The 251,009-nt window shown below is 43.3% G+C and overlaps 3 protein-coding genes and 1 long non-coding RNA gene across 4 annotated transcripts; all 4 read left to right on the top strand.

The window, feature by feature from the left end:
- Nucleotides 1-102,197: 102,197 nt before the first annotated feature.
- Nucleotides 102,198-114,334, top strand: LOC129207176 (uncharacterized). Its single transcript, XR_008577389.1, has 3 exons — nucleotides 102,198-102,432; nucleotides 112,218-112,385; nucleotides 113,303-114,334. It is a non-coding gene; the product is annotated as an uncharacterized LOC129207176 (long non-coding RNA).
- Nucleotides 114,335-116,197: 1,863 nt separating this feature from the next.
- Nucleotides 116,198-207,930, top strand: HSD17B12 (hydroxysteroid 17-beta dehydrogenase 12). Its single transcript, XM_054826439.1, has 11 exons — nucleotides 116,198-116,657; nucleotides 150,262-150,308; nucleotides 154,836-154,911; nucleotides 170,742-170,852; nucleotides 175,451-175,515; nucleotides 176,812-176,856; nucleotides 187,839-187,873; nucleotides 194,197-194,278; nucleotides 199,143-199,208; nucleotides 205,864-206,013; nucleotides 206,235-207,930. Exons 1-11 carry the CDS (start codon nucleotides 116,213-116,215, stop codon nucleotides 206,337-206,339), a joined length of 1,227 nt encoding a protein of 408 aa, XP_054682414.1. The 5' UTR covers nucleotides 116,198-116,212; the 3' UTR covers nucleotides 206,340-207,930.
- Nucleotides 207,931-208,717: 787 nt separating this feature from the next.
- Nucleotides 208,718-230,513, top strand: ALKBH3 (alkB homolog 3, alpha-ketoglutarate dependent dioxygenase). The gene is made up of 9 exons (XM_054828054.1): nucleotides 208,718-209,545; nucleotides 211,274-211,386; nucleotides 212,598-212,632; nucleotides 214,584-214,631; nucleotides 216,213-216,316; nucleotides 217,397-217,485; nucleotides 221,287-221,496; nucleotides 227,962-228,060; nucleotides 228,603-230,513. Exons 1-9 carry the CDS (start codon nucleotides 209,458-209,460, stop codon nucleotides 228,693-228,695), a joined length of 879 nt encoding a protein of 292 aa, XP_054684029.1. The 5' UTR covers nucleotides 208,718-209,457; the 3' UTR covers nucleotides 228,696-230,513.
- A 12,699-nt stretch (nucleotides 230,514-243,212) lies between these two features.
- On the top strand, nucleotides 243,213-244,366 carry C5H11orf96 (chromosome 5 C11orf96 homolog). Its single transcript, XM_054828055.1, has one exon. It carries the CDS (start codon nucleotides 243,646-243,648, stop codon nucleotides 244,006-244,008), a length of 363 nt encoding a protein of 120 aa, XP_054684030.1. The 5' UTR covers nucleotides 243,213-243,645; the 3' UTR covers nucleotides 244,009-244,366.
- The last annotated feature ends 6,643 nt before the right edge of the window (nucleotides 244,367-251,009 follow it).

Consider the following 251,009-nt stretch of genomic DNA (forward strand, 5'->3'; position numbering starts at 1 on the left):
TTCCAGTTTGTTGTGCTAGTTTTAAAACGTAATATGCAAAAACTTCTCTTGGTACAGAGGATTCACCTTACTACTTAGTTTCCTCATGTATCATATGGTCAAATCAAGTGATTGCCACACACTGAACTCTCTTCTACTGCATCTGTGTCTCTGATGATGGGAGAGGCCGAGACTTAAGTGAAGAGTAAGATTGGTCCTTAAGAACCTAAAGCACTAATACATGGAGCACAGATGGTCATCTTTGGCTTTGACAAAAGATGAAACTAAAATAGACTTTTTCTGTATCACCAAGGATTATTATGCTCATTGACAGCACTGATGGGCACTTAAAATTAGCCATTAATACTCATGGCAGTTTATATCTTGCTTACTGCAGTATTAATTTATTTTTTATTAAGAAATGCAGCAAGGTGCACTGTATACAGACATCACACAAAAGGCAGGAACACGAAGTTTTGTGTGCATGACCATAACATAAATCGGTATCACCACCAAGGAGATAGCAGCTATTGCTGCTCTTGCTCTGTTTGCGTTTCCAGAGAACTTACTTGCACCTTATGAATGGTTCTTGGAAACTGCAGTAGTCTGACTTCAAGTAATTTTTTTCTGAATCTTGGTTAAGTAAGGGAATGTGTACTGTCTTACTCATAAAATTTGTTTGTACAGCTCTTCATTTGCTACTTGGCTACTGTATACTGTATCTGCCATACAACTAATTTTAAAATAGCCCATGCTTTCCTCTGAACGGTATTTTCAGAAATTTTAAGTAATTCCTCTAAGTGTACTGTATAAGCAGTACATAAACTGAAGCAGGGAAGAAAAAGATCTACTTGAGAGCATAAACTTGGCTACCACTAGCAATAGAGTGTGTGCCTTAAAGACCTCACCTGCTGATGACTCTACGGGGGAACGCTGGCTCCTGCCCTTGGAGAAGGCGAGTGGAGGACTCTCTTCTCATCTCCATGTCTTCATCCCTCCTGTATAAACGCAAAGAATGGTGGGTTTGAGTAGTGTGGCTGTGTTCAAATGTTAGTCAAAGAAAAACTAATGCTGATCTTATGAACAGAAGACAAATTGGGCAGCATGTTGAAAGGGGAGCCAGTGACTTTTACGGAGCAAAGGGGTAATTCTGTGCAGGATGAGCTAGATGTTTGAGGATGACATTCATCTCCTTCCATTTAAGCTTATTTTAAAATAGCTAAGGTAGTTGTCTAGGCTTTATCTTCAGTAAATGGAAAAGATGATTATCTTGAGAGGGTGATCCACCTTCCCTGTTGTAGAGCATGACAGATTGCCTGTTCCAACTGCCTGTTCCTTTCCATTGACTGTTGAGGTACCTTTGACCAACTGAACTTCAACATGATTTCTAATAATGAGACTTCAACTCATTTCACATTGACTGGCTCTGCTAAACATATCACTAACGTAGGCTAATTTAGCGATGACGGAACCATAGGTAAATGGCAAAATCTCCAAAAAAGGGGGTTTTTCCTCAGTTGTTTTCAGAGCATACCCAGAATTGAAGTGTTGATAGGGAAAAGAGTCTCCGCTTGTTTGCAGATATCAGCATGTCCTGACATCCAGGGGCTTTTAAGGGCAAAAACTGTGGGAAAAGAATCAGATATTTCTATCTATGGAGTGGTGGTTTTGTTTCACTGTTGATGGCATAGTTGTAGTAGTCAGGGCAGCACTGGTGTCATACAGAAAAGAAAACCCCAAAATACCATGTTGGCACCCAATGTGACCATAGCATCACATTCAAACAACAGATTTTGCAATGCAATGGAGGCTGGGATCTTAATTTCCTTCACCTGTGGACACCTTGCATCATCTATGATGGCCAATTTTTGTAACAGACTGAAAATATTAATCAGAAAAGTTTTCTGATGGAGATTACAACCTTCCTCGCTCTCTAACACTCCCTCCTTCATTCTTACAGGAAGAAGATTTAAAACAAACAAAAAACCCGTCATCTCTCCCTAACAATTGTATAATATAGCCAAAGATGCTATATTAGCTCTGTTGCAGTATTGTGATGCTTTTGCTTCTTGTGATTTTCAGTAGCTGCCATGAACTTGTCTGGCTAGCAATTTAGGACCTCCTGGGTTTAGACCTGCTTCATGAATAGTAACATTCCTACCCTGTCCTCCTGCATGACTTTAGGCAAGGCATTTCCCCTCCTCGCTGTACCTCTCTTCCTCCCACACACGTTGTCTGATGTCTTTTTAGAACATATGGGGGTTTTTGGAGATGGAATCATTGCTGTTTATGTCTTTATATGAGAAACAGTTGTAATGCCAGAGAATACAAATAGTACCAACAAAAAATAAAAACAACTGTGTGGAGACCTGTGAAGTGGGGATTAAGAAGGGTTTAATAGTCTCTGTATCAGCACTGAGAGAGTGAAAATGCTTTAGAAGAACTTGCCTTGGCATTCAGAAAAATGCAAGCTTCTCTTCTGCAGAACTACTGGATGTTGTGTGACAGATTCAGGGTGGTCCACCTGTCTCAAGCATCACTTAGAGGTGTCCTTCTGGAGTGCTGCAGGTTGCCTTGATTTCTTAGAGGACCAGCTGGCTGTGTTCAGGTCAACAAGACTCTCTTGAATTAAATGTCCCCAAAGAGTAAGCTTTGTCACTTGTGGAGTTGGTTTGTTGATTTTTTTTTTTCTCTTAATTTGCTGAATGTAAAGCGTGCCAGTATCAACTCAAACAAAGTAAATGGGTCTGTGAACACTGAGGTTTATGAAGCTTTCCTATCAAATGGTGGTCATCTTGCTGCCATACAACAATACACCAGCTGATGGCTGGTCATCTGTGAGAGCCAACAGAAGGTTGTCCTGCAAATAACTACCAGGAAAGGACAGGCAGTGAGCTTAAAGGCAATTTATTACTATTTTTAGGGAATTTGCACAAGAGTGATACAACCTATATTCAGTACATATAATGTTAAGAAAGTGAAAGTCTGAATTAAGTGAAAGGGTTCTCATACTTTAAGTTTTTCTCATTTTTAAGTATTGAAAAGCTCAGGATTGATTAGGAACAGTGTTTTGATAAGACTACTTAAAAAGCAGCCCCTCGAACTTTTACAAGTAGTTGATTTCTTTTTTAACCTTTTAAACCTGATGATCTGCTTCTGGGTTCCAGAGCAAAAATAATAGCAGCTGAGTTCAACAGTCCCAGAGGAGGTGCAAAGACAGTGCCACAGAAGGAACAGTTTCAAATACGGGTGACCATGTGTTAGCTTTGTGTTATTTATAATCTAGGAGGATTGTCTTAAGGCAGGTGTTTTGATTGGATAAGGTTTTTTCTTGAATCTACTTTCAGGCTGCTCCTTCCATGTTCAGTCCTTCAGAATCAGGTTATTACTAGTCTAACAGAGTTTTGCTGTTTATACTTGTTTGTGCCCACAACATGCCAGGTGTTTCACAGAAGAGCCAGTCTCTGCCCTGCAGGGTGTAGAGCCCCAGACATGGGCCCACAGTAGGCTTTCAGTGGTTACGGGCTTTGTGGAGCTCATCGCGTGGCCAGGAATCAGATGCTGTTCAGTCAAACCTTCTGGCTGCGGTCTCTCCACGGTAACACCACTGCTGGTTTTAAAATCTGAGCAATCCACATTTCTCTGAGGAGAAGACAGTACTCTGCCAAATCAAGCGGTCATCGTTCTAGTACAATTGAATGGAAAACTTTCAACCTGAATTTTTGGCTGTTCTGCTTTTTGATCAAAATCCAATCTTGTCTTTTCTCTATAATTATCTAATTCTACTGTTGTTTGGAGTTTTTTTAAAGAAATTAATCCCCAGAGCTGCAGGTGTTACAGATTACAGTATGATAGCATGTATTACCATGATGTGTTATGACTGCCTTTTGCTGTACCCTGTCTTGTGATCCATGTGCTGAGGAGGAAAGAAGTAATATTTAAAAGTCATTAAAAGACACTAACCTGTGGGCAGATGCAATCCAAACAAAATAAATGGATGGAGTAAGCCCAGATGAAGCCAGTTTTATCCAGCTGCTGTGCTAGGAGCTAAGGTAGGAAACCATGTTCTCTGGGAACAGGGAAAAGAAACCAGGTTTTGGTGGTGAGACTCTCAGAGGAGGGAGAGAAAGCTCCAGGTAAGAGCAAGGAAGCCAAGGGTCCTCTTTTCTAGCATGAGAGACTGTTTCTGCCTGCAGGACTGGAAAAGGTAGCAAGGACAAAGAGGTGGCCTGAATGGATGGTTTCTTCAGGTTGTCTGGAAAAGCCAGAGAAGAAGGACATTTGAGAAACCGTGAGTCAATGCTGCAAAACCTTTGCAGACAGTGGGTCACCTGCCATTGACATGTAGCCCTCTGTATGTTTGGATGTGCCATCTGTCCTCGTAGTCTTTGGAGGACGAGAGCTGCTCAGCCTCCCCAGCCAGCGCAGGCACAGGTGCTGGGGGACAAGCATGAGCACAGAAATATCCCCCAGACAATGGGACGGAAGGTCCCAGAGCACCCTCCCAGCTCCCAGTGGGGAGCGAGGACCCAGAGCCTGGGGCAGCGTGCCTCAGTGTGCTCTGCTCAGCCCTACTGCACCAACCCCTTGCTGTGCTGCCATCCCTCCCTTTGAACACGGTCGTGTAATACTGCGGAGTTTTCTCCCATGACTTTGTCAGTCCATTTTCTAAATTGTAGACATTTTAGCATCCATAGTCACCTATGGCTGGGAGTTCCAGAGTTCAGTTTAGTTTCCAGTGAAGAAGTATCTGTTTTGAACCTGCTAGTTTCATGTGATGGTTCCTACTTCTTGTATTGGAAGAGACCATAAACAGTTGTTCTCCCTCATTACGTGCTTATCTCTCCATTACGTGCTTATCTAAGTGTCCTCGTTTTGACTGGGATAGAGTAAATTTTCTTCCCAGCAGCTGGTATAGTGCTGTGTTTTGGATTTAGGATGAGAATAATGTTGATAACACACTGATGTTTTGGTTTTTGCTAAGCAATGTTTACACTAAGTCAAGGACTTTTCAGCTTCTCATGCTGTCCTGCCAGCAAGGAGGCTGGGGGTGCACAAGAAGCTGGCAGGGGACATGGCCAGGACAGCTGACCCCAACTGGCCAAAAGGATATTCCATATCATACGACATCATGCTCAACATATAACTCATGGGAAGCTGGCTGGGGGTTTAGACTGCGGCTTAGGAACTACTTGGGCATTGGTGGTTTGTGAGTGGTGAGCAATTATGCATCACTTGTTTTGTATTTTCTATTGTTATTGTTATTATTCACTTCCTTTTCTGTCATATTAAACTGTCTTTATCTCAACCCACGAGTTTCACTTTGGTTTTTTTTCCCCCCCCGATTCTCTCCTCCATCCCACTGGGGGCAGGGGGAGAGAGCAAACGGCTGTGTGGTTGTTTTACCTGCCAGCCGGGTTAAACCACGACAGTCCTTTTTGGCACCCAGCATGGGGCATGATGGGTTGAGATAATGACAAATCTGACCAGAGCGCACTAGAACATATTTATTATAAGCATTCATTGTATTAGGTAAATAGTCACTGGTCACAATGTTGATTCATTTGCTCCCAGAGTTATTGCGTTTGTTCTCGGAGTTGTGTTATGTTACACCTTACCTGCCGTGCGTGTTCCCTGTTGTGCTGTTTGTCATCTCTGTGAACTGGTTCGAGGTTATCATTGTGGCATACTTTGTAATACCAACTTATGATATGATAAACTTCTTGGTCGTGAGATTAATCTCAGCATTGTCATCATCTCCATACTTGGGGAGCCATCTCTCGGAAACTATTAATAATGACACTTCTTGCTTTTTCTCCTCAAAGAGCCAATCTATGGGGACACACCTTCCTTCACCTTCTCCTTCAGGCTAATTAAATCTCTCTTGAGAATGTCAAATATCCTTGGGATACTCAAACCCACCTATTGCTACGTCTCCTGAATGTGGTTCAGGTCTTGTCTAGGGTTAAACAACTATTTAAGAATACGACCCAGAGATTAACCCTGGCAATAGGCACTGTGGCTACTCCAACCCTGGTTATAGGCGCTGCAGCTGAAACAAAAAACCCAACCTGTGCCAGTATCAGTCGCCCCTATACAAAAGAAGAAATACACCAAAAAAAATCAGCTCACTTACTAAGGGATGACGATGAACTGGGACCATCACGAGAACAGGAAGAAGAGGCAGAACCAGAGGAAATCACCTGATCCCTGTCCCTGAGTGAGCTGAGAGATATGCAAAAAGATTTTACCCGTTGTCCAGGTGAGCACATCATTACCTGGCTGCTCTGATGCTGGGATAATGGGGCCAGTAGCCTGGAATTAGAGGGTAGGGAAGCCAAGTACCTGGGATCCCTGTCCAGGGAAGGGGTCAATGACAAAGTGACTGGGAGAAAGACAGAAGTCCTCAGCCTCTGGAAGCGACTTCTGTCAGGCATGAGGGAAAGGTGTCCAACCTTTCAAGGAAGATGTTGTATGTCAGCCAGGCAAGTGGACCACCATGGAGAGAGGTATCCAGTACCTAAGGGAATTAGCCATGTGGGAGATGGTTTATTATGCCCCAGACAATGTGCAGTTACCCACAGAGCCAGATGAAGTCCAGCGCACACAACCCATGTGGTGGAAGTTTGTACAGAATGCACCATCGTCGTATGCCAACTCATTGGCAGTAATGGACTGCAAAGGCAAAGAGGCACCAACAGTGGATGAAGTGGCTGGCCCACTCTGGCAATACAAAGAAAGTCTCTCTTCCTCCCTCGTCTTGGCTGTGGAGAAACTGACCCAGAAGGTCCAGCAATTCAGAGAGGCTATGTCCTACTCCCTACCCATATGGACCAGTATCTCAGCTATTAGGAGCAGGCGTTCTTCTGCTCAAGAGAGAGGATATAAAGGGTACACGCCACGAGGCACCCTGTGCTTTTACCTGCGTGACCATGGAGAGGACATGAGGAAGTGGGATGGCAAACCTACCTCGACCCTAGAGACACAAGTACATGAATTGCAAGGAAAAACAGTCACAAAAGGGGATTCTTCCAGGAAAAAAATGCCACTCCAGTTTCCAGTAGGCAGTTCCCCAGACAGAGTAGAAGGGCTGATCTTACTTGCAATCCTCTTGAAGAGACTTCTAATCCATTTTTACAAGAAGTGAGTAACGAATACGATGACCAGGATTAGAGGGGCCCTGCCTCCGGCCAGGTAGAGGAGAGGGACAACTGGGTTTATTGGACTGTGTGGATCCGATGGCCTGGCACGTCAGACCTACAGGAGTATAAGGCTCTAGTGGACGCTGGTGCACAGTGTACCCTAATGCCATCAAGCTATGAAGGGGCAGAACCCATCTGTATTTCTGGAGTGACAGGGGCATCCCAACAGCTAACTGTACCGGAAGCCGAAGTGAGTCTACCTGGGAATGCCTGGGAAAAGCACCCCATTGTGACTGGCCCAGACACTCTGTGCATCCTGGGCATAGACTACCTCAGGAGAGGGTATTTCAAGGACCCAAAAGCATACCGGTGGCTTTTGGTATAGCTGCCTTGGAGAAAGAGGAAATTAAACAGCTGTCCACCTTGCCTGGTCTCTCAAAGGACCCTTCTGTTGTGGGTTGCTCAGGGTTGAAGAACAACAGCTGCGAATCGCTACCACAACAGTGCACCAGTGGCAATATCGCACCAACCGAGACTCCCTGATTCCCATCCATAAGCTGATTTGTCAACTGGAGAGCCAAGGAGCGATCAGCAGAACTTGCTCATCCTTTAACAGTCCCATATGGCCAGTGCGAAACTCCGATGGAGAGTGGAAGGTGACAGTAGACTATCGTGGCCCGAACAAAGTCATGCCCTGATGAGTGCTGGACATGCTGGACATGCTCGAAACTTCAATATGAACTGGAGTCAAAGGCAGCCAAGCGGTATGCTACAATTGATATCGCAGATGTGTTTTTCTCAATCCCTTTGGCAGCAGAGTGCAGGCACAGTTTGCTTTCACTTGGAGGGGCGTCCAGTACACCTGCAATCAACTGCCCCAGGGGTGGAAACACAGCCCCACCATTTGCCACGGACTGATCCAGACTGCACTGGAACAGGGTGAAGCTCTGGAGCACCTGTAATGCATTGATGACATCATCATATGGGGCAACACTGCACAAGGAGTCTCTGAGAAAAGGAAGGAAACAGTCCAAATCCTTCTGAAAGCCGGGTTTACGATAAAAACGAAGTAAGGTCAAGGGACCTGCACAGGAGATCCAGTTTGTAGGAATAAAATGGCAAGAAGGGTGTCGTCAGATCCCAATGGATGTGATGACTGAACCAACAGCTACGTCTCCACTGACTAGCAAAAAGGAAACACAGGCTTGCTTAGCCGTTGTGGGGTTTTGGAGGATGCATATTCCAAATTACAGTCTGATTGTAAGCCCTCCCTTATCAGGTGACCCAGAAGAAGAACGAATTCAAATGGGAGCCTGAGCAACGACAAGCCTTTGAACAAATTAAACAGGAAATAGTTCACGCAGTAGCCCTTGGCCACTCCGGGCAGGACCAGATGTGAAAAATGTGCTGTACACCGCAGCCGGGGAGAACGACCCTACCTGGAGTCTCTGGCAGAAAGCACCAGGGGAGACTTGAGGTTGACCTCTGGGGTTTTGGAGTCAGGGATACAGAGGATCCAAGGCCCGCTACACTGCAACTGGAAAAGAGATATTGGCAGCATATGAAGGGGTTCGATCTGCTTCAGAAGTGGTTGGTACTGAAGCACAGCTCCTCCTGGCACCCCGACTGCTGGTGCTGGGCTGGATGTTCAAAGGGAGGGTCCCCTCTACACACCATGCAACCGACACTACGTGGAGTAAGTGGGTTGCACTGATCACACAGTGGGCTCGAATGGGAAACCTAAGTCACCCAGGAATTCTGGAAGTGATCACAGACTGGCCAGAAGGCAAAGATTTTGGAATATTGCCGGAGGAGGAGGTGACACCTGCTGAAGAAGCCCCACTGTATAATAAACTGCCAGAAAATGAGAAGCAATATGCCCTGTTCACTGATGGGTCCTGTCGCATTGTGGGAAGCATCGGAGATAGAAGGCTGCTGTATGGAGTCCTATATGACAAGTTGCAGAAGCTGCTGAAGGAGAAGGTGAATTGAGCCAGTTTGTGGAAGTGAAAGCCATCCAGCTGGCTCTAGACGTTGCTGAACAAGAAAAGTGGCCAGTGCTCTATCTCTGTACTGATCCATGGATGGTGGCCAATGCCCTGTGGGGGTGGCTACAGCAATGGAAGCAGAGCAACTGGCAGCACAGAGGCAAACTCATCTGGGCTGCCCCATTGTGGCGAGATATTGCTGCCTGGCTAGAGAAGCTGGTTGTGAAAGTACGCCACGTAGATGCCCACGTACCCAAGAGTCGGGCCGCTGAGGAACATCAAAACAACCAGCAGTAGATCAGGCTGCTCAGATTGAAGTGGCTCAGGTGGATCTGGACTGGCAACATAAAGGTGAATTATTTACAGCTCGGTGGGCCCATGCCACCTCAGGCCATCAAGGAAGAGATGCAACATCATAGAGGGGCTCGTGATCAAGGGGTATACTTAACCATGGACGCTATCACATAGGTCATCCGTGAATGTGAAACATGCGCTGCAATCAAGCAAGCCAAGCGGTTAAAGCCTCTCTGGTATGGAGGACAATGGCTGAAATATAACTATGGGGAGGCCTAGCTAATCGATTATATCACACTCCCACAAACACACCAAAGCAAATGGCAAGATGTTTTGGTTGTAGCTAAGCAATGTTTACATTAAGTGAAGGACTCCAGCTTCTCATACTGCCCTGCCAGCGAGGAGGCTGGGGGTGCAGAAGAAAGTGGGAGGGGACTAGGCCAGGACAGACGACCTAAACTGGCCAAAGGGATATTCCATACCATATGACGTCACGCTCAGTATATAACTTGGGGGGAAGCTGGTTGGGGGTTTAGACTGCAGCTCGGGAAGTAGCTGGGCATCGGTGGTCTGTGGGTGGTGAGCAATTGTGCTGTGCATCACTTGTTTTGTATATTCTATTATTGTTGTTATTATTCTCTTTTCTGTCATATTAAACTGTCTTTATCTCAACCCACAAGTTTTACCTTTTTCTTTTTTTCTCCCCAATTCTCTCCCCCATCCCATTGTGCCGGGGCGAGTGAGCAACTCGCCATGTGGTTGGTTTAGCTGCCTGCCAGATTAAATGACAACACTAAGACATGCCTTTTTGAATAAACTGAGGCCTAACTAGACTTGGTTTGGCTTTTAGCCTACTGACTTGTTTGGGAAGATAGAACACTTGCTCAAAAGTTAATTTTTTTTATAATGAGATTGTAGAGCATCTGCTTTTTTCCCTACTTCTCCACCTGGTTTGCAAATACTGCTGGAAAAGAAAGGTCGGGATGTGATTCAGGTAACTGAGGTGTTAACACCAGGGTGGCCAATCTACAGCCCACACACCAGATGCATCTTCTGGCCCACTCACTCTCGCCTTCTTTCTCAGGGCCCTGCAGGTGTAGGGAGGTCTGTGTCTTGTCGTGTGGCACAGGAACATGCCTGCCTGCGGTGTCATCTGAGGAAGAGTTTTCTACGCAAGCGGATGGTGTGATGGCATGTGTCTATGTTCCTAAGCATGGATGGATGCACACATTCGCAGAACAAAAAGTACATGGCACGTGCCTTAGCTTATCAGGTTACAGAAACAGGACACGTGTTTGCTGATCATTCGATGATCACGCATCTGGCCGTACAAGCTCAGTAGGGTCACAACAAATGCTTTTTGAAGGACTTTGTACTAGATGGCATTGTCTGCCCTACCACACCAGTATCTTTGCATACTAGCATACAAATGCACATGTGTACCACTATGAGAAACAACCCTGTGGTTAATTGTGACCATGGAGTATAAAATAAATCACCGATTCATTCACACAGCCGGTTCTATAAACTATTAGACTGCCATAATGAAAATTGGAACTACAAACTTTGTACTCCGTGCATTATCTGTTGACTGCTCTAGTGCCTACGGTCTTTTCCAGTGAACTGAGATGTGAATTGAATGACATTCCAAGCCCTAATTCCTGGCTGTCATCGCAGGGCAATTTAATTATTTGGAGCAACTTGGACAGCACAACAGGTTGCAAGAGCTCTGCAAGGGTTCTTATCCTAGACTTTGTAGGTTTATGTGGGCCTTCCTTTAAATTTCTATAGCGACACCCCCCTTGCATCCATATACAATAGCTATCCTTAGCAGAAGCATCACTAAAACATCTTAAACAATGAGGTGGCTACAACCTGACTGAAGTCTTCTCCAGCTGAGGCGAGAAGGATAGCATTTCCTCAGGAGCAGATCAGATCAGCGTAGCACTGATGCTGGTATCCTGACAGAGCGCCCAGTGTCCTCTGTGACAAACAGGGTATTTTGTGCTTTTAGAAACACAGATTGTTTCTTATCAAGCACTTTCCCCTAAAATGATTCACAGACATTTTGACCAGAGGAACAAACAATTGGACATATTTTAGTGTAGGCGGGGGGTGTGTGGGGGTGTGTGTGTCTTTCAATTGGAGGACTTGCAAGAGAGAAAAAAAGGAAGGGGGGGGGGGGAAAAAACCACACCTGGATGGGAGTTTCCTTAGAAACTCTTCAGAAGAGAAGCCAGGACAAACCTCTTCTGTGCTGACTGTAGCTTCAACCTTTCTCAGTGCTAGGCGGAGGAGTGCAGCCTGCCCATTAGCTTCGTGAATCCAGGGACACAGCTTTTATTTTCTTTCCATCTTTCTATTTATTAGCTTAGCCCTGAGTTTTGTTTTTTTTCTTGCCTTTGGAGTTTTTTTTTTCTGAGTGGCTGTGTGGCGGTTGTAGTTCTCTCAGGCTGGATAGCATGTCCTAGCACATCAGGTTACTGTGATTTGTCTGTTCAACATGCAACCCTTCAAGTTAGTGAAAAAGAAGAACAAGACTTTCTAATACTGTCAGTGTGTCACTAGAAAGTTTGAGAGGGGAATGAGAAGTGTGGATGAATTCATAGTATTAAAAAAAAGTTGATATTTAGTAGAATGAACAACAAGGGCACAGTGGATAAGATGGAAATTAATTAATCCCTGTGACTTTCACTTTGAATTGCCACCAGCAACCCTTGATTACCATCTCATACCCTTGCTTGCACACTACTCCTGAGGTCTCCAGCAAAATAGGTCCTGGCTGCCACGGCTTGGTTTTGGGGGGACTAGCAATGAGTTTTACAGTTTTGTTTGTTTGCTTGTTAGTTAAATTTTTCTAGGATCCTCCCTTACTCACAGCAAAGTGGCTTCTTCTCAAAGCTGTGGTGACCAGCTTTAGCTCCCAGGCACCCACATTTCTATGTGCCCCACTTTGCCTACATCGAGCAGCCCGGCCACCTCTGTGAGCACTACTGCCAGCTCTGAGCAAATGGAGGAGACAGTGAAGGTTGAAAGAAGATGGGACTCTGGAAAGAAACCAGACAGTCGCACTGTCAGCCTCTAAGTGCTTCCCCTGTTCCTTACTGTCTCCTCCAGCCTCTTAGAGCTGCTGTGTGGGAGGAAAGAGCAGCACCAGCAGCTGGAAGAAGGTGGGAGGAGTGGGAGGAAGAAGAGGGAAGAGCACCTGGGGGCTGAGAGCCAGCCTTGCAGTCTGCTCCCTTTCGCAGCCCCCTCCAGCCATGCTCTTGTCACCCACCTACTAGCTAAAGGGGCTGAGGAGCAGGTAGTGATGTGAGCAGCAGGTTGTGGGGTGATTCCCCCCACCTCCCTCACCCCATCAGGTTTCTGCCTTTCTCCATGCCAGGAAAAGAGCCATTACTGATACTGAACCACTCCAGCACTGCCATTGCCTTTTTCCCCATACCTCTAACTTACTGAGAGGCCAGCTGAAGCAAAAATGCTAAGTGCCCAAGGACAAAATTATTATTGCCTCTTCTCCTGACATATTTGGACTTGGATTGATGGTCCATCCTACTAGGAGCAGGTAAGAACTGTCCCATCCTGGTACACCTGTCCTATCCCATAGGCTGTCCCAATATCTTCCCTGGGGAATCTGTGTGATGCGAGGGCCTCGCAGCTCTGTGCCAGTCTGGGAGCATCAGGTTTCCTGAGCCGCCTTTCCACCCCGCAGCCCTGCTACCTCTCTTTCTCTGCCGCAACAGTCTCGGCCTCCACTGACTTCTGTTTCTCAGGTCCCAGTTTTCCCACCGCCTGTCTTTGCGTGTCCGCTTTGGCCCCGTGACTCCCCCGTAGTGCAGTTTTGTGCCTCCACACCTGCAGCGCTGGAGCCTTCTCTATACCCACGCAATCCCCTCCCTGCCCATCCAGGGGGGGCCCGGGCCGAGCCCCTCACTGCTGACTCATGGCAGCGCTCTGGCTTTCCCTTGTATTTCTCTCCTGGCCGGACTTTGCCGTTTGTCACTGAGGCAACGCGGCGACGGTCACGACGACTCCCCCGTACTCCCAGCTTCGGGGTAAACTCACACCCCGGGCAGGAGCCTTTCATGCTGGTCGCAGATGCCGTGGTCTGCCCCCCCCGCGTCCGGGAGCCGGGAGGGGGGGCAGTAACCGGCTCCTCCCGCCGGCAGACAAAAGCTGCTCCTGCCGCAGCCCGGCGGGCCCAGCGGGAGCCCGGGGCAGGGTCGGGGCGGCGGGGAGGCGCCTTCCCCCAGCGCGGCCTGCAGGTGGCAGCCGGAGCCCAGCTGGCGGCGGCGGCGGCAGCGCCGGGCCGGGCGGGGCAGGGCAGCGCTTCGCAGCCGGGTACGGCGGCACGGAACGGCACGGCCCGGGCGCCCCGTCGCGCCCCAGCTGCCGGGCCCGGCTGCGCCCGGCACCCCCCGGGCGGCGGGACCTACATCCCTCCGGGTTGCCGGGGGAGAGGTGCCCGCCTCCGCGCTGCGGCTGCACCCCGGGTCCCGTCGGTTTGCCCCTCTGCCGTGCTCTGTCCCCCCGCACGGAGTGCTTCACCCAAATCTGGCTCGTGGATCCTTACAGGGTCCGAAATCTCAGCAGCCTCCGCGGTCGGTGACGGGCTAGGTCACCGCAGCTGCCATCCACGCCACGCGTGGGGCACGAAAGTACGGGCCCCACCGTCACCTCGTCCCACCGGCCCAGTGCTGCTCACCGCTGCTCACCAAAATGGAGCCGAGAGAGGGCTGCCCTCGGAGAGCGGCGCCGGGCGGCCGGGGAGGGCCGCCCCCTGCTCCCCTCTGTGACCAAGGTGCTGCCGCCCGTGGGATGCGCACCTTGGCCCAATTTCGCCCCTTCGCATTTCGGAGTGGGTGGGAGGTGTGTGTGTCTGGTGCGTTGTTGGCTCTTTTGGCGACGGAAGACCCCGTGGCACCGCTGTGGGGAAACCAGGCTTTGCTGTGGTGTTGCTGAGACCCACCCCGCGTGGGGCTGCACGCCGCCTCCACCTCGCCCCCCTCCAGGAGTAGCCGTGTGTCAGGTTCAGCAGCATTAGCTGCTCCGTCAGACCCGGGGGTGCCCCTGTGAGCTACTCAAGGTGCAAAACCCAGCGGCCCCCCTGGCTGGGGAGCGCCGCTCCCCTCCGGCAGCGCAGCGGGGCTGCCAGGCGCTCCCCGCCGCCGGGACGGGACGGGACGGACGAGGAGCGCGGGGGGGCGGGCGGGGGGGCGGCGGCCCGGCAGCCAGGCTGGAAACCCCCGGCTCCTGTGCCAGCTCTGGCTGCAGGGAAACCTCCTGCCTCGCCCCCGCCTCCCCTTCTGGCGAGCGGCTCCCCCGCGGGCACTGCAGGGCCCCGGGGGGCTGAGGGGAACTTTCCCTCCCGCCCACACCGTCTGAAAACCGGGGCTCTTTAAGGCGGGGGATGCGGGACCCGGGGTACCGGGGGTGGAAACACGGAGGCGGTGCGGTGTTACCGGCGATCCCCTCCCGGGCAGGTGGCGTCCAGCACTGTATTTCTGAGGGGTTTACCCACTTCAACTCTAGATTCCTGAAGGGAAAGGTCTGCCCATCAGGAGATTCCTCCTGGCGATGCTCACAGCCCACCGAAATGCTCCTTTGTGCAGTCTCACGCTGATCCGCCCTTCGGGCTGCGTTGTGCAATTCCCTCGCCTTTCACTGTGGGTTGTTATTTTGGCCCAAACCTTAGTCACAGCTGGGCTAATCTATATATATTTCACGAATTTCACGATCTTTCCTTTCAGGCTGACCCTCCTCAGCTCCCTTACCAGATCAGTCCCTCACCTCTGCGTGCCCTCCAGCTTCTCACACCAGCCTCCCTCCCCAGAGCTCAGGGGACAGCCTATTTGCAGGGAGTTCCCTGCTCACCTTTCCTGCCTTTGGAGGAGGCAGAGGCATTATCCAGCACTGCATCTGTCCTGAAATGTCTGTAATTCAGACCAGAAGCCACCTCAGGCTCTGTCAGCTTCAGACCTTTCAGGCTGGATTCATACTCGGAGAACAATGATATCACTTTCTTCCAAACTGGTTTAAATTCAGTCAAAAATCAAACAGAGGAGTCACGCTCAGGGCTGGGCTTGGCTCAGGACCTGGGAGTGAAACATCGGGGCTTCTCATCTGTTGGTCACCAATCCCTCTGAGACAGGCACCAGCTGCCTGTTTGGAGACCTAGAGGGAGATGGAGAGGTGGTGCAAGCATCACCACCTCAAGTCCCATCACCATTTATTAGTCCCTGCTCCAGCCCCTGGAAGGTGATGGGAGATGAACTGCGATTTTGCCCCTGCAGGATGTGGCACAGGCACTAAAGGCTGAAGTACCCAAGCCATGGCCATGGTGGGGACTTGTCCTGCCCGTGTCTATGATGTTTAATCTCTTAGGATATGTAGGGGATTGCAGACTACAGGGCTCTCAGTCTGCCCCCCATTTGCCAGCTTGAAATGCTCTTTAAAATGTATTAAAAAAAAAAAAAAATCCAAACACTATTAAATGCAAAGAAATCATGAAAAACAACAAGGAACAAAAGCTCTCAATCCTAGCTGAGCACTGCACAGACAGGAACCTGCTCTGACGTACATGAGCACCCCATAGGGATTAACTCTCTCCTGCCCAACAAAGCCAGCCTTCTAGTTTCTACTTTGCAGCACATTTTGTGTGCTATAAACATATTTAATCTAGCCAGACAGGGAGATTAAAAGGTACAGGCTTAGTACCTATCTGCAGTTGCCTCCACCCAAGAAAAAAAAAGCCCCTACAACCCTGGTCCAGGATTTTTCTGCCTATATGACAGATCCAAAGAAATTTCCCTTGTGAAGCAAACACAAGAAATAGGCAGCAGAAGTCTAAAGCAAAACAAAAAGGAGAGGCTCTTGGAGTCATTTTCCCCTTTGCTTTCCTGTAGTAAATATGCAGAAGGGAGGCTATTGCATGTCTACTACCAACCAGTTAATATTTTGCTACCCTCACCCCTTAAATGAGGTTCCTAAAGCCCTTTGCCGCCACTGCTTCATTCAGTCTCAGGTACCCCCATTTAGGAGACAGCTGATGTTATTAACCCCCCTTACACAAAGAGGGACAGTGAGCCACAGTGGGGACTTGTGTAAAGCCACCTTACAGGCAGTACCTGGAACAGAAATTAGGAGGTGGGATTCTCAGTTTCGACTTTAACCTTCAAGTCAGGTTTCCTTCTTTTCCCAAATCTGCAGTGCCAGACCACTGCAGTATCAAATGTGCAACAGCATCCTCCATCTTCTTGCCATCTTTGGTACCAACTCGGGGCAGAGGGACGTGTAGCCTGCAAGCCTTCAGACCCTCGCTTGCCTTTCTAGGAGACTGACATTTAGAAAGCTGGAGATTCACACTTTTGTCTATCTGCATTATCCTTTGTTTCTATAATGAAGCATCATCACCGAGGAGGGAATTACACAGAAATTACTTGCTTCAGGTACTGTGTCACTGCATCTGTCCCATGTTTAAGCACAGTGAGAAGATCTGATGTTTTTCCTGATGTACCATGTACTCCTATTCCATTTTTTTCCCTGCATCTGTGGGCAGTTCAAAGTCTCAGCACGGGACCACCTGCACAGTGATACAGCCCATGGCAGGTCTCAACCATGGCTGCAGCAAGAAAAATTGGGAGCAGTGTAGGAGAATTTTTCCATTGCCATGACAATTAAGGCGTAGCTTTGTCTGAATGAGCTGGTCCTTCTCACCATAATCAGCAAATTTTGAGGGTTTTTTTTTTTCTTACTTTCAGGTCTGACTGGACATAATTAGCATCTTGGTGCCTGACTGGTATCTACATGGGAGATGTCTAGACATTGCCTCTCTCTTTCCCTGAAAACCAGTTACTGTGGTACAGCACAGGACCTGAGCAAGAAGCTCCATAGCATCTGAGATGGCAGTGAAACTCCCGTGGTGGAGGGTAGATCCTTGGAAACAGGTAGGTTGTAACAGGTATGGCGTTTTCCTTGAGAAAGCCAAGTGTAAAATATTGACAAGTTTTCACCCTACTGCACTTAAAGAAAATTGCAAAAAAAAAATTTAAATTTCTCCCTCAAAAGAAAGTGGGGAAATAGCTTCTTGGGGAGAAGGGATTTATGGTAGGGAATTCCTCGTGTCTACATATCTGTTCTAGAAATGGAAAATGTTCACGAGCTGTATCCAGTCACTTAACCGAAATCTTTTCCCAAAACACCACCTCTACTTTTCTTAAGTCTGGGATAGTACTGTTCTGAATCTATACTTTGAGTTCATTGTGAAATAAGGTAACACTAGGTTGAAGATGTCTGGTTAGCATTGCAGGAATGTAGTTTTACATGGTATGAAAAGTATGGTGGACCAATATTGAATTCAAAATCATTCTAGCAAGCTTCTGGCTGATCTTGTTAATCAGTTTGCCTTGTGTTTAATGCATTTGTGCTCTCCACACATCAGTATAGTGTAGAAGTGTTGGGAGAAGTGCCAAAGGTGGCATCTTGGACTTTTCCAAACCTCTTGTCTTCCTCTTGACTGTGCCTGAGGCCCTCGCCCTCTACAAGAAACTGTGTAGAAGCAAGTGCAAAGTTTGAGAGAGAAGTTTCTGAGGCTATTGTGACATGAAATGGGGAGAAAAGAGGGACAAAGCAGCAGTTGACAATCAGAATGTGAAAAAACACTAATTTCAGGGCTGTGTTGCTCAAAATCCACTGTTCAGTGGCATTTGACCAGAAATGAGAACTTCTCAGCTAAGATCAAGCAGGCATCATTGTGGTTCAATGTTTCTTGAACACTACAGAGGAAGGCTTAAAATCCCTTTAGTGCTCCTAATTGCTTAACATTTGTCTAGATCTAGGAAGTCCAACAAAAACTGGTTTTCATATTGGTTTAAGTGCCTCAAAACTTGTGCTTGAAGCCTAAAACATTCATCTATGGCCCTCCTGTTATTGATGAGACCAGAGCATCACAGATCCTCTTAAGGATCTTAAGTTAAAACCCCTTTCTTCCAGTGCTGCTCTTCTTCTTGTCTCCATTTGCTAATTGTGAACATGGAAACTTGATAGCCAGAGAACTCATGCTAGAGCCTTACAGATCTCCAGATTACACAGCCATAATTAAATTGAAAGAGCAGAGGGAAAGGAATTAATATTTTTTAAAAAAAGGAAAAAAAAAGGAAAACAACGACAACCTAACCCCCAGAAATCAAATCCATAACAATGAATTTAAATGTATGGTGTGTGGTCAATGACATATGAGTCACTTGAGCCTATCTTTATAAGAGTAGCAAAGTATGAATAAAACACCCAGCTGGCATGGTGCCACTGTCCCTGTAGATATATCAGAGCATAACAGCAGCCTGCGTTGTTAGCTAGAGGCTTATTGTCATCAAGGTCAATAGAATTCTTAGTCCTGGTGCTTGGGTAAGAGTCATCCTACACCCCAGCCTCCTATTGCAAGTCTTCTCAGAGCTGTCTTCCATAGCTGTATTTCTTTTCATTGCCTGTACACTCCCATTTGATTTTCATGATCCAAAGAGAGTTTTCAAAAGAAGTCATAGTAGGTACCCGCGTCTCTTTCTCTTGGTTATATTGGCCACAACTCTGCAGTGTGAGTTCAACCTACGCTTGCCTTCATGTTTCTGGGCTAATGGGGAAGCTGGTTGCTGCCTGCCAGGACTAACAAACCAATGCATGGCTATGAAGTGCCTTTAATGTGGTGTGACCACAGACCTTGGCCAGGCCTATCCAGGTTCTCCATTTGGGGACATGAGTGTGGCCAGTGCTGAACCGTTGCGCTTGCTCTCTGCAGCATGGAGTGGTCCTCTGAGAAATGGAGATTGTGCCATAATGGATATTGGTGAAGCCTTTAAAAAGGTTGAACTGACATCTGTCAGGAATGACGTTGGTTACGGTTGACTCTGCTCCAGCTAGCAGGATAGATTAAATAAGTGATATAGGTGCCCTCCAGCTCTGCTGCTCTGTGACAACCCCTTTAGAGCTGTTTCCACCACCATTAGCTTGATGAGCCATCACAACCAAAACGTAAAAGGAGGCAAGAGCCTTTTTCAGTTTGGGAAGAGAGCTTGTAGCAAATTAGTGTACTTTCAAACCTCTGATTGTGTAGATACAGATATATCACAAATGCAAAAGTTGGTACCCTGCCATAATTGAGACCAGGGTCCATCTCATCCCACCCTCTGTTGCCAAGGAGCAGGCTAGAGGGAGGCTGCCGGGGCAAGATTAGTTTTCCAGAAATAGCTGGTCTTCTCCTCTCCGCCGTTTTTTACCAGCACGCTGACATCGCAGCCGTGTTGTGCTAAAAGGTCAAATCCCTTCAGTTCCTGTGTTGTGGCTCCAGTCCCCAGGGGGCTTGCACAGCGCACGTGCTAACTCACCCCCACCTCCTGCCCCAGGTGAAGCAGCCGTTTCCCTTGGGGAGGAAAGCCTGGAAGAGGGAAGAGTTTGCACAGGGTGCCAGATGGACAGCGGGAGCACAAGCCCATTTACATCGCTCGAGCCACACTCCGCAGCCCCTAATCCCCCAAAGATGGTGGCTCTTCTTAGTGGCTCTAAATTGGAGTAATGCATGAATTCCCAAATGAGTGAGGGAATTATGCAACCGTGAGGCAATTGATCTCATGTTCATCACGCCGGGAAGGAGAGGAGCCCTCCCCCGCATCTTACCCGAACAGACAGTGAGTAGAGTTTCCTTAATGGGAATCCCTCTGCTGCTTCTCCCCCAAAATCCTTACCTCGTGCCTGTGGGGCGTGCCGCCTGTGCATCAGACAGGCAGAATGAGGCTGTCAACTTATTTTTTGTTTAAAGGTTTAGCTGAAGATAGATTTGAACTCCACAAGTATATTTAAAGGGAAGTTTTTTCAGCGAGTGTAGTAGGCTTAGCCTGAAATGCCCAGTTCTATCCACCCGTCTCCCTCCAGGGAAAGGAGGCAGCTCAGTTCTGTTGCCTCTCACTGTATCTGTTTGTAAGAAAGTTGTGAGGGAAAAGCTCAAATATGTGGGCTGAGCACTCCAAGATAAAAAATAACAAAACCAAAAAAAACACCAAGATCCTCACAAGTGAACTGACAGCTTGAGGTTCACCCCAGTGTTGGTGAAGGCCAGTTGAGGAAGGGGAAGGGCTTTGTCCTTTCCCGGTGGTGTGGCACGTGTGTGGTGCAGGGCAGGTTAAGAAAGCCTCGAGTTGGGAGCTCCCCCATGTTCCCAAACTCTTCAACATCTTCTATTACCTAATTTTCATTTAGCCAGAGTTCAGAAGCATTTACAAAACATCGATTAATCTCATCACATGGCTTCCCCAGCTACTCCTGCTCTATCCTGGGTAAGGTAGCTTGACTTACCCAGGTCAGACTGTGGCAGAAGCGAGAGAAAGCCTGAGGAGCATCTGCTCCCAGCACGTTCCTACCTTTCAGGCGATGTCTGTTCTCTGTGCATGCAAGTGTGAGGAAAAGCTGGTACCTGACTGGGTTTTGCCAGGAGGTAAGGGTGTATTTGCACGTGCAGATCTGATAATTAACGGCCATAGCTGGCGAAGGCTGGCTCCCTCATAGGAGGCTACAGCCTGGTGTGGCTGGGGAATGGGGCTGAGCCCTGACCAGGAGGTGAGGACAGGAGACAGGTCATGGCCCCATAGGAGTGGATTTTCCCAGTGGCACCAGGACACTCTTCTGGGGGAAGAGCTAAAGCCTCCCACACCAGGTTTCTGAGCAGCGAGGCTGGACCCTCCTCTGCCTTCGCCTCCCCAGGGGTGAGAGACCTTTGGGCTAGGGCTAACTCAGCTCAGCAGGGGCCAGGAACGGGGGACACCCCACCGGGCAGCCCCACCAGCACCAGGCAGTACCGATGCAACCGCAGGCATCTGCCACCCTGAGCCCTGGGTGCCCCTGCCTGCTCACCAGGGTGAAAGCAGGGGCTGCCTGCCAGACCCACACGGCTGGACTGAGTGTGTGAGTGACTGTAACTTGGAGGGGGCCCTGAAATCTGCTTGGGGTGTCCCCCTGCACCATACTGGGCCCTGGCTGGGGAGAGTGGCTCCAACTGGTATGTGTCCCTCCACAAGAGAGGAAAATTACTGGAATTTCTGCTTCTGGAAACCAGTCTGCCTGTGAAATAGCTAAGCAGAAACATCTAGGAGAAAAAAAAATTGAGGCATCTTCTTGATCACATGAAGGGTGTTGTGCCAAGATGGAAAGGCTGGCTTTGCATTCCAGCAATGCCACAGACTTCCTCTGTAGCCTTGGGTGAGTCACACAACTTTCATTTACTCAGCTACAAAGCAAGCATAAAGGTTTGGGTTTTTTCTTTTGTCTTCTTATTTTTTTCTTCTCTTTCTCCTCTTTTCACATATTAAGCTTCTTGTCAGTGTCTTAATACCAGACATGTATATATAGCTCCTAGCATGTTATGGTGGAGATCTTATTTGGTTGTTTACCTCCTCCCATAATATAAATGAAAATTCACTATTAAAATCCCTGTAGGAATACTGAGATTGGGAGAGGTTATTTTGGGAAGGACAGGATGGAGGGGAAAAAAAGGGATTTTGTTAAAATGCAGATGCTGCCCTTCCTAAGCTAGGCTGAGTTAACATCCTAGAATTGGGTAATAAATACTACTTTTTTTGTGTGTCCATCCCTGCTTTCAGCCATTCTGAGCTGAACCTCTCTACTGCAGAATATATTCTGTCCTCAATTAAAAAAAGGAAAAACACAAAATAAAATAAATCCCCAGTAATATAATTCTTCTCCCACTGCCTGAGTCTGCACCAGGGAACTGTGAATAATCTCCCAGTGCAAACAGCCCCGTGTGTAAAAATAGCAACACGACTGCAAACTTCAGGGTAATCACTGCCTGATTTCAAAATATTTGTTCTGCTCCTGCCCTGTCCTTTATCTCTCAGGCCTCTATATGTCACTAAAGCAACATTCGACAGCTCCTCACCAGGTCTGCCTCCTCCAATGTGCTCCACCATTATTAATGGAAACAATCTCCATCTCGGAGTATTTAAAAATATACCCTTTTCTAAATATAGGCAATCTGTGTGTGCTTAACTACTACAGGGCAGAATGAGAAGGACCAAAATATTGACATGCACTGGGTGTGTATAATTTGTTTTGATTCCTGCTCTCTCTCCTCCCCCTCCCATGCCAATCTGTATATTACCCACACACCTTGGTGGAAAATCTGTTATTATTTAGCATAAGGAATGTGGCTGCTGCTTGGAGCCCTGCTCAAACGGAGTTTCCTTTGTTTATTTTTCCATCCTCTGTCCAAACGGTGTCAATGAGAGCGGAGCTTACGGAGCTATTTATAGCCTCTCGCCACACTAGGCTGCACCTTGCCAGCAGCAGCAGCAGCAGCCCCCGGGGGGGACGGACGGGGCAGGCCATGGGGCAGGGCAGGGCATAGGGCCCCCAGGCAAGGAGAGGAGGGCAGGGGAAAGCCTGGAAGGCAAGGACGGGCAGAGAGCGGAGCAGAGGACGTAGGCAAAGCAGGAGGCATGGTATGCAAGGTGGAGAGAAGCAGAGGGCAGGTGGACAAGGGGAGCCGTCTCGGGCACTTGGCAGGGGATGGAAGCTGAAAGCATCAAAAATTGGTTTGGGAGACATTTGAGGAGGGAGGCGGCTATTCCCAGGTTAGGAAGGGGGCTTTGAATGAAAGTGTCTTGGGCAACCCTTGCCTGGGATCTGGGAGTGCTTGGGAGCTGGTTGGAGGGAGACCTGCCTCTTGGGAAGTGGATTTGGGGGATGCAGAAACATCCCAGCTCGCCCAGTACAGAGGGAGAGTTTAAAAAAGAGCAGTACTGGAGTTTGCCCTGTGGGCAGGGGGCAGCTGGTCCAGTGAGTCATACCAGGGCCTGGGGGACTTTGGGCTTGTGCAGTCGGTTGCCGCAGGGGACTGGGTGCAGGGTGTGCTCTGCACCCCTTCCCCAGCGTCATCCCTCTTTTGGGGTGCCAGGTTCTGACCTTGGCTGGGGAAACCGCACAGCGAGGGGCAGAGCTGCAGCACGTGTGGTGAAACCCCCCCGCAAGAGGGTCTCGATGCCTCCTCCCCAGCACCCTCAGCTCTCGCTGAGCTGAGCCTTTGCTCCCCCCGCTGCGCCTGGCCCCTCTCCCCAGGGCTCCTGCCTGCTTCCTGCGCCCCACAGGGGACGTTTCCCCTCCCTGCCCAAGGGTGGGTTTGATTTATGCCTGGCTTTATGTGCAGGCCTGTGCTGGTGGCAGTTCCCTAAAAGGGGGTGAGGGCGACCTACCCGATAACAGAGGCAGGTTCTGGGGCTGGGTTGGCGGCTGTGTTTTGTCATTGTTAGCGTTAATAAGCTTGCCCTTGGTGCAGTCTGCAGGGCTTGAGGTGCTGACTAAGGAGCAAAAATCCGGGAAGGGGGGGGAGCGGGAAAGGGATCCTGTGTTTGGGAGTGCCTGTGCATGTTCTCCCCTGAATACGTGTCCAGAGTCTAGGGCCACTCTATTTTCCTAACGGGGTGCAGGGAAAAAGCTGCAGTTTCTGCTTGAGGTATTGCTTGAGCTGGCAGGGAGAGCTGGGCTGGCCAGATGGAGGGATGAGAGGGAGGCAGGGAGAGAGAGGCAGGCAGGGATGGGAGGGGGGAGAAGGGAGCTAGACACCTACGCAAACACAGAGTGAGAGGAGATCCTTGGATGCAAACACAGACACAGGCGTCCTCCTCCTCACATGCCCCTGATTCATTTCCACATGCCATACACGTGACATGCTAATTCAGGGCTACTACAGAACTCCAGGGCGAGAGAGGAACAGGAGAGAGAAATAAAACCCAGTAAGACGCCAAACTGCAGATTTTTAAAGGGGATTCAGCACAGCTTAGCCATACCCCCGCTCCGTGCTCCCTCCGGGTGGCCAGAGCCCCGGTGGCCTGGGGGAGGCCTTGCCAGCAGCCCCCCCGCCTCCTCACGCCCCCACACACCCACACACCACCACCTTGCAGGAGCAGTTCCACGTGACCCCCGCACACAAAACCAGCACGGAGCCAGCGCACATCCCACCCTTCCCAGGGACACGGGGTTACATCAGCGGCACGCTCCCCTCCACGTCCCTGCGGCACCACGCAGGCTGGGGCAGAGTGAGCTGCGCTCTGCCGAGCCACAGCCTCTGCCCTCCTCCCTAAAACTGGGGACTCGGTGAGCTTCAGTCTATATTTAAACACAGGCATATAAGCCCTACGTGCTGGGGGCCGAATAAGCTCCAAACAACCACGTTACGAACGCCAGATATTGCCCAAGGTAAATGTTATCCTGCAGCAGGGTAGGGAATGCTCCCTGCCGCAGCCCCACCTTGCAGCAGCCCACCTCCCCACCGCCGCTCCCGGCGCTTGGTGCCTGTGCCTGCCTCCATTCCCAAGCCACGACAGGCCACCTGCCCTACCTGACTCTGACAGTCACATCCCCACTGTGACAAGGAGCTGAAAAGGAGGGGAGGAAAAATCCGAAATACAGCTCTGGCTGTCGGCAGGCTGGTGTAGCTGTGGTAATATGACTGCTTTGACCCCACTGGGGTTTGCACCAGGGTAATGAATAGCTCAGTTTTATCCTCCATACTTGTACCTTTGCCCAGTTTATGCAGCACTTTCTTACCATCCACTCTTCTAACACTGGGTCCAAAATGAATGAACCGCCTGGATTCATTATTTCTATCATGCAGAAATAACGTCACTACAAAGAGCTCTGCAGCCCATCGCCAGCCAGCTTCCTCCCACCCCCTGTTTGAGGCTGCATCGATGCAAAGGCCTGAAGAGGTCACCTCTTGGTGCTACCAGGTGTGCCAGGGACACGGGCAGGGGAGAGCAATTTTCCTCTTGAAGGGCACCTTCGCCTCAGCATGAGCTGGCAAGGACTTTTATCTTGGCGGTCCCAGGTGAACGGTGCAAAGAGGGAACCGGGTCCCTGGTGCACGATGTTCATACCAGGGTGAACGTGGTGAGCAGGAACAAGTGACCCTTTGAACTGCGCTTGGGAGTGGCAGTGGCCAGCAGCAGGGCTAGACCGCTCCCCAGCAAACAACCAGTGCTGATAGGGGCTTCCAGCACCCTTTGAGGTTACCCTTGAGCCCCCCAGCTCCCATTGCAGCAGGTCAGTCTGATGGGGGCTCAGGCCTGCACGGGAGGAAATCCAGGTGAAAAAAACTCTTTCCTTCAAAGGGGCAGGTTATTGCAGTCTGGGCAAAAGAGGGGAAAATCCCTCAACCTCTCTCCTACACCCCCGCTTTTGTTGGGAAACAAGTCAGGGAGAGGTACCCAAAACATCAGGGCAGAATTGTATCTCAGCAGAAGCATCATTGTATTAATTTCCTCATTAATTTAATGGGCATGAGACCAGGGACTTAACGGAGTTGATGTCACTGTAGCATGGAGCACCAAAGATGTTTTGGGCTATATCGAATCCATAGGATGCTTTTGCTAACTAGAGTAACCATCCAGACGTCTCTAAGAGGAGCTCCAAATCCAGCAGGGCAAAAGCATCTTTGCCTTCTCCTGCATAGCATCTTGTGTGTTGTACCTTTGGAAAGCATCAAGGAGAAATTTGAGTTGTGGTCCTGGTAATTTTCTCCTGTGGGCAGGTGGTGGTTTCTCTAAGTGCTGACTCCCCTTCTCTTTTTGGGAGTCAGGGGAGCTGGCCTCTGGTCCCAAGAAAGACATCTTAGCAAGCTGCTTTCTTCTTCCGCATTCCTGAGGAGGAAGGAGAGATGATCTAGTTTACTGGCTGCTCTAGATCTCCCTGTGTGTGAAGGGGCTTTCTCTGCAAGACTGAATAGGTTGAACCGACAACTGTGAAGGAGAATACACAGCATTCCCAGGTTTAGCTGCCATAGTTTTCATTAGAGAGACTCTGCTCACTCAGGAGAAGAAACGTGTGCCGGTTCATGCAAAGAGCGAGAGGAAAAGGTGGAAAGCATTTAAGTTAAATATTCCACCCGAGTATTTTAAACTGACAGCCACATGAAGTAAAAAATCCCACAAGCTATATAAGACTGTGTAAGGCTTACTGAAAAACAAGGCTTTCTATCTAAGGCAGAAGAAACAAAGGTCACTCATAACACCCACTACAGTATGTATTTTTAAACTCTTATTATGTCCGTTCTCAGAGGCCCTACTCATGATCAAGGTCCTTGTGTGTACAGACATAAAGGTAAGGTGCCCACCCCGGAACACTTGTAATGATGTACACAGATAGTTATGCAGGAAGGGATCACGAATATACACATGCACAAATATGTGTGTGTATTTTATGTCTAGCATCCTATCTCTTCATAATATTGCCCGTGGGCCCCACAGTGCTAGACACTTCTCCAAAAGTAACGAGGAAATCCCTGACCAAAGAACATGCAACCGCAAGTAAAGCCCAAACCATTTCGACTGAGCCTAACAAGCTGCCACGCACACGCAGGCATTGCAGCCCAGGAGTCCTGCCTCTCCCTGTCTCTGGTAACCATGAGACTGCACTCCTTCCCACATTTGAGAAGCAAAGATTTTATTTTTTGTAATTATATTAATACCTGTTCTTCCCTCATGCTAGCAATTTGGCTGATTTCTTGTTTATTGCTTTTCACCTTCTACCATCAATAATTCAGCCACATAGCCCCCAGGAGGTGGAGAACTAACTACTCATTTTGCAGAGACTTGCCTAAGAAAGGAGTGATGTGATAGCTGGGATCGGAGCCCTGGCATTCCCAGTTCCTAACCCCAGCCACAATCCCAGAGACAGCAATCCCACAACCTGTGACACCAGGGCTCTCGCTGGCTTTGGGAGGTTTGTTCTGGCTTCTGTTTCCTTTGGTGAATTGCCGTGAATAATGGCTGCAGGATGCGCCCCTAGTTGTAAATGAGATCCATGGGTGGGCTCTGCACTGACAGTCCTGCTGCTTCTCCTCTGGTGGGTGCACTTTGTTCTTGTATTCCCCAAATCAAAGTGTTGTACCTGGGTCCTCTTAGGAGTCCCTCTGTGGATTAGGTCATGGTGTTCATTTTGGTTCTCAGTAAAAACTGGTTCTCTTAATTAAACTGCTACCATAGCCGACCCCAGATAATCCTGTGTTAGGGACTGGAAGGGGTGAGGAGAGAAAAGGCTGTGAAGAATCATCTCCACTTGTGCTCTCTAGCGAGTGTCTGATCCATATAGGTCAGGCAGAAGCCATTTGCTGTGCTGTACCTGCTCCATGGATGATCAGGGGACTGCATTCTGCATATGTGCCAGCTGCCTTGCTTTTCAGTTCGATTCAATTAGCTAAACCCTTCTTAAAACCCTGTAGAAATAAATATCCCTTTACTCCTCAAGCAACTGCCTTTTTTTTTTTTTTTTTTTTTTTTCCTTGCATGCTGTCCTTTCAGCTCATCATTCAAACACTCCGTCCATCTCTTCGGGTGCCGTGGGCTATTTTTAACCCATGTGCAGGTTTCAGTGAAGCCTCTCCTTGCCGGAGTGCCCTCACCTGGGTGTGGAGGGGGCTGGCGGCGTGGAGCAGGGAGAGAAGTCAAGCCACAAGGGGGCATGTGCTCTTCTAATTCATAAAATGTGCCTTCATTGACAAAAATGCTGAACAATTGGTGAATGGTGTGTGCATAAGTTAATGCTGCTGGAGAATACACGGGGAGTGAAGGGGGAGCTTGGTCGTGGGGCTTGTCTACAGGGAAACAGAGGGACGTGGAGGAGCAGTGGAGGGTCTAAAATGCACCTGTGGCCTCTCTGCGGCTCTCTCCTGCAGGGAGCTCTGGTGGGAGGAGAGTCGGAGAGCCTAATTCTGCTCCCAAACTCCACTGAAAGTAATGACAGCGGCAACGCCAAAGCCGGGAGAATGTTAGTGACAGTCGCAGGCTCGAGCCTTAGTGGCTCTGGGGATGCTTTTTTGGTTTTTTTTAAGATTTTGTAGGAAATGTTCTCAGCTGCCAAACGTTTTTAATTCCTCCGCTAGGCAGACAGGAGAGGAGACTAATGGCTAAGAAGAATATTTACACACAGAATATTTATTTCTAAGCAAACTCGATGTCCACCTCCATCTCCTAGCCTGGTGTGACTGAACCTGTCCTCACTGTGGTAAGTTCCCCAGCTTCTGCTGTCTCTTCCTGCCCTGCAGCACTGTGTTGGGGCTTGGGGGGTTGTGCCAAAGGGCAACCAGAGTAGAGGGAAGAGAGAGGACCTGAGCACTGAACAGGGAGCCTGGACCCCTGGGGATGCTTTAGCCCAGCTCTGCTATGGTCTCATCAGGTGCCTGCAAGTGCTCTGATGAATTAAAGAACTAAGAACTGCTAATGACCACTGCAAAGTCTTGATTTCAAACAGATTTCCCATTGCAATGGATAAAAGAAAATATGAGATGAGCAGAAGCTTTTCTGGCTGGGCATCTCACAGTAAATAGTTGTTTTATTGGCTTTTTAGAGTCCTATCTTCTCGATCCAAAATGGAGCCAGATGTGCTGGGAGTCAGTTTATAACTTCACAGGATATGAGTCAAAATGTGCAGCTCACCACCTGTAACTCCAGTGACTGCAGTTGAGTTCAGCCAAAGACGAATTTGGCAAAGAGGAGTGGTCAGGATGGTCCTAAGCTATATCAGGTATGGATAAGCAACCCTCACTTCTGCCTGCCCTGTGAGCCTGTGCCCGTCTGCCGTAATCTATGCCCTCCAAGTGTCAGGGCAATGCAGTCAGACCTGCACCCACCATGGGCTGGGACCGTTACAGACTGCACTGCAATAAGGGGCAGGGTTGCAGACGGCAAGTCTGACCCCGCTTTCTGAATTATTTCCTGCCTCGCTTTCCTCTCTTTGATGGCAAGGGGGAGGGGAAAAAGCCAGGAAGAAAGAAAAAGTACCAGTGCTGTCCCCACAGCGCATGGAGGGGAGATACTGGATTGCTCCATAGTGATAAGCTGATGCGTCATAGGGAGCACCTCCTCCAGTAACCACGCAGGGGAGAACCAGGCCTACAGCCACTGTTATTCAGCTTCAACGATTCAGCCTTCAAGCCCCTTCATCTCACTTATAAAAGGCAGAAAGGCCCTGTCATGTGGGTCAGAAGGTAACCTTGCCCTCTGTCTCCGTCTCTCCCACTGCACAGGTACAAGCAGGACATAGGTGCTGCAAGGTTTTGTATAAAAAGAAAGAGGGGAAGCAGGCTGGATTTACCTGTGGTATGAAACAGATTTAGCTCTTGAACGAGTTTGCCTAAAATGGCCTCTCTGAGACTTTGAGCTACAATGCAGTGGAGGTAGAGACAAACCTGCAAAGGGCTTTCTATCCTGAACGACACTCTGATGCAACAGTGATGTGCATGTATGATAAAACTGTTGGGGAGATCAGCAGAAACAAACCCAGCCTGAAGTATGCTACAGTCTGGGACATCATATCCAAGGCTGCTGCATAGGGATCTCCTGTCAGAAAATGTGTGACTCTTTCACAATGCTGACAGCCACACCACGCCATTCAACATTTTATGTGTGGCACAGGCAAAGCTTTGGGAAGCCCAATTCACTCTTGGGACGTGTTTGGTTAGGTAGGATGCAGGACAGACACCTTTCACTGTGTTACCAGTTTGCCAGGGCTTTGGTAGTGCCATAGCTGACTGTGATTTTGCTTTTGTTAAATTCCAAATAAATCCCCCATCTCTCAGACTCCTTGCACTCTATGCAGACCAGAAATTTCCCTCTGGACTTCAAGTTGCAAGGGTAGCCCTCCCTCGCATAGGAAAAAAGACATCTTCCTTTGACCTGGGGCTAGACACAGCTACCGGCTCGTGTGCTCTGATGCCTATGGCATCTAATGCCCATAAACCCATGTTCCATGCAGCCTATCCAGACTGAAAATCTCCTGGTTCTTCTTCCAGGACTGAACCTTCTGCAGTAATTCCTAGTAGTCTTTAAACACAGAATGATAATTTGATTAAAAAGCTGAAAATAGCAAGGTGTCTGTCACACCTACAGTTAAATTTGGTAACTTACCTTGTCCATCCTCTCTCCCCTTTTCTAATGGTTCCTCACTTAGCCTGTAATCTCCTTGCGTACAGGATGCTCTCCTATACCTGACCATAAAGCATCATGTGCACTGAACTGCCTTCTTTCACCATTATTTAGTGCTTGGAACATTTGTTGCTGCACAGTTAGTGTGGTGTCTCCCTGCTCTTCTAGAAAACTCCGATATTCACAGGACTGCAATGTCTGAGAAGTCAGCAATGAAATGCTAAAAGAAATATCCCTCCCCAACACAATCTTAACTGTGTCCTGTTGGCATTAGCTCCTGGGAATGGCACAGCAAAAAGTGAGGAGCCTAATAAATAGACCTGAGACACTCTCTTTGAGTATGCTATTATTAGAATCACAGACAACAAATTGGAAATCCAACACTTATCTGCATCTATTCTGAGTGTATTAACTGTGTTGACTAGCTGTATTGATTATCCGTTGGAGCAGCTTGGAAAAGCTGATATCATGATACAGTGCAAGGTCTATGTTGAGAGATGGAGCGTAGGTTATTTGGTTTGCCAACAGAGGTTTGGCCAACGTGCCCATAGTAATCTCTTAATGCAGGAATCATCCACAGCCTGGTGGTGTACGTCAGTGTGATCTTCTGGTCGTTGGGAGAGGTGAGCAAAGCCGTCTCACAGAAGGAATCTGTATAGAAAGGAAAAACTCAAGATAACTTTTGGCGTGATGTGTGTAGGCTCAGCACTTGAACATAGGCCAAACCTAGCTTGCACCTGTTTGCTGTGTATGACCTTGCCCTGCGTTTTGCCACAGCAAGAGAGACGTTAGACTTTGTCCAGGAGCCCTCCGTGCTTGCTTCCAGCGTGTCTGCAATGGCAGGTCAGGGAGGGTGTTGGTGTGGGGGTGAGGGCCCCACTGTGGCACAGCGCCCAGAGAGCAGAGTTGAAGTCACATTGCAAACAGCATGTGCAACACAATTCTGTATCTCCAGGGTTTCCATGCTTGCTTTCAGCCACTCTCTGCTTCTCCACTTCCTGAAAGGAAATTAAGGAAATTTAATTCCCGCTAGGCAAAGGTTTGGAACATTCAATCTTTTTCAGTTTCCCACACCCCCGCCAAAAAAAAGCAACCTTTTCCATGTCCAGACCCAGCTCCCCACACTGCATTTGGCTCACTGTGTTGCACACTGCTTGCCTCTCCTTTATCCTCCTGTGTTTGCAGGTACCAGCACGGAACCCCAGAGAGGAGCTGGGGAAGGACTGGAGCATAGCTTGGAGCCACTGAGCACACTTTGAAAGGTGGAGAGGACAAATGGGAAGGGAGCGTGTAGGATGAGCAGAAGACCTGAGACAAAGCACTCCAAAGTCCCATGAGGTATGCATGTTGGTTCTAAGGTTTATGAAGCCCAACTACTCAGCTTCTCCCATTCCTCTTCACTGCTTTCATCCACCATATTCCTTCTGGCTCTTTTTACTCCCCTACAGTGCTCCAGCTCCTTTGAAATCCTCTCCATTACACTCATACTTTGTATTTCCATGTCTTCTGACATCCTCCTCTTCCTCTCCATGCATGCACTGTTTGCAGCTCTCCTCCCTCTTTTCCTCCCACGTGTCCATCTCAGCTTTACCCTTCTCCTTCCCACCCCATGCTTGGAGGTAATTTGAGAGACCTGTGGGCAAGTAGGAGCATGGGAGCGCTGCAAGGTATGATCGTACCAGGTGCAGGGTGGCAGGACAGGGAATGAGAGCCAAGGTCCAGTCCCAGGTTGCTCCTGGTGCGTTGGGAAGGGGTTTGGCAGCTCTGGAAATTCAGACATTCATTCTTGGTTGAACGAAAATGCCACATGAAGGAAAACACTGTCTGCACAGTTCCGAGTGGCTCTGGCCACAGACAGGCTTGGTGCCCAGCAGAAGGGCAGCGAGACAGATGCAGATTCCCACCTGACTAACATATTCTGCTTACACAGTGGGAAGAGACAGAGATTCTGACTCACTGCCTATCTGTCCTTCATTCTCCACCAAGCCTCCCATCACATTTCTGGGCCAGGGCCCCAGCTCTACTCCCTTGCCTTTGTTTCCTGCCACCTTTTAACGCCCTCCCTCTAATCCCTTTTGCTTCTCCAGAGCCCCACGCTCTCCTCCAGACCCGTCTTCTCTCTGGATCCAACCAACCCTGCCCCTGTTCAGTCAGTGCGCATGCCCCAAAGCCTTCCCTCTGTTCACCACCACCACCCCCAAAATGTAAAAATGTAAAAAATTTAGAAACTCCAGAATGGTTTGTGATGAAGGGATTTTGTATCAATTACTTCTTGGGGCAGATGACCAAGTTGCTTGTTTTTCTTTGACCGCATTCACTTTCCTTGCTCCAGGTAACCTAATCCTGGTTTTTTAACTGTCTTCTATCTTCCCTCAGTTAGTCATTTTTCCTGACTACTTATGTTTCTAAACCAACATTGGACTATTTATTTTGGAGAACTCACGAATGTTGTTTATAAACCAGAGGTAGTGGGGTTTGGACAAAAGGTGCCCCTGTAAAATGCCAGAAGTGTGTACAGCGCTCCATTCCCAAAAGCTGTCAAGAGAAGAAGTCACCTGCGCAGTGCACGGGTGCAGCTGAGGTTCAGCCAACACCCCGTGTCACCTGGAATCACCTAGTTCTTTTACCAGCAAGCTGCCTGAAAGCCTTCTTGCCTCAGCACACTTACTGCCCCTGTGCACCTCACTTTCTTTGACTCAATGGTTTGCCACAAGCTGAGGTGGGGACTTGAGCTCAAAGGTCAGTCGCTTTTGCAGTAGAGTGTCATCACTGGCTGCTGAGCACCAGCAGAAATGAATGCCAAAGAACAGACCGGTCTGAACAGGACCAAACCATCTTTTGCAAAATAATAATAATATCAACAGTAATACAAAGATGAATGAATGCATGAATGAATGATTCATATAATGGCCGTGCTTTCGTTCTTCCCCCTGATTTTCCCCTCAGAACTAAGGGTGGAGCCTCTGCGCACACCGATGCTAAACTTGGAGTAATCAGCACTCTGCAGATACAGTTGCAGCCATAGTGCGTGTGTAGCCATTACATGAAAAAAAGTGACACGTGAGATGCCCATCTGAGGCAGGCTGCGCATCCACAACTTCTTGCTCAAATGACTCCAAATTTGCCCCAAGCGGTATTAGCCAGGGCCTCTGGGAGGCTCATCAGCATCGCAAAAATCAGATCGAGCATATGAATATCGAGGTGTGTTGCATACTTCCTCATTAAGCAGAATATGATGCTCATTCTTCACTACAGCAGAGCAATGCACGCTCTCCGGGATGGATCTGAGCGTATACAGTGCTGAAGTATTGTAAGTAATAAATGGTGTACCCAATAGTGCCTAGCTGCAGTGGTGATTAATCATTTAGGCCCTGATCCTGCAAACATGCATGAGTTTAATGTTACTACTATGAGTAATCTCCCTTGATTTCAAATTAGATTAGTCACAGTCTTAACACTTGGCACGTGAATAAATGTTTGCAGGGTGAGAGCCCTATTTATGGCCTGATCTTGCAAATTATTACTGTCTAGCACAGTGCTTCTGTTCCTGAATAGTTTCATCCATGCAAACAAAAAAAAGCCTCAAACACTCCCCTGAACTGTGAACACTGCAGGATTAGATCTGTTGGATGGTACGTATGTACAGCTCTGCATAGCGTAGGTCATGGATAGATATAGCTGTATCTTGCCATGGGTGTGTGCCTGCTTAAGGCTCCGATGCAAAGCACTCAGAAGCCGATCGCCGTCGATGTTTTTTACTGTCCTTTACCACTGATTCTAAAGATTTAGGTCTTCCATCAACAGTGTAAATGGAATTTTTCTCCTATTTCTTTTTAAAGAAAGAAAGAGATTGAATCAGTTTTGCTAAGTTAGGGTGAAGACAATAAGGAACCCAATAAGCAGCTTGCAAATTTAAATCACCAGTCTAATCAAATTCCTCTGGGCTGCGGTGTCCTTTCTGTGAAATCAACCTGCATTAAAGGGACTGGGTTGCTGTTTGTGAATGTACCATCTCTGCAAATTACCGCTGCTCCGTTGCATTGTGTTTGTATGAATGGGGGTGACATGTGCTTGCCCACAGGTCCACGTGAGAGAGGTGGGGTGAGGAAGGAAGGATATTTTTAAAATGAGTCTAGAGGGAGAAAGTGGAAGCTGCGGCTTCATAGAATGTGAATGGTATCCTAAAATAACCCCTGTCATCTGCCCACCCACCCACCTACCCTCTGCCAAAATCGAGGTGCAGCTCTTTCATTTAAAATTAATTCTTGGCCCCAGAGGGTATCGATAGATCAATATCTTGTGCTTCTGATCTCTTGCGGGCCACCCTTCAATGGCTCATGCAAAGGCTAAAAACAGAAAGATGCAACACAAAAGATACCGCAGTCAGCTCAAGCAGGGGGGATATTTTTAGATCAGAAAAGGGAAAGGAGGGGAGAGAGAGAGAGAAAAGAAAGAGAGGGAGAGAGGCTGGTCTAGGGTTTGCAATCTAATTTGGTCTCTCTCTTTCCCCCCTGTTCTTTCTTTCTCTCTTTTTTTTATTCCATCGGTGGTATTTTCCATACAATCTGATTTCTGCCCGCTTGGCTGGGGGGGGGGCCGGGGGGGCCAGCACAGCAAAGCCGGGCTGAAGATTCTGGAGTTTTATGGCTCATTCCAGCTAGTGGCTTCTCTCTGCCAGTTGAATTAATTTGATACTATTTTTGAAAGTCAGTGTTTCTAAGGGAGACCTAATGACGCAATGACGTCAATGCAGGTCAATAGCACACACTGGAGGAACTGGCTGTGCTATCGGGAGCCAAGGGCTGGGAGCCCGCTCCAACACCCCGGCTCCCGCACACGCACCCCCGCCGCCTCCCCGGCCACCCTTGCCGCCCCCCACCCCTCGCAGGCTGTTTTCAAGCACATTCCCCCCCCCCCAAAAAAAAAAAAAACAACACCCTAAAAATTATGTGATGAGACGCAGTGCAGAGAAAAAAACCACCCTCGCTACCTGTCAAAGGCAGCGTTATTGTGGCGGTGCACGCACACGGAGGCAGGCAGGGACACGCGTGTGCCCGCCCGGCCGGGAGCCGCTGGGCTATAAATAGCGGCGGGGGCGCGGGGCCGGCGCGGGGGCTGAGCGATTCCGCCCCGCGCAGTCACTCAGGAGGTGCCGGGCTTGGCGGTGCGGGGGTGGTGCGTGGGCGGCAGGGCGAAGGGGGGAGGGAGGGAGCGGGGGGGCTGCTTCTCCCTGTCTCCAAGTCAGGCTCTGAACACGAACTGGCTTTTTTTTTTTTTTGCCTTCTCTTTTTTTTTTTTTTGCCTTTCTCCTGGAAGAGTGCAGGCACACATTACGCGAAACCCACAGCCTTTCGCTCGAAACGCTCTAGTTTATTTATATAGCCCCTCCACCCTCGGCTCTTCCCACCCGTCCCCAAATTCCCTAGAAATCCAGCTAAGGCGTGGGGAAGAGGGGAAAGCGGTTTTGGAGGGGAGGGAATTATTTATTTTTGTTTTGTTTAGGGAATGTTTTGGTTTGGGTTTTTGGTTGTTTTTTTTTTTGCATACAAAAATAAGTGAAGAAGATTTTGCAAGGTAGGTTTCTCTGTGTGTGTGTGCGTGTGTGTGTATGTATGTGCAGATGTTTTGCTTTTGCTTTTTGCAAAGTTTTCTGATTTCAGTTGTTAGATGCTTTTACAAGTAGACTTTCCTGATTTGTTCTGCTGCCTGCCTTTGAAAAGACTGGACAACGTTGCATTCCCCCTCCTTGCAAAGAGTTCTCTAGGCTGTTGTGTTGTGTGTCCTGTGTATTTGATGTTCCTGCAGGAAAGCATGCTAGTTTGTGAGCTCAAACTGCAGCCAGGGAGCTATGTATTTAAGACCCCCCCACACTTTTTTCAGAGGCTGCAACTTTCACTTTGTCACATTTCGGGGGGGGGGGGGGCGGGGAGAAGGAAGGCATCGACTCACTCGGGTAACCAGCTTGCAAATTAAATTTTAATTGCAAAAAGAGTCAAAGTCAGCAGCGTTAAAGCTTGAGGAGGATGGAAGGGAGTTGACATTTCTTGCATAGACAATTTCCTACCATTGGGAATAGACTGAAAGCCCGTAGTGTGGCGGGGGGCGGGGGGAGGGGGGGGGGGGAACGGGGCGACACGACACAGGCAAAATAAGAAGAAAGTAAATGATGAGACAAAATTCTAATTAAAGTGATGCAGGAAAGTGAGAAGCTGTTACAAGCTCTAACCACCTGTAGAGGGAAATCTTTATACATAGTAATTTCTGATAGCTGATCTATAGAGAAACTAAAGAGAATTACATGTTCCAAACTTTGCCACTCTGCAATGTGCAAGCCGAGATGCCAAGCTCCTCGGTTAATTCTCAGGGGCTTGCAAACTGCAGAGCCTGTTAGCTTGGGAGAAACTAGAGTTTAGCAGCTACTGAGTCTTAGTCTCCACCTTGGCTGCAGCCATCTGTGGTGCATGTCCTGGTTTTCTTTAATGCTGCTGCACTCAACGTGGTTATCAACAGATGTCTTGCCTGAGAAGAGTGGGTTTGATTTATTGCTAATTTCAAGCGGGTTTCTTAATTGGGAAAAGTTGGATGGTCTTCACTGTCCGAGGGGAAGGTTTCCAAAGTAGCTGTGAGGACTGACTGCTCTAACCAGTGGAAAGTCTTTTCCCCTCAGAGAACCCTGCCCAACTTTGGTGTAACCAAAAGAGTAATAAGTAACATCGTGTGATAACTGACACAGGGCACGATGTGAGTAATGTGCCACACCTTGTGCAGTGCCTTTTCCTCTGAGGAACCTCAGGGCACTCAGTGGAGTGATGAAGCAGCCTGACCTCAGAGGGGACCCAAGATGTGCTGCAGGGTGATGGCCAAATGCCTCATAAGTGTGAGATGGCACTGGAAGTCAAAGCTGTGGCAGGTGATGCAGAAAGTCAAAAGTGAGGTGGTTTGGAGGCAGCATTTTCCCTTCTCACTTGCTCATGCACTATTTTCGCCCATTGTCATGAAGTGCAGATCCGTCAGGAATAGGCCAGGGGTTACAAAGCCCTCGTCTCTTAATTCTCCTGCCTATTGCACCATCAGTCCACCTCCCTTGCAGAAATATGAAGATCTTAAGTTAGCCTGGCCTTATATCACCTCTACTGCCATCTGTTCACCCCTCATCTGTCATTTGCCTATCCAGCTGAGAAAAGGTGGAAATCCTGTGTTTTATTGCTGTGAATCTTGATGCGTATGTCATCGGGGTCATCTGGTTAGTGAGAACTGCAGGAGGTGAAACACCATGGGGCAGTGCCAATCTCTTCTTTCCTCTGCATAGCATTACAACAGCTGGAGTCCATCACTTGGGGGTGCTGGTTGAGGTCCAACCTGTGCCCTCATAATATGCCTTAGTGCCTCTGATTTCTGGTTCAATGACCTGTATCATCTCCTGCCAAAAGAGGAAGTTGTTCCCAACCATCATTTTCTGAGGTTTGGGCTTCATCTGTTTTCTTTTCTCTGCTCCTCACCACCACCCCCAAATCTTTGGCTGGTCTGGGTATCTGAGTATTTAGAAATGTTACCAGGTTTAAACAGTTTCAGGAGCTCCTCACTTGCCACTTCAAGGAAACAATCTGTGACAGGATTACTATTTGTAATGAGTTTTCATTAACTCCTTTCACTTCCCCTTCTCTGGGAACTTCTGAGGTCCTACACATGGTCTTCTCAGTACAAACTCTCTTTAACCCAGATATTCTCACATCCACTTCACCTATGAGTCACTGCACTTTCCAGCCTACAATTACATTTGCATAGCTTGTGCAATAGAGGGAATTCTCCAGCTTGCACGCAGCTCATCTACCTTCCTGCAGCTTTCCAGATGCTGTGTCTTTTCATGTCAGGTTTAGAAGGATTCTCTGTGTTGAAAGAGCTAACCACTACCTCTTTTTCTGCCCTGTCCTTTCTCTCTACTTTCATCTCCTCCTAGTCCAATGATGAACAGGTCTGCGTCAACACAGGATCTTATCCTGAAAGTGCTGATCTAGGTTTAGATGCTTGTGCTGAAGGATAGTCCTTATTAAGGCTCCCTCCTGCTTTGTGTGTTCATCTTCTACTCTTGATTTTCTCATGTCAAACTATGTCCTGTGATGCCACTTATCTCAAGGAGGCCATGTAAGCTAATTCAAAAATCAAGTTTTTATTCAAAATGGTGGTAGCATATGCCACCATGAAACATATTAAGAGTGTCAGGTGGACAGCCATGTAGATGAAAAGCCTGCATTTCTTCTCACAGTACCTCTCTGAATTGTCTTAACAATAATTGCATAGTACTATTAGAGATCTAGGTACAGTCTTCTGCATTGTAATTGGGCAGCTAAACTAGCACTTTCTTATGAAAAACCTTCAGAGAGGCAACCCCACACTACCTTATGTATTCTAGGAATAAGAAGAAAAACTCTCTCTTCTACTCAACTACATATGTAGTAGAAGGACTGGACAAAAAGTCAGTGCTGGTGAGGTAGAACTATATTTTGTTCTTTCATCAGACATCTTATGCTATTCTATGACCATTGATCAATCAGGCTTCAGTTGTGCTAAATATTGTACTTTATGGGTGGATAAATTGAAGAACAAAACAATTTATTGCTTGGACTCACCTTTAGTTTATAGAAAAATGAAGAAGAGGGCTCAAGTACACAAACTGTCTGGCAGAAGAATTTCCCTCTCTCCATTTCATTGCGGACCTCTCTGAAAGACACTCCAAACTTCATTGACACCCATGTGCAGTCTCACTGCCAGGTTAGTTCACCTCTACTTTCTCATTTGAAAAACTAGTATCAAGCCAAGATGAGTGTCTCCACTCATCCACATACTCCATGGAGTATTTTCGATACTCCATGATATTTTTCCCCTCGCAACACCAGGATCACAAATAAGACTGTAAGATTGTCTCACTCCTTCTGTTTGCCTTATTGCAATGCATTCTTGCAAATTCTCATTGTATAGAAGCTTCAGTTTTTTCTCCTTTTCAGATGTAGTCACCAGCTTCACATTGACTCCCACCATGAGTGTGAGGCCATGCATCTTGCTCTTGCCGCTTGTGACTTTCCACTCCTCTTTGTTCTACCCAAGATCTCCTTCCTATCAACTTGTGTCTGTCTCTTGCTGTGATCTTACAAAAAAAGATCTGCATAGCTGGCATACCTTTCTGCAAAATTTAATTTTTCCATATCTCTTCCAAAATACAAAACCATGCCAGACACAAGTCATTTTCCTCTGTTCTTCATGGGACTCTTTATTCTGTGCCTTTCCATTTGGTTTGTAACCTCATGGGGCAGGTATTCTGTCTTGTTCATTATTTTGTACAGCACCCACCACATTGTGGATGGTTAGGTAAAAATGACATAATCTGTTGTTATTTTTCTCTTCCTCCCCCTGAATAAGGATCAGCTTTATTTTAATGCCCCAACATCTGTTTTCAGGTGTTGGCTCCCAGCTAGAATGTTCCACGTGGTTACTTTTTGATTCCGTGTTTGCACAATATCCAATAGAATGGGAGCTTAATCTGTGATTGCCAATATATGATAATAAGGCTCGCATTTGAACGTTTAACTTGTGACATGTGTTCTTAATGTAAGGAGCAATCAACTGATACAATATTAAAGTAAAAAAAAATTAACACGTTTCTAAATTTAGATAAGTACTCACTGTCAGTCTTGAACAACAACTCAGGATAGGTTTTTATGCAAACCTTGAACTACTCAGAAAATCATTACATGGAATATAATTCAGACTTTGTATCTCTGTTCATATAGTCCTACAATAATTGCAATGACTGAAAAAACAGTACCAAAATGATGATCTGTGAGGGATTTGCAGGAGTATTTGTGTTTCATCAGCTGGCTCTGCAGCAGGCATTTTTAGCAATATGGTAACAGCCTGCACTTCTGTTGCTCATCCATGGATCTCCACATATTCTACTAATACTCACTAAGTTATGTATGATACTCACTTCCCCATCCAGTTCACATCATGAGCTGGGTAAGTATTAATACACATCCCCTGACATTAAGATAATGTAGATGTAGCCACAGTAAGGAACAGAGACACAGCTGCTACCCATCCTTTGCTTTGGTGGGCCCACTGACAAGGGGACAAAGTAGAGAAAACCACTGTGGTTCCACTGCCCGCATTTGGCCATCCATTGGCTGATGGTAGTGGTGTGATCAGGTCCATGCAATGCAGTGGCGGTTCTGAAGACTATCTTAAGGGCTTATACTCTTCCAAGTATGGAAGTGTGTCTTTCTTCCTGTTAATTTCATGGCACGTCTTGTCTTCTCAGTGATAGCTGTTAGTCCAGTAGCTGTCACAGTTTTCCCTAGGGGAACTGAAGCATGTCCTAACAGTAAAAACTTGTAGGTGTTTCCACTCCCATGCCCAGTCACATGAATTACTTCCTTCCAATTCATGATCAAATAACACCATGTACCAATAGCTGTAGTCACTTATTTGGCAAAGTAAAAGGAAGAGAAGTATTCTAAGTTTCTATAGAGAAGATTCAGCAGCTGGGAAAAGAAAAGCCATTGCTGCTTGGCCAGCTGGTCCTCCTGGGACTTCCACAAGTTCTGTACACACTGATGGTTTGCCAGTCACAGTCAGGGAACCAGTGACTTAATTTGTAAACTGTGCATAGCAAAGACAGCTTGGATCCAAGCAGAAACAGCTTGGATCTTGGTGCCGTTTATAGGGTTGAACTTGCTATTAGCACACAGCGCATAAATGTTAACTGGTGATAAAAATAGATGTTCAGACAAAAAGTCATATGTGATCTAGATCTTGTGCTCCATTCATGTTTTAATTTTCCCTGATGTTATTGGAAACCACTTTGCCAGATGTTTCTGCCCTACTGAATGCGGATTTATGGAAGTTTGGTCTCTAGCTAGATAGGAATGCCAGAACTACCGAATGGTGTGAATTTGAGATTTTTGTTACCCCAAAAGGTAAGTAGAGAAGTGACTGATAAAATTACCATCCTGACCCGGTTGGAACATCCACCGGATTTGCTGGCTGAGTAGCAATTTTATGTTGTAATTTTTGATAGCCAGATTGAACTACATTATAAGGAAGAGCACATCAGAGGCAACAAATTAGGAAAGAACAGTGTTACGGGAGTATCATAGGTCAGGATAAGAGCTCACAAGGCCATGTCTTCATAACCCTAGGCATCTCACCTTGTCTTTCACCTCACCATCTATGAAATTCAGCTAGATTAATGTATTTTCTTTTTTTTTTTTTCACCCCACTGTCTTCTTCCTTGAGAGAACTTGATTTTATTTTTTCTTTGACTGGATCCTTTGCCTTCATGTTCTATTATCTCAGTAAATAAATTCTTCCTAAATTACTTTAATATCACCCCACTCCATATCCCATTCTCTCCCACTGGCTATGATACTGGCTAACTTGAGGTAAAGACTGACACAGATTTGGGGCATTTCTTTATCACTGCCTTCTCTTTTTTTTTCTACCAGCACAAGATCCTGTATAATGCACCTCAAAGTGTTGTCTTATCCTTTTGTTCTTGTTTATAACTCTTTCTTTAAGGTGGTTGCCAGATATGTGTGCACATTATGTTAAAGGTCATGGGTCTTATTCATGAAAAGTTCCATTTTAAAGGCTAATGAAAATCAAATCTTAGTGTAAAGGCTCATCAAATTCATAACAGAAATCCTCAAAGGTTATGCTCCATGTATCTGAAGTACGATGCCTATTCACCGTATTTCTTCCATAGGTTCAACTTTCATTAAAAAGTGGTATGATTTTCTTTTGCTATCATCCTCAATATCGAGACCTTAGTACTCTTTTCCACCAGCTTCATTATGCTAATGGTTTTCTTCTTTACATCCCTGTTACACAGAAGTATGTCTCTAGGGTCTGATTTTGCAGCCATTGGAGGAAGATCCAGTTTCCATCCTTTTACATGTTATAACCATGCTATAGCTCTATAATGTAAACAGAAAAGCTAAAGATAAAGCAACCCAGGTATACTGGCATTTCAACCCAAAACTGTTCAAAGTGTTTATTAACGCAATCTGTGTGAGATGACGTTAGCATGTGAGTTGTCTGTTTTGTTGGTTTCCTGGTCTATGCATCCAGATTCTCCAAAAATTCCATAAATCGAAGTCACAAGTCTTAATAAGTCCTTGATCTTCTGACACAGGTGAGATTTTCTTTACTAACATACTGCACAACCTCACATTCTCATGTTGAAGGAAAAGCACTCTTTTCCTCCTTGTGCTTCCTTGTATGCTCTGATCTCTCTGATTATTTATATTGCTGTCTTCTTACTGATTACTTTTATTGATTATCTCAATGCTATAGATATCTTCAAGAACATCCTGGTTAGGTAAGTGGGTATCATCTTATCTTCATTTCATGGGTGGATAAACCAAGCATAAAGCAATGGGCACTTCACCTGAAATTTGAGGAGAACCTCAAAAATATTCAAGAAAAAAGCCTTTCCATGAGAAATTTCAGATCAACACTTATTGCAGCAAATTTGTGATCAGAAGAGCAATATCTACATCCTAATCCCCTGCTTTAACTAGCAATTACTCTTCTTCAGGTCCTTTCACTAGCTTATACTTTGCCACCTATAATAGCTAGTAGATTGTTGAATAGATGTTGCTTTAATTTATTTCCATTTCAATGTGATTGCTCTTTCCTCTGGGTACTGTATTTCCCTGTAACAAGAGTTAACTAGCGTATCAGTGCCCTGATACAAGGTGAATCATATTCAGAAAGCTGAGGTTTTTTGTGAGCTCCTGGTGTATCTTGGTGGCACTTCACTCTGTTTCTGGTCATCTTCTGCTCTCCTTATGTTTGGAACATACCACATGTCATTCAGCTGCCCAAGTGAACTAGACCAAAAGAGCAGACTCTAACTGTTTGTGGGATTAAGACTGGGTTGGGAGAATATGTTATAGCCGTTATATTAATGAATCAATCCCTGGCTCACAGGTCAGCAGAACTCCAAGGGTCTGAGGAAGTAATACTCAAATTACAGCAAAACTTTTTTAGGCTATTTTGCCCTCATTTTGCGGTGCTCCCTCTGGCTGATCCTTGTCTTGAAGAGAGAAGGTGAAAATCATCTTCCAGGCCAAAATGAGAAAGAGGTGCAGCCTTGAACTTGCTGGATCAAAACCCGAAACAAGTAATGAATACTGTTAGAATAGGTTTACTTGCAAACTAAACTACTTTGTGAGTGACATATCATAGTCATTTTGAGCAGCAATTTTGCCCAGGCTATTATTTTACTACTCATAATAATAGTAGTATCCCAATGTGTGCCATTGTCCCTTAGGGCAGAGTTTGGAAGGGAAATTTCCAAGGGTGAGGACAGTCCCATATGCAGATCATATGTGTTAGAGACTGGCCTCACCCCTTTGGCATCACCAGTAGCTCCAAGTGAAAGACCACGTACTACAGCTGATGGGCACTCTGCTGCTTTGGCCAGTATCAGCAGTATTACTTTTCAGTGGAGGAAAAAATACAGGATCCATTGCTTTCATTAAGACTTCGTTGGTAGGGAGGCTTAATTGTTTGGAAGCCAGGAGATTACTTATAACTGAAATATCAGGATAGAAGATAAATTTTCCTTTTAGTGCTTCTAATGATCAGGAGAAGTGGGAACTGCTGTTTGGTACATGATCGCCTGCCAAACATTCTTTCCAGTTTGGATGGTTTCCATTTATTTTTTTTGATGCCAGAAATTCCCTGGGCACTGGACTTTGCTTCGACCAAACCTTTAGCAGCAGACAGGCAAGACATGAGATAGTTCTGCTGAGATGCAGGTGACACATTTGGGTGGAGAAACAGAGGAGAGCAAAGGAGGAGGCAGGCTGCTTTTGTGAAATTGAGGCTGAAAGGTGGTACTACAGCTTCCAGAAGAACATGTCAAACCCTTTGGTAGAAAGATCTAGTTCTTTCATTAAGATTGGAAAGTTTAGGGAAAAAAACACCTATGTGACTGCAAGGAGCTGCTCAGGATGGGAAGCAGGGAGGGAATTCCAGGCATCTGCCCAGCTGGCCTGAGGTCCAGGAGCTGCAGGGCTTGCCAGAGTGCCCGGTCCTGACTTGCCACTGAGATCATCCTTTGTACACAACTGTGTCTCTTTGCAATAGAGAAAATCTAAAGCTAAACAGCTTTCCTCTGTTCACATGCACAGAGTTGAACACCACAGAGAAATGCAAAGCTCTTAGGGTATGTGCGGGAGGGAAGAGAGAGGATGACCATCCCCTTCCTCTGCAGTAGGCCGTGGGTTGTCTGAATGCTCTTGGGCCTGAGTGCCAGAAAATAGTTTAGGTGTGCACACCTCCATCCTTAAACTCCTGTGTGGCCTAACGTTTTTATTCATCCAGGATGAGCTTCGTTGCAGCTCTTCGGAGAAGGTATGTTTTGTGGCTGGCTCTTTGGGGTCTTGAGGTGACAAGATCTGTCCTTGGTAAAAGGTCTTTCCCTGCTGTGGTATTTTTTTGTGTACTTCTGGCTTCTGGGGTACTACTGCTGTAAAGGCTGTCTTTCCAGGTGTATATGGTGAAAACATGGTTTAAGCTGGATTTTTCTTCCAGATCTGAAGAGCAACATCTCTCCCAGTCCTGGGAAGATGGGTTCATGGCTGGCATGTGCAGAGATGTGTGAATGATAATGCGTCTGCTCGTTTCTACCAGAGAGTTCGTGTAGTCATTTTAAGTGCCTAATTTATCTCCAAGCGTGGCAGTGCCTTTGATGTGATCTCATATAGATGTGTGATGCCCCCCGCCCCGGGTGCTGCTGTTACTGATAGTAACTCCAGCAGTAGTTTGGCAATGGCATCGTCTGGCTAAAGGAGAGAGAGAGGGAGAAACAGCCTTACCTCAGTGATTGCAGTTTATTAACATTAGGAAATTCATTGTCTGCGAAAGAAGTCGGTAATAATTAAGTGAGTTAATAAATAAGGAATGTGTGTGTACAGATTAGACAGTAAATAACTTACTGGGTTCTTGATTGCCGCGGCATTTTGCTTCTCTCCGTACAAGGTGTGAAGTGGGCTGATGGCAGGCAGAGCATAGTAGGGGATTCTCGATACTCACCTGGGGAAGAGACGGTCCTATAAACTTTGGCTTTCCCTTGGGTGCTGGCTTGTGTGTCTGAGCTCGTCCCCGGGGGTGGGCAGGTTGTTCAATGCTTTTAGTGCCATTTTCCAACAAATGAGAGATGTGTTTAAAAATAGCAACGGCCCTTTGCGCTTGCCTTTTTTTTTTTAAGGCATTTTAAGAAAGAGCTCCGTCTCTTTGTCTGGGAGATGGGGAAGACGACCTGCTCTTCAAGGTCCTCATTAGCTCCTCTGGGACCGTGGAAGGGCTCCTGGTGGCCCCCCTCCCCGGCTGCATGTGTTAATTGTGCCCTCTTCACACACTTAGTGGCAAGTGAGGTCGTTTCAGAGATGTGTTTTGCTTAATGGGAGCTGGGAAAGGTGTGGTGCATAAAGGAAATACCTCTCTTGGCCAGATAAACCCCGCGTTTGTCAGCAAGACAATTCTCTTTTGTCTGGTTGCTATTGATGCCTGGGTTTGGGGCAGGGGGCTCGGGGGTGCAAGCGTGTGTCTGTGTGTGCTACTGTGCAAGCTCAGGGTTAGCCATTTGCGTAGAGACTATAGCAGCATTATAATTTTTAATTGCAATTTCATTTGTTATTCTCTCCCTTTCCCCCACCCCTCTCTCTGTATAATCTGGATCATTGCTCTCTGTAGCTGATTCCGTGGGAGACCAAGCAGAGTGCGTGGGTGCAGAATATAGAAAGCCAGAGCCATAGAATCTGTTATTTGCGTCATTCTAGGAGACGGGGCTGTTTGCCTGACAAATATACAGAATTAATCCTGGTTTTATCAATATCTGTCTTTTGCTACAGTAGTCAAATACAAGTGTAAGGTGGTAGGGGGACTAGCTGCTGCTGCTGCTGGTGGTCGGATTTGGGGGGGCGGGGGGGGGCACGGGTGCTTAAAAGGGGAGAGAGGAAGAAAGGATGCTAAAATATATTCAGCTACCCCCATGCTGTTTGCCTTAGAAATATTCAAAACCCTGAGATTTTTTTTTAACCAAATTGCTTTTTGTTAAAATTGCTACACACGAGAAGGAGATGGGGGGGTGTGTGTGTGTGTAGATTTTCTTGCAAGGTCTGGCTATGCAGATTGCTCTCCCTGCCTGTGTTTCTGCATGGGATATGTGTGTGTTTTTTAAGAAATATCTCCCCGTCCCCAGCGCATATTCTTTTTTTTTTTTTCCTCCCTCTCTTGCAAACACACATATGCACACCCCTCAGGATTTTTGTGCAACTGTACAGAGAGCTGCACAACACAAAACATGGGGCTTGCTAATTAACTCTTTTCCTCGAATTGAAGTGCCTTACTGCAAGCACAAAGCTCCAAGCACAGACATCTTTTATGATGAACTAGAGCCTCTGAAGAGGAGAATCTGAACGTGACGTCAATAGCTGATAACTGACGCAGCCTTGCAAAGGAGTCTCAGGCTGGCTCCTTGCAGCCTGCAAGCCCTAATGATTCTATTTTTACCCCAGTCCCCCTTCGTAGTGAATTACTAGAACGCAAACACACACACACCCTTTTTTTTTTCATATATATATAGATAGATCCTTTATTCTCCAAACAAAGGATTTTTAAGGGGGGGGAAGCACTGGGCGGGGAGGAGAGAATTTTTTTTAAAAAAACAACCCTTCTTTGTGCTGGGTGCAGTTCACTATATGAAACCATCTCTGTCTCCCGGCAAAGCAAGCATCCCTGCCTGAAATCCACATTTGTGCGTGATGGCAAACTGGTGCATGGTGGTTGTTGTGTTTTTTCCAAAGCCCACTTTACAAAAACACTGCAAGAGGACAGATACAATAATACTTGCAAGGCAACAGGCAGAGAGGCACAGACAGACTCAATACAACTGTGGATTAGGGGTTTGTGCAATAGGACAGCATGGAAGGCGGTCAGTTTGGGTTGTTTTTGTTTTGTGTGGGGTTTTTTTTAATTCTCTGCAATGATGCACCTAAAGCAACTGTGGATGGTCGTGCAGAAAGAAGCTGTGGTAGGGGGGTGCGTGGTTGGGGGTGGTTGTGTTGTAGGGAGGCAGACTTAATGCACATTTAATGTTTTGGACGTAGCGTTCCAGCGAAATGCCTTTGTGTGTGGATTTTTTTCCCCAGTACCTGCTAAAAATAGCATCAGGGTTTTGATCGCGTTCCAGAAATAGACAGAGGGTTGCACTTGTATAAAAAGCGAGCGCGGGTGGAAGAAAACCTGGACATCACCGCAGTATTTTTTTCCAACTCCTGTCTGGAAATTAATTGTTGGATTCCCCCCCCCCCCCGCCCCGTTTCCTCGCCCCCCCTCGTCCCCCCCGTCCCCCCTCCCTCCCCTAACCGAGGAGTTCCCGTTTGGGTAAGTAGTGATCTTTCCTGTGCATGGTGCAGACAGCGGCTGTGAGTCTTGTTTTTATCTTATGCATGCCTGGATTAATTTTTTTCCTTCCTTTCTACTTTTCTTCTAAAGCGAGAGGGGTATACTCGTCTACATAATGAATTTGGTGCATGCACGGAGCCCAGAGACAGGGAATTCTTGCAGAAAGGGGAATCACCCTGTCGGTAAATCTCTGAATCAATAGCGAGCTGCAACTCTCTCTCTCTCTCTGTCGGCGCTATTGAGCCCCTCTCCCTACCCGCCCCCCTCTCTATTTTCGCCTTCCGAGGGGGGGCGAGGCAGGGCCGGCGGCGGCAGCGGGGCCGGGCGCTCCCCGCAGGGCGGCCGCCGGGAGCTGTCCGCGCCCCGGTGCTGAACCCGCCGCCGCCGCGGGCGGGGGTCGGTCCCGGCCCCGCTGCCCGCCGGGCGGGGGCCGCGCAGCGCCGCCCGGGAGCGCCTCTCCCGCGGAGGCTTCCCCGCCTCCGCGCAGCGCCTCCTGCCCTTCCCGCCCGTGCGTTTGAAAGAGCCTGTACCTGATGATGGTGCTCCGCAAAATAAGAGGCTATAGGTTGCTTTATTTGGACTCACCCCTTCTCCTCCCACCTCATTTTTCCCCTCTAAGTGCTCACACCTTCTGCAGATCGTGTGTGTGCGAGTGTCTGTTTTTATTATTGCCCGTCCTTCGCGTCCTTAGTCATATCCTCACCAGATGAGTTGGTGGAATGACTGAATTAGAGGCGAAGTAGTGGGGGATTGTTGTGGTGTGTACGGAGTAGAGATGTAGGGTTACCTCAGTGCTGCAAACACCCGTCATCCCCTCACCGCTTCTGGGAGCCGGGGAAGTTCTCGCTAGGCTATGAGCATGCAGGTTCACAGGCATTCCGGCTAGCAAAGACATGTCATCAGATTGCATTAAGAGACACGGAAACACCGTCCGGCACTGGCATGCACCACCCCGTTATCCCGCACAATGGTATCCCTCCGAAACTGCCGTGGAGGGGGGCTTAGCCGCAGACTCAGACCTGCAAGGGGTGGAAAATGCACAAGGCAGACAATAGCCAAGGAAGCAGTTTTCCCCTAAGCACGTTTAGCCATAGCCTCACAGAAAAAGCAAGCTTAGAAAATGGTGCACCTACCACACAAAGCCCAGCAACAATTGCGGATCCTGCAGACAATGGCATGATGCAGCCATGAACATCAGTATAGCACAGCACAGTGGGTTGGGGGGTGAGAGCACCTCCTGGCCAAGACCGCATGCAATGGCTCTAATCTAGGCATACAAAAGACATCATTTCTTGCAATTAATCAACCACCAGCGCCTGAATTCACAGCACGGTACTCCACCCACGGCTGCCCTTAATGTCTAAACCGTCCCTTCCTCGAGCTTGCGTGGTCGTATTTACAAGCGGACCCGATATCTAGTTTGTTTGTTTGGTTTTTTAAAAGAAAAAAAAATCCCTTTACAACACGTGTAGCCAATCAGTGCAACTCTTAATATATCTCTATAAAACAGTCATTAGAAACAAGAAATGCCCTCCTTCCTCGCCCCCTCCCTCGCCTTCCCAGCCCTCCCCCCTAGATCGTTGCCTCTCTTGGCACAATGCATAAGATTACCCTTAACTGGATCCTATTAAATAATTCAATGGTGGCGGTGTAATTTTGGTTGGAAACTGCACGGATTTCCAAGTCGTGACTGTAAAAGTGAGTAATGTGCTCTGGCTGCGTCATGGCTCCAGTCACAGATGGTTCCAAACTGAGGAGAAATCGTGACTTCGACTTGAGACGTCCCCTCTCCATGAAAAGACCATCCAATCACAACGGCGTCGGGGGGCAGCCGGACTCCGCGGAGCTCGCTTTCTCCTTGCTCTCCCGTCCGTGTGTGTGTGTGCGCGCGCGTGTGCGTGTGTGCCCGTGTGTGTGTGTGTGTGTGCCTGCGCGCGTGTGTGTATAAAATCCTCAACAAGTTGCAGAAGGGGAAGGGAGAGGAGGGGTTAATCCTGGGGAATCTTCTGCACCTAGTGAGATCGTGACCCTCCCACACAGTACAGTAACTTATATACATACCTGGAGGAAGGGACGCTTTGCTTTTGGGCTTTCAAAAAAAAAAAACCAAAACACTGTTGGTGATGGTTGCACTCCGCGCGGGACTCCCCGGAGCGGCCGGAGACGCGCCCCGCCAGGTAAGTGCTGGGGGTTTTCAAACTTCTGCTGCCTGCGTTGCTCCGGCTGCCCTGCCCGTCCTGCCCGCGCTGCGCTCCGCTGCGCTGCGCTGCGCCGCTGCCGCTGGGCTCGCCGGGGGCTTGGGAAGCGCGGGGCGTCGTGCCGCCCGGCGGGCAGGAGCGTCGGTGCGAGAGAGGGGAGGGAGCTGCGGCGGTGCGGGCTGGGGCTCGCACGGAGGTGTCTCGCGTGGGTTTCCCGCGCCGCTCGCGCGGGACCCTTTGCCGCCGCGGGGCAGCGGTGGACTTGCAAGTTCTGGAGTTCGGGCCGAGGTGCGAGTCCTCGCGGGTCTCTGCCCTGACTCGTGCGGGAGCCCGGCGGGCGGGCAGGACGCGACGTGGACGTGGACGTTGTTTGCCTTGCTCCTGCTGCTACCGGGCACTGGCGGGACCGCTGGTTCCCCGCAGGCGTTCAGTAGAAGACCTCTGGAGTTCAGTGACATGTCCCGGAAACTTTTACCAAGCGGGTGTCCCCGCCGGCGGCGGTGGCCGGGCGGCTCAGCGCCCAGGACGGTGTTACGGCGCTAAGGAGCGGAGGGGAGGGGGCGTCCCGCGTCCCCCGCCGCCCTGGGAGGGTCGCCCCTCGGGGCTGGCCGGCTCCTCGCGCTGAGAGGGAGAGAAGGCAGCGGCGGGTCCCCCATGTCCTCGGCTGCCCGCCAGGAGGTGACGGGCGGCCCGGGGCGCCCCCGCCGGGGGGAGCAGCGGCTCCGCACCCGCCCCCCCCCTCCCCGGCGGCGGGGCTTCTCCTGAGCTTAACGGCGCCCCTTTGGCAGCGGCTTCCCGGAGAGGGGCTGGGGGGGCGGCAGGGGCGAGGAGGGGTCCGGGCTGGCCCGGCCGCGCTCTCGGACGTGCTCTTGTCGCGGATTTGGTGGCTAATTAGACATGAAGAGGGCTTTTTTTTTCTTTTTTTCCTTTTTTTTTTCTTCCTTCCCCCTTTCCTTCCTTTCCTCCCGCACTCCTCTCCTCTCCTTCTCCCCCTTTCGGGGAAAAAAAAAAAAAAAGGAAAAAAAAAAAAAAAGCCGAACTAGGCAATGTGAGGCGCCGCCTGATTGGTGGGTGACGATTTTAGCCCGCACCAATGAGCTGCCCGCCTGCTCTCTATTTATTTAGCGCTCAGGGGGGAGAGTTTTCTCTTTACGCAGCGCCCGTGCCCAGCGCCGGAGCCTCCGCGCGGAGCGGGGCCGCGGACACGCCGCGCTCCGCCACGCTCCCGCGGCCCCGCGCCGCCGGCCCTGGCCCCGCCGGGGAGGAGCGGGGGGACCACCCCACTCCCCCCTCCCACCGCCGCCTCGCCCTGGCAGGGTCCCGGGTTTTCGGAGCGGGACTTGGTGGGGATGGGGGGTGGGGACCCGGCGTGGCGGGGGATGGCGGAGCCGATCGCCCGTGGGTCCTGTGGATGTTGTGGTGGCAGCCGGATGGATGGATGTAGGAAGCCGCGGGAGACTTTGTCCTTCGCGAATCTTTTTGCGGTCTGGGCTTGCTGTACATAACTACCTACCCGGGAAGCCCTTACCCCAAAAAGCATTCGCGGAGGGCGCATTCGCCGAAGGAGCAGCAGCTGCGATCGCCGAGCCTTGGACTTATCTAGACTGTGGGCTTCTATTATTAATTCCTGGCACCTTTCCCTTTCCCCCGTCCAGCTTCCTTCCCTCCCTACCTCCCCCCCATGCTGTGAGTGTATATATGTGTCTCTCTAGATATATATGTAGTGAGAGAAATAAACACCCTTTTCCCCCTTTCCTACTCCGCTTGGTCCCCCAGACGTTCAAATATTCACCGTCGCATACTAGCCTAACTTTTTAATCGACTTTTGCCTAACGGAGCAGATCACACGTTTATTCGGATAATTGTATGGTGGTTTTTATTTAATTAATGGAAAAATAAAAATAGAATAAAACTTCCTAAAAGTTCTCCGCCCCTCACCTTTCTCCCCCTCCCCTCCTTCCAGGGCATAGCTATGTTTAAAAAATATGGGTGTCCTAGTTGATCGAGATTAATTCATAAAAAAAAAATCTTCGGAGCGATTCATTAAATGCTCCGTAATCGGGAGCCTCGGCTTATTTCGAGGTGGGGAGGGTGGGATTTACTGGGATCACCCCATAAATAATAGGGAGGGAGGAGGAGGGGGAGGTGCACGGATCCGCCGCGGTTTGGGGGAGACCCCAGTTAGCAGGAGATGCACCATGGAAGCGCTTGCCAAAGGCGCCTCCCTCCCCCCTGCCCACTTCCAACCTGATTTTAAGCAACTGGCAGTCCGGCGATCTCTCCGATCACTCTTTCCCCAAAAGCTAGTGCCCCCGAAAAGGGTAAAAAAGGCAGAATCCGGGGGAAAACCCAGCCGAGGCGATGCTTTTGGACGAGGTGATTGCAAGCGAGCAAAGCAGCATCAGCACCAGCTCTCTTGTTCTGAAACTGCCTTGTGCATGCACACAGCACTGAGAGCATCTCAGGCAGGAGTTGGGGAAGCTGCATTTTCCCTCTCTTTGCAGTAATTACCAGCCCGGATTCCGTGGGCAAGAAATAAATAGCAAAGAGAAATCCTCCCTGCTTGCCGCCCCCCAAAAGAAGGCGCGATTAAGAGCAGATCTGTCCGTGCAGATCAGCCTCGTGAAAGAGACAAGATCTCAGCAGCAAGTTGGTAGCAGAGTGGCCGCTCGACGCAACACAGGGGCCTATGGTTCGCCCGGCTGTAAAAGAAAAAGGAGGTGGTGGGGGGGGGCGATCTAATGTCTCAACTGTTAGAAACTAGAAGGGCTCTCCCCTCTGCTTCCCCGACAGCGGCACGGAGGGAGATCCGGCTGAGAAAGGGCTGATCTTGCATTTCAGGGAAGTCTGCATTGGAGAGATCGGGTGAGGACCACAGTCGAGGCTAAGAGTTAATATTTCTCTAGAGATAAAAGAGATTTTGAAGACCTGTCTGCACTTTAGAAAAGAGTAAAAGGCCGGCTAAGGGATAAGCGAGGAAAGAAGGTGAAGGAAAAGCACCTCGTTGCTCCCCTCCCTCCGTTCCTTCTTGCTCAGGACACATAGCTTGAGCACTAGCTGGCTTGATGAAAACAAAGGTGGAAGGGTCACAATATCTTTCAAGTAGACTCGTATTTTCATAATTATTTATCCTCTTCTATTTAGAGGGGAAAAAAATGTCCTTTCCGGTTGCCAGCAAACCTCTTTACGGGGGTTTTATTCATGTGAGCATATTTTAAAGGGAGAGACAAGGTACTAGAGGGAACTTGGAAAAAAAGAAAAGAGAAGTTATAAGAGGGATCAGCCAAGCTCTCCCTTCCTGCTTACTGCCGTCCCTCAAGAGGACTGAAACCAGGAGAGATTTGGGGGGGCAGCTCAGCCGCGAGTGGAAATCCGAGCCACGGTGGTGCAGCTCCATGTCTCTTTACCTTGCCAGCCAACTGTTGCTGCCATGCTAAGGGGCTGCTGCTGCTGCGGGCGGGAGCGGGAACCGCTCCTCTCTGCTCGGGGGCTACCACCGGCCGGGCTCCGCAGCCGCTGCAGCTCCACGGGGCACCTCTCCCGCACCCTGCCCTGCCTCACCCCGCCCTTCCCGTCTTCCTGCCCTCACTCCTCAAGGGTTTCTATCCGCAGCCCGAAAGTTAGACACGTCGGGCGATCCGGACAGCTGCCGCGCCTGTCCCTGCCAACCAGGCTCCCGCCCCCGGCAGCGCCCTCCGGGCCGCCCCGGGGGAGGCCCCGGCCTTCTCCTCCTCCCGCCGGCCCGTGCTCCGGACTGGCTTCACCTCCCCCGAGGTGCTGGCCCGGGGCTGGACCGCTGGTCCTTCTGCTTCAGGCCTGGGGCAGCTGGGGGATCTCCACGCTGGGGCTTTGTGTGTGTGTGTGTGTATGCGTGTGTGTCCCACGGGTGAAAGGGACCCCTGGGTCGGGCCGTGGGTAGTTCTCCGTTCCCCTCAGGGATCAGGGCAAGCTGCAGCCAGGTGAGTCGGGGAGGAGCGGAGACTCCAGCAGGAGCAGGCAGCGGCCTCGCCACCTCCGACCCGGTTAACCCTCCTCTCTCTCTGCCTTTCCCCTCAGGTGGGGCCGCGCCGTCGAGGCCGGAGGCGCCGCGAGAGCAGCGAGAGCCACAGACAGGTGAGAGCAGCGACGCAACGGGCTTCCCCCACGCCCCCGCGGCTCCCTCAGGCTGAGGCGGAAGACTCGGGACCCTCACATATGCTGGGGAGACGGGCCGGGGGCTGCGGTCCCCCTCCCCGGGCACCCCAATGGTGGCCGGGGAGGGGCACCGCAGCCCCCGGCCCGTCTCCCCGGCTGCTGCCCTCCCCTTTGACCCTGGCGGCGGTTACAGCTAGGCCCGGCCTAACGCAGCGCTAGGCCACGGCCGCCCCAGGGCCCCCAGCCCAGGCAGGGCCCAGGGCAGTACCTTCCGCACCCCGGGTACGGGCAGCCACCCCTCATCGACACTGGGAAAAGCCCGGGTTGGCAGAGGGGAGATCAGGGTATTGAAAGAGGCGGGAAAATCCACTTAAAAGTTTATATAAATTCTATATAAAAAGGCCGTTGCATTGATTTTGAGTGAAACGTCGTCGTAAGAAGGTGGGGAAGGAAAAAAGTTAGTGGGCTTTGCCTAAAATCTCGTTTACCTCATCTTTCCTTCTTTTTTCACTAGTTAACTCTTTCTTCCACTTCATAGTTAAATGCATTGTCTGACATTTGCAGTTCTCGTACGTTTTGTCTCATACATTTATTTTTTTTAATCCATGATCCTTGAGACAGCTAGTACAATTTTCTGCCTACCACTGTAATCGTGTGCTGGAAAATTGAGAGGCAAATTAATTAATAGCACGTGCTTTAAAAGCAAAAGGACCCCCTCCCAGTAAAACAACACAACATATTGTTGTTTTCAGTCATGTTTAGTGATTGTCCTCTGCTCTGTTTCCAGACCTGGCAATTTTTGAGAAAGAGGAAATACATGCCAGTTACAAAATTAAAAGTTTATAGATAAGTAACTATAGCAAAGTCTCTTTACATTTACTGTATTTTGAATTTTAAATCCAATTTCTGAGTAATAAAATACATAGGAAGGCATTTTGCAAGAAGTCCATTTTTGTCCTTTCATTTTGGCATCTAATTTCTTGACGGCCGTTCTCTGCTCATGAATTGCTATGTACGATTTGCTGTAAAACAACAGTGTCTTCCTTCAGAAAGCTGCCATTATGGGCAGATGCCTTCAGAGCTTAGGGGCTCCGTTGCCACCTGACTTAGGTCAAACACTTTGTTAGGACCCGTAAAGCTTAGCAGCGCTTTACTGGTATGAGCTAGTTTACCACCAACATAGACAAACTCTGCTTATTTAAAGATAGGAAAGAAAAGCAGATCCTCATAGCCAAAGAAGGAAAAGGCCTGTTAGAGCCTCAAGTACATACACCTCCTAGACCAGCATTTAATCTCCCCCAAAAGAGGACATATCAAATATTAAACTGGTACTACTCTTGAGGTTTTTTAAAAGGTCAAGGCATACATTGCTAGGAGCATGGGGTCAGTGCATGTTAATTTACATCTGTTACTGCACTTAATACAATTATATAAAGGCTAAGGGCCTATGAATAGAATTGCTGCTTAAGGCCTCTGAGCCTCCTGTATTCCTGTCAGTTAAGGGCTGAGAAATACCTCCAACCATCTGTAAAAAATTGCTTTGTGAATATGGGCCTCATGAAATAATGATTAACACTCTTACCCTCCCCTCCTTCTACCCTCCCTCCCCCCAAATTTTATTAGTATTTGAATCTTTTACAGATCATCTGCACATCAGTTCTCATTTTTTCTCTTTTAAATCTGTTGCCACAAATACATTTGGCTATAATATTTGCATTAGCTGTGGTATGCTGCCATCTCATTTCTGGCTATAGAGATCACTCTAATAAAGGACACACGTAAATTAGCTTTTAGTTTTATTATTGTATTTTCAGGCAAGTTTTGTGGTGGTTGTTGTTTGTGTAGCTTTCAGTAACTATCAACTCTTGCTGAAATGCTAGTAGTTTTTAAATGTACTTTTGGAGGGGCTTTTCCTAGAAATTAAAATAAATACCTTTTGCCTTTTATACTATTAGATACACCCCAGGTTCAGTGGGGGCAGGTTAATTTGATTGCTGTCATGTCACCCCCCCCCCCCAAAAAAAAAAAAAAAAAGAGGACAAAAAGTTATTATTTCTCTTTCTTTCTCTGAAATATTTTATGGGCACTACTTAGGGAATAATAAGTAGGGTTTGTTGACTTGCTGGCAGTGTCCACACAAGTCTGTTTTGCCAAAATATTCCCACTGTTATTATCACCTGTTTAGCATGACCACTGGAACCACTCTGATAACCAGTAATGCAGTTAGCAGTTCTTACAGCATGCTTAGCTGCCACTGCATTTATCTAACGTAGGGAGTGAAAACCCTGATGAAGCCTAATTAGCAGTAGAAGTGGTAGGAAAGGTTAGCAGATTTATGGTACTGCAGATGTGATAAGCAGTCTGGGGGAAAATACAGGGTGAAGACTTACCAAACTTCAGAGAGGAGCACTACAACAGCCAAACTTAGTGTGAAGTGGGACTATGCTGTTTCACTTTAATTTCTGTTTGTAAATATAATCCATTTCCATTTGTAAATATAACCAGGAAAGAGATGCTTTTGGACCTGCAGCAGTGTCCATAGATGTTGTTTGGAGCAGGGAGACAAAATTTCACCTTATTTAAATACAGGCAATTTTCCATGTAAGTGACCTAGTATTGTTCACAACAATACACAGAGGCACAGGGTTGGCTGCACACATGCATGCAAAATACATATATATGTGAATATAAAATGGATTTTTTTTTCTAGCATTTTGTTTTAATTCTGGATAGTCAAGCTTCCTAATTTGTAGAAGCGAGTTACGAAACTTGTCCCTGTGAAACTCAAAGTTTCCACTTAAAACTAAGAAGTGACACCTGTGTTTTATAGCATATTTGGTGCTGTTGTTTGAATGTGTTTGGTAGGACGCTAGAAGATGCTTTATTAATTATTATATTTGTACATGGGGAAAGGCATCACAGTAGCAGCATGACATGAGTCTCATTCCTAGCACACCTTTAGTCTCTGTAGAACCTCTCCAGGGTTGGTACACGCTGTCTGCTGTGCATGGCCACAGTACGGCCTCCAGCACAGCTCAGGTGCTTCCTGTGATCAGTGTTCCTGTCCCTGTGCAGGGAGCCACGGGCTGAGCTGCAAGCATGGTGACAAGGGCGTGCATTCCTGTACCAATGGTACCTGTGCTGGAGGATGCAGCATTAACCTCCTCAGGAGAAAAGGGACGATTCCCTTGAGTCCAGCCAGAGGCGAAGCATGACCCCTGTGTTTGTGTAATGTTGCTGAGTTGTGGCATTGTTAGTCCTAATGTCTAGGCACCATGTTGTTCTCTCCCAAGCAGGCATAGATGGGAGATATGTAGGAGGAGAAAGGGAGGTGAATTTAATTTTCCCTTTACTTTATTAGAGGATTCCCCCATCCCCAAAGCTTGTTCTCTGAATGTGGCAAATCCCTGTTTTCCTCCTGTTCTCCTTGCTCTCCTATTGCAGCAGCTCTGTCTGCCAGGAGGTGGCCAGGCTATCTTCTGAAAGCGCCCCCTTTCATAGCCAGTGAAGGTACTGAAAGGGTTATTGTGAATTTCTCCCCACAGCTGAAAGTGGCTGCTCCAGTTGGGCACATAGTTTTTTAAAAAGGGCTTGGAGTAACGTGAGTTTCGAGGCCGAGAATATAGTAAACAATTTACTAAGAATAAAGTCAGGGTGTGCCCAGGAAAACGTGTTCCATCATCCCTTATTTTCAGTGAGCTGTAAGTAAACAGTATGGGATAATGCCATGCTAAATAACGTAAGCTATCACGGGCTTCTGCCCGAGTGGACAAGGTTCAACCACCTGGGAAACCTGAACATTTTCAGTTTGCGTGCAAACCTTTCTGAAAAAGGGAATTGCAAAAAAAAATTTCTTCTGAGGATTTGATTATTTTAAATGATGCATTTTCAAAATGAGTGCATGGTTGAAGGAGAAAAATGGAAGGCAGTGGGAAACTGCCATGGAGGAATTACATCTAGTTTTTAAAGGACGTGATTCTTCCATTTTGCCTCCTTGAATTATCTGCCCTCACGTGAACAGTTCTACCAGATCAGTGTGGGAGGCAGAAAGCACTGCCGAATCAGGGCCCACCGCACTCTAGAGCTTATAGCTTTACTGAAGCAAATAAGGCTATTTTCCAACAGAGGAATTGGGACAAGCACTGAAAAAATGTGCTCTTGTGCAGCTCGTTGCATTACAGTCCCAACTGTACAGATGTAAGTCGGTGCCCACCTTGGTGTCCACCCTCAGTACAAGCAAAAGGAGGGAAAGGAGGAAGCGGCCTAGAAGAGAGCGCATTTGATCTTGCGCTGAGTGAATGGCACATAGTGTCCACTCTGGAAAAAATGTCAGCATTTCCTGGGAGAGGAGTAAAGACGAAAAAGGCCAGTTAATTAGGAGAAGAGTTGGGGAGAGGTGGCCAGCAGCCATGACACTATCAGCTATTTAACCTCAATATACAGAATATATAGTTAGCAGTATTAATTTAACATAAGTACCATGAGCTGCGAGCATCCAGAGAAAGACACAAAAGCCAACACAGAAACGTCACTATGCCCTTGACTTTCTCTGTCTGGAAAGCCTGGCTGGGTGACTTGCTAAAATTCTGCATGTCTGGTGTGGCCGCCCATGTCCTTAGTGGCAAGCTGATGCCAGGTCTCTGTCACTTTCTGGTTTCCTTTCTAAATTTCTTCAATTATGTCGTTACATCTTCATTAATTTTCAGCATGTATTCCTGTGCTCTGTTTTGTCACATTAGAAATGGCTAGTGATTTAAGTGAAGAGAAAACCGGTAGGAGTAGTGGGTTGGAGAGAGGGGAAATGTACATAAGCTATTTATTTGCTATGAGAATGTGAAAATTCCTGATATACCTGTTAGAAGTTCCTGGCTGTGCCAATATGTTTGCCAGTTTTGATGCAAACGGATACTCATTGTTAATTTGCCGTTCGTTGGTACATCTCCAGTGCAGGGATGGTGCAGTGAGGGGTTCCCTGCCCGGGGTGCAGTTCTTAGCTCTTGCCGTAGATCTGCTCGTATGGCCTCTTGCTCCTCAGAGAGGCTCCAGCCCATGCATCCCAAACGTAGGGCCAGGCAGAATTCCTGGTTGGAAGAGGAACTGAATTTCCTCTCAAGGAGGTCAAAAGAGAGGGACATCCTAAAGTACGGGGAGAGATGACATGGCTTTGGAGAGTGTAGTGTTTTGGCAATGTATTTGGTAACTTTCTTTTCCTTCCAAATCAGGACGTAAGAAGCCAAAAAAAGAAATGAATTAACAGAGTGACACATAGGCTTTTAAAAAAATCTGTCCACTGTTGGTTCCCAGACTCACCCTCATCAAAGCAACGCTTCTCAGTCACCCTCCTTACCTTCACGGGAACATCTTCTGGGAAAGTATGATACATCACAGGTAGAGAAATGACTGAATGCAACTCATGATGTTAACGTGACAAGACAGTTCCTATTTCTTCTCTTTCAACCCCCCCCTTTTTTTTTTTAAATTTGCTGTTTTCCCCTTATTTCTATTTAATTATTCCTCTTTCTCCTTTATCTTGACACAGGCACACGCACACTGTCTCTCTGTTTTCCTTCCATTGTGTCTCTCAGATTTTCACTCACCTTTATGGACACCTGTCCCTGGAAAGGGCCCTCAGCTGATTCCCCTGCTATGCTGCTCCTCCCGCCTTGTTTCCTACGATGCATAAGACAGGTGCTCCTGGCGAACATAGGAGTATGAAACTGGGAGGCAGGGCAGAAGGTAGAGGAATGAGCCTGAGTCTGAGCAGCCAGTTCAGCAGATGTGATCACTAGCTGGGTTGGCCACTGTCTTCTGGCACCCGGATGATCACAAAGTTTATCACAGAGCAGAGGAAGCAAATGTCAGGGCCTGTCAATGTAAGTGTGAGAAATCTGCCCCTCGGCTGCTGAGTTTGGTGTTAAGGTTCCTCACCTTAATTGCTTCGTAGGTAAATTAGAGTGGTGTGTACTGCTGTGCATGTTGCATAGGGCTGATGTGGACTTTGCAGGCAGCGTGGCTAGATTAGAAATGGATTGCCCACCTGCAGTATGTTGCAGATGACGATGGAAACTGCAAGGCATAAATCAGGGAGCACACGCTCCCTTCTATGATAAATTGAGGCAAGCGAGGGTGGGAAGGAAGAATCCACCACACAAAAATACAATTTGTTAACGTGTATTCCACATTTTTATATAGAGTTTTGTAAATAATTGTTTGTGTGTATGTTCATATTCATGTGTTTTTTGTCACGCAATTATAGCAAAAGGCCAACCTAACTGAACCAAATAAGAAAAACAGGAGCAAGAAAAAAATCCAAACTTTACGATACTCATTTGTACATTGAACTGTTCCAGTCTATATACTGGCAGGTCACCCACACCTTCGTCTCTAGGCTTTATTAAGTGGTTGAAGTACTTGGGTATAGTGTGACATAAAAGAACAGGGTGCCAGGTCACTAAGCTGAACATTTGGGAGCTCTGCTCAGCGTGCTTGCAGTATAAGGGATGTTGTGTTCAAGTGTGACCCTACACTTCAAGTCATCTTGAAGGACCTATGGCAATGAATTCTTAAAGCCCCATGTTTTTCTTAAAAAAACAAAACAAAACAAACCCAAAAAAAGGATGTTTGTGAGAAGGAACAGAAAAAACAGTTATCTTTTGTTTTTAAATTAAAAGGCTTTGTATTTAATATCAAAAAACCAAATGCAACTGATTTGTGTTAGTACATGACAGCAAGGAGGTAAAATGGCTAGGACAGGAAGATAAACAATTCATTTTTTTCAGTATTTTTTTTTACTGGCCAAACTGAATGAAATACAACAATAAAGAGTCTATAAAATGGAAAATCAGCCTTGCCCTCTTTTTTTTTTTTTTTAGTTTCTCCAAGTGCTTTCTAGTTTTGCTCTTTAAAATAAAACTAATATCAGAAACCATGACATTTTTTACATAATAATTCTAAATTTATGCAATAGTTTTAACTTACTATAACAATTATACAAAGTGCATTTTTTAGTTCTTTAGTTTTTCTTACCTGGTGTTTGTGAATATACAGGTCTTTGTATGTGCATGTGGACTTTTTTATGGGTGCATGGACAGACGTATATGTGCACATGTGAAGATATCCACAAATACATGTGCATGCAAATCCATAGTAGAAATAATAAAGGCAAAATGTGATCCTTTTCTTGGTATGTATAAATTTTACAAAAATTTAAAGATGGTTTACTGATTCACAGGTTTTACTGTACACTAAGAAAATTATAATTTGTTTCATAAATATTTACTAACTTTTTAAAGGCCTATTCAGTATTAATTATGCTGAAGTACAGGGCAGACTATTATATCACAGTTTATAGTTGACGACATTTAAAAAAATGTTTATTGACCTGTGATTGCCTGCATTTCTGCAACTTCCATTCATGTTTTTAACCCCATTTTTTACCATATCGTCAGGAAAATATTTTATGGCTGGCTATATTCACCAGCAGTCTGTTGTGATACAAAGCTTTGTACGTTACTTGCAAACCCAGCAGCTATTTCTCGAGTAAAGTAACTACATCCTGATCCAGCAAGGGCTTTCCTCTTCCAAGCAGTCTTCTAACAGGACTTAGCCTGACCACAGTAGGGCTCCTCACAGCAGTAAGCGCTGCTCAGAGACGGAGATGCTTGCAGGGAGAGGCCTTTTGTCTTGCACTACTGCATCTGAGATTTTTTCCCTTCCTTTTTACAATGGGTAAAAATACCTTGATTGTGTTGAAAATCAGCTCTTGCTGAATTTTGCTTTACTTTTAATTGTCCAGTTGCAGAAGTGGCATAAAGATGTTACAGCCCTCCCTGAAGGATCCTGGTTTCTGTGAATTTCTATTTGTTGTTATTTTGAACAGTTTCCATAGGATGTAGTTCTGGCACTGGTTCACTGTTCACATGCTTGCTAAACCCATTAGCAATAGATATTCTGGCTTTATTAATTCTCTGCCCCATGCTACATCTACTCCAGGGCAGAGGAACTATTCAAAGTCTCAGAGGAATATTTGGTTTTCCAGGTCTTCTCTGCTCAGGTTGTCAAAAGATGAGAGTGGGGGTATTTTTAAATTTTTTTTTTTTTAAACTCTAACAATTATTGCCTGGCAACTGAACAGAGACCTTCCAAACTTGTATCACACAAACCATTGGTACCTTTGTTAGCTTGCTTGCTTGTTTCCTTCTCTGATTATTTATAGTCAAACTAGGCCTTTCTCAATGTAATGGGTTTTAAAAATATATGTATAATGCAGCTGCCAAACTAAGAATGGAGATCCTGCAGTTTAGCACTCAGTAAACAAAATGTGACCAAGTACTTCCATGCCAATAGTTTTAAAGATTCCCAAATGAACACGAGTGCTGAAACCCTTGTAACCTGCTATATCTTTTTGCGTAAGACCTTCATTTACTCTCCTATATGGTTCATGAGATTATGGAGTCAGTTCTGTTCCTACAGTGAGGCCATTAGCAAAACTCCTTTAGACTTGTATACAAAAAGCACTGGTTCAAGAGTGATAATTTTTTATTCTGAAGTTGTTATTTGACCTCTTCTTTTGAGGCATATTCATCCCTTTCATTTATTTTGTTCGGTTGATATATATTTATATACAGTAGAAACATCACGATTTAGCTATTTTATTTGCTGCCCAAATTTAAGCAGATATTACATGCAAGAAAAGCAATCTTAGAAAAAAATCAGGAAAAACTGGTGAGACTGAAATGGAAGAAAACATTGTTCTGCATAAAATAACATTTATTTAATTTCATCTTTATTTTTTCTTTTCACATTAATTTGGATGTTCTGATCTACAAAAGACCACAGTCTGTCTGTCATATCCCCCCCCCGTCACGTAACATCCATTAAACACTACTGGACTCACTGATACCACATAAGCATGCCCCCCTCGTATTCCCCACACTCCATATGTGAAATTTTAGCTAACACTGTCCCAATTAAATAATGGTCATTGCTTTTCACTCTTATTAAACTAAATCAGTCTCTTGATTCATTCCTTTTAAAGTAATTTCTTGTATAAATTTGAACTGGTATAGTAGTATGTGGGGGACTGGGTATATGTGCATATATGTAGGCATATGTGCACTAAAAAAAACCCAGGAAAAGTGTAGTAACTGAAAATAATACATAGAATCAAATGAATCTGTTCCCAGTTCATTTGTTTATAAGGCATTTGGGTAGGCTAATAGAATTTTAAGTTGTTCATGAAACTGCAGTATAGTTCTCCTATATAGTGAAACAGTTATGTGGAAAGGGATTCCACAAACTTATTGCTGTTCCAATAGTTGCTTTGAAAATGTGTTTGAACATATGTGTCTGTAAGGTGCGTACTGCTCACCTAGTCTCACCGAATCTGACCGAAACCCCACTGAAATTAAGAGCTATTTTTTCGCTGAATAGGAATTGTATCAGTACCTTCAGTAGCCTTGTTTAGTTGAGGGAAACAGCTGTCACAATTTCTCTGTGTGTGTATGTGTGCACATATAGCCATGTATATTTTATCCATCTATCTGTCCATATACAAAAACCATACGCTTTCTGTAGTTCTTACTGTGGCTTTGTGCATGCATTAGGTAGACATGTGCATGAAGTTGTACATGAGAAGAATTGTGTAACAGTGGTCTCCTCTTTATGCACAAGTATATTTTTTTTATATCTAGGGGAGTAGGCATTATCTAGACTTCAATGGGAAAAACAGCAGATTAATTTTTGCTGCTTTTTTCCATTTTAATTTGTCCTCGAAGGTCAAAATTATTTTGGTGATCACTTCATGTCACAATTTTTATTTGGAAACAGGCTGTAATGTCTCTGGCACAGGGACTGAGAAGTCATGAACACATATCTGAAGTGTCTAACACACCAAAGAAGAGGGTTGGTTTTTTTTTTCTCCATAGTGATAAAGCAACTGGGGGCCAAATCCTGCTTATTTTATTATGCAATTTTTCCTAACAAAGTCCACTTAATTACAGAAGTAAGAATACTGTTTGCTTTCACAGGTGGACTTTTTGCATCTATATGTATTGTAGACATTACATAAAATAGTTGTTCCTTGATTTATTTATTGGCTTGCCTTTCCCTGCTGCCTAGTTTAGGAGCCTAACCTGAGACAAGCAAGTTTGAAATTTTAGGCCATTCTTTTTTAACCTTATGGATAGTCCCCAAACTATACAGCACTTATTTCTGTATCAGCTTTAAGAATAAACATGTATAGAATCTAACAATTGTGAGATATTACTTTCTGGTATCCAAAAGGTAACCATAGTTAGGTCTAATGAAGTTTTGGGAAAAGATGTCAAGAAGGAAGCCAGTCAACTTACTCTCTGTCATTTCTAGCAGCCCTGAACAGTATGGAATTTGCATAACAGAGTTTCAGTGGAACAAATAGCAGATCCTGGATCTCAGGGAATTCTGAAAGGTGCAAACTGTGGTAATAGAGCACGATGAAATGTGCCCATTTGGTCATCTAGGCATCGGCCTTGGATGAAACAGATCTGTGCAGTCAGTTCCCCACCCTCTCAGGCCAGCAGATGTATAAGGCTGTGGCAGCATCCAACGGGTGAGTGGGCATGAGAGGGGACGTGCACCATCATGCCGATGCCACCTGCTTGGTGCGTGAGCCCTGCTGTAGTTGCAGCACTAGGTCATGCTCTGCTGGTCTACCCACTGCCCTGCTGCAGCGCTAGCTTAGCCTGTTGGAACATCTGGGTCAAAATAAAAATGGAATATAATTGGTCCTGACCTTTAGTCCCAGATAATTTTTAAACTTAGTGGGCTTTAGTCTTGTAAACCAGTCAGTGTGTAACGTGTGTGAAGTCCCTTGGAGTTGCGGTGGCCGATACCAGTTAGCTGAGCCAGCAGCCTGCCTCAGTGCCTGCAGTGTCAAGGCTCGAGCTAATCCTCAATGTCTGTTGAGGAGGAGCAAAAATGAAGCAAACTGAATGCCAAAAATGTAAGAAGGAAACTTAAACATCAAAAAGATACCAAAAATACTTGGGGGCTTTTTTTGAAATTAGGAGTTCTGGATGCACGATGAATGCAGACTTGGCTTCTTATTTGAAGGAATATTTGTAATAGCTTCGTTTTATTTATTCTAAAGTTAGGCAGCATTGTAATGGAGACCTTGAGGACGTTTTAAAATAGTTACTTAAGAAGCACATTTGCCTGTCAGAAGTAAGCTTTAATGAAAGTTTTAGTTTGTATATGCTTCTTCAAAGGTCCAGTACGTGAGTAAGAGAATGTTTTGTAGGGCAAAAAAAAGAAAAAAAAAAAAAAAAGCTAAGTGTGTCTGTTAGGCATGATACAGATTCCAAGCCCATGTGTAAAGGCCAAATGCAGCTCACTTTCTGTACATTATTTACCATAGTCTTGTTTCCAGTAAATAAAAGTATTTATCTGAGTGGCCAGAGCAGAAACTGGCATTAAAAATTAGCCATGAGTAGTATTCCTTTGCATCCTTTGGAAAAAAAAAAATAATCCAAATGTATAATGAAGCAGAGAATGAACAAAAAATTAAAACTTTACTATAGCTGGTCAGGGGGTTATGGATATAAAGTGCATAATGACTGCTACAGCTAATAAAACAAAACCTAATTGCATGTTTAGATAACAGTCAAATCCATATTGCTCTGTCCCATGAATCTTGTCCTATTACACTTACGCAGGATCTAGCCCATTGACTTCATAAGGGCAATTCAGATGCATAAAGAAAACATATTTTGGCTCAGTGATATGCAAACAAAAGTCTCCTGCACATTTACAACCAACAAAGCAGGTTTAGGATGAATTTTTTATATGAATGTAGCCCAAAGTAGGAAGGAAAAATAATTCCATTGAGGTAGTAGTGGCAGCTAAACGTTAAACAAGCTTGAATCAGTTAAAAAAAAAAAAAAAATCAGAGCAGCATACTGCCATTTTATCATTCTGTCATCTGTTAATATAAATGTTATTAAATAAATATGAATATTAAAAATAAATGTTAATCCTCTTTTCGTATTTACTCCATAGTAACAGTCATATTTTCCTTCTTTTTTTAATTTTGACATTAAAAATATTTAAAAAATTGCTGTTGAGAACAAAGGCTAGAAATTTTTTTTCTACATTTAAACTTACTGATTAACAATTTATTTACTTCTCACTTACTGTTGATCATCCCAGTCATCACTTTCTATTTGATATTTTATTTGATGTTTCTTTCTGGGTGGTAGATGAAGCAGGTTTTAATTTCTGTATTACTGTAATCCTCTATTTCTATGTATATTGCTAATATTTTCCTTAGAAATATCTTGTCTTTCAAATGAGAATTTCCCCTCTGTGACTTTACATTTATATTTCAAAACACTAAATACTCTGCACTGAAGTTTTCTTATTTTGAACAGTCACTGTTTGGGATAGTCTTTCTTGCAAGCTTGGGGATTCAGGTTTGAGGCTATAAACACTTCTGTACGTATGAGTAAGTCTAATTTTGTGAGTAGTCTAAGCCAGCAGGGCTCCTCAAACAAGTATGTATTTGCAGGCTTGGGACCTGCAGATATTTGGATGGAGGAGAAGACAGGGAAGGGCTACAGATACTAAGTTTTATTTTTAATTACATATGCCTGCCAGGATCATCAAGAAATATGACAGTATATTTCATGAAATTGCCTGGATTGTTTGGGACGCATAACACATAAGTGAAACTGTTTGCTTAATTTGGTACCGTAAGATAAAGTTAACTTTATATTTTAATCAAATCTAATCATTGTGATTGTTGAAACCTTTGGTCCTGATTTAGTTAGATTTCTAGAAGTTTGAATGTTACCTATAAATCTTGCCATCTGATGATACCTGGTTGAAAAATTTGCAAAACCAGGAATCAGTCTCTAAAATTTGTGAGGGGTCAAAAGGCTTATTAAAGATGCTATTAGATTAACAGCTTTTTATTTTATATATATACAAGTTGTTTCTTTTTCACTAAGAATTTTGCTTCAGTTAGTTAGGCTTTTTTTCCCCCTTCACCCCATCCCTTCCAAACTGCAGCCACAAATTTAAAACCAGCTAAGAAAAAGCTACGTGCCTGGTTCTTGATATTGCTCCTAGTGAATTTAATGGGATCAGTAGCAGTTTTAGAGATGAGGGGTATGGTGTAAAAGCAGAAGGACAGAGGTGCATAAAAAGAGTATTTCACAACTCAGAGAATATTTATAACGTAGTCCGAAGCTTGTGCAATGAGAGAAGAGGGATCTGAGGACATAGTCAATGGTAAATAAGGAGGCCACAAAAATCAATGTTTTAGAAGCCATGTTTGCAAGTGTGACAAATATATCTACCTGGCAAATGGCAATTAAGTTTTTATACAATATTGTTTTAACAGTAGTGAAAATTAAGGAAAACTATGAGGGTCAAATTCTGCCCTTAGATATCCTCATATATTGCCTGTTGACATTGTGAGGGAAGATTTTAACACTTCACGTCTGACTTGGAACCAAAACAAAAAGACTATTTTCAGATGACTCTGGAGTGACTTCCAGATCAGAGGATCCCAAATTGATCTGCCGATGTATAGAAATATGATTTCATCAGGCAGTGAGAGCAGTCTCTTTGGAGTCAAACATGATAGCTATTTAACTGTAGCAATGACAAATGACAATTTCGGCTTTTACAGGAAAGGGAGAATTTGGTTATATGTAGAACTTCATCCTACAGACGACTGTCTCTGCTAAAAGGACTGACAGCAATACTGGCCAGCATTCTCTTTTCAAACTACTTCGTAATGGCTTTGCTTCTCCGTCCTGTAAATATGACTAGCCCAAATGAATTGCTAGGTTCTGTGATTGAAATAGACCATTAATAAGCAGGACTTCCACGTCCTCCTCCAGGCTCCGCCAACTTTTCAGTATAACCCTGGACAGGCATCTGTTTTTCAAACGGTATGTAGGATTTACATGAGACATGTTTCAGCAAAATGGAGGCTTCAGCAAGCGTACACAGTTTTGGATAGACAGATCCTAGGCAGCTGGTTACTGAACTGCAGAGATTGGTGTACACTCATTTATTCTACTTTGTTCACTTCTCTTATGAGTGTAGCTTTGGTGATCCCATCTGAGTGGCCTGGTTGCTGATAGTTTCTGAAGGGTCTTGTCTGGAATAGCCATTTGCTCCCTTTCCATTGTTAAAAATGACTCGAAGAAAGAAGGCAGCCTGCTGTGTCAGAAGGCTATGTACAGAGATAGGTAGAAAGGTTTTGGTGGGTCTTCCCAAGCCACACTGACCAGAAATCAACTGTCCTTTTTATCTGGCACACCTCAGCCATGTCAACACTTAGTTTTTCTCAGCTGTCTTTAGAGGACCCAGCTAAGCTGCCTATCATGTTTCTTGGCCCTTTGTTGAAGGCGGCAGTCATCAAATTCTTGATTCTCATTGTCTTGCAAAACATTTTATTTATGTGGCCATTGACCTATACAACAGTCTTAAAAAAATTTCTGAATTAAAATTTCTTGTCTCTTTGCTGTCAGTCAGGATCAGCTTCCTGAAGACCAGCAATGGGGATGTTCCTGTTAGCCTTCACCAGGAAAAACAGGGAAAGGAATGTTGCCTGAATGTCTGGCATACTGTAGCACCGGAACTGACAAAGCTGATTTCCTAGGGTTGTTTCATGCTTTGCTGCAAGTTTTGATGGATGCTTCTCCTGCAGTTGGGACATTCATAACTGCCCTTTCCTGTGTGGATTCTCCAGTGCCTAGCAAGGCATACACTCACAGTGCAGCCTTTCCCTCCAACCTGGGAAACTTACAGGTGTCTGTAGTCTTGGTGGCCACCTGCATCTACAAAACTTGTAGGAACTTGATTATCATTGAGACCTGTATCTGAGTTCCAGGTCTGACTACACACTAACAATGCATTCAACAGTTAGTGAACACTCTGATGGTCACTTTCTGTCTGCCCTTTACATGCACATGTACACACACATACACATGCACACACACAGCATGATCACAAGCCTTGTTGCCATAGGAAACCAGGCTAAAAACAAGCAAGGTCAGAAGGCATGAGCTCATTGTTTTTCCTTTGCAGCTCCTTTTTAAAATTGCTAGCACAGGCTTTTTTTAATTCATTAGATCAGATGTGTTCTTGGATGCTAGGTAATGAAAATCATACTTGCTGCATGCTAAGCTCTGTTCTGCATCACACTGTCATGTCTGCCATGCAGTTTGTCTGGTTGCCATCTTTGTCAGGCCTTAGCTCATTCCCTAGGTCATTCTCTACTTGATTCAGTAGTCATACTTGGTGCTTTGGCTTGCAGGTTTCCTTCCTGGTCCTCTGCTTATTATTGAGAATATCTCCCATAATCCCTTTGATCTCACTGCAAAGTCTTGCCCACCTTGAAAAAAGTAGCATCATCACAGGAACACGGGATATTCACAAATGGATTTCAATGGGCTGCACTGTTTGCGTAAAAGCCCAAAGCGGGGTCATCAGCAGTTAAATATTAGGGAAATTGCTAGTCTGGTTAGGACTAACTCAACCACTATCATCTTTGCTTTAGTGTAAATATAAATAGTGTATTATGCCTAAACCTTTATAATACAGAGATGCTTATGCTGCCCAGCATTTGTGGATGTGAGCCACGTTCATCCTGTGACCAAGGTGATGGCCAGCCACCCCTCCAAACTGATGTGCTGGTGACAGATAGAGAAGCAGTCTCTGCTGTCAGTTTGAGCAGCTGCTGTAAGTGCCACCAGCTGGCAAACCGTCCCTTTCCTTAGTGCAGACCATGTTCTCTACCTTCAAGGGTATTGTAGGCTGCAGAACAAACCCTGGGCAGGAGATCAGATGGACACCAGAGGCCCCTTATCTGCAGACATTGATTACCTTTCTGGTCTTTTATATGTATGTGGGTACTTTCAACTTCTTGCAAAGGTGGGTTGACTGTGACCAGAGCAATATGAGGTTAGTGAAAACAGGCACAGAGCTGCAAAATTTGAGGAACTTCTCTTCGTCAGGGACATGAAAGCCATACTTTTGGTAGCTTTTAATGTATAACCCTTCTTTCTTTGTGCCCCCTCCCCCCCCAATACAGCAGCACGAACGTCTGCTCTTTTGACCAATGTGGTTACTTGCAGAGACTTATTTGCCTTTTCAACATGTATTGTTGCACTCTCTTCCACCTTCTTCTAGCAAATACAATTACAAATTACACACCATAAGGAGCAGGAATTCATCTGGGTATGAAGGTGTAAAACAGCTTAATTAGTGATAAAGTGTAGTATGTATCCCTCTATCTCATATAAACACTAAATTTAGGTTCCTACAAATGGGCACAGTTATTTGGACATGTATCTATCATGTAAGAATAAATCCAACTTCTTGATTTCCTTATAACTGCATTAGAAATTCAGAAAGTGTAGACCTCCTTGGTTATGACTGCCAGTTCCCGTGGCCAGGGTAGGCTTGTTCCTTGCTTGTAATTTTCCACGCTTTCACCCATACTTGTTCTCACAAAAGTTGTGTTATTGGGTAAAATCAGAGAAATTTCAGCCTTGGAAACTATTTCCTCTTGTCCTGTCTTGGATGATCTTTCACTTCAGTGGATGGAAATTCTATCTTAACTGTATATACTGTTTATTAGTGATTCCTTTGCCTTCCGACTGCCTACTTGGACTGGCTGGCCTTTTGACCTAGTGACGATTAGTAAATCCTGGTGACGCATAGGTCACCCAGATCCTATCTGCATTTCTGCAGCTCCTCTCCCTGGGTTCATCAGTGGTGCAAAGACAGAGTACCTGAAGTCGCTCAGCAGTGGCCTCTAACCACCTCAGTTTTGTTGGGCCTTTCTCAGCAGCGAGAGTTTATTGGGGAATGAAAAGCCTGCTAGAGTAATGGTGGGAAATTGTAAAACTTGGACTACTTCTTGCCACCAAGGGCATGAAAAACCTGTTTTCTGAAACTGTCTTTCACCACCCTGTCCCCAATTCCCTAGTACCATATGGTTGTCTTTACTGGTTGCGTACACATGGTTTGGGCTGCTCCTGGTGCCGAGCTGTGAAACGTTTGTAGTGTGGGAGCTGTGCTGATGTTCTGGTTGATGTTGTTGTACCAGCAGAGAAAGGAACTACTAGAATACAGTTATTTTCAAGAGCCATCTAGGAGATTAAAGTTGCCACAGAGTGTGTGCCTATCTCCCTGCATGTCTCTCAAATCCTGGGCACATAGCTTTAAAATCCTTAAAGAAAAAGGATCTGGCAGCTCACTGAGAGATATCTCAGAGCTGGCACCATGTATCTTGAAGGCTCACGTCACTGGCTGTGTCCATGCTAGTAAATTAAACGCATCCTGGACCATTATCTGGCATTGAGGTCAACTGGCACAAAATAGCCAGCATCCATACTATTAAGCTGTCTTGAACTCCAAGACAGGACAGCCATATGCAAAATGCTTATTGAGAACAGTCCCTGGCTTGTGGTAGCTCCCAGACCACACCCAGGAGCTGTTTTGGGAGAGTGCTGTTTGGCTCTGGCCTCGGCCATGCCAGGGATCTTCTAGAAACTGGAGAAGAGGTGCCAGTGGTAGTGTCCCTTGCACCATTTAATGTTTCAGAGGAGGTGTAGCCAGCAGGCTGGTAGATGACTGAGCCTTTGCCACAGCAACAAGATGGAAGGGTCAATCCTTTTCACAAGGGCTGCAGTTCCCTCTCTTTGTCAATCCCTTTGTCTTCTCTCTCAAACCTGAGATTTTACTCTGATTAATGCTGGAATGGCTTACTATTTTCAGCTGTTTAATAGTTTGCTGTTGTGATTGTATTTGATTGTGTTTGAATTTCTATCTCCCCAAGGATAGGGAAAGGGATTCTATAAATATTATTTGATTTAATTAATAAATGCCAGTTTCTTTTGTAATGTAGTAGGGGAGTGAGGATGTGCACTGGGAGAATGACCGGGAAGGCAGAAAGGCATTTCTGTTTTTATTCCTGTGCCACCTTTGCCATAGTCCCTGTGCCACTGTTGCCAGAAACTCTTAATGCCACAGCAAAGGACATTATCTATTATAGAAACCTTTGCTAATACCCCAAGGTATTGAAGGCAGATAATAAATCACTTAATACCTTCTCAGGTATTTTTTTGTAACTCATAGTTTGCTGCCATGATCCATAGGAACCCCATAGTACAGATCCTACTGAAAGGATGCACTTGGTCAACACATTTTTCTTGATTTGGGCATTCACATTCTTTTGATCCCATGTAGGTGCTTCAGCAGAAGAAATCACGATTATTTTGTGTCAGAATAATCTCCCAAAGCACATCTTCTTTCTGAAATGTCCTCTGTAGCCTGATGTAAGCCCTGGTTGAATTTGGCCAAGTGTGTTGATAGGGCTTCTGCGCACTGAGTCAGACCATTTGTTGGCAGTGGTCTAGAAGGCGTTAGCCAGGGAGAGGTGGTTTACTTTTGCTGATTATTTGGTTAACTGAGAAGACTTTAAATTTCTTGTTAATAATATTTTACAAATCTACAGATATAAATTAAAAGAAAATATTTTAATCAGATGCTGATATGGCTTGGGGCAAATTAGTGACGATACAGTGCCATGTAGATTCATGGTAGTCTATTAAGGTTGTGCTTACATTCTCATACCAGTGTCTCTATTCCTACAGCAATGTTGGATAAGTAAACAAAGTGTCTGGTATTTTTGCTGTTCTGGGGCATTCTGTTAGACTGATAGTTGGGTGAAATATTCTGCTGGCCAAGTGCCGTTTGCTTAACTCGTGGCAGCTACTCTGCTTATTTCAATGAATTAGCAAAATGAACTGGCTTTTGTTGTTTGGAAACTATTCAGAAAGCTGCACTGTATTTTTACTGAGAATCCTCCACTAACGTGGATGCCACTATGTGCTTAAATCAGTGGGAAACCTGTGGGGAAGTCAGAAGGTATGGCACTGAGTTTGCAATGTTTTAGGATTTACAAACAAATCCTTGGAGGGGGGGTGTGCACAGGGCAGATGAAACCAAAGCCCAGTACACTCCATATGGCATTAAGTAATATCCATTACTATTTCTTACCCTGTAATGTATTTCTTACCCTGTAATGTATATATGGGGCTTCTGTGGATAGGAGGAGTCATGCATATACAGTGCTGGAATTATTATGTTCTAAACTAAGAATTTTAGAGTAGTTTTAATAAATGTTCTATTCATCTGTAAAATCTGGAAATGTATTCTGTCAATGGAGGTTAGTACATAAAGACTGATGACTGTTGAAAAAAAATTGTGAACTTTTGTTTGAATATAACTATTTGTTTTGATGGTAATTGAGGCAATTCCTTCACTTTCCACAAACATTCATTAGAGTGATATTCTGTAGAAAAACTGTCACATGCAATGATGCATTTCTGTATCCATATGAATGCCTGAACTGGAAGTCTGCATGCAGCTCTTAGGGAAGCCTTTGATGGGTTATAAATTTACCAACCAAGGGTAAAAAAATTATGTCAGGTGATTTGGGTGACCAACAACCCCTTATAAATACTCATCTATGAGTGGTGAATTCCTAAAATAGACAAAATAGTCATTTCAGTGAATAGCTTGTGAGAAATCTCATGGGCAGAAATATGTTGGCAATCACTCATTCAATAATTTGTGAAAAATATGTCTGCTCATTGACATTTTGGAAAAAAAAAAGGAAAATCTCATAAATGCATTGTGGGATATATCTTGCCAGGTAACAACACAAAATATATGACTCCACTTAAAAATATTTAACTTTCTGAACTTCTGATATTCCTTATTGGAAGAGGTCTTTCTACATGTACAGATCTCACCAGTTCCCTGAGCAGCAGAAATGTAATCCCAGAGTTGCGACACAATTTGAAAAAAACCCCAAACCTGTATGGGTGGCTTGGTCTCAATCTGAAATTGCGGCTGTCTGGTTTTCTTAAACAAAATTTCAAATTCTTATACTTGGATATATTAAAAAAATGTATTGTGATTTGACCTTTGAAAGAAAATTCACTTCTAAAGGCTGTTATGCATGTGCATTAGGGATCCTAGTGTGTATTTGAAAAAGCAGTTATTGGCAGTCATTAGTTTAAACACCTCTGCTGACCACATAAGGTGTGGAGGTAGATCCAGAATAGTTTATAGCTCATGATCTGAGATCTGCTGCAGCTGTACCATTTATGAAGGCCCATTCCTTTCTCATGGACCATCAGGATTATCAGTTCTCCCATGCTGCTCCTCTGTGACATGCTTTAGAGGTTCAAAGGAGGTTGATTTTTTGTGGGTCCTTCATCCTTTTATGTCTTTGCTGAAACTCCAACAAGGGAGGTAATTTTTCAGGATATATTTTCGTGACGTGGACATGGGACGTGAATTGAGACTGACAGATTCATTTCATGCAGTATACATGAATAGTGCTCGCAACTTGTGGTCCGTATGTGCCTGTGCTGATTTCAGATTGGTAGCTTAGCTGACATAGCTACTTCCAGTTTCTTTTTTTCAGGATTAGTTGTACCATTTTAGGCTCAGCTCAGTAGTGACTGGACAACAGATCCCATCATGTATAGACATGGAGTCCTTCATATATTCCTTTTCTGGTTTTTTTAATATAGTTTGCTGACTCAGTTGTTTATTTTTTACAATTTTCTCATTAAAATCCAGTTCCTAAAGCACTCATATTACTAAAATAATTTCTTCTGGTTGACAAGTATTCAATGACTACCATAGCATAAGCAAACCAATATCCTTCCGTTTAATTTGATGGTACATCAGCATTAAAATGACTTTGTGTTGTCTGCCCATCTATCAAAATATTCCAGAAGCAATTTATGATGTTAACAAATTGTGGTTTTATATTTTATACAGTTAAAAAGTATGGAGAATTTTGAAACCCTTCGCATTCAAGGCCAGTTAAATGAAAATACAGCAAAAAAAACATTCCGCAATAGGTACCTCACAAATAATTTGTCTGTCAGTTGCATCCATCTTGCCATGGAAATAATAGTTAAAAGGGGCAAATGAGTGAAGTTGTTTCTAGTTTTAGATTTTGTTTAGAAATAAAAACAACTGAAGATAGGTAGAGATATTTCATTGAACTTTTTTCCTGAAATATACAATGATTTTATTTATATTTTTGGATTTCAGATTTCCTTGGAATGATTTGCTATCCAAAACCAAATCAGGGCTTTTCTAGTACACAGTGATTAAAAAATAAAAGGTAACAAGTACTGGAAAATGAATCTTGTTCGTTGTAGATTGGTGACCTGTACTGCAATGCAGAATGCAGATGATGACCCGAAACTCAGAGAGACTGGAAAGAGTGACAAAACTTATTACAAAATGATTACTGAAATTGCTGAGGAATCTGTGTTTTGAGGCAGCCATGTGCCTTTAAGCCTGTCATGATTCGAGTCAACTTTTTTTTTTTTTTTTTTAGTGTTCAGTGATGAGACTGAATTAAGCATTCCTAGCAACTCCCGTAATGTTGATGTTGCTGACCTGAAATACCCAACCTTTTGTCCCAGCCCTGCCTCCCCGCATGGCATGCATTAGTACACCTAGCCCAGTTATCAAGTGTCCCTCTCGGTCTGGCCCCATTCTCCTTTTAGGCAGTGGGAATTACAGTATAGTTTTTTTGTGAGAACAGGGGCTGGCCCTCTTTCTCAGGATTTCTTTCCTCAACAAAACAATAACTTTGCACAATGCCTGATTGGTTTGGGGGGTTGTTTATGGTAACTACTTGAGTTCAATGGTGGTTTTGTATTTTCTTTTATTGTTGCTAATTTGAATTTATTTTAAAAAAGGGAATTAAATTACCCAGACAGGAAGATGTTGATGCAAATTTCCTAACTGCTAAGATAATAAGATTGAAATTAGGAGCATGTACATATCTTCAAGAAGCATCAAAAATACATAACTACAATTTAGGGACCTTAGAAAGATTAAAGTTTTAACAGAAATGTGATTCCTTGACTTGCTTAGTTCAAGTCTGGTTTTTAAATGCCGTGACCAAGGCTGAAAAGCTCTTTGCTTCCTCAGTGATTCAGCAGGATTGTGTTGAACCCTTCCTGAGAACAACATCCTGCAACAGACTTCTCCCCATTTACTCCAGATGATCTCAAAGACTCCCTGAACCAAGCACTGTGAGGATTATGCTTTACAGTCCATTCTACCATATATCTTCTTTATAATTTTACTTGGAAATTTTGTGGGGGAGTTCAAACAGCAGAACTTAAGCTATGGAAGAGTTGTAAAATATACTACCACACATGCATATGCGTGCAACTATTTTACAGCTCAAGAAGCCTAAAGTCCACCTCTGAGACAAGTACTTTGTAACCAATCGAATGCTACAAAAATACAGCATATCTATTATTTATTTCTCTTTCTGTGTACAGCTAACAATGCATATTCAACCCAAAGGATCTCACAGTGCTTTACAAATGACATATATATAGGAATTCCTTCCACACTGAAATGTCCAGGCTTAGAGGGTGGGCTGCAGCCAAGAAAATAATCAGCTTATAGCACACTGCATAATGTGTGTAAGGAAAATTCTGGCCAAGGACATATCAGACAGTGCATCTGACCAGTGCATCCTGCCGGAGAAGGCTAATATTTAAAAGCTATATTAAAAATTAAAACACACTACCAACATTGTTCATTGTCAGTCAATATGATCCATTAAGATTTTATTTACATATATATATATATTTTAATATACATACATACAGTTAAAGTGTTGATTTATCATTGGCATCCCTAAAACTTGTTTTCACAACTAATATCCTTTAAGCACCAGGTTTTAATAAACGATGATAAAGGGAACTAGAAGAAACTTGACTTCCACATCTGAGAGGACAGTATACATCTATATTGACTAATGATATTGACTTACAGCTCAAAGTACCAGCCCATACACAGACTGTCTAGTATACACTGTGAGCTAGACAGCGAAATGTGCGTGTGCATTTATTTTTTAAATACTACAGCACCTGCTGCCTGGTTCTTGTCACTTATATAGTGCTGCCAGTTTGGAGATCCCCAAACATTTTACCAAGATTAATTGAGGAACAATCCCATTTAAATGGAAAAAAAAGAAGGAATAAAAACTCCAACAAAAACCTAAAGCTTTTTTTCCCCATTTAACAAATGAGAAACTATCTAACAGTTGTATGATATGGCTTTACCAATAATGATGGTGAGCCATAAGTTAATACTTACTGTCAAAACGGAGTTCCATAACTACATCTGCCAAGCTCTTTCTCTGGCCAGGCTTATCCTTCATATTGCCTTTGAGATAGAGGCAGCGAGTTGTTGTGGGTCTGTACAATGCTATCACAGTGGGACTAAATGTGGTTGTCCCATAGCACCCATGGCAGTTTTAGTGTTGGCTAGTAATTACAAGGACAGCAATGCTCATAACCACTCCAGTGGTACCAGAGTCTTCTACTACAAAAGTCTTTTCATAGGACACCTTCAATAAATGCACCAGTGTCTCGGGGAGAAAAAAATGTTGACTACTACCTTGACCTTTCTACCAGCTTAAGGACAAGGGATATTGTTATCCTTCATCTTCAACCATAATTCTTGCTTTCTAGATAATTTAACTTAGCTTCTCTAAGGTGTTTCCCTTGATTTCTCTTCTCCTTTCATTCTCCCCATCTCCACACTGACTCCCAGGATGCGTCTGTTCTCAAAATGATTACACCAACTCTCAGTTAATTTTGCTATTCAGGTACTGTCTTTTTCTGCAGATTCCTCAGGACAGATTTCTTCAGCAAGTCCTTTCAGAGGAGATCTACCAGTGAAATGTCAATGATAACAGGTTGAAAAGGATGATAAAATAAATGACAAGGAATATGTGGATCCAAACAGCTACCACTGGCTGTCTTCTGCAGAAAACCCTTGCACTGCCCAAGCATCCCCACTCTATTTCTCCCTTTTCCTCATGCCCCTTAAGGTATGTTTTGGATTAGTCTAATTTAGAACATTAGCTTCTCAGCAACAGATTTTTTTATGTTTTTTCCTGTACTGGGATGTATGTACGTACAGCACCGTATCAGTAACAACAGGAAGGGCATCAGCACAGTTCCTTTAGCTCAAATTTGTGCATACTAACCAAGGGATTAATTATTTCTGCTCCTCCATGCTTTGATTTTCAAGTCAGATCATTCATGACAAGGCTGCAGGTGAAAAGCCATACTTTGGAATAAAACTTGAAGAAGTAAAGTGGGGGAAGAAGATCTTTATAAATGTAATCCAAGCAGTTATTATTTAATAGCTGATATTTTTGCTTCTCTCATCCCACTTACTGCTGAAGAACACAAAGCAGCTCATAAAGAGAAAGAGGCATACTTGATGGGGAAAAAGAGCTGATTTTTTTTTTTTTTCTGAAAAATGAGGACTTCTTTCTGGAATGTATGTAAGTGGTGGTATGTGCACACTAAAGTGTGCCTGCATTTATTGTAATTGGTGTCTTTGAAACATTATGTGTACACAGTCTCTATGCAAGAAGGAAGAAAAAATGGAAAAAAACGATGGTTTAAGCTCAAATAAAATTCGAGAGTGATTTGGGCAGACAGTAACATGCGAATGTGTACACAGGATGCAAATGCCTACATAACGTGTATGCTGTCTGGGTGCAACCATGCACGTTTTCTCTCCATGTGTGTCTGCGCAGATGCACTTAGCTTTCTTAGTATGTGTTTATGTCAAATAGTTGATTACATATTTTTGTATTTATTTTTATGTGTGTCTCTCTGGATATACGTACAATCCATTTTAAAGGTTCTTTCAAGTCAGTATAAGGCATCAGTATATCCGTTTAGCTGTGTCTGTCAATGCTGTAATGAAAGGATGCACATACTTGAGTTCATACTACATCTGTTAGTCAGGACCTGTGCTCATCCATAATATATGTATGCATGCACTCACGTAGACATGGTTAACCTGTCTTTGCCTGATCTGGAGAGCTGGTCTATCTCTGTACAGTAGTGTGTGTGCAAGGGAAGTGTGTTTGTGCTAGTTAGCAGACATTTAACACATTATCAGTGTACAGAATGCTGACCACTGAGTGCTTATGACAACATCAGGGTCAGTAATAATTGCTAACGTTAAAGATATTTTATCAAGTCAGTAATGTCCATTTTCTTGCACAAAACTGACTCTATTTTCTCTCATCCACCAAACCCCCCCCCCCCAGAATTACAACATTGTGAGAGAGGTGACCTTTTTTTTTTAAGGGAATGCAAAATATAGCCAAGACTGGTTCTCATAGTTGGGTTTTTTTAAATTTTTTACCTCATGCTTAGAAATATATATCTTTAGATTTCTGATCCCAGATTTGGAAATTGCATCTCTACTAAATGTTTTACAGGCTATTTGTAGCTGTCTGGTGAGCCAAAGTGAAGGACTGTATCCATCAGTTGTTCTGTCTAGTTAATTCGTTAAGTGAAGCAACCTTCCTAAAGACCTCCTTGAGAGCATTTTGTACAGTTTGCTAAAGAACCAGGAATTTTTTTTTTAATGGTAACAGAAAAAAAGTATTTCAGTCTCTAGCACCTTGAATAAAAATAAAGACCTGATTTTTCACTGGTTCATCTAATAATTCAGGCCCATGCAAAGTGAGTGCAAAACAGGCGTAGACACTCTGTTTTGCACTTACTTTTCTTATCTAAGTCTTGAAACATGATTCCCTAATATGACACAGAGTACCAGCATGGTGAAACAGGTCCACTTTGCTTATGCAGAACTGAGTATACAAGGGGCAAGACAGCAGAAAATTAGGGCATAGGGGCCTATCCCAATTCCCCTGAAGCAAATGGGAGCTGGATTAAGCCTAAATCTTTAATTACATAGGGGTAATAGTCTATCAGAACTCCCACTAAAACAAAAGGGAGTTGGATCAAGCCCAAGACTCTAATTGCATTTTTCCTTGCCATTTTTGTTCATATATTTTGTTTACTCTGGCTTATCATTACATTATTTTGTAATTATTATGATGGTATTAGTGTCCATTAAATGTCTGATTTCTGAATCGTATGACTTCTTCCTAGTCACTGATGTCATTGATGTATGTCAGAAAGCTTTGTATATTCTGGTGGATATGGCAAGAGATAGATTAATTTGTCAAATGATTGAAGTGTATCGAGGCTTCCTACCAGCACTTCAGAGAGCCATACTACTTTTCTGTGTGCAGAAAACAATATAGTGCAAGACCACACCAGGATTCTTTTTCTCCCCTTTTTTCATCCTGGTGTTCATTCCAGTATGTTTGAATTTCCACTGTGAGGACTGGATTTATCTAAGGAATTTGATAAGAACAGAGTATTACTGACTACGTGATAGATAGCTATTATTTGGAGAAAGTTTCCATGATATCTGTCCTTTTGGAGCACCACAATACATTTGTTCAGTTTGTTCAATACCAGATTTCCTCCTGCTCTTCTGAGATTAACTCTGCAGTGTTATCAACGTCATCTACAGTGTAGGCGTTTGGGGGTTTTTCCCATCCTCAATCCCATCCCCAAACATCACAGTTCTAGAGTAAGAAGAGTGTTACAACACATAGCAGGCAAGGAGAAGTGTACTCATCTTTCCAGCGGTATACTGACTGTGCCGTACTGGCAGTATTAAAACTAAAGGACTGTATAGAGGGCCTGGTACATGATGGGAATTCTCACTGATGACAGTAGAAAGTGCATGTGTCGGTCTAGGCAGGACTCCAGGTAGATGACGTCAATGTGGCTTGGAAAACATCAAAGTAGGAAATATATGCTGGAGCAAGGGGCATTTCTGCAGTCATTCTTCACGACATAATTCTACTTAGTCGCCCATTAATAATGTCCTGAGACAGATGGGCACTGCTTTATTTTGGAGATTTTATTGATTTGTCCTAATTTGTACTTCTAATTTGTAACCCTAAAATATAAGCTCAAAAGTAGGGGAAGGGCTTTACCCAACACAGGTGTAGAGTTCTGGAACAGCTTTCTTACAGGAGCAGTGGAAACAGGCAAGCAAATTAGCTATGGATTTTGATTAATTAATGAAAGGGATTATATAACAAGACTGTCCAAAATAGGAGGGCTTTATTCATCAACATAGGAGATCCCATCCACTCTAAGTCCCACCGTATCTATCTGGGGAGCTGTGAAGGAGATAATTATCAATGCACTGTGGAAGGACATGGGGAATCATTGGTATATCTATTCACTGCTTTCTGGGACAGAAGGCCTTTGAACAATTTGGAGGTGTTTTGTTCCCAATTAATATATTTTTGGCTACACCAGGGGTACAGAAACTTTGAACCAAATAGTAGAAGACATGTCTGTCGATTAAACTATCCAGGAGGTGTATTGGTAAGCGACCTTCAGTTACAGAGATATAAAGTCTAAATAACTTCAATCCCTTCACTGGAGTCATTCAAGACTTAAGCTGACAGAAAAGAGGAAGGAATGTCGTCTTTGTTGCATCTTTTTATCCTGGTTAGAATAACACAGCCTCAACATGTATGTATCTCCTAACTGCAGTAGGAAATAGGGTTTTCTTTCGAACCAAACAGTAGTTTGGTGTTTTGCTCACTTGACATAGTCTCTGTCAAAGAACAACTTTTTTTTCTTTTTGAACTTAAAAGCCCAGTTTGCAATGTTTCCAATATGCGCATTAAAATCCATAGGGCCACATCACATTGTAGTCCTAGTGTGCCATTGTTAATATCGAGAGGGATGTTTGCTTAAGAACAAACAGGGTGAAATAGTTCATGATAAACAACATGTTTTAAAACAGATCTGACTATCTAGCTTAAAACTGACTTGTTTCTTCAATTCATGATTAAGATTAGTTAGAAATGTTTACATGATTTGTAAAAAATAGTATCTCAAGGCCATTTTGGCTGCTTGGTGCTTGCTACCCCAGGCTGCAAGAGCCTGGGAACTCAAGGAGGCAGAGAAGGAAGCTGGCCAGTCCAGCTTCACCGTTCAACATGACCAAAGTGCACTGACAGATACTACAAGCTGTGAAATACATGTGAACTTGTAAAAACTGCTCTCTTTAGCAGTTCAGTGTGCTATTGATAACAAAGGTATGGAAACTATTTAAAACATATGCCTTAACTAAAACATTTACCTTAGCATTGGTTTTGAAAAAAGCAATATAAAAATACCTGTCAAATCCATTTTAAAAGATCGGTTCTGTTTTACCATGAGAGAGGAAACCAGGTACTGGATGGGGAGAAAGTTTCATCTGTGGTGACTGGCATAAAGGTAAGCAGGTCTTCTCTGTACAAATATAATGACAAAGTTCACCACCTCCCCACTCCCCGTTACCACCAGATGCAAAGGGTGATACATCTCCAGCCAGTGCAGTTAGTGGAGTTTTGGGTGGGTTCAGAGGGGCTGGCTCTGGCAGAATTCTGCTAGAAAGGGGAAAAGTGCAGGTTCTGTGACACAGCTTTTGTAAAGAAATACCTAAATTATGTGTAATTCAGCAGCTAAGCATTTCCTTAAACACTAACATCAAGATGCAGGCTAAACAGTAAATAATATGAAAAAAAGTGTTAGTAAAAAACTTCTCTTTCCTAATATAAAAAAATGGATGAAATATACTGTAACATACATGCAAAATGTTTTTTGCTTTTCTGAAGGAAAGAGTGTGTACGAAGAAAACTATTTGAGCTAAGTTTAAGAAAAAAGATTTCTGAATGTAGTAATGGTCAAAAAACCAACTGTACAAGATTTTATATAGATCTGTAGTTTGTTCTAACCAGGGAAAAACTCTTCTGCAGAGCGCAGACAGACAGCACTCTGCAGGTTTGGGCTGGGGCTGTGTGTAGGTGACATGTTGGCCCTCAGCACAGGGAGTGATTTCACAGAGTTAGGTGGTAACTTTTTAAACAGGTTATTCCCCAGATTTCAGCCCCAAAGATCTGAAAATCAAGGTATATCTCACTGCCTCTCATAACGTTTATTGCAGATCTCTCTGTTCCAGTCGTAAGAGGTCGTGATGCTTTAGCGGGCAGACCGAAGTCCTGCTCTCTGTATCTCATACAGGTAGTTTGGCCGCATTAGAGTGATAAAAGTACATGCAACGGACCTGAATCCTTACTGGCATACATGAGAGAAACTACTAAAATCATTGCAGCTGCAGATGTTCACATCAGTAACTTTGGCTTTAGTTTGTCAGTAAAACGTGGAGATCTTTACCCTTAAAATGTCTGGAAGTTTTCCACCATGGGTCAGTACCGTGTACCATGTAACTCTAGTTTAACAGATTGCATTTATATGTAGGGAACTGAATGCATGTGCTAGGAGTGGTTAATTTTTTGCAGTCACTTTTCTAGAAGACACATGCCATAAACCTGCAGCAAAGAGTTAACAGTACTGGGGGCTAATCACAGAGCAGCTGCTGACCTCAGTGGATTTCAGCAGATCAGACCCCAAGAGGCTTTTGTGATCAGACCCCAAGAGGATGGGGCAGACGTCATGAATTCAGGTTTCAGTTGTGTTTTTTTAAAAGCCAGTTAACGGCTGCTGAGTTTAGTGGGAAAAGTGTAATAAAAAGTATATTTGCTGCTTAATGCAGAATGTTTTTACTTTTCAGAAGGTAGTTCTTACTCCTGTCTTACCCATCTGGTCCTCTGATTTGCACGATAGGCTTTTTTACAGCTGAGGATGCAAAAGCACAGCAAGGGTGACATACCTGAGACTGTGCAGTCAGTGGGAGAGCTACGCAAAAGAGCCCTGCAACTGGCAGCAGACCAGACTGTGACCATTAGATTCCAGTTAAGTTACAGACCTTTTAAAAAATAAGATCTGGGATTAAGGTGTTTGGTTAACCCTTTGGAAGTGGGGACTTTTAAAAGGGAGGGTGGTTTGTCTAGGGAAGCACAAGTATATCATGATCTACTGTGAAAGGGCTAATAAAGGGTAAAATCAGCAGCTGCATGGGTCATAACACCTGTGGAGCAAGTAGTCTTTTAAAGCAGACTTAACTTTTTTCATACCCTGTAATAGTTACCTTCCATGTATAAAAGCACCTTTTCTGGTTTAAATAATTGTCTTTATTAATGATTAATAAAGCTCAGAACTTGAACTTGTTTTGTTTGCAATTACAGAAATGTTCAAAATCACCTGAATAGCACTAATTTCTATTTATTAGTAATACTTTTTTTTTTTAGAAGTTGAAAATAGGACAACTTATTAATTACATTTTAAGTAAGTTTCACATCTCGTTTAAATAAAAGTTTGTCACACATCTAGACTGAAATTTTAGATGTCCTCTTTTAATTTAGTGAGACAGTTTTTGGCTCAAAGAAGAGTAATTCTGAACGGCAATGTTATCAAAGCTTTATTTTTGGCAACAGCTTTACAGAATGACACAAGGTGTAGTCTCCTACACCTTGTGTAGTTTCAAGCTCTTGCTCTGCTGAAAGTGCTCCCGATTTCCTTGGATCAGGCCCATAACTATCTTTGTCACCTCAAATGGAGCCATCAGTGTCTCTCCATAACAAAAACCTTGTTAACCCTTCCTTGCCCGGCACCTTCTCAAAGACTTGCTTCAATTCCAGCAATTCAGAGAATCAGCGTGGAAAGCTTTGCTGCTTGGTTTGGTTAGTCTTTGCCGGACCATCCTGATTTAACTCCTTTTTAAGGAGAAAGTAAAGAAGTTTTCACCAATTTTACCTCTCCCCTCCCAGTTCAACACTTTCTGTATTTGCTGGGAAAATTTCTTGCCAGTTTGCTTTTTTTTTTTGGGGGGGAGAGCGGAAGCCTATGGCTTAACAGCATATAGACCAGAGACATCAAAATCACAGGTAAAATAGATGGAACTACTAATTCTTCACAACTATATACTAGCAAAAGTGTGCACCACGAAGGCCTGATCCTGACTAATCTTCCGTGCCTTTCTGTTGCCCTCCCTATTTGACACCTGCAGGTTTGTGGGTTGGAAGCTGACTTTCAGCCCTGCTTTTGCTCGTGCCCTGAGTCCTGAGCCTGCAGGGGACTTGCGTGCCTGGGACCACTCAGGGCTGGGGGGGGTCGTGAATGTCCTGCTCTGTCTCTGCACCATACTCTCCTTCTTGGGTTCAGAGTCATTTTTACGTGAGGCTAAACTGCACTGCTAACTGAAAGAGTTTATAAATCATGGGGGCTAAATCTAAACAATGATTTCCAAAATTATTTTGTCCTAGCTTCTATAAACATCAGAACTAAAGATGCTTTCTGTTCTTTACTGAAAAAGTAAGGAATCTCTGCTGGCTATTTGGAGGCTAAATCCTGCAACCTCTAGTGAATATTCATGCATATTCATGAAAATAATCTCAAGGAACTCAACAGGAACATTTCTGTGGATCAGGATTATTCCTAGGAGTGCAGGTTAGCATAATACGGCCCTGGTAGAACCTCCAGTTGATAATGCTGCAGTGCTTCCTCTCATAGTACCTGGCTTTTAGAGCTAAGTTTTGAAAGTAATAGATCAAAAGTAAAAGTTAAAACTTTTAACTACATGTTTCCAAATGCAGTATACATCAAACAACATTAAGTATTTCAAATGAATTAAAAAACAAGTAACCAAAAAAGGCCATTAGTTGTAGTTTTGTTTGGGTTTCTTTTCTCAGACGTTAGGGATCTGCTATAATCAGTTCTACAAAAATTAAAATCTCGAGGACAAGCAGCTTGAATCTTTAACTAAATAAGCAAAATGTTGCAAAGTACTAGAGTTTTAAAGGAAGGAAATTGGTGATTGGATTTGTAACAATAATTTGCAAATTTAAGTTGGAAACCAGCTTTTTCTTCCAGATGAGGGAGAACCAGAAGTAGCCAGAACATTCAGAAAAGGTAACTATATAAGCTTTCAAAGCTGCTTTGATAACATACTACCACAAACATTATTTTCACATAATGATAAAAAAACATATTTTCAATATTAAGAGAAATTTCATACAAGTATTTTTGCCCTCTGTAGATAACTTCAGCAAAATACCTACTGCCTTAAATGTACTGCCTGAAATTACTTTTGTCTGGGGAAAAAAAAAAGAGGGGGGTTGACCATTATATAGCCTTTGTTTCTATGTATTACATACTGTGAAAGATTGACGTACAGAGGCAGGTTCTCTTAGTTATTTAGAATTCAGACTTGAAGGAAATTAAAAATTAGAATAGGTTAAAATTTAGGGAAGCCACGATAGGACTACAGCCATCAGCTGGATAATTTCAGTGGGCAGCTTTTTTTTAAGTGAATATTTATACTAAATGTCATCCAGTTGAAAAAAAAAAACCCAAACATTTTCAGGGAAGATATTTTCTTATATTATATTTTGGGAAGTTAGACCCATAATAGCCAAAGTACTACCGCAGTATGCAGCTAAATATAAAACAAAATAAGCTCAGTTATCTAATATAGATATAAATACAAGTATTTCTGAAATCTATTTAGAGCAAGGGTGGGGTGTTTTGTACCTTAATATACGGAGGAAAAAGCTGAAGTGGGAATAATGTATACTTTAGCCAAAATAATCAGCTAAGTATTTTTTTCATTTTGCTGGATTTATTTCCTAACAGTAATAAAAAAGATTTAAATTTTAAAATATGTCCAAAGACTAAGCATACCCAATTGTTACCAAATTAATATAGTAAAAGTTAGGAAACAATTGGATTTTAAATTCCTGTGGACTGATCCTTCTCCCCTGAAATCAGTGGTAAAATTCCCTTTGGCTTCAAAGGGAGCTGAATTTCATGTCAGCTTTTTAAATACAATTTATTAACTCTTCAGTATTTTGCTAAAGAATAAAACTTCACTGTTTCTTTAAAAATCAAAGTAACAAAAAATTTAGATTAAAATTTAAGCAAACAGGAGTAGCAAATACTTTAAAAAAAGCTTTTAGGTGGTTGCTATTATTAGCCTATCAGCTGGTAATTTGATAAAAAGAATTCAGTCTTATTTATCTACAGTTTTTCAGTGATTTGTAGGACTTAGATGTTTTACATTCTCCATTTAACATATATAGGATCTGAAACAAATAAAGCTCTGCCCTTGCAGAATAAATGCAGAAATATATTTTTGGCAATTAGAACAATTAGATCCAGCTACTGAATCTAAAACTTAGTTACTTAGGTATTGACATTTTAATGTTAGCATCAGAAAATAAAGCAGAGAGATTTTTGCATCAAGAAAGGACTTCTTTTAGTAAAATATACAAATTTGGTCTTTCAGACATTAAAAAAAAATCTTTATTTGTATTTGTGAGTTTAAATTTGTAATTTACTAAATAAATTGTTTAAATAGCAGGCAGAGACAACCTTCAAAGAGGGGTAGTTGGTAGGATTAAAACTTAGAATATGTACAAAGAGAAAATACTTTGATAAGGACAAACAATAAACAGAAGTCAGTTTGGGGTTCATTACTAGCCTATGGATTCCTATAGTTCATACTAATTCATATGACTTAAAGACTAAAATATTAGAACCATTACCCCTCCTTACTGAATATATTTCTATTAAAAAGTTATGTTTTTTCTCTTTTGCAAAAATTGCGACTGACTTTTCTACAGAGAAGGAAAAAAAAAGTCAGTAAATTCGATCATAATTCACAAATGCTCTTTCATTTGAAGCCAATTTTTTACTTTGAAATTACTAATAGGAAATTATTTGAACAGTTTTTTTAAAGTTAATTTATGTAAGAAGCTTTTTGAAAGTTATAATATTATCTTACTTATAACTGACTGCAGCTGGAAAACAGTCCTTTTTCAAATTGAATACTGTACATAATAATTAACAAAACGTGGATGTAGATACAGTTACAATTATTAGGAACATTAATTTGCATTGTTGAATCTTAGTGGGGGGTTTGTTCTTTCTTAAGGCTTTTAGGCAGTTAGCAATGAAAATAAATTGGGATTAAAAAAAATCTGTCTCAAATCTTCCTTAAAAATTTTAAAAGTGTTTCTAAACCTTTAAATGTGTTTTTTTGTATTTTTGCTTATTATGTATAGGTTATTTATAAACCTTCTTACGATAAAAGATTTCTATTTATAGATCATATCTCATTAAACCGACTGAGCAGACCGGGTTACATCATACTTGTTTGTAAGTTTAACTGAGACTTATTTAACAGAACAATGAGCTATATAAATACTCTACGTGAAGTTTTATCCAAATAAAAACATTTGTAATAAGTAATATATGTCAACAGTCTCATATTGATCATGTGTCTGGAAGCTATCTTTTCAGTTTCTACTTCATATTCTTGGAGTTTTTTCCTTTTATGGCTTCCAGAATAATAAACACAATATCCCTGTTGTTTTTGAAATTTATAATAAATAATAAATATTGATTTTGTTCTGACATTGAAAGAAATTACTGACAGAAGGAGATATACAGTAATTTTGCACAAGTAACTTTATGCAGTCGAAGTTTAAAGTCCTTGAAGTAAGGAAAGGAGTTTAAAAGAACAAAAGCAAACAACCCCCCCCCCCCCCCAGTTGCATAAAAATGTTTTTAAATGCTTGCTGCAGTTTTTTTAAGAGGGGAAAACAGCTTTCTCACTTTGGTAATGTATTCAAATTCAAAGAATGCCATTAAAACTCATGATGAGAGTTCTACCACAGAATTTAGGTTTTCAAAAGACTGGTCAGGTCCTTAAATTTAATTGAAACTACATTAAAAAATTATGTTTTCACATACTAAGTAAACCTAAATGGTTACCTTGGAAAGGAATAATTGCATATATCTGATCGATGGAGACATGAACACCACAAAAGTGATTTTTTAAGGAAAATAATTATTTCCACATAACTTTTAAATCAATGGGCATCTGTTTATGGCCATGTTAGTGCTATAATCAGTACAATAAGCTAGATTTAACAGACTAAATGGAAGGTAGGTACAGTATGATCTGACGTGGGTGCGAGTCAGAGTCAGCTCAATGTAGTAGCAGCACATAAATATAAATGTCAGAAGCAAAGTCCAACTTCTTTGACTGCAATTTCCACTGAAATACTACCTTAAATTTGAGGTTGCTAATTGTATGTGCTTCAATGAAATCATGTGCTTTTAAAAGACATATTAATAAGCTTAAATATGATTATGTTATTAAATATTTCATTAATTAGAAAGTGAGCTCTGTAAGCTATAATGTAAGCCCAATATGGAAAACAGAATTGATGTATCAGTGATATGCTTCATTCTTTATTTATTAACAAACAGTTTTAGAGGTGAATAGTAAATTCTCCAGAATTAATTCACAAATGCATACCTCTATTACTTTTTTGTTTAATGTTTTGTTCTCCTGTCACACAAATTATGTATTATTTTTGCTCTCTAGAAATAATGCCAAAGTGGCTGAAAGGGTCAAACATATGACCAATTTGTTTTAAGTCCGAAAAAAGTTTTCCAAGATTTTTATATTTCACATTAAAATAAATCAGATGTGGAAGATGATTCAATATAATCCGTTATTTTAAAAATTCCCGATGATGAAGATTGGGGATAAATTGTTACTATTACAGTAAACCATAATTATGTAATTTTATATGAATTTCTTCTGTAGGACACCATAAATATAAGACAAAGTCCTGCAGTCAAAACTCCTACTGATGATAGTATAAGATTAGGCAAGGCAGATACTGCAGGATTTGGCATGCAGTATCCTCATTTGTGGCTGTAATCTTATAACCAGAGAAATATCTACATTAGAGTTTCAAATTTTAGTATTTTTTTCTACTACAGCTATCTAGATTTCTATTCTATTTACTAATACTAGTATTTTTGCCAGAGTTTTCATTGTTAATGTATTTCAAACAGGAAGACCCAATTGCTTGATCTCTAGACTCTAAAAATCCATCCTGTCAGGATGAGAATTAATTAATGTAGCTTTAATTAACTTTTAAATTTTCCCTTTCCCTTTTTCTCCCTGGTTAATTTGGGAGAGGGGAAAAATAGGACTCAGATTAGTATAATTTCCCAACTCACATCAAATCCTGTGTTTCTCTAAGACAAATTCATGGGGTAATAATGACATGCTGCTACTAGTATGCATTTTTTAACCTAAAATATACCATAATTCAATTTCTTTCACTGAAAAAAAATCCATTTAATTGGACTCAGTGTTTATCAGAGGTTGCGAATTGTGGTTTTAGTTATTAACTCTTAGTTTTAATTGTCATTATACTTACGGTATAGAATGCTATTTAAACAACCAGGCCTTATGCTTTTAAGATTTAAAGCAACCATTCAAATAATCTTCACCATTCTTCTGTTATAATAATGCAGCAAATCTGTATTTCCTGAGGTAGGGATATAAGATGAGATGGCACGTTGTGCACAAGGGCATCTAATGGGAACCAAAGGGAAAGCAGTCGGGATACAAGGATACATGGATTTAAGTGGGTTAACACCAAACTTCTTTGTAAATTGCTGAACTGAAGATATAAAATTTCAATTCATATAAAATCATAGCTGTGAAGATGTGAAATTATATAAACTGTCTGGTATATATAAATCCAGCCACAAGCTTGTCAGTGATCATTGGGCTCATGCGGTCGCAGTGACTAATTGTGCTGCAGCCTGACTCCACACTGAAACGGAGTTTGGAGTTGAGGTGTGGGTGAGTTGGAGGTACAGGCTGAGCTTCGTAGCCGGGAGACGGGCCTGCCTACCCTCAGAGCTGCCCAGCTCTGGGGTGGGACCATTCCAGGTCTGTGGTACCCGACTGCATTTCCTCAGTCCTCCAGAAATTTTGGGTTAGGCCTGTTTTTGTAAAAATTATTTGGCTACATTCTAGTGCACAGTGCAGTTGGTTTTAATCAGGTTGTATTTATCAGAATATTTCTGTGTACGATATTCTATATTTATGGGTTAGACTTTGTGATTATTCTATCTGCTTGCTTAAATGGAACTGAAACTTTAGGAATAAAGAGCTACTGTTTTTTTTCCAAAGTAAAAATATTTTTATGTAGAATGGACTCCATATAAAATAGGTGATATGTCACCTAGCTGCTGGTACATTTATTCCTTGCGCATATGAGATGGAAAGTAACATGAAGCCAGAAGTTATTAATGGCTGCCTTAAACTAACAACTGGTAAAAAGCAGGTGGCTGCTGATATATTCACTCTCCATCCATGGGGGCTCCACATGTGCCTCATTTTCTAAATTTAATTAAAATTAAGAATGCTTCCCATATATGAAGGTCATTCTCTGGAATTTCAAAGTTCACTAGTTGCACACAGATGTGCAACAATAGTGCAGTATGGGTCCTATTCTTCAACTGTGTGGTGTGTAAGTGGTATACAAGCTCTGAAGGTTCAAAAGGGGAAAAAAATTTTAGCTAGGTTGTGTCAGTTAACAGTGTTCTCCCCATGTTTAGTTTATTCAAGAAGCCTAACAGAGTGAAGTTTGAATTAATCTGCTGGCAGCTAGCTGGGTCCCTTTACGAAACACGGTAAGATCAGCTTCAGTACCATAATATTGAGTGACACAAAACCTGAGCAGAAATATCCTGCCTTAACCTATATGAAGTAGCCACTTCATACTGCTTTGATCAGGAATAAGTACTTGCGCCCACAACCACTGTTTACAGATAGGCCTGTAACTAAATAGCAATGTGTGCATAAATATCAGGCCCACATTTTTTTCTTCTATGCCCTTGCCTGATTCCTGATTATTTTAACTATGTTTGGGCGGCTGGAGAAGACTACATTGCTATTAGCCATGACTGAAAGTCCTACAGTATTTAGATAAATAATGTAAACCTTTTTATGAAATGTTCGACCATTAATATTGAAGGGCTGCAAAATCGTATAGAACAGTAAGAAATGTCCATGAGAAAGACTGACAGGGCCTCATTTTTCATAAAAATCTGTGGGATCATTGGTGTAATTTTCATAGAGCACTTTAATTTTTTTTTAAATTTTATTTTATTTTGTGGGAAAAGATCAAAGTCACACCCAGAATATTTCTGAAACCAGAACACTTAATTTTCTTTTTATGGAAGTCTGTTGGATTTTGTTTCATTCCATTTAAATAGTTATGTCATGCTCAGCACTGCACTATTGGAAAGCCCCTCACTTGTTGACTGCTAACAAGTGTGCTTTGCTATTTGCGAGCGGCTAGACTTGGTGTCCAGGAAGGGGATGGCTGTACTGTATGTCCAAGTTTAGTTGGGCACAGCTTGGTTTACAACCCATGAATATGCGTTCTTGAGGACTAGATATAGTGTGTTTTCGGATGGTACTCCTGAGGATAAAAATGAATGTTCTGGTCATCCTCTGTTAGTATGTGGTTTCTGACCTTCATTATGATACAAACCAAAAATTTCTAGACAACCTTTTTTGACCAGAATGTGTTATTTATTATGCTAGCTTGTTAAGAAAGCAGGAGAAATAAGGGGTATTTTATCTTTTGCAAGCAGTTTAGTTTAGTATGGTGAGTTGAATGTATGCCATTTGCCTAGGTGCCCTGTAACGTCAAATAAAATATAGAAATAAGTAAAACATATTATTGTCAGATTTGCTGTAGAAGAAATGACGTACCATCTTCCCCAAGCTATAGTTAGGGAAGGACCTTGGGAGCGTACAAAACTGAGGTCTAAGCACAGGAAAACAGAAGGGCTGTTTGGCAATAAGTTGTTTTCGTAGCTGAAGCCCTTCAAAAAAGCAGAGGGAAATAGAGCAAGCTCATCAGCTGTCTCCTTATAAGCCAAAATAAATGACAGGGACCAAGGTCACGATACATTTTAAGACAATCAGAGTCCACAGATTTTTAGACATGCTGAGCACTTCTTCCAACTGAGACGAGTGGTGTGTAGTTCCTTCCCATTCTTCCACTAATAACTCATTCAGACAGACTATGAGGATCATGCCCTGGTTTTTACTTATAGAAGGATACTGAATATATGGCAAAAAGGTAGTCACTAAATGAAGCGCTGTTAGTTGATCAGGCCTGCTGAATCTTCTAAAAAAGTTTTGTGTTTCTTTTTAATCTCATAGGGATCAAGTGCTTGGTACCTGTGGTGCGGTTCCTTTTCCCGTTAGCAGGCAATATATATATACTTCCTTTTTTGCAATCTACTATATGCAATGTCATTATGTCCATTTTGGAGTATTTACCAAACTTTCTGAATCTGTGACCTTCTTTTGGTTCACCTCTCTCCTTGTTACTGTCTTGAATTCTTCCCTTTTTCAGTGATAGAATGAGACTCTCTAATCGCTGCCTGAAAACTCACTCCGTTTTCCAGGAAGGCTGGACTTGCTGCCAGCAAGCCAAGGTAGTTAGCAGCCTAGTGGCTACCCTAGATACTTGCAGGAACTTCTCAGTCCCCTGCTCTCAAAAACTGAGCTACTGCTGATGAACTTTGCTTTTTCTAACACTGTGAATATCGTTGTGTTCTTTTGCAACCCATAGTTTGAGAACCGCTTCTTCAGCAGGGGTGAAGTTCCCATCTAGCAATGAATTCCCTAGCAGCACAGTTAGAAAGTGACAGAAAACAGGTTTGTGGAACCTGGACACAGTGAACATCTGTTGATAGTGGCAGAGGACCTAGATGATTTCGTGACAGTGCAAAGTCCATATGATCATCTGAGTTACAGCCATCTTTCATGTTCCTCTTCAAACAAAATTATTCTTGATAAGGCATATGTGCACTAGAAAGAGGTTTTGATGTTGGTATACTTGCTTTAAATTTAAGGAAAAAATGATAGTATTTTTTTCCCCTATGTTGTATGTATGTTGTTTTAGATGTCTTGATGAGCTGGTCTTTAGAAGTTGGAAAAGATTTTACTGGCAATCTATGGGGATGCATTACATTGGTTGTTTAAAATAGGGCCAGGTGACATTCATAATACCTGTGTTGTAATATTCACTGTATCTCTGTCAACCCCCTTGTGCAAACAGTAGGATGCTGTTGGCTCATGGGCACAAGTAGAGGTCCTCAACGCAATTGGGATGCTCTCCACGGATCCCCATCCCCAGCAGCTAGCCTGGCTGTTGCTGTGCTCATCTTGGTCTCTCCTGCGTGAATGCCCCATTGAGTTAGGATCCAGGGCACTGCTTAAGAGATCAGGAAACAGTAAAGACAGCTGAAGTCCAGTGTATTTGAGACTGAACTAGAGTGAAAAAGAGTTGAAAAGTCGGCAATCCTAGGCTGTGCTCTCTATACCTGTCACAGACACTGTTTGACCTGTTCACATCTCTGTTCCTCAGTTTAACCTACTTGTCATGACAGTTACTCTCCGCTACAATTATTATTAATAATGTGACTATTACATAGCACCAGGGGTTATGCCTGATGCCTTCCAAAACAAATACATTAATGATTATTTGTTAATAGTTGCTCCCTTCCTTGTTTCCAGATGGGAAAAGAAAGAGAAGAGCATGCTGCCCTTGTGAATAACCTCTTGTGCTGCAGAGAGGACTCTCAGGAGAGGGCTACAGACCATTAGGAACCCCAAGGAGAGACTGCAGAGCCCTTCATGACTGCTGGTGTGGCTAGGCAAGGCAGCTCATGGGGAGTTCCGTTCTTTTAATTTCAGGAATCAATATGACATTAAGTATCTTTGAAAGAACAGCAACCCCCTTTCCGTTGTTTCTCCCATGTAACTGTCTTCTGCCCCTCTGCCACACCCATAATATTTCAAAGGGTTCATTGATAATACTTGCTGTGACGCTTTTCTCCTTAATATCAGAAGACAGAATATAAATAGCAATCACACAGTTAAAATTATCTGGTTAAAGTAATACAAACATGTATAGTAAATATTTATATAAAAGCCAGGTAAAATACAGGACAGAATGCTGCAGAAGGAAATTATTTCTAGGAGTGCACCAAGAGCTGCATTTAAAACTAAGCCTAAGTTACAAAACAAGGCCTTTAAAAGAACCATTTTGAAATAGGCCATTGTATTATTTCCCTGTAATTATTTCTCTCAATGGTAATGATCCACCAATATTAATTGATGGATAATTGTTGATTTCACGAGTGTCCACTTAAGCATCCTCACATCTTCAATAAGCTGATACAGTTCAGGGTCTTTGCCCCTAAAAGCCAATGCCGTGAAAGGTAGCGGTAGCAAAGGCTTTCTCCCAGAACACTTTATCAGTGGGGGAGATGCAGCCCTGGGTGAAAGCCTGATGCAAAACCTGTGTGATAGCTAACTCCCACCAAAACACTGTATCAGCAGCTCTGTTGCAAATTAGTCGTAGACTTAGGACTTTCCTAAGACTTAGGAAAGAGTGAATTTCAGCACTTACGAGGAATGTGGCTGCACTGGGACATAGAGGTAGCGTGTTTTGAGTATGTGAAAGTCAGCGTTGTCATCATGCTTTTCAGTAAAGAGAGTTTTCTGTAACCCGGGTGCTTATAGGGGTCTGTCTTTGTACGGCACTGAAGCACTTTAAGGTGCGGTTGACCTAGGTGAGTGAATAGCCCCACTGAACACGGGGTGTATTTGTACGCTTGAAATTAAGTATATGTGTAAGTCTCATATTGAATTGGCCTTGGAAACACAAAATATGTCTTCTGGGGAAAGGAGAGGAGAGGTGGAGATAGAGAAGGAAGGCAGAGAGAAACTCTTTGAGAGAGCAGCTACCCCTCTCCTGTGTAGTGGCATTCAGAAAAAAGAGAAAACGTGCTACATAGTGCTGTGGAAGCTGCTCGTGTCTAGATGCATGGCGTGATAAGTCAAATATATAGTACCGTATATAGTATCACAGTCTACTCAGATAGAAGTGTGTGTCTGTGAAGCGGATGGGTACATGGTCACAATGCAATGCCCCATTTATATTCATGTTTCATATGCTGAAATAAAACAGTAGGGTAAATAAAACTGAGATATAAGTATTCTCACAGGAGTTGCATACGTAAGCTTTTAGGATTTAACTTTTGGCATGTAAACAGGACAATAATTTTTGTAAGAGCTAGTGAGTTTCTGTGTGTGTTTGTGGGACACAATTTCTAGGAAAGAAGTTGGAGAAGTGAATGTTGCGTGGCTCCTATAAACCCCTAAGTCTTTCCATTAAGTCTCAATGCCTCAGAAACCCTTATGTCTACAAATACAGAAATTGCAGTGCTTTGGTAGCTAGAGGAAGATTTCATTGTATGTATATGTGCGTACCTACACATATGTGTGAGTTCATGGCTGCGTTTTGGAGTCTGTGCTGTAGAGAAGGGAAGGTAATATAGAAGGGAAGATACAAGTTTTGAAAATATAAATGGAAGCCATTTTTTTTTTTTCCTGCTGTTGATGGTTCTAGTTCTGGAAGCATTGTGGTTTACTCTGAAAAAAATGAGGGTTACGCAAGTATATGGTTTTGAAACTTTGATTAAACAAGGTCCTGGTGCAAGACAGGTTCTGTATCGGTTGGAGGGTTTCATAGAGCTTGCGCTAGGCACAAGGAGGAGAAATAGTTATTTGCAGTTGGTAGCAGGGAGATACAGTGTTTCCCTCCCCATGCAAACCAAAGTGGATAGATGCCCTCTAATTTCATACGGGCTATGTCAAGAAGGGTATTTATCGCAAATTTAAAAGCATACAGAAAGGTAAATGCAGGGGCTGTTTTTTTCCGCCTGAGTTTGCACAGGAAAATAATTGAAGGCAAACATGTATGTTATAAAGAATATATTGGTCTGCATATGGCATTCTTTTGTTGCAGATTACAGACACAGAGGCCTGATCCTGCTGTCAGTGAGGTTAATAGCACATTTCCTATTGATTTCAGGGAAAGAAGGAGCAGACCACAACCTAATATGAGACAGGTGAAAGCTGCTCCTTTAGAATGATGCTGCCTGTTACTTTTAGGCCCCCAAATTATTTTTTCCTAGTGTTCTGGGAAAGAGATGGACATGAATTGTTCATATTGTAAGTGTAATGGGGATTGTTTAAAAATGTAAATGTCTTGTTTAACATTGTTGAACCCAAAATACAAAAGATACTGGCAGTGCATGAAAGTGAAACTGGCTGAGAACAAAAGTGAAACCAACAGGCGACTTTCACTCCCCAGGCTTAGTGAAATGCAGAAAAGTAAATCCTAAACAGGTGATGCTGAACAGTAAATTTGAATTTTAAAATTTTCTTTACTTTTATTAGTGTAGAAAAGTGCTGCTAGCAATCTAGATAAAGATTTCCCCTAAGTTAGGTGTTTTCTCTTGATGATATCTCTTTAAAAAGTCTGAATCAGTTAAAAATGTCTGTTTTTTTCTTTATGATGTTAAGGGTCATCTCTACATGTTACCCCCTTTTCCTTTTTCATGCTTTGCATCACAGGCTTGCAAGTCATTTACACATAGTATGCTGACAGGAGCATGTACCAGTGCAGGACAGGGCTCACCTTGCCTTGCAAAAGTATGGGTGACTGTAATCATCAAGTTCCTAGAGAAGGAAAAAAAAAAGTACTTCTAAAAATATATGGAAATTATGGTAGGATGTGTTTAATCTGTAAAACACTAAAAAAATGAGAGACAGTGTAGCAAATGGGAGAGAGAGACAGTCAATTTTTCCTGCCCAGTCTAATAGGATCAGCAGGAGACAAATGTACAGAAAAGTGGGCAAAGACCAAACAAAGCAACAGCAGAGGGTAAAAAAAAGCATAGGGTGCTGTGGAGAAAAAGAGAGAATGGAGGAAAGAAATGGTTTGGGTAAGTTAACATTGTGCAAAATGCTTCCTTGGTTCACATTTGTCAATGTCTAGGAAATTGGGTGGAAAAATACATGTGCGGCAACAGTCCGCTAGGACCTAAGCAGTATGAGGAGGGTAAAATATGTGGAAGGAGAAGGGTAAAAGATGGAAGAAAAGATTTCAACACAGGCAGATCTTTTTTTAAAAAAAAAGAAAAGAAAAAAAAAAGTTTAGTCATAAATACTCCACTTTACAGTGCTGAGGCTTTCTGACCATAACTTACATTGATAATGCTTATTAAATGACAAACTGAAACAAGGGCTTTTTTGGAATTGTAGTACACTGTGAATTTGTACTCATTATCTTAACTTTTTTCCTCTCACATTTGTTTGAAAAAGCATAGAGGGGAAAAGGGCACAAAAATGGTGTATAGACAGTGATTTTAGCTGGTATCTTCCTTGCAGGTGAAGGGAAGAGAGAGAAGTCTCAAAACTACAGGCCTGTATAAATTCTGAAGCATCATAAATAGGTACACTATAACACAAATCACAGAAAAATGAGTAAAGCAAACACCATGTTTATCTGAGAAGGTATTCAGCTTTTAAAACAGGGGCGGGAAAAGTTGCTGTGGGAAGGAATATTTTGGGACTCTGTCCCTCATGTAAATGGCTTTTAAAAAAATTAGATTTCAGTATATGTAAAATATTTTTTTTCTTTTTTAATATAAGATCATGCCATTTGCAGATTAAATGTTGCTAATGAGATGGAGTATGCAGCAGTATACAGGCCTCTAAGAACTGAAAAACAGGTCTGGAGAATCTGGTACTTCGATTGACCATGTATGGAGCTAATTCTTGACACGTGTACCTGACTTAGCAAAAACAATTTTGAGGGCTCTAATTAGAATGTAATAGGAGTTTTAAAAATGCTTTTCAGACCAAGAGATGCAAAGCCTTCTGAGGGCCAGATAATTTGAATGTACAGAAATGGGTCTAAACATATAATAATCTTAATCTATTCTCTCTTACGTTATAGGGAGCGTGGCACAGCCCCTGTTCTGGACAGGACGGCCGTCCAAGGGAAGCAAGCATCACTTCTCAGGTAAGGTGCTGTTACTGATGGCTTTCGACATAGAGAGAAAATAACTTTTCTGTTCGGGTGAAATAATACCTGACCTTTTGGCCTTTTCGGTTTCAGAGTTTATTGACATTTCAGACAAACCCAAATATTTTTGTTTTATTTTGAGAGAGGTGAGGAGGCAAAGTGTTGTGAGAGAGGGAAGTTAATGGGAAGTCCTTCCGAAGTCTGGTCGGTTGCAGGACAACAGCAGTGCTGACGGTGGTATTCTGGATTTTCCCATTAAAAGATGCAAATGATAGGATGTTACAGAAAGACAGATGTGTTTGTGAGCTGTGGTGTGTGTTTCAGTTCACCTCATATTAGAATAGCAAATAAATTGGAAGTGGATGCTGTAATTTGTGGTTGGTCAAAGACAGGGCTAAAAAAAATAGTTCTTTCTAATTGTGCGTGGCTTTATTGTATTGACAAATATATTTGATGCGGTAGCAATTAAAAATAGTGTGTTTTGATTAAGTTGAAGGAATGATACTTGTTTTTAAAGCATGCTGGTTAATTAAGCAAGAGTCTGTAAATGGCATAAAGCTATAGATAGGATGCTTTTTGAGAAAATGCAGTTCCTTGAGGTCAAATTAGTCAATAAGTAAAATTTTCTGATCAGGAAAGAGGCTATATTTCTGAGAGATTTTATACTTTGTGTAAGCTTGTTATACACCAATAGAGAGAGGAGCTGTGTTAGAGTGTTGGACTTGCTGTTTTATTACGGTACATCACTTGTTCTTTCTGTTTTGTATTGTTGATTCAACTTTGATAATTTAGACAAGAGAGAAATGTAAATTCCATTTACCAAATGGGATGTTTGTAGCATTTAAAAAAAGAGAGAGATTAAAAATGGTTAGAAGTCTCTAAAATCTATAATGTCGTTCTGTATCCTTTTAAAAGGCAAAAATCCAAATCATACTATTTCAAATATTTCCAATAATATGCAATATTTAAAACCAATATAAACTGCTGTTAGAAGAGCTTTGAAATAAACAATACGTGAAGATAGGTAGCTAGGATTTTGCAGTATTTTTCTTCCCCTAGTCTGCCTCCTTTTTGTCAAGGAAAATTGAAAGATTTCTTTTAAATATAAAAGGAATAAATAAATATAATTGGAATGAAACATTGTGCTTGATATTCGGTGAAAATTGTTTTCTTATAAGTATTTTGGTTTTTAAATGTAAGTGCTGTGAAATAGCTCAGATCTCAAAGTTTGTGGGGAGAAAAGGTTTCAGCATCTTTGTTCATACCTGAGGAATCCATTTTAGAAGTCCATTTTCCCTGTTTGCAAAATACATTTTTATTAGATCTATGTATTTGGGTTAAGACTTACTTAAAATTACTTAATTAGGTTATACTGAAATTCTAAGTGATTTAAAAAGAAGGATTATGGTAATATGACAAAACATAACACTATTTTCATTGAAATCCTTAAATAAAACCCTTTTAACATGCCAATTTTAAAAATCTATAAATTTGGGGTGTTAAAATAGTACAAAATATAAAAAGGCCAAACTTACAATGGAATGTATAATCCTGTACCAGTGAGCAGGGATTTTGTAGGTACGTCTGGAACATGGGAGGAGGTCATTTACACCTTCAGTTTGTTTTTGAGCTTTTCTCTTGTGGTATTGTCCTTTTTAAGACTTTGTTGTATATACGTAAAATATTTCTAAAATGTTTGTGGTTGATTTGTAAAGAGAAAATGTAGAGAAAGAGGTACAGTGTAGGTGCGCTAGGGTAGATGGCAATGGATTGTGTTTTCCCAGGAAATTTTGAAAAATATACCAAAGTAAAAATTGCCAGAGTAAAGAATAAATTCTAAATAATTGTATTTGTGCCGTTCGGAATAGCGTGGCTGTGAATTGTCTTTAGAAAAACTTCTGTAAGTGTCTGAAAAACAGTACAACATAAAAAGGCTTGCCAATTGTGTTTTCTCTGGATAAAGCTATTGGCTTGTAGGCTGATTTAAGGGATGAGGTATTAAAAAATAAACTTTTAAAAAAGACCTATATACGTGCTTGTCTTATCGATAAGTTTTTTTTAAAAAAAGGAGAACGTAGATGTGTTTCTTTCCTCTCTGTTGTCTATAGTCTGAAATAAATAATAAATTTGTAGTGATTTATTTTTTAAAAATTATTTGTATGAAAAATCTGGCAGTAGGTTTGTTTTACTGAGTATATTAATTTTGGAGAAATAGCAGAATGTTTCTGGATATTTGCATTTGTTTCAGAGGTTGGAGTATAAGCCAGATTTCTGTGTAGTCTGTCAGGCAGTTACACGTCTGAGCATGTTACAGTTTGTAGCACTACAAATGAGAGCCATTTGACTTGTATTTGCTGTGCAAGGCTTTCATGAAAAATATCGCAAATAAAATAGATGCACAGGGGATGAGCTCTGCGTGCGCACAGGGGGTGTCTTGGGGCGCGGATGCAGAGCTGCAGAGGGGGGTCGAGTGAGACCCAGTGGATTTTACTCCGAGGTCCTGCTTCTGCATGAACTTGTGCTATCTGCCCCCATCCCTCTCGTACTTCAAAAATGGATTCTGACTGCCTGGGTTATTTTTTGTTGTCGTCGTTTTCAGCGGGTTAGTTGTGTGCACATCGTTTGCTACTTATTTTAAGAGAGGAGCTGGAAGAGTGCTGTGTTAGTCATACGTATACTGAGCACCTATATAAAAAGTATATGGGAAGGAGGACAAAACATGACGGTGTGACTGAGCATGTGAAAACTTTTACTGCTGGATAACCCAGCATTTCCTGGTAACTTTGTCCCAAAGTTTTTTGGGGGTTGTAAGGTTATTTTGGAGTTAATTTACTTATTACAATTTGCCTTTTGAAACAAAAATTTTAAAAAACCCAAACAGTTGGAAAAAGATATTTCACCTGCTTTTTATTAATTGGCAGGGAGCGGGCAATTAATACCACGGCCGCCAGTAACAAACAGCAGTAGTTGGGACCAGAAAGCACACTGCAGGAGTACAGAAACCTGCCACAGCATCCGCGGGCCGGGGCTGGGCCGGGCCGCTCGGAGTAAGCACCGCCGCCGGGCCGGGCCGGGGGCAGCGGGCGGCTCTTCCTCCACGGGCCGCGGAGGAGCCGGACCGGGGCCCGGAGCGGCCTGGCGGCGGAGGGCCCGCCGCGAGAAAGTGGTGGCGACGGGCGGGGTGGGGGGAAGGGGCCGGGCGGGCGGCGCGGGGCCGGCGGCTGCGGAGGCGCTTCGGCGCCGCAGAGGGTTAACGGCGGCGGGGCCGGGCAGGCTGGGAGTTGTAGGCGCCGCGGCATGCCGGGAGCTGTCGTAAAAGCCACCGCGGCCCCCGCCCGGCATGGCGGGCCGCTTCTTTGCCGCTAGCCGGGAGCGCGACTGGGCCGGGCGCCCCGGGCCCGCCTGCCCTCAGCCGCTACGCTGGGGTGGCCCGTGCCCGCCGGGCGCCGCTCGAAGAGCGCCGGCTTTATCCCCCGCTCCGTGAGGACCAGTCCAGGGGCGCCGGCGCGGCCCGGCCGAGGCGCCCGCCTCAGGCGCTGGCAGGTCAGTGGCGCGTTTGCCCTTTTCCCCCCGAGCCGGACGGGCCGGGCGTGTCCGGCCAGCCCTGGCCTGCCCTCGTGCCGGCGGAGGCGCTGGTTCGCCGTGCCCGCCGGGGAGCAGGCGGGGGTCGGGCAGCTGGGGCCCCTCCTGTCACTTTCTGCCCACGAATGAGCTCTCCACGGCTGTGCCGGCCGTGCGCTGCGGAGCCCCGCGGGGCGCCCCGGGGCACGGGCACCGACCGGTCGGGCGAGGGCCCGTCGGTGGCGGGGGAGGAGGGCCAGGCCGAAAGTCGTTCCCGGCGGCCGCGGGGCGCTCGGCCTGGTCTGGCCGAGCTGGCGGCTGCGCTCCGCCGCGGCACCTTGCCGCAGGGCGGCGGGGCACCGGCCCGGGCAGGCAGGGCCTCCCCGCGGGCTCGCCCAAAGCCTCTTCCGCCTGAGCGGGAGTTTGCTTGTTTTAAACAGCACATGTGTTCGTCCGCATGGCTCCTGCTCCGGGCTCTGCCTCCCCGGAGCGCTCCTGCCGTCCCGTCGCGCCTGTGGCTGCGCGGGGCTCCAGCTGAGAAGGCTGGCTCGCAGGCTCACAGCGTCTGCTGAGTTTTGCTTCCACTTTCTGGTGAGCTCCGCATCAAAATGAAGAGCTGTGCCTTCCTCTGGCCTCCTCCAGGAGTCTGCTTGCTCGGATAGCTAATGCTTACAAATGGCAGGAGGGGGGTCTCAATTTTTATCTGTGATTGTGGGTTTGTTTTGTTTTAATGTGAAAGGAAGGAAGTGAGATGCATGCGGGTGCTGAAGCATATTGAAGTAGTGGAGGGACAAACCCACGAAACTAACGATACTTGGTAGACTACCTGAGAGCAATGTTTTTTCTGAGGACAAGGTGGAGAGGGAAGAAAAGAAGAAAATGGAGGAAAAATATTACATGTTAAATTAATTTCTGCCAATAGTGGGCCCGAAGTGCAAAATCAGTTTCTTGTTAAACGTTCTAATGTTTTTAAGGAATCTGCTAATTAGTTGGTGTTACCTTCTTTTATGTATGAAAGGAATGACAAATAACAGTATGTGAAATAAATCAGTCTGAAGTGAACTCGGTAAATTTTGTTTGTGTTTTTTCCCCTCCTTTACTTTTCGAAGGCAAATGTTGAAAGATAGTGGTGCCATGCATCAGCAGTTAACTGCACATAGAGCTGAGCATGCTTAATCATCTCATGGGAATGGAACGGGAAGGATTCTTGTTAGGTAGTTGCTTTTCCTTGGTAATAGCAATCCTCTTGAAATGCAGAAGAAAACATAATTTATTAGTTAACTAATAAATGAAGGTATGGAAAGAAAATAACACTGCTGAGATGAAACAAGAAAAGGAAATAGGCCATAATACGCTTGTTCTCTATTGCACATGTTAAAGTTCAGTTCTGAGAGGAGGTATGTGAGGAACTCTACAAACACTCTTGTATTTCTGTCAGACAGCACATCAGATTTTGCCAATGATCATCACCTGAAATACAGTCCTTAAAGTATATGCAGATGGGTATAATTCTTGGTAGAAAGGGAGCAAAGTTAGGACTTTGTTTTTTTTTTTTTTTTTTTTGAGGGAAGGTATTGTTCTAGTGCTTAGACAATAATTTCTTGGGTAGACACAAAAAAGGGATGAGTGTGTAAGTGCCTGCCTTATAACCCCTGGTGGCTGGGACTTGCAGAGTTAAACTGCTGAAGATGACTTGAGATACAAAATCAGCAAGTCCAGAACAAAATAAAATGTAGAATTTCAAGGCAAGGAAAATGCATATTACCTATTGTGTGTTAAACTTACTAGCATACACTCTGTTGCCGTCTGAAAAGGACCATTGCTTTTCCAGTTCTTCAATAGGAAATAAATTTTACTGGTTTCTATTTTCTTATTTCAGTGGCGATGGAAGTGCATTAGCACAATAAATACAATATATCCCCTTTCCAAAACGTGCAGCCTAACTTTAAATGCCATGTAAGTAGTGGAAGCTACGTGTAAAGGGGGCCAAAGCAGTTGGGGGTACCAAATGGAAGGACAAAATTTGTGATACAGATATTCATAATCCGATAGCCATAATATACTTGGTTGTAGAACAGTTTTTGAAGGGCAAAATAAAAGACACAGGGAAAAATGAAAGGGGGATGAAATGCAACATAGTTTTAGCAAAAAGAGACTGTGCCAGACTAACTTGTTACCTTATGCTAGGATTTTCTAGACAGAGGAAATACACTAGATCTAATATGTTTCATTGTGAGGAAAGTGTTTGATACTGTACCATGTGAGGAAATTAAGTAAAATGGAAAAGATTTGGATTAATTACATTGTAAGGTGACTTAGGAATGCACTGACAGATAATAGGAGGAAAGAGAATGTACTGATGGAAAGGAGGCTGCGAACTGGATTTTTCAAAGACTGTATTGGAAATTATTTAATTTTTTTCTTTAGTGACACTAGTGAAAAAGTAGAACTGCGGTGATAAAATCTCATGACACAAAACTGATGGACTGTATCGATAGAGAGGAGGATTGGAATATCCATGTACCAACAAGATGAATCAGAATTGAGATAAATAGAATTAGATGAAATCTACTGATGCAAATAGAAGGTAATGACAATTTATTCTAGAAGAGCTCATCGCTTTAGTGGTGAGTTGGTAGTTGGTGTAGTAGTCAGTAGCAGAATGACAGCATACTGCTATGTGATGTGGCTGAGAAAATAATAAAAAAAGATATATCCTAGAATGTATTAGAGGAGGGATTTCCTGTATGTATAGAAAATATTAATGTCAAAGTATATGGCATTAGTGAGACCTTATCTGAAGCCCAACTGCCACCCACATTCAGATAAATGGATTCAAACAGATGGATGGAACAGATGCAGAAAAGGACCGCATGGATGTTAAGAGGAATAGAGAGACTGTTTACGGAAAGACACAAAAGTGACAATTACACAGTTTTTATATAGGGGAGGAAAATAATTATGTGAGCTCAAGATTAGAGTAAACAAGCAAAACAAATGCGTATAAAGGGGATAATGAGCGCAGTTTGCTGGAAATTACAGGAAGAGTTCTAACTATCAGACCACCGATATTCTGGAGTGATTTCAAATGAGAAAGAAGTTTAAATTTCTTTTAAAATGAAGTTTGATAAATCCAGAAAAGAACATCGATGTTTGGTTCTGTGTAGTAGTGGGGAATTTGGCTTGGGAATCTTGGATATCCCCTCCTTTAATTCTGCATTCTTGTGTGTCAGTAAGATGGATTCTGAGATGGATATGTACATTTACAGTGGGCCCATTTTGAAAGCGCTGCTAGGTTTTGTCATCTTAATTTCCTTTTCCATTAATCAAGTTCTTTTCTTCGGGCCCCTTACTAGAAGCAGAGTAGTTTGGTTGTATTTACTATCAGCTGCTTATCACCTGCACGCTCTGAATTGTGCTGGCAGAAGAGAAGTTCTTTACCTCACTGACTTTAACACTGGGAGTAGACAAACTGCACGGTTTGGACACCATGGTTGAAGGTGCACTCACAGAGTGCTGCCTGACTTCTTGTCCCTGGATGGGCTATTTGTAGAAGTCTTTATGGAACAATTTTTAGGAAAGCATTTAAACAAAAAACTTAAGAGTCATCTAGGGCAAGACAAGATTGCATTCTGAAATGCATGTATAATCAGCTCCCTTGGGATGTTACCCGAGACCTTGTATCTTTTTCTATGCTTTTTTAAACTGTATAGTTTTTACATACAGCACTGAAGAATTAACAGAAGAACCTTAAAATTAAAGTACATGGCTTTTCAGCTAGGCTGCCATCCTCTAGGGAGACATTTTAGGTTTTTACTTGGCATTTCTGCTGTTTGGGATATCTCCACAAAGCAAGGTGTTAAGCAATCATTGCTCAGCCATCCATTTTAATTTTATTTTTCAGTCCACAACTGTCACAAGTTTTTCAGAGAGAAAGAATTTGTTTTAAGGGGGTAACTTCCCATTCAGTGGTCAATAGAAAATTAAGTGATGGAATCAATCTAATCATCAGTGTACGCGTTAAGTGCTACCAGTGGCACTTTCACTAGTTGCTGAAGCAGAGGAGTGAATGGATTATAGGGATTAAACTTCCTTCATCCCTCTAGAGGTGAACAAGTCAAGTGAAAATGGAAGGCTCATTTGGTAGAAGACAGTATGAAAGACTCGGAAGACAAAAAAAGAATTATACGTTATCTCTGAATGGTCTCTTGCACATTTTTACTATAATAGATGGTGGGATGTGAGACAGAATCTCGAAGCTTACAGGGCAGAAATGTGAGCGTACAGTGATCCTATGAGTATGGAATGAAACATGCTTGGTCATCATCTAACCTGGATTCCTGAAAAATATTTTTCTCTTCCATCCTAAGTCTGATTCTTGAAATAAAATTATTCCTATTCTTAGCAGATGCTTTCTCTTGTTCTTTTCTTGACCTTTTTGAATTGGAAGTAAGTCATGGACTTTCTCACAGAAGTGGTGGGAACACAGTGTTAGGACTACAGCAAAGGAGAATTTTCTGACCTGATTTGTCTGTGTCATTCTACAAGGCTTTCTGCTGCAAAAAGAGGCACTTCCAGTGGTGTGACCAGTTTTTTGTTCTTTTGTGCTATATTATGCCTTGTGAAACACTGCTGATTGGAGGAGCAAACTTGTGGAAGTGAGAAGCATTTATGTAATAAGGTTGATAATTACACTCACATGATTCGATAACAAAAGCGAAACAGCTAATATGTTAATATTAAAGAAAAATAAGGTGTTAGTGCTGTTATTAAGAGCAGGACAAATCCATTCTTTTGCTGGTTTTATATAAACAAATCTGGGAGGAATGTGTACATGTGCATACTGACACACGTGTATATATACACAGACACCTGCTTTGCTGCATATGCTGGCTGATGAATAAAAATAGCAGGGGATCAGTATATAAAAAGGGAACTTACATACTGAACAAAATTGAAGTATGCCAGAGCTTGGTTTGGTAGCAGTAAACTGGGAAAGGGATGGTTCACTGCACTTGCAGCAGCATTTTTTGTGGATTTTGTTTGTTTGTAGGTTTTTTATTGCTGCTTGTTTTATTGCTGTAAGTCTTCATATTTTCATTGATGTCTCCAGAGGGATAGTGATTTACATCCCTGAATAGATGGCCTTCTGGGTGGAGACATTATTATGGTGTCTTTGGTCTTACATCATTTACTTGCTCTTATTCCCAGAAAAAAACCCAAACAGTCAAATGAGAGGTAGTGATAAGCTCCTCGATAAGCTCCTCCCATAGGAAAAAAAATACTCATTACCTCTAAAATGATCATACATAGTTGGTACAAAAGGCAATGGATGTTCTCGTTATAGCAGCATCTATAGGAATAGAAATGGCAAGAGGAGAAATAAGAAGTTTGGCATTCCCCTGATCTCTCTCCAACTTGTGAAAATCCTGGGATGGAAGAAATGCCATCTTTTGGAGCTACTTATTTTGTTTTCTGCAGTGCCTTCATATACAGAAGCTTCTCTCAAAATTTAATCAAAGCGAATAACTAATAAGTAAGTAGGATAAAACTATTGTTTGTACTTCTTTCAGGGTGGTGGTGGTGGTCATTCCTGTCCCAAGGGTTTTTGTGGAAAGAGAGTCCAAATGATTGCTACTATTCTTATTGAGGTATTCAGGTAGATGACAGCTTGGTTTAAATTACGAAGGTGAAATGAGTTTTGCTTTTCCACCATCAAGCACAAAGAAGCATCGAGTTAGAGAAGCCAGACCTCACCTGCTTGAGCAAGGCAGTATTCCACTACCATAAATTCCCCAGCATGATAATCATGCTTTAGTACTTCTTTTCCTGTTACCATCCATGGGCTAAGGACTAGAACATCTAGTTGTCCTGTCAGCATCTAAAGCTAAAGGTCAGGCCTGCAAATCACCTGCTCAGGTGCCGCCTAACTGTGCGAGGACCTCAGTTCCTACCCCTAAGTTTCTCTGCCTGCCAAGGTCCCAGTGACCTTAGTGCTAGTGAGCAGTGTGTTTGCACTGGGCTGTGCGAGCACGGCCCCCTGCCCCCGGTGTTAGTGGGAGTCTGTCCTGCCAGGTCTCCTAAAGCAGGTCGGCTGCGGTCAGGCCTCACAAAGTGAGACACACCGTGCATCAGTGGTGTGAAGTTCAAATCCCATGCTTACCTCAGCAGATACATCTCCTAAGAGTTCGTGCTTCGTTGCCCCCAGGACCTCTGAGGAACTGTTACTGTTTGGGCAGGAGAGAGTGCAGTGCCACATCGCTGAAGCTGATGGTTAGGGCAACTGTTGGCAATGGTGGGTCCTTGGGGTCCAAATCCTTGTTAGAATGGGGAACACTATACAGTTCTGGAAATGAATGAATCTCCCTGGGTGTTTTTAAAATGCCAGCTTTAATGGTTAAAACTGTAATGGTAGAACTCTTCAGGAAGCCTGGAAGCCAGACATTTTGAAGAATTACATAGAATTTGAAGGAAAAAAAATACAGAAGCACAATTGGCTGTTAAAGATAGGAAACTGAGACTTTTTGCTGTCAACTTTTGTCCCTGGTAGGGTCTTAGTTGAATTCTCAGCCTTTGCATTTCCTCACGTACAAACTAGGAGTGATATACCGTACTTAACAGGCATTCTTCGACGCGTCATTCATATTTGTGAAACTGGGAGTAGCCAAGACAAAGTCTTCTAGAAATACCAGGTTATGGCAGGGGTACCAGAACTGTCTGGCATGCATATCTTTGAGGAGACACTCGAGGAAGAAGGATTTTTTTGAAGGATATGATGGCAAAGCTAGTCCACTGGGATATGGAAGAGGTGAAGTAGTTTATGCAGAAGAGAGGAAACGTCACATGATTCCTGTCCCATGGATATGAACCAGGTTGTGCTAGGCAGACTCTCTGAGAGACAGTAGATGCATTGGAGGGGGGTGGAGGGAGGGCTATAGGCACAATCTCACATTCAGTATACTCCACAAAAGGATGCAGTGAGAGAGGGTTGAGTGTATATAATACAGTGCAGTGGATGAACAATAGGTTATAGATGAGGAGACAAAGGTTTATTATCAAATGTAGTCCATCATCTGGGTCTGAAAGTGAATGCATCGTGCAAGGTGACAGTGTTGGCAGCGGCGTGAGGGACACGCATTCCTGAACTTTGTTCATTTTATGTGGACAAGTATCCGTATTGCTTATCTACAGTTACGAAACTAGGTAGCAGAGACATCAAGGATTAAACAATGAGAACACAGTATTTCGTTTCTGCAGACGATATTTTCAGCTCAAAATCAATACATTTTGGTGGGCTGTAGGATTGAAGGTTAATCTTCTTTTGCCACGGCCCATATTATGTCTCTTCACTAAACACATGCTGCACTTGGATTTGCAGCATGCACAACTATTAAAAAAAATTTGTAGTAGTACTTGATTTCCAGCATTGCTGGTGATTAAAAAACCCAAAAACTTTATATGCATGTCCTACTCAAGCCTTTCCTTGGTTTGTATGAGGAGAGGATCTGGAGGTCCCCATTGTAATCTCTTTTGAGAACCCTAAATAGGGGAATGGTGACAGAAAGAGGAATTCTGAGATATTACAAGAGACTGCAGAACAGTCTAATCCATAGTATGTAAAAGTGAAAAATCCCTGTATAAACTACTAGAAGTTGGTAGTGCCATTTGCATTATTTCCAATTCTTAAGAGAGATTGAATGGACCTTCTCATAAAGAGCAGTGTGCATGTTAAACTTACAATCTGTAGACACAACTAGTTAATATGCTGACTACTTCTTGCTTTAGGTTCTGTTCAGCTTCCATTGCTACATTTGCCTGGGGTGATTTCTTGTTGAGAAATCTGGGATTTTAATCCCTGAAGCAGAAGGACGGGTTGCTTACGCCCAAAGCTTGTTTAAGAAACAAGGAGGAGTGTACAGCTGTTACACAGTGTGGTAACCTGAGGTGCCTGGATGACTTAGTTTCAAAGCTAAGACTTGTGTTTCAAAGCTGACTTGTGTTTGCAGGTTTCTGTCCTCATAGACACTACAGTCAAAAGTGTGCAACTGCAGGATTAGAGACACAAATCAAAATTTGCGTGTGCTTGCTTGCTTGTATGTTACGGCACTTAATGGTACCCGTTCCATCCCTTTCTCTCAACCTGCTGCTGCCTGGCTCACTTGCGCCTGTCAGCTCTACAGAGCAGGGACCATCGGCTCATCTGTGGTTGTTCAGTGCTTGGGTGAGTTGGGTGCCCCTTCTTCACGGGTGCTGAGGTGCCTTGTGTTAGGCCCATGGGAGTACTGGAAGGGCTGAGAGCCAGCTAGCTGCCGCTGTCAAGGCACGTCTCTAAAACATTGATCCCCAAGCCCCTGCTTACTGGGGAGCACACCAGGAGGGAGGAGGGTTACATAAATACCTGCTTCCAGACTTGCCCAAAGACACATGCTTAAGATTTATGCATGCCCCATGGGATGGGGCTGAGAATGTCTGCCCCAGCATCCCAGCCCCTCGAATCCTGCTGGCTTTCCCTCCCAGCTGATGAAAACCCAGTTATTCTGTGTGCTGTTCAACAGCTTCAACCAAGAGCACCTCACCCAGCAGACGTCTGTGCAGTGCTGTTAAGACGCGTCACTGGTGCAAATCCTTTCAGGTAGAGGAGGGAAAACAGTTACTGAGTTCCTGGGTGAGTGCTAATTAGCCTGTGGGCTTGGAGGGGTACTACAGCCCCTGCAAGGGGATGGAGTAGGTGCCTGAGAAAAGGATCAAGAATTCCACACAAGGTATCTTGCCTCACCCCAGTGTTAGGATCCACTGCTATTTGAGGTGCCTTGAGAGATTTATTAGCATGTCCAGCTGGTTCCTGTAAAGTTCTTCCCTTAACAGGATAGACAGTGTAGATCCCATTCTTGGGTATTCTACTTTTCACCTTCAATATGCACCGAGGCAGGGCGTCTAATTTGGGGCTGTGGATTTAGGCAAAGACACACTGCAGTGCTCAGCACCGCAGCAGCCAGGCCCTTTATTGAATCTGGCCTCACTGCAATAAGTGTGAGTAATGGTAAGAAAGGCATGAGAGCAGAATGACTGTACAAGAGGGAGAGCTGCACTTGACTTGCTAGAATGAAAAACATATTTGTGAAGGGATTAAATTATCACTAGGTACAAGAATGCCATTTAATGAAACAAATGACTACACCTTTTCTCAGTGGTAGGGAAAAAAGTGACACATCGCAGATAACCAGCAGTGCCCCATCGTACTCTCTGGGTTGCTGCAGAGTAGGTGGCATTGCGGGCTGAGCTGGCCAGGCTGGGGTGAGGAGTGGATCCCAGTGCTGAGGCCTTCTGAGTGCTGAGGCCCCCTGGCCGCACACCTCGCTGTACGTACAGTGAGTGACTGACTGCTGTTCTCATTTGTGGAGCTTGTAGTGAGAGGTGTCTTCCTCCAGTACTGGGAGGATGCACGTGCGAGACATGGGAATGTGGTCTCACTGAGATGTGTGATTGCTCATGAGGTACTTGTGGCAGCAAAGTCACAGAAAAACTAAATAATAAAAATTTAATGTCTCCTCTTATTGGATGCTCTTTTATCCCCTATTTGTTGTATTGTATTTCTCTCTGCTACATTTTTGCTTGCTTTGTCTCTTTTTGATGTCTTCCTTTCTGTAGTTCTACATCCTTACTTTTTGTTCATTTTTATTTACTGTTGCTTTTTCACTCATGCATGTCTTTACTCCTTTAGCTTTCCTAAGTACTTTCTCTTTTGTCTCTCTTGTGATCTGCCATAGAGTTTGGCCACCTTCCATGCAATGGAGCAATGTAGCCGAGTTTGTGGGTTGACTTAGGCTTGCATCACCACCCTGAACCAGATTGTATCTGCAGTCATCTGGAACTGACTACATGCCTGAACTGATGAGAGATGCTGCGGAAACATGGCTCTCTGGGGCCTTGACAAGGTATCCTCATATACATGTGTGTGCATGTTGATGTGGGAGTACCTTCAAAATGCCTGTCTGCTCCATCAGCTTAGCTGACCGGGTGCTCCTTTGGGCTCTGCAGCAGCTTATGGGAAATCGGAACAGACCTGCAAAGCTCGTGGGGAGACCGGGGTTAACCCTGAAAAGGGGGGTATGTCTGTTGCCCAGGAATGTGTGATGACCGTAAGCGAGAGATCCAAAACCCCTCACTTGACCTTTGTATAATTCTTTCCCTTCCAGTGAGTCCCTTTCCCTGCCTGTGACTCATCTGCTAAATGTAGACTGTAAGCCTCTCAGAGGACTGCCTTTCTCTCTGAACAGAGTAGCATAAAAAATAGCAATGCTGTTGAATAATCAGTATTATTTTTTAACACAAAAAACTTGAGGACTGCCTTGCTGTATCTGTGCTTCTCTGCCAAGGGATTTATCGGTTCCCCGAGAGAACAGTGGAGCAGGTTCTGTCCTGACCTGCAACAAGAAGGTTGTTCAGACAAGAGGTCTCAGGAGCGGCACAACTGCAGTACAGTGGGCAGTAGATGTTATAATAAAAGATAGGTAGGCTCTGACAGAGGCCAACGAATCTTCCATAGCACCCATGTACTTCCTTCCGTATTTCTGACCCATTTGTAATTGGCAGCATCCCCGTGGTAACTGCCGTGTGGCTTACGCAGACAGCCAGCAGGAAGTTGCCTGCTCCCTTCAGCAGGTTGCCCAACACCCATCTCCTTTCCTCTAGCCTCTACACATGCTGTCCAGCTGCCCAGTCCACTTCTGTTCTGACAGTTGGTGACCCTGGTGAACATACTATTACCTTCCATCCCTCACTTCAGCTCTTGTTTTGTCTTTGACTTGTAGCAGATCTCCTAGAGCCAAACTGGTTCTTTTTCTCTTTTCAGATGCTTTTGCCGTATCCTGTCTTTTTATTGCCTGGTCCTCTGGAAGGCGAGAGTGAGAATCAGCGGTGTTACCCTGCAAACAGTTTGAGAACTGCTTTGGCAGCCAGTAGAAGAAAAGAGCGTGGTGTGGTCGCAGCAAGCACGTGCTCTTTCTAGCAATTTATAATTGCACTATGATCCCAAGGAGGAGTGATGTTCGAACCTCCCTCTGATTACCTGTGTTCTTTTCTCTTACTGTAACAACATTGTTTCTTTGTAACACACAAACGTTCATGCAAAAATGCCAGGCAGATTAAAGTAGTTTTACAAATTAAGGAAAAGCTGGTATGAAACAAAAAGAAAATGAAACTATCCCAGCACTTCTGCACTTCCTTATAATCAAAGTCCTGTCTTTGGCAGGTGTTAGGTAGGATACACACTCGGTGAGGCCTATGAGAATTTTCCTTGTGTAAAGACTGCAGGAGTTAGCCCTAGCAAATCACACTGTTCTAAAAATAGTGGCCAGTAAGCAACAGGGGGGCTGTCTTGGGGAATAAAAACAGGAAGAGAACTTGGTGAGAGCTTGATCCTCTGCAGTGTCACCTTTCACAATTGAGTGACTGACGAACAAAAGAAAAAAAAAAGTGAGCTAAATCTCGGTGAGGATGGATGCCTCCTGTTGCGGAATAGAACAAACTCCAGTGACATGCTCCCTCCCATTAGATCTGATACTACTGTTTTATGATAAAGATTAATTTCTAAAAATCAACCATAAACCTATAGGTCGGCCAATAAGACAGTGACTTGACAAATTTTTCATTGCAAAGTGTATGATAGTTTCACGCCTTTAATTTGCATCATTGCAGACAGTCTTTTGTTGAATCCAATGAAGTTTGAATCCCACTATGAATTTAATTGTTTTCCACAACTAGATTATGAACAGAAACCTTTGATTTCTATTAATTATGTATCTTCAAAAAGCTATTTTGTGTGTGTATATATATATTTAATAACAGGAAATGTAACATTTATTTTTATTAAACTAATAAAACACATAAACGTATCAAAGCATATTTTTAATTTCTTTGATCTTGTTTCTTCATTTAATTTCTTTAGTGTAAAAGAACTATCATTAAGTGCAATCTCATGTCTGAGGACACACAGTTCATTGCATCAGGTAGTTGATGTCATACGAAAACATCTTGTCTCTAAGAGCTTTGAGGTTGCAGTAGTCTTTGTAACCGCATCCACATGGCACCATAATCTGATGGGGACCTCAGGGTGCCACACTCAGGGTACTGCTTGCCTGTTTCATTTAGGGCAGCACCTAGTAACAAGATCTTCCCAGACTCTGAAAAATATAATCCCTGCGTTAAGGAGCTCATGCCGTGTGAAAGACAAGCGGGCAAAGGCTAGGAAACACAGAACGGGATAAGGAGAGAGAAACTAAATAGAGCTTGTAAATCCATTCAGCTGACAGTGAGCAGGAGTGGGATCTGTAAAAGAAAGCGGGATCTGAAGTGTGCTGGGGTTTGCAGATGACCTCACAGAGGCCACATCCAGCATCAGCATGGCATGTGGAAAGTCACGAGGAGTGGGTGAGGGGAACCAGCAAATGGCTGCAGCCTGGCAGCAGCGCTTTGGCAGAGGCAAGGAGGGCACGGAAAGCTAGACGTTCCTGAAGGCCAGCGTGGAAAGATGAAGTCTGAAGCAGAGTGGTGCTTTGGCAGAGCTTGGAGACTTCCAGCAGTAGCAGCTGCATTTGGGTATGACCTGTTTTCCAAGGCAGGAGAGAACCGAAAGGCAGCACACAAAAACTACCCTCTATGCTACCTGTCCTTAACAACTCGGATGGGTGTAGGTCTCTGAAAAACCTCATCTAGAGAGGTTGTAATGAGGTCATTGTCAAATCGTATCAAAGGCTTGCTTTCTAGAAAAAGATTTTGACATTGAGAGTTGCAAAAGTCCACCTTTAAAAGCAGCAGTCCCCTTCACCTCCACCGCTGCTGGGCTTTCTGGCGTTGTAGTTGACCCACACATTGCACCAAGTCACCGCTGATTTTCCATCTCAGCCACCCCCGTCCTTTCAGCCCGCTTAGGCAGGACACCCCAGCCAGGAGCTGGGCTTCGGGCTCCCGCAGCCTCCCGCGTCCCACCTGCCCCCGCCCCCAGGCCGGTGCCCGCCAGAAGGACGGAGAAACCCGGGGCCTGCAGGAGGGGTGCAGGCGGCAGGGCCCCGGCAGCCGGCTGGGCGCGGGGCAGAAGGCAGCGCAGCTCTGTGCCCTTCTCTGCCGCCACGGGAAGAGCCGGGGAGCGGGGAGGATTTCGGAGGTGTCTCCCACACCCGTCCCGCGGCCAGGGGCTCCCCACCCGTCGCGCCGCGGGCAGCAGCAAGCCCAGGCGCGGTGCAGCAAGCGGTCAGCTCGGGGGAAGTATCTCGGGCAGACTCCGCTGCCCCTGGGTCTTGCCGGGGGAGGCAGAGTGAAGCCGGTCAGGCAGGAAGGCGCTGCCGGCCCCACCGTGCGTGTGGTGTAATAGCAGCTGGGCTGTGACGCCCAGACCCGCTTTCCCCGGGACGGACTTTCCGCCGGTTTGGGGGCACAAGCCTCTGCCCGCGGGGTCGCTGCTCCTGCGGCTCCTGCGGCCCCCCCCGCCCCGGCCGGGCCCCAGCCCCCACATCCCCGCCCCCCGCCGTGGCGATCGCAGCGCGGGGGCGCCCCGTGGGGGAGCGCAGTGCGGGGCGGGGGGGGGAGGGGGGAACCGAGGGACGTATTCGGGTGCGAGGCGGGGCCTGAGCATTTTATGAATGGGCTCATATGACGTCAGTGGGGGCGGGAAAAGAGGACCCATCTCTCACCAATCTTGCGAGACCCCCGGGCGGCAGGGCCAATCGAAGTACGGTCGCCGGGTGACGGGCATCCTCGCGGGCCAATGGCGGTAGGAGAGCAGTGCCGACCACGTGGGGCGCAGGCCGCAAGTAGTACGGGGGCGTGTGGCCGCTCGCTCCCTGCCCCCCTCCTCTCCGGCGCGGCAGGAGCGTGGCGGGGCCGCGCGGCCCGAAGGCGGGCGGGACCGGTCGCGTTGCCGGGTTACCCGGTGGCTGAGCGGCCTCTCAGCCAATCGCGGTGGAGCGGGGGCGGGCGCCGTGACGGCTGCGGGTCGGCGGTGGCCGGGAGGGCTCAGTTCGGCCGCGGCCGCCTCCGCAGCATGGTGGGTCTCGCCGCGCTCCCGGCCGCTGGCTTCCTCTACTGGGTGGGCGCGCTGGGCGCCCTCTACGCGGCGGCGCTGGCCTCCTACCGCCTGCTGGCCGGCTTCCGCGTCTGGGTGCTGGGCAGCGGCGCCGCCGCCGTGGGGCCGGCGCTGGGCGCCTGGGCAGGTGAGTGCGCGTTACGGCCGGCCGCACCGCCCCCGCGACGGCTCTTCCCACCCCCCTTCCCCGCCGGGCCCGGGACCCCGCGGGACAGCGCGACGGCCGCCTCGGCCCGGCGAGAAGGGGGGCGGGGTGCGCTCCTCATGGGGAGAGCGGGCGGCGGGCGGGCCCTCCGAGGAACCGGGGCGGGCGGGGGCGGCACCCTCTGGGCGGGCCGGCCTGGGGCAGCGGCTGAGGGGCCGGCGGGTGCTGGCGCTGCGCCGGGCTCAGTCTCCCCGCTGAAGCTGCGGGGCCGGAGGGCGCCGGTCGGAACGGGTCTTGAGGGAAACGTTGTTTGTTGGGACTTGTGCGCGTCGGGCGGGCACGGCTTCTTTGAACTTCGGCTCGGGCCGCCTGGGCGGCTGGGCGCGCAGCCTGGCTCGGGGTCCGCGCTCCGCAGCTCCCGGGGGGCGGCCGCGGGGAGCGGTGCCGGTGTCGGCAGCGGTTTCCAGCGCGGCCGGTCGGTGCGCGCCCGCCCCCTCCCTCCGTGCCGGCGCTGGCGGGTGGCTCTGCTCGCGCCGGCCTCGCACCTCATCGCTGACGTCACGCCAGCCCCGTCCCCCGCCGCCCCCGGAGGCGCGGGCTCTCCCCTCCGCCGGCCCGGCTCCCCAAGCGGGAGCGAGGAGGAACCGCGGGGCTGCGGCTGCCTCGGCACCGAGCTGGCCGTGCGTGCGGAGGAGCGGCGCCGTCCCGGCGTCTCGGCAGCGGCTGGCGGCGCGTCCGAGAGCCGGAGCGCGGCCAGACCGTGTCTGCTGCGAGCCGCTCCGGGGCGCGGGGGCCGAGGGCGAGGGAGCAGGCGAGCCGAGAACGACTCGCTAACGGAGCGGCTGTGCGAAACTTGCGCCGGCCCCCTTCTCGGCCGCAGGCCGTCCCCGCCTGAGTGCTGGGACCTGGCTGCTGGCAGCAACGGGCTGCAGCTCCAGTGGCCGTCCCTGGTGAAAGGGGGGACGGTAGCGATGGCCGGGAGAGAGCGGCCACAGCATTTACTGGCTTCCCGGTAGCGCTGTGGAAGTATAGCAGAGGACGTCACCGGGGGACTATCAGCACAACATAGCTGTGCTAACTTTTCTCAGTTCTCTGATTCGTAGTCACAGGAACCACGCTGGGGAAAGACCATTTCTTCCATCTTAGTCTGACGCTGCTACAGTGGGTTTTAAGTAATGATGAGGAATTGGAGAGGGCTGCTCTGCCAGTGTAACAGATCAGGCAAAGAGAAATTTAAAATCTGTTCCTGCCAAAGGCAGTGGAAAGGGAAAGTCCCGTGTCTGGTTGGGAATTGATAAGATGGGCCATAAAAATAACTGCAAGCTGTAAGAGCTGTGAGTTTGAGATGAGATGATAGTTTTAAAGGTTGCAAAAGGTATTCCCCTCCCTGAAGGGGAGTAGGAGGACATCAGGTGCTTAGACTCTGCAGCTGCTTCTAGGTGGCAGAGCTGTAGGTACAGCAGCCCCACAACAAGCTGGTAGGTTGCAGGGCTCATGAATGCGGTTCCCCATAACCTCTGGAAGAGCCAACACAGAACTTGTATCTGAAGACATGGTTGGGTAATTGAATGTCTGGCTGAGACCGGTAAACCAGGAATGCTACTGGCAGTGTACCTAATCCCAGAGCATGTCATGGGTCCTGCATGCACAGGCTTGACATACAGCAGCAGTGCTTTGGCCTAGTTATAGCATTACATACAATGGATTAAGGCCCATGCCTTACTTCCAGCTAGAGAATTGGCATGCCTGTTAAAGATATGATTGACAGAGGAGACTCAAAGCCTCTTTGACTTTCTACGGTTGGTTTTGAATATATTACTACATTATCAGTTGCCTGCTGGCCTGTGGTGCATCACAGAAGTCTTGATGGTTACTTTAGCTTGTTCTGCATTGTTTCAAGCATGGAAGTTTGTAGTGCTTGTGCCAGCCGCCAGCTTATCAGCTGGAACCACAAACTGTAGACAATGCATCTTTCCTCAGTCACATCCTCAAACATTCCATGGACAGAGAACAGAGATGCAAATGTCCTGTGTCACTGCTTTGTAGAAGTGCAGGCAGCCGCAGGCCATTGTGTGTGGCCAATGGCTGCTGACAAAAACTATTCTTTCTCTCTGCCATGATCATGATCTTCAAGGCATGGAGGCAGAGGAGCATTGGGAGTACAGCGAAATTCCCTGTGTTTATTACTCCCGCTCTGAAGCGGGAGCACTGCTGCAGAGTGAAGGAGAATGGAGAAAGAGGATGATGGTCCCTACTAACTTGGACCTGAGCTGTCACCATAGAAAGACATGCGGCTATCATCAGCTGGCTGTTGTACATCCTCTGCGTGCTACTGATGTAGGCGAGATGCTGCTTTACTGGGGCAGCTGCTGCAGTCTCCAGCTGAAATGAGGAGAGGTTTTCTCAGTCTGAATAAGCAGACTGGTGTTTTGCCCTGAAGTGCATTGTGGCACCAGCAATAGGCTGGGGAGGCTCTCTGTTTTCTCTCCTCCTGGAAAGAAGGATGAAAGCACAGCTGCAGATATACTGGGTCACCTTGAGAATTAGTGAATTACTAAGTCATACTGTGGGAAGAAGTGCATTTCCTCCTCTCCTGGTCTTTTAAAACCCAATGGGTTTGATGCTAATTAGCTGCTGTGATTACTGTGACAATACATTCTTTCTACTGCACAACTAGAAGGTAACTTTATGAAAACTAGAAAGCCCTTACAAGCCCTTTTATAAGGGCTCCTTACTGCCCTTTAACTCTTCTACAGTCTGAAATTGAGTTGCATATTATTTTCTAGTTTTCTTAGTGGGTTTTTGGTTGCATATATGCAATTGCTTCTGTATAATTTGCTGATATTTAGAAGGAACGGATGTGAGGAGGAGGAGGAGCTACGTGAACTGGTAATGTACTCTGAGAAAATTAGGTTTGCACTACTTTAAATAGCAGCTGTTTTGACAAAAAGTTAATTTTTCTACGGTCACGCTTATCTGTGAAGGTCTGTGTGCAGCTTTTCTGGTTTTCTCTCCCTGTAACTCACATCTGGCTTGGTTTTGGCTACTTTGCAGTGATGGAGGTTAGGTGGATGTTGTCTTGATGTGGGATTTCTGGGTGCATCTTGAGTGAGAATACAGTGAAAATTCCCAGGTCAACTGCTCTGTACCTTCAGCGTGCCTCATAAATTGGTAACAGAAGTTAAGAATAACAGCCCCCTTGCTTGGAAAAAAGTTTAGCTAAATAAGCCAGAGACTTGACAGGAGCAGAGTACCAAGGAGTCATTCTGAAATCACCACGAGTACAGCAAAGTAGTGGCTAATCCCCTGCCTTCCTCTAGACAGGCAGATCTGTTGGCAGCACTGGTAGGTGTGATCCGTAATGGTATATCCTTAGGTTGGATGAGAGTGTCCCATTGATGGTGATGGCAGGCAGCCACGTCCCTTCTCTGCCATTGACAGTTGGGTGTATTCTGGAGTGCAGTGTCTGGAGCAGGGAACCGTCTGCTGCTGTCATAGCTCCTGCTTGGAGAGTTGCCATATCTCCTATTTTAGGAAGCCGCCTCCTTTTCTGGAAAAGATGAAATTGTTTTTCTGCCCCTTCCCTTCAGTAACTTGGTGAAATGAAGTAAAAATCCTATGGTAATTCAGACTGGAAGGGACCTCAGGAGGCTTCTAGTCCAGCCTCCTGCACAGAGCAGGATCAGCTGTGAGATCAGACCAGTTTGGTACATGCAAATTGTCAACTTTGTGTATTCAAAATACACTGGCACTACAAGTTGGAGAGATCTGACGCTCTAAAACCTGTAACATCTTGGTCATGTCAGGTACTTAAACTTTTTCTTTCTTTTTTCCTGGCTCAAAATTGCAAATATTTTAATGAGAAATATAATTTTTTCCCAATTTGCTGTAACTGAAGTGATGTGTTAACTGGAAACAAAGTTTATTTTGACTGTGGAATTAGCCATATGACACTCAAAGAAAAGTCCTGTTTCCTTTCAAGCCTCACAGTGGCTTAGAAAAGCATCCACTTCTTCCCCCAGTGCCTTTGATACAAGCATGGGTGAATAATCTCACATTTACTGATTACAAAATGTCTGATAGTGGTGGTGCTTTCTCATGTGGTGAATACAGCTGTACAGTTGTATTGGGGCCAACAAATGTTTGTGAAGATGAGCTTGCCTTAATTAAGCTTCTTGGAGTTTATTCACTAACATGCAAAAATAACTAAATGTGGGCAATTTGCTCTAGATTTCTTAAAAAAGAATCTGTAAGAGGTCATTAATCAGGATGGTGCTCTCAACTGCCTCTAAATTTCTGTAATTTGGTTTTAGACAAAACCCCCTTATTCAGTCTTAAACCGTTCTTTTCCTGTGTAAATGTTTAACAATAAATTCTTTCAGCAGCAGCAAAGCTGGATGAAGCTCTCTGCCTGTTCTTGTTGGCTTCTTTTACTTTGCATAGTCAAATGTAGCCCATGTTTAGTCCAGCATCTAAAAATAGCGATTTGTATACCAGGGCCACTAAGGGAGGCATGAAAAATGTGTGTAACTGGATACATTAGCAGTGGAGTGGGTACTTATTTGTGTCTTTATGGTCAGGTCTTATAAAAATTAAGAATGTGGGGTGGTTCCCAAACTCTTATTGACTAGGAGGTTGGGGTAATAACAAGCTCTAAATCAGACCTAAACAGTAATCTTTATTAGATTAATAAGGTGTGATGCTTATATGAAGAGGAAGAAGTGACAAGCTGGATTTTGTGCTTGTAAATGGTTTGAGTTAGATTCCTTCTATGTGATTGTTTCCTGTGGTCCTGGAAACAGCGTCTTATAAAATGGACTCTGATGAAGTTCTTGGGACAACCTTAATGAAATAAGTTGGGTGATAAATTGTTTTAATGACAAGTAAAGAACTCCATACAAAGGACATTCACTTTAGTGCTGACCAGGTGGTAACTTGTTGATAACTTTGAGCAGCTTTCACAAGCAATGTCATTTTTCAAGCTTCTCACTGTCAAGCGAAATAGTTGTTACCTGAAGGGTTTTTTTTGTTTTCTGCAAATAAGTTTCAATCCCTGTTGCACAAAGGAGTGCAATCTTGCTTTGCAGGTGTTTGGCAATGTGCAATGATAGTTGACAGACCATGTCACAAATTACTGTTGCAGATTAAAACAGCCAACCTCATGCAATGTGTGCTGAGGGTGTAGTTAGTGGGGAAACGAAGGGAGTTTCAACCTCTCTTAGTGCTGCTCTCTGCAGGATGTGAGAGGAGAGGCTCTGCGCTACTCCCTGTTTTCCCTGCACCTGAGTGCTTGGCTGGCGAGTGCAGAGCTTTTGGTTATCTCATTCTTTAGTAGAATCATGTATTCGGGGATTTATCATCTTCAGTACTTTGGATCCATGGCGAGGGTTTTCTGGTCTTATGCTCAATTCTGGGCGCTACACAAACACTTCTACCCTTGTATGAAATAAAGCATGGCACTTGTCAACCCAGAAAGTAACATTGAGAACATGTGAAAATATGCTGGCTTACTTATAACTCTTGATCGTGACAGCTCAAGTCAAACTTGCAGCCTGAACTTGGAACATGTATTGTTTTCTTGTATGGCTATTTGCAAAGTGCTTCTGAAGGGATACTGCACTGAAATGTGGTCTGGGAACGATCTGGTGCAAGTGTCCTAATCCTGTCTGAACTTCCCAGAAGTGCTGTGCTCCACAGCGTACAGCTTTTTCTTTTCCCATTTACCATGTAATGTTTCCCAGTATCCATCCTGAATTTTCTCTGGTAGAAAAATTAGCTGTATTCCTTTAGTTGTCAATCCTACTCATAGAATGTAATTTAGAAATCTTCTGTCAGTGTCTCCCTCCAGCCTGCTCTTTGTTGGATTTAGCAAGCACTGCTCTTCCAGAGCAACCCCAGAGAGGTGGGATCTCTGACCCTGCTGCTCTAGGCTCAGCAGCTCACGTGGTGTGGTACTTCAGTGGGCTGTAACTCCTTTTGAGACCTTGCAGCTCTTAGTGAGTCAGGGAGGTTCTCTGTTTTTTGTTTTTTGTTTTTTTTTTTTTTTTTACATAGGCTACTGCTACTAACATACCCTAAAATCAGTTTTGCTTCCTGGACAATATAAAGGAGTGAGCCATACTGTTTTCTACAGTTTTGCTGTGTTTATTCTTCTTGATTGCTTCTTTTAGGTGTTTTCCTTTGCACATGATGTTACTGACTGTTTAAAATGTCTGCTTAGTAGGGTTGCTCAACACTTGTTGCATTGAGTGCTCCTCCTTGCACTTTCTGGTCAGAAGAGCAGACATTGAGCAAATGCTTAGAGCCCAGAAGCCCAGAGTCCCATCTCTGTCTGGTTCTGCTGCGTCCCTGCTGATGGGCTTCAGCACTTCACTTCTGGCTTCTGTCAGCACCTGTTGAGACTAAATGTATACGTGTGGGCATCACCAATCTCACATCACCCAAGCTCATAATCTCCAGCTCTAGAGTTTGATTTGATGTGAACACTTCCATTCTCCCTTTTTTTTTTTCTCAGAGATGATTTTCATTTTTCAAGTGAAATTCTGGGTGGTCAGTAACACGGAGCTAATGTCAGTGGGGAACTTGAATCAGAATATGAACAGGCTTTGCCATGTTTAATTGCAGGAACAGAGATGCATGTGAAAGAGAGTTAAATGCTGTAGTATGGTCACTTCACCTACAAAAAAAAAAAAAAAAGCTGATGGTGAGTGGAGGAGAGATGCTGTTTGTATTAAGGTGAAAGGAACACCCATCTCTGATAAACAGTCTGAGAGGAAAATGCTCAAAAATGTATTAGCCCAGGGGATGAATTGCTGTGTTATTCTAAGCTACCTCGTCCTCTCAACCTTTCCTATTTTAAAGTAGGAATACTTGTAATGGAAACTGGTTACTTAAAACTAGGGAATTTATGCAAGGATGTAATCTAGAGTAGTATCTTGCTCCAGTTTCTTTATATTGATTTTTGGCCAGTCTACTTCCCTCCCCTTTGGGAAGGTTACCTGTGAAGTGCCCTGGTGAAAGCAAGGAAGGGCCTTGTGCGGGACTGAGGAGCACAGAAATGTTTCCCGGCACAGTTCGTGTTAGACTTCTTTGCTGGTCTTAGAGCCAGTTGGGTAAATGCACTCCTGTGTAAGGAGCAAAGGAGCTAGCAGGAGGTCCTGAGGGTGTGATGGCACAGCTGAGGGTGGGCTTTGGGAAAAATGGCAGTAGTTTACCACCTGGGAATTATTTTTTGGGTAGGTGGGTGAAACATGTTGTTGTTCTTGGGTTTATGAATATTTTCATTCCTAATCCAGAGGGTTGGGACAACCATCTCTGCTACAGAATGGAAGACAGTAAGAAAATATCTTTCCTAATTACTCTAACAGAAATGCCAAATGTTGTTCTTTAGGCTTGTATACGAACACAAATGTGGGGTAAACAGCATAGCTAGTGGGTAAAGCATCTTATGTTGTGTAGGGCTTGCATGGTTTAATCACTTGCCTAATTAGATTTAGGGTTGCTGCTTGTAACTTCAGAGGACTTCTGTTGCTCACTTACTGATAGGCTTTAGGAAACCTAGGTTCCTAGAATAAAGCAAAACACTTCTCAGATTGAGTACATTAATATCTGAAAATGCTAGAATTAGGGCTACTTCCTTGCTCTGTAGTATATTTAATTGCACAAAAAGATTCTACCTTAAATCTGCTATTTTTTGACTCTTGATTATTTAACCTTAATGTAGTATTTTTTCCCAAATCTGTGCAACTTCCCAGTTTCCTGGAATTGAAGGCTAGAGCAGTACACCATCACCCTCTGGGTGAGTCATTAGCAGAGCTGAAATCCTAATCCACAATATAAGCTTCTCCAGCTAACACTGAAAAGAGCTATATGCAAAATTTCCTACTGAGCTTTTAATTTACTCCCCTGCCCTCAGCAACAGATGGTGACACCTAAAATCCTGGGGTTTAGTTGTAGGTTTTGAAAGAAACCTCTTGTCTAGCAGTCCTTAAAACTGGAGATGAGACGTCCAGAAGCTGAGCCTCTGGGAAAATGGTGCCTGTTCCTTTGTTTCTTGTACTTTTTTTTCCATTTTTGTGTCACCCTCCCTGTTCTTTCTCTCCTGAGGGTTCTCTTGTGTTTCTCTCATGAGTCAGTTGCTTGTCCCAAAGAGGTTGGGAACTAGGTTGAGGCATGGGCTCTGTGTGTGCAGTACTTACTGTCTAGTTGACTGTACAGGATTTGGTTTTGGTTGCTTGGGGTTTTTTCTATTTTTTTCTACCTCCTTCCTATTTTCTTAAGTAATCATGAGCCATGGTGTCCTAGGAGGGTGTATTACACCTGTCATGCCGGTACCCAAGGGACACTTGCACTTCCACTTCTTGGGGAGCTCTATACTTGCTGGACAAGGAAGAGCAGGGGTGAGGAGCTCAGCTCTAGGGATGTTAGTCACAAAGATTTTCCAGAGGATTTTCGTGTATGTTAGAAGACTACCACTGAAGCAGAAAAGGAGAAAAGCTGTAATGAGAGAAGGGGAATGGGAGATGTGGGATAAGCTCAGTGGGGCAAGGTTTTTGTTGCTGAGGGGAAGAAACTTGTGCAGAGACTAAAGGGTCTGGTCTCCTTCCAAAATCTCTAATCCCTACTTTTAGATGCAGAGGTTCGCAAGGGTATGTGTAGGTATGGAAAGCAGAAGGTAGAGAACTATCTACAGTGTGACTGCTGCTACCCAACCAACACTTCCTTATGCTTGTGCGCTGCTCTTCTCCATACTCTACTTCACCACTGGATCCTTGTTCCAGTAAGTCCCAGCTTCATGTTGCTTGTCTGTGTCCAGCCAATCTGTTGCTCCAAAACTCTTCCCTTGTGCCTCTTCTGAAGCCTCTGGTTGACCTGTGTCCCATGGGCTTCAGCCCCTCTGCTTGCTTCCCTAGGTTTTTTATCCTGCCATCAAAAGCATTTGATCTATAAACTCGTTATTCACTAATAGTTTTCACAAGGATTTTTTTCTTGGAGAGGTGTATGTGCCCAGTATTCCTGGTGACTGAATCCCATCTGCCACAGGAGCTTTCCATCTCCAGAGTGTGACTAATTCAGTGCAGCTTGGGAGTCAGATGTCTTAATAGGAGGGAGAAGAAGCAACCAGCCAGGAGAGGGATAGGGCAGCAAAGGATTGCTGCGCTGCTGGAAGAAGCTGCTACCTGTCAGTAGTTGAGCAAGGGATTAGACTTAGGGTTTCTTGGTGTTTGTTCCTGCCCTCAGATACCCTGCGTGTCCAACCTAGTGTTTGTTTGGTGTGGCAGAAGGTGTCGTTGTTCTGATCAACTTAGTTGTGCACAAAGGCAAGTTACCCGTCCTAATACAAACTCTTTATCTCAGTCTCCTTGCCCCAGTAGTCCCAATTCTGTCTTCAGATCTATGTTAAAGCTTTTGGTGCTCTGCAGTTTTGTGTTGGTTCCTAGATTCTGATCTAAGATCTTACATTTGCTGGACTGGTTCTTCACCTTTGCTGGTTTTTGCCAATGCTAGTAATGGTCTGAGTGTTTACTCCAACCTCCAGGGCCTCATTTGTGTTCCTTTGCACTGGTATCGGCTTACTACCTCTCAAGTGATGCCAGTTTATAAATGAGATATCATCAGTCACAAGAAGACTGAGTACGTGGCTTTCTGATCTAATTGTTTGGTGTGGGGAGAGAAGGTAGATGGAGAGCTCTTCTGCTTTTCTCCTCCTTGTGCTGGCACTGGTGTTTGTTTTGTTCTGTGGTGATCTGGTTAAGGAGTCTGCCCTGTGGAAGACTGATCACTTTTGGCTATTTATGCTCCTTAGATTGTTTTGCTGTGGGTCAAATGAGTTCCAGCGCTGGTGCAACAGAAGGGAAACTCGGCAGTATTGTGAAACTGTATGTTGAGGATAGAGTTAAGCCCAGTGGTCAGCTTGAGTTGCTCCAAGACCAGACTGCTGGCAAAAAAATTGCTTTTGCTCTAGTCTCTGGCTGTGAGCTCTCACTGCTTCCCTTATGTTGCCTCTAGTTGATGCGTGGTGGTGGTGGTGGTGTGAGTGAGGTCTGCTTGCTAGATGGCTGACAACTAACTCTGCAAGAAAGACCAGCTGCAGGGTTGGAGGGATCAGCTTGCTGATTTGCCTGAAAAACAATGGTGAACAGATGCTGGGGAAGCAGGTAGAAATGGATGGTTGGGTCACATCCTGCAGCTACGCTGGCTTAAACTGAGCCTAAAACTGCAGGAGCAGCCTGTTGTCACTTCTGTTGCTTGGCCCCATCTTGACAGGCTGTTCCAAAGTCTTGTTTTGCCTGGTGCCCTGTGGGTCAGGGTGGGTGGCACACACGCAGTCCTCCCGTGGGTATGCTGAGAGGCTTGTTTGTGAGTTGCAGAGTACGGTTTTGCAGATCCTTGCTAACAAGTTCTAACAAGCTCCTTTCCTTTTCAAAGACTAGGATAATGGTCCTGTATTGATTTTCTAGTTATGGAATTAATTTTAAGAAAACTTTATGCCACTCCTTATACAGTAATTTTAGTACTCTGTTCTTTCTGTGAGGACTTATCCTTAGGGACAGACAAGTTAGTTGTATTTGGCTATATTTAAAACTCTAATTCTGGGAACTGAAATCATGATGTTTTACAGTGTTTGAAAATGTGAGGGGAGTGGGAAATCTGTTCGTCCAGAAGTTATTTTGACTAAACTTTCTTGGCTTACAAAGAAAGAGGTGGATTTTCAAGCTGCCAGCTATGCAGAATTGTGGTAGGGTCTCATCCTAGCTGGATTCCTCACTTCTATGCTGTTGCTGGTTGTGGTTAAAATCAAAGTGTAGAAGTTCTGATATGAAACACTGCCTTGCCAACATATGAAAATAATGCATTTGTTCAGAGAAATGTTAGTGTGACATACTGTATAGATTGGCTTGTTTCAGTTGTTGTTAGTAAGCTTTGGATTGAAACAATGTGTCTTATAAACTGACCTAGAACTTGTCTCCTTGCAACTTTGGGGGTGTTTTTGCCTCTCAAACTTACTTTCAGCACAAATTCTCTACAAAGAGAGGAAGTAGATCTGAGAATATATAAGTGCATATTGTTTTAAAATAGTCTTTTCTGTAGACGTTGATTTATATTTTCACTTTTAAAGGCTTACTTTTAGGGGAACTAGTAGTATGGCATGCATCTAAGCAAGGGATGCTGATCATCATTTTTAATGCTCAGTCCCGTCCTGCACATAGTCTTACTAGTGGTGAATTTTCTGCAGTCTGAAGTTTTGCCCTTATTCTTAAATCTTGGAGCAGTAATGTGAGTGTGTGTGTTCTTTTTTCCTTAAGGTGTCTTGGTAACTGTGATGCAAGCTACTTCCACAATGGCTATTTTTAGCATGAATGATGCTCCTAAATTCAGTAGTGCGTTAGTTTGCAGGTGGGGTGGGCTGCTCTGCCTCTAACAGTGACCGGACCAGACTGTGCTGTGCCTGGTTGGCCTCTATTCAGAGTGCTGATGTCTGTTTACATGTCCTGTTGTTTTGGGGACAGCAGTATTTTGGTGAGGTGACACTCTCTGACTGTGCTGTAGGAAAGGTTTGTGGGACCCAAAGGAGAGCAGCAGAAAGCAGAATTGCTGGAGCAGTTCCCGCTGGCAGTGGGGGAGCTTTGTGCTGTTTTGAGGGGGCCTTTTGAGAAAGAGGGTAGCAGGACCTGGGGATAATAAATCTGTTTTTGCAAGCTGGTTCTGGCCAGTGGACTAAAGGTACCAAGATCAGTCTATGCTGAGGTGGTAAGAGCAACTTCCTTTGGTCTTCCTATGTCTGACTTCTAAAGGAGGGTTTTCTCTTGGACCAGAAAGAGAAGTTCAATAGCAGGCCCCCAGTCCCACTCAGAGAGGAGTGGGGGGAGCACTACTGGAAACCTTTTCTGTTGTTTGTTCCTCAAGTGGAAGCTGTAAATCTTTCTAGATCAAAAAGTCCTTGAAGTTGGGATAGCAGAGCTGCAGGGATGGAATGTCAAAAAGGGAGGAGAGCAGCAAATAGAAAGAGAGGGATGGGCCAGGAGGTTCATAAAGTCAAACAGGGAGCCAGAGGGGTGCAGCCTATTGTAGATGCTGCTTTCCAGAGTATCCAGGCAGTTGGTGGATGCTGTTCACCCTTTATAGCATTATATCTCTGGACAAAGGGTGTTGCTGGAAATTCCTCTGAGCTTCATTTTTTGAGCCATGGCTGGTCAGCTTGTTTGGGATGAGCTGAAGAGTCCTGTCACCGCTTACTTGAGTGGAGAACTCCAAATGAAAAGGGCATTGGGGAGATTGCAATGAAGACCTTGGAAGGAGGTTGTGGTGGAGCTTGATGGGGGGGTGGGGTGCTGCATTCTCGTTGTAAGTAGATGTAGCTGTCTCCACCTTGCCAGGAACAAGGTATGTGCTGAGGATATGGCGAATAGTGCTGTGTCTGTGCCAGTACTCCCTTGACACAGCCAGGGCTCAGCAGGACCTGAAATTCATGTAGAGTCAGGGCTGGCTGGGGGCCCTCCCCTGCTGGATTGGGTTTGGGACAGGGAGCACGTAGGGCTCGTTGGCATCGAGTGAAGGGTGAAAGCTCTGCTGTATCCTCTCTGAAGGCCAGCTGGGGAGACTCATGGGGCAGGGTGGTGAGGTGCAGGAAATGCTCTCAGTTGTGTCACTTTTTCTGCCTGCTGCTGCAGCTGAGCGTGGTGAGGGCTGGGCTGTAAAGAGAGCGCTGGTAGTCCTGAGCTGGTCCTGCGGAAGCCAGGCTCTCTGGAAGTGAGCGGGGCTCCAGCACCTCAGTAATGCGCATTTTTAGTGTCAGAGTGTTGATCACGTTGTGTGCCATGACGTGGACATACTGGGATAAATGTACGGATAAAAGGTGCTCCTGGCACCTGTTGAACCCTGGGCCTCACGTGAGGCTTGCACGCTGAACTGCTGCTTCCCTGCCGCTGCCTCTGCCCCTTTCCTCGCGGAGCGGCACCGCGGGGCACGCCTGCTTCCCAGCTGCTGCTGCTGCCGCCGCGGGGGACGGCGCAGTGCTCCACGGGCTGGGGCAGAGGCATCACGCGTGGGCGCGGGGAAATGGCCGCACGGCGGGGGCCGGGGGCTGCCGGGCTGTGGGCGGGCGCGCGCGTGTCCTGCCCGCCCCGCCACGGCGCCGCAGCGCCCCTTGTCGGCCCCGCCCGGCCGCCGCGGCGGGGGGGTGCGGGTGCTCGGCGCCGTCGGTCAGAGCCGGTGCCGCCGCCGCGCCGCTCGTTGGGAGTCGGACTGGCTCCCCGCTGGCTCCGGTGGGCGGCGGGGGAAGCCCGCCGCGCTCCCCGGGGATCCGCTCCCCGCGGGCGCCGCGGGTGAAGACCCCTCCCGCCCCCGCGAAGGGTTAACACCGCCTCACCTCATCTGCCCCTGCCGCGCCGGGAGGGAGGGGGGGGAGGAGGAGGAGTGCCGTCACTGCGGCGGCTCCCGCGCCCGTTACCTAACCGGTGACATAACGCGCTCCCTCCGCTCCGCTTACGAAATGCCCGGGGCCAGCGCTGGGGCAGGTTCGCAGACCCCGCAGGGAGGCGGCGGGGCCCTTCTAAGCCCGGGCAGGGTGCGCCTGCCTTCCCCCTCCCGCATTCCCGTTACTCCGGGGTGCGGGATGCCCTCGCCCCCCCCCCCCCCCCCCCCCCCCGCCCCGAGGGGCTGCGGACTGCCCCCGTCCACGAGCCGGGCGGAGGAGGAGTTCTCCCGAAGTTTCATTAACAGTTTGCAGCGAGCCGTGTGGGTTGTGAATGGACGGCGCCCGCCGTTATGAATCGGCAGGGGCGCCATTCATCCTCCGGATCTCTGCAGCCGTGGGGACTCGTCAGCCCGAGCCGTGCCTGGATGTGACCGAGCCGGGGAGGGGGGTCCGCAGCCGCCTCGCGTGACGGGGACACTGGCTGGTCCACGTGCGGCCGGGGGGGGGGCGGGAAGGCGGGGGCCGCCGAGCGCAGCCTGCACCAGCCCATGCAGTGCCCACGGGCGCTTCCTCTGCCTCCCTGCTCTGTCAGGGAGAAGAAAGTGCATCGAATCAATTGTAGCTGAAACGTTTAAGGAGGCTTGATGTGAGTCTTGTTTCCACAGGAAAATCTGGGGAGTTTTCTACCAGGGAAAACACTGCAAGTTTTCAAGGGCTCGGAGTGAAATATAGAAGGCATCAGTGGCTCTTTCTTTATTTAGAAACGGGGAGGGAAAGGCAGTGTTGCCTGAGCTTTTCTGTCAATCTTTAATGCAAACACCTATTGTAAAACAGCGCCGATAAAAATAAAACAGCCAAGGATTTCTAAATCGCTGTAACGTAAGAGTCTCCCTACTGCTTGATGGTAATTCATCGAGGACATTTCTCGTGAGACAACTGTAACCTTCCAAATTGATTAACTTGGGTGCGTTAACATCATTCATCCCCCCTCCCCCCGATGGATAGAAATACTCAATTAAGCAAATGTAATTAAGAGCGTGGGATGGAAGGGACCTCTGTGGAACAGTAATTACCAAATATTCTCTTTTTAGCTAAAAGAAAAAAAATATTTTAGGGCCCAAACCCACAGAATAGTCTTTAGATTTGATCGGTTTCTAGCTCTGCATCGCTGTCTTTCAGGTCTAAGCGACCCCCTTTTTATGAATGGTAGGTTTTGCTCAATTGAAGTGACTAGTCTGTTCTCTCTTCCTTCTTAAAGTCTGTGGGCTAGAGGGTGCTGCTGAGCACTTGAGTAATCTTCCTGACAATGCGGAGAAGAAAGACTTTTTCGAAAGGTGTGGTTTGAGCTTGTTTAAGCTTCTGTTCGAGAACTGCAGTGCACAAAAGCAGGATAATCAGATGGCTTCTAATTTAAACAAAGTTGTGCTTGTGTATCGGTTTCTAGTGCGTAGGCTAGAATGTAAAATATTGAAGTGTACCTCACACTTGTAGGCAGAGTATCTTTTGAGGATAAGTTTAATGGCTTTTCAGCAACTTTAGACTTTGTCTTTTTTTGTATGACCCATCTATCTGAATGGATTGCTCCCTCATCATAATTAGGTAACTTCCAAAGACTGTAGAAACTTAAATTCTTCTTGTGCTACTTCTCCGCATTTTTAAGAGTTGCCTTTATAACATCTCAGCAGCTGAATAAAGACTTGCCAGCTACATCAGCTTTTATCTGTGCTTGTCTTTGCATCTTTTTAACAGCACATTACCTACTAAATATACTCCTAAAGCCATCTTTGTCTCTGACAAGGCACAGGAAGCTATTTCCAGTACAACTGAGAGGGCTCCGCTTTTAACAGAAATACTGGTCTTATTTAGAGTGAGAGGTTATAAAAGGTTTAGAGCCATTCCTAGCATAGCATAAACATCCCCACCAGCTTCTCGTGGATCTTGGAGTGCGTGCAATCATGCTTGAACCTGTGAGAGGGGACACCCTGAGGGGTGTTTTCTTCTCTCCCCAGAAGTGCTACTTTAGCAGTTGGTTCGAGCAAGATTGCACAGATACTTAATTTCAAACTAGCAAGGGAGAAGGGAGGAAGAGTCATATTTGATGTTGTTTTGTTCCTTGGGTAGCAACAGGCAGCTTAAATGGTTTAACTCCACCTTTTTTTTTGTACTTGGGAACTGAAGGTTTTGGTGACCTGAAATTTTGGATCCTTCCATTCAGTGGGAATAGAAGCATTACCTTTTACTAGAATATACAATATCATCTCTAAACAAGAAAATATCGATTCTGTACTTTAAGAAGCCATCTAGGCTGTGTTCTAAACCCTTCAATTTTATTACCTAATTTAAGTGCTGGAGACTTTCACCTGTAGTGGTCACATTAGTTTCAGTCCACATTTATCCTAGACAAGCTGCACACAGATGAAATAAGAGTAGGACAGATTGACCCTCTCATTTGAAATTGTGAATGTCCTGCAGTCCCATAGTTCTGCAGCCTCACGTGAGGAGCGGTGGGCTGGGTGAATGGGAGCAGCTCTTCCAGGCTCTCATGGCACCAGTGAATGTTTCTCACCTCTGTCTGACGTGACAGACACATCTTACATTGCTGCTGTGTTCTTCCGTCATCTCAGTAAAACCACTAGGAACTGGCTATGGGAGCTGTCCCTGTCTCCTGGCTTGTCATTGCTCCTGTGGCACAGGAGTAAAGCAGACATACACTTGTACTCTTGTTTCCTGCTGTAAATACATAGAGGGCCTGAGCTTGCTTTCTGCTGTTGTCATCCTCCTGCCACCTTCACAAGGCCTTGTAAAATTCCCTATGTGATGCTCCCCATACTGCTCTTTTGGGGCTTCTGGTATGGAAGTCTCTGTGCTTCAACTTCCCTACTTTTGAACAGGTTACATGGTTTGGATGTGAGTCTTGTTACCACTTCAGCTGTTCTGCAGGATCCCTGTTTTCATACCTCTGTGTCCCTGGAGCAAATGCTAACTTCTCAGTGTACAGCTTGTTTTAATGTTGCTTCTAGCCAAAATGAATAAAATATCACTGGGTGTCTTCCTGCCTCTAATTTCTGTTTTACTCCTGAGCAGTCAGGATCTCTAAGAGTTTAATTCCCTGTTCTGTATATAGCTTCTGAATGAAATCTCTCCAAGTCTCACTGCTTTGGAGCCAGGTTCTGTTTTCCCCAGATAGCCTGCGGATGTTACAAATTCTACCTACATCAGCTTCCCCACGCTTCTGTTGGAGGGGGAGGAAGTAAATATATTGTGTGGGTGGTGGGGAGGCAGAACTCGACTGCTCCAAACTAGCAGAGTTGTCAAGCTTTTCTACTTCTGTCTTTTTTTGCGTGGTACATGACATGATGAGAGCTTATGAAAGGGGGAAGATCTTGGAAATATCCTAAAACAAAGCAAATGCTTTTGCTGTGCTTAGATCCATCTTTACACCTGCTCTGTCCTGATCTGTTATGCACTGTAGGAGCTGAGGTGTAAAACTTGAAACAAATGTTAACGCTACTCATGCTATCTGCAGGCTTTGCAAACTGGCCTGTGAAGTAAGATGCAAATTGACTCATGCTCAAGTTGTTTTTTCTTTTATGCCTACTTAAAAGAAAAAACTAATCCTGGAACGTAATCAGGCTGTTAATGTAGAGTTTAAATACATCATGAGAGCAAAGGTTTGGGAGGAAAAGAAAAAAACCAAACAAAACCCAAACACCAACACCACCCCCCAAAAAACCCCAAACCACAAACCCCACAACCCAAGCCAAATGTGAGATTTATACATACATGATACATGCAGGGAAATTCCTCCTGAGCCCTAAATGCTGGCCATGATGATCTGCTCTATATACCCTGCATGTGTTAAGCAAAGGAATCAAGCTCTGCACGGCAGCAGACTGGGCTCATGGATTTATTAATATATTGTGTCCATGACCACATACTCAAAACAGTAAGTGTATTTTTTTTTTTTAGGGACCTTGCATGTCTTCCTCCCTCATAGGCCCCTGGAGATCAGAAGTCAAACAAAAGTAGTTTCTTGGGTAGTTCTGACTTCGGGAGTACCTCAGTTTATTTTGGGGGGGTGGGCAGGAGGATTTTGAATTTATAAGGGGTCAGTGGAAAACTTATCAGTAAGCTTGAATCTGTTACGTGGAGGTCCACGTGGCTATTGCAAAACCTAAAGGATCCACAGATCCAAAGGGCTGAAAAATCCCTATTATTCTTTAAAAATAATTTTTAAAAGCCCTAGTGTTTCTGGAACTCTTCTCATTTTTAGAATTTTTAGCTGTTGAAACAGTCACATAGCAGAAATGTCTTAACAGTTGTCACTTAGACACAAGAACTTTTTAAAAGATCTCCAAGAATGGAAATAGCTTTGGGAAAGATTAGATGTTTTATTAGCTTTGTAGGCTTTTCAAAGTCTTCACAAAAATTCAGCAAGGAAACCAAGCTGCTTCATATTCCAGTAGGAAATCAAGAGGTCAGAAAATCCCTATACAGCGCTGTCTAACTTTCCTGTCATATACAGTGAAGGGCAGGTGTATTTGCTGATGGATGTATAAATATAGTTTTTATCTTCATGTGTAAAATCTGACACTTTCTTGGAAGATGCAACTTTAAAAAGGGTGGCTTCTGTGGGTAATATGTCAGTGCAGAGAATGGGAAGGTGACAATGCAGGGTTATTAGGTATCTTGTAACACGTTTTAATATGGCTTGGGCTTTTAAATGAAAGATTCTGGGAGAGCCCTTGCAGCTATTGCATCACTTGCCAAAAATAGCATCTTTACTGCATAAGGCAGCCTGTCTGCAGTGTGGATAGGCTTGAGAAATTAGTGCTTCTTGTGAATGATGTTCAGTTATTTTTGCTTCTCAGCTAAGCAGGTTTTTAGTCTAAATTTTGAGGCAGAATGAAGATAAAAGGGTTTATATTCTGTCTCTGGGGGTGGGGTGAGTTTGGAAGTAGCAGTGTCCACAGTTCTGTCTGCAGCATGATTCTAAAAATACATTTTTAAGCTTACTGAAATTACAATTTAAAGACACTGATAAATATGTTCTTATATTGTAACTGTCTGGGGAAGGGAAGAAAAAAATTGCTTTGTGTAGCACGAGGTAGTCTGCTATTCTCATCAATCACTTAAAATTTAGGGGGGGGTTTGGGTTTTTTAAATTGCAATTATACAGTGCAAGCAAAGTATAATGCTAATCTAAGTTCATATTAAAAAAACCCCACAAAACCCAAATCCCTTCCCTTGAAAACAGAACGTATGTTCTACAGTGTTTTTTCCCTTCTCTTATTCTGAAATCTTAGTCAAGATGTACCAGCAAGGGAGTGTGTTTGTATTCCAGTGGTGTTGCTGAACCAGACAGGTCTGCAGCACAGCATTTTATTTTTAGACTCTAGGTTGCCATTTTTATCCTGTAAAAAATATTCATCAGCGTCTGGGTGACAGGCCATCAGTTTTTATAAATGTGTCAGACCACGTTTTTTTCCACCCCTCTCTCTCTACTTCTCCTTTTATGTCCTGCTGTATGCATTTCTTTTTTAGGGGAAAGGGAGAGGGGGAACTGATTTTAATTCATGCATTAGTTTTTTTTTTTCAATTCACAGATCTATAGCGTCACACGGTTCATTCATCTTCTGTACTCAGCTGCTTACGCAGCTTTGCTTATTGTCTGCAATGGGTGAATTGTTCTGGTGCATAGAGCTGAAGGCATGGGAAGGGGTGAAATGGGTTTGCTGCTGGACTGATTGCCTCAGCTGCCCTCTATGCTCGCCCCCAAAATACCCTGATGTGACAGTGCTATTGAGAAACAGTTTTGTGTATGGTTTCAGGGAACTTGTCAGGTATAAAATGACTTCCTGCAGAAGCTATTGAAGATCTCTTTGCAATAAATTTATCTAGGTCAGCTGACTTCTAAAAATAGAAGTGGGGAGATCTCTTCTGGTCTGGGATGTTGAGAAGTCGCTAGTGCATGGCAGTAGGGCCTCTGAGCAAAGCGGTTGTAGGATGGTGAGGCAGTAACTCTCACTAAGTGTGAATCCATAGCACAAATTTCTGCTTGTGGCAGGAGAGCCACATGTTACAGTTGCTTTCTTGGGTGCTGGACTTCTGAACCTCCATAGTGCAGCTGCCCTGTATCTGTGCAGAAAGCCTGAGGCTTTCATAGAGTTTCTTCTTGAGTCCTTGAAGAGTCATCTAGGTTTGCAGGGAACTCAGCATGGACTGCTGTCACCAGAGCAATTGGTACAGTCTCCTGCTGGCCCCTTCCTTTTTCCCCTGAATCCAAACATGGGGATCTTGCTGCAGCAGTGGTAGAAGCTTGCTTTTGAGTGACTCGGCTGCTTTCCCTGGTGTTGGGGAGGAGTTGTTGCTTGCCGGAGGTGGCAACCAGGAGCAATTTGGTGCTGGAACTGAGCTAGCTCACGGCCAGAGGGGGACCTGCCTAAGAGGGAGATGGGTGGCATAACGGTCTAGCTGTGTACTTAAGTTTTACCTGAACGATGGGAGATATAGTATCTCAAATGCTGAAAGGGGACTGAGAGAAACAAGTGGAAGTGGTGCAAATACTCTATCAGTAGTTGAAGGTCTGAGTCAACTCTGTCCTGATTAGTTTTGATTTATTTGTAATTTAAAAACTTTTGAAGTCTTGCAAGCATTAGTACCCAAGATGGCTTGTTGGGACAGGGCCAGATTTAAGTGTTCTGATAAGTAATGGTAGGTAGTCACAAGTGTGACAGCAATAAAATTATTAGGATGGTTGGTTACTGCTACTTTTTGGGTTAGAAGTGGAGATTCAGTATGCTTAGACTGAATATACACGTGTTAAGCTTTCTTTAAGGGTTGGATTTTGATCTTCTTTGGAGAGGCACTGTAGGTTGAGATCTTCCTAAGGAGGGTTCTCGGGTGCAATTGTGCACCTTTTATATATGGTCACATAATATACTGAGCGTGTGGTATGACTTAACTAGTAACCTCCCTAAGTATGTATAAAGAGCTTATCAAAGACACACTTTATCAGTTGTATTTCTGCTGCATAAGGTAATGTAACAATATGCCTTTCTCAGGGTTAAAACTTGTTTTTCCTTCTACACAGTTAGGTAGCTGTCCTGATATATAACATTCCTTCCTAAAATGGAGCTCTTTCATTTTTGCATATTATGGGTTGTAAACCCTAGGAAAGTGGCCTTCTGGGGAAAAAAAATACAGTGGTAAGTGGTATTCCAGAAGAAATGAAGTAACCCATATATTTCAGATTTTTGATCTGTTTTGACTGTGATAAGTTTGAAACCATGTTGTAAATAAGAGGTTAAGGATTGGAGTCTGGACCTAAAATGGTTTGCTGTCATGAAGGGTAATCATATCTAAGTTGGATAAATGTTACAGGAGAAAGCAGGTAAGGCAGAAGCGTGCTAGTGACTGCATGAAGTGAGCACAGGCCTGGCATGACGTGGCTGGTCAGAGCCATGAGTGAAAAGGCTTCTCCATGTGTGAGGCTGCTCCTGTGCAGCTGCACGTGTGCCTTCAGCAGGAAGGTGCAATGGTGGCCAAGTTCATCCATGCAGACCTAGGTTAGCTAGTAAACCCTGTTCTGCCCAAAAAAATGCCAAGGAACACAGTGTGGGTACATGGTTCCAACACAGCCAGCCTGCGCCTAGCTGGGGTATTGGTACCAGTTTGGCAGCAAGTAAAGTGAACCAGCCTGGCTCCCACCAGGGGCTATGCTGGCTATCTGCTTTCCTTCCCAGGGGCTGTACGCAAGGAGGTTTGTTGTTTGGGTGAATCTGTGAGTCCAAGGTGTTCCTCAGCTCTCCGGGAGGCTGAAACACTCCGTATGGAGGCAGCCAGTGATTCTGCGGGAGATGACCTGGGTCCGGATGGGCTCATGAGCCAAAAGCTAGCTGGCTACGTTATGCGAGAGTATCTGTAGCTCGCTCTTCTCAGAGACCATCTACCTGTCTTTCCCAGGGAATGTTGCAACGGTCATCCTTGTTGCAGACTTAGATGCCTCAAATGTTTATTATATTTGGCACAAGGCAGGGTGCTGATGAGGGTGGGGAAGAAATGCCTGAGCAGTTCTGTAGCTTGGGGTGACTGGAGCTGGAAGTTAAAAGGCAAAATCAGTTTCCTACAGTGTTAGTTTTCTTAGTCTTTCTGTGCTTCCCAGTTTGCCTATTTTTGATGTATTGTTGACGCACTGAAATTCTACTCTATAACTTGCATTTGAAATGAAGATTTTAATTCTGGAGATAGGGAAAGAGCATGATTTTTCTAATAGATGGAATATATTTAAATAATTTTGGTATTTTAAATGTACTTAAATTTTTAATTGATTTGCTATCTGCAAACCTGTAGCCCAAAGAGATTCTGATAGAGGCGCCCATCAAAGGGTTGCCTGAATGTCTCATCTTATAAATTTTGTTTTATCTGTTAGATTTACCTGTTTAATAAGTTTATTAAAATAACTTGAAAAATCCACAACTTCAATTTAAAGGACAGAAAGTTAGACAAAATGATCAGCGTCATTGCTTACCATGATTAGGAGGTGGTGGAGAAAGCACTAAATCCCAAACTAGCAGATCAATTTCAAAAAGAACAGGAGGAGACGATGCTGTCCCATGCAGGATGGAGTTCAGCTTCCTGTTAAGGTCTGTATTAGTTGTTAAAAATTTACATGGATTTAAAACAAAATACTGTAAAAGATCTGATAGCTTTTTTCTGAGAATTTGTCCCAAATCACCAGCTGTAGTCCACCAAATCATGGAGCTGCAAGCTGGAGACAGGAAGAGTATCCTGGAGAGGTATCACCATGTGCTCGGTGGCTTCTTAAATTCTCCCCTCAGTACCTATTACTGATCACTGCCAGAGACCACGTCTTGGGTTAGCAGGATGTCTGTTCTGAGCTGGAAGGTCTCATTTTGTGAAAAACTACTATGCTATGAGACAGCTTGTCTACAGTATGTTTTCATTTAGTTACATGTGTTTCTCTTCTAATGACCTGATGTGTTGGGATGTGCCATGCCTGTACTGAATGATGCATTGTGCTTGAAATATACCCAAACCTACATTTAAAGATTTCTTTGAGACTTTGTGTTTTGTGTAATTCTAAACAGTTCAGGTCCTAGTCATGAAGCTGTGAAAAGTCAACCAGTGTTTCAAAGGTGTAGAGAAAGGATTGTATTTAGCACTGCATTCTGGGGTCTCCTGACATGTACAGCAAAAAATTACAGAATTTCATGCTCATAGTCTGATCTTAAAAAGCCATTACAAGATGCTGTTGCTTCTTTTCACGCCCCAAATGTTTTTGGAGACTGGTGTCCTTGCTTTGAATATGGAGGTGCTTGAGTAAGATGATTTATTGCCAGCACAATGAGGGGTTCCAGAGGGAACCCCTTCCCAGTTTGGATCCTCTTCATGAACCAGAGTGTCTGTTATGTTAGGACCACTGTGCGTTTGTGTGTCATATCTCTACCTGCAAGTAGCCTCTTTTTCATGAAGAGATGAGCAGAGACATTCTGGCAGTCAAATTGTGTGTTGAGATGGGGAGGGGGAAAAATGGAGAATTTCTCTGCCCTCTGACAACCTGAGGAAGCCTAGAAGCATGTGATTAATAGAATGTATGACAATCAACAAATTAGGCTCATTTTCCTTCTCATCCATTAAGTGGTTAGTAATGAACAGATTCTTGTTGCAAGTTTGTAATGCTGTTTCCAGAGTTGCGTTTGTCTTGTTCTGCACTACTGTCTTACATCTCAGAGCTCCTCCAGCAGGTCAGGTTCCTTATGCTTGCTGTGCTCTTCAGAGTCAGAAACAAATTTTTTTCTCCTTTGAGATATCCTAATTTCTAGTCTTAATTGTCACCAACTTACATTTTCTTCCCAATGTTAACCTGAGCTTTTCCTTTTCTGGTGGTTACACTACATGAGCTTATGAAGAGCGTATAAAACCCTTTTAAACTCATCTCCCAAAACAGGTAACTCTTAATCATCTTAGCAGCCTTTTTTTTTTTTGCAGCTGTTCTCATTTAAATTACTTAATGTATTATTGCTTTCTGTTACTATGGGAAGCACCTCAGTGGATGCAATCAGGTTATATAAGTTGTCTTTATAGCTGCATCAGAATGGCAGCTTATAGTCCCCTTTATATTCAGCCGCTGCACCCCAGGTACCTTTCTTCCATTGCATACAATGGTCACCTCAACTCTAAGCAAAGTTAGTCTCAAGTGGGTGTCTTGACATATGATATCGCCATGTCACCACATAATATCTGGCAATATTATGTTTTTATTACTCTGGTGTATTAAACCATCTAGTTCTTTGTGGTGTGATGCTGTGATCCTTTTCAGTACCTAGATTGTCTGTGACGCTTATAAAGCATTCTCTTCTTTGCACAGTGGACACTACTAACAGTGCTTAGCAGGATTTGTGATGAGATCAGGAGTGTAATTAGTAATTTGTTTTTATCCTGATAAAATTCCTTTTTTTGGTCTGAACCATTGTAGATACCTCCCAAGGTAGCTCCTGATGGTATTTTAAGATTCTTATGCTTGGGCCAGGTCACCTTCACGGTTTTGCCTAGTAGACATGGAGCATTATTCTTGTCTAAACTGGTCATGCCTTTAAAAAGTTTGGCACAGTTTGCCTTTTGATTAAAAATGGATATAGCGCTGCATTTTATCCCAATGTCCACTTTCTTCTATGCCTGTGATTATTCTGAGACCTTGCATAGCTTTGACTTGAAATGAATATGCCCGTAGCTTGCCAAGATCAGTTGTTAATCCTCTTATATTTGCAGGTGTTGGTTTTTGTTGCCATGTCACTGACTTGAATTTATTTTTCTGCCTATTACAAATAAATAGTGAAAGAGAAAAAAAAATCTCAAATTTCTTTTAAGGACTTCTTATGTAGAGCCTTCTTTCTTCTTTGCAGGCTCCAAACCTAGAGGCCATTCTAGTGACTGCTTAGTTCCTTCTCAGAAAAGCAACTTACCTTTGCATGTTTCCAGTGGCGCAAACACTAAAACCCTTCCGATGGTGCCAGTCCTGAGCTATCTGATCTTAAAAACTTTCTTGTTGTATTCACCTTCTCCTAGAGGCGGGAAGAACCAGAAATGGTAATTTGAACGACCTCGGCGCGTGTGCTTTCTTGGCCTGGTTGTGCTTGCAGTGACAGTCAGCGTCTGTCACGTATTTCACAATGACGAACAAATGAGAGCTTGTTTTTGCTGAATATTAATACTATGCAGTAACTCTTACGGTAGTGTCTTGCTGAGCACAAGTCAGCTGTAGCTTTTGCATATGCTTAACTCAACTTAAACAGACTTGAGCAGATGATCTGAACAACTTCCTTGCTATTGCAGAAGTTAAGTTCAGGGTACTCTTGGGTTCACCTGACGTTTTCTGGATCAAAAGCCTCGAAAGCAGCAAAGCTCTTAAATTTGCAGCAGGGTGGGGCTTCTGAACACAGGAGACAGAGTGACAGAGTTCCTCCTCCCCCCCCAGACTCCCATATCCATAACACAGCAGCCCCATGACTAACAGGAAAAGACAACCTCATGGCAAAGACTGGAGTGTGGGCTCACGTAGAGGCAATTGGAACTGATACTGCATAAGCGTTGCCCGTGACTTTCATGAACTCTTCCTTGTGGCTTTCTTGTTGGGATTTCTAGGTGGCTTCTAGCTCTCAAGTCTAAAGAAACCTTGAGAGTGCAGCGCCCAAAACCCTGTCTTGCTGTAGTTCTGGATGAAATGGGAACTTGTCGGTGCTGTGATATTTATAGAATATTTTTCTACCCACAATCCTAGCTCCTAGACACAAGCTGTTACCAAGTAAGTGTTTGGTTCTGGGAATTGAACCTTTTTCTGTAGCCTGTCTTTTCAAAGCCTGACCATTAGGTGTTAGCTCCTTTGTGCAGAAAAAAGCCCTTCATAAGAAAAAAAAAATATAGAATTTCTAGGATTTCAGCTCGGGTACAGATGATCATTCTGATGAGGCTTCCTATTTCAGCAAGTTAAATTGAGAATAGAAGTGAAGTTTGTCTTATTTTTGCACTGAGTTTTCTGTTTTTATTTAATAAAAATGCAGGGAGTTACTGCTGTCTTATTAACTTGCAGCCGGCATGCTTATCTTCTTTGTTCTTTGTTAAATATGAGCTGGCATGTGTTAGACTGCGTTAGCGTTCACTCTTTGGGACTTCAGTGGTTTCTAAATTTGGCATTGCTAAGCCGGTGCCCTGTTTGCTTGAATCAATTGGGGCTGCTATTTTTAGCAACAAAAGGGAATTGAAATAGCAATTTTCTTTCCATGTAATAGATCCCCAAGAGGAATACTGATGCAAGCTCTCTGTCATCCCATATTCTCCCCCTCCCCAAAAGCACTCAGACGAAAGGCAGCTGTCACGGTTTGCGGCTGTATTAATCTTTAATCAATCGAGTGTTTTCTGCATTCAGGTGTTCAGGGAAAAAAAGGGTCACGACGAGGATCTGCCTAGAATAACTAAACACTCGTGCATGGCCTGTGCAGTCAGAATTTGTGGGTAACGGCAGGGATAGAGCAGCTAAAAATAGTATTTGCTTCCAGTGTTTCTCCAGTCTATTTTTGATGCTTGATTTTGATAAGGTTGATTGGACTCTTACTAAAAATAGCCATTCCTAGCAAGCTGAGGACAAAAAGTAGAATATTTTTAACCAGCACAGACTAAAGTACTTTTGTTGGCTGGAGATAATCTAGAAGCTTGGTATTGGTCAAATGCCAGTGTTTTATATAAATCTGTAATAAATGAAGCACTGCTTGATGCCAAGCAGGGATAGTCTTTTCTCCCCTTGCCAGCTTTTGTTTTCCCCAGGAGCTGTCATATTCTTAATATAGCCTCCGTGTTTCGTAGCAGAAGAATCTCAAGTCTTCAGTTATTTATGTGTTGTACTTTAAACCTCTGCTAAGGTTAGCTGTGCTATGAAGTTTCTCTCAACTGTATTGCTTCAACAAGACACGCTAGGTTCCTAGTTTATTCGTTATGTTGATGTCTGCTACAGCTGGGTGCCGTGACAGACCCTCACTCATATCAGGATTGAGTCTTGCAGGACAGGGATGGCTCTTCTGTGTGAATGGAGGATGTAGCTGAGAGAGTAGCTCTGCAGTGGCCATTTTGACAACAAATTTTAATACCTCTTAGGGGATCAGAAATGTAGCTGAGCTGCCTGCCTTGAGATCTGTTTGTTAGCTTAATTTTTTGGCAGGAAGAGTATAGATTGCTGGACCCACATCTTTCTAGGGGGAATAACGTTGTTAGTGGCTTGAGTTCTCCATCCTAGGTAATGACGTGCATGAGTGCATCTGCAGTACTTTGAAAGATTGCCTAAAACCTCACACTTTTCTTAATGAAAACAGGGAAATGGCTGAGCTGAAATGAATTTGTAGTTAGAAGAGGCTAGTAGAGAACATGCATAATAGTTGTTAGCTTCATTGTGCAGCTAGTCAAAGCAGTGCAAGGAGTATGCCTGGTGCTGTTTGCTACCAGCCACATAGATAAAAGTATTCTATGCTTTATCTCCATTAGGCATCTCAAAAGCTTATTTTGCCATGGAAAACGTGTGTTTGTATCTGAAGGCAGGCTTTATCTCTTTAAGCTTTGTCTTCACTGTAGTCTAACCTTGAATTGGGGAGTCACGAATCTATAATCTTGTTTCAGCATGATTGCTCTGCAGAACTGCAGTAGAATTTTCTATGCTTGCTGTTGCTCCCCCTCCCTGTGTCAATGCTGGTCCTTGTTCCCGTCGTGAGACGAGATGATTTCTACATGCCTGCCTCATGCTTTACTGCACCATTCTTTGCTTTCATTTTAAGATGTCCTGGCTGCTTAAGAAGCAGATAAAAGTATTTTTTCTGGGCCTTGAATATTCACTTCACTGACAAAACAGACTGCCTTGGTCTGCTGGGTGCTGCTTTTGCCTGGCTGTAGAATGGTAGCCCCCTTTTTAACAGCAGGTAACATTTATCCAGTGTACCTCTTAAGAGGTGGTGGATGTTTTCTAGGTGCCCTCTTATTTGGGAAGGCAGTGGCTCTTACTTCTTACAAGTAGAAAGAACATGTGAGCTCCCCCCAGCGTTGGTGGTACCTTATCCCGTGCATGTCTAGCCATGGGCTGTAGGATTTCTGAAGGATGCAGGTGCTATTGAAGCATTTGCATATTCACCCCTCTGTAAGCCTTCTGGAGAAGACTCTACATTTTTAGCCCCTAAAATCATGTACCACTGGGCATATTAATCTTCTAAACTGAAGTCACTGACTGGTGACTATGAAACACAATGCGTTTTTTTAATAACAGGAAAGCTGTTCCCTTCTAGCGCAAGACCATGTATCTCGCTGACTGCTGAGTTCATTTAACTTTGCCCTATGTTTGTCAAGGGTTGCCTTGAGTTTGATACTGGACAGGAAATGATGCCAGTGCTTACGCACTGCGTCGTATCTGTTGTATATGTGACAAAAGCTATGAAACACCATGTGAAACCTTAGGAGGTGAAGTGGCTAGGTGGTATTAAGGTTTAGAGAATTAGTGAGTTGCGCGTCTATCAATAACTAGTCCAGTAGTAGAGGCTATGGTGGATTTCTGTGTAGCTGTGTCTTAAATTGAAGAGATCACTATAAGAAATCAAAGATGTGTAAGTAAACTCAAAGCAGGAGCTGAAAAGGTTGGGGTTTTTTTTTGTGGTGGCTTGTTTTATTTCCTTCCCCACACCATATGGGAAGCAAAATTCTGACACAGTCTTTAGGGCAAAGATGCTATACTGTTCTAAGGTGGAGATTTTTGTGATTTATGGAAATGATTGCTTGATGCGTTAAATTTTTAATTACAGTATTATCCTTAACTGCTGATCTGAGTTCTTGTGCAGATGACTTGTATATATGCAATGGCAGTTGAAAGATCTAAAGCCTATATATGGCATATCTCTTGTGAGACCCCACCTGGAGTACTGCGTCCAGCTCTGGCAGCCCCAGTAGAAGAAGGACGTAGAGCTGTTGGAGCAAGTCCAGTGGAGGGTGATGAAGATGATCAGAGGGCTGGAGCACCTCTCCTATGAGGACAGGCTGAAAGAGTTGGGATTGTTCAGCCTGGAGAAGAGAAGGCTCCAGGGAGACCTTATAGCAGCCTTTCAGTACCTGAAGGGGGCCTACAGGAAAGATGGAGAGAGACTCTTTACAAGGGCATGTAATGATACGACAAAGGGTAATGGCCTTAAGCTGAAGGAAGGTAGAGTTAGATTAGATATTAGGAAGAAGTTCTTTACTGTGAGGGTGGTGACACTGGAACAGGTTGCCCAGAGAGTTTGTGGATGCCCCATCCCTGGAAGTGTTCAAGGCCAGGCTGGATGAGGCTTTGAGCAACCTGGTCTAGTGAAGAGTGTCCCTGCCCATAGCAATGGGGTTGGAATCAGATGATCTTTGAGGTCCCTTCCAACCCAAACCATTCTATGATTCTATGATAACTTTTTCTAGTGGTGTGAGCAGATGGTGCCCCATACTGCTTTTTGTTGTTTGGAGACCTTGATACTACATCAGAAGTTTCTCTTTGCACACTTACACTTTAAGGCTGTATCCAAAGCATTGGTGGATTCAAAGTCACTTATGTGGTGTACAGTAGTGGCTAGCATGAATGGTGATTTTAAGTGTTTTGCCAGCTTTCCCACTTACTGTCTACCATTTTGAACAGTATAGGGTCAGTTGGAATATAAGACTGTTCATGCACAGTTGAAATGAAAGCTGGGCTGAGAGGATAAAATCCATGCAAACATCTGTAACTCATTATAACAATGATTATGCCAGTCTTACCTAGTCAAGAAAGTGTCATTATGTAGAAGAGCAAGAGATGTTCCTTTCAGTGTGAACTCACTAGGGCCAGGCTGTGTGGACTTCGACTTGGAACAGGAGTCTTTTGGGCAGGTTTTTCAGAACTGAGAAAAGATGATGTTGTCTTGCATGTGTCAGCTCTGTACTTACACATATGCTAGTTTCAAAAAAAAGCATGTCTTGAGATGGGAAATCAGTTCCAAATGCAGTCTAATTATTTTGTGAAATACCTTGTGTCTCTGGTTAGCGGTAACTTCCTGGGGCAGAACATCTCCAGCCTAATGCAAGTGCATATATTGATTTATTAAGAGTGAGCTGTTTTCAGAGTATATCATGTTGCTGGATACCTTTCCTTATTTTTCTTCCCCTTTTCCTCTACAGCCCCAAAAGTCAGGGGAAGATGGATGTTGACTTATTTGCCTAAAATCAGCTAGTGCTTCAATACAAACTTCCATTCAGGCAAACTTATTCGGTGGGCTCATGCATGAGCTGCCTGGGCACTCTTCTCACTTCTCTTCTGGAGACAGCAGATGGCTGAAGTGGGAAGCTACTACAGTTAGTCTGACTACTGAGTAAATGTGTATAATCATACTTATGAGCTGGTGCAACTTTCTTGTGCAGACAATAACTTAATTCCTACCCTACTTGCTTTGCCTTCTTTAAGCTCTGCCAACTGCAGTCATTTTGTAACTTTTGTTGGAAGGCAGTCTGTAGAAGAAACAGAATTTAAAAGCTTAATCCACACTTGGAGTTAGACTAGCTTCAGCACATCAAATTGATAGTAAAGATTTAGTTAAACTGGCACAGCTTTGGAGTGGTTAAAACTGCAACACTTGGCCCTGGGATGGAAACTGGAGATGAACATAATCAATATGAAAATTATAAGTGCCTTGCTAATGCACAAGTCTTACCAAAGCCTCTTTTTTTATCACTCTCCCTTTCCTCATAGCATATACACTTCAGGTAATCCAGAACGTGGAGGAAGATGAGGTGGCTGAGTCTTGACTTTTGTGGCATTGGTGCAATCAGCTGCCTTTACCAAACCTCTTTCCTTGCTTTTAGAGCATAGGGTCTAAGTATTGCGCTCTGCTCTGGCACGTATCTGTCTGTGCAGCCTTTCAGAGTCACCAAACTGCTTGCTAGGATCCCATAAACGGCAGGGTAACCACAGCTCCCTGGCTGAACTGGGGGCTACTGGTCAGCAGCAGGACAGGTCTGTATCAGTGCGTGTTTCCCCATCGCAGTCCTCCGGTGCTGACCTCGATGGCTTCTGCACCAATGCAGCCATTGATGGGAAATCCAGTTGCTTAAATGGGCAAGAGCTGAGCCAGATGGCTTCTCTTGAAGAGCCTTAGGAAGAGAAGTGTGACCTGAAAAAAAGGTGAGATTTAGGTTATACATTGGAAAGCAGTCCTTGTACTGTGTGTGTTCTTCAAAGTGGTGTTGGAGCACAGAGACAAAGTTATCCTTCTCAAAGTGGAGCCACTAATAAAATCATGGTGTTAGTGCCTTCCTGTGAGAAGAGGATTTCCCTTATTACTAAGAAAAATTAGCTGCATACTTTATTCTGATGCCTATGCCTTTATCTGCAGCAGAAGCAAAGCAATGTGTATCAGCTAGGTGCCTGTTTATGTAGGTGATGGCTCAAGCACTTTTTTTTTTTCCCCCTGGTTGGATTTTGTAATGTTTTTCATCATTGATCTATATCAGATTTGTTTAAATTTCTCAAGTTCTGTTCTGGAGGGTACTTTAACCTCTGGACTACAGGTTATTTTAATTTGAAGTAGGGCCTAAAAAGAGAGGAACTGTCCTGTTACTCGTACTTCATTTAAAAATCCCTGATCTTCAGCTACTTAAGTCTCATGCTCCAGCCGATTCTATTACAATTTACCTAAGCAATGGATTCAATAAATGAGGTAAATATCCTTGACTGAAATTGTACTTGCACTTTACTAAGCCTTTAAAGTGCTACAGATGCTTTTTGGAGTCCCTGCCTTATGGAGCATGCACTCTCAGCTGTAGTTGCTAGAAGCTGAACAACTCACAGTGTCAGAAAACAGTATTTTAAAATGCTGAGCTTGTTATCTGGGAATAAAACCATTAAGTCCATGAATTTTGAGTTCAAGGAGGAGAAACGGTCTATAAATGTTACAGGGAATGGCTGTTCTTTAGGTACCTCACTTCCTATAGTGAAGGAAACAACCCCTTTCACCGAGTCACTGAAGTTGAATGTTTTCCAGATTGGGTCAACTTAGAACATGTCCAGCTACTGTTGTAAGCCTAACGGGGAGTGGTGCTGGTACAGGTTTTCGCTGCGCTCTTGTTTGTTTCATTGTTTTGCTAAAGCAATAATGAATTGTGTGATAATGCATAATGTGAAACCCAAGATCAGGGAGGCTGAAACTGAAGCTTGTTAGCTCTTGAACTCAAGGGGTGGTGCCATCCCGCAGGACTGTGGTGCTGTCTGGCTACGTGGGTAACAGTATTAGTACAAGTTTGGTTGCAGGCAAGTGGACTCTTGGGGAACGTATTCTTGATTTCTTCCCCAAGGTCTACTTTTTTCATCATTTGGACCCTTGCTCGACCTTTCTATATGTGGATTTGTTTCTGTAACAAAACTGTTACTCACACTTCCCTAATCATGGCTGGGTAGGGAGTGGCAGAATGGTGTGACCCAGACACTTGGCTTTCTCAATAAAATTCTCTGGGGCTGACAGGGCAGCAGCTAGAACTCTGTTTACTAACCAGAGCATCCTGCGTGTGAAGTATGTGTTAGTATGCTAATGGTACAGTCCTACATATCCTTATCACACTGGAGCTATGGAATCTTGCAAATAAACCTTGAAACCAGGGAAGGGATAACTGTATGTGTATGTGCCTTCATGTGTGGTCATCTGTAAATCTAGCTCGAGTCAGGCGCATGACTGAACCTTTCATTCTTAGCCTGTTATTGCAATGTTGGCTGACTATTCAAGCTCCAATAGGACCTTTGGTGCCTTCATCACTTGTTATTACGTCCACTTAGTTATAGCTAACAGGCACAGAAACTGAAATGGTTACAGCATTTCCTAGCTGTTACTACTCAAACAGAAATATTCTGGCTGCTGTTTGCATGCCAGCTGTTATGGGTGATCTGCAAGCAGTGACTAATCAAATCATCTGCAAACACGTCTCCTTCTAGTGCCCTGAAGGGAAGTTATTGCTGAATCCGAGTGCCAGACAACACCTCTGTCTGCTGTGAGTTTCACTCAGGTAGAGGTTGACCTGAGAGTTGAACCAACATTCTCAGTTCAGTTTTCTGAAACATTAAACAAGCCCAACTATTTGGGCATGCCTACTTCCAGGGATAAACAGTGGAAGCACAAACCAAGCTGTGTTCTGATCTTGACATGATGACAAACAGAAAAATCCAGTATATTCTATAGCCACTTGGAGAATGAGAGCAGAGACAGATGAATGAGCGGAGACCTAAATGAGTAAGGCTGTTGAGGTGTAGGCACTGAGTTTGATGAGAAGGAAGAGCTGAGAGAAAAGAAGTGGTGCTGAATGCGCTTGCTTAAAAAGTAGTTGGAGAAGCAGATTCTGGATAGAGGAGTTGCTACTTGGTGAGCAAACTGAGATATTAGCTACTGGTGTGGTGAGAGTCCTGGAATAATCTGTCAAGCTAATGGCATGTTGAGTCACTCTGAGCTTCTCAGCATGTGGAAAAGAATCCTAGAAAGACTTGAGGCTTGACACAGATCCCAGTCACCCACGGGTGAAAAAGTTTAAGCTCTAGAAGCCCAGCTTGCAACTGATGGCTGCATCACTCACTCATACTTGCTGCTGGTAAGCACAATGGTCACAGGGATCTGAAATCTACTGGAGTGTCAGTAACAGAGACCTGTTGCCCATGTCCTAAAGCATGTGTTTTATTGGATACTTACAGGCTTTAATATACTTTTTATTTATTTTACTATATTCTTAAAACTAAGTTGAGAGCTGGTTTAATAGTCATAACTGAGCTTTTTTTAGTTAAATGACCTGGAAATTTCTCTTAGACTACAAAGCTGCTAAAGAAGCATAATGGGCCAGAGGACTAGCATGAGATGAAGGGGTGCTGAACCTGATTCTTGAAACAACTGTTAGCCTCTGAACTCCATCTCTTCCTCTCCTTTCTTAGATACAGAGAAGTTTTAGTGCGAGTTCCCCAAGAGATTTAGTAAGTTGTACACTTATTCTAGAGACTTTGATGTGTCTCTTGGCTGGAATGAGTACTTCAATAGCCTACTAAACACCCATTGCAGTTGTATCTGAAGCAACTAATGTATGTCTGTTTTTCTTTTTCAGTGATTACAGGAGCTACTGATGGGATTGGAAAAGCCTATGCAGAAGAGGTGAGAATTCTTATCACTTGGAAGTGTATCTTGATCCTTGGCAAGATGTCATGCTGTCTCGACTCTGTCAAGCAGCAGGTCATATCTCCTCACCTTATCTTAACATAGATATCTGTGGAGAAAGATATCTCTTGCTTTGCCTCCCTCAGGTGACAAAACAAAAGTTGTATCCCTTTTTGTTAGTTTCCTTTATTTGTGAATTCTATTGTTAGCCCTTACCTTGTCCTTCAGTTTTTATTTTTAACTTTTTCAGTTGTTACAATTTATTTTAACTTTCTCAACCCTTGGTATTTCCTTTTGGTATTTCCAGGCACTGACTAAATGGCATTTCTAGCTGACTGCAGTGTGTTCCAATTATTCTCTATAGTTCATGAAGTCTCTGAAGCCGGGTTTTACCTCTATCTCTTTTGCTGTACTTTTGCTCTTGATGGATTTGTGGGCTCCAAATGTGGTACTGGAATGTATTGCTTAAGACAGAAAGTGCCCGTTAGTATGGAGCAATTTAGCCTATAAGCCCAGAGAACATCATGACAAATAGTGCTGACTACAATAATTTATAGCAAAAATAACTTTCAACTCCAACATCAGTACCAAAGCGAGCCTGTCTGTACTCATTTTTGTGTTCTCTGAAACACCAGCATGACTTTGTGAGGAGATCAGCTGTGAGAGATTCCCTTTTTCTGGAATCTTTTGCTCTGTGGTGCCCGCAGGGAAAGTAACATTCCTCTTCCCTGGTAGTCCTCATCCTTCAGATATCCCGTCATCCCTGTGTGCCTTGCCACCTGCACCCCGGCTCCCAGATTCCTTTCTGCTGTGCAGAAAGTAGCACCTCATCCTACTGGGCCAAGTTAAGGGGAGTTGGCTGCAAAAGCAATTAAGCCTGATGTCAACAGCACCTAATTCTGGCGTACAGCTGACAACTCACACATGCAAAACATCCCAGTTTACATGGCACTGAAGCAAATGATGCAACACTTAAATTTAACTGTCTAGAGCAAGTGGAAGGAGGTCACTGTGCCCAGGGCATAGCACTATCAGGAGGATCTTCTCTGGTGTGGGAGACTCCCACTGAACATCACAGGAGATTAGTTTCAGGATCTATGTGTTAGGTTATCAGGTGAATGAAACTACAGCTTGCTTTATGTTCTGCTGGTGTCTCTAGGATCCAGGCTGCCTTCGAACACCATTGTGTGCTGCTGGCAGCCCCCTGTATACAAACCCTATTAGGAAAGCTGATCACAAGTATGAGATGCTGCTGGGAAACACCTGACTGTTTCAGCTTCTCTGCTGTAGTTGCTGTAGGCACATAGCACCCCAAAGGGTACAAATATTAATTCTTGGGCAATAGAATAAAACACATTTCTATTTTAAAAAATTATTACTGTCATTTATTTATTTAGAATAAAGCACATCCACCCTTTGACAGTTTAAGTGGATGAAGAATACTTGGTGAAGTCAAGTGTGAATGCAGGTTGAAATGTGGAATACCTGAAAAGACTTCTCAATCTTTCAGTTAACTCTAGAGATGTCTTCATAAGACTGTTGGTGGAGGCTTGACTTTCTACTCAATTCCCTTCATGATGCTATAAATGCCACTGGCAGACAGCAGCTTGGTCACTGATGGCTGTGATTATAATCATGCAGATTACTTCCTTCTTCCTGGAGGAGTTTGAGAAATGTGACGGTGTGTTGAGAATCACCTCTTTGAAAGTTTGACGTGGTCACCTGTAAGTGATGGAAGAACATTACAAGCTCATGAATTCTCTGGTTATGCTCTGCTTTGGTTACTTTCCTTCTTTTCCAAGCAAAGACCCATTTTTACGCTTTTTATTCTTGCAGTATTAAATCTCTATTCCTTGCTCAGCACTGGTATCCTTTTCATCACTAGACCACCCCTTCATGATAGGTAGTGGCATGGTAAATGCAAGCTTTCTTCTCTGTCAGGGCAATGCTTGCCCAGTCTTTGATTCCAAAGCAGCATGATTTTGTTCGGTTTTTTGGGGTTTTTTTAAAGGATATGGTCAGGAGTTGCTATTTGTTGCCCCTCTCTTGCTGTCTGCTGTTTGCTTTTGCAAATCATGAGTTAAATTTATCTTAGATGTATTTGTATGCTAGTGATAAACCAGAGGTGGTGATCCCGTTCAGTACTCTGCTATGCACATCTGCTTAATATTGCTTTTTTGTAGATCCTCTTGCTATACCTACTGTAACAAGAGCTTTAACTCTGCTTTGGTGGGGTCTCAATGACATTCCTTTCCCTCTTGGAGAGAAAGGGCTTTAGCAGCAGCTGTGTTTTGCTACCAAAGTGGAAAATGTAGTACTTGCTAACACAGCATTTCAGGAAATCAAACACCTACATCCACCAACTCTGTTAAAATAGTGACTCTTGCTTGCATTAATCTTTAGACTACAAGAGCATCCTACCAATGTTTGGTACTCTGGGTGAGTTTCTGTGATTAGTTTTAAGGTCTTCTCATTCAGCCTGGGACACTGGCCAAAGATCCAAGTATAATGGCAGGTTATCTGTGAAGCAACTGGGTCTTCCTTGTTTCTTATATAAAAACTTAATGAGTTACTGAGATCTCAGAGGACCATTAGTGCTCTTTGGACTATTGTAGTTCCTTTCAACCCACTAGGTCTCTACCAGTGAATTCAGAGCACTCAGCAGAAACTCATCTGGTTGCATCAGACTCACACTGAACTTGCCATTGAGCACTGTATCTTTTCCAAGTTTGATTACTTCTCTTAAGTGGTATTCATTCCTAGTTATAGGCTCTTTCCTTGGCCATTTTATGTGTCTGGTACTCTTGCAAATGAGTTTCAATTTCCAGATGTCAGACACACTTCTTGGAGTGCATCCCTTTTGTGTGAACATATCAGCAGTTTTTCTCAAGCTCACTCTTGTAGTGGAAGTTCTTTAAACGTGCTGAGAGGTTCCACTAACTGGGTGCATTGGCATGGCTTTGCTTCCTCTGCTTTTGAGACAAGTACAGCTGGATACTTTTCTGTAAAGCTCAGGTACCTCCTTAAGCAATCTGAGAGCCCAGAGGTTACGACTGCTGAAAGGAAGCAAAGTGCTTGTCACCGGTCTGGAACTTGCACCCATGAGGAACATCTCTGGGGCTTTTTTGCCCCATGAGACCACAGCTGTTTCAGACTCTGAGCAGATTACTGTCAGGTTGTCCTCAGTGTCACAGGCTGAGAACTTTTAGGTAAAGTATTTGCCTTTGCTGCCTTGATCCAGTGAAATGAGAGAATGCCACGCTATTCCCTTCTCCCCGCTGCCCTCCAAGCCTACTGTTGGCTTTATGCGAAGTTTATTCCAGTGAGCCAGATGCTTATCTGGAGGTGGATGTGTTCATCCCTTTTAGACAATTGTCCTCATAACACTAGATCATTTCCTTGAGCGGAAAGCTTAAGTTACCCATGAGCCTGAACTTCGCAGTGATTTGTTAGCAATCCTAGTGTGAGTGTCTTTGGTTTCATCACACCTCACTCCGTGCTCATGAGAGATCTAGTATCAGATTTCTTCTGCTTAGAGATCACGCATGGGAGTGAAGTACGGAGTTCACTGACAAACTTTTGTCATACTGGTCTCTGAAAGAAGCTTTCTTGGTTTGCGTACTTCTGCTAGAAAGGTAGAGGAGATTAAGTTACTTCGGATTGTCGCTGTACTATGGTGGTTTTTTTAATTTCCTTTAAGACCCATTCACATCTGTCTCCTAAGGCAGTGAAGGAGTTTTACTGGAGCGATGAGAACTTACCTGGGTTTTTTTGTATGTAGGTGTTAAGTGTCTGAAGGATAGTGTCACTATGAACTGCGGATATATTGTTTTTACTTTTCACTGGAACAGGGACTTATAGTAGTCACAAACATTGTCTGTTTTCATTGCAGAGTAATTCAGATTTGTAGCTGTCTTTCTGTAGACGCTTTTAAATTGAGTTGTTAGATCACTTACAAACCTGCAGCGGTAGGTCTGATTTGATGACCAGGATAGGGTCTGGCCACAGCTTAAGTTACACAGACAGCTTCCAAAAAGAACTGCATGAGTAAATTAACCTTTATACCTGTGATTAGTACAAAGGAAGAGTGGAGCCTGACTAAAGGAAGTGAGTATTGAGTGCTGGGGTAATTTTGCGACACGGGTGTTCAGGTGACCATAGATATCTTAACTTGGCATGTTAAACTTAATTATGGGTAATAACTTCTTTGCTGTGACTTGCAGAGGTGTTGTAAAAGTTCTGTAAAATATCTGCTGTTGGTTTTCTGTTTTATAAATGTGCCTATACACTTCTATTGGATGACTGAGAAGTTTATAAATTTGGTGTGAAGGGAATCAAGTAAGAAGTAGCATGGAAGTATTTGTCCTGTTTTCCCCTTCATGTGTCTATTTAAAATTGTTATTTTTTCAAACTTGCTGGTCATATATTGTTATGTTTGAAAAATGATGCAATTCCTTTAATTAGGATACTAACTTCAAAGCAATTTATGACTGTTCTTATGTCTCCTGTTTTGTTTCGTTGCAGTTAGCAAGACGTGGAATGAAGGTGGCTCTAATCAGTAGGTCAAAAGAAAAACTGGACCAGGTTGCTAGTGAAATAAGTGAGTTGAAAATTTCTTCCCTAAACTTCAGCAGGCATGCTTATAAATAAATGCAATTGCACATGGATTTCATACATGCTTATGTATACGGCTCTGATTTTGAAAAAGTTTGCTCTTCTGCACAATGCAAATCTTCCAGATAGAAGTGGTAGGGCCTTGCAGATTAATTTTACAAGTGTTCGTATTTAACTTCTGAGAACAACAGGGCTTAATTCTGGAATAAGTACTTCTAAAACTGTTAGTCTTCCATAAGAACAGCTTGCCAGGTCAGACCGAAATACCACCTATCCCCATAGTAGCTGTCTAAAATCATAATAAGGCAAAAAACCATGTAGCCATTATTTCGTCTGAATATTCCCTCAGCTTGAAGCAAGTTTGGTTTCATGGGCTTTGGCCATAAGGATGGCTTCTTTCTAACTCAATGTTGTTGAAAACATGTTCCTTATGTTACTTATATTACCAAGTATACAAATTTATTGTGGGTCCCTTTCCCCTCCTCCTTGTTTTTTGTTTTGTTTGGATAAACTACTTAAAGATCAGATTAGAAAGCTGTAAGCTTTTCTAGGGTGATGAGTGTGCATAGCCAGAGGAATCTGGGGAATGAGTTAATGTGTTTAAGAACCTATATTAGGGTTTGCTTCTTCAGTAATTGTGCAATAAATGACTGTAATGCAAAAATAAGAGAGCAACTTAAGTATTCCAATCACAAATGTAAAATGGATATGTCTATGGGGTCAGTTAGGAAAAAACTTCCTCAAGTCTCATGCTGACAAATGATTTTCCAATCAGAGGAAAGTACAACCATAACACACAGGAATTCCTCTTGTAATCTATATCTTGTTTATTAAGGCAGATTTCATGCAAGGTTATTAGTTTATGCAGAGTATGTCAAGATAAAGTGAGAAATGTAGCCTTGCGTGTAGAGGTTTTTGATAAGCAGGGATGGGAGTTGTGTACTATAAAGCAGGCTTCTCAGCATAACGATGTTGGGTAAAGAAACTTTTAAGATTATGCTGCTTGCTTAGACTTTCCTAAAATGGTTTGCCTACATAGTGCAGATAACTGTAAGAGCTGCTCTATTTCAGAGGTCATAAATGTATTATTTTGGCTTGAGTTTGTTAAATTTTTTAATAAATTTGTTAGTGGCTTTGCTTTACTGTAAAGCATAATCTGTGTAAGTCAGGCCTCAACAAACCATTATATACTAAGTTGTAAGGGGCTGCTTAGTGAATGTAAGGATGACTATGAAAGCCTCAAGGACTTCAACTTGCTTAACGATAACTGTTTTACTAGTTTACGGAAAGACAGAGGGCATACAAATCTGTTGACGTAAATGCTGCTGTCTTTGATTTTTAGCGTCCGATATATGATGGCATATGAAATGGTTTTCTAGACAGAAAAGTCTTTCCTTTCTATGTGTATGTTTAGGTGGTAGAGAGCATTCCTTCTTAGGACTCGGTGCCATCTTCACTCTATCTTCTGCTTGTTTGGAAGTAATTGGCATTGTTCATCAGTATCCTGCATTTAAGGATGTCACCTGCGATACTCTAGTCAATATAGTCACAGTGTAAATGTAACAGTATAGGTGTCACTGATCGGGTAACCTGTGTGAGTACGGAAGCTGACTGCAGATACATTAAGAAGTTGCAGCATGGTGGTCCTTTCTGTAGCTGGATGGTGGTTTGCTGCACGTGTGGGCATGTGCAGTCACATTTCTTACAATGCTGTATAAAGTCATCTTGCTAAGTAAAAGTGTAACCGGTAGAAGTATCTACAAATAGCTTTTTCTGGAATCAAGCGCTTAAGCATGAAGTGACAAGCTTCCTGAAGATGGTCATAACCCTTTCTGTAACAGTCTGGAAATCTCTTCCTCCTTGGGAATTAAGCATGATGCTGACAAGACAGATAAATCTACTGCTTTGAGCTTTCGGTACTTACATGATAGCTGCTGGGGGAGTTTTTCAGATTAAAAAAATAGGTACGTGTACCTATGTAGAGCAGCCTGTAATACATAATTACTGTTAGGCCTCACCCAAACATTTTTCTGCTTTCTTTCCTAAACCGTTCTGAAATGAGATGATTCACGTTGGGTTTTCAGAACATTTCTTTTGACAACACTGAGCTACTGAAATGCATACCCTGTTCGTTGTAGCATATGCTGAAGGATTAGGATAGTCTGCATAATCAAGCGAGCCTGAGTCGCGCTTTCAGATCCTGCTAGGTTTTAGCTGTACAGAAATTTCTTGTACTGAGGCTCATGTGGTCTCTGCAGTCTGTTCAGAAGTTGTCATATATAAAGGTGGGTGACTTTGTTAGAGCTAAGGCTGTAAGTACTTGGGTGTTTCCCTTGAAGGCTCCTAAGATAGCTTTAAACTTCTTTATGGTGATCCCGCAATTGTTGTTCAAATTGAGGTGAGCTTGCTGCGCTTGAGTAATGACCCTTAATCACTTTAAGGAAGAATGGCTGTTTAATTCCAGTTCTTTGAATTGTGTGAGCCCTGCATGTTTTCTGTTCCTTCCTCATTTTGCTGATCAGAGTCCTGCTCATCCTAGTGAATGGATAGATGCCCTCATTATTTAAAAAAAAGAGGGCTTTTGAGGATCAGTTATGTTCATTCTATTTCAGAAGAATCCTCTCTTGTGCTCTTACAATATACTTATATTAGGAGGGATATCTATGTACAAAATGCAAGTTGCGTAACCACCATCACAAGGGAAGTACTGATGTACCTTTCTGAACATTAAATGCCAGCTGACCTGGATCTGATACTTTTGTGTGTATATGCACATTAAACTGGCTGTACTGATGTTACAGGAAGGCCAGGTGTTCTGAATTGGCAGCTCAGTTCGAGCAATGAAAATTAGTGGATTTAATACCAAGTAGTTAAAGACTTTAGAAGACTTTCCAATGTGTCTTCAAGCATGTTGTAAAGCTGAGGGGTTTTTTTGCAGAGTACTTAAGTGTTGTAGGATTTGCCACAAGAGGGAAATTCTGCTTTGTGTTCCCTAAGAAACAGAGCATAGGCCACAGACTGAAGAAAAAATTTTAAATTTCTTCTTCAGTGTTCATGGACCACCTTTGCATGGAATTGCATAGGTTTTATGGAAACATATTTGATCTTTTAATCAAGTTTTCATGCACAAACACTGACTACTGGCATCACTATACAAAATCCTTGTTCTAGTTCAGTTCATGCTACATCACTGTTCAGCACCTTTTTAAAGTGCCTGTTGTATTACATTGTTAAACACTCTCAAAGGTTCAGGGAGGATCAGAAAGAAAACTTACCTGTGAATATGGACAATTATTTGAATGCCGTGTAACGAGGCTGTTCCTTGATTTGCTGTATTTAATAATGAGCATGGTCCAAGACATCTCAGGTGCTCTGTGCCAGCAGTTGGTTCAAGAGCCATGGATTTGCAAGCAGAAAAGCTTCAGTTATTGCACTGCTGCCCATAGGTATGTTCTGAGAAGACATAAGAACAACTTTGCTGGAGAAACTCATTACCTAGGGGCTGCAACATGAAGAAAGTAGTGAAAACCAGTCAAGCAGGCAAAACACTTTAAAGAGAGCTTCTCTGTAGGGAAACTGTCAAAAGAAGAATTTGGTATTGTTGTATGGTATTAGCTGGTGGCTTCACAGGACAGGTGGTGGAGTTGTGCATAAGCTGTGGGAGCCAAGAAAAAACAGTTGTAGCTAAGTAGCGCTCCTACTTGCAAGTGTAAGTATCTACTTGGAAGTAAGTGCATATAAATGCAATATGGGAGATTTTGAGTTGGTCATTAGTTACTATATAATTAAAAAGTTTTTTTAAAGTAAATTCCCATTTGCTGCTTTAAAGTTGGTGATTGATACTATTACATACACCCAGGTGATAATAACAGCTCCTAAGAAATTGGACTACAAGAATCAACTTTTTTCCAATGTATTCTCACAAATGATTAACTGGAATACATTGTCTTTTAAGCCTTTGATACTGTTTAAGAACTAGTGTCAAAACTTTAATTTGATTTTGCTATATGTCTTTATTTAAAAAAATACAGGGTTTTGCTATTAAAATCTGTGAAGCTGACTGTTTACTTCTAGTAAGTTTCCTGAGCTCAATGTGTAGTGCTCCTGAAGTTGCTTGGTTGTGGTAGGTTCATCCTGGGCTACTCTTTAACCCCAAGATTTTGGGTATGTCGCAAACTGATACTTGTCATGTTTAGACTTGGGATCTATCGTGTTCTCACTACTCTGGCACGATCTGTGAGTACAAGAAAGAAATGGGATGTGGTGCCACACCCAGAAATGTTCCTTCTCCGTTCCCTTGGCAGGTGGGTTTTACAGCTTTCTTCTGCTTTCTTGATAACAAGATAGTGGGCAGCATTCTGAAGCAGACCTGATGCTGACCACTGTGCTCCTGCCTCTGCTGTTACCATGACCTACTGCTGCAAACGGCCAGTGCCCCCCGTGGCAAATCTGTCCCCTGCAGATGCTGAGCCGCACCTACGTGGGAGCACTTTGCCCCTCAGTCTCTGCCCTGTTGTTTGCATCTCCTCCCCACTCCCTGCGCCCCTGTAGATCCTCCTCACATCTTGGAGTTGGCAGGTAAGAATATTTGCATTTAATAGAGGAGGTTGAAATGCAGACAAACTCAGTGAGGAAGGAGACATCATCATCTTACTTTTCTTGCACAGAAATGACAAGGTTCACTTTCCTGAGCTTAACTTGAAGACTAACTGAATCCGGCAGTTATTTTGACCTTTTGTGATCTATTTCAAGGTAAATTAATGTGTTTTGCAGCCTTCCATCATCTGAGCCAGGTTCAGCTTGACATACTTGAAATCCCTCTCTATTTCTTGGACTTGACAAAATGGCATCAAATGTTTTGGACTTGTTTGGATGCACTGAAGTCACCTTTCACATAAAGTTGTAGCATAAGGATCTTTGATTCAAAATGAGCTTGTGGTTTTCATCTGTGAGGAAAGTTCCCTTGGATGAAGTGAAGACAGTTCCCATGGTTTTGCCTTGAATGGTGTCAGCCACTTACTAAAGGAGCTCACTGTAGAGAGCTGACGGAGGATTCAGGCTGAATTAGTTTTTATTAATTTGTCAATAAATGAAATAGATGAACCCCGAATACAATCAACAGAGCATGTAAAAAAACATAGAGCATTTGGGAAGGGAGCTTATTTTTAAATGTTTTCTTTTCTTTTTTTTCTTTTCTTTTGTTTTTTTTCTTTAAGAAGCATCATGCTTCTGTGGTTTGGGTGTTTTTTCCCCCTAAGTCCCTCTTTTTTTTTTATCATCTTCTCTTGCATTTTCTCAGTGAATTCTTACCTGGAGTAATTTGAAGAAACTGAGTAGAATACTTAGAGAGAAACACTTGACAGATGTCCAGCAAGCTACAGAATGCAGTCCTAGGACTACTTCACCCTTTAGGAGAATTTTGAGGCAGCAACAAGGTGGGATGAGCTATGAGTAAAATGTTCTGCAGGTAACTAGTGACATCCTTGCAAAAGGACTTTGTTTAGCTATCAACTGTCAGCATAGGGAGTAACAGAGCATGTTGTCATAGTCGCTTTTAAGGATGAAAACGCATTTAAGAAAATTTAGCAGTTGGTGTCACAGGTTACATGTAGCAGTAAGTGATCTAGCAAGTTTTAGCAGATGGTGCTTTTTCACACCTGGCAAGACTGAGTTAGCCCCTTCCAGAAAGAAGGGTTGGAAGCATGCTTGCTGTGAACCTCGCTGCCAGAGTGCTTCTATGCAGTATCTATTGTGTTAGCATGTACTCTCATAAAGTCCACGAGAAGAAATGTTTAAAGGTTATTTAAATGTGAATTAGGTGTTCTGGGTTTTCTTTTCTGAATATGAACTACAGCAGAAGTAGCCTCTTACACACTTCAGATACTCTGTATAGTGTGTCTTGGGTTCAGGACTAACTCTGGGACCAAATGGTTTCTTGAGTCTTAATGTTCTACACACTAGGTAATTAGATCAATGGCGCAGATGACTCGGTACTTTTGGAATGGGGACTGAAGAACCATGAATTAGTCATCCCTGCAAACATTCAGGGTCACTGCTGCCTCCACCTGGCAGTAGTTGAATGAGGGAATAGCTGCATTTTCTTTATCACATAGAAACTTAATGCCTGTCTGCTAACAATCTGTTTGCAACATAAGCTTTTGTGGATGCCAAAAACAAGAGCCCTTGTGCTAGTCTCCAGGGCCATTAAACACCTTTTGTTAACACAAATGCTACAATATATTGCTTATCACTTTCGGTGTAAAATAAACTGAATATTACAAGAAAAATGAGTATTGGATTGTTTTCACTGAGTGAAAGTCTGTTTTGCAAATCTGGTTTAAAGCAATTGGTGGAAACTCTATTGGCAAGAGACTTAAAATTAGGCCTTTTAAGAGGCTCTGCAGGGAACGGTCTTTCTCCTGCACAAGGAAGGGACTGGATGATGCAAATGGTGCTGTCGTTCTCCTACAACTTCCTTCTATGAAGGTATGTTTTAGTCTCTTGTCACTTTTTTAGCAGGTTGAGTTCCATTACACCAGGCCTTTTTTATCTGTCAAAGCTGTAAAAATCCCCGATAGATTTCTCTGCTGAGGAAATGGTAATAATCGCTTTTATGTTTTTTTTCAGGAATACGTTGTGGTGAGGAAAATAATTAATGCTAGTTAGTAGCTCTTCACAGAGAAAGGAAGCTCAGTTGATCTGTTTTTCACAACAAATTCTTTAGAAAAAAATGATGAACATGAAAAATACCAATTTAAAAAATGGTGCAACTAATGGATACAAGTATCGTTGCTGTGTAACTCCTTAAGCATGTGCCACACTTCCAGGGCTGAACTGGATACTGTACTACTTTGTGCATTAGATGTGGACTAATTAACAATGTGTTTTCCCTTACAAGTAACACTTTGGAGAACTCTGAAAACTGTGCTTTGAAGTCTGTCTTTTGACTACAGTAAACACTTTCATCTGCATTCAGCATCCACAGAAAACTTTTATCAGGGACATAAAAAATAATGCTGAATTAGCCTACAAGCTTGTTTTACTTTTTTTGATTTAATTCATGTAGGGTGACTAACTTCAATGTCTTGAAATTGACTTGAGAATAAAGGCACAATTTTTTTGTTAATCCATACTATGATGCCTTTCAATCTCCGTGAGTGTCTCTTCAATTCTTCTAAGTAATTCTCCTGGTCATTCTGCAATTCAGTCTGAATGTGAATCTGAAAAAAAGAAAGTGGCATGTTTTGGTGGGTGGTTTGGGTTTTTTAAATCCTTACTGTTCTAATAATTGTAGGGCTGAAGATTTTAGACTTTTATTTGCAAAAAGTGAGGAAAAATTCATGTTTACGTGTACATACATATCACACGTACACATTGTCACAGTCAGACAGTAATGACATTAAGGAAAACTAAATATTACAGGAAGTATTGGAAATAGTCCACATGCCCTTTGTAAAATGAGTTAGTAAACTAAAAATAGCTTTCCTCATGCTGTGTGAAAACCAGTACCACCAATAAATATCAAAAAAAGCCTTGTGGAGGGGGTTGCAGGTAGTGTCAGGGAAAGAGGAGAGATGGAACAGGAATTTGAGATGCTGCCTGTCACACAATACTAACCTTCCCACACCTCTCGTTGCACTTACCTCTGAAACAGCTCAGGATTGCATCCTAACAAACTCTTTGTGCAGCTTCAGCCATAGAGGATGTTTTGAGGTAGCGATGAGGAAAAGCGCACAAGGACAAAATGGTGTTATTGGAAGGCAGGATTCCTGACCTGCACAAGGACGGTCGCACGTGCAGTATCTGTTGGTGTCTCTTGTGCCTAGCCCTGTTGCAGCGCAGGGGAGTGAGGGGGTGTGTGTGGTGAGCATCAAAGCTGTGCTTGCCTTACTGCCTGAAATAACGTCGACGTTTGGAAACATTGCGATGACTTGACTCTGCAGCCCCCCTGGCTGCCTCTGCAGCTGTTTTTACAGGCTGCTTGATTTTGTGTTTTTAGTTAGTTTTGTAATTAGGACAAGCTTGATTTAGGAAAGCTTACAGTGTGGAGCATAATATTTGGGTGAATGGGCTTATTGATTGATCCTGTGTGTTGCTAAGAATGTTTTTCTGACTTGGTAAACGTATCTTAGAAACTGTAATATATTTTGATGTAATGATAGTCAGAGAGGAGCAAATGGAGGCACGTATTAATAAAGCATGTTTTCTTCCTATGTTTTGTAGTAGAAGTACTGCTTAGACACATTAAAAACTTAAATGTCCCCTGTGGCTCAAGGGTTTGTGGACTTTGGCTTAGAGATCCATCCTCTGCTGTGTTGTATTTGAAAGCTGAGAAGTGGGGAATTGATGTGTGTGTGTATTGAAACTTAAAGCTGTTTAACAGAATTGTAACATCTTAAATAAGATCTGGCATTTTTTACACATTCTATACTTCTGTGATTAGATTTTTTTAAAATATTAACTGTTTTTAAGGAAGTAGTATCTATGAAATGACGTGTGCAACTAGTACAGTATGTAAGGAATTCCCTGGCAGTCTTGCACGTGTAGTTTAATGAAAGGACTCTCCATCTACTTGTTAGTGCTTGACCAAATGTGCATACACATGTGCTTTTAAAAATGTATTGAAACATAACAAGTTCTGTTAAACTGTAGGCAGGCATCTCATTATGCTATGCAGAAACTGATTCACTGTGGCATTCCTACCTGGAGACTACTTTTGCAAATCAGGTGCAAACAGAGCTTTCTTTTAGCTACAACTTACTTCAACTTTTGTTATTCCTTAGGTTACCGGTACTCTGCTTCAGAGTTTTATAGAAATGTCTACAACTTATGTATTGTAATAAAAATCCTACTGTATCTGTTGCTGCATATCTGCTCCCCTTCTGAATGCTCGTGTTCTCTTGCATGGGGTCTCTGCTGCGCAGCATCGCTCTGGATGAGGGATCAGCACTGACCCTCCCTTGTCTTCTGTGCTGCTCTCCAGGCCCTGGTCTCTTGTTTCTTCTTTCGCAGAAACAAGAAGTGTGATCTGTTGTTTGGGACAAGGGCTGATACAGCTATACAAATGGGAATGCTTATCCCTTCAAGAAGGCTAGCCTTTTAGGTATTTGGTTTGTCTATGGATTTGGTAATTGAAACATAAATAACATGTGTGTGGCAAAAAAGTCCAGAGGCTTTGCTCTAGATCACTTTTTTCCATCTGTTACCTGTGCTACTGGGATCTGATTCCTGAAGAATATTGCTGGTTCTCCAGGGTTTCTGCTCTTTTTGCTCATAAGTATCCATACACTCCTCTGGTAATTCTGTATTTCACTGTGACTGATATGGGGGGTGGGGGAAGGAGGTTTGTATCTCATTTTACATGTTTTTCTCATTATCTTGGACTTCACTGAGTAGCTTAGAACTATAATTAACAGCTGGTCTCTATTCTGCTGAAAGGCAAAGCTCATTTCTTGCAGTTTTAAGTCCCTACAAAATATCAGAAAAAGTTAGCTCTTGTTATTCCCAGCTGATTTTCATGTGCTTATATATGGTGAATAATATCAGTGCATAGTAACAATCTGCTATCACCAGTCTGAAAGTATCTGGTCCTTCCAGAAAACAGATTCCATCCATGCATGACACTCGGTGGGCTACTTCTGTGAACTCTGGCTACATTCCCAAAGTGGATAGCTCTCCCTTAAAAAACCCTGAAGACTTTGTAGAGCTATCTGCTGCCACTCTACAGTCTTAAATTCTTCTTCATCTCTGCCCAGCATAGATATAGTACTAAAAAATAGGAGGTTTTCATGTTTTGCTTTCATTTCTCAGCTTCTTACCCTTTATTGAAAGGTTACAAACTCTTTCTGGAGACTTGGTACTGGATTAGGGTGAGCTTTGCCACTGCAGTGATACTGGAAAGATGACATCTTTATTTGTGGATGTAGTTGAATCTCCTTACTTAAGCAAAATTTTCTCCTCCTGTATGAGAAAGAAAGGAGAGCTATTTTTCTACTACTTCACTTGCATCTCTGGCCATCCTGAAGCTAAAGACCAAGTGAGACTTCTTTTACATTTTTGCAAGCAATTGCTTTATACCACATCACTGTGGTGGCAATATTTATATAAGGCTTTGAATGTAAGAGGTGCTTCAGTTCTAGCGAGAGGAGTCGAATGTACTTTCCCTGAGCTTGAAATAGCTGTTCCCAGTACAATGTGGGCCTCATATCCTGAACCTCTGTTGCAAAGTTGACTGGATTTGTTTTGACATACTTGGTGCAAAGCCAACTGCTTTGAAACAGGTGGTACAAGTACTAATGTTATTTTGTTAGGGATGGTAATCTTCTAGTTTTCCTGTTTCCCAGCAAGACTTTGTACCACAGACCCCTTTAACACTGACATTGCTTCTTGTCAGGTAAATGAGCTGCTTCTCCTGACCACCAGGCTACTGTCTATTTGCTTTTGCATCTAAGTACACAAGATTACTCCTCTGGGGGAACCTTCTTTCAAGCCCAGTTTATCTGTGCCAGAAAACTTCACTTTTTTTAGCCTGTCAACCAAGATTTCAGTATAGGGGGGCTTTGAATTATTTGCAAGCTTCCGAAAAAATAAATTTGAAGATGCTTATCTCCTAGCCACCTTACAATTCTCTATTAGTCTTTATTTAGGATGGATGTAGCTTACTGTAGTTTCTAAATTCCCACTTTTTTCTAATTCCTCTGTGATCCTTTTTTCCAGTGTTCTAGATAATGCAGTGCCATTTTGCACCTGAATCTTTGTAGTAGCAAAGATGTGCCCTAGTTTGCCCGATCATTTAGATTAGGATTTTCCTTGTGTAGCAAGGCACTGGATACGTTTTCTGTAAGTCAGACATCTCTCTGGCCTTTGAAGTTAATTAAGCTTTTGCTTCACCTGGTGAGGTTGTAACTAACCATCTTACAGATGAGAACTCAGGTAAGTGTTAGGTCTTTTTGGCTTTTGTTCGGGACGGTGCTGGTGTGCTTTCTGCCACGGAGCTGTCCTTTCTCTACCTTTCTGACTTCAGTTCTCTGCTGCCGCAGTTGTGCCGCTCCACGGTGCCTGCTTGCTGAAGCGCGTGGTTTCCAGCTTAAGTATTTCACATCCTCCCTCCCCCACAGTGCTGCAGCATCTTTCACTTACGATCTTGCTGGCTACAAACTCTAGAGGTACTGTTCCCATCGTAAGGCAGAACTGGGCATCTCCTCTGGGTCTCTTAGGCTTAATCTGCTCCTTAGCAGCCTTCATTCTTGCATTTGTAAGTAAACACTAATGTCACATCTCTGTAAGAATAGATATTCTTTTCCTGTGAACTATTGATAACTTACTCATGTATTCATACATAATTTATCCTTTTAATAAACACCCTGAACGTGACAATTTAGTTTCTCATTTTAAAATATCAAACTGAGTCTCTAATAGTGTTTGTTTGCAAGAACTTCCATGAACATTATACAATGTCTGTATAAAAATGCAGAACAAGAGTTTAGGAAGATTATTGAGGTCTGGACACATGATGCATCATTCCTTTTTAAAGCGTGAGTGTATTTAAAAGTTTGTCATAGAGGAGATCCCCTAGAAGGGGGGTGTAGGATAGATGTGGCGGCTGGTTTTTGCTGTCTCCATTCCACCTTCCTTGTGCTTGTGAAATTCAATAAGCTAAGATTTGTGAAAGCTGAAAGGGGCAGGTTCAAATTCTGAAAAATCTAGAAGATGCATAGAAAAAGTCTGACATGCATAGGAAATTGAAAAGATGGACATGAAAACAAGTAAATGTTAACATCTTGGTGTCCTCTGGCTCAAAATTGAAAAGCAGTGCAAATAAGTTACCTCTTCAATGCTAGTAACCAAATGTCAGTGCAGTATCAACCAATGCATAGTGACAGGAATGGGAAAGGAAAAAAATACCGTTATGAGGTATGACTGAGGAAGAAGAGATGGCAGTTCAAAAACCTAATATCAGATGGAGCAATCAGAATGGATCCAGGCACACCATTTTGAAATTTGGTCAGTTCTGCTCTTGGCAGGTTCAAAAGCAAAAAAATGTGGCAGTGATGAGGTGGTGCTGAAAATGTGTAAGGATTTGTAGTGACTGGGCAAACAGCTGTAGGAAGAATTGGCTGAAGGCCATCAGGGTAGACATACCCAGCTCAGGAAGCTTTTAAGCAAGAAAGTGTTGGAGCTTGGGATAATAAATTGAGGAAACATTACTATGTACTTTCCTTATTCTTTATACCATTTTCCTCTATCTGCTACAGATACTTGCATAGATGGACCTCTGGACAGACCTGGAATGACTGCTTAAATGGTTTTTATGCTTATTTTGAATAGTGGCACATTAACCAAGTTTGAGATGCTATTTGGAGTCCTCTTCTGAGGATACCAAAGGTAGTGTTTTCTTCAAGGGATTCTCAATAAAAGTGTTTGCATTTCTGATGGTGTGTATGTGAAGAACGTGGTTAAATAGCCTATTTGTTTCCTGACCATCTCATCCTGTATTGTGCAGAAATGCGTAGAATGGGAACGTGCCTCAGGAGGTCAGTTCTTTACCACCTGTGCAGAAAGTGGCACTTTTTTGAGTTCCCCTTCTAATGTGTATTTTTTTTTTATACTGCCTGTCTTTGCATGACAACTGTTTTTCTATAGGTATTGGTCTGGGACATGCCCATGCCTCTGCAGTCTGACTGTTCTTGGGTTGCTATCTGGATCTTCAAAAGAATCCATCCCAGTATCTTCTACAAAAGTTTACTTTGCCTTTTTGTCTTGTACCATCCTGCTCTATCTCCATTTATGACTATTTGTTCACTCAACCTTCCCACAGCTGTGAAGATGTTTTTTTCAAGGCTTTGTTTGTGGTCAACAACTTATTTTTCAAATGATGGTGTGGTTGCAGATGATTATATCTGCTTTTAATACATTACCAGGATACTGTAGTGCATAGTTGGTCTCTTGCTAAATTACTAGAAGTCTTGGCTAAGGTCATACAGGCCCTGTAAATTAACTGATCATGTGCAAGTTTTAACCTAAACTTATTTGTAGGGTCAATACTGATCTCACTTGAGATTTTTAGTAAAAGATATGATTAAAATGCTGGTGTGTCAGAGTTGAGAAATGCAAAGGAGGTCTGCTGAACTTCCTTTCCCATCCTTGAGACCTTATGGGTAGATGATGACTGACTGCTGCACAACTATTGATAATGTGGTAGTGTAATATTCAGTCCCCCGCTAAGCAGCATTTGAAGTACCAGTTCCAAAGATGAAACATCAGATTCACTTTTCAGTATAACATCAGGAATGCTGGACACACTGGCAGCTCTTTCAGATCCTCTAGCTGCTGACTGCAAAAACTGGCTGATACTCTTCTTTTGCTCCCTGTGGCTCCCAAGTACCTCACAATCTTCACGCTGAAAGTTCCATTAAGGAGTTTCAGTTTTTCTCTTCTTGGAGCCCAGTCACTGCTAGATATCCTGGATTAGAACACAGACTGGTTGCTTCTTTCTCTGTTACACTGCATCTCAGCCTTTTTGGCAGATAAGACAAGTATGTGTGCTACTCTCTCTTCTAGCCCATCTGTTTGAGAACATCTTAATCCTTCTTAAGATCAAGGAAATTTCCTTTTCCATTGTTCATACAAAGCAGAGCACACCTGTTCTCCTCTGCACGTTGTGCTCTGACTACTAGGACGGTCTTACGCAGAAGTCACTTAATGCTATTTTCATCATCATTTGACGTGGAACCATTTTATCAGGTGTATCTGCTAATCTTTTCTCTCATGTAGCAGATCATCCCACCTATCACAGGTTCTGGGACAGAGGACGGGGTACGCAGAAGTTACAGGATACCTGAATGCTGGTGTGAAATAGGGAGGGAGGGTTTGGTCAGCGGATGGCATCTGCCAGGGCAAGACAGTCTCACATGTTTGCAGCGAGCAACCACACAAAGGCTGTGTCCTCTGGCCATACCGGTAGGCAGTCTTCTACTTTTCATATGGTTTTATACACCGTACTACCCATCCCCCATCCACAAAGGGTGCTGCATCTTTTAAGTGTATTGCTTAACTAGTTTAAATGAAACAGCTCTTTGCTAATTTTCTAAAGGCTCGAAGAAGGGTCTTATATGAACAGTGGTGTGAGAACTTTTTTCTTTCTATTTATAGGTCTTCAGATTTTTTTCTTCTTACGTCATCCTCTCATTATCCCTGTAGCGATTTCAAAAGGCTTCAGAGATAGATTGGTAACAATCCTAATGAAGAGTGTTTAGTATAAAAGGGCCAGTACCATTTGAGCAAATTTGTGAGGATGGTGTTTGGGTCCTTTAAACAGCTTGCATTTCATGAGGCATCTGAGTGGCAGTGAAGGCAGCTACAGATCCCACAAAGCAGTTAAAAATGACGTGTGTGTAGAAGTGTGCGACTTGGGCTTTGCCCACTCAGTCTACTTGCACATAGTAGATGTGCCTCTAATGCTGCCTTTAATTCAGTGTCCTGTAAGAACTTGAATGTGTAAGCTAAATATTAGAACAGCTGTGTTCAAAAATAGACAGTTTCTTCCCCCCCAGTGTTGAACTTGACTTTTTTTCTGATGTGATCACAAGACTGCTGCTGCAGTAGGGGCTTAATGCTATTTACGTCGTCATTTGACATAGCAACATCTCTCAGGGGATTTTTAAACAATGCAGCTGTTGAGGAGAGATGAAGAGGTTGAGGGTGGGGAGAGGGAAGAGGAGGAGAAATAATTTCATCTGCCATCAGGGCTATCGCAGAGGGGGGTGGGGAGGGGAGGGTCGGCAGCCAGCAAACCAGTGAGTTCAGTAGATTCATGATTCTGCATGAATGGACGGCAGGATCATGGGAGTCGCGGCGTTCCCTTGAATGGGAAGGAGCATCATGGGAATCTGGCTGCTTCTAATCTTTTTGTGAATGATTCTTTTCCTTTAACATGGCACTGCTTTTATGAATGGCTCTGGGGGCAAAGTGCTGCAAAATCCTTCTCAAGCTGTATACAGGTTCCTTACGGAACGCTAGGTTGGGAGTCAGGTGCAGTGAAACACAGATGCTGCAATGTTAAACTACTGTTCTGCTCTTTTGAAGTCCGAGAAAACATTGTACTGCTTTTAATTCAATGTAATTAATTTAGCTTGATGAAAGCAGAATTGTTTTTTATATGAAGTATTTTTAATACTTGCTCTCTTCTATTTCAAAATGTAGTTGGCTACATGCATTTTTCCTGTTCCGTTAAGGACAGAGATGACACCATATCAGAACAGTTTTGGAATGATGAAACTTGAAGTTCTGCTCTTCTTGTTCACCCACACGTTCCCTTTTTTATTTATGTTCAAAATACTAAATATTCAAAAAGTTTTATGGCACCAGAAGTGAGAATGGAAACGGAGGGCAATAAAGAATTGTTTTGTTTGTTTGCTCTGAAGCAACTCATTTAGCATTTGGCTTAAACTGGAAAAAAGTGTTCTTGTCAAGTTGTACTTGAACAGTCATGTATATGCGTTTTCCAATTTCTGCATTTTTTTGATTCTGTGCAAACCTGTATAATTTGTTTTCTTGCCATCTTCGTTGTCCCTTACAAACAAAATGTGCTGAATCATTTGAGAATTTGTTCTGACCAGAAGTAGCTTAATGTCACAAACTTCTTGTGCAGGTTAGTTAAAATTCAAGGATTTCTACTGCAGAGGTGAAAATGCTAATGTGTAGTAGTACTAGCTACTTAAAAAATGTTTTGTAAAACCATAATAACTGATGTATTCTTAATATCTGAATGGTCACTCAACTATTTCAAACTTAACATTTAAAAAACTTTTTTTCTAGAGGAGAAGTACAAAGTGGAAACAAAAGTCATCATGGCAGACTTTGAAGAGAGAGAAGATATTTACAGTAGAATCAAAGTGGGATTGGAAGGCCTGGAGATTGGTGTTTTAGGTTTGTATCCGATCTTTCTAAATCTTTTGTAGTGGTGTTTTGTCTTGACATGCCTACTAACTTTTACCCATATTGAAGTTTATTGAAATCAATTCACAAAAGCTAATATTTGCCTGACTAAAACTATGTTGCTGCATGCTCAATGTGTTTTTTAGCTTCCTGTTGATACACTACACAAGATACTGCTTGCATGTGTGCCTACTTTCTAGGAATTGTGATGCTCATTGGATGTTTTCGATGTGTTATTCTGTGACTGCTAAATGCTCTTCAGCTTATGACTGCATGCAGAGTGACTTGACCTAATGCCTCCTTAGAAGCAAAGCAAGCTCCAGATACTTAGATTCAGCTTAGCAGTAGAGTCCTGTGGGAGAACCATAACTTTTAATTATAGAGCTGTTGAAATTTAATCATTACAACATAGCATCAAGTAACTGGCTCCTGCTTCCAAAGTTTTAAGAGTGTTCTGATCATGTTGGTAAGCTGCGGTTCTTTTGCTGGTAGCAACGCAATATGCCTGAGTATGGTTTGTGATATTGCAGGAGTGCGGGTGGTGTGGCAGTCCTTGAAAAAACAAGGTGATCCATCCAGTTACTTTGTCGAACGTAGAACTGAGGCGATTTCGAGAAGGTGTTTATCACGAGTTAAGAAGAGCTTAAACATAACTGCAGTTTACCTGAATCTTTTCTGAACAGTGGTGTAAAGGCAGTTTTTTATCAGTTTTCTGGTTCTTTCCTTAGAAGCACATAGACTTGTGGATATCCTATATTTCTATAGTTACCAATTATGGAGATTAAGAACTTGTGATGGTTAAACATAAAGCATGAAATTTTAAAAAGTCGCATGGCTCAGATGTCTACTGGTGTATGTCATCTGATAAAGTACTTCTCAATACAAAATTCATTTTACTAACCTGAGGTGCAGTAATTGGACCTAGAACTGTTTTTTTTAAAAGCATATTTCAAAATAAATTTGTTACACGCGTGATGATATACCATGTGAACTTTGTTGCTAATAGATGAACCTCGTTGTACGATGTCTGCAAAAAATGCCCAAGAAAATAGTGTATATAGAACTCAATTAAAAAATAACATTAAAGGATAAAGCCCAGAATGTTTCCCAATCCTTCTGACAAATTTAAGTACATGCAACTCATGACATCCAGTATCTAATGGCTTTAAAAAATCAAATCCATTGGAGTAACTGCTATGGCCAACAATGTGTTTTGTGTAAAGAGTAGTTGTGACAAAGCTGTGGATGCCTTGTTTCTTGTTTCTGAAGGAAATAAGTTCCAAAGAAATTTTGAAGATTAAAATTAACATCTGTTCTAATCTGTCCTGTCAAAATCAACTCAGGGAATGTAAGGCTTGCAAGCTATCACATAGCAATTGCTGCAGAATAGTGTATTGCTTAAATGTCTCAAAACGCCAGCAAACCTTTTATTGTGTCAGGTACGTGTCCACACTGGAAGAGTTTTTATTATTTCTTAGGCTGTGATAAGGTTATGGTGATGCACAAATCCACGAAAATCTGACTCCTCTTTATAGTCATGCTCAAAGTGGGCACTAAAGCAGTGAATATGTCTCAAATTTTGTGTAAGCTTATTATAGGAAAATGTTTGATGTTCCTCAAACAGAGCCTGGTTCTTGTTTTTACTTGCTTGAATACCTTGACTAAAAACATGGTACAAATAGCAACTAAGTGCTCTAGACTTGTGTATTCTCTAGCTGAGTTCCTCCGCTTTTTTTTTTCTTGCAGCCATTGCCAGTGCAGATTTACAGAAATCTCTCTTCTAACTAATCACTAGTGCTTTTAGTGGATCTCATTCTTGGGCTCATCAGATTACATGATACGTAGGGGTTTTTTTTCCCCACCAGATAGCTGTATTAACAGAAACCGTTGCCAGCGTGATTTTTCAACACAGATGATGGCTACTCCAGAAAGACAGTATCTTAATTTTTTTAATGGCAACTAATTTCATGGTTTAGTGCCTTATATTTTAAATTCTGTAGCTATATTCTGGATTGCAACAAATGCTTTTACCGATCTGTGTTTTTTCATGTTTGTGTGAGGGAAGACATGGGTTTAAATGAGAACAGCCATAAGGCATGAATTCTGAGGTTCCAGTATATTTTCTTCTTTCAGGTCTCATCTGGAGCAGTCGGTATGAGAAGCGTTGGTAGCACAGCATAGTTACCAGTGATTGATGCTGATTATTTTTTAGCTTTATGCTTAGAGACACTGGAGTCTCCACATATACTGCTCAAGATCGAGCTTCTGATTATATAGTTGCACAGAGTGTAACTAAAGTACTTACAGATTGAAATCCTTGTAAACTTCTTATTTGGAAGCTTCTTCTCACCCACGTACGAAGGCTAAAAGAGTTTGCATAATGTTTTGCTGTGTGTTCAAAACAGCGTCTGTCAGTGACTTCGAACATGTGCTAGCTACAGCAATACGTTAAACAAGCAGAGGTGGGAAATCTTTTTTTTGCTGTTCTTAAATCACTGTGATTCTCAGAAGGAGTTTGAGCTGGACAGTATCTTACTCTGTTATCCAGATTTCTCTAGGTAAAATATGCCTGTGCAAACTGAAAACTATTTTTCTTTTTAAATGTTCTGTTCCAAACTGCGGCAAAGTATAATCTGGTAGAAAATGATTGCTGAAAGTGGGAGGGTACATATCTAGGACCAAGTCTGCAGTAAGGGGTGTGAATTTTGTGCAACTGTCTCTGTAGCATGAATCATATAAATATTCTAAATTTGGAGACAAGAACCAAGGTTAGCCCCAAAACCCTGCCACGGTTCATAGCCAAAATGCTTTCCAGAGATATGCACTGAAAAATAGTTTATTTTAGGATGAAAAGAAGGAAAAAATCTGGTTCACTCTGGAAATAGCATGATTGGATCTCTTTCCTTTTTAAAACTTTTCTCTAAGTATAGCAAATCTGCTGGGAATTTGCCAATTCCCTGTTCCCCTCAATTCTTGTTTTTTTAAATGTTGTCTAAAAGTTAAAAATTTGAAACATACAACATGACTAATGAACTAAGAGTTTCCATAAATACACAAAGATCTGGACTAAAAGAGCTGTCATTCAAGGGAATCTCTGAATGAAGTTTATGCCAGAATCTCTCCTGTGTGTTTCCTGCATCCTTATTGATAGTTAAATTATCTTTCAGGTTGGATGTTAAAATGATAGCTTTTGGCACAGGTGTAGAGGCTATTTTTTTTTTTTTTTTTAAAAAAAAGGCCTTGGTACCTTTTGACAGTGTTTCTTACCTGACTCCTGCCTTGGAGGTGCAGAGTGCTGTCGAGCATACATAGCCCTTTGGGATTCTCTGGGGTGTAAGACACTATATAAGTGTAAAATGTTGCCACAGCAACCAAATGTCACACGATTCACTTGCGTAAGATGAACAACAGATACTTAGGAAATGGAGATCCCATTTGCTTGCTTTTCTTTCTGTCTCCATATCAATATGCTTTATTAAGTTTGAGGCAACTGAAGCCGCAGAGCAGCATTGTTTTCTAAAGGTATCAGAAGTTTTGGGATTCACGAATGGATATTGGTTTCATGGCTGAAAATAAAACCTTGTCAGTCTGAAGTGGGGGGGGGGGGAAGGTTTAAGTAATTAATACATTCTCTCGGTTAATTTTAAATGCTGCCAACGGGAAAGATTGTGCAGATGTGGGGGTGACAGGGAGAGCGGTTTGTTGCGATGAATCTCCGCGTAACGAGTCCTTGACTACGCAGCGAAAGCAAACCAGAAACCCTTTCTAAAGGCAGATAATCTCCGTCGAAAACACAGGCTGCTCGGTGCAGGGAGCTCGCCCTCACAGCGATGCCTCCCGCCCCGAGCCGGCGGAGCGCTGCGGGCGGCGGCCTCTGCCTGGGCTCCTGCTGCCACCTGCCGCCCGATCCCCGGGCCGCGCCGAGCCGCTCCGCTCCGCTCCCCGGGCCGCGCCGGGGCACGGCAACCCGCGTGCCTGCCGCTTCCCTGCGCGGGAATCCCGGGCTGATTGCGTGTCCCCAAGCAGTCGCTGCCCTCGGGACACCCAGGGAAAGGAGCGACTGGCCGGGGAAGTATTGGGAGACTTGCCAGAAGACTTTTTTTTTTAAAAAAAAATCTTATTTCACTTCATCAAAAAAAAAAAAAAGTTAAACAGTTTCACTTAATGTCTTGCCAGGCACTGAGAGGTTTTCTTTGGCTTCAAACTCCATTTCTGCAGGATCGCAGAACTCCGCGTTGCAGCGATGTCGCTTGTACGCTTGCACGGTGTGCACTGATATTTCTAAAAGAGGAAACCTTCCCCTGCGCTGTGAAAGGCAGTGGAAGATGGGTACAATGTGCTAAATATGTCAGCTTTTAAACAATTGGAGAATTAACATTTATGTATTTAAAATAGCTTGCGTATTCACTCTCATGTTCCACTTGTGTGTGTGCAAGTATAGCCAAATTTCCTTAACTGTAAAATAAAGGGGTTAGAATGTTTTAAATGCAACATTTTAAGAGTATTGCTTGAAATTTGTCATTAATCAGAGCGTGAGAAATCAGATGGCATCCAAACAATCTAATGAAGACTTCATGCTTTTGTTTCAGTTAACAATGTGGGAACTTCATATGTTTATCCTGAATATTTTCTTGATGTTCCAGACCTGGATAAGGTAAGTGCTTCTGTGGTGCCTTCTCATTGTTGGCGCTAAATGCTTAGTGGATATGACAAAAGTATTCAGGGTTGGTTAAGGTACCCACATAGAACAAGGTTTTCAGATTAGAATTAAGGGTTCAAAAAGGTGAGAGAGATACATAAGCAACATAGCACAAATCAGATGATGGCAGTCTCAGGTTTTTTGTTATGTTTTTTACATACTCTTCCCTGCTTTTTAATTTTATATTTCTATTTCACACAGATGCTCTGGGGTCAATACCTGAAATCCACTCCTTTCTATGGTCTCATCTGGCTGCTGTTCATGAGCTGCTTTAGCTGGCGGAGGGGGGGGGCTGGTTCTTAAGTGACTGTAGGGAAGCAAGCAACTTCATGAATGGAGGCTGCATATTCCGTAACACTGTAATGAAACTTAAATATGACCATTTCAGTTTGTAACGTAGGGACTACTTATGGGTTTAAGTTGAAGGAGGGTCGATTTAGATTAGAAGTTAGAAAGAAATTCTTTACTGTTAGAGTGGTGAGGCCCTGGAACAGGTTGCCCAGAGAGGTTGTGGAGGCCCCATCCCTGGAAGTGTTTAAGGCCATGTTGGATGAGGCTTTGGGCAATGTGGTCTAGTGGAGGGTGTCCCTGCCTGCAGCAGGGGGGTTGGAACTAGATGATCTTTAAGGTCCCTTCCAACCCAAACCATTCTATGATTCTATGACAATCTTGGTTGCATTGGGTATATTGAAAACTCCGATTATAAACAATTTCACTGGTGCATGATTTTGTTTCCAAAACCCCTGTAGCTCACTGTATCTACTGTGGTTTCATGTTTTCTGCTTAAGCATTGATAAATGTATCTGGTTTTTTGTTCACCTTCAAATAAGCTTCATAATATTTAACAAAAATCCCCATTTTCTTACCTGATGAATAAATTTTAAGTCACTAAAACAGTTACGAAACGAAAAGCAAAATACAGACATTAATTTAATGAACACGTCTAAAATATCAGAATTTATTAAATTCATAAATATTGCAAATAGTCTTAGGAAATACAGTGTCCATGTGATACATCTGTCTTGTTCTTTGCTAGTATGAGTCCCTAATCAGAGAGAAAATGTGACCAAGAGCAATTCACAGACTGCTTTGAAAGTCTGTCACTGTTCCTGATACCTAAGCAGGAAGGCGAGGAACGAAGGTGGATGTTTTTAAGTGTGAGGTTTAATTTACCCTGGCACTTAAACCCAGAGGGTGTGTACATATTGATCAATAACTTACAACACAACCCCAAACTTTGTTTTCTTGCAGACAATCAACAGAATGATCAACATTAACATCATAGCTGTCTGTAAGGTAAGTGCCCTGTTACCAGCGCTCGTTCTTGATGTCTTAATTCAAAACTAATAAACAATTAAAATTCAGTTGTCTGAAGCAATTACTTTCACCATTTGGATCACAGGTTCATTCTTCATCTTAGAGTAACCCAGAGGTTATGATTGTCATTTCAGACTCTTCTGATTGTTGTGTGAAATATAATTTATTGCAAAGATACCTATTAGCTTTTTGGAAGAGCAAGGTATGTTCACAAAACAGCACTTAATGCTTCTTCATACTTGTTGTTCTAGTCCTTGTAAATTGTTCATTCTTCTCCCCCTGTATCTGTGTGTTTTGGGTGGGCAACCCTCATCTCTGCACATTCTAGGTTTTTGTACACTGTAGTGAAAAGACACTTAAATATTTTCAGTGAAATACATGAGCAAGAAGGAAGACCAAGTTCATGGAAGTGTGCATTAACTTTTGAAATATTTACCTTCCCTTTTTGATATTTAAACTGAAACTTTTATTGGAAAGAAATCAACCTAAGTTGATCAGGCTAAAACATATGGCTGTTGCCTTGTTTACTAACGTGACACCCATGGAAAGATCAGATTTTCATTGTAGTATTTCAAAGCTTAAAAGGGGCAGAGGGAATAGCGGCTGCTTACATGACACAGGGAGTCAGTTAGTGTATTACCAGAGTGTGCTGAAGAAACTCCTTGTGATTATTTGCTGCTGAACCTTAACTTTCTCTTCCTATGCATAACAAAACTGGTATCTCCAGTAGCAGAGAGTTAAGCGTTTGCTTCAAAGCCAAAATAGTAGGTGTTTCAAAGCTGGCTCAAAAGCCTTGACTTTCTTGCAGCTGTTCTGATTAGGTCAAGTACTAAGTTAATCCAGTGCACTGCTCTTGGGGATTCTGAACTGTAAGTGTTTTGCTCCCATGTGAAGAGGCACAGGACCTCTCAAAACAATGCTTCTGTAAGATTTTCCTCACCTTATTAAAACCTAGGCGAACAGTGAAAATGCAACCCTTGTGTGACTGAATGGGATTGTTAATGTCAGCTTGCTGCTGCTAACTCTCGCTGTTGTGTGATTTAGCATCTTAAAACTACCTGTTGCAAGTGAGAAATGTTACAACAGTGGATCTTCAGTAACTTTTCACCTTGAAAATGACCACTAACCTGACAGCAATTTTAGTTGACTAAGGATTGTGGCCCATGGTGTTTTGTTGCACTACTGCAAAATTTTTGTCAGAGAAGTCAGTTATTAATGGGCACCTTTGAAACTTTCTCTTATGGAAGTCATCTAGCAGACTTTTTTAATGTTAGCACGACTACCCCAGGTATAAATGTGAAGAAGTGTTGTAATGCATAGATCTCTTAGCTAGAGATTAGTGTAATCAGAATGCCTCTGCTAAGGTGTGACATCTGTGCTGTGCCAGCAGAGGGAGTGCAGTATTCAGTGATTAAAGAATTAGGGGTGTCAGTCTTCCTGGAAGCATTTTGCTAGAATAGAAAAGTTATAGATGAACTACTTTAATATGTATTTCTGAACATGGTAGGCTAGAATAATCGTTGAGGTCTGCTTTACTGGCTATGTACCTAAAATTCCAGAGATGCAGCCAGATTATATTGGTTTCCGGAATTAAGTAGCACTATTTTTGTGGCTTGAATCTTCGTGTTTATGATCAGTGGCGTTCAACCATTTAATTTAATGAAATTGTCATACAGGTTCTTGTAAAATTTGCATTGTCTGCCTCTTTGCATTCTAACGTGATTGTCTTCACATGTATAAAAACTTACTGGATATCTGCTTGCTGTGTGTTAATAGTGTTTTTTCCTTCTGTTTGAAAACTTTTTTCTTGACCGTGAAAAGCTCCTGCTACTGGGTATAATCAGAGTTTGAGCATAAGCTTCCAGGCTTGAAAGTGTTTCATCCTGCATGAGCCTGTTGTGTAATTAAACAGTAGGCATGCCAGATGCTTACTGTTTTGGGAAGAGGAGCACATTAGAGATATGTACCATCTGTAAGCCATTTTTTCAGGAGAACCCATAGAACTAGAGAATCATGACAGGGAAAAAATAATTTTAAGAAAAGTCTGTATGTCCTTTCTCTTAGATGTTTGGGATGTAATCTGTGAACATGGAGTTCAATGTTTTAGGTTGATTTCATCTCTAATCCAGGGGTATAAGTGTGTTTTAAAGAAAATTTAAAAATCTCCCTTCTTGCCCAATTAAAAGTTTGGGATGGAAGGAAGCACTGGGTTCTTCAGCAAGGAGATTAAGGCCTGCTGAAAAAGTAAAGGTACAGGAGAGGCAAAGCAGGCTTTGCTGGTACCTGTTCAGGCTCTGCCCAGAGTATCTCCAGATCCTCATCAGAAGTGTTGCATAAATAGTCTATTGTTATGTTCTGGAACACTGCCACTCACTTCCTTGCCTTTGGGACCAAACTTCCTCAGTGCTTAAAAGGTAATGATATCCCCTACCTTCTCAGTAACCTGCACCATGTCCTATCAGCAACACCTCTGTTGGACACCATAACTCTTCTGGCACACATGTCAAATACTTCCACTTCAGTTCTGGCTGAAACACTCTTTAGGCTTGAAGTGGGAAAGTCAAGATATTCAGCACAGTTTGATTCTGCAGAAATGTTAAGGTCTGCTTTGTAGCCACAAGTGTAAGCATTTTTGAAGGATAATGCTCATTCCTTACCTTTTGACTTTTCTTCTTCTTTATTGGGCAGCTCATTGGGTTTCCTGGGGGGACGGGGGGTATACATTATGTAGAGGGGGTTGTTGTGGTTTAACCCAAGCCAGCAACTAAGCACCACACAGCTGCTTACTCACTCTCCCCTGGTGGGATGGGGGAGAGAATTGGAGGGGTAAAAGTGAGAAAACTCGTGGGTTGAGATAAAGACAGTTTAATAGGAAAAGCAAGAGCCACACACGCAAGCAAAGAATTCATTCACCACTTCCCATGGGCAGGCAGGTGTTCAGCCATCTCCAGGACAGCAGGGCTCCATCACATGTAATGGTTACTTGGGAAGACAAACGCCATCACTCTGAACGTCTGTCCCCCCCTTCCTCCTTCTTCCCCCAGCTTTATATGCTGAGCATGACATCATATGGTATGGAATGTCCCTTTGGCCAGTTGGGGTCAGCTGTCCCAGCTGTGTCCCCTCCCAACTTCTTGTGCACCCCCAGCCTACTCGCTGGTGGGGTGGTGTGAGAAGCAGAAAAGGCCTTGGCTCTGTGTCAGCTCTGCTCAATGATGACAAAAACATTGCTGTATTATCAACACTGTTTCCAGCACAACTCCAAAACACAGCCCTGTACCAGCCCCTATGAAGAAAATTGACTCTATCCCAGCCAAAACCAGCACAGAGGTACAATGAGAGATAAGACCCCATCTTCACCTCACAGGATAAATTATCAACCTAGTTGATTCTGTCATACTTTTCCCAAACATAGATAATCTAATACTATGAAATTTCCCCTAATGTTTGAGAACTTGTTTCCTTTCAGAGCTTTTAAACATGTTTCTTTCCCAAATCCTATTCTGTGCTGTCTGCTCCCATCATGTCCTTAGAGCGCTGATGGATTAGGTTGCCACGAACCCCACGGTGTTGCAATTTTGGGGCTGGATCAGTTTGGTGTGAAGTGGTGCGATTACTGTGATCTGCCTTCAAATCACCCTGTACACCACTGAAGACAAGCTATGTAAAACTGTTGTAAAACATGTTGGAAATCTCACATCTTGTAAAATACTGGTTAAAAAACCCAGCCAAACACCACCCTGCACCCCCAACCACAGTAGGTTCTTTTTAAGCTCTCTTGGAAATGTCACATTTTTATGGTGATGTGCAGTGCAGGATTTACTCTGTTCTTCATGTATTACACAAAACAAGAAGTGCCTTGGGTCTTGATGATGCCATAAACAGAATGAAGAATTTTCGTTTGCAATAGTTTCTCAGGAAAGCTTGAGACTTAATGCAACCTTATACAAGGATTGAGTTGACAGATAAATGAGGAAGACGACAGGGTAGTATGCGAAGTTTCATGGTTCCTGTCATAATCTCATCTCAAGCTTCTGGGGGGATTTAAAAAGCAGAACTTTTCTTTAATGCTTCTTGGTGGCAGTTCAGGTAATGTGGGTTTGTATTGTAATTTTTTCATGTTTCGTCACATTTTGAGACACAAACAAAAAATTTCTGACATTGAATAAAATACCGGTCAAAAGCCCTAGGTTTTTTTCACTAACCAGCAAGTTTTGAAGAACAAAAATTATAGTTGTTCAGCATAGTTTTCATCTATAGTTTCTTTGTATCAACTGCATAGTCTTAGTGTCGATTCACCTTTGTATGCTACAGCCTTTGATTTCACCTGGAAAAACAGTTAAACTTGATTTGGCTGTTGGATTAATGTCCTGAAAGCCAAGGATACCAGACTTGCTGTCCAGTGGAAAAAAAAAAACCCAGGTAGGTAATGAGCATAGAGAATAGTTTCACATACATTAGGGAGCCCTTCTTTCTTCTTTGGAAGCTGCAAGAGATACTTAGTATGTGAGGAACAGCAAGTAATGTTATTTCTGTTTGCAGCATTGCAATATGCTAATTGCATTGGGAGTGAGGCATAACTTGTGTTCTCTGGAAAAATGAGTAGGACTAAATAGTTGAGGGAGTGCTGGCTTAGCGGTTGATTAAGCAAGGAGCTGAATTGGTTTGCAAGCTATTATGTTGTGGGGGAATGTAAATTTTAGGCTTGCAGGGCAGGCTTTGGGTGGAAATTGGCATTAACAGAGGAGAGGGGAGAGTAAATTACGTATATGTACATGCCTTCGTGTCCGTGCTAATCTTCGCCCTGATCACCTTACTTGTGTTTTATACTGAGTGTCAAATACAAAGGGATAATAGACCTACAAGATCGAGGATTTTTATCATCACCATATTTGAGAAGCTTATAATTTGCTTAAGACTTCAAAATACATAAATACTCTTGTGTTGAACTGTGAGATCTAGTGTCAGCTGCCCTCTTAATGGTGGAGGAGTGAGAGGTGAATTATACCAGGTTGTGAATCCCAGGCAGGACAAAGGAACAACTCTTACCTACAAAGTCTGAAACTGTGAGTTTAGGAAAAAGAACCCAACAACAAAACCCACAAATGATATAAAATTAAAAGGAGGAGAAGCAGCTAGCGTATTTGAGAAAGAGGGGAAATACTTTTTTGCAGACCTGTGTGTAGTAAGAAGAAAAGCCTGGTGAGCAATAATCCTGGAGGACAGTAGGAAATGACGTATCTCCCGTGAGTGTTCAGATGGGCTAGTGCAGCCTAATACTGTGTCTGCAAAGGTACCTTATCAGAAATCAGATGATAGTTGCTTGTGCCCTACTAGACCCCATGTGAATTTTTGTATTTGTTGTGTATTGGGGAGGATCACAGTAAGTGGAACACTTGAGAAGAGATCACTCTGTGTGTGTGTATTCCAGTCTAGTCAAGACGTTTCCTTACACTTATATTCCAAGTCATAGTCAAAGGGAGGATGACAGTTTAGCCAAGTACATAATATAAGTTTATGAGAGGGACGATTGCCGATGATTGGAAGAGGAGCAGGTCTTCTGTGAAGGTGGTCATGAATGTCATTCAGGTGGTCCAGAGGGTGAAATGAAATGCTGTGGTTTCCCACCTTGCTGACTTTGAACCTGAGAGCATGATACACAGGAAGCTGGAACAAGGGGAATGTAGTTGTGATAAATACTTTTCAGTCAGGGATAGTCAGGGAAGCACTTGGGATTTTTTTTTAAAAGTACAAGTAGCTTGGGGAAACTTAGGAAATCCCAGAGTTCTGTGGCTTTTTGTAGATTTGGGATTGAGACAAATACATATTCCACATCTTGAAAGCGAAAGTTCAGCCTTATTATTTGAGTAGCCTTTTTCCTATGTAAAGGGCAGAGGGAAGATGTTTATTTTGAGAGCTTTCCCTTGTAAACTGGACTTCAAAAGTTTGTGGTTCTAAATAGGGAAAACTTTCTCTTCTAAAACTGTTGCTCAAAGTCAGTGACCATGAACAGGGCTTGCAGCATGTTCCGTTCATAGTTCCCTTTGTATGTCCCGTGCCCCTTTCCAGTAACTGTGTGATTTTTCTGTTTAATTGTCATCAGGTTTACTTGCCAGTTTTTACAAATATAAATCATTCTTGTTCAGTTTGGGGTATGAGCTGCATTAGGAAGATTCTGTTTCAAAAGAGACACATTAAAAAAAACTTAATAGTAGACACAGACTAGGATTTACAATCAATTTAACTACCAGTGCATGAGTACAGTTCCTTAGTTCTTTCAGTGTAACGTCCATGGGTGAGCGTTGCACAGGCACGGTGTCAGTGAACTAACTATTTGTTAAACACCTAGTGCATTTGTGAACTTGTGTGAATCCTCTGCCTGGGCGCTATGAATTATCTTACAGTAACAATGATGTTTTTGTACATGAGTGGGTGCACCACAGGGAACTGCTGACTTTTTAAAAGTTGCTTTGCTTTGAGTTGTTATAATTTCACCCCAGATTTGTGAATGAGATCTGAAGGAAGCTTCTTAGCTGCATAACGAAGTAGAAAACTTGTCCAAGTTCTCTAGCTTTCATCCTTTGTTGTACTTGCATAGGCTTAATTACAGATCATTATACCTTTTGGAAGTGGAAGAGAGTGACTCGTAGTCACAACATCATACCATAGAATGATTTGTCTCTAAATATACAACTATGGTATTAGATTTCTGGCTTTGTATAACAATTGTGTGGCTCATAAGATGTGAAAGATGACTTTGAATATTTACCTCTGCTTTTCTTACTGTATTTTAGCAGTCTGAATGAATATTACTTGAAGGGTATTCAAAACTTCAGAAATAATTATTCTTTCCCTAAACTCTGCTCCTGAGCTATTACTTAGATCAGAGTGAGAAAAGACTACAACTCGGTGATCATTAAGGATGGGAGTTGAGTTTTTTTTCTGAAGAAAAAACACTGGAAATACATGGTTATAATTTCTAACTATTTGTTAGTCCTCCAATAGGAGCTTTTAAGTGTAGCACCTGTTTTAGATCATAAATCTAGCCATATGGCTGTGCGTTTCTGTATCTGCAAGTAGGAATCTCTGCTTTTTTAGACTAAAAGTGGTGTTCCTTTTTCCAAAATTAGGAGGTAGAAGATGGATCTAGTGAGGAAGAGTGGATAATACAACCAGTGCTTGCTTGCCAGGCAAGTAATAAATGCAGTTGCAGATAAATGGACATCAAGAAATGATAGCTGCCTGTAAAAAAAAAAAAAAATATTGAAATGGTCTGTAATGAATCTCTATCTTAAGTTAGCCATTTGCTGTGAGCATCCTGGAACGTAGGAGCTGGAGGGCTAGGTGTGAAAAAGTTGACTTAAAAATAATGCAGCCCTCCAAACCAAAGGAACTATACCCCAAATGCTATGGTAGCATTATATGTGTATGTGAAATCATTGAAAAACGAACAAGCAAAAAACCCTCTATTACTACTATTACTTCTTCATGGTTGTGTGCTAAGCATAACTTTTTGCCAGACTATATAAAATATAAAAGATGAACAACTTCTGATGTCGAGAAGACCATCCTGAGCATATTTCTCAGATGTGCACACACATGCTCTAATGCAAACTTTGAAAAAGGAAAAAACAGTTTGCTTTGGATGAGCTGGCAGTTTTCACGGAGTGTCTGGCTACTTGTCTGACATTACCCGAGCCTTCAGAGTTTTGGGAACATTCATGTTTTTAACTGCAGCACTTGTATTTCTGTGGAAAGTAGTATTCGTTCAGAAAAATGATTGTGTGAAGGAAGCCTAAGTGAGTTCGGTAACTAACTGAAGGCACTCTTCTTAGGATAGTTCCCAACCTCTCCTTTAGGTTTCCTGACACCTTCTTCCTTTATTAGATTGCCTTCAGAGAAAGAAACACTACCATAGAGTTCTCTGGCATCCTACATGCTAATTCCTGTAGACTCAGACTTGTAATGCTTTGGCATTTATGAAATACACCCCATTACAGAACTGCCTATCTCTAAGATCTAGCTAAAGTTTGTATTCTTTATCTGGGAGATATTAAATTCTAGATGTTTGTTGTTGAACTGCCTTTTTCATAATGGCATGCCTGAGATTATAGGTATTGCAGACAAGAGCGTTAACCAGTTTGGCTATTTTGGATAAAGATCGTGCAAGCACATATAGACACTCTTACTAGTGACAAAACTACATTTCTGCTATAGATTGGTTTATTTGCATTAATGCTGGGAATATTTTATGTGTGAGTACAGTGTATAAATTTGCCAGACCCAAATACGGCTGGAGAATGCCCTGCCAGCATTTTTCCAATAGTGCCCTTGTGCTGCTGGAACAGTCTGAGCGTGGACTTGGCTGGGTGAGGTGAGACTGACTCAGAGACCTGCCTTCTGTTACTTTAATAGTAAAAAAAAAAAAAAAAAAAAAGTATTTTTTCTGTACATAAAGATCCTGAATATTCATATAGGTCTTTTCACACATCACAAGATGTAAAAATACAGATAGGAAAACCAATTTTGCTCTATTTCACAGATTTTTGAAACTCCCTCAATATATTAATGGAAATAAATGGAAGTGGTGATGAGTATGAAAGCCAGTTTTGCCATCTGTTTTTCTGGGGTGTGTGTGTGCCTGAAAGTTGCTTGCCTGTCTAGCTGAACTTTAGAAGCAGACTATTTAACACAGCCAGCGGTGAGAGACTTCTTGATTTCTACCTGAATTGTGTACCTGTTGTTATATCTCAGCTGTCAATGGCTTCATAGTTTTTTAATTTATACAAGTCAATTATTATAGCATGTTTTTCTGTGTCCTCGTTTGGATATCAGTAGTCACCAGCAGGTTCGTGATAGGCTGTTAGAGCTGCTTGATGGGTTGCAATTTGGATTTAGACCATGAATGTATTTGTGGATTTATGACAGTTTCAAATGTGGGGTCCCCTCTGCACTACAACGGGAGATCCTGCACAGGTTTTTCAGACCATTTATGGGTTGCCGAAGGGAAGGCAATTTCAGTCCACGTCCATGTGTCAATCTATGAAGGTGCCATGCAGCATTACACTGCCTTGAGAGGCAAGAAGCAGTATGCTGCTTTTTGCCAAGGGATCTGCGGGAGAGATCATAAAGCTTGCACCAGCTGAAAGATCTGCCAGTCTCGAACTAGTCTTAAAATCAACCCGAATCATTCTTTATCCTTTAACATTAAAATAAACAGCTGTTTCCATATCTCTTTTGAAACATTAGTGTATGAAAAAGCTCATGTATACTTAGACTTAATGTTAGAGGGTTTTTTGAAGTTGCATCAGATCTGTTTAGCTTGGTGATGTTTACTAACTCCGAATACTTAGTTTGACTTCTGGGGCAGTGCTGAGTGTTAAATATGTCACCTGCCGACTTCATGAAGGTAAGGTCTGTTCAACCCCTGCCTGCACAGTCCCTTGTCGAAGCTGTCATGCCGCATGGCTGATGGCAGAATCTATTCTAAGTGAGAAATGCCAATAAAATATAAAACATAGCCCTTCTCTACCATTTTCTTTGTGTGTCAACTGCAATCAACTGAAATTCTGTTTTCTTTTGTGATTTTTTTTTTTTCTCCTTTATACCTGAAAGGGTATGTTTTATAATTTAAAAATAGAACCAAAAAACCCCAAACAAAACCCAAACCCAGATTCAGCCATATGTCTGGGCTAACGCAGTGGTGACAGTAATATGAATAGCAATAAGATTTGTTTCTTTGTAATAAAAGTGCTTACAGATGTTTTGTGCTCCTGTATATGCCGATTTCTTTTGTGTGTGTGTGTTTTGCTCTCATAGTACTCAAATGTTTCATGATTTAAGCTATCAAGGTAATTTGGTATCAGTGGGAGTACCATTAAATTTTGGTGCCATTAGTATTTTATACCCCCTCCTCACTGTGTTCTCAAGAACTTTGTTGCAACACCTTTTAAAGATGTGAAAAGTGGTAACAATTTACATTTCTTGTCTGATCTGTCTTTGGTGGCAGTGATGTGACATTTATTAACAGGCTTGGTTGGGGGCGGGGTAGTACTTGGCACAAGCTGAACTTTGACATTATTTCTTAAAGGCAGAAATTTTGGATTTAAATCATGTTTTAGGATGATAGTAAATAGCTGTAGGAAAATTAACTATTTTGCGCTAATTAAATTTGTCAAAGTTTGGATCAATGTTTGATTTGTGTCCCTTGTCAGAGCTGCTCTGTCTGCAACTGGGAAGCTTGTTTTAGGATTACTGCTCTGGAGCATCCTTCAGCCAGGTTGTAAATAGTTTGCTCAGGGTCATAAGGAAGACAGGAGCTCCCAGAGCAGCGAGGAGGTTTGCCAGGCTACGTTCCGTGGGGGGGTGTAGGTTCTTCAGTGTGAAAACATCTGCGTAATCTGCAAAAAATGTTTGGTGGTCTTAAAAGGTTTTCTGTAGGTAATATAGGAAACTTATCTTCACTAGTTTTGTCCAGTGCTTTTGCTGCTTTACAATTTATTTTTAACTTAAAATCAGCAGTTCAGTAAGCCTAGCTAAATGCATTGGATATTGTCTTGAGTCTTGGCATAGGTGGTAAATTCAGTCAGTCTTGAGGAAGACAGATGCTTTTTGTGGGGAGAGAAATATCATACGCATACTGTAGTACGCTGGTGTTTTAATGTTCTTTAGAGGCCATGGATGCTGCAAAGCAGTGAAGACTTTTTTTTATTTACTCTTGTTGTACTTACGCTGCTAGCTGGATGGGTTCACCAGATTCAGTGCACACACTACTTGACAGAGCCAGGTTATCCAGGTAGAATAAAAATAAACTGCCTACGCAAAGTATGGTCTCTGCTTCCCTGAGCCTTGCTTGGGGTGGAGGGGGTGGCAGCTGCTTCTGGGAGGAAGGGAGGCTTCCCTCGGTCTCTGGCTGTCTGGTGTCTGCTTTCCCAGCCATCATGAATGTTTTCTTTTTGCAGATGACACGATTGGTGCTGCCCGGCATGCTGGAAAGGTGAGTCACACTAACACTATCCAGACAAAGTCATCATTATTTATAGGGGAGAATCCTTTCTTGAAAAATTCATTACTGTGACTAATCAGCCTAGTCTCCATGTTTTAATGGCAGAGTAATGCTGGGTGAGTCACGCTGATGGTGCATGAATCATCAGACGGTGGAAGCCTTTTCCACTCGATTCCCTTTTTATTTTTCCTCTCCCTTCTCCACTGTTGTGGTGATTCCTTTTAGAACAGAATTAAAAAGCCCGTCTGACTCATCAGCACTAACTCAACAACCCGCTATTCTGAGGGGGTGGTTACAGTTCCTGGGAATAACCTTCTTAAGGCTATTTCTCTAAGTCATTGTAAGTAAAATGGATGCAAAGAATATGTTCTCATTATACAGTAGGAGGTATATTGAGGAAACTCTGTGATCGTTTGGAAAAGTAGACTTGGAGACCAGCTCTTTAAAATAAGAGTTAATGCACACCACTGTCACCACAGAAGATGTGTACTGACTTCCTAGCTAGCTCCCAGGTGAAACTAAAAGGTGCACAGTTTCTTTGTAGTCCCTCCAGGCTGTTTTCTAGCTGATGTTGACTGTCCCAGGCTGTTTGCCATCTCTGTTGCGGTGCTAACTCCAACTTGCTGGGGGTTGTCCTAGGTCAGGGCTGAGCTATGCTTGCAATACTGAGGAAAGCTGTGTAGAACCATGCATGACAGTCACCATGGTATTGCCTCCAAACAAATACTGTAGGAGGAACATATATATGGGGCAAACCTCCAAATCCGACAAAAAAAAATTGGTATTTCTTGTATCATCCCACTATCTGGGAGTCTTCGTTGTAGATCAGGATTCAATTATTTGAGTGTTGCACAGACACAGAGTGAATGTTTCACATCTAAAACAAAGTTTCTTCATAAGTACAAACTGTCAGAGCTAGTGGCCAGTATGGGTGTCAGTGTCTAGCACATCAGAGTAATGGTGAGCTTAGATTTTTAGTGAAACAATTAGGAGATAAGGAGTTTACTTCATGTAGAGCATCTTGAATTAGAAAAGAAGACCCAAGACAGAGCTCTGGGGTGGGGGTGTAATATTTTCCAATAAAGCTGGAGGATGAGGATTATAGTACAGTGGCGGTACCTGCTTGGGGTTTGTAAGTCGAAAGCTACTCCTTGCCTGTGTACTATTATTGACAGATAAGGGACCTGCCTTTTGTGAAACCATCCCCCAATATGACCAAAGCCATTCTGCTTTCTAAGGATCTAATGTTTTGTTACCAATTTTTGGAATTTTGAACCTCTAACAATTTCTTGCCTCAGTTTCTTCTTTGTCTAAAGAAATGTCATAGATATCCATTTGGCAGAGTTGATTTCTTAGCTTCTTAGGACAGAGTGATGTATATTCTACTTATAGAATACCCTGTGTATGTTTTTCTGTTACTTATTAACCTGAGTAAGATGATTTGAACAAAAGGCAGCAAATCAGGACCCTGTTGACTTTCTGGTTCTGACTACCCTTGCGCACACTATGTCATGTTTCTTCTCACTTTTCCTATCTACATGATTACCTCAGGAATCTCGATGATAAATGTTCAAGAAGCTTGGAAAGAAAGAGTTAATAGTGGGTTAAAAAAAAAAAAAAGTATGCATCTTGAAGTTTTTCCTGTTTGTGACCAGCCACTTTGACTGCTTCATTTGAATGAAGGCCTTGGTTTCTGTCCCAGGGAAAAATATTTGAGAAAGCTTCCATTTTCTGTTTGGTTTTGTGAAGTCAGTTGGGTTTGCAGTGCACAGAAGCAATGTCTGCAGCTGCCAACTCCTGTATAGTCATAGCCCACAGGCCATTAACACCGCTAAGAGCCTGTAAGCACAGGAGGACATGGATGTCCAGCAAATCCAAGAGCATGAACAAATGGTAGCTGTACTTGGCTGCTCTTTGGGCCAACTATAAATTTCTCTCATGGGACCACGGGTTACGAAAAAGGGCTCCAAGCTCTAAGAATAAAACTAGACTAGGATTCTCATCGTTATTCCTCACTTGTTCAAGGAGGATAGTGCGTTGAGTAGATAGATGTGACATAGTACGCTATAGCATCTTGCAGCTATAGTCCGTACTTTTAAGTATTTGAGTGTGGGTTTTATGGCAATATATTACAAGACAAATACAGAAATAGAGCAGAAATTACATGGCTTGCATCCAGGTCTGTAAGGAGAAAACAAAACTGCATCTTGGTGTGTCTGTTACTTTTTATTTATAATAAACATAGCAGCATTAGATGAATACCTCTTCTGGTAATGGCATTTAGATTCTCTGCTGTGGCTCCTTTCCTGTGCTCTGAGCACTTAAAGTGACAATTTATAATCTGCTGCTTCCTATTACACTTAAATGAGCAGTTCCTTTGTAAATTTTCAGGCTACTGCCTAAGGTGGGAGACTCAGAGAACTGAAAATAGAGGCTTGATGTCTTTGGGAACAAAAAACCCAACAACAACAAAAATCAGTTGACTGTTTCTAGACAAATATCAAACTACGGTATTTATTGCCAGGGAAGTAGCAAGTGCATAATTACATTACAGAGGAAGCTTGCTCTTTCCACTTGGCGTGCAGCTGGAGCAGGCGCTGGTTGCCACAGCAACAGGGAGATGGCTAAATATAGCCTCCCTGGCGCTGGACCGCTTAAGGTAGAATGATAGGGAGGTGTGAGGGTGTGGGCCTGGCTCTCTTCATCTTGACCAACTTTTTTTTTTGAGTGCACACTTGAGTTGGATGGAGCCAAAATTAATTTTTGCTGCACAGATGTTCACGTACTTCTTCAGATTCCTCCCTAAAAACATTTCTCCTGCAGTTTCTTTAAGAAGCAAAATTGTAATTGGAGTAATTGGAAGTGTTCCCCCTACATGCATGCTTCTCAGTTTCCTTTTATCTGGAGGTTTTAAGTTATGAACTTTTAAGTCAAGGACTGTCTTCTTTATAAAGAAGAAATACAAACCACAAAACCCACAGTGGGGGCATTGACTGCTTCAAAGAGACCAATACATGGAGCTTGTGCAAGGGACTGCTATTCATTTTTTTGTGTTTCCAAGAGGGTTTTCTTCACTGGGTCAGACCATTAATTCTGAGTCGAGACGATGGTCACTACTGCTGGAAAGTTGCAGTCTAGCCAGATGCTGAGACACCTGTGCTTTACAGCCTGAATGCCAACCTCTAGTCTAAAGCTTCAGTTTGTTTTAGAAGCATGGGGCTTGTGTTTATCCATATAAATACTTACCCCTTTTTGAATCCTGTTAAGCTTTTATCCTCTATTAAGCTTTGTGGCAAGTACTCCCATAGTCTGAATATGGGAAGAGCACTTCCTTTTATCGGATCTAAATTTCAGTCTTTCATTTAAATAAATGTCATCTTGCTTTTGTATTCTGAGGGGATAAATCAAGATCTTGATCTTTGTCATTCATTAGTCTGTATACTCTTATCATGGCTGCTCTTAATAGTCTCTTAAATAGCTAAATTGAACCAATCTTTTCACCTCATTGATGTGTCAGGGTTTTTTTTCTTCTTTTCCCCTTTCTTAAATCATCACGTTCTTAATATTTCTATCCTATATTTGTAGGGATAAAAATGTTCCATAGACTGTAATACAAGAACTCAGTGGTGGTCGATCTGTCCCTGCCATTCCCATGATCCTGTTCTTTGTCTGGTTTTGGTGACTGCTGCATAAAGGAGAACTCCTTGTGGACTTTGTTCAGGTTTTCCAGGGAGTGGGTAGTTGATTTAGTCCTGCAAGGTTTGTGATTAATTCACATTATTTTCTTTAGTATGCATTGTTGGTTTTGTTAATATTGATTTTTTTCATCTGCCATTCTGTAGTCTGTTCACACAGCAGTCTGAGATCTTTAAAAAGTTCCTTATAGTATTCCCCAATCTGGTAATCTCTTAAAAACTACGTGAATACTCATTTCACTGCTAATCCCCATTTGAGCTCATGAATAAATATCACAAGCACCACCTGTCTTGATATGAACAACTTCTGGCATCCGCTATTAACCTTTTGCTGTCGTGAAAATTCACAATTGATTTGTGGTCTTATTTTCTCTGTACTACATATTTTGATCCACATTACTATTTTATTTTACCAACCAAGCCTTGCAGATGACCAGTGACCTGGATGAAGGGACAGAGTGTATCCTCGGCAGGTTTGCTGATGATATAAAACTGTGAGGAGCGGCTGATAGAACAGAAGGCTGGGCAACCATTCAGTGAGACCTGGACAGGCTAGAGGGGAACCAAATGAAATTCAAGAAAGGCAAGTGTAGAGTCCTGCACCTAGGGAGGAGTAACACCATGCACCAGTACAGGTTAGGGCTTGACCTGCTGGGAAGCAGCTCTGCAGAGAAGGACCTGGGAGTCCTGGTGGACAACAAGTTATCCATGAGCCAGCAATGTGCCCTTGTGGCCAAGAAGGCCAATGGTATCTATCCTGGGGTACATGAAGAAGAGCGTGGCCAGCAGGTTGAGGGAGGTTATCCTCCCCCTCTACTCTGCCCTGGTGAGGCCACATCTGGAGTTCTGTGTCCAGCTCTGGGCTCCCCATGTCAAGAAAGACAGGGAACTACTGGAGAGAGTCCAGAGGAGGGCTACAAGGATGATTAGGGGACTTGAACATCTCTTGTAGGAGAGGCTGAGAGAGCTGGGTCTGTTCAGCCTGGAGAAGAGAAGACTGAGAGGGGATCTTATCAATGCTTATAAATATCTAAAGGGTGGATGTCTAGGTGATGAGGCCAGACTCTTTCCAGTGGTGCCCAGTGACAGGACAAGGGGCAACAGGCGCAAACTGGAACACAGGAAGTTCCACCTGAATATGAGAAAAAACTTCTTTACTCTGAGGGTGACTGAGCACTGGAACAGGCTGCTCAGAGAGGTTGTGGAGTCTCCTTCTCTGGAGATATTCAAAACCCACCTGGATGCGATCCTGTGCAACCTGGTCTAGGTGATCCTGCTTTAGCCAGGGAAGTTGGGCTAGATGATCTCCAGAGGTCCTTTCCAACCCCTGCCATTCTATGATTCTGTGATAACTCCTGAAAAATACAACGAACTTGGGCAAAGGTGTTTGAAATCCTTAATGACTGAAATGATTCTTTTCTGTCATGTTAGCCATCTCATTTCTAGAGGTGAATCAATCACAGATTTAATTCACACTTGTGTCATGGCAGAAGCCATGTTGGTTTGGATCTATTGTCATGATTTTCAGAGTTAACAGTTTTACTTTTTAATGGTCACTTAAACTCAACTGTTTGTTTTTAAGATGGTTACATAAATCATTGTGGCAGCAGCAGCGTAGGGTATATGTAGATGAACGAATGTGATGAAACTCATATGTGAATTTGCAGGAGTTGAGCTGTGTGATGCCTACCTGTGTGCATGTTCTCACTCCACACTAAACACAGCATACTTAGTATGTTCAGGTAAACTGGCTTGAATTTACTACAGGGTAGGAAGCAGCAGAAATTAGTCTTTCACTGTGTTGGACTATCTGGTAGCACCTTCTAACAGCATACTTGCCTTAATTTCCCTGAAGCTTTTAAAATTAATTCCTCTTTCTACCTAGTTCTAAATAATATGTCTGGTTTTGTAGGTGAAATCAGTCTCAGAAATAGATATGCTTAAAATCAGTCAGTGGGTTGGGAAATCCAGGAGTTTTACTTTGTCCTACCTTCACATCTTTGGGAGCGTTTGGCAGAGCAAGGGTAGCTAATTTCAGACTGGTAACCTTACTGGAATATTATTGTGGAATACTTTCACTGTTACTGTAATACATCTGTAAAACAACTCTTTCTGTTGTCATCCACTGAATATCTTCCATACTATATTAAAATACTTCTGTATTTGAGCAGTAGATTCAGATATTTCCTATCTTGAAGATCCATCATGAAGTTACATTTAGAAGATGAAAGGGATTATCCAAGTGTAAACTATACAACAAACTTGTGTTGCTATTTCTGACACCTTAGCCCAAGATTTAGAAGTTGCCTTTTGGACTTGTGTCAGCTTCACTCACTCAGTTCAGCATAGTTTAGCCGTGTGTGTGTGTATATTTATGTATGGAGCTTGATTCTCCTGTGGTTTTGACCTTGGAGTTGTTCCTGATTTATACCAGCTGCTTGAATACTTATATTGTGCCTAGTCATATTAGTAAATTTCAGTTTAGGATTTGGTTGGGGTTTTTAAACAGATCTTAATCACAATTGCATCCTAAAGGTTTTCTTTAGGCTTGCAGTAATTTTCTGAAACATAAAATATGTTTCCTTTATTTCATGATAATATATCTTCACTGCCTTTCAGATCAAAGGGGGTAATCCTGAATATCTCCTCAGCTGCTGGGATGCATCCAACTCCACTGCTGACCCTTTACTCCGCAACCAAGGTAAGTGTTCTTTTCCACACTGAAATCAAGCATCAAACATAAGCCAGCACTCTAGGAATAAATGTTTTGGTGTCCATCTAGTGGTGCGTTCGTGAAATAAACGTACTGAGTTTCTAACTTAAATTTTTCCAATAGTGGTAGCTGGTAGGTCAAGAGAAAAATAAGTGCAAGGGTTTACTGGCATAGAAACAACTGTTTTATATATTTCATCATGCCTTTCACTTTTACATGGAAAAGGATGCTAGTGTATCAAGCAAGCTTAGTGTGAGGTTGAGAAAAGGCATTGACTAAGTTTAATACACTTTTTTATTTTGACTTTGAAACTTTTTTCCCTAATCTTACTAAAGATGCATATCTTCAATATATATGTATACATATGTATGTATATATATATTTTTATATATATATATTTAGCCTTTCAAGTAAGAGAAAGGATAGAGCTCTAGGGCCTTACTGTTACCAAATAGTCGACTTCCCTTGATCTGCTGACCATACATCCTGCTAACGTTGCCCAGTATGCTGTCTGATTTCTTGCAGTAAGTGGATTATTGGCTTACCTTCTCCCTGGCAGCCACCATAAATTCCAGGTTCTTTGCAGCAGGCCTGCTACTTGACCAAAATTAAGGCATGGCATTGTCCCACTCTGTATGCAGAGCTTTGCACTTTACCCTGTGCCAGTCGAGAAATCTCATGATGCTTAACAATCATCAAGATTATCAGGGTCTCTCTGGACTGAAGTTCTGTCGTGTCATCTAATGTTGTCATCTGCAAATTTGCTGAGGGTGTGGTCTGTGTCATCATCCAGGTTGCTGATAGGAGATGCTGAAGAATATGGGCCTCAGTATTGATCTGTAGGGTTCTCTGCTTGTTATCAGCCAGATGTCAAGCTATTAATCATGGCCCTTTGAGCCTGGTGGTCCAGCCAATTTTCAGTCTGGCCAGAAGTTTGTCCTTTCAGCCCATATCTGCTTGAATTCCAAATGAGAATGCTGCAGAAGATGGGGTCAAAAGCTTTACTGAAGTGAAAATATATCTATATACACACACATATAGTTTATATATACTAAAAATCTGTTTTCCTCATCTACAAAGCTAGTCAACTCCATTGTAGAAAGCAATTTAGTTGGTTAAAAATGATTTGCTGTTGGTAAATCTGTGTTGACTGTTTCTGTTATATCTTCTTGTCCTTTATGTGGTCGGAAATGAATTCCAAGAGGAGAGCTCCATGTTCATTCCACAAACTGAGTTAAAGCTGATGGGATCATTCTTGCCTTATCAAGGAGGAGTATGTTAGCCCTCTTCCAGTTGTCAAAGACTTCCCCCGGATTCCATAGCTTTTCAGATATCATAGACAGCGGACTTGTATACATATGGATTAGTTCTTTTAGCACTCTTGTGAATCCTTGGTGGCTCCATGAATTTGAATACATCCAGCTTCTCTGAGTAGTCCCTAAATTGTTGCTGCCTCTGCCTATCCCTTCTGTTAAACAAAGCTGGTGCATGCAGAGGTATGAGCAGGCTTTGGCCGTGCAAAGGCAAAAGAAGTGTTGAATGCCTTAACCTTTTTCTATCCTTTATCTCTAGGTTGTCTCCCTCATCCATCAACAGATCCCCATGTCTCTGAAATTCCTCTTGAGACTAGTGTACCTGTATGATTCTTTACTGCTACCCTTACTGTCCTTTGCTAGTCTTTTCCTAGCTTGGATTTTATTCCTAAATACCAAATAATGTTTTATGTTTCTCTTTTGTTACTTCTTGTTTCTATGTCTCGTATGCTCATTTTCATTCATCAAGAAACTTCCCACTTAGCCAAACACTCCTTTTACTGAAACTTCCAGTCGTCTTTGACAATAGGCTGGTTTATTTTACCAGTTCATAAGTTGCTACTCTAGATCTACATTTCATGTTAAATTTATCTGCTCTGATTTCTCTTTGTATCACTGGGACAGTTTGGTCTTTCTGCAGCTGGTAGTCTTTTTTTTTTCTTTCCCCAAAGATACTTATAGGGGCTTCTAAAATGTCCTCCTAAAAGATCTCCAGTTAACACTGTAAAGACAAAATATAGGTACGCAGTATGTAACTGAAGTATATGTGATAAAACTAAATGCGAGAGACATTTACGCTAGTATTGAAGCAGTGTGGCACTACAGCTTTTTCAGGTGCATCTGTTAATTACCTTAAATACTTCAAGGATTTCAGGGTCTAAGCAGAACCTTGACAGGATGAAGAAACCTTCAGTAATGTCATTCATGGCAGAACAGACCTATGTTTCCTCTAGACTCTCAGTAATGTCTTCATATTTCCAGAAAGGAACAGATGCACACTGTTTTATTCCTACTAAAGGAGAGGATATTTAAGTTTAGAAATCATGAAAGCCTGAATTAGTCTTTGCTGATAAAATTGGCTCTTTAAATAGCTGTTTCCTGAGAGCAAAGTTCTTTGTTTTAATATGAAAGGTCACTTTTGTTGTGGCAGTGCCTTCAGCTTTATGGAATGAATCAAGGTTCTGATTTTAGTGATAATATGCCTTACATTGCTTTGGTTAGTCTTTTTTCAATGAGAATCTCAAATGTTTCCTCCCCTCCTCCTAAGACACTCCATTACAGGTTAAGTAATCTGCCTATTCTCAGCACTGCTCATCTTCTGCAACAGCAAGATTAGTAAGCATGAAAGTGACTCCCCTAATGTAGCTATAGAAAGTCTGTATCTGCAATTTCTAGGGTTCTTTTCCTCATCTATATAGAGGGGGTTTAAAGCATAGTATCCTTCAGGTCTGTGTCAATGGCTTTGGCTAATTATCAGGAACAGACACAGTCCAAGTCTTTAACCTTCCCATGGAGAAATCCATATTTTACAATGAAATGAGACACTTTTAAAGGAATCATAGTCCTATTTTTGACAGGCTTACCTATCTACCTGTATTAATACTAATGAGAAGTGAAATATGATTATCTCTCTCCTCCCCCCCCGTCACATCTTTAATATTTGGGTTTGTTACTGGATATCAAAGGATACGTTTTCTTAATGCAATATTTATCTGTTTATTCAGGCAATGCTTAATTAGACCACATTCTTAAGATACTTTTAAGTTAGAGGCTGCTGGGGGGCTTGAGCATCTGGAGGTAGAAAACCTACCTTGTTTTGAAATAAATTCTTCAAGAAGGAAAAACTGCAAAGTTTATTTGGATACTGGAAGCTGCTTTTTCTTCTCATGTAAAATGAACATTCTCTTTATTGCAAGCTCTCTGCAAGCAGTAGAGATGACAGTCTCTTTATACGGTCTCTCCATATTTGAAGCAGTAACTGATTTCAGGACTCCCTCATGTAGAAATAGTTAGAAATTTGAATGATCAAAGCGCTTTGATTAACACAATATAGTTTTTTATTTATTTTTAATAGATTGATATACTCTGTGCAGTTATCACACATACATCTGGCAACTGTATTCAAGGACTGCACTGAACTATTCACGTGTCTATACGAGTGCCTTGTTGCAACCGCACGACTAGCTCACTTGAATCATTGCTGCTAGGCTTCCTTTTCAGAGACTTGTTGAATCCTGGATTTCATTAAGAACTTATACTTGGAGGAAAGGGGGAAAGAAAGAAAGAACAGTTGGACAGGAGATAAGCTTTTTTGGTTTAATGAACTTCCTTCTAGCTTGTACGTGCAACTTGAAGATGAAGAATAAAAGAACCTATCTGCTACACAGCATAATCTAGTTTTCTTTCAGATCTTGTGTACGCTCAGAAAAGCGTCTGTAGAAATAGCCCAGTAGCATGGAAGTGTTTCTTCTTGTATAGTCTGAGTTCAGTAGGATGACATTAATAGGAAAAACACTGGGCGCTGCAAACTTTAAGCATTGGTTTCAGTTAATCCAGCAGTGACATGGTCAACAAAGGAAGACTATAAAGTGCAATACTAGACCTTTGCTGGGTGTTTTGAAACTGGTCTGAAGCAACTGCTTCTTAAATACGTGAATTTATTTATTATTTATTTTAGCTTCAAGCATGGATAAGAAAGTTTAGTTCCTTCAGCTTGAAGGTACTCCATTCATCCTATTTCACTGTATTGTTTCACTAAAACAAGAAACCACAACAGAACCTGATATTTTGTCTCACTAGAATGCGGGAGGGAAGAGTGGAAAGGTGGTTTAGAAGAACTCCAGGAGGGGCAATCTATACTGGTTTGAACTGCTGAGTAGCCTTGGGTTATTAGGACAATTCTTTCTCGGCATGGTTATGGAGGTGGCTGTATCAGATGCGAGGGCATCTCGAAGGCAGGTACTAGCATCCACCTTTTAAGTCTTTTCACTTCTTTAACTTCTAGTCTTGTAATTTCTAAAACTTCCAGAAGCTTCGAAGAGAATCTGTGGAGATTAACTTCAGGACTAGGAAGAAGTATTCATCATACAGTGGCATTTCTTAAAGTGTGAAGGCAGAAGACAAAGTATTTAAACACTATTTTAAAAGCCATGCACAAAGAAACCTACTTAAATCACTCTTAAAAAAAAATAAAAATCTAATGAGTTGACATAAGTAGTTAACAATGTGAACATACAAAGTCTTATTTTCCTTTTTTAACTAGGCTTTATGTAATAAATCTAGTTCCTTTTCCTTCTAAATTAAAAAGGGTTTTATTTGTTTAGATTGAGCCTCACTTCTATAAAAATGCTTTGTAAGCATAGGGTTTCTATTCAGATGGCATTGCTCTAATATACAAAGTTTCTTTGAAAACCTAAGGTTTTTTCACTTTGAAAGCAGGAACTATAAATAGTAATTCCAATATGCTTACAAAAACCTGCAAACTATAGTTTCTGTTTTAATGCGTAGCATGCTGCATGTTTCCCTTCTTTTCTCTCTAGGCTTTTGTGGATTACTTCTCCCGAGGCCTCCATGCAGAATACAAGAGCAAGGGCATCATTGTGCAGGTGAGTAGAGTTTGATTCATGTAAGTGTGGTTACCACAGCAACGTTGGTGTCTTGGTAACAAAAGGGAATCAGCATATTTTCTTATTCATGAATATGTGACACAGATTAAGGATAAGGATTTCCTTTGATCCCATTAGCAGCTTTCTTAATTTACTCTGAAACAATGCGTATTGAAACAACAAAAAACATGGGTGGTGTGGTTTGGGATTTTTGTTTGTGGGTTGGTTTTGGTTTGGGTTTTTTTTAGCTGCTGGTGGTAATTGAACCTTCAAGTATGAAATATTCTGTAAAACTGTGCAACTCTGTAGAATACATCTTTATACAACTTAATCTACTGGAATGCACTTTTGGAGTGCATTTGTACAGCAATTCAATGGGTAACTGTTCAAAAGACTCAGATAGCAGCAGTCCATTCCCTGCAGTGTCCATGAATCAACTGCTAGTGTAAGAACAAACAAAAGCCTCAAAGACCCTTTGTATATAATAGACTGATTTAACTTTCTTCAGTACTGGGTTTCCATGTTACTAATGAGTCTTGCTTCCCCCCTCCCCCATTTGTTTACCTTCCATGGTTTTAATTATTTTTGATTGGGCATAAAAGCAAACCAAGCCAGTCTCTCAGAGCTTTATGGGATTTTGCTTTAATATCACTTCTCGCATACTCTTAGTGTCTGCTTCCAAAATGTAGCTGGAATTTCCAGCTTTGGTTGCAAACACTGAGTTTTTCATTGCTTATTACACCTGTTGCTCTCCAGAGCAATAGTCAGTTTGATAAAAGTGGTATAAGATCTCACCTGTACTGTGAAGACAGTGGTGTATCTTTTTTAATTCAGTGAGGGATCTTCTTACAAACGGGATTAGCCTATGCCCATGCCTGTCACTCCCCTGTTCTGTATTGTGGTTCTCAAAACCATCTGAACTCCAAAGGCCCTATGAGGAGTAAGGCACAAAGTTACCTACCTTATTTACGTAATCACTAAGCATGAGAGCACAGCTTTTGTTATTGGCTAAATCCATGGAGAAGTTGTTACCAATTTAAGACTGTGTTACCTTTTTGATGTGCTAGATTTTTTTTCCCTTTAAGTATAATTAAGAAAATGAGAACTTATCACCAGGAAGTGTCCTGCAGTTTCATGTCCAGATGTTTAGTCCCAGATGTTTGGTATAATGTCCTGTCCCAGTTCCTGGGAGAGGGTTGTGTTAAGAAAAACGACAATTTCTGGGTGAGCTATTCCATGCAGTCACTGACCCTTTAATGGGAACCTCATTTAAACCTTATACTAAGGTTGATTTTTGGGGTCTGGCAGTGGAGAAGAAGCTAGCAGAGGTGGTCCCTGAAAGCATTCTAATTACTTTTGTTATAGACCTTCTTGAGGACAGACTAGCTGACATTAGTTTTACGCTGGTGACAGATTATAACTTGCCATACAGCTCCCAAAGCATAACTTCTCCTCAGAGTGTTTGATGCTGTGCCCTAGCACCCTGGGATGTACCTATAGCCACACCAATGTACAGCAGTGAAGGATGCTTAAAGAGATAGCAGCACATGAACAGGTGCATGTTCAGCGTACGGGGTGGTTTGTGAGTGCTCTCAGTTCTTGAAGTGGATTAAGCTGGAGCACCTTTTAGTGTTTTATGGCTCCTTGTTAGTTTCTTTTCTCACAGGCCTTTCCAAACCTTTTCCTGTCTTCACCTCCAAACTGTCCAGCAATGGATCAATTTTTACCATACTGCAAATTGCTTACAGTTTTCTTTTTACTTTTACCCTTCTATATTACTTCTTTCTCCCCAGTGTGGTTCAAGTTGTATTATTTGCACATTTAGCTTCATTATCAGACAGCTGTTCTTCTGATCCCTTTCATCTATATGCATTGTGGCCCTCTTAATCTGTGGTCACAGACTCCAAATGAGACTGAAGGAACTGGTAGAGTATGTCTGTTTTCTACATCAGTAATAGGAAGTCTTCTGGTACAATTTCTTTCCTGCTCAAGCCTGCCTACAAACTGTGAGGCATGGGCTCGACACAGCTTCACTGGCAATAGAGCTGGATGTGATGTTTTTTGTGTGTGTGTTGCGGTACGAAGTCTAAGCTCTTTCTGTTTTCTGGTGTTTTCTTAGGTATGATTGCTGATAGTTACCTTGGTGTGAGTGTGTTTAGAGACAGATGCTCGCAGGGGAAAGAAGTGTTGTATCTTAGATTGAATATGAAAAAATGTCTTCCCCAAAAGGGTTGTCGAGCATTGGAACAGGCTGCCCAGGGAAGTGGTTGAGTCACCATCCCTGGAGGTATTTCAAAGAGGTGTAGATGTTGCGCTGAGGGACGTGGCTTTGTGGTTGGACTTGGCAGTGCTAGGTTAACAGTTGGACTTGATGATCTTAAAGGTCTTTTCCAACCAAAATGATTCTATGATTCAGTGATCTTTGAGATGCATTGTTCCTATGTGCATTTGTAACCACGCAGTCTCCTCCTTCCCAAGTTTTGCTTAAATAGTACTCCATCAGTTTGAGAGGAAAACAGAGCAGATACTGCTCATTCATGACTATGGAGTACCTATTGAATGTGAATAACCTAGTAACTCATGCTTTGCTTAAGACGTTAAACACAGTATGAATGTAGATAGTATGGGAAAGACTTTCTAGCTTTTGGATATGGAAAAGCTAGAAAATAAGTTTTCAGTGTCTTACATTTTTAATGCTATAAACAAATGAAGAATTAATCTGGCTTCCTGTATCAACAATTATGTTTTTCAGTACAAAATTTAACAGGTTGTGGTAAGCTGTCTTTTTGTAACTCCCACACTGGCTGAGGGTGCCAAATCCTGAGAGCACTGCTTTTTTGCCCCTAAATGTAGAGTGTGAACTGCCATTCTGAGTTATGTGGGCCTGATGACCAATAGCTGTCACAGCTTCAATTTGTTATGCTAATTTTATTGCAGTCCATGTCCTTGTCATCTTGTTCCAGCCTAAGACACTATAAACCACTAATGAATATTACCAGTACCTTCCTGTGAAGACTAGCTGACATACCTTCTTCAAGCCCTTTGGAAGACTGCATCTCCTTTAGATTCTTTGAAGTTGATCTCTCTGACCTTCAGAAATGTAGTACTTTTAATTCCAGACTTGCACTTCCAGTTGAGTTCACCATTTAAAGCAGTTAACTTTTACCATGCCAATACCTGCAGAGTACCACTGCATGAAAAGCAGAAACACAGTACAGGTGGTATTTTACCAATTTCTGAACTTCAACCTAAGGTATATCAGTTTTGCTCAAGTGGATTGCCTTCTCTGTGGAAGCTTAATTTTGATAGTATATAGTGCTTTTATTGCAATGCAGACATCTTTAGATTAAAAATATACTCTTTCTGGCTGACAGGCCTCTTAATTTTACAGAAGCAGCACAGTAAGAGCATAGGCTAAAATTCTCTGTGTGTTTACATGGAGAGAAATGGAATGAGGAAGATAAGGACTTCCCTCAAGACATTTTTTTGAAAAATCTCTCCCTGAAGGGTTTCTGGAGACACTTCTGAAACTTTTGCTCTTTGAATATGTCTAAAAATATTGCTTGGTTCTTTACCCCTTTCTTTTACTCCTTTTTTTTTTTTCTTTTAACTTCAGTCAGTATTGGCATTTTCCCTCTATACTTCCATACTATCCATAGTAAAAGTGGAACAGTGAAAATTTCCACTACCTGTTTTCTTCTACCATATCCACTATATAAAATATCAGATCACAGAATTATGGAAGTGTTTGTTTGAAGGGATCTCTAGGAAGTTTTCTAGTCTAACCTCCTGCTCTCCTAGTGTTAGCAGTGGGATTGCTGCTAACACAAGGTCATGGGCTAGTCGTGGCTTTATACAGCCAAATCTTAAAAACCTTTAAGGGCAGGGACGCCATGACCTCCCTGGACAACCTCTTAGAGTGTTGCACTAGTCTCCTAGCAAACAGGTTTTTCCTTAGCGTCCAGTCTGAAAGTTCACAGCCAAAATTGACAGTTTTGCCTCTTCTTATTTTATCTGGCACTGCCAAGAAGAGTTTGGCTCTCATCTTAAGTGCCCTTGAAGTAACTATAGGCAGCTATTGGGTCACCACCAGCCTCCTTTTCACCGCACTGAACAAGCCCACCTCTCTCCAGGTGTTCACAAAAGTGTGTTGTCACCAGACTAATGGCATTGCCTTCCTCCAGAGCTTTTTAGCTTTGCTCTTTAGCTTTCTTACAAGCCAGCTTTGGCTACTGCAATTCTTCCATTTCCCCTTTATGTCCCCCACCCTCCTTTTCCCCAGAAAGAGACTTCTTTGGAAACACGCAAGAGTTCAGGTCTTTTTTGCCCAGGTAGTGTGGGTTTATATCTGCCTGAATACAGAATGCTAGAAGGCTTTAAGCAGTGAAAGATTTTTTTTTTTTTTTTTAAAATCTGTCATGACAGTTTTAGATATGGTTCATGAATGTCCAAGATCCTTGTGGGGAGGAAGAAGGGGAGGAAACTAACTTAATGGATTTAACAGGTCTCTTCATAGCTGTTAAAATATGGCATGGTTAATGGGAAGATGGTAAATCTTATCTTTCTGAAATTAAATACCTGTCTTTTTGTTTTCTAGAGAGCATTTGGGAGGCAAAAATGTTGGAGTGTGATCCTATGCTTCTATGTGCCTCGAAGTCTGTGGATCAATAGCTAACCAGTAGTGCTACTGCGTGCTTGTTTTTTTTCAAGTATCCTTATGCGCAATTGTTCACCCCTTCGTGCTATCCAGTGGCTTAACTGGATAGTGCAGTTCAGTTATGAAGTCTGTTTTGAGCAGAGGAAGACAGAAAACAAATCTTAACTATAACTATTGTGCCACTCTGTGTGGGGATGTTGCGGATATAATTTGGTGGTGTATAAGCTTAGAATTGTTTTGCTTTTTAAAAAACACCAAACTAGAGATTCAGTTTAGAAATGTAATCTGAAAGATGCATGAGGTTCATATTCTGGAGCTGAAACTAGGTACCTATGCTGTTATGGTAACAGAATGAGTAGTTTTCTTATCCAAGCATTTGTAGCTTTTGGCAACTTTAAAGGCGATGGTAACTGCTTACACTTCTGAAACTCAGGTCTCCGTTTTTCTTCTCCATTTGAAAGTGGACTCATGCAGTATATTTTTGAAAGTCCTTTTTATAGAGAGAAGTGCATGGTTTTAATGTTCTAAGATGAAGGAATGAGCAGACATAACCAGTGCTTCCTGTTTGTGGTGGTCAAACTGTTGAAATGTGCAGAGCCTTGGTATGGATAAATAGTCAGTGAGGGTTCAAGTGGTCCTTTTACCCCTGTGCTACGCTTCTGAGACTGTGATAGTAAAGCTAATGTTTGAGGTCAGGCATGTGTGTTCATTGTTCTTTAAGAGTCTAACATGGGGAAGCAGGTTTCCAAACTAACTTGCCCTAAGGTACTGAATTTTGAAATGGTATTCTCATTTTGAGATCCATTAGCATGCATAAGTGGATGCACACTTCTTGAGTATCTGCTGTAAAGGTACATGAATCGTAACAGTCACTATTGTGATAGGCAGTAGTGACTGTATGAATTGAATCACTAGTATAGCCACAGATGAACTGACAATGTTTTAGGAGCTCCTTGTCAAAGTGGTCGGTTTCCAAAACTTGTCAGATCTGGTATGTCAATATCTGAGTGGCTGTAGGCCAGGGCTTTTTGATTACTTTTTTTTTTAAGAGGCCTAGATTGAGGACAAGTTGAAAACAATGCCAAAACCATGACTATGGGGCAAGAGGGTTGCCTTTTAGTGTGCAAGTACACGTGCATTTCCCTTTCCTTCTCCAGTAGCATGAGCTGGGGATAGGTAGAATGTGGTTTTGGATCCCTAGGTCTATCTTGCCCCATCACAGACATGCCTTTGTGGTACCAGTGTCCCTCTGCCGACCACATACCCATGCCACTTCCTCTTGCTTTTCCATTATGCCAGGGCTGGGTAGTTCTGAGACCCACTGTCACTTTTTCTGTTTCTTCCAAGCATTGCTATAAAAGCCCACTAACTGGGCTCCACTTCGTGATCCTTCCTCCTGTGCTTGAGGTCTTCCACTCTGGTACTGATATCTCCTCCTTTCTCCGAGCCTTCCTGTGGAGTTACAAGCTCAATGTTGCAAGTGTCCTGACGTTCCCTTTCCTCCTCCTGCCTCCGTGTTTCTCTCTGTACAGGTGCCAAACTGTAACGGAGCTGTTACTCAAGTATAAAACTCCCATCTTGGGTTCTGCGCCTCCTTCCCAAGCAAGCATTGGGGGTTTACTACAGAGAAGCAGCAACGCTGCAGCATTTTCTGTTAAACAGCTGGAACGAAATTTTGCACTCACAAATTCTAAGAAAAACTTTTCAGACGTGGGCTTACAAGAGCAGTTTTTCTAGGGCCCCAACTGGGGATGCTGGCTGTCAACAGATCACTAAACTATCTATCCTTCACATTCCAAATGTGGCCCACAAGATATCTGATTAAAAATGTTTCTGATATTGTACATTGCGATCTTAGAACCAGAATCACAAAGAAGGCTAGCTTAAGCTAGACTTCAGTATACAGGTTACCTAATTTCCAATTATTTTAGTTCCTTGATAGATCTGTAAATTAATCTGAAAGCATTCTCTGCTTAACATGATCTTTCCTACGTGCAGAGTGTTCTACCGTATTATGTGGCAACAAAAATGTCCAAAATCCGCAAGCCGACCTTCGATAAGCCCAGTCCTGAAACGTATGTCAGAGCTGCCTTGGGCACGGTAGGCCTGCAGTCCCAGACCAACGGGTGCCTACCCCATGCACTCATGGTAAGTCACCTTGGTAAACGTAAGGATCTGGAATGTCCTTTGTATGTGTTTATTATGGAAGAAGAGTACAGAATAATTTTTAATATTAAATATTTTTGTTCTTTAACTTCTAATCACTTGGTAATATTTGTGTGCTGGTAACTCTCAGATTTCACTTAATACAAGCTATAAAAAGCTAAGAAAAGCTAAGACTTCCCCCCCTCTTTTTTTTTTTTTTTAAGGGATGGATCTTCTCTCTTCTACCTACATCTGCTGTCATGAATTTACTCATGAGAACAAACAAACAAGTACGGGCTCGTTATCTGAAAAAAATGAAGGAGAAGTAAGTTGGAGGCAACTTGATCTCGGAAGCCTGGGACTCCTGTGGGTTCTGTACGCACGCTGCAGCACCAAGTAGACCTAACGTTTTAAACATCTTTAATCACAGGTGTACCTTCTAACAAGCAAAACAGTCTTGTTTTGAGGATACAGGTGAAACAAGACTATTGACTTCTCATAGTGATTTAAAAATAGGCTTTATTTGTTTATAGATAGTATGAGGGGGGAAGTGCTTTGGACTAAAATTGCACCATGCTTTAAGAAATACTTACATGGACTTGATCAAACATTGCGCTGTTGAGGAACAGCTTGGTTATATAGTGTCCATCACAGCTGTGTATTGTGCACGTGGGTGAAGGGCAGAAAACCAGTAGTTCTCACGTATTACTGGACGGGTGGGGAGAACTGGGAAGGGAGCATATTTATTTACAAAGGTAACCTAGAGCTACTGGCAGAGCATAACTTGTTCGCAGCTCAGGTTTTGAACACTTGCAAGGATTCTGCATTGTCAGCCAGCTCCTGAGCACTCCCCTCCTTACATGGTCCAGTGTGATTTTTGGTTATGAACTTGAACAGGCCAAAAACCAAAATGAGTGTAATTGCTCATCTATAAATATATACATAAAATAACATTGCAGAAAAGTATTTAAATTCTTGGTTCTTGAATATGGATTCTAACTTTTCAGTAATATGTAATCTTTATGGTCTGTAATAACATTTTTAAAAGTTTGGTGCCTGCTCTTTGTAATAGGTCGTGATAACACAGTGTAGATAAATGTCACAAGTTGTGTTACGTGCTGGTTGCTATGTCAAAGATTATGGGCACTTTAAATGCAGAGCTTGAAATGAGTTACTCTCCTTGTTAGCAATGATGGTTAAATTCTTTCTGAAGTATGTCTCAGTCTGTCTTTTTGGTGAGGCCCTTTGAAATGTGAATCCTGAATATTTGAGACAGCTTTAAAAATGAGAACCAGTAACCTTCTTTAAATGTAGAACATTTTTAATTGTGGTTTATATTAACTGATTTGTTTCATGGTTCTACTCCAAAATGGAGTGCTTCAGTGAGGTTGAAGTTACTAAACTCCAGGAGATGTGGATCAGAGTACATGAGAAGTCTGCACTGCTGTTGTCTGTATTTACCTACTCTTTAAATAAATATTTTTTGGTCTCTAACATTCCTTTTTATAATGTAAAATGTACTGAAATTTACAAGGCAAATCAAATTGCAAGCAGCTACCATCGTTTTCTGTGGTGACTTCCTATGGTTGAAGAGTGGGCGTTGCTTTCTATCCTTGAAAGAATAATTTCAAGCTCTGATTTTGAAGTAAAAAAATGTTGTACCGAGACATGATTTGGGGCTAACATTTCTGTACATTGAAAAAACCTGAATACCGATGCAATGGTGCTGATCAAATCTGAGATGCAGATCCTATCCCATAGTTTTCTTAATTTTTTTGGAACAGGGATGGTGAAGTCAGTGGTATTAGTTCTGTAAGAGCACATGACTTGGTTTGCTCTGGAGCTGATGTGGAAGCACTGGACTAAACAATCTGTATGGTTTTGACTGCGTAAAACAAATAAAATGGAATTTACTCTGAATCTTTAATGTGTTGGTTTTTTTCCTTGAAATGTTTGCCTATACATTCAAATGCCTGACAGTCCTTTATCATATATAATAATGCAGTGAAAATTACTGTACTGTTACATGCCAAAAACAAGGCTTTTATTGGTTTCCTGTCTGTCATCTATTTTACAGTACTGATATTTTTAAATCCTTGGAACACGAAATAAACTTTCACCTAGAACTATTAATTAAGCCATTAATAAGAAATAGTTATTTCCAAATAAGCATTTCATAACTGTTGCAGGTGTTTGGAAAGATACATCTGAGGGGAATAGCACGCGCATCCAGCTGGCACTGCAGCAGCCGTGCCCTGGCAAGGCAGTATCTGGCAATGGGTTGTGGGAGCCTGTGGTCATTTTTCCCCACTGCCCTGCGAGGGGTGCCAGCAGGCTACAGTTTGGGTTCCCATGTTCATGCTTCCTCCGAGGTCTCTCTTATATTCCAAACTGCACCAAGGAATTGCTTTTTAACCTTAAATTGCCTTGACTTTGCTTTCAAATGTCTCCTCACCTCAGTGATTGCGATGATGTGTGTATTCAATAGCTTTCGCTGTACTTTGAAACACCCCAGGCACATGATGGAAAACAGGAGGGGTTTTCTTGCGGAACTACTGCTGCGTCTTTGCAACTCTGCCTCTGAGGGTGTTTTGTCACTGATGCAATGCAAGAGCTGGAGTGAGTTTTCACTCCCCTGTTTGAATGGGAAAAACAAGGTAGGAGTCGAGTAATGTGTCTGTCCCTCTCTTCCCAGGGAGCCGTCCCTGCCGGCGTGCGCTGCCCTGCTGCCCTGCACGCCGGTGGCACCAACCCGTTCCCAAAAGCAGGCCTGCTCCCCGGCGAAGGTAACCTCCCTGCACCCTGCCACAACCTCCGAAGGTGGCAAGGCCTTGGACAGCCACCATTCAGCCACCTGCCTCGCCCAGGGACAGCACAGGACTGAAGGGAAGGGAAGCAGCTTGGTGCGGTGTCTGTGGGTAATGCCCAGTGCATCTGGTACCACCGAGGGTGGCAGCCATGGCCCACACCTGGGCGGGAGGGGTCCAGGTGCTGGGGTGGGACCAGGGTGGCACTTACACAATGTAATTCTGGCTCTCCTCATTAGTTGTAACTTCACAAATCTATACTGCTTTTTTCTGGCAAAATATATATGTAACTTATGCAGCCAACTAAAAACGGCCTCCTTAAACGAGTAGCCACGTTTCGGGCAGCAGCCCTTTTGTTCAACTGTTTGCTGACACCTGTGTGTGGGCCGGTAGTGCCTCTGCCCGGCTCCGGGGACAGAATGCTGGGCGCGTAGCCTACGCCCGGAGAAGAAAGGCAGGCTCATCGCGGGAGGCGGCCGCCGTTGCGGTCCCGTCTCGGTGGGACCTCCGCGGGCGGCGGCAGCGGAGCGGAACCCCCGTCGCGGGTTGCAGCGCCGGCGGAAGCGGGCGGGCAGTGCACCGGACGGAGCGGCGGGGCCAACCGGGCTCTACCGGCGTTTGCTGCTGAGGCGGCGGCGGCATGACGGAGAGGCGGCAGCGAGCCCGCGTGCAGGGCGGCTGGGCCGGCGCCCCGGCGGGACGGCCCGCAAGCAAGGCCCAGCTCGCAGGTAAGGACCGGGGGCGCGGCGGCGACCCCTGGGCTGTGGCGCGGAGGTGCCCGGCCCGGCGCCCCGCCGTCGCTGCCGGACTCGCAGGGCCGTGGGCCCGCGAGTGTCTGGGGCTCGTCAGGGCCCTTCTGTCCGGGCCGTGGTGTTGCGGAGAGGCCGGTGCTGGCGGGCCCCATCCCCGGCTGCGCCCGGCCGCAGTAACAGCCGCCGCGCCCGCGGTACGCAGCCACGGAGCGGGTCCGGCCCCGGAGGGGAGCGCAGCGACTGCCTTGCCTTATAGACGGTCTGGAGAAACCCGCTGTCCTAGGCGTGACGTGGGCTGAGGCGGAAAATAAAGGCAAAGCTGTGAAAGCCTCTGGGCGTGGGGTTGTAAGTTCGCATCGCTTTCTTCGCTGAGCAAAACGAGCTCACACGTACAAACCCTGATGCCGGGTCTCCAAGCACACCTGCAGTGAATATGAAACCGTTATGATGTGCTCCTTTCGCTGACGGCGCTGTGCGACACGGAGCGTGAGGCCTTGAGGGGTGGTCTGGCTTTCCTGGGTAACTAAAGTTCAGGTGTTCGAACCCAGTTTTTAAATAAAAATTGTGTGTATGTCACAAACGTTGTAGCAGTTTTAGATGCAGGACACAGCGTCAGCTGCATGTGTATGTAGGTGTGTTTCTAATGCATGCGCTTAGGTGAACTGCTCTCATCTTTGGGCAAGTTGAATGGGACAAATAAAATTTGGTGGAGCTAACCTCTGTAATAACTATTAGTCACTTTTTATTCATAAAACTCATTGCACATCTTCCTTTATCTTTTCACAGTGAAAACATTGCAAAAAATAAAGAGTGCTAGTTGAAAGGGCTGGAATTAACATCACTGTTTTGTATCAGACTTTTAAACCAAAGAGTGCAGAGGCTGGAGAGCGCTGTGTGGGTTTCTAGTCTTGTGAGGACTGGTTTGTTTGTGAATGTGGTCAAAACACCATGTTCCACTCACCTGATTGCAATACCCAGTACAGCTCCCATTTCTCTGCAAACTGAGTATCCTAGGCAAGCTGTTTTTTTTTTTTAATCCTGAAAAAATTAGCCAACTATTTTGACTTGTACATGTAGCCTGTAAGTTTTCTGTCACAGGTGCATTTCATTCTATCTATTCCTAAGGAGATTTTAAAAATTATTTTTCCTACCTTTTGAATTATGGAGAGTGAAGACTTTTACTTTGTTTCTATTTCAGATCCACTTTTCAGATCTATTTTTAAGCCTTGTGTAAATAAAACACGTGAAGTGGTATGCCTGAGTGGCTCTTCCATACTTTCTCCTTAATTTCTAAATCTTTTTTTAATAAAAGTATTTTTCTCAGAGAAATGTCTTTTTGTTTCCTAAAAAAAGTTGCAGAGGGAAGTAGTTTAGCTACTTGGGAAGATTTCTGCTGGTGTGTGTTTGTGGTAGACTTGAAAGGTTCTAGATGTTTTCCTTTCTGATAAAAGGATGTTTTCATTTTTGTTTGTCTATCAATAACAAATATATATATATAAAATCCAGTTTCTGTGCAACTTTAACTCTTATGTAATGTAGGTTTGACTGTTCCCTGGACTGTCTGCCAAGCAGAGGAGGAGAATACTTCAAAGAATGATTCCACAAGTTCTTCCAAACTGTATTTTTTGTATGGTGAAATTCTATTTCATGTGATCCCTTTCTTTTTTCTTTTTTTTCTTTTTTTTCCTCTCCTCTTTGCTTTAGCACCTAAGGCACCTGTGGCCAGCAACCTTGCCCCTGCAGGCGCCAGACCAACATGGATGAGGAAAGCTCAGCCTCACACTCAAAAGCAATTTGTCTTTGAAAAGCCATCAGAGGTAAAAAATTATATGGTAACTAGCACAATCTCATCTTTTATTAAACTTCAAATGGTAAAAATTATCAGACTTTGAAATTATAGTCTCGTGTTTAAAAACAAATGAAAAACTGCAGCTGAGCTGAACTTTGGGCTTTTACCAAGCAGAGTTTGCAACTGCCTTGTATATATGGCAAACAGAAAGTTACGGTCCCTCTGTTTAGCCTCAGACTTTGAGTATTCATTATGTACCTGTTCATAACTACTTTTTTTCAGAGTGCCTAACTAATACATTCTCCTAAATAATCAGAATGATGCAGTGTCCTAAGCACTATCTGAGCTCTGCTTTTTTGGCCTCATTTGGGATATCTGTCTCATTTGTGACAGCAGGGGAAGAGCATGGGGTTTGTTTTATAGACTTTGCTTTATGTCCCGTCAGCAAGAGGAGGATATTGTGCTCTGTGCAGTGGGAGGGCAGTTCCTTCCTTGGGGAAAAAAAAAAATCTTGAACACTACTTTTTAAGCTAGAAGTGTTTGAAAGGCCGTTGTCTTGGCTTGGAAGGATTGGTCTGCGAAGATTCTCTTTTCTCTGCGGCAGAGCCCTGGTATCTCTATAGTACTATATTTTGACCTTCTTGCTCAACTTGACACCTCCTTGCATCTCAACACTCCACTGAGCTCAGATATGAGAAGTGTAAATCCCTCAGACAACCCAAATGATAACCCAGGCTGGACCAGGATGGATTAAACTGCTGTTTGTTGTAACAAAGAACAGTTATCTCAAGCTGTGCAGACAATTTTAAAGCCTCAGCCTCTGCTACATCTGGTCTGTCTTGTGTTTTGCTCATTGTCTGGGGCCTGGGATTAGTTCAACCCTCCTGTAGTTGCTCTAGATTTTTACTTCCAAATGTAAGGATGAGAATTTTCTTTGTTGTAGTTGATAAATAGCAAGTATTGTAGTAATCCGATAATTTAGAAATGAATGTCCTTTAGGGGGCAGTTGACTGTTAAAAACCGCCTGCAGCGGTAGCTGCATTTGAGAGTTTCTGGGGCATGGAGAGAGTAAGTGGGTTGTTACTGCTTACCAGTTGTCCAGAAGTGTGTTTTTCTTGCTGACATATCAGTATGCAGCTATATAGAGTCACTAGTGATGACAATTAGTTCTGTTTGACTAGAGCATATCAGGTACTTAAATGTTTAATACTCACCACATATTGTTTTCTTACCTTTCAGGTGGAGCGCACAGTTCCTGAGGCAGGTGTGATAGAGTGAGTATACTGCTGGCTTAAACTGTCCTTCGTGAGGTTTTCTGTCTTGTTGGTCAGTGGGAATCTGCTGAAAAAGATTCTACTCTTACAATTGCCATGCCTTTGGAAGAAATTTGAGTACAAAATGTGGACTTTAAGCCCTTTTATCCTAAACTGAATTTATAATCAGGAGGGTCCAAGTCTGTGTTAACTAGTTTTTATAGCTTTGGTGTTGCTGTGTAAGCCAGGAAGAGCAAACAGTTGGACATTCTGGATCAACAGAACTGCAAATATGTGTACGTTGGTTAGCAATGTACATTTTTCTAGAACAGTCCCTGTGTAAACTATGCTGCAAATTACTTACCATTATCCAGGAATATAGCTGGAATGGCAACTCAGGCAGTGCTTCCTTTGAAGGTTCGGAAAAGTAACTGCTAGTAAATGTCATAGTGAAGCTAGATATTCATATGCTGTAGATTGTTTACCCTTTGTGTCAAAATGGACATCTTTTCAGAATAACCTTGGCATGAAATGTGACAAGGTGTGGTAGTGTATGGTGAAGGTACAGATTTTGAAAATTTGCTTCAGTTTGGTCGTGTTGGTAGAATTTTCTTACTAAGTGGTTCCTAAGAGGCAAGTTACAGATTCAGCTTTTGACTGTGTGTTGTTTTTGCTTTGAGGGATCTGGGGTTAGTTTTCTGTAGCAACTTCAAATTTGAAGCTGGGTGGGTATTTGTGCAGAGCAGGCATAATTCAGATGAGATGTTCGGCTGCCCTCCCACTGCTAGCATGGTAGTTCACTAAGTAGAACTACTTTGAGAGAGGTGTTTCTATCGAGTCATGAAAAATATTGCTGGAATTAGTTACAGAATTTCCCAGAAGCACTTACAGATTGCAACAGATTTGCTTATGTTTTAACTTTCCATTTCACTATGAATGATACAGCCATATGTTCTTTGAATATTTTTTACTTTTAACAGTAATAGCATAATATCTAGGTATTAAGTAAATTCAGTGTGTTAAAAGTGTTCTAAAGGTTCACTGACCTTTCATTTGTTACACTTATTTATAAATCAAATGAAAAAATATAGAGGAAACAAAACTGAGATGCTATTCTCATCACAACAATGTGTTGTAGGCAATATAGTATAGTTTATGCTCTGCATGTGCAATATGGAAAAGATCAGAAGTTTCTGTTTGTTTAACTTAAACACAGCACAGTGCAAAACCACAGTATGTGATCATCTCCTGAGTTGGTGAACTGTTTTGAAGGAGAAGCAATGCTGGAGAGCAATTAACTCCTGGAGTGTTCTAGGCAAAAAGAGCAGTATAAATTTTGGAGCTGGCTTAGGAGAAAATGAGGTAGTAGGTGAAGCAAGCTGTTCGTACAAGAGTAAATAATACTTTATGACCACGTAACTTGTAACAGGAAAGAACTGTTTACCCTCTGTACCAGCTACAATAGTTAAAATACTGCTCACGTACCTGTAACTTGGCTTTGCTGTGTCACACAGGTGGTTGAACACTTTGCTGTTAGCAGAATGTTGATACTGGTCATCTGACTGAAAACTGGATTTTGCATTTTCAGTTCCACTCGTGTTCTTTGTATACCTATAAATGCCAACATAACCGTCAAGGTGCAGTCTTGTATGGTGGTCTCCTTTAGATTCCCCGTGACATCTCTCATTTATGTATCTCTAGAGCCTTAAAACTGTGTATTGAGCCTCTGGTGAAGTGTGAGTGAGAAGCAGGAAGTACATGCATTGTTTGCTTCTGCAACACCTCTTGCTGCCTTTCTGTGACCTCTGATGTCTCCAGAACATTATTGCTTCCCTTAGTAGTGCAAAACGTTTTTCTTTTCCTTTTGAACGAATACTCTCCTTGGTCTAGGTTTACAGCAATTCTAGTCCATGCTGCTCAGTGTAAGATAATTTCTTGATGTTTCTCTGATGGCTCTTTCTTACCTCCTCAGCAAGCCTGGTGTGTATGAGCTCAGCAAAGTACCAACTGGTGTTTCTAGGTAAGTGAATTGTATGTTTTTTGAAACTTGTAATTTGCTGTTGCGGAACAACACGGTGATACTCGGCTTTCAGAAGGCTAGTGTCTGCAGAGTGTTTTGACTCTGGCAGGTGCACATTGCCTTTCCTGTGTATCTTCTGTTCAGAGTACTTCTGGAAATACTTTGAGTATCAGGTAGCAGAGGCTTACGCAGTTCTGAGCAGCACTGAAGAGAATTACAATGAACCTCTTAACATCTAGTGTCTACTGCACCTAGTGTTCTTGTCCGGAATAAGGAGAAGGGGCTATGTCCATTTGTTTCATGATCCAGAGTAAGTTGCTGCTTGAAATTTGGATTGGTATTCCTGTGTTAGCAAGTGCATGATGTCTGTGTTGTATAGTTAAGAGCTACCAAAAACTTGTAGCTGTAAATTTGACTTGTTTTAAATTAATCTAATAAAAACATTTAACTTTAGGCAGATTTGGTAACTTGAGGGTCGTCCCTTTTGTTTACATACTATGCCTTAATTATTTTAGCTTCAGGACACTTCAAAACAAAACCTACTTGTTCTGTGGTACCTCCTAACTAAAATATATTTTATTTTACCTTGCTGACTTAGCTGCAATATCAGTATTAATCATTTTCTTCTGAATTCGATAGATTTTATTAATAGTGGAAAAAATACCAAGGACATAGTAACTTTTTGTGCATTTATTTCAAAGCTTTCATCTTGGTTTTTTCTAAAGCTGCAAATAAATTTTTATACCAATTTGAGAAGTAAAAGCTTTGACCAGCTGGAATGAGAAAAGGTACACAGCCAGCTGGGTTATTCTGTCACTTTCTGGATTTTGTTTTCATAATATGTTGCTGGGATATTTCTGGAGAGTTGTTAATTGGATTTTTCATCTCTTTTAGTACCTTTACAGTATGTATTCTTATTGTGATGTCTTTGGAGCATTGAATACTTGTGGGAGTAAACTCTTGTGAACAGCATTCCTCCTCTGCAGCCCACCACGGTGGCTGGAATTTCTGAATGCTGCTGTTAGTACAGTCAAAATATAACATGTACATATGAAAATGTAAAATGTAGGAGAGATTAAATACTCTAGGGTTCTTGTCCTTGGAAAAGAGAGGGTAGGATGGCAGTAGTGATAAAGGGCTGTCAAATTCTGAGTGGCATGGAGATGGTGAATAAAGAGCAATTATTTACTTATGTTGATTGTAGTACCATAATCAGGGCTATCTAATTTATCAGATGTGAAGTTAATAACAAGGAGAAGGATGCCATTTTTCACACAGTTTATGGTTGATTGTGGGACTCATAGGATATTGTTGGTGTCATATGTTTTTATAGGTTTTAAAAAGCAGTTAGACGTGTTTGGTAAGGGGAAGACTCATGAGGAGCTCCTGCTGCCTTCTGCTCTTTCCTTCACCCCTGCTTTTGGCTGTGGTCAGAAATAGGATACTGGGCTTTGACTTTTGGTCTGATGGATTACAGCCATTCTTAGCTCCCTTGGGAATCCTGGAAATTAGAATATTTTATCAGAGCATATATAGAAGTGTATATTCTTTCTGTCTTTTCTTTATCTTTTTCTTCCTTAGGATTCATTTGATTCCTGGCTTTATAGACTCAGAACAAGCAGACTGGATGTTTGAACAACTCCTCCAAGACATACCCTGGGGTCAGAGAACTCACATCAGACAGGGTAAAGAGTGTGTAGACCAACTTTTCAGGTCATTCCCAGGTCATTTCCATACCAAAATACATGCACTGTTTATAATTTTTTTTTTCACTTTGCATATTACCACTCCTTCATGTTTCCTTCCAGGGTTTCCATGCATATCTGAACAGTACTGCTGCTTATTTTTCAGTCTCTATCACCAATTAAATATCTCTATTGCCAACTAAATGAGATCTTTCTAAATTAAAATTGTCTGTCTTAAAAATATTGTGCCTCTCACTTAAAATCCCATCAGAGCATGTTTCTTTTCCCTTCTCTTTGCTTATTAGTTCCAGTGTGCCGTAAGCAAAGATACTGCTATTCTGGATTTGTTCACTAAGGGGCACCTATTCTAGCTAAATTTCTCTTTCAGTCGGGAACGGATGTAAGAAATATATTGGAGTAGTTACTGGACAGGGCTGGAAGATGTCTTCAACATCTGTGTTTATTGGCTTGCAATAAAGGTACTGTATAATGGAGAATGTTACCTGTCAAGGATGAGATATAGCTACCAAGATAGTCTTTTCAGAAGTTGAAAGTACTTTTAACTTGATGTTTGTATTACACCACAGAGCACACACATATTTGACAAAATATTACTTGTCCAGCCTTGCTACGTTCTGCTTCTGTGACGTCCCATTGACACTGCAATCCTTTCCACTTCATCCTTTCCAGTGGATACATCTTGCAACTTATGCCAGCGTATTGTGCACTGGAACTAGGAGAATATACGACAAGCCAGAATTAGAAATAAAATTTCAGTTTCATTTCGTTATCTTTAACTTGTCCAGTCCCTGCCGTGTCTGGCATAGGGATGAGAAAATTGAAGTGTTTCCAAGCTTTTGGCAAGGTAATTCTTGCAGAGACAGGCCTGCTTGTGAATAATCTCATTCCTTCACTTGAGTTCATTATGTAAGGCTGAGGATTTAAGGGACTGCTTTTTAACTTCAGGTGAGAGGGCAGTCCCTTTTTGATCAAGTTTCTTAGCAGAATTGCATCTTTCTTTCCTTTTTCTAGCCCCTTGATAAGGCAATTGAGAAAGTATTCTTGTTTTTCTTTTTTTAGAAGTATCTTTTGAGGAACCAAGGCTTACCTCCTGGTATGGGGAACTTCCTTACACATACTCCAGGATAACAATGCAGCCAAACCCAAATGTATGTATATGTTTGTAGTTTTATTATCGTCTACAGAGAAATCCTTTGCTGAGATGGAGAGACAAAATTGCCCTCTATCCTCTATTTTTATCTAGAGTATCTGTCAGCATTTCATGTGTAATTGTTGTGGTTTAACCCCAGCCAGCAACTAAGCCCCACGCAGCTGCGCTCTCACTCCCCGCAGTGGGATGGGGGAGAGAATCAGAAGGGTAAAAGTGAAAGACTTGTGGGTTGAGATAAAGACAGTTTAATAGGAAAAGCAAAAGCTGTGCATGCAAGCAAAGCAAAACAAGGAATTCATTCACCACTTGCCATGAGCAGGCAGGTGTTTGGCCATATCCAGGACAGCAGGGCTCCATCACATGTAACAGCAGCAGGCTGGAAGACAGAGTAAACATGAACAGAACATCAACGAGTCAGGAGTGACTCCCCCCTTCCTCCTTCTTCCCCCAGCTTTATATGCTGAGCATGACATCATATGGTATGGAATATCCCTTTGGCCAGTTGGGGTCAGCTGTCCCAGCTGTGTCCCCTCCCAACTTCTTGTGCACCCCCAGCCTACTCGCTGGTGGGGTGGTGTGAGAAGCAGAAAAGGCCTTGACTCTGTGTCAGCTCTGCTCAACAATGACAAAAACATTGCTGTATTATCAACACTGTTTCCAGCACAACTCCAAAACACAGCCCTGTACCAGCCCCTATGAAGAAAATTAACTCTATCCCAGCCAAAACCAGCACAGTAATCAGCAGCTGATTCTAGTGGAATGTGGACAGCTTCATTAAACAGTCAGTCCACTCATAATGCTTTAGAGGAGCACAATATGGTTGCTAAACATTGGCAAAAGGAAATTATCACTCCAGAGTTTAAAGTTGTGCTTTTGGGTCACTGTAGCTTTGCACAAAATTCTGAATTGTTCTGTGAGGCTTACTTCATCCATCTTTATATAGGAGATCGTAGCATACATAGTCACGCTTGAGTTTTTTGTTATAAAGATACAGTAATGTCAATTACTGAAACAGTTACTTTCAGAAACACTTAGATTCAATACTGCTTAAATGAGAATTTAGGAATATTTTTGATTACTCTGTGAATGCTATGAAATTCACACACACAACCTGCCTACTCAGCAACTCCAGATTGTATGATGTAATTTCCCGTGCTATTTTGGAAGGGTTAAAAACCTTCTGAGTGATTTGTTGATGTTTTGTTCATGTTTACTCTGTCTTCCAGCCTGTTGCTCCATTGGCCTGTCTCTTGGTACTGCTTTGTTTGAAATTTCCATGGCAGTATGCTGCAGTGTTCTGAACCATAAATTAAGTGTGGTTGTTGAAGGCTGGATAGCATGAGAGCAAAGTGTCCCAAGTCCCAGAACTGCTGCCAAAGCTCAGCAAAGCTAGCAAGCCTAGCAAAGCTCAGTTTGGGAAAAGTGGAAAGGCGTTATTTAACAAAATGAGTTGTGAAGATTTTGTAGTGTCAAAAATACCATAGTTCAAACATTCCATAACCTGTGGAATTTGTGGTGGAAAAATAGGTCATTTTTTTGTACTCATTTGTGGAATATTATTTTAAATGGACTTTTCTGGAAGCTGAATGGCTTTAGGGATTGGAAGTGCCCCCACAAAATCATTCTGCTTTACACTAATGATTTAAATCCAGTTCAGAATTGCCTGTTGTGGAAGCTGTTGCTGCTCAGAGGTTGGATAGAGCCTATATACCCTGAATTCACAATTTCAGTTCAATTTGCATAAAGTTCAGAGTTAGCATTCATTGGACCACTGACTTGTTTTTCTCATCCAAGAGGTACAAGGCCTAAATCAGTCACGCATGCTGATCCTGTCTTTTATTCCTGAATAATTCTGCTTTTTACTGAGAGAAAGAAGTCCCAGCAGAAAGTGAGATGCACTGGCAACCTTGCATAGCTGGGAGCCAGCCCTGCCGCTGCCTGGAAACTGCCCATAGGGCAGATACATGGGTAGACTGCACATGGATGCTGACGCTTCACTCAGCTTTGTAGTTGGGAGTTCTGCAGCCTAGAAGCAGCAGCAGATGGTGTAAAGAGCATAAGCCTTGCCTGTAGAATAGGGTTTATATCACAAAAATATCCTGAGTAAAATGTAATTTAGTGCACAGCTTGGGCAAAACCAATTACCTGCCTTGAACGCTTGATCTGCAGGAGTAATTAGCTTTGTGCCCCTCCTTTTTTGTTTGGTAAGACTGGGTGGGATTGCAGCGCTGCTGGGTATAATCCAGTGCTCATGTCTAAATGAATTTTGGTATTGGAAAAATGTTTCTTTGTAAGCAGTGATGTAGTTGGTGATGCAGTAATGTTTCAACAAAATTACTTCCGCTGCTGCAAGTTTGTATTGGCATTTCCACTGAATTGTAAAGTTTACCATATGGTAACATTTTTAGTAATAAATAGTTTTGTGATAGGAATTGAAGGAATCCAGTCCTAGTTGGTCACTGAAAAGTGCTTTCAGTAATTATTGGGCTCTTCTGTCATTGCATTCCATGTCCCACACGTATTGCACACTCAGGCAGCCCAATTACAAGCCATAGCTTTTCTTAGGTGGTATTGCTCATTTCCCTACATGTCCCATAGCTTGTAAGCTATGTTTATGTATAGTTAATTATTCACATGATGCTTAGTCATTGAAGGGGTGACTTAGCTAGAAATACCCCTAATAGAGAAAGATGGTATGTTGAGGCTCCTGCAGTGTAGCCAATAGGTTAAAACCCCTTTAGACACGGATAAGCATGGAAAGAAGGTGGTGTGGACTCGATTATTAGAGGTGGATACTAGGAAATAATTCCTGCTGTCTGTTCCTCCTTCTGCCAGTGGTGCACCGGGAGATTTGGAGTCAGTTCTTTATCCTCTCTTGATCTGTGTTCCTGCTTATATAATGGGCAAAAATTCTGGCCTACATTGCTTTGGCTTTTTTGTTACATACTTATGTAGTACTTAAAAGCACTCTGACAGATGAAAGTCATGATGTAAGTTTATAACATTGAATAATGATTCACTGGACTGAGTTGTAATGGAATTTGCAGAGCTGCCATGGGCTATGGGCTCATCAAGATGTTAGCAAAGGCAAGGATGAAATCTAGGGCCTGTGACACTGGTTTTGCAAACCCCTGAAAAGTTACAATGTCAAAGTGGAAACCCCAAGGGGTGATGAGTTGGGCTCAACAAGCTGTACTAACAGATCAGGGACAGAGGGACACACTGTGACAGTGTTCGGCCAACCGTTGTCTCTTGTTCTGTGTCAAAGCTGCAGGCAACTGAGAGCACGTCATTTAGTCCCTGATTGCAATTTTCTGGATGCACTATGCCCACCAGCAGTGGCCAGGTAACTCCGATGTTGTCAGACCCCTGTGTTAAAGTCCTCTAGCTTGGCCAGCAGGTTAAAAAAACAGGTATGTGTGGGACACTTTTTGTCTCAGTTAAGAACTCCCAGTGTTTATCCATGGTCATTTCAAGCAGATTTTACTCTACTTTCTCACCTTTCAATTAATTGGAGTGGCTGGCTACACTAGTATGAAAGGCAGACTAGCATCATAATTTTAAGAGATGATTTAGTATTGAGTGATAGGTAGCATATGCATATTTCACAGAAAGCTCATTCCTCACCTTCAGTAAAAACACAGTCAGAATTGTTCAGAGGCATTTGTTTGATTTCAAGTTTATTGTGATTAAAGTGCAGTATATTTTGTTCCTTAGTAGTTTCCCCGTGTGTCTAGGTGTTATCTGCTGCTGGCCTGCTTTCATTGTATTTACCCTACTCCTGCTGTGCTGATTACAGTGGCATCCTCTGCTGACCATGCTAAAGGAGCGCATCGAAGAGTTCACTGGCTATACTTTCAACTCTCTTCTCTGCAACCTCTACCGAAATGAGAAAGATAGCGTAGACTGGCACAGTGATGATGAACCATCACTGGGAAAAAATCCTGTCATTGCCTCGCTCAGCTTTGGTGCTACCCGGATCTTTGAGATGAGGAAGAAACCCTCCCCTGTGAGTGTTCATATCACATTGACAGAGTCCTATAGTTACTAATATGTTTAATATTTTCCCTCTGTTTAGAGAACTTAATTGCTAAAAGCGTTTAATAGTAGGTAATGAAATCGCAACTTGTAAAGTTCTGTGGAACAAGCATAGGGATCAAGAAATCTGTCACATGGAATGTGGCATTTTGAGGATGGGAGTGGGACCAGAGCGCTCTAATAACGTGCAGCAATGTAGTGGTGCAGTGAAATTGCAACCTGGGCACTCTTCTGCCCAAATGAGGGCCTTTCCTGTTGCTTAAAATGGAATCAGTGATGGTGGAAAGGGACTTTCACTGTGTAAATGAACCAAAGAGTCAATACCATTTTCTTATACTCAGGCAAACATTGTGTAATGCATAGTGTGTGTGGGATGAAGAGTAGCTCTGCTCTTCGAAGTAAAAATCCTCTTAATGTTTGCATTTTGACTTGTGTATGTTTAGATTGAGGGACAGTGAACAGAGGGAAGGAGCTCATTTCTTTTCCATAAAATACCAAACTGTTGCATCCTACTTCACAGACTAAACAGAGATCCTTACTTTGATAAGGAGGCACATGTGGAACATCCTTTCAGGAATTAGTTGGTGATTCAGTTGCGAATACTCTTTCTGGATAAAATGCTGTCCTAGGGAATGCTGTGTTTACCAGCCAACTTAAAACTTAAATTTTGCAGTTCGTATTTATCCAAGTAAAGGAATCACACATTCCTGTGTTGAGAATACAGGCCTCATTTTAGGGTATCCTGCTTCAGCTGTCTTTTCTGCATGTGTAGTCTTTGAGAACTTTGGGAAGAAATTGCTGTCTGCTTATGTTGCTATTTATTCTGAGTAAGTATGCAGAAAGCAAAGGTGATAATTATCAGCCTATTAGAAAACTGTATGCTGACGTACTGAAGTCTGCCCATCAAGAGTCACCTTGGGTCACGTAGTCATGAACAGCAAAGGTTAGAATTTGAACCAGAAAACAAATAAATAATTTTTACTTTTCACCATTTCTCTAATTTGTAAATTCTTTGTTCTCTGAAGTGAATTTAATCCTAGTCCCTGAGCACGAGATCACATAACCAATGCATTATATCAGTGGCCATAGCATGAGTAAGTATCTTTGATGCTGTGATGATAACAAAATGTCAGCTGGAAATTTCATTCCTCTGGGAAACCAGAGGTAAATGGTGCTTGGATTCATTTCTAGAAGTGCATGTGTTCCCCTTCGATGGATCAGAATCAAAGCCACTTAGATTTCAGTATAAACTTTGCAGTTTCCCTCTTAAAAATCAAACCCATCTCTTGAGCAAGATGTCTTTTTGTTCTGTTTTCTATTTTCTGAAAAGACACACACTATGAGCAAAGGGGGAAATGCAGTCTGTGCCATTCATAATTGGCCACCCTCTTTGATCTGTACTGCACCATTTCTTCCCTTTTCTTCCTGAGATGGATGATTTTCTATAGATGTATCCCTCAAGCTCTCCTCGTTTTTTTTCTTCAGTGCCTTTGACCTGATATTTCTGACTAGCTGAGTGTCGTTTACCTATGAAGCGTTTTCCTTTTGCAAGTGTGACATACCTGTTTCTAAGGTATGATCCCCATGTGCAGCGTAATCTTTGAATAAGTTGCTATTAACTGCATCCTGTGCCTAAGGGAACTCGTACTTAATAATTATGTGGCACACATTACGTATTCTTTGCACATTCCCAAAGCCTGCAATTTTCTGAGAGCATCCTATGACACTAGATGCTTTGCCAAGTGGGAGTTACAAGAGGCTCTGATGGAAATTACCACCTTTCAGGCTGTACCACCAAAGAAGTAATTTTCCTACTCTATTGTAATGTAGCATTTTCTCTTTCATTAAGAGAAAGTTAAAGTTGATTGTAGATATTTGAAGTTTGATCATTACTTTGTTCAAAAGCAAGTTACGGGAAGAGGAATGTAATTGAAGGAAGAGGGATTCAGATTAAGTCATCACAGGCATTCAGGCTTTCCCTGGTTTGTAATCTGCCAGTATCAGTACATCAAGTTTTCTAGAGTTAGTCTTCACTGAGGAGGGAAGGAGAAAGTAAATCCTTTTCCTCCCAAAATTAAATCTCTTTGAGGGCCAACATTCTAGTATTTCAGATTCTAGAGTTTCAAAGGCCTTCATTTCCCTCTGTTCTTGTAAGTGCTTTTAAGTATTTTCAGATGAAAGATGTAATGAAAATACAAGATGAGAAATGCTGTGGTAGAAGCTCACTGTAAGTAAGTGTTACTGGAAAAAAAACCTAAAGCAGTTGCCTGCGTGTGGTCATGTGCTGCGTACAAAACAGTACATACCACACATCAGGTAACATCTTGTAGTGCTATTGAAGAATACTAGATCAGAGCTTTCAGTTCATTTTGGTATCTGTACAAATATTTTCCACATTATATCTTGAAACGTGGATGAACTTATAGAATAAAATGCTATTTCTCTATCTGCAAAGACAACCAGTAATGTTGGTAGGTTGTGGTTTTTGTGCATGTATGTGTGAATTTTGACATTTTTCTGGTAGGAATTTGGAGTTTACATAGGCCATTCTGAAACTATCACAGAAGGAAAACTTTTTGTCCTTTCTCTGCATTTTTTCTTGGTAAAAAAAATAAAAAATATTTAGGTGCAAGAGGTATTTTTTTCTTGAAAACTGTTCTAGGGTGAGGGGACGGAAAGGTTCAGTCCTCTGTTTTTCTTTTTGGTGAGTCCTATACTGGATGAGTAAGTGCTCATCATATAATAGGTGGTAAAGGAGTGTAGAGACATGCACAGTCTATTTGAATCTGCATCAGCAGGCATCCCTTGTGGATAAGTAGAAATAATTCCTACTCATATTTCAGCCCAGTGCGTGTAAGAAAGCTACAAATGTATTTCAGGAGCAAATTCCCCACTGGAATTAAGGAGACTTTTCATGGAAATTAATGTGACACCAGAAGCTGTTTTACTTTACCTGCTGGAGTTTTTAAACATTCTTTCTTCTAAATACTGCCTTTTCTGTTTATTTGGACCAGTTCTGTGGTTGTAGCCAATATTTTGCCCTTGCCTTAAATGAGTTCTAGGGTTTTTTGGATGTCTACTTGGTAGTTCAAAGCCTGCAGTGAAGTGATCTGGTTTCTTTTATTTTCTAGTTCTAGTAAGTTACTTTAAACTTTTTCTTGCCTCCTTGTACCCCAGCCTGTTGTGGCTCCTGCCTATGCCGAAACTGAGGTGAATGCTTTGTTTCAGAGCTGTGATTCATACGCAATTCATACACAATCTATTGGTTTAGCTGACAAGTCCTCTCGTACTTGTTGACTTCACGCCTGTCTCCTCTGCAGCATTGTGACCACCTCCTGTTCTCCACACAGCCTCAAGGCCCTGGTCCCACTCATACATGACTTAATTGTCCTACTCTAGAGGAATTGATTTCACTGTGTGAGATGGGTCTTTCTGATACAGCCTTGCTACCATGTTTACTACTGCTTATCACTGCTCAACTCAGTAAGACAATGCCAGGTTATCTGATTAGGTCTTTTGGGAAGCTGAGTGTGAAATGTTAGGTGAAGGGTGACATTTAATGTCTCACTGAGCTCCCATGTCCCACTGGGAGCTGCTCTGTAGCAGACATCTGGGTGCCATAAGGACCAGTTGGGTGCAGGTGTCCAAAAAACTGCAGTGTGAAGGAGTTAGAAATTCAGCTGTCAGGCTGCTCTTCTTCCATCTGTAACCAAGGAAACTGATGGGTGCTGGGGAAGGGAGGGAGCTTCACCTGTGTGTTAGATAACAGCAGGATGTTCGTGGTGTTCTCTGAATTGGCCTTCAGATGTGTCCATCCTTCAAATGAAACACTGAAACACAGCCCTTCTGTCCTTGAGTAGCTGTTCTAGCAGAAATTAAAGATCTCCTAGTACTTTTGAAAACAGCAGAAAAATAACCCTTCATGTCTTAACAGGCCTAATTGAAGATGAACGTGGAATATATGGAGCACAGTAGAAACCGGGGCTTGGATCAGGATGACGAGGATTGAACTTTTAGACTGGCATAAAGGAGACTTGCAGACGGCAGTGGCTGCAGAGGAGGAGGTGTTGTCCACCAGTATTGGCAGGTCTTGAGCAGCTATAGACAAGCAGAGAGGAAGACGCAAGTGCTTTAGAGCTGCCTCACTTGCAGTCTACTAGGTCAGCTGCAGAAAGACTGAGGGAGTTTAAAGATAGTCCTATGTAGGCGGGCAAGTGGATTACGTGAGGAAAGGGCAATATGACTGATATTCATTCTTACTCAATCCATAAAGAAAAGAGCTGCAGCGAGTATTTTGTCAGATATAGTGAGAATAAACAGGTAAAAATGCAGAAGTATCGATAGATGAGACCATTTTGCTGTTGGAGGAGGGTGTTTCCACAGCTGGTGGTAGTAAACTGAAAAAGAGGGATACAAGCCTGAAAAATATGAGATTAGAAGTTTTGTAAGGATAATTCTCTTGGTAACAGGCAAATAGGTAAAGCGGAAGGCTAGAAGCCAGCACTCTCCATGAGAGCTGCTGACTTTAGCCTTTGAAAATAATTTTGCATCATTTGCATGTATAACTATGTTATTATTTTTACATTCTTCTATGGGATGTTTCCATTTACTTTTCCTTATAATAGAAGATGCTTCCACATTATGAAGAACCCATTTCATACTACTATCTCAATAAACTTGTGTGAGACTTAAGAAATAAACTTAGGTTATTTATATAGATTTATACTAAATCTTTTCTTACCTTTTTGATTTTGATACCATTTTAAGAAGAAAAACTTGATGGAGTCCCAGTATGTACAGATTTTATATTCACAGCTTCCCATCAACTTGTGCTGAGTTTTCCTCACTTATTAACTGTAGTTACTTGAATTAAGGATAAAAAAAAAGTTTTAGCCAGTGTACTTGGACAGCGTAAAGACTGGACTGTATAAAATGTGCAACTCAAGATTATGAAAATTCTAATATACTAAGATGCAGAACAGTTGCTTTACTAGACATCTTCTTGGAAGCAGCTACTTTTGTAATACATATATAGAGTTACAAAGTGACCATATAGAAGTTACCTGATGCATTTCTTTCCATGTTTGTTATCAGTATTTTTAAAGTCTTTTTCTCCTTAGATGTCAAGAATAAATTTCCTTCATAAACTTCTTGACCTGTGAAACTCAACTAAGTTTTCTGTATATCTAACATCAGCTCTAGAGATGAAAGTTCTGAAATAAGATTTTGTGGACAGTGTTAGTAAGAACATGTAAGACAGTAAAAACTTTTTGTCTAACTTCAGTGGCTCTGCAAATCCAATTGACATAAAAATCTTGTTTTCTAAGTAAAACTAAGCTCAGAGATGTCCCATTTAAAACAGAAAGTAACTGCTGCTTTTACAGACTGACTTTTCTAAGCCCAAAGGATGTTTTCTCCTAAATCATTTATCTTAGAAGAACTTTTTTTTAATCAAGATGAACAAGAGATAAAAATAAATCCACTGTTGTCCATCCACAAAGTGAAATGATGTAATCCTGTGAAATAGAAAACAGCCATGCAGTGGTATTTCTCTGCTTTGCATCAGCAGTCATGTTTATAATATCTATTTTTGAAATTTTTTCCTTGTTTCCTCTGAAGTTTAAGAAAATATTTTTGGCATTACTCCTTACTTTTAATAGAGCAATATAAATGGGTATTAATTCTAGAAGCTTAAAAATACGTTTTGCATTTTCCTTACAAAGAATACGTATTACAGGTAATTCCGAGTGCCTTCAGCACTCCCTGATTCCTGCGGTTTAGTGAGCTTGCTTAATCACTGGCACAGCCTCGGGCCCGTAGGTATCCCCAAGAAATGTACAAATCCACAATTGCCAGCCAGTACAGTTTAATTTTACATGACAAATGTGACAAATGCCACTCTGGTTGTAACAGGTTTTGTTGAGTCTGGAGTAATTGCTGCTGGACCTTAAATAATTGAGCATTGCTGCCTCGTAAACACTCAGCAAGTATGATTTTAGGAGTCCACCAACCATTATAAGAATGACATTTTTCTGGATAGGAAGTTCTTCATCTAGCAGATAATACTATACCAACATGTAATGTCCCAAACAAGACAAATACAGAATAGAAGGAAGATGTGTATTTTTGCTGAAGTAGTTAACTGTTGGAATCAGGGTGGCTATTGCAGAATGTCTCCACACAGAACTGTTTGTTTCAAGAGCTGGATGTTTCCAAAAGGTTTGCAGCCTTGCTCCAGAATTTTGCACTAGATGTAGGAACTGGTTGTTGAACTTATTATGAAATATGGTAACAGAAAGGTTTAGTTAGACTTCTTGTTCTTGCAAGAGGTTCCTTTCCTCCTCTCCCCTCCCAGCTTTTTAAGCTCTGCTATAGAGGACTGGTTTTCTACTAAATACACATGCCTGCTTCTTCAGTGTCTAATGTTTCTTTTTAGGAAGAGAATGGAGACTATACTTACGTAGAAAGACTAAGAATCCCGCTTGATCATGGGACTCTGCTGATGATGGAAGGAGCTACTCAGGAGGATTGGCAGGTAAGAACTCCTTGATGACACCCTTTGTGTCCTTTACTTGCAATGCAGTTTTCTAAATGTGCATGAGGCACTCCCATAAAGGTACAGGACATTCTGCTTCCAGTGACACAATTGCTTCCCAGCACATTAATACTGCTTTTTGCTTCAGAATTTCAAAGCACCCGCAGAAACAATGTGTTTTCTTTCAACTGCTAAGTGATGCAATAGGAATCAGCTCAGATGTTCTAGCATTAAAGTTCGGCAAGGAAGGTAACAGCCTGCAGCTGAAAGAGCAAAATCAATTTAGGAACTTCGAATATAGAAAAGTTGCAACTTAATTTAACAAGTCTACGGTAATTACAAAGACCTTTTGTTTTCAGTGGCCCTGAGCAATCAGAACATGAATTTTTTGCCTTACTGAAATGTTTAGAAATGTTAATAAAAAGCCATCACAGGCTTTTTTTTTTTTACATTGTTTGATTACCTGAATTTTAAATACACAAGCTTATGCTTTTGGTTTTGGTTTGTTTGGTTTTTTTTTTTTTTCCCAATGCCACTTACAGCATCGAGTACCTAAGGAATATCATTCTAGAGATGCACGGATAAACTTGACCTTTAGGATCATTTATCCAGAACCTGATGGAGCTTGGAAGTGAAGAGGCACTTTGGGCATTGTTGGATGTAAACCCACAGCAGATCCAGAGCCTCAGATTGCTGCAGACTTAAAGGAAGCCTTACAGGAACAGAGTGCTGTGAAATATCTGATGGGGAAAAGAATCAATGTTATGAAGCTCTTTGACAATCACAAGCTGCCTGTGTTCTGTGGACAGTGCTGTTTTGTTTTCAGAAATGATATGCTATTAGATGATACTAAATTACAGGCTTTAAGTTTGTGGAAAAAAAAAAAATTATCGTTCTTAAAAGACCACAAAGCACGTGAAAGATCTGAGAGGTACCGACGGGAGCAGAAAGATTCAGTGAGCAGTTATTTTTGCACATTCTATTGTCTGCCCTTTCCCCCCCAAGTAGTGATCTGTGTTCTAAGTAACAAGACAGGATTCTTTTATGTAAAGCCAGCTGTATGTGTGCTGTGTGTACAGAAATGAGAGAGCTGCGCTTCATGATGATCTCTGAGTATTACTTCACCAAGGGGTCGCACATCACTTTTTATTTGTAGGTTGCAGTGTCTTTTCCAATGAAGCAATCAGTTTCATTATTTGTATAACTACTTGAATTATACTAGCATCTAGTAGAACAGAGGGTCAAGGCTCCCTTTTCCTATGCACTCTGTGGTCAGACTTTATCCTGAGTGTTTATCCGTGTAGACAAGACAGACAACGGCAAGCAAGAGAGACACCTTAGCCACGAGCCTTATCAGCCAGGTCGAAGCTGCCCATTGCTTGAGTATTAACAGTTCTCCATCCCTGCTGGCTTAAATCTATTACCTCTGTGTCATAGGCAGGAAAATAGACACAAAGAGATGAAAAACATTACTTTCAGAATTTGCTAATAAATTCTTAGTTTCTTTTTAGCACAACTAAGTGGTGGCTTCCAGTGATTTCAGGTGGGACAGGAAATGTCAGCATCTCTAAAAATCAGGCTTGTGCTGCCAAATTTGATACCCAGAATAACTGGTCCAAAGATGTTGACTCAAAATATTATAATCACAATGTAAGTCAGTTGCAAAGCTACACTAAGTAGAATGTGTTAGCACCAGGTGCAGCGCTCACTCTGGTGCTACAGCTCCTAGGTCAATGCATATTGCATTAAAGAATATTACTTGGAGAGTTATCTCTTGAACCTCTGATGTTCCAGAGAAGCAGTCAGCAGCTCAGACCCGATTCTAGGACTTGCTGCAATTCTTCCAGTTTGCCTGCCCTAGGTATGTCTCACCTGTTGGTAGGAACCAGTGAGGCAACGACTGCTGTCTGGGTGTTGTCAGGTATGCTGCCTACGTGGTTAAGTTCTCACTACAGCTAAATGGCATCCACTGTATTGGATCAAAATACAGGTTTGGTATGTCTTCGCTTTCTGCCTGAAGTAGGATCTAAGCATGAGTAAATGCTCTATGCCTTGTAACACGTTAACGTTGTTAAGCAAACTAGCGTTCCTCTTCAGTGCAAGAATAAGTTGGTGTTACCGTTTCTTAGCCAGCATTTACTGTAGTTTAAAATTCTTATGTGATGAGAGCAGTCAAGTTATTAATACTCAATTATGCCTATGTTTTAATGTTATTGATGACCTAAAGGACAGACTGTTGAGCCATTTCAATCCCTGTGCTCTGAAATTGGGCAGAATAATTTTCTTTGTATATCAGGCAACTCTAGAAGCAGCTTCTCTACCTAAAGCACCATACATGAATGCATGCTATAAATGCATTCATACATGAATGAATGCTATTAGAAAACTTACTTTGTTATGTAATACTATCTTCACTTTCATCCCAGTTTGTATAAAAATACATTTTTGGAGTATATCTAATGTTAATTTTTTGCATTTGAATATAAGATCTGGGGTCTGTGATGCATCTCCTGAGCATTAGTGTTGAAGGAGGCAGACGCTTACTTTCGTGTTTACTTTCTTTGGGTAAATGGAGCTTTGTGCACATCCCTGTGTGTGTGCCCAGGTTTGGCAGTCCTGACAGAGTGGTTTTCCTTAACCAAAGGACACTTTAGCCTTTATTAGTTCATACAAGCTACATTTATTCATACTGTGTTAAGAGCAGTTGTGCTGCAAGAGAGAGCATGAAATGGGGACTAGAGGGAAACTTTTAAACCCCCAAACCTCAGCCTATGGAAATTGCAGCTCATTTGAATTCAGTGATGCTATGATACATAACTGATGGTAGGGCTCTGGAGACTGATACTGTTGCAGAACAGTTTTTCCACTTGCTTTCTCAGTTTCAGTTTATAACGTTAGCAAATTGTGTTTTAGTTTCTTTACTTCCTTTGATCTGGGAGATGACCAAGGTTTCCTCCCCAACAATAAAATGATTTATGAGAGAAATGCTGCATCCCACGGAGCTCCCTTGGAGTGATACCGTTTTGTTGCCAATGTCTGCTGTGTTCTGCTCTCTCTCATGTGTCGACTGTGCTGCTGCTTACATTCAAATCCGGTGGACAGTGGAGAGAAGGCACGTGGCATCGTTCCTTCCCCTGTCCTAAATGCCCTGGCTGCAAGGGGAACAGTTGGCGTAGAGGTCAAGTTTCTTTGTCAGCTGGGAACTTGTGGGTCCTTCCTTCCTCCCCCCACCTCCTCCCAAAAAAGTCACCTAGTCAGGTGGCAGCAGATTGCAACCTCCTGCCTGCCAGGGCAGCAGGAAATGGCTTGGAGCAGAGGAGATTCCAGCCCACATCATCTCCTCAGGAGAGCTTTCTGCAGGGACATTTTTTCTATAGGTAGAAATTTGTTCCTGAATGCTGCAAGCACTCTTACAGTTCTCAAAACGGATGTGCGCAAAAGTGAGATTTATGTCTTGAGCCTGGTGGTGTTCTTGTGGCACTTAAAAATTTTTATATCACCAGGGCAACTTGAAAATTTTTTTATGCTAGTATTCAGCTGTTTCTGCTGTTGGAGTCAAGTGCAGAAGGTAAGGTATTTAGAATGGTAAATATATAGTTAGGTTCCATTCTTTTAAATTAAAGATAGCTAGAGGAACCTTTCCCCTAGTTATATGGATTAGAAAACAATATTTCTAAAAATGCTACCCAAAAGATTTGTTTTCCAGTTACAAGGCTTTCTTCCCTCCCAGGATTGTTTTGACAGTACAATATTCCCAGCCAACAGCTTGTTGAAAAAAGGTTTAAACTCAGAATTCATGACATTAAAGTAAAATACATTATTTATCTGAAAACAAAGGTTTGTACGCACGCAAAGGATTCGGGGGGGGGGGAAATGTTGGAGGTTGCCCGGGTTTTTTTATTTTGCTGTTATCACCAGGCTCTCCCATCCAAGCCTGGAGTAGTCTGTCCATATGAGGCAGTGGAGCAGATGCTAAGACCTGCTTTGCCCACGGAGCACTTCTGAATTTTATTTTCCATATTCCCTGTATTCTTCCTGTGTCTCGCAAAATGCCTCTTGTAGCCTTTTCCTTTCCCCCCTCACTCCCATTGTCATTTGCTCATATTTATCTCTAGTTACTTCTCATATGCTCCCTGCTGCTGCTTGTGTGACAATATTTTTTATGTAGAAGACATAAACTGTGGGTTTACTTTTTTCTGTTTCTTCATTCTGAAATGTTATTTTTCAGCAGAGTATGTGTGTCTCTTCCAAGAAAAGCTGAAGAGCTGCATTCCTCAAAAGTGTTCATTGTCTGTGGCTTTCAAATAGATTGAGTCTACTAGTTACCCCAGTTAAGATGCCCTTTTCCAAAATAGCCATCACCTTTTCTGAAATATAATGGCCCTCAGGCTTGATGATAAGGAGCAGATGACTGGAAGCTGTCTTTGGTAAGGATGGATGGTGGCCTGCCACCCCAAGGGAATGTGCAGGATGGAGCTGTTCTGAAAAAAAGGGCGACTGGTTCCATCAAGAATATGTAACCATTCATTTATTTAACACCTATATAAACAATAACATTATTAATGAACCATACTGGTAGCAGGAATTGCTCTGTCTCTGTGCTACTTGCAATAATAATTTAGTCACAGAATACTTGAATGTTCAAGCACAAACTCTTGATGAGATTAGAGTATATCCGATTGAATACAATGCTGTAGGGCCACGCTAGGTTGATCAGAGCACATGCCATTTAAGATCAATAGTAAATTTCCGTCATTTCTCTGCTGCATTTTTTTTCTACGAAGAAACCACTTCTTTAGGATTTCCAGTTTTGATTAACTTTAAAGCCATAGATAATTGCATTCCTTCTGTGTCAGATTAATTCTAGCTATATATTTTCCACTTGTCATGACTGATGAGCTTAGTATGGCTACATATAGTGATTTATAGCTACAACGGTAATGTAGAAGAAGATATGGTGGCAGGAAGGGGTTAAGAAACCAGAATTTTCATACCCTAGTACTGGCAAAGTACAGAAGACTTCTCCTGGGGTTTGGGATAGAAGAGGTCTGATGGGTGCTGCAAATCCATAATGCCTCCCTGTTAAGTGCTGCTACTATTGACTTAGCTAAACGGCATTTAACACCCACTTTGCCTTTTCTGGTCAGAAACCTTTTCAGAGTGGATATGAAATCTGCCTCACTATGTTTTGTTTTCAAAGTGCTGCTTTTCCATCCTTGAGGTTTCCATAGCAACCTGGGCCATTTGTTTAAACTGGAGCTCACTGGCCTGTCCTCCCTGCACCTAACTTCTGCTGAGATCTTGCAGGCATCACTGACCAGGTTGGATGAGGCTTTGGGCAACGTGGTCTAGTGGAGGGTGTCCCTGCCTGCAGCAGGGGGGTTGGAACTAGATGATCTTTGAGGTCCCTTCCAACCCAAACCATTCTATGATTCTGTCTCGTCTTGGCACGCTGGAAGGCGACTTGTAAGGGTTATATAGGGGCTCAGCGGTGGTTGGCTATAAGAGCGCTGGCCCTTCCCAGAGGGCCATTCACTCAGCAGGATGATAGATGTGTGTGCTTTCTCACCCCTTGCCCTGTTTGATTTGCCTTATTCTTCTGTGTAATGCTCAGTACAGCTTTGTGGATTTATTAGAAGCTCCGTTGAAGAACAGGTTAGCTGGCAGGTCTTTGGCAGCTCACACTGGGAAGGCACGTCTCGGGAGAGCTAGGAAGCCTTGTTTTAAGGAAAAAAGTGTGGTTCATATTGAAGAATTTTAAGGAGGAATAAGGAGCAAGGAGGTCTTTCGCATGGCCTCCATTGTTTGGTTTATATTCCCCAAAGTTCTGGTCGCTCAGGAGGTTTTGTTGGCTGAGCAAGACTTAGAGCAGAGTCTTCATATCACAGGGGATCATCCAGATGGTACTCACTGAATCCAGAATGATGCTCAACCAAAAGTTGTTTCTGCCTGTAGCTGCATGTGCAGCTGCTTTGCTGTTCACATGAGGGTGTTGTTTCTCTCTAGTCCCATGGTGGAGACACTGCGTAGACCCATGCTGAAGAGTGGGTTGACATTACAGCTGATCTCTGAGTTACCTCTGCCAGTCCTCTGCCCCAGGCATGTGTTTCCAGCGATGCCCTTGCACCAGGGCAGGCTGCCATGCAACCCTGCAGCAGCTGACCCTGGGAGATAAGCTGGCCGAGCATGATCCTTTAAAGCAGAAAAGAGCAGAAAGGCCGCTTGGCAGGAGTCACAGGCTAGAATAGAGTCTGGGGGAGTCGTGGCTGTGCCTCATCACTGGCCATCAGTCCTCGTCATCGTTAGGGAGAGCTGTGGGAGGACTTCTTGCCCTGAAGAGCTTATGATTCAGAGAGCAAGAGCTGAAGCAGGAGTGAAGAGAGACATGACTTGCCACAGGGCGTACTGTCCTAGACATAACAACCTGCAATCCCAGTTTGGTGCCCGATTTATTAGGCTGCAGAGCCTACATGGTTGCCCGTATCCCCCCTCCCCATGTCCTGCTTTCTGGAGGCAGATCTGTGCCAGGTTTCTGCACTGTGCTGAGGAGGAGATAGCCTGTCTGACTGGCATGGCATGCCTTTAGCTTGAAATAGCTTGGAAAGGAGGGGGGCCACCAGACACAGGCTCCTTGATTATTTGGGAGAAGCAAGTGGGAGCGACGGAAGAGGGATTTAAAATTGCCCGGTGGTGGTGTTTTCTGTCGGGAAGCAGTGAGTGGCTGCAGGCTCCCAGGGTTACAGGGCCAGGATACAGCACTGGTACCCACCTGCCCACCCCAGCACTGGTGGGAAAGTTTCCTTCAGTGAGGAAGGTTTCTGACAAACTGCACGTAAGGCAAAATTTGCCAGTATCTGCGCTTCCCCAGTGGCAATGAAGCCTTCACAGCTTGTGCCAGAGAAGAGATTGTTTCCCTGGGACAGGCTGACAAGCCAGCATGAAGAAATCCTCCCAGGCCTTGGGGCAAGGAGAGTGATGGAGTGAGGCACTGCATGCCAGGTGCAGGACACAGCATCTTGGTGCAGCAGAGCCACAGGTAGAATAAAATGGCCTGAGAGTTGGCTGCTTCTCTGTGACAGCTCTGTATTTTGCACTGATCAGTCTTTCCTTTGGTTGGCTCATCAGTTAACTCCTGGCTTCACTTCCTTTCCGGAGACCAAAGTGGCTCTATCTTATCTTAGAAAAGCTTCTTCCTGGTGTTACAAAAATCATTCCTCAGCTTTGGGTGCTATGGGTTTTCATCTGACAGGAATAAGGTTACACTTTTTTTCTGTCTGCTTGTCAGCTTTAGTGCCACACTGGATTTCCTCCTCAAGGCAGGGCTTCGGTTGCTGGAACCAGTGTCAGTCACCTACGTACTGATGTGGTTGTAGTAATTTTTGTCTAAAGTCCCTGAAAAGGTTTAGAGACTGAGTAAAAAAACAGTCTGCGGGATTTGGTTACTTGAAGTCTGACAACTCATTGTCAAGAAACTTCTGTTTTAATCTCTAGACTACAGTTGATTTCTTTCTTGATTACTTACAAATAAGCTTAAAAACAGAGAGAAAAAAAGGAAATTTATTCTGATGAAATACTTGGATGCTCTGCAGTGTTTTTAGCTGCAGAAGAAAGTGGATTATAAAATCCTTCAGAAGTGTAAGATCCTATTTGTGGCACTGACTTAAGGCTTTTAATCTCAAGTCACATAAGAAAGGTTTCCCTTTTGCCCAACCTCCAAAGCAGCCAGAGCCTTTGAGGCTGTGCTGGCTGCTGGTCAGCCCTCCCTTGCTAGTTTTGAGGTTCGTGATCAGTTTTGTCCAGATCTCAAAAATAATTCAATTTCTTCAGCTCTTGCAAAAATCAGCAGTTGGGTACAGAAGAGAAATCAAGATGAGCATCCTGTGCTCAGACAGCTATGTCTTAGGCTATGCGTCCTCTGACGAGGAGTGGGGGAATCCTCCTCTCCTCACTCCCTTGCCAACAGCATTTCTGCTTCTGCAGCTGACACGTTGCCTGGGAGGCAGCACAGCCCCCGTGACCCCAGCACCATCCCAGCATGGACCATGTGGGGGGACAGAAACCCCCAGGATTCATCAGCAAAGTCCTCCCCTGCACACACAAAGGCATTATTTTCCCAAAGTGCGCTTTTTTTTAAATTTATTTTGTGGGGGAAAAACATGTTTTCAAGCTTTTCAACCTGAGACAGGATGTGTTTTGTTAATTGCAAAAGGTAGTATTGAAATGGAAATCCTAATTTCTGTGCTGCTTAATTGATAGGATCAAAGTAACAACTAGACATAGTAGTACCTCGACAAGTAAAGCTGTGGAAGGTTAGAGGTTAATTTTGCTCCAAGTGACAGCAACTTGTACCAGCAGGACTATTCAAAGCAATCAGTCTCTTAATTTGTTACAAGTACAGTTTCATTCTTTAAACAGCCGAGTTTTCTGCAATCACTGGTCTCCAGTTGTTTAAACCACACTCTTATCTTGTATCCTCGTAGCACCACATCCTGATACGTCAGTAACAGCGCTGGGGAAAGCTGCCATCCCTTCTGACGCCCGTCAGGCCAAACAAGGGAAATTTAATGTAGCACTTTCCATCAGGGAACATTTTGCAGCTCGCTCTGAAGATGAAGAGGTTTATTACTACATTTATTGTTGGTGGTGTGATGACAGCCAAATGCTGTTATCCTGTGACGTGCTACTGGAACACTGACTTTCTCACTTCAGCTATCACTTTACAATTAAAACAATTCAGTACAGAGAATAAAATAATATATTTCTGAGAGGAACATTAACACATTCAAGCATTTTAGTCAGTATGTTGTCCTAGTGGCAGTGGGCGGAAGCTTTATGGGTTTTATTGCAGCTCATATAAAATCAGGCAAGACAAAGTAAGGTATTTGAGGGAGCTTTGAATGCCCGTGCTTTGTATTATCCATGTTGTATTGGGAGCTCCTCACAAGAATTAACGAGTGTTTGTTGTGACCTGCAGTCATGCCATGGGTACATCCTCACCTTGCAGCGCTGGAAGTGCACCCGCATGTTATGATTTCATAACAGGCGGGCAGGGAGAAGTGAGGTTTGAAGAGGGCTACAAGCTCTTTGCTGGCCTGCGTGGCCCCACTGTTTCTCCTGCTGCCTCCTGTCTTGACCTTCTTCACTGCACTCCTGTCTTTGGCTGCTTCCTCTGCTTCTGGGGGTTCCTCATTTCAACTCATCCTTCCTACCAAACCTGACTTTGATCTTTATGGTCCTGTCATAGTTTAACCTGGCCGGCAGCTAAAACAACCACACAGCCATTTGCTCACTCCCTGCCTCCCAGTGGGATGGGGGAGAGAATTGAAAAGGGAAAAGGAAAAAAACCCAAGACTTGTGGGTTGAGATAAAGAGAATTTAATAGAACAAAAAAAGGAAGATTTTAATAATAATAATAAAAGAATATACAAAACAAGTGATGAACAGCACAATTTCTCACCACCCAAAGTCAATGTTCCACAAGACCCTGAGCTGATCAGCCTCCTGGCCCACCCCCCAGTTATATGCGGAACATGATATCACATGGTATGGAATATCCCTTTGGTCAGCTGGGGTCAGCTGTCCTGGCTGTGTCCCCTCCCAGCTTCTTGGGTGCCCCCTGCCTTCTTGTTGGCAGGCCAGTAGGAGAAGCTGAAAAGTCCTTGACTGCTTGGCAACAACTAAAAACATCAGTGTGTTAGCAACATTATTCTCATCCTACATCCAAAATACAGCACTATACCAGCTGCTGGGAAGAAAATTAACTGTATCCCTGTCAAAACCAGGACAAGTCCTCATTTTAAAGCAGCCCAAGCCTGATCTGCCTGCCCTTGGCCAAGTTACAACAGCATTCTCCTCACACGCCTCGCTGGGAAGCTGAAACTTGGGTTTCAGTGACTTATATCACAGTGAAAATCCATGGTAGGCTTACATCTCCGATGTCCTAGGCTTGTGACCACAACCCTGAAATGATTCAGCCTTGCATTGATTTTTTTATAAATATATGTATAGATTCTATAGTTACGCACAATGGAAGTAACAATGCTCAGACTTTGTATGGCTAACGCTGTGTAGTGGAATACCTTCTCTTCCAGATCAGTTCCCAGGTTAGTGAGAGGTGCCAGTGGGGATGGTGAACACCACCCTGACCCACTGCTGGTAAGTTTTGCTGGGCTTGGGCACACACGGGTGCTGTAAAAACCATAGTGGCTGTGACTGAGGAAGAGGAAGCAGGAGACACAGCTGGAGGACAGGGAAGAAGAGCCGCCAGGTTTCAGAGATGGGCTGAGGAAGGGAGGATCGTTGCTGTGAAGCTGTCTGTAAAAAGGAAGTTGGAATCGCCAACTTAGCTGAATTTAATTTTTACACAGGCTTATTACTTTAGGCTGACTTAGAAGGAAATGTTTCAGCTAAAATGGCCAAGTGTCTATAAAAATGAGACAACCTTTTTCTCTTAAAAAGTTATTTTGTCTAGAGAAGTATCTTAAAACCTCAATATGTGGCAAGGTGGCACCATTTCTGTGGCAGACTGACTGGGGAGATGTAGAAATCCTTCCATGCACCTGTAATTCATGCATCAAACACATCCAGTGTGAAGCATCCCTCAGAGAACTTACCCATCCTAGCAGCTCCCTGGTACATCGGCGAGAGCTTCCTCGTGGAAAGGACTTGTAGAAATAATTTTTCGTGAGCTGCCTGCGACCACCCCAGCAGGGACCTGAGCCTTCCGGTGCTGCTTACTGGTGCCTTGCTGAACGATCTGCTCTCCAAGATACGGTGAGTGCCACAGGGGGATTTCCTCACGCCTTATTGCCTAGGGCTTCTGCCTCATCTCACGCTGCTAGGGACAAAATCGTGGTGCTCAGAGTGTGAAGGAGAGCCCCGGCCCGCGGGAGGCTGGAGTCAGGGTGTGCTGCGGAACAAGCCCCATCTTCCCTCGGCTACAGAGATTTCCAATCCTGCAGCTAAATCCCTGCGGAGACCTGCCGGCTGCAGAGGGGAGAAGTGCTGATCCCTCACCTGTGCTGCTGGCTGCAGGGCTCCCCGTGGCTGCCACCAAGTGCTGCCAGGTAGGATGCCCCTCGGCATGGCCCAGGGAACGTGAGGCATCTGTCTTTAGGAAAACATTGCAAGGGATGCGTCAAGCATTTAAAACGCTGGCTGTGTCTTGCTCTGTTGGCTGGCTGACTGTGAGCATGCGGGTGTGTGATCCGTACTGTGGGATTACCCTCACGCAGTCAGTTGCTGGGGCTGGCTTTGCTTTTATTTATTTATTTTTTGAAAGGAAAAAAAAAAATGTTAAAAGGCTGCTGAAGTCCTGGCTAGAAACACTGGAAAGGAAGATAAAGGATATCCAGCTAAATACATAAGGAAAGGGATAGGGCAACCTGGAGTGTATAGCCCTTGCAAGTAATTAGTCAACTCCCTGGTGTAAATGCATTCATGTGTGCTTGAGAGAGGCTTGGCTGCAGAGTTAAGCTGCACTTGGTGGTGCTGCTATTTTGTTATGATAGTTAGGAAGTACCAACAGTTTGATTTTTTCCAGGCAGCAGACTCCGAATTGGTTTCAATTGGGCCTTGTTGAGAAATTTAGGTTCCCTCTGTCAGAAAGGTACAATTTCAAGTTCAATCAAATGTGTGTGTGCACGCAGAAAAACAGATGAGAAGACTTATCTTCTGCTTTCAGCAATACCTTGTATCAATTGCCTGTTTATTTTGTCCTTTCCTCTTTGTAAGCTGGTATCTATTAGGTTGCAGTTAGCTGAATGCTTTTATTATTATTTTAAAAACAGTTGTTTCAGGATGTGAACTACACTGGAGAAGGAACTGCAACTCCTTCCCACTTCCTCATGGAAATTAATTCACGGAGCAGAACGCTGAGGAGATGATGCGCACGATGAGGCGCTGTGTTGTGCCTGACAAAGCGCGACTGGAAATGCTGCCTGGCAGGACAGCAAGAGGTAGGTTTTACTCCTGAGCATGTTTTGAGAGGAGATTTGAAGCCCACCTGCTGGGGATGGGTTGAAGGCATCCCACTGGGAAGCAGCTTATCCTGCTGACTCGCGAGGGAGGCCCCGTCAACTCCAGTGATGGGGTTACAGTGCTGCTCCATTTCGGGGCACAAACCACGGTGTTCAGGGTCTCCGCTCCAGGACTGCCTAACTATAGATGGTTTCTGTGGAAGCCCTGGCCTTTAAAAATTTTCTTTTTCTAGAGAAAGAGGTGGATTTCTCTCTCTTTCTCCTCTTCTTACTCTTTCCTTTCCCTTCAGTGGCATTCAGTCTGATAGCCAGCAAGAGGAATAATAATTACTAGGCTATGTGTGTATTTCCTATAATCGCATTGTTAAATGAGTGACCTGATGACATAAACTAATTTCCATGGGGTTGTTTCAGCAACGTTAGCTGTTTCTCCTCTTATGAAACTGGGATTTTAACTTCCCAGGGCTCCACAGCTGTCGAGTGGATATTTTATGTAAAATATGCAGCATTTGAAATGTTCCCAGCCCCGGATAAAGGTCTCCTCCAGCCCCTGTGCAGCGCCCTGGGGTACAACGTGACTTCAGCCCTGTACTATGCAGGAAAGAAATCCACTCCGATGATCCACGTGGTAGAGAGTTTCTGTAATCTATACCATGAGGTCACATTTCAATACCGGGAGCAACCGAGATTAAAGTCATGATTTAAGCCACTGGAGTAAATATAGGTTTTACATTAGCGCATTGCAGACCTAACTTGGGGGATTATGTCACAGGATATTTTTTCTGAATTGTCTCAAATACAATCTTAAGGCCTCCCAGTTATTACCATGGTGATGTTGCTCCAACTCAGCGTTGAAATTTCCCCGAGCATTTTATAATCAGAATTGTGAGGGAATTGAATGGTCACTCTACCTGAACCAAAACCAGTTTGCCCTCATAGTGAACCTTCTGTATGAAACCAGATGGGCAGTTTGGACTGGGGATGTGTGTGTTGAATTTCAGGTATCAAGTCAACCGGCCTTTTTTCTGCAGAGCCTTGGATCCTCTTATGTTAAGGCTGTTGCTAGAGCAGATTAAATTTACCTTGCTTCATATGAACGCGAGATGCTTTTCCCCACTGCCAGAACAAGGCTTCTACGTCAATCCAGAACTTGCTTCTGCAGGATAGATGGGCTCAGCCCCAGGACTCCAGACTGTTTGGCAGACTTGTCCTCTTGGAGGCCTCTGCTGAGGAACCACAGTTTGTTACTCACCGCGCTGCAGGACCAAGCCGTCAGGAATAAAAACTGTTGTAAATGGGGCTCTGGGAGAGGGAGTCATTGTACTGCAGTAAGGGCTTTATGGGCTAAATTTAGCCATTAAAATCAACAGTAAAAAACACACAGCCTTCTCCAAGCTAGAATGATTCAATTTGACCAAACAGAAAATTGTTCCCTTATTAAGCGAATTGTTTCTCCCAATAAAAAGGCTTCAAACTGAACCTGGCCCTAAAGCTGCCTTGGGGAGCCAAGGAGCCAAGAGATTGCAGCCAGGTGCTTCATAAAGCCAAGGCTCTTAATGTTTCCTTTATGCTGGCAGGAGGCAAAGCAGCCTGCCTTCTGGAAACACACTAGCAAGTGCCTCCGGTCCCTTCTCTCCCAAAGCTGTATTGTTTTGTTTTATTCCTTTTGAGACAGGGCTGTAATTACAACAGTTTGTTTCCAGTGCAGGTCCTGAAACATCACCACTGCTAAGGCAGTTCACATCAGGGAGGAACCAGTCCCAAGTCTTACTGAAAGATGAAGCTGAGACTTCCTGAACTTGCAAAAAGCAAGTCCCATTCTGTATGCCGGACTGTGGCACAGGATGCGTGTGCTACATGTAAGCTTCTGTTTTTTCTCAGGGCACTTGTCTACCTCTGCACAAAGGACATACTTTATGGCAAAATGCAATAAACTCAAGCTAGCTGCAGATGTGCTAGCTTGGGCACAGGACCCAGGGCTGCTGGGGTAAGCACAGATCTCTCTGTGGGCTAATTTACTGTCTGGTGCGGGAAGTGCCACGGGTACCTCTCCATTGCTCTGCTGTGCCATGTGTGCATGCTGAGCATGGGGGTACTGACTGCTCGGGGTCCTGAGTGCACTATCCCTGTCCCCTCGCCAGCACAGACCAGGGTTCCCGATGCTGTTGCTAAGCCTTTTCCTTCCTTCCTTCCTCACCAAGCTTCAAAAATATCCTCGAGTGGGTGAAGCTATACTGGAGAATATGGGAATAGTCTAACATTAGCCCTGAAGAGGGGACAGACTAACCATTTCAGGCTCTTCCTCCCTCATGCTTTTATACTCCACTTCCTTCTAGCTCCTTTCCTATTCCTATTGTATGTTTTTCTTACGCCGTTGGGTTTTTCCATCACTGAGACTCCTTTGCACGCACAGCTTTAAAGCGTGGTCTCAGCCGTCACTGATTTGCAAGCTTTTGTTTCAGCTCAGTAATATTTATATGCCGTTTTTTGTCTGAGGATCCGATTCTGCATCATAGCAGAGAAGTGTTACAGAGCCCGCAGGGGAATGGAAAATTTTAGGATCCCTTCTGAAAGGGAAAAAATGGAGTCACTTAAACTACATTAGAGGTGGCAGAATTGGGAACAAGATCCCAGAGTCTTGAGTCCTGCTTAACCCTCTTGTTGCTGATGGTTTCTTGTCTGGGCCCATCCTGTGTGATCTCTGTAGTTTACACCTGGCTCACTGTAGCATTAGGTAGGGTATTTGGATTTGGGCTTGCCTCGGGGTTTCCTTTAACCATGTGTATGAAAGCTGACATGACATGTCTGTTAGTAATTTTTTACAGACATGGAAATCACGCTATTGATAAAAAAGCTGCGAGGTGAGATGTAGAAAGCTGAACTACCCAGTGGCTCTCTGGGATGTAGCCAGAGATGGGGTACGCTGCGGGGCGGGGGGGCTGCCCGGCGCAGAGAGGACCGGGGGAGACGGCCTCTGCGGCCGCAGCGCCCGGGGGGGAGGAGAGGGGCGAGTGGGGCCTCGGGGCCGGCGGTCGGACGGGGAGAGGGGCCGGGAAGGGGTAACGGTACCGAGCGCAAAGCCTCCGCATGGGCAGCAGCCCGGCCCCCCCCGCGCCGCGGGCCCTGCTCCCCCCTCCCTAGGGGACGCGGCGCGGCCGGGGGCGGTGACGGCGGGGCTGGGGAGACGTCAGGCGGAAGGGAAGCGCTCGGCAGGCTGCAAGTGGGCTCCGCTGCCGTCTGAGCATGCTCCCGCGGGGGCAGAGCCGGGATATATAACGGCGCCGAGGCGCCGGCAACAGCAGCCGCTCCGCTGAGGCAGGCGGCACGTACAGCGCTCCGACGCCTCTGCGCCGCTCCGATCCGATCCGCGCCGATCCGCACTGCCCGGTACCGCTCCGTACCGCCCGGTACCTCTCCGGACAGCACCGCTTCGCAGCGAGCCGCACTTCCCTGCGCGGTACCGTACCGCACCGCCCCGCTCCGCGGGGTCCCGTCCCTGCCCGGCCGCCGCTGCCCCGCCGGAGCCTCGGCGCCCGGCACGGCCGAAGCAGCGCGCCCCGCTCCGCCGGCCCCGGCCCCCGCGGCGGGCGCTCCCGCGGGTGGCAGGATGGCCGCGAAGCCGGCCGAGCTGATGGGCATCTGCTCCAGCTACCAGGCGGTGATGCCCCACTTCGTCTGCGTGGCCGAGGAGTTCCCCCCACCCGCCCGCCCCGCCAAGGCCCCCAAGGGTAAGCTGCGGCGGCCGCGGCAGTCGCGCTTCAAGACGCAGCCGGTGACTTTCGACGAGATCCAGGAGGTAGAGGAGGAGGGGGTGTCCCCCATGGAGGAGGAGAAGGCGAAGAAGTCCTTCTTGCAGTCGCTGGAGTGCCTGCGGCGGAGCACCCAGAACCTCAGCCTCCAGCGGGACCGCCTCGGCAGCTGCCGGCTCCGCAACAGCCTCGACTCCAGCGACTCGGACTCGGCCCTCTGAGGGCGGTGGGACCCGGCGGGAGCGCGCCCGGCGGCGGCGGCACGGACTGGGCTGCAGGGAGCCGCCCCGCCGCCGGCCCAGGAGCGCCCGGGGCGGGCAGCCGGGTTGGGATGTTTTCTAAGAAAGCGCTTGTACCTTCGTTTCTATTTGATTGTATGAAACTCTCCGTTTAAAAGACAAAAAAAAAATCTTTTCTATTCGTTAGAAGAAATAAGCTGTTTTAGATGCATTGGGCTGCTGGACTTTATATTTATTTTTGCATTTAAACTGTTGACTGCATTAATTTAATATGTTTCTACCTGAATGTCTGTTATTATTTCCATAAAAGAGTAATAAAATCTGATATATTTGCACAGTACATATCGGACTGTCCTTATTTCAGGGGTCGGACTGTCCTTATTTCAGGGGTCTAACTGTCCTCTTCCAGCTTCCTTTCCCATTTGAAGGCTAAAGGGATTTAAAGGCTGTCGACAGCTAATGCAGAACCAGTAACGCTTTCCTCGGGGATGCTGCTCAGAGATTTTTGCAGTCGGTACTACCAGGTACATGCTAATGAACCAAGAACCAAAAGACTGATTTTAGACAACTTTATTTGCTTGAGATCTTTGTATTCACCTGACTTGGCGTTTAAGGAGTATTTATAACTGGTTGTGTCCAAGAACCTTAACGCAGCTGGGCAAGCCTAGTGCATTCACAGAAGTGCATATATACTTTCTGTTCTCATCTAAGTTGTTTTTGTCTCTTCTCCCCTTCCCCTTCTGACCCGTAAACTGTTTTGTGCTGCAGAGATGTTTGGTAGTTGGATAGAATGCAGTTTAATTTACTATAGCAAGTGGTAGTATGTGGACATGCTTTGCTTGGAGTTGAAAAGCAAGGGTATTTTGATGTAGTATAGGAGTGAAGTTATGTGGGTCTTGTGTGTGTGTGTGCAGGTATGTGTAAGGTTTTCTCTGTCCATGGTGTATGTGCCGAGGAGCATCTGAAGCTCTCTGCAGAAGGAAGAACAAATTCCTGGACTGGGAATCTTTTCCCTGTATTTTCTCCATTCTCTTGAAATATTCCTGTGCTAATAGTGTAATCCTATGGGAGCATCTTCCTTCAACACAAGGCTCAGGCAGTTGAAACTTCCCAGTTATTAGGTATTATTAGGATAATGAGCTGTAGCCTCTAAGTAACATTTCTGCGGTAAGATTTTCTGAAGAGTTACAGCTTTTCTTATGTCCTGGCTTGAGATGCGATCATACTGATAAATAGGGATAAACAGCATGCTGTGAGCTTATCAGGGGAGGTAAGGGCTGAGGCAGAAGAAGAAGATGAACATGATGCAGATGGAGAACAGGGTGCCTAGTTAGAGCTGGCAGCCACGGACTTGAACCTGCTGGGCACTGAAGTACAGCAGATGACCTGCATGAGGAGCTCAGTGGTGGCTCTAGGCAGAACTGAAGCCTGTCTCTCTTTAGCTTAAAGCTGAGGAAAATCAAGACGGTGGGGGGGGGGGGGTCGGAGAGGACTGCTTGGCTTTGGACAGGTCCTTCCCCAACTTTCATAAGTACAGGAAGAGTTTTAAAAAATCCCTTGCAGTACGAGAAACAGCTGACCCCCCAGCATCAGGGGAGGGTCGTGCATGCAATTTCAGCAAGGAAGCAGCTCTGGGCTCTGACCCGACCTCCTCATAAAAAGGCATTTAAACCACCCCACCTGTCCCCCCGCATGCAGTCAGTGAAACAGCTTGTCTCCCTTTGCTGTTAGACCCCGTTGGCTGCTTTCTGTGTAGGTGCAGTACATACGTAACATCTACGTACAAGACAAAGCAACTTGACCTCCAGAACAGCTTTCAGCCAGGCAAACTGGACTTGGTAAGAAATAACCAATTCCTAGCAGCTGGGCTAATTTTCCTTGACAAATTCCTAGTGCTGTTACAAATCTGCCAGTTCTGACTTTGTGAAAGGGTTTGAAACATCTATGGGACCTCTATACCCCTGTTTCTATATGTTGCATAATGTTCACAGAGGGCTAATGAGCTCCATAACATTTCCAGAGGTTGTACAGCATCCTCCCCATACCGCAGGTTTCAGGCTACTTTTCAGTCTTGCTTTGCTTTCAGCTCTGCTACAAATCCCCGTGATACACAAAGTATGTGGTAGCTTCAAGAGGTTGTGAGCACATGATTGTCTTCCCTGCTTATTGTTTCTCTTTAGCAGCTGGGATTAATAGCAGGCCATTTACCATCGCCCTTCCCATCCCTGCTTTAGCGTGCAACTGTGCTGCCATCATGCAGGATGCCGCACCAGGCAGCAGCAGAGCATCGGGTACCTGCTTCCTGGAAGGGGGAAAACAGCCATATTCCCTTTTCTGTTTCAAAACACAAATGTGGATGTTAACACAGAGAACAAAGAGGGTTTGAGACTCTGTCGTAGCATAATATTTGAGAAAAAGCCATATTCCAGTGGTTAGGCTGAATAAGTTTCTCTTCAACTGTTGTTTGTTAACATTTTTCTGCTCCACCTCAAAGTGAATAACATGGGAGATGCCAGTGCTAAAGATAGGCTAGTGTTGATCTTCCCAACAGTTACTATCGAGGCAAAAGGCTGAAAAGCTAGGGTGTTTCAGCTCTGTCCTGCAGAGGCCCTCCTGAATGCAGCTGGAAAAAATAAACCTCCCTTCCAGTCTTCCCATGCTGCTAATTTTTAAGGTTTCTCTTGCAATGGTTTTTAGCATCATGGATCTCTGTCCTGTAAGGATTGCAGGAAGACCCATTAAATTCACTTTACTGAGTGTAATGACTATATCAAAGGGGTTTGAGTCTGTCACCCACTACCCAGGCTTGAGATGTGGGTTGTACATTTCCCTTCAGCAATTCACAGCTTAAAAGCATCCAGCAGATGCCACTTACAGTGATGTTCGGGATGGCAGTGAGTAGGCACGAGCATCCTACGTCTTCACAGGAAGGAGCTGGGAGCCAAAACGCTCATGGCGCAGCAGGACAGGTCTCAGGGCAGAGGGAAGCTGAGCACCCCAGGGGTGCCTTCAGCCCTATTTCTCCAGATTACAGGAAATCACACAGCAGAATTTGTCTTTAATGGGACCTGCATTTTATTCTTGTATCGCTTCACGTTTAAATCATCCTGTCCTCTGCTGCAAGAGGAGCACCTGGTGGGGTGAGTAAAAGCTTGCACATGAAAGCAATTCTTTTATTCTCTTCCTGTTTTTTTTATCCTCTTCCTGTGTCCAGTTCCCTTCAAGCTCTTCAGCTTTTTACCCCTGTGCTCGTGTTGAAATGCTGCGTTAATGTAAAGCTACTCATGCTGGCGTGGTGGATCTGCAACTCCATGCCTTACGGTGGCCTGACAAGTGTAGAGGGGATCTGAACGGTGCAGTATCATTGCTCTCCTGGCATCAGGAAAAAAAAAATCATCTCTGTGTATCTTATGGACAAGTTTTTTCTGCTTTTTTTTCCAAAACATTTTAGTTAAATTTGACTCAGTAATTCATGGAGGATTTCTGGTTGCAATTTAGTGTCCACCTCAAGGGGCTGAGGACAGACTTTTCTCCTACCTGTGTTTTCACCACTTCTGCTGTTGGATGACTTCTCTCATATCTGCATTTCCAGTGACTCACTGGGGACACTTCAGAGTGGAGCTGCTATCAGGAACGAATATGAGAAGGTGCTTGTAATTCCTGCAGGTTTCCGTACTGGCATCCCAAGAATGCATTTGCTTTAGGAGCTGGTTAATGATGACACGACTCCCGACCCTTAGCAGTGCTGTGGGTCTGATCCTGCAGGACTGCGGTGGATGCACTGCGGGGCACTGCCCTGGGTAAGAAACACCACGTGACCGGTGCTGTCTAACCTCTGCAGTAACAGTGGAGCCGTGGGACAAAGCACAAACCGAGGCATCTATTTAATTGTCAGGCTGACAGCGAACAAACTGCCGTGTAACAGGGACCGACAGACGAGCTCCAGCGAATCTGGTTGCTGTGGTTTTTCGAATGTTAGCAGTGCTGGCGATGTGCTGGCTGCCCTCCAAGGGGTTGTAGCTCCCCGGCAGCGTTAGCAAAGCACAGTGTGTGCGTGGACCTCAGCCCCTGTGGCCCTTGGTCTTAGGTGCGGGCTACTGAAGCCACCACCAGAGAGGAGATCAGCACAATTCTCCACGCTGCATCTGGCCTTGTTTGAACCTCAACTCCCATGGCATGGCTCTGCCCGAGCTGTCTTTTGTACATGTGCAAGATGCACATGGGACTTGCGTTTCTGTGGGGGGAAAAAAACTACCTCAGGGAGGTGCAGATAGCCTGAAATCCCTGAGCAGAGCTCAGGCTGCCTGTGCAGTGATGCACTGGTGCCCTGGATTTGTGGTTTAGCTTCTCACAGCCATCTTAAATAGAGTGTGCAAGTTGTGCACAGTGCTTCAGCAAGCCTGGCTCCAAACTTTAGGGGTATTTTTTAAGCTGTAAAGACGCAAGATTACATCGTGAGCAGAAAATAATCATGTGTCCAGTAGTAGCCCATGCAAGGGGAGCTCACCTTCTCCTGAAGTAGGAGACCATCGCACAGTGCAGGGAGGTTGCCAGCTCAACCCTGTAGGCTTCATCAAGAAGTAGTATGTGGTATTTCACTTCCAACTGAGCAGCCACCTGAGCTCAGGTGGCTGAACTTGGGGGAATTAATTCATTGTGGGAATTAATTAATTCCCAAACAGCATCTTGTCACACATATATGTGTATGTGTGTCCCTGTGCCTGGTCTGTCTAGTCTAGAGTGACTAGAGCAGCCAAGCTCTTGACTGTAGAGCAAAGCACCTCCAGATACTTGATTCACAGTGCAATTAGTTTAACTGGTCCCAGGGGAGAAAGAAATACTTCCTGCATAACCAGTTACTGTGGTGTCAGAGTCATGTAACTGTTTCTTGTGCCAAAGCATCAGCTTTAAGGCTATTAAATGTGTGAACATGGTAATTATGCACTTACGACTGTGTTAGCAAATGTCATGGTATGTTATAAATAGTATAGGGTCAGATCCTGATTTTGGCTGCACTGGTGTCAGACTGGCTTTGGTCCAGCTGTACTCTGGAGTTGATCTGGATTTGCCCCTTGAGAATTCATGCTATTTGCTGATGTTCCTGAGTATATTGCTGGCTCTAAATGTCCAAGCCATTGCTCCCCTGCTCTGCCATGCCCAGGACAGTCTGAGGCTCCACACAACCTTCCAGAAATGTAACCATCGTTGTGCTTTGGGACCAGTGTGGATGATGTGCACCCGCCTGGCTGGGACATCTGTTCCCTGCTCCCAGATGGAGCAGGAGCTGGTGACAGTGATGGGGAGAGGCTGGGAGAGCTGGGGCAAGAGGGGAGGGGGCTTTCCTTCGGGTCCTCTGGGAGTCCATACTGATATGAAACTGCAGAAGACTATCTTTGAAACCACACCAAGGTTTGCCTGGGTCCGATTTCAAACAAAACAAGATCTACCATGATAATTTATGACTCTGTCTTGAACAGAGATTCTTTGTTTGGAAATACTTGCATTGAAGAGGTTGAAGTTATTTATTTGGAACTGGTGAAAGGGAAGTTTTCTTCCTTGGCTTGATTTAAGACCCTGTTGTTGTGGAAGATTTTTTTTTTTCCCCTGTGAAGAAAATGACCTTTCTTGGGCAGAAGGGAAGGGGACTGGTGAGAAGGGAGAGAGGGAGGGAGAGAACACAGCTCACTTGTGAAACGGCTCTTGGCTAATACAAAACCATGTGAAGGATGTTTATGTGCTTGTTACTTTTAATCTCGGGTTCTGGCAAGTCAGTGTTTTCCCTTTGAGAAGTATTTGGAGGTCCTGACTGTGATCATTAAAGATCCATTTCAGTCTCTTTTCACAACAACCTCTAATGTCTGAGGGAGCCTGCACTCTGCTAACTTGAATCTTTCAGGGGAAATTCAGTGAGGTAACGTGTTTTTTCCACCATTCCCTACGTAAAAGCAAACAGAAGTAAAGCAGCATCAGAAACATAGGTTATCGCTCATGCTTACAGTTAAACATTTGCTGTTAAGCTGAGCTGGATGCATTTCAACCGTATGGCAGCAGTGCATATGTGGCCGGCATTTATTGGTCAGGAATGCATGTGGGGGGTTTCATGGAGGCACGGATGTGATATTATGGTGACCTGCACAGCTCCAAGGTACTCCGTGCTTTGGAGGGAGGCTGGATGGTCAGGTTTTGAAGGAGTGGAAAGATGCAGAAGTGCCGAAACCTGGAAGGACACAGCTCTGTCACTTTGCATAGAGGCAGCTAAAGCAGAGTTGCCTGGGAATGGAGCAGCTGGAGCAGAACCAAATGGTGCGGGGAGAGGGGAGAGGGGAGAGGGGAGAGGGAGGGAGGGAGGGAGGGAGGGAGGGAGGAAGGAAGGAAGGAAGGAAGGAAAGACAAAAATATCCAACCTCAGAGCAAAATTGGATGTGACCCGCCTGCCTAAGAAGGCAAACAGGAGAACCTGGTTTTAATCAACTTCCATTAGTAGCATCCCTGAGTTTACGTGCCCTTGGGATCCAATGAAATGAGATGAAGTTTTGCCTGCTTTTTCTACTTCTGAAACATACTGACATTTTAATGTTATGTTTTTGTTTGTTTCCCAAAATAAATGTGAGAGTTATCAACCAACTCCTCTTTTTCCCAGAAAATCAACCCAAAATAAGCAATCCACTAGCTTTAGGAGTTTATTTATTAATTTTATGACTGTGTCTGTGTGTGTGTTTACTCCTGGATAAAGTGTCCCTATGTGTTTTTACCATACAGATGAAGCAAGTGAGCGAGCAGAGCAGGGGAGGTGGCAGGATCTCTGAGATTTCTGCTTAGCTTTAGACGTGAAGGTGTTCCAGGGCTCAGAGCAGGGGTGCTTGTGGCTGGGGCTCCCGGGGCTTACTGCTTGTTTGGGGACAGAAAATGGTCTTGTGCTCCAAGGGAGAGATGGCGAGTTAGTGGAGAGAGTGCTGTTCCCGATCCTCCTGTTGGTGCACTGC

Source organism: Grus americana, chromosome 5 (genome assembly GCF_028858705.1).
Source record: "Grus americana isolate bGruAme1 chromosome 5, bGruAme1.mat, whole genome shotgun sequence".
In the NCBI taxonomy this organism is placed as follows: Eukaryota; Metazoa; Chordata; class Aves; order Gruiformes; family Gruidae; genus Grus; species Grus americana.

Coding starts and splice junctions, on each gene's coding strand:
- HSD17B12 (XM_054826439.1), top strand. CDS start 116,213: ATGGCGGTAGGAGAGCAGTGCCGACCACGTGGGGCGCAGGCCGCAAGT. Junction 150,309..154,835: donor GAAAAGCCTATGCAGAAGAG/GTGAGAATTCTT, acceptor GTTTCGTTGCAG/TTAGCAAGACGTGGAATGAA. Junction 176,857..187,838: donor ACATCATAGCTGTCTGTAAG/GTAAGTGCCCTG, acceptor TTCTTTTTGCAG/ATGACACGATTGGTGCTGCC.
- ALKBH3 (XM_054828054.1), top strand. CDS start 209,458: ATGACGGAGAGGCGGCAGCGAGCCCGCGTGCAGGGCGGCTGGGCCGGC. Junction 209,546..211,273: donor AAGCAAGGCCCAGCTCGCAG/GTAAGGACCGGG, acceptor TCTTTGCTTTAG/CACCTAAGGCACCTGTGGCC. Junction 212,633..214,583: donor CCTGAGGCAGGTGTGATAGA/GTGAGTATACTG, acceptor TTACCTCCTCAG/CAAGCCTGGTGTGTATGAGC.
- C5H11orf96 (XM_054828055.1), top strand. CDS start 243,646: ATGGCCGCGAAGCCGGCCGAGCTGATGGGCATCTGCTCCAGCTACCAG.